Source organism: Lethenteron reissneri, chromosome 34, assembly GCF_015708825.2.
Source record: "Lethenteron reissneri isolate LAM-NWPU_2019-01 chromosome 34, ASM1570882v1, whole genome shotgun sequence".
Lineage (NCBI taxonomy): Eukaryota > Metazoa > Chordata > Hyperoartia > Petromyzontiformes > Petromyzontidae > Lethenteron > Lethenteron reissneri.
The window spans coordinates 7337387-7625744 of NC_083812.1; the positions used below are offsets into that span (position 1 = coordinate 7337387).

The 288358-nt window shown below is 43.1% G+C and overlaps 8 protein-coding genes across 11 annotated transcripts; 4 read left to right on the forward strand and 4 right to left on the reverse strand.

Annotated features, from left to right (window-relative positions):
• Window positions 1–1829: 1829 nt before the first annotated feature.
• On the reverse strand, window positions 1830–34932 carry LOC133350623 (uncharacterized). 2 transcript variants are annotated; one of them, XM_061565197.1, is made up of 8 exons: window positions 34353–34932; window positions 25925–27678; window positions 17639–17791; window positions 12763–12868; window positions 11427–11659; window positions 8969–9060; window positions 7533–7609; window positions 1830–2338 (listed from the first exon to the last, which is right to left on the reverse strand). In XM_061565197.1, the coding sequence occupies exons 1-7, from the start codon at window positions 34402–34404 to the stop codon at window positions 7558–7560; spliced, it is 2442 nt and encodes an 813-aa protein (XP_061421181.1). In that variant the 5' UTR covers window positions 34405–34932; the 3' UTR covers window positions 1830–2338; window positions 7533–7557. The 2 variants fall into 2 exon arrangements, with proteins under 2 accessions (XP_061421181.1, XP_061421180.1); XM_061565196.1 differs by having other exon boundaries at window positions 8969–9063; window positions 34353–34931.
• Window positions 34933–53467: 18535 nt separating this feature from the next.
• Window positions 53468–62502, forward strand: LOC133350624 (golgin subfamily B member 1-like). Its single transcript, XM_061565198.1, has 4 exons — window positions 53468–53610; window positions 54060–54179; window positions 57947–59598; window positions 59982–62502. Exons 3-4 carry the CDS (start codon window positions 58099–58101, stop codon window positions 60519–60521), a joined length of 2040 nt encoding a protein of 679 aa, XP_061421182.1. The 5' UTR covers window positions 53468–53610; window positions 54060–54179; window positions 57947–58098; the 3' UTR covers window positions 60522–62502.
• A 436-nt stretch (window positions 62503–62938) lies between these two features.
• LOC133350491 (deleted in malignant brain tumors 1 protein-like) lies at window positions 62939–156642 on the reverse strand. Its single transcript, XM_061564831.1, has 60 exons — window positions 156570–156642; window positions 153376–153681; window positions 153198–153248; window positions 150588–150899; window positions 150380–150430; window positions 149809–150120; window positions 149617–149667; window positions 149184–149492; window positions 148981–149031; window positions 148620–148649; window positions 134053–134337; window positions 133875–133925; window positions 131264–131575; window positions 131056–131106; window positions 130485–130796; window positions 130293–130343; window positions 129857–130168; window positions 129654–129704; window positions 129012–129323; window positions 128809–128859; window positions 114678–114983; window positions 114500–114550; window positions 112598–112909; window positions 112394–112444; window positions 111832–112143; window positions 111202–111564; window positions 110998–111048; window positions 84187–84498; window positions 83961–84011; window positions 83537–83848; window positions 83311–83361; window positions 82887–83198; window positions 82662–82712; window positions 82131–82442; window positions 81531–81581; window positions 81107–81418; window positions 80883–80933; window positions 80350–80661; window positions 80124–80174; window positions 79702–80013; window positions 79477–79527; window positions 78944–79255; window positions 78348–78398; window positions 77924–78235; window positions 77702–77752; window positions 77169–77480; window positions 76943–76993; window positions 76519–76830; window positions 76295–76345; window positions 75762–76073; window positions 75536–75586; window positions 72940–73248; window positions 72661–72811; window positions 71217–71380; window positions 70670–70723; window positions 68222–68351; window positions 66437–66696; window positions 66138–66265; window positions 65119–65321; window positions 62939–64035 (listed from the first exon to the last, which is right to left on the reverse strand). Exons 1-59 carry the CDS (start codon window positions 156625–156627, stop codon window positions 65157–65159), a joined length of 10482 nt encoding a protein of 3493 aa, XP_061420815.1. The 5' UTR covers window positions 156628–156642; the 3' UTR covers window positions 62939–64035; window positions 65119–65156.
• Window positions 156643–163199: 6557 nt separating this feature from the next.
• LOC133350632 (protein phosphatase 1K, mitochondrial-like) lies at window positions 163200–181746 on the forward strand. Of its 2 annotated transcripts, none has more exons than XM_061565211.1 (8): window positions 163200–163353; window positions 164138–164464; window positions 164801–164985; window positions 165840–165940; window positions 169746–169911; window positions 170581–170725; window positions 179285–179419; window positions 180448–181746. In XM_061565211.1, the coding sequence occupies exons 2-8, from the start codon at window positions 164249–164251 to the stop codon at window positions 180577–180579; spliced, it is 1080 nt and encodes a 359-aa protein (XP_061421195.1). In that variant the 5' UTR covers window positions 163200–163353; window positions 164138–164248; the 3' UTR covers window positions 180580–181746. The 2 variants fall into 2 exon arrangements, with proteins under 2 accessions (XP_061421195.1, XP_061421197.1); XM_061565213.1 differs by having other exon boundaries at window positions 163202–163357.
• A 617-nt stretch (window positions 181747–182363) lies between these two features.
• ABCG2 (ATP binding cassette subfamily G member 2 (JR blood group)) lies at window positions 182364–208843 on the reverse strand. The gene is made up of 16 exons (XM_061565210.1): window positions 208671–208843; window positions 200701–200912; window positions 197604–197663; window positions 196467–196581; window positions 195450–195602; window positions 194441–194598; window positions 193933–194084; window positions 193270–193407; window positions 191278–191531; window positions 190626–190708; window positions 189970–190059; window positions 188588–188712; window positions 188114–188268; window positions 187721–187810; window positions 186721–186821; window positions 182364–185795 (listed from the first exon to the last, which is right to left on the reverse strand). The coding sequence occupies exons 2-16, from the start codon at window positions 200886–200888 to the stop codon at window positions 185648–185650; spliced, it is 2010 nt and encodes a 669-aa protein (XP_061421194.1). The 5' UTR covers window positions 200889–200912; window positions 208671–208843; the 3' UTR covers window positions 182364–185647.
• A 21036-nt stretch (window positions 208844–229879) lies between these two features.
• Window positions 229880–254395, reverse strand: LOC133350633 (polycystin-2-like protein 1). Its single transcript, XM_061565214.1, is given in 17 exon segments — window positions 229880–231582; window positions 232053–232096; window positions 233520–233652; window positions 234125–234219; window positions 234653–234770; window positions 235699–235820; window positions 237220–237318; window positions 237904–238024; window positions 239638–239819; window positions 240361–240531; window positions 241316–241544; window positions 242395–242619; window positions 244219–244469; window positions 244806–244939; window positions 248881–248991; window positions 253771–253852; window positions 253854–254395. Coding segments are annotated over 16 exon segments (2277 nt in total). The 5' UTR covers window positions 254022–254395; the 3' UTR covers window positions 229880–231582; window positions 232053–232060.
• A 7497-nt stretch (window positions 254396–261892) lies between these two features.
• On the forward strand, window positions 261893–262705 carry ATOH7 (atonal bHLH transcription factor 7). Its single transcript, XM_061564840.1, has one exon. It carries the CDS (start codon window positions 261972–261974, stop codon window positions 262410–262412), a length of 441 nt encoding a protein of 146 aa, XP_061420824.1. The 5' UTR covers window positions 261893–261971; the 3' UTR covers window positions 262413–262705.
• Window positions 262706–276196: 13491 nt separating this feature from the next.
• On the forward strand, window positions 276197–280548 carry NPY1R (neuropeptide Y receptor Y1). Of its 2 annotated transcripts, XM_061565215.1 has the most exons (3): window positions 276197–276424; window positions 277657–277738; window positions 278567–280548. In XM_061565215.1, the coding sequence occupies exon 3, from the start codon at window positions 278764–278766 to the stop codon at window positions 279892–279894; it is 1131 nt and encodes a 376-aa protein (XP_061421199.1). In that variant the 5' UTR covers window positions 276197–276424; window positions 277657–277738; window positions 278567–278763; the 3' UTR covers window positions 279895–280548. The 2 variants fall into 2 exon arrangements, with proteins under 2 accessions (XP_061421199.1, XP_061421200.1); XM_061565216.1 differs by lacking the exon at window positions 277657–277738.
• Window positions 280549–288358: the final 7810 nt, after the last annotated feature.

Below are 288358 nucleotides of genomic sequence, written 5' to 3' on the forward strand. Positions count from 1 at the left end.
CCATTGAGGGTGGATTCTGTTAAAACCCAGGAATTCCTAACCAACCGGAGTTGGTGTATGTACATGGAATGCATACACCTTAGCAGAACTTGTAAAAGTTGTAAATCATAGAGCTGCAAATCGGTGAGATGTTATTTGAAAGCTTTGCCACTCAAACGTGACACAGGCAATAGCTCTGTTGATTGATGTTGATGGCTTTAAGCCAGAGGGATCAGGTGCCACGCTATTAGTTTGTGCTCACCTGTCAATATTAGATATTATTTCGACGATAAAGGCCATGACAAAGCAAACTGACAGATATGTTTAAACGTGTAGCTTTCTGCTTTTACGCCTTCACTTGCTTTGTTAATTTTGAACTCCATAAATGTTTCAAAATAAGGTCCACTCGGCCAAGATTTTGAAATTTACGGTTTAACTTCTTTTCGACACTGTACCAGAAAACCGACGAGTGATCGAAACATTGGAACACATCCCTAAGATTAACGCCTGTCAACGATCCCTCTGGTTCAATAAAATCAGTTAAGCGCAGCATCGAGATTAGTGTTTCTTTTTAAAAGTTTCCACAATTACGTTATAATTGTTCCATTTGCATGAAGTCGAGCTCGCAGTCCCGTCACTCTGCATCCAAAAATCAGATTACATATGAAAAAACTTTAATAGGCCGATTAATCCATGCTCGAGACAACTTTTAACAGCCTGCAGAGATCTTCAAGAAATAATTATCCTCCAGTGCTGGAATTCAGTAATGCCCACATTTTAAACGAGATGTTTTTTTATGCAGTCGATGACTGTGGCCGAGACCACCAACTTGCATTTTAGAACCCATTTAAAATTTTAGGCTGCTATCTGGATTTGAATCCAGGTTCTCAGCGACACATACAACAAATGGTGTCCATATTTCCACAGGATATTCATTTGTTCGGGTGGTGATGTAGCAAAGCAGTGAATCAACTTTCGTTAATTAATATGAAACAATTGAGACAATTGTGAAGCCAACGTACAGCTTGCTATCGTGTCAAAGCTTTGAAACGATAGCTTCCAAGAGCAAGATTGAAAAGCTACCGATATACTTTCAGGTATTATTAAAAACATTAAACGTGCACAAGCTGGAAAAACATCACTATAGAACGTGACTTGGTCATGGTCGTAATTCATAAAGATCTAAGAATTATCCGACTGATAATAAAAACTGAAAACAATCATGGCACTTAGTGTTCAATTGAAAAGGTTTCAAATATAGTAATATACTTAGAGGTCTGACATTCTGCACTGGTCTTACCAACAGAGGACCTCATCCATTGGGTTAATTCTGAAGCATAGCTCGGATCTCTTCAACCACAAGGTTCTGGTCTCACACTTGTCCTGTGGTCAAGTGTCAAAAATAGATTCAGAATAAAACCAGACCGAACGTGGGCTCACCCTATTGGTCGCCCACGCTCAACCTGGTGGTCACGGATTTATCGCGCTCGATGATGCGAACATGAAGCCTATGCAGGCGGCCTTGCCAGGAGGAAGGGATCACAACTGGAGGAACACTTGAAAAATCCCACAAATGGGCTTTTGCGACTACCACAACATGTCCACATGTTTGGCAAATAATGGAAGAATACCGTTCGTCTTATTGGTCAAACTCTCAACAGAAATGTGCGTGCACAATAAAATAGTGAACCTTGTTGAAATGTAAGCTTGTTTGTACAAAAATGTAAACTTACTAATCCAATGTATCAGGCCAAAAAAACCCCTAAAAATTGCTTTAATATCAAATTACTTGATGGTTAAAAAATTAATCAAATTAACTCAGCCATAGAAAAACAAAAAGAGCATTTGGTTTAAAAGCATTTTATTGGTGACATTGACCAGAGTGTAAATTATAAACAGTACGAGTCTTATTCAGAGTTGTTCGTAAAATAAACTCCGCACAAAATAAATCATTTTGTAAAATATCAATAAATACTGCATTTTAAAGATTAATACTGATAATTTGAACCTTACATATGTAATGTTCACAAAGCATATACAAATCTATACCTCTGTAAAATATACTTCCCTCAAAACATACATTTATATAAATACTGTACCATCCATATAGCGCATTACAGGTGTAAATAAAAGTGAGCATTACAAAATACATGAATGCAAAACCACATATAATTCATATTTTATGTATAAAATGTAAGAGTGCACGAAAAATTCTATCACATAAGCATTTGCAAAGCTCCGGGTACGTTTCACTCCTGGTGCAGATGCCCATCATTTGACTCGCACATCGGCTTGCGAGCACAAGATACACACGAGAAGATGTGGAGCTTCAGAGTTTCTCGGCCGTAAAGTTCCATAGCTGATGAGAAAAAAAAATGCAATAACAAAATCATGAAAAACAATGCAACGTTTGGTTTCATTTAAAACGAGCTACAGGAGAGTACATCATATTGTAAACAGGTAGGCTTTCGCGACCAATATTATTCACCATTTAGGTTTTTTGCGGCTAGATTGAGCCACCACCCGACAGTCAATTCGTAAGATTTGACACGTAAACGAAACGTGCTAATTAGGTACTACTTCAGGAGCACAAACCTCCAACATTAACAATTTGAATACGACGTTTTCGCTGGTAATTACAATCAGCTTCATCAGGGCGATTTTTGCCAGAATTCTGGCAAAAAATGGTTACAACTTCAGCACAAATGTGCTGAAGTAGTAACCAAGTGGCACGTTTTGATTGCGATGCAAGCACATAATTGCTCTGTCAGGATCAATGATTTTTAAATAAGTATACATCATATGCAACAACATAACTCCCCCCCCATAAAACACGAGGTCATCAAAACATTCATCATTACAAAACATGGATATATTATTGAATTGGGAACATTAATCGCAGTAATTTAATCTTGTGGGGGATGTGAATCGTTGCCCCATATTCACCATTAAATTACCACTAACAGCATGTATGCTACTAATCAAACGCATTTTACATGTGTATAATACACATGCAGCAGCCTATTCTTTACTACATTTTATTCATGTTTACAAGTAAAAAATGTAGTTTAGGCTTGAGACTATTTTTATTATTAATATAGTTTATTTGCGAAATCCCTTAAGATGTAACATCTTATGTGCGAATGTATCCAGGGTGAATTCGACGTTTAATATTTAGAGGTGTGCTCTTAATAAGTCCCTACAGTATTAATTGCCCTTGTGTGCAATTAATCAAACTTTGAAGTGCAAAGCACGTTGGTGGCAAACAAACTTGCCGGAGATTAACCCAAGATGATGTTAGAAAAGCATCAGTGAGGCAAAGGAATGTTAACATCGAAAGAATGAGCAGGAGCAGAGAGAATAAATTAAATCCACTCAGCCGAAAGCATTCCAGATTTGAAATAACAAAATGAAACCAGTGAAGTGTCCTGGGAATTGACGTTGTGTTTTTAAAACGTTCCTTGAGAACATTTTTCGAGAAAGACAAAATGAATTGCACATTTTCAACGGGACAAACACTGAATAATGGATAGAGACAATTACCCCTTGTTTGCAGGCAAATCCTTGGTGACCAAATATGATCGGAAACTAGCACATAATACAAGTGATTAGGTCTGCCTGATGTAAGGGGCACATGTATAACAAGGTGGGAGTTTGGTATCCATACATTCTCTAGGTTGTAAGAAGGCTACATGCACAGAAATAGGCAGAAGATGCAAAAACCATCAGTGAAGCTATGCAGAAAGAAAAGTATGATGCAGGAATTAATTGTCAGCGTACTAAAAATTTAATTTCCTGGAAGAGAAACAATTTATATGAATATTAAATATCAGGTAATACTTTATTTTAAGTGTATGAAAGACACGAGTTGGTAATGTAAAGCTAATACTGCTCGGATGGGGTAGAAATGGTAAAATAACACAGTGTTTACCGAAAGAAAACGCATACTGACGCCTATCTGAATGCAGTCACACCACCACCCCGCACAGAAATCTGCTCTTATCAAGACGCTCATTCATCAAGCAAAGAAGGTGTCAGATGGTGACAGTCTGAGAATTGAAATTCCACATGTTAAAGAAGCGCTGCACATTAACGGTTACAATGAAGCACAAATCAACAGGGCACTAAATACCAAAACCAAATCAAATAACAAGAGCATTGAAACTGCCCAAGTAATTAAAACGATCAAAATACCGTACATTGCGGAAGTAACTGATAAACTCGTCAGGTGTTTGGAAAAACAAAACATCAGAGTCAGATTTGGCACGGTACATAAAATACAGAAATTAATATCTGGTACAAAAGATGTATTGCCGAAGCTATCAACAGAAGGTGTGTACAGGATTAACTGCACGTGTGGTAAATGTTATGTTGGGCAAATAGGACGAATGATCAGTGTGAGACGAAAAGAACAGAGAAATATTACATTCTCCAAAATGCAACTGTCAGCAGTAGCAGAACACGCATGCCAACAAGGATACTCAATTGATTTTGAAAATGTTGAAGTTTTGTGCAAAACTCACTACTACTGGCCAAGACTAATTAGATATTCTATCGAAATTGAAAGAAATCAAAATAACTTTACCCGTTCGGATAGCTACCGTCTTAGTGCTGTGTGGAAGCGAATCGTCAAATAATAGACTTAAAACTTTCGTGACTGCAGGAATTCATATTCTTGGTGCGTTCGGTAAAGTCACGTAAATAGAAAAAAAAATCTTAAATAAAAGCAAAAAAACATTTTCTCTCCGCCTGATGTTGCGATTGAAACGTCGTGGGTTTTTTGCTTTAATTTGAGCTTTTTTTTTTCTATTTACGTGACTTTACTGAAAAAACCAAGAACATCAAATAATACATTATTTAAATGCATGCCTACAAAGGGCAGCGTACTTCAATCGGGATTACCGTTGGTAGGGCTATTTTAATAAACACAATAGACAGGAAGGACAAGTTCAAAGGGCTCGCATAATGCACATGCATAATGTAGGTTGCCTCAGTAATCCCCCCCCCCAACCCACATTGTGCAAGAGGACAGAAGCGTGGTCAACACATCTACACCTCAATATAAGGAACGAAACAGTAAGACTTCTCCACAAATCTGGCTGTTGCCTGATGAAGCTAGTTGTAATTACTGGCGAAACGTCGTACTCAGATTGTAAATGTTGTGGCTTGGCTCTCCAACACACCGGTTAGTGCTGTACTAGTGACGAATTGACCACGTTCTGTTTACGTGACAACCCTTACTAGTTGGCTGTGTCGGGTGGTGGCGGGTTTTAACGACACATTTATATATTTACGTGATCCAACCCAAAAACCTCCATTATGGATTAAGCTAATATGATGAATTATTACCACAATTTATAAGCATTAAAGCATGGGAAAAAATAACCATAATAATCAGAATTTAAAAGGCTTAAGTTGATATTACAAGCAAAAGATGATCATTTAAAACTATAAATAATCAAGTTTAAACATTTCATGAATGCAGAATAATCATTATCGTTGTCTCGGGAGGATATAAATAATGATACTGTACCAATGATTTATTTGTGTTGCAAATCATTTAGTGTCAAACTAGGACCCACATCTTCAAGAGAGGGCCCTTGCTTACATTAACTGGCAGTTCACCAGCAATCATTCAAGCAATCCAATCTCTGCCAATGACATTGTATGTCAAAAACTAGTCCAGAATTTGCTTGCAAGAATCAATGCTGCTAAAATTATGCACTCCCAGAGGGCCATGGGTTGTGAGATAAATGCTTTATGTTTTATGCGGCGAGACAGGTTATATTTAGTAGACTGCTTATTTATTTTATAAAGCAGAAGTTGTCTATGATTGATAGCCAGTCTACCAAGGTCGCTTATTTTATTATTTAAGAAGGAATTGAAATGTGTTGGGAGTAAGGCTGAATTATACTAGTAGGAACATCCTGGTTACATCAGCCCACAGGGGATTATTGTGTCCGTCCGTCATGCAGGGAGGGGCTGGGTGGGGAGGGGCTGGTCACCCCGTGGTGCCCTTATAAAACTCAACGTTTAACCTACTCAGGCCAGCTTGTGCCCACCCTCACAGTCGGGCATATTTGCGGAATACACCACGCCGCCGTTGACCCTGGCCATTGACCGAGCAACCCAACGTTCCTACCAGCTCCCTCCGCAGGAATGTGTCAAGCTTCTCTTGGTCCTTTTTCTTTAAAGTAAATGTCTGTATTTCACCCCCCAACATATCGAGATGGTGCTGTTGGTGCCATGTCGTGAGACGAGGTATCAGATCACTCTCAGCGAAGTGCAATCCCCTTGTGTTAGAGAATGGCCCCACCAAAGCGGATACAAGAGCTACCCGCTGAAATGAAGTCACGTGACCTCGGATCCACACTACAGTAGGGGGCAGCATTTTCCCTTACCCGTTCTTCCACCGAGTGTAAAGACAAAAAAAACCAAGCAGTTTTAATTTCTGGAACTGGAATTTCGGCAATTTAAGTGCATAACCAAATTGAATGCGATTTTCTGTTGTTGCCATCATTGGCAACTGGGCTGATACCATCAGCTTACCACACATGAGAACCTCGCATAAATTGGACAACTGCCCGGTTTCAAACCCAGAACTTCAGCAGTCGGACATGAAGAATGCGACCAACTCTCACTTCTTTAAAAAAACAAGCTGCCTGGCATCTCTAACCAAGCGGCCCACTGGTAACTCAGCATCGCATGACGGTGCAGCTCCAGTGTACATCGACATCAAAAATTGTAGTTGAACATTTGCCTGTATGGGCGGCATTACTTAAAACAGAGTCACGGCCAAACTCACATTTTTAAAAGGACGTGAAGCAAAAAAAAACACCAAAAAAATACACACCCCGATCCCACCTCCTTCACATTCCAAGCCCATAACACAAATTCCTACTTGGGCTCACAACACTCGGCAGATACAGCCCATTGACAGATCAAGCTCTGGCGAGGTACCCTGCCCCCCCCCTGGGTGAGGGCCTGTGCGGCAGAGGCTGCACGTAGACCGCAGCCTAAACACAGAGCGAGGAATGAAGCGACGCTGCGTCTGTATTTCATAACACGGCTGTAACCCAGGAAACAACCAGGTGTATTTACGCGCATACTAGGACTAAACCCTGAAATGCAGCCAGCCATTTAAAAAACAGGGTCAGTGTAGTTTATGTAATAAGTGAAAAATAAATACGTGGAGGAGAACTGCCTGGAATGGACGTTACATGCCACAGATGTTTGATTTTCTCTACCACCCTCAAGCGTATGGTTATTCGTAAATATAAATAAATCCAAAGCAGGTATTGGCTGCTATCGTTTGCATAACATTCAAAATGTGCTGCAATACATTGGACAAAATTAAGGCAGACTAATTTATATTTAATTTTAAAAAATGTGAGTTTAATTATACATTCTGTGAGAAAGAAACGCACAGCAACTGTGCATTGAATGTACTCTGCATGTATTATAAAACATCGGTTGTATGGTCGTTGTTACCGTTCAAAACAGAAGCAAATGTCAACACGTGGCACACAATGGTGAAGTTTGCATAAACATACCGGTTAAAAATGGTCGAAAAGGCTTTTAGCTGGCAGAAAACTCCTCCGTCTCTTTGATGTCATCAACTTCTTCGCTTCTGGAAAAAGCAAGATGCATGTTGTGGTGAGGACCACGTGGGTGGGTAGACAAATGTGACAAGATTCAAAGTGCAAACCTCCCTTTTGAACACTTTCAAATCTCAAATGTACAACTATTCTAGATAGCTTGACACTTTGCCTATTTTTCCACTAATTTATAAAACATTTTTTAGATACACATGACACAGTACATGCTTCGTCTGCACAGAAAAAACATTTCACGGAATACATTTTTCACGGCAACATGCACTTTTAAGAAAATGCTTGCAGTTTGTGTGCGCGTCCTTGGCCATTACAATTTTACTCTTCACGGTAATTAACTATTATATTTACTTGTGCTCTTGCCAATGTTTATATCATTTCTCCAGTGTACTTCTGGAATGGCACATGCCCTATATTTTTGCCATGTAAAGTTAATAAACAAAACACTAAACTGCTTCTCTTTTAAAGCCTGATCTAAGCAACATAATGCGTACTTCCTTACCTCCAGCAGAAACATGGACATAATGGTCACAGATGACCTTAAGAAAGGCTTTATTTTACTTGTCTGGAGATGGAATCTTAAACACATACGAATAATGGGTATTGTACTATACACATCTTAGCAATAATTATAATAATGAAACTCGACCACAAGCGATAGCTTACCCCTTTAGCGTGTCACCGTTTTTGCCCCGGGGATAAACAAGACGCACAGCAAATTAACTGCTGTGCGATTAAAATCACGTGCATCTCCCATGTGGGCAAGACAAATATGCAACTTTACAGTGCATTAGAACGAGAATTGAAATTGTAAATCTTATCTCGCAAGTTCACTGCCATCTACAGGTGTGTGGCTACTGAATATGAGCATAGGAGCAGCATGTGAAGGGTTGACAGGGCACACCATGGTACAGGATTATGCTGTTTGTGTGCTTCATCAAGTCAAATTATTACACTTCACACAGCACATTGAGGGCACATGGTCAACGTCACCCTCTCGGAAATGCCAAAAGCAAAGCGAACATAACCGGAATTGACATTAAACAGTCCCAAAGCAACATGGGAACATGTCACTAGTCTTTCTTTTTGTTGGTGCAACAACGGGCACAAGTTTAACGAATGCCAGAAACGTTAAAGTGAAGTGGACACGTAAACAGTGAGGAAATTGTGTGGTCCGAAAAAAACGTCCCTACAGCCCCCAAATCCACAGAAGGCCTCTGGCTCAAAGTCAATGTCGAGCACCAAGAACAGACAACTGGAATGCGATTGTTCAGGACAGCCCGGACTGGGCTACGGGGTAATGCACACCCCCATCACCGGCCGTGTTCACTCGCCGAGGAAGGTGGGATAAGTGTGGTCCCGGGCGGCCGCCTCACCTGCTGTACGTGCTGTCCCCAGAGTGGCTCTGCTTGACAGCTTTGCTTCGCTTGAACAAAGCCCTCAGGCTCTTCCAAGGTGCTCTCGAATGCTGCTAAAGATACATGGGGGATAAAATCGGGCAATGTCTTAAAACGTCACACTATGCATGGCAAAATGCAGCTACACACACCACGTTGATAGCCTACATGCACACACATATGTATGTATATATATATATCTAGGGAAGCGGTAGCATAGTTGTTTGCACATTGCACTACGAGCCGTGGCAGCCCGAGTTTGATGTTTGGCATGGCTGAGAATCTGTGGCGATTAGCCGAATCTTTCCTGGGGCAATCCCTAGGTCCTTAAATGTGTGCCTGGTGTGGTGTGTATATATCAGCACTCGGGAGACAAAGGTGGCAGAATATAATCCTGGCCACACCACCCTCTAATTCGCATTTTTCCAGACTTCATTAGGAGGTGCTTGCAAACAGCACTTGCCCCAACAGCCTGTATAGCTAGGGATTGGATCCACATATGAAGTCGAATGGATCCCCATTAAGCCTTTAAACCATCGGAAGTGCTGCTTCGTGAGCACCTGTTAAAACTAAGCACAACTTCCAAAAAGGTCCAGTGACCACCATCACACAAAGCTCTGTCCACACCCCTTGCTGATGTTGGCACAAGATAACAGTTTCCTCATTAAAGGCAGTCATCCTCGTGGGAAAAAAAACAATCAGGTCAGCTTCAAATACTAATAATCACGAGGGATTGAACCCGAGCTAGCAAAATCATATAGCAGTGCATGAATCACTCATAAATAGGTCAGTGTGTCAATACACACGTATGCTACCTCTTGGTTAGAAATACATCACGCCATTATTAACCATTTCACCGTTCTGTAGGTAATCAGACAGGATAAAAAAAAATACTTCATCGGTATCGAGGCTCCCACAAATCCATGCGGGAGGGCGCGTGGCAGAATTTGGCAACAGGCAATCCCTTTAAAAATAACGGCGCTATACCCCTCTAAAAATATTAACGCTAAATCGCTTGCACGTTGCGAGATTCAGCGGTGAACGCGACCCACCCCGCAACTTGCAGTCGTCTCGGAACGGGAAAGGGTTAATGGACACGTCTTTTTTTAAACATCAAACAGAATTAATTAAAAACTTGGAGTACATTTTTGCACATCTGCCTCGATAAAATCAGATAGGTTTAATTACAATAAGCGGGGCGCTGCACAGCAGATGGTTTACACAGCTGATGTGGCCTGGCAGAAAACGGCAGGACGCGGGGTTAAAGTGCACTTGTGCGATGCGGCAGCTTGCTCGTACAAACATGGCCCTGTGACAAAACACTCTTTCCACATCCTTCATACAATATCAAAGCGGTGGGCAGCACGAGGAGTATTTACAAACGCTATCAATTACACCCCTTCTAAAAGAGTCGATACCAGAAACAAATTGTGGAAAAATACGACTGCGTTTGGCAGTTGTTGGATGAAAATGGCTATTGTTAGATGTTAGAACGTTGGTTTATTTTTGGCTTCTATCAACATTATTTTTACCCTTGCCTTTTGTTAAATATATATGAATTATAAATCAATCAACCTGGGATATTTTACAAACCCAACTGGACATTCTAGACTAAAAAAATTCCCAGCCATGGTTAATAGCATTGGCGATTCACATCGGAACTAGTCCTGCACATCCACCCTCCTCCCCCTTTGCCAACCCCGCAATGACAAGAATGGTGACGCATGGTCAAACAACCCCTATTAACCAACACAGCATAGCGGCCTTCTTTCAGTGGATTAACAAAGGGATATAAATTACAATTACTTACAATCCCTAACACTAACTGAATGAAAATAGACCAAGTATCTGAGGCTATAAACATCCAACCACTATTGCTCAACTTCCTCAAATTCAATGACCATGTGAATGGAATGCACCACACTTGCTAATGACTAACCGTGCAGCATATACCGCTATGGGGATGTGTGATGTGTTACACAACCCATCACCTGCTTTTAGAAACATGGCTCAGCCACATGTTACGGATGTGTTTACACGGAGGTTCAGCATCATATTTAACCAACTCGTCACACTTTGAAACCACTACAAAACAATTATTTGTTCATCACATGCGTTGTATCTAGTCATATCTCAGAAGCTAAGCTGGGATAAGCCAGGTTTGTCCTTGGATGGGAGACTGCCAAGCACAGACAGGGTTTGTCTTAGGGTTATACGGTGGGCAAGAGAGCAATGAAGCAACATCAATTTCTGTACTGTACTTCTATGCTCCCACCTCAAATGTAACCCTATTGTGTGAAGTAAATGTCTTACTTTCGCTGTACATGTCATCGCATTTCATAATAATAATAATAGCCACGCGTCACAAATAACAAATACGAGCAACCACAATGTCAAAATGTACAATTTTCAACACAAACAATGGGAGGAACCTTACCCGATTGAGAGTCATCGCCCCGTCAATGCAGTCCTCCGGCTGCATGCCCGCGAATGACGCCTCCAGATGCAGCGGTCGCAGGTTTGGATCGGAGTGGCGCTTGGCAGAGGCCGGCCACAGCGTGTGATGCCGGCGCTTGGGAATGGCACCTGCCGCCACGGCGCTGGCCTGCTGCTGCTGCTGCTGCTGGCACTGGGTCGAGCCGTCGCGAGCCACGGTCGCGTGACTCGAACCTGGACAAGCACGCGCGCACTCTATTAGCCATCTTTGCGCAATCGCCAGTAAACGGTCGATGCTCGTGTTACATGTATTTTTATTAACGCAAGTTTTTATTTTTGTAGTCACTGGAAGTTAAAGACCGTGGAATTATGCAGTGTCGGAATATTTTGTCGAGGTTTCTGTTGATCATGTTATTAAGGCAAGTGTGTTTTTTTTTGTTTATAAAGATGATAAAATGCTTGTTGAATTATTGACAATTTGGCCGATTATGCTTCATGCAACAAGATTTAAAAAATCCACAGCAAATTTTGTATTATAATTTAATCGTAGAATTTGTCATAGTACTAACTATTCCACACACCAATGATAACCAGTGAACAGTGACCAAAATTCTTTCTAGCAGTTAACTATTTTCGCATAGGAATACCGTGAAGCATGACATAAAAAAACAGAATTAATGTTAACAAGCACTTGTAGTAAAATACCATGCCAACTTTGGCATCAGTACTGCAGTATTAATGTAAATGGAGTGAAAATGTATGCACATCATACACAGATATACCAAATCAAATAAACACATTTGTGCAAGTTCCTTGTAAAAAAAATCACGACAAAAAAGTATTCTATGATGTGTGCAAGGTAAACCTCTTTGAAGGACAGATATATTGACAATAACCAACGTTATGCCAAGTGATGTCACCACTAAGACATGTGCTAAACGTTCTTACCACGTAAAAGAACACCACTACCTGAAGCACAACCCCATCATTGTTCTCACCGCTGCATTAAAGGCAAGAGGTCTCAAAGAAAGCCACAGTGTCACATGCTAGGCTAATGACCTGAATGGGGATCACAAACTGATGAAGCAATGTCAATGCCTTGGGTGTTTTTTCCCTGCCTGTGTGTGCACATCAACAATATGTCATATTCTCAATTATAAATCAGTAGGTGCTGTATGTACCCTGATAAAATTCCAAAATTCATAAGGTCAACATTCTTAGCTGTAAAACCGCCTGAACTGTCCAAATGCTAAAAACCATTGTATAACCTAAACATCTGATAACAACATGACGTCAAGCTGCTTTGTGCGCATGTGTGGTTGAGAGTGCATAGATACCTGAAACCAGTTCCTGGGCCATTGGCAATATCTTCATCTTGGCGATACGATTCTGTGGGTCTTGGGCCCCAAACACTTTGGTGTGAGCAACCTCTGTTGCCTTTTTCTGGAAATTAAATGACAGAGGAGAACATTTTAAAAGCTGGATTTTTCAATGCATGTAAAATAAAACACCATCCTTGTTGGGGTCAACATCATCCCAAGTTGGTTTTGTCTAAAATTGCTGGCCAAAGGGATTTCTGGCATAGTGTCGTGTGGCTCCTTGTGTAGTGCAAGGTAAACGGGTCTCCAGTAGGCAAATGGAATCCATAATTAAATGGGATATTAAGGAGTCCCCCCTTTCACAAGCCGCTTCATGTTCTTAATTTGAAAGCTTTCCTCAGGATCAACAAAATAAACTGATGGGCCATGTGCATTTCCTATGGCACATTCATAACCCTCAACAAGGCCATTAGCATTTTAAGCAGACGAACAATGATGTTATATGAAATATAATTCACTGTAGGTGGCAAAACTTAAGTGTTGAATAATTGGTGCCCAAGGAAGGCCTTCCAATCCACAGGCTTAAGCCTTTCATATTTGCCTCCGTCTATAACCATCCGTTTCTCTCTGGGGTGAGTTTTCATTCATACCCTCAGTATGTACAATCACATTCCCTTCACTGCCCACAAAATTCTTACCCTCAAACTAAGAGAAAAACATATGTACGTGAACATCATTCAATTTGTACAGCAGTGTGTGATGTGTAGTGTTACATTATACTGGTAGGAACCTCCTGGTTACACCAGCCCACAGGGGATTATTGTGCCCGTCGTGCAGGGAGGGGCTGGGTGGAGAGGGAGGGGCTGAGTGGGGAGGGTGGGGCTGGTCACCCCGTGGTGCCCTTATAATACTCAACGTTTAACCTACTCACGCCGGCTTGTGCCCGCCCTCACATTCGACCATATTTGCGGAATACACCACGCCGCCGTTGACTCTGGCCATTGACAGAGCAACCCAACGTTCCTACCAGCTCCCTCCGCAGGAATGTGTTGCAGTGGCGCTTAACACAATGACAAACCACCACTTCAAGACATAATGACCTTGACTTTGCGGATAAGATCTCAGGCGATTAACATGCAAGTAACATAAGGCAGTAGAGAGAGGTCTCGAAGATTCAGACTGCAGTGCGGTAAAGCCAGTGGTACATGCAATATTCAAGGCTATGACTAGAATTACATTGTTTTGTAATAATGTTTGAGTTTGCTCCCTTTAGATCTGGCATCATCTACATGATTTTACTTGATTGTCAGGGTGCTCTGTGTGTGATGATTGCTGCTTGGTGATTGTACATCATGAAACGATAACCAAGTCAAAAGGTATGTGGTTGTGCATGTTTTACAATGCGAGGATAAGCAACCATCATGTTCCAAATGCCTCAGAAAGTGTTGGCAATATATTGTTGAAAAACACTTTGTTCAAATGCAATTTACACAATCTATGATTGAATATGGCATGGACATTCATATTACAACTAAAACGTTACTAGAGTTATGTAAATATTGGCCAAGAGGAACTCTTAAATAAGTAAACTTTAATATTACATTGGTGCTTAAAAAGCGATTAGCAGATGTTGTGTATACAATCACTTGGTATGGCCTTTTTGAGGAATGGAGTGAAATCGTTTAGAGCCCCACAGACAAACAACAGATTATTGTTGGAGCTTGAAATTGCATGTAATAGCGGAGTAGTATGGCAAAGCCACGAGGAGGCCTTCATCCAGCAATGGATGTAACATAACGGACGATTTAAAGTTGTAAAATCACTTCACGAGTCTACAACTAAACAAATATGCTTTGAAATTCCACACAAATCGTTGTGAACGTTGACACTGTATACAGCATTCTCCGTTACGGGCAAAGTGTTTCATCAGTGCTCGTAAAACAAGTTACAATACAGCACCCACACGCAGTATATTGGTAAGCAAAACACAGACTACGAATATCAAGAACGCAAAACAAGCACAAGAGGTTTTTGTTTGCAATGCTTGTGGATATGCATCTCGTTTATTGCTATTCCCAAGTCATCTGAACCAAAAAAAACTCAGCTGCGGCATCAGCAAGAAATGGAGTGGCATGAAATAAGCTATGGGCGGAAGTCATAACAAGGCCCTCACTGCATGCCAAGCCCAAAAGAATGGGCACATTGTACGAAAAGAGGAGGACCCTAGAGAGCCCACACAGTGATGTGACAATGATAACTCAAATTACTTCCCTGTGGTATCATGCAGCACAGCAGCACACACACACACAGAGCCGTTTAGGATAGAGTCCGGACCGAGATTGCTGCATGGCTTATACGATCACGTTTCACTAAGTCACCTTATTAAAACTACGTATGCTCCTGTTGCAGTCATAGCAGATTGTAGGGTTTTCTTTTAAAATCCCGTTTAAGGACTCAAGACCTTGTAATTATTTTGGCACTGCTCGACTTCCAAGAGAGAAAGAAAAAAAGCCTCCATCACAACTTGCTTTGGTGGGAAGTAAGAGGACAACGACATTATATTCACGGTTTACTTTAGAATGGTTGCTCAGAAAACACTCTTGCTTCTACTTAGCAAGTTAAATGATACCTTACAGCCCTTTGGGAGTGGGCAAAATTGGAGGTTTTATATTTTATGCACAAATAAAATAGAGTAATTACAGTGCATCAATTCCGCGTCGACTGAAAACAGACAACCGGAAACAAGTCTCATTTTACAAGATCTACAATTAGATACGAAAGTAATATTTACAGTACTTAAAATGGTTATGTTAAATGAACACTGCACAATTAAGTAGACTAATCATCTTGATTGCTCTTTTCATGTGGTTATTTTGACTTTGTGGGTTATCTTACTAATCAAATGCCCTTAAGTAAGCCCGTGGAATAAACAGGTCATTTTTTTCCACTGGCTGAAACCTGTCGAGCACAATCTTGACCATAACCATAAAAAGGCTGCCAAAGCCTGCAAAAGGGTCATCAAATGCCTTAGTTGCATACAGGGTCCAATTACTGGTTTCATTCATAAAAAAACCACACACATTGCATCATGTACCGAGAGGGCGATTGCTGCGAGCTGGTACTTGCTGATTGTGCCAACGCATACAAAGCGGTGTTGTAACCAGCATAATGTTGTAACCAGCCATAATGTATCATAAGTGTTGGTGCTCACAACGAACAATGTGCAGCACTTTTTCTTTTAGGCTCGGTTAATCTATGAGGGCACCAGGTCAATTTGAAATTCCATTGCCACCGATTTGTAAGCGTAATCAATCATGTCAATACTCGCAATTGTAGAAACATAGCGAACAGTTAGCACAATTATTCCACCATTCTCAAAACAGAACAATTTATTCCATGTAAATGGCATATGTCAGTCACTCTTATTATAATATCAATCTTATTATCAAGGAGTCTACAATGACGGATAGCACAAACGTGATTCCCACAAAAATTGATGCAATGGGGAAGACCTAGGAGCAGATGGGAAGACAGGAGACAATATATTCAGCATAATGTAAATACAAAACTACAGAGAAGGTGGCAATGATCGGTAGATGTGGTGGGGGATGACGTAAACAGCACAGGTGGAAACACGTCATACAACCGAATGACGAATTGTATTTCGGACAAAAAAAGAATGCAATTGTTAAAAATACACACCACCTGTTTATTTCAGGCACCATTTACCTCGTAAACCTGAGTGACTAATCTGGGCTTGGCACTAGAATGCTCGAACCCAACCTTGCACGTACCTGTACAAAATTGGCAGATGCTTTGCTAGGAAAGGATCCAGCTCTAGCATCGATTGTGAAGGATGGATGCCTTTTCATTACTTTGCGAAAGTAAAGCAGCAGGGAATTTTGAATTCAAATAAAGTGAAATTTGGACCCATTTGGTATGTCTGATATTTCAGACTATTCTTCTTTCTTGCAAAACCAGGTAGATTTAAACTACAAAAAATGTATCAATAATCTAGTTCTATTTTGCTGGCTTAACTGTAAATGTGGTAAATGAATACCTCATTTAGTGTTAAACAGATTGAAAAAAAAACTAATGCAAGGGTGACCGAACAATAACTAAGGATACAATAATGTAATTTTAAAATCAGAAAAATTGGGCAGTTTTAAATCATGATAAATAAAGACAAACAAAACGTCGATTTAAAATCTTGCTGGCTATCGCACCACTAAACATTTTCACGCATGCCCAGTGGTGCACACAAAGTCCCCCATTCATAATTATATGTTGAGCTGGTGGGTTCTGTTTTTGTCACGGGTTAGCAGATGATCTCGCACAAAATGTATTTATTCGGGCAGATTCAAAAGGTGTTAAGTATGCACACGTGCGCACAATTGTACACACACCAAAAGATAAACGTCTCAAAGAAAAAGACATGCACTCACACACGTATGGAATCTCACACATGCGGATGATCACGTACACACAGAAACAAGACAAAGGTCCCCCCCTTCCCCCCCGCCCCATTTAGGCAGACTGTTTGGGGCAAGCGCTGTTTAAAGCAAGCACGGCACAAGGGGGTGGTGTGGCCAGAATCATGCCCGGCCGCCTTGGTCTCCCCAGTAATGACGTATACACACCGCACCAGGTAATCATGCGAGTCAGAAACGACCGAGGAGAGAGGCCAGGACCGGTTCAGATATTCGTCACCAATGTTGAACGCGAGTGGGAAATTGATCTTGGGTCACTTTTTTAGCACATTGCAGTACTGCGCCACCGCTCCCCACATCATCACAGGCATGCACGCGCGCACACACGCACGTCAATACATTCCTTCTCAAGCTGACCTCCTAGCACACCACACTATCTGTGCGTATAAAAACCAAAGACTTACGGTGCCGGGTACAGCCTGGCCAGCCAGCTGTTGTGCACGGAAGTCCCCGCTCCGAGCCCGCTCGTCGTAAACCCGCGAGATGCATTCCAGGAACCGCACCATCTCCAGCAGCTGTACAAAGCCGGTGCCAGCAGCAGCTGCTGGCTCGCACGGCTGCAAAAACAAAAAGGCTGTCATGAAATTGCAATGTCTGCATTCAATGAAGATTGGTCATTGAAGATGAGACATTTACGAACTAAAGCGAACTGTTGGGATGGCCACGCCACGTTCTCAACTCTGAGTTGGTGGTCTAAACAAGCGGTCCCCAACCTTTTTGGCACCAGGGACCGGTTTCGTGGAAGACAATTTTTTCATGGACGGGGGGGGGGGTTCATCATTGGGTCCTTCCCCCTTTTCAAAGAAGCTCTCCAGCGACGTTTGTTTTTTACTCATTGTGGCTTGGGTTAGAGCTTGTGGGCTTACCAAAACTGTGACGGAGACAAGTGCGCAGTGCGCGAAAGAGGCGCGGACGGAAGTGGTGAATAATAAAATAATGGGGGCGGGCCACGCGCGGACTCACCGCTCTCACCTCCTGCTGTGTGGCCTGGTTCCTAACAGGCCACGAGACCAGTACCGGTCCGCGGCCCGGGGGTTGGGGGACCCCTGGTCTAAACGACAACATGGCCACATTCAGCTCTTTTGAGCCAGTGTTCAGGACAAGGCTTTTGTTTCTGCAATACTGCACACCATTGGTGCCGTCAAGTCTAAACTGTGAACACTCACGTTACGTTTATTGGGTCATGATTAATTTAAAAGCTTTTATATTTTCTTTGGCCAAAGGAAACGATTTCAGCACAAGTGATGTCGATGAAATATATAAGAAACACACGGACTTAACTGCCAAGAAAAACTAGCATTAACTGCAGGACAATATTTATATTTGGCGTCTTGAATTATAGGGATTTAGGGAATAGATTTTAACACATATCAGTGGCAATTGATATCAGGACTGGTCCCTGTGCATAGCCTTCATCAACCCGCACCGACTTTCAGAGTTGAGCATGGTGAAACACACCCAACCAGTGTGGAGAGGCCTTCATCCAGTAGTGAATGGACTGAAAATATTACAATTCCTATACAGGGGTTATTAATGGATTTGGTTACAAGGACATCTTGTGCTCGATTAAAATGGTAAAGTCAGAAAAAGGTGCCAAATGTAATTTTGTACCTAATATTCATAATGTATTTTTAGCAAATTTACTCTTGCTATTTCTATCAATATGCAATGCAACAGAGGAATGCACACTTTCCGGTAAGATATGATTTAATCCAATGTCTTAATTGAACAGCATCGAAGAGGCGTATACGACAGCATTTTCTTGGCCAGAATTCCTGTGGCTTTTGTGATGTCATCAAAACAAGAACTAAAATATAGAGGAGCAACTGCATTTTCCAGCCACTGGTTTACAAGCATAAAGTAAGATTACATGCATTCGCTTCATAAGTGTCAGGAAGTTAATAAAATGGTTAAGAACATTAGATTTTTTCTCATGTGCCTAAAAGTACCAATTCGAATAAAAAAAAAACAATACTGCTACTTTGGGTTTCTCGATTGTGCTGAATAGCACTCAAATGCGTTTCCATGTTGTTCTGCATCCAGTGTGACATTTTACTCCATGTGCCGAGAGAAATTAATTTCCTCGAGAAACTCCCAGGATGCCGAGCGACGCATACAAACCAAACATGGCGCGGAGCTAGACGAAAACGCATGCTAGAGAATCAAGAGTTTCATAGTTTTGATAAATGCAATATCATGGGTAAAACAGGACTCCCTTTTAGAAACAACATCAGCATTTTTTTAATTGGCTAGACATGCTATAAAAGACAGAATTGCAGTCTAAACAGTTTATGCAGAGCACAATGCAACACCTGCCATGGGGCCGAGTGTTTGCCTGCAGGTACGGCTTGGCTTACAGCTGCTTTTCACACTGTTTCTTTTGGAGTTTTCTATGAACCGACTGCACAGGAGTCACAATGCAAGCACTGGGTGGAACAACCTCTCACACTTTGAACAAAAAAAGGGGTTAGCGTTGCCACACACTGGCGTTACTATAAGTCTACAAAAATAGACGAAACCGCTGAAACACCCGTACCATTCCGTGTGTGTGTGAACAAATCCACTAAATAACTATCCAAATCAAACAAGCAATAACGCAGCGCTACGAAGGATGAAAGCAAATACTACAGTTAAATCCAACATATTTTTGAACTATATTGTTCACAAGATCAATTGTGGATAATCCTGTCAAACCTACTCGCACAAACTAAACTTGGAGTTATCTTCAAGCACATCGAATGCATAATAGAACTAAAATGCGATTTTAAAATAGCCATGTTTGGTGTCGACGGATTCTGGTAGGGTCACTGGCTAAAAGGGCTTCCAAAACTTGAAGCCCAACTTGTGTGTGATCACCTTTGGATTTGCGGTCTGGATACAATAACCTTCAATCAAGTGCAAAGTAAAATATAACATGATATACAGATTTGGATATACACATTTTAATTTGCATTAAAATGTTAACATTTTAAAAGTCTATAAAGGACAGAGCGAAACACGTTATTTTCTTTGAACTTGAAGTTTGGCAACTTTGGGGGGAAAACCAATTCAAAATGACAGTTTACTTGCCTACATTCACAAACTGAGCACGAGGTGATCAGTGGCCTCAAACCATGTACCCAATGAACATTGGTACCAATAGCTTCAACGTTCCATTTGGAGATGGAGACTTGCTGAGCTGCTTGACTAAAGATGGACCAAACTTAAATGTGATGTACACTCAATGGACTGGAATTGGAGCTGCCAATTTCAATGAATGTTTATGGATAACTTTAGTTCTACCAACTTACAGTATTACCAATGTTTCTATTTACATAAAAACGGTCTTGAGTTTACAAAAAAACACAACAATTGCTATGGGGATTCAACTCTGGCAGTATTGACCAAGCAAAATAAGATGCACTTTGCTGAATAAAGCTATTTGGAACTTTCAATAATGTGGTTCAAAGTCACAAGACACAACAACTTTATATATTAAATAATAATTGACTTTGTGGGCAATATATAAAACCCAAGCTGTCATTTTACTGCTAAAATGATTATTAATGTAAAATTGTATGTTGTCTAAATTATGAACGTTGGTGAAATTTTAGTCATTAATGATCATAACCATGTTCAGTTTTAGTAAGGGACAATATACATCTATTTTTCTAAACACTGGCTATAGATATTGAAAAGTAAAATGGGGTATTTCAAAGTCCTAAAACCACCAAAAATGCAACATTTATTTTGCAATGAACAGTAACATCTGGAAATTTTGACCTCTGAAATTTTGTCTCAATAGATAGGTTATTTCAACCCAACTGTGGTTGGTGGAAAAGAGACCGCAACATTTTTGTGGAATAATGCAAAGCAGCCAGATGGTGCCACATGGCAGAGAACACAGGAATGCCTCTTCCCTTACTCCTCAGCAGGGTCCTTGGTGAGCAAGGGCAGGCAGAGCTCAGGGGCTGTGGGAGTTCACATGCCCGTTTTATGCACGCAGACGACGAGCCAAGTTCTTTGCACGTAGCCTCACATCAAAATAACCCAACAAGACCACTATCTTTGACATTCATCACGACGCAAAAACAAACGAGAATGTTCGCTCCACCATCACTGGCCTTAACCACATTCTGCCACCGTTTGCTCAGCTCTATATACGTTCCAAAGAATGCTCAAGGCATACGAAGCAGCCCAAGCAGCTAAGGCAACAATGGTTCAAATAAACAGGCCAGTGTTTCATGAAACTAAGGAAGCAATATTTCTAGAATCTTCAACACCCTATAACTTTGAACTTTATCAAGCCATAATTAAAGCACTCCATCTGCAGATTAGCAGGACAATAGTTACGATTGTAGAATGTAAGCCGAGTAATTCAACGACTTAACCAACAATAGGAGCTTCCGATGGACAGAGCCAATCCTGCAAGAAGCACTCGATAGCAATCTGTATCGAGTTACTGAAATGGCACGGAAGACACTCAAAGCCTTATTGATTGTTAATTAACAGTATTCCTTGGCTTAAATGCCCACAGTTATGGCCATTGTTTCAATATTGCCAAGAGGCCAGCTACTAGCAAAAAAAAAGTCTGAATAACTTAGGGGGAGGACTCATTTTAGGTGGACATTAAGGCGTTCGAGGTGGGTGTCAGGATGGAGGACTGGGCTGCCCTCTGTTCCGTGGTGCTGCTGCCAAAATGTTCCTGGGACGTGTCGTTATTTGCCCCCTGCATCTCAACTCCTTCATATTTCCCCCATATTTGCCCTGGTGTTTTTTCTCTTCGTTTTTCTCCCGGTAGGAGATACTGCAGAAATTAAGTGCCTAATAAACAAATCCTTATTTGCTTTCTAAAAACCATAACAAGGTTTCAGAATTAAGGCAAATTTCTTTGGGAGATGAAGTAATACTCTTTTTTACATCAGGACCACATGAGTGGCTAATCAGAGGAGTGTCCATAAAGGGAGAAGTTAGGGGCTCAAAGGAAGACATTAATTGAGGTGTTTTTGTATTTGTGGGTGCGTCACAGCACAAAAAAATGGAACTGCTATTTTCCTGCACTTTGTTTCGGTGATTACTGTACCGAATTCCAAGAAAACACTTACACAGTTGATAGCATCTACAAAGGTAAAGATCTGGAAATAAAAAAAACGTTAAATGTGGGTGGAGCGGCGGACAATTTAGTCACGAGGTAAATCACTTATAAATATAATTGCAAGTGTCCACCAGTCTGAGTGTATTATTTAGTTTGAAGAAAATTATGTGACTGCCTTGTAATTGTGTTTGTCACCAATAACAAATGCTCTTTCCCAAAATAAAATCTGAAAAATAGGCTCAAATTAAATTTTCAGTGACATCGACTAAGTCAAAAGATCACCATCAACAGAACCAATGAAAATCTTATTCCAACAGATTTGTGACAATGCTCATTTTGAACTTCAGCCTACACAGCTAGGTATGTGGACAGAGCTCAGCTCAACCCATAAAATGGGCCCCAAATCGGTCTGCCCTTCCACATCCACAACAATGTTTGGCACATCTATTGCATGACACACGCATTTCTCATTTATGGGAGGTAGACACACTACATTTGCAAATTAAGCATACAATTCTAAAACAGCATAAACATTTTTATAATAATAATATTTCAATGGAGGGAGAACAGGTCGACTTTGACTTTGGGACATGCAGCTTAAGGTTCCGTTATGAAATTTTAAAAAGAGAACAAAAAGGCAATCGGTACAGTAACAGAAAATGCCTCGTGCCTCTTTGGATCAATGTCAGCAGGCCACACTGGTAAACAAACAGCCCAGCATGGGAAGACAACCATTACTTGCCAGAGCAGCATGCAGACTCGTACTTGTCAGTAGAACTACCCCCTATACCTCAGGTGAGATCATCCTCAACAATTCAACTGGAAAAACTGGAACTTGACGCCGAATAGCACCCACACTGACACGGCTTAAATCTCTCAAACCGTGTGACAACGCAGCAATCCGATTCATGTTGTAACACCCTATACATATTCATTTTTATGTAAATTATTAGTTTTCACATCCTATATATTAGTACACAATTGTGCATACATTGCATTGTTTTTGATCGTGTTTCTCTCTTCCTTGTGCTTGCACCCCCCCCCACCCAACAACATTTCCCAGTTCCCTTGCAAAGGAAAGGTCTTCTCAAAAATGGGTTTCACTTTTTCCACTTCATTTAAAAATTATATCCAGAAGTTAAATGTAAAACAAATTTTGCCTGTAAACTATTTGCAATTAGTCATTCGTTTAATAATCGCATGTTTAACAAGCTATAATGTTAAAATAAGCTAATATCGTTCTATAAAATATATCGATGTACAATTACAGTATTATGCACAATCCAAAAAAGAGACTAAACCATTTGCCATATCAGAACTTAGATGAAACGCCATCAACCTCATGTTTGTCACTAAACGTCAGATCCACACACTACTCGATGGTTAGCTTGACCAGTGCTCTCCTTTTCAATGCATCACAACCATTTTAAACAAGATTGTCAAAGTAACAAAATATAAATAATGAAGGGCATTGTGAAGTAAAATATGGTGAATTGCAGAAATGAGAACAAGAAACCCATTTTACAGCTACATTTCAAGTTTCAGTTCGTGTCGTACACTTAGATAGCTGTCCTTTCATGTAGGGTAATATGGCGTTTGCACGTTCTCCTCGTGGTTGTGTGGATGTTTCTTCGGGTCCTCTGGGTTTCCCTCTTCCACATTTTAGAATCATGCGTTTAGAGTGTCTTGCTGCTATCACTTTCCCACACGATAAGCCACTTTTTGTTGGGCTATCATTTGGGGCCAGGTCACTTCTGAATAAGAGCCATGTCGCCAAGTGTGTGTTAGCTGGTAAAATACACGTATTAAATAGGTTAGTTTAGGTATTACCAGAGGTGGGACAAAGTCATTGTTATGCAAGTCCAAGTCGAGTCTGAAGTCATCAAATTCATGACTCGAGTCTGACTCGAGTCCAAGTCACATGACTCGAGTCCACACCTCTACCAGTATTTTTTTAGACAAAAAACAAATAGATGATGAAATTGCTAGCCCTTGTATAGATTTTATTCTGAGCATGCACTACATATAGTTGGAGACGTATCAAGATTAAGTCAAAATCCTTTAATTAACCTATTGCTCAGTCATCAGTTGCTACCAAGATAGGCCGCGATGCGAGGATGGAAAGAGAGATGGACAAAAGTTTATCTGTGCGCAGATGAAACAACAAAGGCCAACCCCTTCCTGTCCGCAACAATTCCTTGCAAATGATTAGGGTTATCAGCAGCTCCTAGACCAGGCTCTGATCACGGCAACAAGAGGAATGTGGCATTAATGGAAAAGCACTGTTACTCAGCACCTGCACGAAAGTGCCAAGAATACATCATCAAGGTGATGGCAACTGCAGCGGTGAACTGCATTGGTACATACGCACAGGAGTACATCACAAACAAAGCTCACCACCACACTTGTCAATTGCACTGCCATATAGTAGGGTAACAATTCAGACAACGGCTCCTCCTTCAGAGCAGAGATGTACCGACTTGACAGTTAGAGATTGTACATTATGTGGGACCATGACCAAATGAACAGTTTTGTACTGATATTGAAAGAGTTTTAGATTACTGCAGTATATACTATATTGAGCAGCAAATAATTTCTTCAAAAAGCAAAACATTTTAACACCCATTTACATTAAAATAATACTGGAAATGGATTCGCAGCCCATTGCTATGCTGAATTAACCATGTCCTTCGGGTCAAGGAATCTACTTATTACTACTAATTTGAGTTAGATCGCATGAATATAAATGTGTCGTTAATCCACCACCACCCGGCACAGCCAAATAAGTAAGGTTTGTCATGTGAACAAAAATGTGCAAATTAGCTATTACTTCAGTACATCGGTTTGATTGCAGGTAAACCCAAAAACCTTTGCTATGAATATTGGTCGCAAAAGCCTGCGTTAAATAATCATTTGAATGTGTGAATGAGTCTACGCCTCTGTGATTATGAGAGCCCCCTCACAGTTGGCAGGCCAAAGTGAACATTATTTGTAGAGGACCACTGCACGGGTACATTCCCCCTTGCACTCTGCAGCTCCCAACACACACACAAGGTAAACTGTATTCCAGCAAATTATACACACACACTTCCAAATCCAGGGAAATCATTCATCAGAGCAGCTCTGCTTCCAGCAGGGACCTCCATGCCTCATTACCCTCCATGCTCAAGTCTATGCAGTGGATCGCAAACTCTTTTAAACACAAGGCACCATTCACCGCCATCTGCCTAAACAAGAATATCTGCATACCATGCCTTTAACATCAACTCGCTTGGTAACAATCACATTGTATGCATAGTCTACATTACTGTTATACAGATTCAAAAAATGCTTTGGTAAATATTAGTGCCTCGGTGACATTTGGTAATCCACCATCGACACGATGAATTATCTAACAAGTTGTTCTTAAAAAAATCTATTCATCATCAGTGAATAAAAGCGTCCGTTTCCTGTATTGAAGTGTTACAATGTCACAATTGTCACAGGCTGAAATGAATGGGGACCCAATTTTAAACTGCATTCTTTGACCATGTTACACCACACCGGGCACTGAGTCACCCAAAACGGAAAAATCTCCATTGAGAATTCAGCTGTAAATACACGAGACCTGCCTCACCTGCTTCGTGGAGTTGTCCGTGACTGCTTGATTTGTTTGTGGCAGTGCATTCTGCAGATACTCCTCCCAGTCCTGAATGATGGCTTCGTAGTTGTCCCCAACCACCTCGGAGGAGGGTTGCTTTTCCATCGTTTTCTCCTTTGAGGTCCCAGTCGGAGCAGCCACATCGACTGGGTCATCCATCACCCGTGGAAGAGGCCCTTGCTGTTGTAGTGCAACGCTTTCCTGTTTGGGCAGCACAGCTGCATCTTGGATGATGTCATTGCTTGGGTTATAGTCTTCCAAGCTTGCGACTTGACCATCTGTGATGTCAGAACATCCACCCTGCTCGCTGGCAGCGTCACTTGGCTTGTGTTCTTGGTGCGTTGGACTGGATGGGCAGTCATCTACTTTGGTACTGGACGTGACGAGTGATGCTGTGGAGCTATGGCGGTAAGTGGCTCTGTTCAGGGCTTCCATAATGAGGTGTTTGGATGACATGTTGGACGCAGTTGTGACAGGAGGGCAAGCGGGTTCTTTTGGCAGTGCATCTGGACATCCTTCAACTAAAGTGGGAGAGGTTTCAGTGCAGTTGCTGCTTGTGTTCGTTAGATTACGATTGTGGATATCTGGAGTAGACGACTTTTCCGAAAGTTCAGATTTTAGAGGTCTTCCGCATAACAGCAAATGATTTGACGTCCGAGAGCGAGTGCGTGGCAATGTGTGCTGATGCAACTCGCGTGGCTTGCAGGCAACGGTTGACCCGTTGACATTCAATGCCTGTGAAGACATGCTGCGAGGGGGGCACTTGGCCTGTGACAGTAGCAAAGCCGAATTTGTACTTACAGCTGTCCTACTGCGATTATGGAACATGGATGCAGAAATTACTCCAGACTTGGCCGACAGCGCAAGGCTCTGGTCAGAATGATGTTTGCCGTGGATGTCATCATCGGAAATAGCAGGAATGATTGTGTCTTTTGGGACCACAGCTAATGAAGTTGCATGCACACTGCTGCAAGACTTAGTCAGGCCAGCATATTGGACATTTGTCGGAGAAAGAGCCAAGTCAGACTTCCGTAAGTTACATCCGAGATCAAAACATGACTTGGATTTCCCTTGTATCATTTTAGATGGAGGCGATAAAGGCCATTGGGGAAGTCCTGCGTTCAGTGTGCGTGTGGGCGTAAGTGCATTGCCAGAGTCAAGGGATGCAGACCGGCCATTCAGAGGCTTGTGAGGTGAACATGGAGACTTCTCATTGTCCGAAGGTACCAGTCCTGAATCTCGAGACATATTCTTTGGCAAAATCTTCCCATTCCTTTCTTTGTCAAGAGGGTCGTCCTGTTTGAGAGCCGAACTTTTAAGAGTACCACCACCACCACCATCATCATCATTATCAACTTTCGAAATGTCTGCCCCTACCAAGCTGGCACGTGGACTTCCGGCATCCCAGCAGCAATTTAAAGGACAGTGATTTTTTATTGCCGAGTTGTCTTTGCCATTGTTCACAGGAGGCTCCTGTGATTTTTGAGAGATTTCGGGCGTGCTCAACTCCACGTCGCTGTTGAGAGGCGACGAATCCATCGTGCCCGATTCATCCGTTGCGATTCCCGAAGACTGAGATCCGCTGCCGCTCAGCTGCTTAATGGGCGAGTCATTGTGGATAGAAGCAGAATTCCCCATCTGCCTCCTGCGATTGATGGAAGTCTCACTCAAGCTTTGGTTCAACTCTGTGATTTTTTTTAGAATCACATTTCCTGTAGTTCCTTCTTTGTCTGCAAAACAAGATATAGATTGGTATTGTTAGCAATGTGAAATCAAGCACAACCATTGAGATTTTGTATATTAGTCATTTAAATTGGAGTAATCCTGGGAAAACTTTAAAACCCACAATCTATTTTTTTCCAGAAAGTAGTCAGATAGTCGGTGCAATAAATATGTTTTAGCTCACCATGTAGCCACATGTGGGGAAATGCACAGGGTCTTTCAAAATATTTATTTGGGTTAGAAGTTTTACCAGAACATCTCTCGTGTACAGTCTGTACAGTCGGACAATGATTTCTACACATTGTAGCAGCTCAAGTTAATCAAAATATTTCCAATTAACTTTTAATGTCCATTTTTTTTCATTTGCAACGTATGAGAACTGCGTCAGTAGCTTCACTTTCAAATACTAGCTTCACAGCATTTCCAAAGGTTGTACTTATCCTCTGAGAAGTCCCACTCCCAACTGCACTTGGATTTAATGTAAACAGCATTCCCATCCCCACCTTAGTGGAATGCATGCCCATACTTACCTGCTTTAAAGCAGGTATGGGCATGTGTCATGCATTCATGGAGAACATGAAGAATACATGAGACATTGACCAGCAAAAAAACTTGTCCGAGGGAGATTTGTTCTCATTGCCGATTGATAAGAAACAAAGTGCTATACTAAGATGATTTTGATAGAAACCCACATGTGCAAAAAACACCTGCTCCTGCTTATCCGACCTCCCCTCCCCCACGACATTATACAGCTCTATAACATTGTAAAGTTTGGCAGGAGTTTGGCACTACTGGAAATGAAAATGCTTGTGTTGTGTCCTAACAATATTTATTCTTGGAAGACTTTGGCCCCCAATAACCCTTACTAACTCAATCTACTTTCAATTACGGTTTTGTTACGAATTTTTTTATTTATTAAACATTCCTGATTGGAGTAAAACGTAGGCACGGTATATCTAATGATTTCTGTAATATAAAAACGTATAAAGTGGAACCTCGCTCCCAATACATAGCATATTTGCGGCAAGGAACAATTGGGTTTTGTCAGGGTATGTGGGGTTAGCTGTTACCGTCACTCAGAATGAAACGGGTCAAAAAAGGAGCCTCGACTGGAAATAGATCCTTCACCAGAAATATAAACAGACTCTACATTTCAAAACATCTGTAGGTCAGGAGAATGTTTTATACTCAAGCGTGTAAAATATTAGTGCCCCCCTCCACAGTCCGATCATAGTGTTTGTCATGCCAAATACGTGTTATTATATATACAGTACTGTATATAAAACTACATTAATGTGAAACACTAATTTAATCAAGAATTGTAATAATTAACCAAACTTCAGTGTTTTATGTGCATTTTTTTTTAACACGGTACAAATATCCTGAAGATCTTATATATGATCTTCGAGACACCCCTAAGTAACGTGTTACTGAAAATGGTTTAAAATCATTTGTATAATGATGTTCATTACAGCAAGCCGTAGCACAGCAAATTTTAACATAGCCGAGTTCATTTTAATAATATTTCAACGTAACATGGAGGGCCCAAACAAAGCTTCCTTGAGATAATTTTAAGAGGAAAAAATACATATCTCTGAAATTTGACTCTAGATGTCAAAGATCAAAGCAGGGAGCAATGAGTGCACGAGCAGGGACCGAGTTGCTCCAGCTCACAGCATCTCACCACCTGTCAAGCCACGGGGGCAAGATGTTAGCTCCCCCTCGCCTGGTAAACAGGAGGTCGGTGGGTTCGATCCCGACCCTGACGCCTGCTGTATATTTGGAGTTTGCATGTCTCTCTCCACGTGGTCGGGTGGATTTTTCTCCAGGTCCTTCGGTTTTTTTCCCCTTCCCGATTAAGAAACATTCGTTTAGAGCAGGGGTCCTCAAACTTTTTAAACAGGGGGCCAGTTCACTGTCCCTCAGACCGTTGGAGGGCCGGACTATAGTTAAAAAAAACTATGAACAAATTCCTATGCACACTGCATATATCTTATTTTGAAGTGAAGAAACAAAACGGGAACAAATACAATATTTAAAATGAAGAACAAGTAAAGTTAAATCAACAAACTTGCCAGTATTTCAATGGGAACTATGGGCCTGCTTTTGGCTAATGAGATGGTCAATGTCCGGTTCCATATTTGTCACTGCTCGTCGTAACAAGTGATGCAAGTGTGCATCCGTTAGTCTAGATCTGGTTGGAGATTTCAAATGTTTCATTCTGGAAAAAGTCTGTTCACAGACATAAGTGCTGCCAAATATGATTGCCATTTTGAGTGCATGGTTCCTGAGATGAGGATATGTCTCAGAGGGGAGAGATGCATCGAAATTATGAAGGCTGCTTGACTTGAATGCGTCTTTCAGAGAGTCACAATTCTGCAGTTCAGCCAGTTCCATTTGGTAAATTGTATCCACATTTTCAATGTCAATAGAAAATGGGTTACGGAAAAGCTGTAAGTCCTGTTCATGGAGATGAAGTTCTTTAAATCTAAATTGGAACTCCTTTTGCAATTTTTCCAGTGAATCCACACATGTTTTGTTTGGGAATGCAACCAATGGTTTTTCCGCTAACAGATTTTGAGTTGTGGGGAGATGGCAGAAGTTTTTCTCCTTCACTTTTTTGATGAGGCCTAATTTTACTTCAAATGCTTTGACATGTGATTGCATATCACAGATGAGCTTCCCCTTTCCTTGAAGTTGCACATTGAAACTGTTGAGTAGCTCTGTTACATCTGTCAGAAAGGCAAGGTGCCATTTCCATTCTGCATCATTGAGCTCTGGTACTTCTTTGTTTTTTGAAAGCAGAAAAGCTGTAATCTGTGGAAGTAAGTCATAGAAACGTTTCAAAACTCTCCCTCGACTCAGCCAACGGACTTCTGTGTGGTACAGAACATCTTCATAGTCAACATTTAGCTCAGACAGAAATTCCTGAAATTGTCTGTGGTTTAGTGCATGAGCTCTAATGAAGTTAACACAAGATACCACAATTTTCATAACAGAGTCCCACTTCAGTGACAGCGCTTGTTGGTGGATGAGGCAGTGTATGGCTATTGGATGAGAATGGTTATGTTTGTCCATCTCTTGGTTAATGCGAGCAATTACTCCTTTCTTAGACCCCACCATGCTAGGAGCGCCATCAGTTGTCACACTGGCTAGTTTAGCCCAGTTCAGCTCCAAACCATTCACAGTTTGGCAAACCTTTTCATAGATATCCTCTCCTGTAGTTGTTCCTTTGATGCTTTGCAGTGCAGCAAGCTCTTCTGTGACTTCGAAATAGTCATTCGTCCCACGAATAAAAATTAGAAGTTGTGCAGAATCACGAACATCATTGCTTTCGTCGAGTGCCAAGGAAAAATAGGAAAGTTTTTTTGTGGAGTTTTGCAAATGCTGATGCAAATTGTCTCCCATTTCTTCAATCCTCCATGTAATTGTAGGTCCTGAAAGACTCACTGTACTAAATAAATCGACCTTCTCTGGACACATCTCTTTGGCAACAGAAAGAAGGCATTCTTTAACAAATTCTCCTTCCACGAATGGTCTGCCAGTGCACGCTATTAGCTTGGCAACTTGAAAACTTGCTCGCAGTGATGAGATATTTAGCTGCTTCTGCTTCACAAAAGTATTTTGCTGAGTCGTTAATGTATTTTTCAGTTTTAATATTTTATCTTTTCTCACTTCTCCAACCAAACAATCATATTTATCTTTATGTTGAGTTTCATAGTGTCGACGTAAATTGTATTCTTTGAACACAGACACTATATTCTGGCATATCAGACACACAGCTCTTTCCTTGTACTGCATGAAAAAGTAATCATAAGTCCACTGTTCTTTGAATATCCTACACTCCGAGTCAATTTTTCTCTTTCTTGACATCATTGTTTCCTAGGGAGTCAAAATTGCTATTAGTAAAATACCAATATATTTACAACGCTACAAAAACAATATACCAGCAATAACTTTGCCCACACAGAGACATACAGACTGCACTGCCCATCAATGCAGTCTGATTGGGGGAACTCCGCTTTAACCCCAGGCTCACACTGGTGTGGGTGCCATTAAAAAGTTAATTACACCTGCAGTTTTGTTCACAGATCGCAGTGCGATCTGCGAACTCGCATAGGAATCTGATCGCATGGGGGAGAAGACCCATGCGATCCGATTCCACTGCAGGAAAAAAGAAGGCACATGTGCCTTTTTTCTTCCGAATCTAATGCAAGTTCAGCCATACAAGCATATGGCTGAACTCGCACTGCTCAGAGATCGCAACAGTATGAACCGGGGCTTACACAACATACAACATATAACCTCATACAACTGAATAGCAATCAGAATATAAATGCACTTACTGTCATTTAAATTGGGTTTCCTACTCCTCGGCTGTCTGTCACTAACCAGCACGAAAACAGTAGGCAGCCCCTCCAGAGATCAGAGATCACTCTGTTATTACCCCTCTATCATTTACTCAGCGGTGCTGTAGATCCCCAGCACACAGGAATATCACTGGGAGTGGAGCCGAGGGGCAAGTGAGGGAGCTGAGGGAGGGAGCTGAGGGAGGGAGAGCCAGTCAAGCGCAGCCAAGGGAGGGCTGGCAGCCTTAGGCCTGGGGGGCAAGTCCAGTCAATTGGCCCATTGAACCATTCACCAGCGCAGCCCAATGAGTGCCCACCGCCACAGCTCAATCAGTGCCACACCGCCGCAGCTCAATCAGTGCCACACCGCCGCAGCTCAATCAGTGCTCACAGCCGCAGCCCAATCAGTGCCCACCACCGCAGCCCAATGAGTGCTCACCAGCGCAGCCCAATCAGTGCTCACCAGCGCAGCCCAATTAGTGCTCACAAGCGCAGCCCAATTAGTGACCATGGGCCGGATAAATGTCCTCGGCGGGCCGCATGTGGCCCGCGGGCCGTAGTTTGAGGACCCCTGGTTTAGAGTATTTGGCTGCTAAAAGATTTTCACGTAAGCCACTTTTGTCGAGTTATCATTTGTGGCTAGGTCGCTTCTGAAAGAGATGTATAGCTCAGTGGGCCTTACCTGGTAAAATTAGAATAGTTTAGTTTTACTTGGAGCACGTAAAAACGGCTAAATGTTGGCGACTTACATCAGGGATTCAAACTGGGACCTAACAGGTGCTATCGCGGGACCCAGTCGGACAACCAAATTATTGTTTCAAGAAACCACAGTCATAATAAAACTGCGTGTTGATTGATCCATCTAAAACGAATTATTTCCACCTGTTGGGCTACTTCCTACCAACTGGGAAGTTACAAGGACCAATGCCAGCTCAAAACACTCCAATTGTCTCCAAATGCAAAATAACAGCAGTCTCAATATTCTACTAGGTTAACATGAATAAATAAAAATGCAGTATTGGTATTTACATCAGCTATAGCCCTCGTATCACGTGGCACAACAGTGCATTGTTCTTCACTATAAAAACTTAAATTAAATGTATGAATATACGAATGATTTTCATATATTACTCACTTGTGAAAATGTACTTACTTGTACTTTTTTTTAAACCTGTAAAAGCTTTCAACAACAAAAACAGCTCCTCTATCGTAATGAAGAGTGGTTTCAGTGGCATCGAGTCAAATATAGCTACAACGTCCAGCGTTACTGCTCGCCAAAGGGCAATGAAGGGAGCAAGAAAACGGCATGCAGCGACACCACTGCAGTAATGCTGACAGAACACAAGTTTTCCCTGTAGCAACCCTTTTTAATGTCGGAGGCCCCCAGGAGTACTGTAATAATGTTGAAACTAATTTAATACATCTTGGCAGATTTCTTTTCACGGGGGCAGCACATTCCTTGGATATCTCTTAGCTTGGGTCAAGAATACACAACAGAAAACCCTTTGTCCGTCCAAACTTTGTAACGTTACACCAACATTCTGCTGAACAAGAATATTGGTGAAGTACGTCGCCCGCCTTCTCTAGAACTCGTGCATATTCTTGTGTACAGCGCCAGCATCGTCCGCCGTGATGTTATCTACTGTTGGACGATTGCCTCCCCGACCTCGTAAATGTACAACGTTGTGGCGTGTGGTTGGAAGCGGTGGATCAACGTTGACCCAACGTTAAGTGTGAACCCCTTTGCAATACTTCAGTCCTTCTGTGCAACAAATACGCCCTAGCACTTGTAAACGATTTAATTGTGCCATCTCCGTGATGAATGCATCTACTGCGTTCGCCCTTTTGGCAGATACTCCATTATTAGTCTCGACCACCGGCCAAGATACGCGTCCTGCGCAAATAAATGGCTCTTTAACAGCGCAGAAGTATGTCTTTAACCGTGGCATATATGTACACACACACACATTAGTGTGTCGGACGTTTTCAACGAACGTTGTTAGAGCAAATGCCCTGCATGCAACACAACCCTATAAGCGTGACCTTGTTTAAAGGGGAGCCAGACAAACAACTCAAGGGAGCCCGACAGTCTATGTTAAAACAAACTTTTAAACAAACCTCAATCGCTGAAAAGAACGAATAACGACAGGACCTGCTTTTGCCCATCACACATCCTGATCTCACCTACGACCAATTTGTTTGACTACCAATTGCGAAGTGGGGGGGGGGGGGGGGGTCTTCAGCATAACCCCCCCCCCCCCCTCGACGCTCCGGGAATAAGGCAACATCAATGTCCTGCCATGCAGCAGCCCCATAATATGCCAAGATGGTACCTTTAACCGAGGAGCCATGGAGCTGGTAGCTCTGGCGCAGCTTGGTCCACATGTGCGCTGCTGCTGCTGCCGTCACTGGCAGTCGTGCGTGACCGCGCGGCAGCGCAGGGGGCACGTGTAAGGATGATATCGGAGAGGAAAAGCCAAGCTTGGTCAGTCGTCTTTGGATTCTTCAGGCAGGTGCAGCCCTACCTCCGCTACTGGGCGCTCTCGAGAGCATGTCTAATCTACCTTGCAACGACGAGCACACGCGTGTTGCATTTTGGCCGGCTATGGATCTCCAAAAATCAGAAACATCCACTTTACGCAGCCTACACCAACGGCAAGCAGCAAGCAGCACGTGCTACGCACGTTAAACGAATTTCATTATTATGAAAACAAGCGATCCACATACATCCTGAAAAAAAAACCCGACTCATTAAATGTAATACTAAGACTGAATCTGCAACCGATACACGTCGCCGTGAGTGTTAAAAAGGGCAGCAGTTCTCGCTACTGCTGCTGCTGCTGCTTCTTCCGACGATGGCACGCAACACAAACCACCACCACCGACTGACTGATGGACCCGCCGTGTGCGCGGAATCTCTCATAGAGGCCCCCTCCGCGGGGGGAGAGGCGGAGCCTCGCGACCAGCCCCGCACATCGTGAGCGATGCGGACGTTTCACAATGGAATGCAGAGGAGGGTAGCGGAGATTTAGGGGGGTCCTAGAGATAACAGGAGAACCCCCCCCCCCCTTTCTCAATGTTTGCAATAATCATCCAAGGCGCAACCCCCGCCTATTACTAAAGGACATGTTGAAACCCCTCCACCCCTGTTAGGTTTGATCACGTCTAATATTCCCCGGAAAGCTATGGGGTATTTCTTAATGCCTGGGCTTTTGTAAATATAATTAGGAAACAAGGGTTGGAGCGGTGGTGCAGTGGTGGTTCGCGCAACCGCCGCAAGCTATCCGTGTGCCCGACCACACGAGTTCGACTCTGGGTCACGGCTGGCATCATTTTAGGGAGTGACATCCCAACCGGTCCGGAATTCCCCATACCACCACCCTCCACCAGCCCGCATTGACTGGGGTGGTGAAATATGGTCAAACAAATCCCATGGGATTATTTTAATGTTCGCTTTAACGCGTATTGATGTTGGCGACATTGGAGTTTTCGTCTAAAAAAACGCACAGAAACGAGGTCCTTACGGGAAGCGGGACGAACGTAATAAACAATCTGGTGACACTTTTTTTAAAGAGTTGCCTTTTCATAATCAGAAGGCTAAGCAGCTCTTTTTCAAGATGTGGCCAAAGCGTGCATTTAAATCTACGCCATTATTTCACGCGGTCCGTGGAAATGTATCTTTGGTCAAGAGTTATCGTTTGGGAGTTTGGCAATAATTTGGAATTTAATACCAGGCTTCATATCTCATCCCGTAACCAGCAACGGCGTTTTAATAGACACACACCATTTCTCAATAATATAATCATGGCCCGGTGTTCGTAGGGTTTAAACGATACGGAAGCTTTACCCAATTTTTTTAATTGCGTCATTAAAAGATACCCATCGAAATTGAATGCTTTAATTACCACAGTAATCGGGAATACAGTTGTGCGTACCAGTCATTTAACGTGTAGTTTTAACGTGTAATTTTAACCACGCACACGAAATTCAAGCAAGCGTGTTTACAAGCACACAATTACAAAGCATTGCTCAACATGTTTATAGCAGCTCTTGCCGAATCACGACATATAAAAAGGTCACTAGATTTACAAACAAAAAATCCTTATTAAGCGAGTTGGACGCTAACCTTACGGTACACATTGGATAACAATCGTCGCTCACCTTTAAGTTGGAAATCGTTTTGCAAGTGCAGCACCATTTGCTCGCGGATGAAATGTATTCCCAATTGTTGTTTTTTTAAATGAAAAAAATGGGGACAAGAACGCCACGTGTTCCCCTCGGGGCGCAGTGAATCTTCGCGGGGGGATGGAAATAAAAACCGGATCGGCGCGCCTCGCACACGATGCTGAGCTCAATCGACGCCTCATCGTGGCTTTTAAAAGTTCGGCGTTGATGAGGACGCGACCGGGACACGCCACCTGGCAGGTGTTTCGCTTTTCGTGCGATCACCAATCAAGCGAAGAAAAAACTCACAGCGCCCTCCCAACTCCTCTCACCGCTATTCGATCAATCTGAGCAACAAACAAAAAACATTTAGCACCGCGATTACATCCAACGATTGATCCCCTATCGGATCGTTTGGTTGTTATTGTTGTTATTGTTGTTGTGATCTCTTTTGTATTGAGTCGCGTTTCGTTTGCTCTGTCACAGCTGTTCGTATTTGTTGGCGCCCTGAGACCTTCCCTGGTTATGACTTAATATTTATTCATTAAACAGTACACAATTCAATCTTGACTTAAAGCTTTCGTGACTGCAGGAATTCATGCTCTTTGGGTCTTCGGTAAAGTCACGTAGATATAAAAAAAAAATCACGACGCTTCGATCGAAACGTCGTGACTTTATCGAAAGACCCAAAGAGTATTTCGATTTAAAGCTTTCGTGACTGCAGGGATTCATCTTCTTGGTTCTTTCGGTAAAGTCACGTAGAAGGGAAGTAATAAAATAATATAAATAAAACATAATAAAACTATTCTCACGACGTTTCGGCCACAACGCAAGCAGCCGTTTTCACCTGAGGACGGCTGCTTGCGTTGTGGCCGAAACGTCGTGAGAATTGTTTTATTATGTTTTATTTTTATTATTTTATTACTTCCCTTCTACGTGACTTTACCGAAAGAACCAAGAAGATGAAACCCAAAGAGTAGTACACAATTAAGCCGGATTTCCCAAGGATATTCAAGTCTCGCTGTTGCCATTCAACTCTCTTGAAATGCGGTTTCACTTAGAAGCTATATGTATGTAAGTCAAACTTGGATTTGCATATTATCATCAGCCATGCTCAATCCGCTGCTCGATGAAGGCCTCCCGACCCAAGACGCCACCACCTTCTCGCGACCCTGCGATATCTTTAGTTCTTTACACTTTTAAATTGAAAAAGAAAAACATAGATTTTTACGCCATTCGACGCATGTATATACACTAGGTATATTTCGTCACCTTTATTAATCGATATTATCCTAAGAATCGATAACATCGTTACACCTGTACCGATTTTGAATATTTTTCAGCGGCCTTTCTCATAGGAGGGACAATACAGATCTCGTAATTATGCATTCACAAACACAGGCATGCTCGTCAGCTTTACAACCAACTACTGCATACCTAATATTTAAATGACCACTCAAATCAAAGACAAAGATCCCCCGCATAGCCTGAACAGACTGTTTGGGGCAAGTGCTGTTAGCGAGCACCTACGAAGGCCGGCACTCTGGCACACGAGGAGAGGGTGGGTGGCCAGCATCCACGCCCGGCCGCCTTTGTATCCCCAGTGGCGATGTTTACACATCGCACCAGTTACTCATATTTGAGGCTGAATCGACCTAGGGGAGGCCCAGGACAGGTTCAAATTATCGTCACCAGTGTTGGCCGTGAGCGGGAATCGAACTCGGGTGGCCAGGGTTGCATACATTAACAACCCCTGATCAGTACCCTACCTTATTACAGACCAACTCAGACCCTATTGGTCACCCCGTGCCTTTATAGATCTCAACGTTCATCCTACAAAGTCAAATCGCAAGGGAGAAACACACAAACAAATAGACAAACACATTTTTTTGCCCGTATTCAAACGGGTTTACGCCGTATGGACCTGAAAACTAAATTTCCCTGTACAAGAATACAGGGTTAAACCCGTATGGGTTGACAGGTGTGGGTTCGTAGCGCTAAACCACTACACTACCGCTCCCCAAATCACGCACAGTTGCACCTGCATGCCACCACTTAGCACGGACAATTGTCTTCGTTGAGTAACTTACATCATGAGAACCATCATATTCACGGTGTTGTCATACCATGAGATTAAGCTTAGATGCGTTCCCTGGCACACCAGAGTCGATGCATTTCATCACAGTGTCACCGTGTCACCGAGGCATATGGAGTGCACAGAATGTTTTGAATCATCCTGTGATGTTAGCGATAGCCTCCATCTGTTTACTCGTAACAGATGCATGGTGTCCATGCCGCTGGTCACGGGTCCATGTTGGTATTGTTGTAGAATTAAAACAATACTCTTGCCAGCTATAAAAAGCCACGAACAATAGCTCCGATTTCTCTTTCTCGAGCAGTATTTGAATCAACTAATTGAATTAAGATTAGGAAGTACTGCAGTCGCTATTTCATCTGCTCGTACAATGTGATGCTGAAGTTGAGTTACTACTTTTGCTGAAATTGATTTATAGCTGTCAGATAATGCTCAAGTGACGGTCACATATAGTATGTGACTACATACTGTGCACTACATATTATGTACGTAACATATGAGACATATTATGATTGTAAAAAAGGCGAGAGATACAAAAGTTATAATTGACGTGAGCCTATGAGATGTGATAACCAGAAAAGGGCCAGGTTGTATCATAGATCTGAAAAAAATCCCGTAAAGATGTAAACGTGGCAAAGTTAAAAAGAAACAACTTGAACAAACTTTCCACCCTCTCCTGTTTGATTGATGTTGCTGCTCACATCCCGTATATTTACGCGATCGAAACCGAACAAAAACTGTATTATGGATTACATTTTAGATTTGAAGCTTTCGTGACTGCAAGTATTCATATTCTCAGGTTTTTTCGGTAAAGTCACGTAGGTAAAAAATTAAAATTAATAAAAGTAAAATAAAAATTAAATAAAAATCACGACGTTTCGGAGGCAACACAAGCTTCCGTCTTCAGGTGGAACCGTCACAGCACGATAGCTGTATCAAGTAAATGAGAGATTCCAAGGGATACTACCCCGTATATATACTGGTTGAGGGGGGGATGGGCCAGGAACGGTGGTTTGAGACTACGGCTAGTCTACATTATTTTACTTTTATTAATTTTAATTTTAATCTTTTACCTACGTGACTTTACCGATAAAACCTAAGAATATGGATTACATTTGTCGCGAAAGCCTACGTGGTAAACACGGGATGATGACCTGTGGTATGCACTCGTTTATTCTGGCTTTTGTGGTATCGTTGCAACAAAGAGATAAGCACACAATAGGACGAACATTTTTGGCTGCCTACTCACGATCTACAACAACAGTGTAGCAACTGCTCGATGTGTATGCGATGTTAGTATCTGGGTATGATCAAACACGCAAGACTAAGCGGCGCCACGGCATTAGGAACAAACAGGCGACGGTGATTCCCCCCGTCACATAGTCGGTCAAGGTTCAGTCGTGTGAATAATCAGTGTGGTGTGTAGAATCAGATTCGTGTGCAGAATCAGTGTGGTGTGTAGAATCAGTGTGGTGTGTAGAATCAGAGTGGTGTGTAGAATCAGTGTGGTGTGTAGAATCAGGGTCGTGTGTAGAATCAAGAGTCGTGTGTAGAATCAGTGTGGTGTGTAGAATCAGAGTCGTGTGTAGAATCAGTGTGGTGTGTAGAATCAGTGTCGTGTGTAGAATCAGAGTGGTGTGTAGAATCAGTGTGGTGTGTAGAATCAGCATGGTGTGTAGAATCAGAGTGGTGTGTAGAATCAGTGTGGTGTGTAGAATCAGATTCGTGTGCAGAATCAGTGTGGTGTGTAGAATCAGTGTGGTGTGTAGAATCAGAGTGGTGTGTAGAATCAGTGTGGTGTGTAGAATCAGGGTCGTGTGTAGAATCAAGAGTCGTGTGTAGAATCAGTGTGGTGTGTAGAATCAGAGTCGTGTGTAGAATCAGTGTGGTGTGTAGAATCAGTGTCGTGTGTAGAATCAGAGTGGTGTGTAGAATCATCAGCATGGTGTGTAGAATCAGAGTGGTGTGTAGAATCAGTGTGGTGTGTAGAATCAGCGTGGTGTGTAGAATCAGAGTGGTGTGTAGAATCAGAGTCGTGTGTAGAATCAGTGTGGTGTGTAGACTCAGTGTCGTGTGTAGAATCAGTGTGGTGTGTAGAATCAGTGTGGTGTGTAGAATCAGAGTGGTGTGTAGAATCAGTGCGGTGTGTAGAATCAGTATGGTGTGTAGAATCAGAGTCGTGTGTAGAATCAGTGGTGTGTAGAATCAGAGTGGTGTGTAGAATCAGTGTGGTGTGTAGAATCAGAGTGGTGTGTAGAATCAAAGTGGTGTGTAGAATCAGAGTGGTGTGTAGAATCAGTGTCGTGTGTAGAATCAGTGTGGTGTGTAGAATCAGTGTGGTGTGTAGAATCAGAGTGGTGTGTAGAATCAGAGTGGTGTGTAGAATCAGTGGTGTGTAGAATCAGAGTGGTGTGTAGAATCAGAGTGGTGTGTAGAATCAGAGTGGTGTGTAGAATCAGAGTGGTGTGTAGAATCAGTGTGGTGTGTAGAATCAGAGTGGTGTGTAGAATCAGAGTGGTGTGTAGAATCAGTGTGGTGTGTAGAATCAGTGTCATGTGTAAAATCAGTGTGGTGTGTAGAATCAGAGCCGTGTGTAGAATCAGTGTGGTGTGTAAAATCAGTGTGGTGTGTAGAATCAGTGTGGTGTGTAGAATCAGAGTCGTGTGTAGAATCAGAGTCGTGTGTAGAATCAGTGTGGTGTGTAGAATCAGAGTGGTGTGTAGAATCAGTGTCGTGTGTAGAATCAGAGTGGTGTGTAGAATCAGTGTCGTGTGTAGAATCAGAGTGGTGTGTAGAATCCGTGTGGTGTGTAGAATCAGAGTGGTGTGTAGAATCAGAGTGGTGTGTAGAATCAGTGTGGTGTGTAGAATCAGTGTGGTGTGTAGAATCAGTGTCGTGTGTAGAATCAGAGTGGTGTGTAGAATCAGAGTGGTGTGTAGAATCAGTGTGGTGTGTAGAATCAGAGTGGTGTGTAGAATCAGAGTGGTGTGTAGAATCAGTGTGGTGTGTAGAATCAGTGTGGTGTGTAGAATCAGTGTGGTGTGTAGAATCAGAGTGGTGTGTAGAATCAGAGTGGTGTGTAAAATCAATGTGGTGTGTAGAATCAGAGTGGTGTGTAGAATCAGAGTGGTGTGTAGAATCAGAGTGGTGTGTAGAATCAGTGTCGTGTGTAGAATCAGTGTGGTGTGTAGAATCAGAGTGGTGTGTAGAATCAGTGTGGTGTATAGAATCAGTGTGGTGTGTAGAATCAGAGTGGTGTGTAGAATCAGAGTGGTGTGTAGAATCAGAGTGGTGTGTAGAATCCGTGTGGTGTGTAGAATCAGAGTGGTGTGTAGAATCAGAGTGGTGTGTAGAATCAGTGTGGTGTGTAGAATCAGTGTGGTGTGTAGAATCAGTGTGGTGTGTAGAATCAGAGTGGTGTGTAGAATCAGAGTGGTGTGTAAAATCAATGTGGTGTGTAGAATCAAAGTGGTGTGTAGAATCAGTGTCGTGTGTAGAATCAGTGTGGTGTGTAGAATCAGAGTGGTGTGTAGAATCAGTGTGGTGTGTAGAATCAGTGTCGTGTGTAGAATCAGAGTGGTGTGTAGAATCAGAGTGGTGTGTAGAATCAGAGTGGTGTGTAGAATCAGTCTGGTGTGTAGAATCAGTGTGGTGTGTAGAATCAGAGTGGTGTGTAGAATCAGAGTGGTGTGTAAAATCAATGTGGTGTGTAGAATCAGAGTGGTGTGTAGAATCATTGTCGTGTGTAGAATCAGTGTGGTGTGTAGAATCAGAGTGGTGTGTAGAATCAGTGTGGTGTGTAGAATCAGTGTGGTGTGTAGAATCAGTGTGGTGTGTAGAATCAGTGTGGCGTGTAGAATCAGAGTGATGTGTAGAATCAGAGTGGTGTGTAGAATCAGAGTGGTGTGTAGAATCAGTGTGGTGTGTAGAATCAGTGTGGTGTGTAGAATCAGTGTGGCGTGTAGAATCAGAGTGGTGTGTAGAATCAGAGTGGTGTGTAGAATCAGTGCGATGTATAGAATCAATGCGATGTATAGAATCAATGCGATTTATAGGATCATAGCAGTGCGTTGACTCACCGCAGTGGCAATGTGCATTCTAACTTGGCTCGAGTTGCAGTCACCGCCGTGGACTTCGCGAGCCATTTCCGAGTAGTCCCGGAGTTACGCTGGTCCCCGACTTATGCTATTTCGATCTTACGATGGCGATAGCGATACGACAAAATTGCCATTAACAACCTAACATCGTTCAATTATGCAGACGACGGACAGAATCTTGGCGAGTACAGTATAATATGATAGATACAATATGTTCAATGCATGTTAAAAGTTTTTTTTATAGCAGATAGGATTGTTTCCTGAAAAAACTTTCTATTAAATTTCAGTTCATATAGGTAGGCTAAGAATTTACCTTGTTCTTTTTACTTTACATTTTACTGTGCAATACACTATTGTAATTAATAAATACATACATAAATACATACATACATAGTTTATACAGTACGGTACTGTAAATTGCTCTGTTTTGCTAAATTATCACCATTCTTTAAGACTCCTGGGTAGGCTAGGCCATCTTCGACTTACGATATTTTCGACTTACGATGGGGTCGTCGTAACGCATCTCCATCGTAAGTCGGGGACTACCTGTATTTATCGTAGCTGATTGAAGAGGCCGCTTGAGATGGTGCAGAACATCTGAGATTGCCATCGAGACAGCGCTTCTCGGTCTAGTTTCGCAGACTCGTCTTTTTTTGCCCTCCCTCATGAATGATGGGCATTCATTCAAACATTTGGCGACTCGTTTAATATCCCGTGTGTCTGTGAAACTCTATTTTATACATGTAAAACACACCATACTGTATGTGCGCTTTCAAGAAGTCACTCCAGCACGGCATTGGATTTTGCACCGACTATAAACGCACGTCAGCCGTGTGTACTTTTCCACCGGCCATTGGAATTTTGTACATCAACATTTAACATTTCTTTTGCAGTCATACAATGTTGCCCTTCCGTCAATCAATCCACTGCTGAGGGCCTTTCCACGCCCTACCGGCCAATGGGGGCTATTTGACCATACTTCCCCCTTGTTCATGTACAGAACGGGCCTTCTGTCAATCCACTGCTGGATGAAGGCCTCCCTATAGAATCATAGTCGTGTTTAGAATCATACTTCACCACATTGGTCAGTGCCGGTTGGTGAAGACAGCGAACATCGAACTATACAGCACTACAATTGTTTTTGTTTTACTGCCCTCTGCTAAGATGGCGAGATGTTATCTACCTCGCCAGGTATGCAGGAGGCCACGGGTTGGATCCCGACTCGGACGCCTGCTCTATATTTTGGAGTTTTCGTGTCTCTCTCCCCGTGGTCGTGTGGATTTTTCTTCGGGTCCTCCGGTTTTTCACTCCAAATTTAGACATGCGTTTAAGAGTAGTTGGCTCCGATAAATGTCCACACGGTAAGCCACTTCGTTGATCTATTATTTTTGATGGCCAGGTCGCTTCTGAAGAAAGAGCTGGATAGCAGCTTAGTGGGGACTAACCTGTTAAAATCAAATCGTTTAAAATAGCAAATAAAGAGCCCGCAGCCTGGAACACGTGTGTGTGCATGCTGGTCACCCATTCAGGCACTATGCCGGTTCAAGCCTGCATATGTTATGAGATCTGATAACATCATCCGCATTCCAGATGATTTGGTCATCATTCTAAATCGTTTTTATCTCATACGCTCTTTGGTGTTGTACATGGTATGTTGCCAATGGGCACGTATATCCGTTATTTGATGTATGCAAGCATTCGTACACGTTCACATTCTCTTCCGAGGTTGGCATTACGTAATAGAGTGGGTGTGGGGGGGATTGTCAAGCAGTGTGTCACGGTCATTCTTCGATTGTAAACGCACGCCTCAAACAGATTGCGACCCAGCATGCCATTGAGCAATGTCGAACTGGTTTGGGACAAGAGCGTCACGACTCAACAAGAACACCGAGTGCTTCTGTGACGACGAATTGTCTTTAATTGCAGCAACCACGGGACCATCATTCCTGAAGGTGGACCCCCCCCCATAGCCCCCGGAGTTATGAATGTAAAGTAGGAGGGGAAGAAGGCGTGGTATATAGGAATGCTAAAGTGCAGAGTCTATAAAGATTTACCACGCACGGCGATGATATGTTCACCAACGCCACTTCCAATTTTGGTCAACTTTTACACTTCCGATGAAGAGACACGATGATTTACTAACTAATTTACTACTGTACTGCCCCTTTGTCACTGCAAAATAATAAATAAATAAATCTTCCCATGCCGTGTTGGTCATAGTGGAGTTTGTTTTGACCATATTTCCTCACACTGGTTCATTGATTTTGGTGAAGGAGTTGGAGATCCATGGACCAGCGTACAAAATGAATGAGAAAATCAAAGCAATGTCATAAGTTCAGTATAAGACACGATCTCTAGTACCGACGAATGAGCGTTCCTAAAATTGCCATAAATCTCACGAGTGGTTCAGATAACTCGTAAGCTCATAAAAATACCCGATAACAATTAATCAAATAACAATGTATAACAGAGGTTCAAAAAACACTTCCCACTGATTTTGGGTAATCCACGAACCAACACCCAATCAGAGCAACCTTAAGCAACTCATACGCAGCGAACCGCCAATGTTGTGTGCATGGTGTACCGGGCATCTGTTTAAGGCCGAGTCGTCCGATGGGAGTCTCATATCAGGTGCCACTATTATTTACCCTGACTGGGAATTGAACTCGAGGAAAGCTGGGGTTATGGCGCAGTGCACCAACTACCGTGCCACGCCATTAAGGTCAGTTACGCTTTTAAGATATCCGAATTTTAAAATGTTTGAATACTAGAAGCCATATTCACATGGTGAGCGGGAATTCAGTATAACCCTGTATCTCCACTGACATCTGCTAACACTGTAGCCCAATAGAAGCCGACAACAACTGTTTAATGGGTGGTTGTAGCCCATCCAAGTACATTCCAGGCTCAACGCTGCTTAGCTTCTGAGCTCTGATAACATCAGGTACATTCCGGGTGATTTGGTTGAAGACATGTGAAGTTTATCCGCAACTAAATCTGCTTAACATAAGGCGATCAAGTATTGTAATAGTAATCATGCACATTGGAAATGCATTATAAAATACTCTTAACAGGGGTGAAGTGGTAATGCAGTGGATAGCTCACTGATTATGGGCCATGGCTAACATCAGTGGCAAGTAATATCTCAACCAGTCTTGGGCCTCTTCCTTTACCAAGTAGTTTAAGAGGTGAAGTATGGTGAAACAATTCCATGACTGACAGTGTCAGCAATTCTCCATCCAGCAGTAAATTGACAGAGAGTTATAAATTACGTGTTTTCCTTATTCTGTTATATAGATTTCAGGGTAAATACTAGCCAAATAGATTCAGGTACTATCTGTTTCGCCATGTTAGCCAGTGAAATGAATAACAGGCATCTTGTCACGTTGAACAGCAAACTGTGTCGGGTCTGTTGTGGTTGGAGATGGCATACCAGTGCTCATTTGGATATTGTTTACGAAAATGTTTGCTGGAAATTACTTAGAATCTGAATAATACGGCACATTTGCTTAATGATGTTCAACTTCCTATAGTGAAGAAGTTCCCATAAACAAGATTCACATTTTTTTGTAATTAGGGAACATGGCTATTAAACAATGATCTCGTATAAATACCAGCTCCGTAATGTGCCCATTTTTTGTGACATCTCACGAAGTAGATAACGAAATTGCACGACCATTTTTATGACCTTGACTCATCACAAGGAGCCTAAGGCAATCTCATCACTGTGGAATGTGCACTTTACATAAATTAAAATAAAGCGTTCAAAAGAGAACACATTCTTTTCAAATGATTGGAGAGAGAGTCAAAGCAAATTAGCATGGGTTGTTTGCATGAGTATCGCCTTTCTTTTAAAAGCAATCAGCTGTCATTTTAGTGAGCTATACATATTCAGATTGGCGGTTATAACAAGCATTGCAATTCATTATGAGTATGCATACAAAGCAGTATGCTCATGAATAGCATAAGCATTTCAATTATTTGTATTCAGAACCATGTCATGTTCGCACTTTGTGGCAAACTTTGCAGATATTTAAATAACTATATTCGAATCAACTATCTCAATGTCACTTAAACCCCTTTCTTTTATGATTACGGGTGGTGAAAATGTATGAAAGTAATTTAAGCCAAGTGACCTATCCAATGTGATTAATCCAGATGTTAACACAATGCACTGTCACCTAGCTAAGCCTAACCTTTAAAAAATGTAGATGAAATTCACGCAGTAGCAGTAAAAGCCCATGCGAGTGCAACGTCACATGTTCCTCGCACAACATATTCAAGTGCTCTGTACAAATATTCAAGTTTTAAGTGAAGAGTGTAACCACCATGAGCTGTGGTCAATCCACCGTTGAATGAAGGGCTCCCCAAGCAACTGACATCTCTGACGATCTTGTGATGCAACCATCCACCTAACACCTGCAACAAAAACTGACTTCATCGCTCAATCTCCTAGGGTGGACATCCCCTTGGGTACGTTTCGAGCCATACCCAACAAAAATTGTACGGCTCAAAAGTTCTGGGGCTTCCAAGGCTATAGACGATCATATGCCATGACCTTCCAAATGGACTATTGATAATTAGAACCGGTCCAGTAGTTTAAGAGGAGTTGAATACAGAGGTATATTAAAACCTGGCGCAATACGTAAGTGAATTTTAGGTCAAAGGGCCTGTGAGCATGCATTGCTTGATCGAGATTACTGGCTCTCATGCGTGGGTGGGCGAGCAGGATTGTGGGGCCACCCATCAAGATGACTGGAGCACCACACTCCCCCACAGTAGGACCTCAAGTCTGACGTATTCAAGGTAGTATAAACACATTTTTGCGCATATGCAGTGCACATTTTTTTCAAAATGAAGTTGCCATTCTCTGTTTTTTTTATATTGCTTACATATAGTCAAGTACAATGAAGAATTAGTGAGTATTTCTTAGTTATGAAGTGAAGCTTTTATTTTGTATCACTGTGCACTCGTCATCGTCACCGTCAACAACTGCCATGTTCTTTCCACTGCTAGATCAAGGCCTCTCCACATTGTTGTAATTCTTCATGGTCTTGTGATGCCACAATCCATCATGATGCTGTTCGTGAGCGAATCTCATGGCTTTATGTCCCTGGTGGTCCTCCTCACAGGTGCACCCCTTCTTTGGCTGCCGTTCCATCACCAGTCTTGTTCATGGGCCATCATCCTTTTTAAGAATGCGTGATGCCAACGTCTACTTAATTTTCTGAAGTCAAAATGATCTTGTTCATTTGCATGAGTTACTTGATCCACAAGTTCCCCTATTTTGATCCTCAGTCCCCTTCCCAGCTTGCACCGCGGTTTCTGTGCCTCTCTGTGTACTCTTCAGCTTTGTTATATTTTATTTTTGTATGCGTTTTTGATCCGTGTCAAAGAAGCCAACATGCACTCATGGAAAACGATTCCTCTTTAGGCACATTGGCATGTTGCTTTTTATTGTTATAAGGTGATTTTATCTCAACCTCTAACATTCCAATCATATCCTACTCGTATTTGTTTATTACATGAGTTGATCATGTCAGATTTGCAGACGACAGTCATTATAACAAACAATGGAAATACATGTATAGAATTGAAGCTTTCGTGACTGCAGATGTGTGCTATGTGCGTGATGTCCCCCTATGTGTTCCCTCGCTATGTGTTTTACCACATTTCCACCTAATGATGAACGCTTGTGTTGCGTTCGAAACGTCGTTATTTATTTAAATTTTACTTTATTTAGTTTTATTTTATTTCTACATACGTGACTTTACTGAAAAAACCAATGAGTATAATGGAAATACAATTCTTGAACAACTTAAACAATACCTTAAAGTTTTGCTGAATTTAAGTACGAGCAATACAAAAGTCGCGTACAACAAGTTTTCTAAACGACATAAAATAACTGTGATAGAGACTCAACTAGGTCAATGTACATTCAGTATGTATATCTCTGGAATGTATTCAAAGTGACCAGTAATAAAATAAAGTGACTACCATGTCACCTAAATGCATCTTCAATCAGTTCTGTATATCTCAACAAATTATTTAACTAAGCTGCAATTTGTCTGCAAATGCCAGTAAATGTGTGCCAGAGATCTTTATGAATTAATTTGGGTAAAAATACCACTGTGTATACATATATCTAGTTTACTTAATAAAATCTCTTAAAAACTAGATGTAGGTACAACAAAAACACAATCTCTTAAGTCTCAACTTATGAAGAAAGGCACGTGAAGTCTGGCAGTTTGTAAACAGACTTCGTGTAGGTATAACCCTACAACCATATCAAAGGTCACTCACGTGTGTGTGTAATTAGGTCCGGGTGTGTATAATCTTGGAAGGCTAAATAAACAATCAACCATTATTGGTGGAACTGGCTAAACGTTCCATTGAAATGGTCTCTTTTTAGTTTTATTGGCCACCATTCTGTCTAGACCTTGGAGCTAAAGATTTCAGAGAGTGAGATTTAAAGCTGTAATTGCAGGAAATAGACGTGTTGCCATAACAGTTTACATACAATAAACGTTATAGTATCATTAGATAGATGTAAAATGAAATGTTCAAGGTAAAATACGTCGTCTGGCTTGGAAATATATACGCAGTTAAATGAAAAAAATATATATACAGATATAAAACATCATATAGTAAGAGCAGTGAATGGTTTATGAATGCAGTAAAATCCACAAGGTGCAATGTGTGGCATCGATATAAAATATGAGTATGATTATATTAATATATTTATGTGATATGAACATACCACCTTTTGTTGTTGCAAAAATGCATATAATAACTTGTTTTTAAAGCAAAGTACTTTTTTTTAAGTATTACACTCAAAGGAAAAATGACAATTTATTATTTTATTATTTCCCTTCTACGTGACTTTACCGAAAGAACCAAGAATACTCAAAGGAGTGGTGATCGTATTGATTTTAATTGCAGAATTTTAAAATTCAACTTTATCTTAACTTAAATTCAATACGTACAATATTGAGACGTGCGCCTGGTAAAATACTGTACATCTAATTTTATGCTTTTATGCTGCATATTTGTTTAAGGAAAGCGACCATTATTAATGTACACTTTCTAAACAGGTTGTTAACCAAAGGTGACACTTGTTAGTTATCGTGCAATACCTGGACATGGACAACACGTATTACTGGTACATTGCCATTGCACTCTTTTTCATAATCAGTGTGTAATTGAACTTTTCTAGATAGGAACAAGTTCTCACCGAAACGGAATCCGAGAAAATAATTAACATCGCTTTACACACAGGATAGGGCACAATTATAGTATGTTCACACTGCCCTGTGATCCCGGCGACTTTAAATAAATAAAAAATTGCCATGGCTAAGATCAGTGGCACGTGATAACTGAACCGGTCCTACACCCCTTCTTCACCAACCCGCCACTGACTGACATGGTGAATTATGGTCAAACAATCCTCACGATCGAGATGGCATCGGGAGTCATCCATTCACCAGTGGATTGATATACCCAATGGAAATGATATATAATGCGACCTTTGAAGAGGCCCCCTTTTGTATAAGGGTCCACTTTGAATGTGAAACCAAATGGAACACTGGTATGTCGCTGTACAAATTTGGTCATTATTACATATAAACATTGCACACGCGCAATTAGTTTCAAGCAGCACACCAAATCCATCAACAGTTCCTGAAGAAGTGCATTGCAGTCTTGTATTAAATCACTTTTAAAATAATGTTCAGTAAATGAGATCGGCTGATAGCAGCAGCAGTGACACAGAGCTAGACAACTGTAAACCGGTTTGTTCCACTTCAGGGTGGCCCAGATGTCTTGTACACCCCCCACCCCCAAATTTCATTCTCTAAAACGTAATATGTTTTCTTAAGTAAGGTTTATTTAAAACATAAATTAATATGCAGAGGAAAAGACATGCTAGGGGACCAATTAATTGGGGTCACAATACATCTGGGACACCCTGTACTATTTACTAAATCTGAATGCTTTGCACGCGTTTCTCTGTTGTTTAAAACGTTTGCTTTTCTGGTCTGCACTTTCATTCCGTTATGATAATTTTTCTCCTCGTAATTTCTAGATTTAATCGAACATATAACAATGTGCACATTTCATTTCAGTGCCATTTTATTTTGTGTTAGTTTCTGACCTCGGAGATGGAATGAAATACAAATTGCTTGACATAATTGCATTACAATTGCACACATTCCCCGACGACCATTAGCAAACACTGATCTTCAAGTATGGCAAGAATAAAAATAATGTGACAGCTGGTTCTGTCCAGTTCTGTTGGATTAATCCAGGCCCATGCACCGTTGTCCTTAAAAAAGCACACACGCATACATGCCTGTCTGCCTGTTTCTGACCAATCATTGCACAACCAAAACTTGTTTGGCATACTTTTAGAAGCATGAGATGCATGCCCCGAATTATAGCTCAGCATTCAACTAAATACCATGCGTCCGCAATGCAGTTACACGGTCAGTTTTTAGCATCATAAAAAATAATAATGAGATGGAAATAAATAAAAACATTCTACTTAATGCGATTGTACCACAAAAATGTCCTACTTTAAAATATTTTAACACAACTCATTGTAAATACAACACGCCGAATCACACGGACATCGAAAGGCACGCCAGAAACACTTAAACAGTGCCTGTATATAATCACGATACTTGCGTCAAATGTCATGCCCCAATCAATGTGTTTCCTTATTCGTGCACTGCAGTTTGTAACGAGTTCATATTACCCTTGCAGCCACGACTGCTCATCACAACGTAACAATAATTAATGGTTTTCTTTAATTGCATGGCAAAAAATTATTGGAATCACTGGGAGATAGAACGTTCCACCCCTACTCAGTGTCTGGCTTTTGGGGGGGGGGGGGGGGGGGACAGAGCTTTGTGACGTCATATTTGAGGGGGGGTCTGACTTTTTGTGACGCCGTGTGACGAAGGGGGGAGGGGTCAAAAATCGTACAAAATCGCGTGACGTCATTTATGGACAGCCCCGAAGTCCATGCTGCATTACAAACTAAACTTGTGTTGCAGCCCCATCTATTGGCTGTTTTAATAAACAATAGGGCTTTTCGACACTAACCGCATTCAGGGGCCGTGTGCTTGACATGTGAACTCACCCAGTTGACGGTAGCAAGGTTACAATCTATTTCCTCGACTTAAACATTCAAGTGGTTGTTTGTTCCTTTACATTAGAACATTTATTGAATCGTGAGCGGCATTGCCGTAGTAAGGGAACGTGTGGCAGCTACACATACATGAATGCTGTATTCCTTTGAACACTCTACACGGTGGGCTGTAAAATCCTAAACACCCTTGTGTTGAAAGCTTTTATGACATAGACGTTAAGAACTATCGCAACTTCTCATCCACCTCGTAGAATACTTTTGGCTATTAAGTAGGCATGCGATCATCCATTATTCCTCAATTGTAAATACTCTAATATATTTTAATCAACTCTAAAGACACTTGTACTAACATTAACAACAGTATAGGCCTGTTGCAGCAATATATTCCATTATCATCATCATATTCAGATGCGTTTTATTCATTGCTGGATGTCACCATCACCATCCGTCAGTTTTGTGATTCACCTCACTCCTGCACAGGAGTTTATCTCATCGCTCCATCTCTGCGCTGGTCTTTCAGAACTCGGGCATGATCCCTATTTTGTATGTCATTCCGTTGCCAGTCTTGTCCGTTTGTTACAATCTCTTTCGGCGATAGATTCCTGCCCAAACTCACTTGTTTTTTTATCAATGTAATGTACCTAATCTCTGATACATCTACTCCTCTTTATATCTCTCATCATATTTAACCACACACACACAAAGGTGTGCATTGCATTTACAAAAGCTCTCGGAAACATCCAGACTACCAGCTCAAATGAACTGAATCTGTGGCCATGTTCTCATTTATACCCCCGACTCAAAGAGTTGAGAGATTTGGTCATTCCGACGGGCAGCAGTAAAATAAAGACACAGGTGTACACTGCTTTTGTCCTCATTAAGACTCATCAGTATAGTGTATTCCTCAATGTTTACTGCTGGCATATTAATATGGGAGCTCATATATGGAGGGGACTAACCATATTGGTATAATGATTCTAAAAATACAATTCCAAAAGCACTCAGTTCTGCTTTTAATTTCAGAATTTTTATCCTGGACCCAACTCAATAATGCTATTTACTCAGCAAAGCTTAATTAAACATTTTCATGAGGGTCCGGCATTGGAATACTTTAATTGGTCAATTAATTTTGACAGTGTGTTTTGAATGAGAGAAAAGCACAATGCCGAGAGAACACTTACATACATGAAGGGATAACACTCGAAGGTTTGCAAGAGACACGTTCATAAACCCACTTGCTCTTCCTGGCTACCTTGCATCCCAGCTAGTTTAAGAGTTTAACACGTCTTCAACCCTTGCCTCCAAAGCACATCGATCACAATTGGTCACCGTCAAATCCACACACACAACACATCTTGCACATTTTTTGTGTATTTTACCATTTTATCGAAATATCTCTGCTCTCTTTGCAGATGAAAGGTGACTCAATGGTCCTTATCTACTTTTAAAGTTAGTTCCGATCGTGAGGAAAGCGAAGCGACTTGGCGAGGACAGGGTTAACACGTTGATTAAACAACAATAACGCCAATAAAATGACGCGAAAGGTCACGCCGCACCAGACCACCCCGAGAAATCTTAACAAATCAGGACGGCTTTTCTGAGAAAATATTAAAACCAGCCAAAAATGTGGGTGGCTCGAATAAAAGAAAAAAAAACATCTCGAGGATTACATTTCACCACAAATTCCTCACATTCTGATCGGTAGCCTTCTCAGTATTACTCTGCTGAGATTATCGATGCTTGCACTGTAGGTGTTTGGGTTTAACGAGTGGTCGCCAAAAGCCACCAAGCGATGGGTTTTGAGGACTCGGGCGCACGGCGGGAGGGCGAGCGTCTTGGACCGTGCAATTCGTTGCCTGGGCCACACGTAACACAATGCAGGGGGGGCGTCAGTGGTGAAAGCTTATTTGGGGTTGTCACTCTCAACCGCGCTACTTCGAATGCATCGGGCGTGCGTGCTCAAGTTGGCCGCCCCCCTACCTCTCGCTCGCAACACCACCACCGCCGTCAGCTGTGGTTCACAAGGCAGGCGTGCGCGTAAAGGCGAGACGTCTTCGAAACTCTTGGATATTAAGTCTCTCGAGGTAAGGGGATTTTTTTTTATATGTGAGAATAGTTCTAGTATTTACACCCCCCCCCCCATCTATTTAACGTAGTTTCGTATTTTTTCACGTGTGTGTTTTGTTTGATGGCTAAAGCTTACAACATTGCGTGCAGCACAAAGGATGATTTTTTGTATGTGCTTGTGAAAGGGATTTAGTTGATCGTGTGAACGTAATCATTGATGGTATTTGGCGAACTGCATGCACGAAGGTAAGACGTACGTGGCTTTATTAACTTGTCAGTATTGTATAATGATAGGCTGAGATTGCCAAAGACCAGTAAACATGATCTACGCAACAGCTTACCAAAGTGTGTACAACGCTTGATGGGAGCATTCTGACAACAGGTGCAATTGTAATAATAAGTGAGTTCAACTTGTAACGTGCACGTGGGTATAATGTAAATATAAATCGTGTTATGTCATTTGCAGCGCCTTTTGACAATTCACTGCTGGATGAGGGCCCACCCGCGCCATGCGGATCGTTGATGTTGATTGAACATAACTGACCATCCTGGAAGTGTGGGATGGCAATTTACGTTATATCATAAGGTAAACATTTACTTTCACACGTAATTTAATCTGCAAGGCAAACTAACATGTTTTCGTTTAGCAATTTTTCTGACATATTTAAATGTATAAATTGTATATTTAACTTTGTTGATTGCAGCGGTTTTCAGAGGATTGTATGTCGTAATTCAGCACAAGGTATTTTTTTTCCATTTTCTTGGTGGTATGCATTCTATAGTAACCACAAGCAATGAAATTAAGCATTAATTACGTGTTACATGTTTTGTATTACATCCACAGTAATATAACTATGAACATGATATAATAATTCAAGTGTCTGGAAAAAACAAGTTAACCCATCTCTGTGTCTTCATCAGCATAATATTAATAATGATGCACAGCTCTAGCACATATTATCCTTCTGTTAACAAACACAATGATCCATTATACAACAGTATTAACAACAACAAAATCTATTCACAAATACGTTTGCTCAGACAATGAGTGGTATTTACAATGCCCCGAAGGTTGCCTTGGCAAGATTTGTTGTCATTTTCCACAGCTGCGGGTGGTAATGCGTGCATTCCAAAAAAACGGAGCACAGGGAAAGTGAATAGTTACAAAAAATCCAAAGGTCCTCCATTCGCCCCCCTGGACTCTGAGGCTCACTGTAACCAAGGGCTTGCGTTTCACACACTAGGAGACTTTCTTCTATTAAAGATCCAAAAGTTATTATCTTGACATGTTTGGCACGACATCTAACCAACTCAACTGGCTCGAATTTTGGCAGTGAGCACAATGTCTGTTTGGGAAAGTTTTTTTTTTGTGCAATGCGTTTAATGTGTATATTGTTGAACATGTTACACATGCACACCTGGTGCTGCGGTGGAAGGCACGGTAGTCAATCCAACAATAGATTAACTTTAACAATTGGGATTGTCAATCATGCCACGAGCTGCCTACACTGGACCAAAGAGATGTGGGACAGTGTCAAAGCATGGGTGGCTGCTCCCGTGTAGCTGTGTGTTTACCTTACAAATATATTTCTTTCTATTGCTGTTATTTATTTTGTTTGCACCATGCCTCTCACACCAACGAATAACTGTCAAATGCTCAGTCGGTTGACTCAGAGGATAAACACGCATTCAGGGATTATAATGGGGTCATTGATCTGACAAAGGGAGAGAAAAACCGACCAACTACAAGTGTGTACACATATGGGACACACGTGGGTAAAATCTCACAATTGTTTTGCATTAATGTGTTTCATTTCATGATGATGTTTCTTCTAGCCTAAGTTGTATTGCAGTTAAATGTGTGACAATTGATCGGTTTAGTATCAGTAATAGGTAATATAACATTCATCCAACCCAAAAAAAACATTTTTACGACGTCATTGGTGGAGATTCTTCTTAACGACATTTGTAGCAATACATATTTTAAAGTTTCCTTGCTGCTACTGAATGATAAACAAACTTATCTGGAAAATATGTTAAATGGGAAGTGGACCAATATGTTTACTATATTCATATATTTATGGGGATGGAGCAGTGGCGAGAGTATTTAGGTGCAGCAGTTAGCAAACTGTATTATCAGCCAGGCGACCTTGGTTTGATTTTGCCCATGGTTGGCATCTGTAGCCAATGACGTGGCTGAAGTATGGTTAATAAACCACACCAATGAATAATAGACCACGGGGAAGCGTTCATCTAGCGCTGGATTGAAAAGGAGGGGGTGTCAACATTAGTCCACGTACATTATAGCAAACCCACACGCGTGGTGCTAGCCATAAAATCACGAAGACAGCATTCGAAACAGCCAAAGAAACACACTGAGCAAGTGCCTCTGTCAACTGCGCCATTTGCCTGATAGATATCCCACTGCTAAGCCTACAGCACGAGTGCAGAAACTCAAGAAATTATTCATCAAATGTGACAGTGTGCCCAGAGGTAGCTTTGCTTTTTCTCTCTCGTCAATTTGCATGCCTAGACTTTGAAAGTAGAACAATGACACAAAGGCAAGCGCCACGCGTTGAGAGAGAGAGAGAAAAAAATGTTTTTATAGTTTGTGAGTGGTCACAGTTTGAGCGTGAGCAATCTGGAGGGTTAGTAAACTTTCAAAGACTTTAAAAAAGAAACAGCCGCAGCCAAGCGACGAGCGTTGCCCGCTCTCATGCACGTGCCACTGATTTAATCGGTCTCGCAGGATTCAGCTAAAAGCTTGAGGAATGTTCACGACCCAAACACCTTTATTATGAGTTTCATTCTGTTAACACGCACAGCTTGTTTGTCAATCCAAGCCATTGGGGGTTATTTGAGCCTACTCGAGTTGGAGGTGGGATATTGTTATCTACATTTAGATTCCGTTTTTTTTTATGTGGATGAATTATTTTAAAAACTACATGCTAAGTTAATCGCAGAGAATATTTGCCGAAACGTGGCATTTGATGTCACGCTATTGATAGGACCGATATGGTATGGACAGACAGCCTCCACAAAAATAATGTGTCAATTTTACCACAAGTTCATGACTGTCAATTAATATGAATAATTTACTACATTCTGTAACGCGGGGGACTGATGTAATTACTGAAGTTCATAAAAGGCATTGAAAATGTGATATGAATAAATCAATTAAATCTATTTAAATTAAAGATTGAGTAAATTCTTTTTTTACAAATGTTAAGGTGTTTACTGAGCACTATAAACTCTACTAAAATTATAGTCTATCAATATTTCCGCAAGCACTCGTTTCTACTTAATCCTCGTGATGATGGAAACGTATGTTTAAAAGTACCAAACAGATAAAGCTGTTGGTGAACCGCTGGTCAAACTCTGTCAATACTCCAAAGCCTTTGACCTGGAGGGGAAAGTTGGTAAAAGCAAATGTTGTCCGTCACTTGTGAGCCTTATCTGCTGCTTGATGTTGTTGTAGGGAGGAGGTCTGTGGTTCCCTTTGAAAAACAGGGAGTGGTTTGAGGTGCTGGGCCCACTGCTGAGGAACAAGAAAAACGTGTAGTCCCCAATAGCAGCGTGGCGTCAGATGTAGTATTCAATGTCATTTAATCATGTTGTGCATTTCACATCATTTGTTCGGACATATTTTGTAGTCTAGGTGATGTGTAGGTCATTTCGTGCACGTTGCCATTAAATTCGGCATTACAACTTCTTCCGGAGCATTCTTATTTTAAATTCATCATGTGGACTAAGTATTTTGTGATTTTATTTGAAAAGAAAGCAAATTTGTATGGCAGCTGTGCTAGCATTGGGAAATTTTTATTTCCCAGCAGTATGCTGGGAAAATATATTCCACACTCAAACAAGCAATACAATATTAATAATGTGTTCGAGCCCTTTGTCAATCGAATGTTGAAGGAATGCCTCCCTACACCCTATCAGTCATGGGGGTTTGTTGGACCATGTCTACACATGCTGGCAAGTGCGTGTTTGTATAATAGAGGCCAGAAAACATTTAAAATTACTCGCCACTAATGGCCAGTCACGGAATTCAAGTTGCCAAGTTCACCACGAAGTGTGTTAACCACTGTGCCAACGCTCCATCCCGGGATACTGTAATACAAATTAACTGCCGAAAATACAATGACACATATTCTTTGGGTCTTTCGGTAAAGTCACGTAGATAGGTACAAATAAAAAAATATATAAAATAAACAAAATATTTATATTTATGATTTTTTCATTTGTACCCATCTACGTGACTTTACCGAAATACCCAAAGAATATGAATTCCTGCAGTCACGAAAGCTTTAAGTCAAGATACAATGACACATGCCTACATTTGTTTTTCAGGCTGGTTCATGAAGTATTGCCTTCCACTCGACTTTTAAACTAAATCAATCAACAAAATAACATTCTTCCCAATCAAGTTTATAGACGCAGGAAAATTATTCTACAATCACATCTTTGAACCGTCATATCTCACTGGCAATCGCGACCGATCCATGCATGGACAACAACAATGGTATGGTTTGCTTTCACCATCCAATGTGCTGAATGTTGATCAAGATTCAGCTGTGAGAGAAAAGATTTTACAAAGAGGTTGTGTTTCCCCTACAACCCAAGTTACGTGTGTCACCTCCGCCTTGAAGGAGATGTCCATATTAGAGCATGAACCAGAATTATTTGCTTATGCTGGAGATGAGCTGCAAAGCAGCCTGAGCGATAGAGTGGGCACTGGAGACCATGTCTATGAATCGATGAGCGATTTGTACTTGCAAAAAGCGAGGCTTGCAGATGATCTACAGGGGTGGAAAACAGATACCAAGATTACGAATGAACAGTCTGGCCTCGATAGAAAAGGTTGGGCACGCAGACAAAACTTCCACAATCTTGAGCAGGCATCAACGGACAGAAGTTGTTCATATTTAGATGGCAATATCGAGGACATGGAACAAGGAGAGGAAATTAAATATTCATATGGAAGAAAAACATCAGACAATGTTTTAGAATTAAAAGCAACAGTGGAAGCCTTGCAAAATTCAATTTCATATTTGGAAGAAGAAAACACAAGTCTCCATAGAGAACTCAGGGACAAGAGAGTAGCCACAGGTATGAACGCATCCGAGATGTGTCCCAACAAAACTGTAGCGGGATATGATAGGCCATGGGAATATACAGTGACGTCGAATTCCCATAGCCACATTCTTCCAGAAACGAATTGTGACTCCAAAATGACAAGGCAGGGTTGTGAGATTAATTCACATTTGAAGATGGGGGAACTAAAGATCAACGACCAAACTGTTGATGTTGAATTGGAAAGTGATACGTCCACAAGCGGAGCCACAAATGATTATAGCGATAGAGACAATCTACGTTTCTTATCGCAACTAAAGTGTGTAGCTTCAAAAAATAGCAAAGATATGCTCCCTTTACAAAGTCAGAAAATGCACAGTGAAAACATGGCAAATCAAGATGGAGAGAGTAATGGAGATTCTGACAAAATGGCACTGCTAAGAAAACTTTCTGAAACTGAAAAGCAAAAGAAATCCTGCTTGAGAGACCTGCGAAGGTTGGTGCAGAAATACGAAGAGTCGAGGGAGCAGCTCAATGAGCAGAACGCTGCACTCGAGCGAGCACTGCAGGAAAAACACGCGTTGTTCCTGAGCCTAAAAAAACGACAGGAGGAGAACGAGTCATTGTCATCGACGCTGAGAGAAACGAAGCAAGAAAAACAAAAACTGCAAGATGCTTTCCAGAGGGCTCGCGAGGAGAATAACGGGGGAAATCAAGCAGCGCAGGCATCGCGGGAGGAGTGCCTGCACCTGACGGAGGCAGCGTACAGGTTGATCCAGGAGAAGCAACTCTTGGGGGAGATGGAGGCTCAGCTGAGGGAAGATCTGGAAGACTGCAAGCATCGGCTGCACCAGAGTGACGATGCCATCCTTGACCTGCGTGAGAAGGAACAGCAACTCAAAGCTGAAAAAAAGGAATTACTCACAAAGGTAAGCCCGTCACTGAGCCGTACGTCCACTCACCACAAACATTGTTTAAGTCTTACGTTGTAAAAAAAGTATGTTTTCAATATCTAATTTGTCCATTTCATTAATGAAATGATTGCCATATACACATGTATATATAATATTCTATGACGAGGTTAATACTTTTGTAACATTTTCATCGGATCAGTTCAATGTAGGTTATTAATTAATTCTGATTTTCTTGATTTGGTCATTCATATGCAACATTATTAAGTAAAATAATATACCAAATAAATATAAAACTACGGTTGTATATAAATTACGAATATGACAACTTGTGAATTGATCTTTCAATGTAATAATATTGCATTTGAGTGCTGCCCGTTTTGTTCAACCCTCGCATATAGATGGTGAAAGAGAGAGAAGAGAATGAGCAGTTGGAAGCAGCAATGATGGAAAAAGAACGGGCCAACCATTTTGCACGGATGGAGCTGGAGGAGTTACGGCAAAGGTTCAATGCCACGGAGCAGAAACTCCAAGCCGAACTGGAAGAGGCCCGCCTAGGGCAAAGCATGGCGGAAAAGAGTGTCCAGGGCATGCGTGAGGAGCTCAGGGCCACAGGGAAACTCGTGCAGGCTCTCAAGGAAGACAAGCAGCTTCTGCAGAGAGAGGTGGCTGAGACCAACAGAGCCAGGGTGCAGGCAGAAGCTGAAGCTAAACGAAGCAGGGAGGCTTTGCTTCAGGAGGAGGAACTGGCTCGGGAGGCACTCCGAGAGAAGGAAATGATGGAGTTGGAACTTCAGCAACTCCGTGCGGACTACCTGCACCTGAGCGACAGGATCGCTGTACGGCTGGGAGAGATGCACATTGAGGGGCAGCTCGAAGGAAATGAGAATCCTTCTGCAGATGACGTCGGTGATGGGGGTGGTGTAGGGAATGGGAAATAACTTTCCAGCATGGCTTGTTCTAAGAGAGTATATTTCCATGGCTGTATATAAATTACTCCTCAATTTAAATATCTTCATTAAAATCCGTTCATGGTGTTTAAACTGAAATGAAAGATATAACAATCTATACTTAAAGCATTAATTTTTCTGAGTAAATACTACGATTGATAATTGATTTATTTGTGTAAGGCCACATCATGATGTTTACCACAATCAAGAAAGTCAAAATGATCTTGCCTTTATGGATTGCTAACTCTGAATATCTGGATGTTGTCCTGATGCTGCGTTTAGAGTACTGTATTTAGCTGTTACAGATTTCCACGTCTAAGCCACTTCGTTAAACTAACATTTGTGGTCAGGTCGCTTTTGAATAACAGCTTATAGCTCAGTGAGCCTACCTGCTAAGTTTTTTTTTAAAGTTTTAAATAGTGATATAGTTTCAAACAAAACGTCATATCAAATTGCTAAAATTGTTTGTGAGTATTGTCCTTTGAACTTACCGGTGAGCCAAAGCAATACTCATTTGCAAGTTAGATGCTTGTAGACAACGTGACAATTTGTTTGGCTGTGTCAGGTGGTGGGGGCCCCTTAACAGCATGGATTTGGTCAGACAATTAAGTGGCCTAATACTCTTAGTTCTTTCGGTAAAGTCACGTAGGTAAAAAATGAAATTACCTACGTGACTTTACCGAAAGAACTAAGAGTATGAATCCTTGCAGTCACGAAAGCTTCAAATCTAGAATTAAGTGGCCTAACCCAGCGGTCCCCAACCTTTTTGGCACCAGGGACCGATTTCGTGGAAGACCATTTTTTCACGGACCGGGTGGGGGGGGGGTCATCATTGGGTCTTTCCCCCTTTTCAAAGAAGCTCTCAGGCTCGGGGTTAGCTTGTGGGCTTACCAAAACTGTGATTGAGACGAGTGCGCAGTGCGGGAAAGAGGCGAAGACGGAAGTGGTTAATAAAATAATGGGCGGGCCACGCGCGGACTAAAATAAGTGTCGGATTCTGACTTCTCATAAGGAGTGCGCAACCTAGATGCCTCGCATGCGCAGTTTACACAGTCGGGTTCGCGCTCCTATGAGAATCTAATGTTACCGCTGATCTGACAGGATGCGGAGCTCAGACGACAATGCGAGCGATGGGGAGCGGCTGTCAATACAGATGATGAAGCTTCATCTGTCAATACAGATGATGAAGCTTCATCTGTCAATACAGATGATGAAGCTTCATCTGTCAATACAGATGATGAAGCTTCATCTGTCAATACAGATGATGAAGCTTCATCTGTCAATACAGATGATGAAGCTTCATCATCTGTCAATACAGATGATGAAACTTTGCTCGCTCGCCCACCGTTCACCTCCTGCTGTTCGGCCCGGTTCCTAACAGGGCAAGGACCGGTAACTGGTCCGCGGCTCGGCGGTTGGGGACCCCTGGCTCTAACCCAAGAAATCTATCATAAATCAGACGAAATATAGTGCCATTTGGAAAGATGTGCTGATATAAAAAAATAATGTGCCGGAAACACAATCAAATTCATGTAACTACAGTGTAGGTAACACATGTTGGTATGCGACCATTCAAGTCTGCTGGATAATTCTATGTTTCTAGCTTTGCTTCAACAAAACAGAGCACTTAACCAACATGCAAATCAGATGTTCAGGGTCGTATTTCAAAATACACCGCGGCACACTTGGTGTAACGTGCTTTTAATACCATCCTAAGTTGCAAATGTTTATCGCATTTAGGCATGTTTGATTACACTTTTAATGCATTTAACACATTGTTTATTTAACTTACATCGTGACTTACTATAATTTTGCCCTATTTCAAGTTATGTTTTAAATATATAAGTATTTAGTTTGAGTGTTAATATAAATATATTTACATTTTTGCAGACTATATGAATTTATTTACACGTTTTACATTTAAAAATACATTAAAGCTTGTGTTTTTAATTGTGTTATTGTCATAGCATTTCTAATCGGTATTCAAATGATATTTTAATGCGTAAAAATACATTTTTATTCTATAGGTGAAATTATATCAATGTGAATAAAATGCTTGCAGAAATTAGCCGTGTCTGGTGGTGACATCATAGCAAGCCAGCAGTGGCGAGTGTGGGGTTGTTGGAAATGCCGGTCATCTCAGTTAACGCATTAAGCCTGCGTCTGTCTCATAGCCTCCTGCCAGTGAGCCGTTCATACTTTTCACATGGGCTCAAGGTGCATATCGCCTGCCACAAACACCATGGTAATGACAACGCCACTTAGTGGCAAATGGGAACTGTTGTTGTGGTGCTTACAAGAGAAGTTGGTGAATGCGACACTTGGTGAATTTAAATATTTAACAACTATTTCACTTTTCCATTATTATTTTCCTTGTTTTGCTCCATGGAGACGCGAAGACACACACCGATGTTTTGTATTGCTTTATTCTATATTCATAATACACTGAATTATGTAATTATTATTTAAAACTAATATATTATTTTAATCCTTTTCCCCAATAATCATCGTAAAATCATAGTAAACATATACGTTTCAGATTCAGTGGATGCACTGAACGACAGAATATATTAATTGTGAAATCACACGAGAACAAACTATATCATGCTTGACAAGATTTAAGATGCCTTTACTTCCTCACAAAAACAAATTGCATAAGGAAGTTAGTGAAATATAGTACTTCAAGATTATTTTGAGGTTTAAATTGGGTTAATTAGTAATACATGCTACATTTGCGTACATCTAAGTAATAATTGCATATGGCAATGTTATATATTGCCTCAGAAAAATACTAGAATGGAGTAGCAGTGAAGTGGATCATGTCTGATGTATAATTATTTACTGTGAGAATATGATGCACTGAGTGGATAACATACATTTTATGTAGATAATTTCGTGGTGCCCATTATATGGCGAATGGCTACTTACATGTATTCAAGGTTAATTGTATTATACAATGTAATACGACGCAATGTAAGGTGATATTTGAGTGATTGAGTTATTTTAAATTGGATGGTATCATCTGCATTTGGTTACAGAATTCACATCCGTCACAGCACTGATGAGGAATTTGTAAATTGGGTAGTAGATAAATGGTTTTGACAATGACAGATAATTCTTAGATAATCAAGCATATCGTGCGAAAACAAGGATGTAAATGTCGATTATGTGTCAAACAGGTCTTAACAAACAACTGGTCTACAAGCAGCATCATATATACTTAATGCACACTTTGAAATTGCATGTTTTCAGTATTTTGGTTGATCATGCATTCATTTATTGCTTTAAACCTTTGACCAGTTAGTTGGTTAGTGTGTCAATCGTTAACATTTAGACATGACGCCTTACTAAAACGAGTTTGAGGTGTGCAGCACAACAAGGGCGTGATTGCAATAAGCAGTGTTGTAGAGGGGTACGTTGTAATAGGGAGTGGCGAGTGCACATTCTTTGCTATTCCGTTTGCTGTCCGAGTACTTGATCCACAGCCCCAAGCGACGGAAAATTACTACAGGAACAACACAAAACAAAATTAGAGAAAAGTCCTCATCAAGAAACAACAATATATGCAGGCTATGATCTCTGATCTACTGTGATCAACCTTTTCTTAACACGCACAAGTTAATACATACATAATCGACTTTTTGTTGACATTAGTAACGGCTTTTTCAGGGACAAGACAGCATCAGGCAATTTAGTCTACTTATGAAATATTTTCACGTATTGACTTGCAATCATTAGCAAAAATATCATGTGGTTAATCGAGTGATCTTTAGAAACTAGTTCAGACACTTACACCTACATAACATATAGTGGTGAACATTTTTCGATTTAAAGCTTTCGTGACTGCAGGGATTCATCTTCTTGGTTCTTTCGGTAAAGTCACGTAGAAGGGAAGTAATAAAATAATAAAAATAAAACATAATAAAATCAAATAATTCTCACGACGTTTCGGCTACAACCAAGAAGATGACAATAACATCTCAATCCATAGAGGACCACAGAGCTTGGGGGGTAGGGGGGGGTAATTTGGCACCGGCTAACTGCCCAGATGCTTTCCCGCTCGTCTGTGGTTCCTCTTGCCTCAGGATTCGTTCTCTCTTCGAGAGCGAGTGAATACTGTGCAGTGCATTACAAGTGTAGAGGAGTAGTGGGTGATGTCACGTCACGCTCGCCCTCGGAGAGAGTGGCGTCGCAGAACGTGACGTCAGGATGACCTTGGGGGACGGTGACGTCATGCCTCCGGGGGGGTATTTAAAGGGGGACCTGGGATGTAACCGGGGTTCGTCGGGGGTAGGAGTGGGGACTCGGGGTAGGTGATCCTCACACGAAGCTAGGGGAGGCTACTCTGCCCGACCGGCCGAGGTTGGGGTAGTCCCGGCCCAGGGCAGGGAGGAGAGCCAAGTTAGCTGGGGTTGTAGGGATCACAGTACCCTGCCCCCTGGGGAGTTTTCGGCTAGGGTGGTTTTGGTTCGGCGTAAGCCCTTAATAAACTTGGCGTGAGCCCCTAACGGAACCAGCCTCAGAGGTGTACATTGCGTCGCAACACAAGTTTAAATTATGAATCATTATTATCAGAGCACATACTTACGTGTGCAGTACTGCAGGTGGATGCCACCAATGTTTGTTCTACCCCTGCCGCTGCTGCTGGCTAATCCAGGTGCTGTACTTGGAGATGAAGGTGAACACTCCTGGAGTGCCTGGCTGGGAGCACTGTCGGCCCCAGCTGGCAAGCCCCACCACGTACAACCGCCCATCAGTGTTCAAGCAGGAGATTGCCCCTCCTTTGTTGCCCTGCCATGACAAAAAATAAATACTGTGACACTCCTCTTATCCATGGCCCTATCACTCATAACTTCCATTATCCGTGGACAAGCGCGATATGTGAGAAAATATATTTTGCTAATCGCACCCCCGATTAGCACGGTGTGAAATAAGTTCAACATAAAAACATCTGTGTAACTTTGCAGATGAGTCACCAGGAGGTGTTGGGAAATTCAATCTATAATGTTCATTTAGTCATGCAGAAGTGCTCTGTTTATCCTACTATGTGCATTTTTTTTGCACAGACAAGAGAAGTCATCCAGTAGTAGTGGGAAATTGTACGACATGAATGAGAGAAGTTTAACAGTATTACACTGCATGCAATATTACATAGCAGTTGGGCTCTTTGTGCCAAGAAGGGAAATTATGGCAAAATTCATTAATTGTGAGCATTATGGTGATTCCATTTGAACTAATCTGACCATCCAAAGGAGGTGCGTTTCCAAAATAATTGTTAAATGCGTTTTATATATATCATATTAGAACTTTATATATGTATGCATATTTCATCAAAATAAAGCATATTTTGGCTCGGAGCCATAATGAGATGCTGCTACAAGTCGTGTAATATTGTAAATAAGTGAATACTACATACAGAATGTTTACAAACCGTAAAGTTAACTTTTGATTAACGAACCATCCTTTCAGCACTTCAAAAGGAATATCAATCGTTATAAAATGCTGATATGGAAATAACCTCAAAGTGTGTAGAATTACAAACACAATTACAACACAGTTTTTTGAGCCAAGGGATTTTGGTTAGACAGCATCTAATATGTGACTTACCCAACATGCAGACGGGTGACCTGATACATCAGCACAGAGCATCCTCACATTCACCGATGATCCATAATTCCGCGACGAGGCACAGGTTCTTTGTGGGACGATGCGAACTTCAACACCGCTTGTAAAGGCTGAAAAAGATTAAAATATACACGAGCATTAATTACTGCATGCATAAACAGCACAAAATTAATTAAACGTCTTTCAATTGCACATCTCAAGCCCTGACAGCAAGTCCGGCACTGCAGTTCTCGTGCTGTATGTGTTCAGTTGCAGGTGACATTGACTAAGCGAAGTCTCACCGGGGTAGGAGGTCAAGTAGCAAGCTGTTGTGCTGCTGGGGAAACTGGGGCTGTCTGATGGGACGCAAGCCGGTGAGGCGATATCTGAGATGGGCACACGGCGTGCCAACTCCACCAGTGCCAAGTCATAGTCCTGTGGGAGTGATGTGGAGAATTGCCCGTGTGCGATGATTCTCCGCACGGCGAACTTGTGTAGGAAGCGAACGACACCTCTGACTGGGTACTGGCCCAGCAGAGCCTGCCAACCTTGAACCTGCAGGCTACAACACAGCACTGCATTAGAACACGTAGTAGGTGTTTTCACGCACTCCTAATGCAAGTTTGGTCTTCCATGTTAGACAACGTGTTGATCACATGTTCTCTAAAGCTTGTGCCACGCACTACTGCGGACATCTTCACTTTACCTGCATTCAACTCCTGACCATGCCCGAAGTAGTGCGTGGAAAAAGCTTGAGAGAAGATATGCTTGTTCTCCCTCACGGCAGGTGTTTTGCTCCACGGCAGGAGTGGGGGTGTGTGTATACAGGAATTTCCTGTTTTGAGGTTGAGTTTTGTCACGTGACCAGGAAGTTACGATTTGACAGTCTTTGAGCCACGAGGCTGGCGTCCACCATTACACAGAGTTCAAAATGGAGGCACACATCGCGTCCGAGTGAAGCCAGCTGTAACTGAACATTGTGGGACTTTAAGAAGCATTGTCTGTAAGTTCGTTTATGTTCTTATAATACTGGGAATGCTGTTATAATGTTAGAATAACCGTTATAATGCTGTAAATGCCTTTATAATGCTGTTAGATTGTTATGATAAATACGAGGCCTAAGTAACAACGAAGCCTGCAACTTGCCTTATTGTTAATGTTACTTGTAATTGAAGTCGTGTCAAACTTGTACCCAAGTAACTAGATTGCGATTTTGAGAGCAAGGATGACGAAATGGCTCATCCACAGCTCAGTGTTATATGCAGTGCTGTACATTTGGGGTGCAGTGTGATGATTACACGATGTGCCTTTATTTAACACAGTAGCTTATTCTCTTGTATAGCTGTTCAGTACTAATGTAGGTGCCTGGTCCATCCAGGATCTATTGTTGAGTTTCAGGTTATCTAAGACAATGTTAAGATGCTGTAGTGTTCATTCATTGTATTGATATTTCCAAGTATTAACAAATGCTGTATCTGTGCTGTGTTTTTCCATCAGTTTTACCTCATTCAATTCAATGTATTACGTTTGGAGTCGGATGTTCACCCTGGCTCTGAGGATGCGAGGTTAACTACTCGTATAGCGGTGCAACGCAGCGCACAGCGAGGCTGAGACAATGCTCACCACACAGATTTGACAAAAAGACCACACCTGAAGAACCACATTTTGTTTCTAGCTTTGCCAAGAAAAAAATATATAATACATTTGACACTGCATTTATCAGAGGCTTCTGCTAATTGCAAAGCACAGATTCCATAAATGTGTCCTAAATTGCAATTTGCTGCAACTTATTGATGACAAAGGGAATTTTTGCACGTTTAAATACCAAATTGGATTATAACTAGCGAGTCACCTTATGTCCACAGTGACAGCTGCCACTGCAGAGGAGATGTCCTTTAAAATGTTTGATGTGAGGTAAAGTACACCCCAATGGATAGGGCAGTAAATAATTACAGTGTCCATGACATTTTAACTGTGCTATTCGAAACTATGTGTTACACATATATCAAATATAAAGTAGAGGAGTTATTTGTGCAATAATAATGGTCGTGTACCATACTCTGAATTACAGAAAAGGGGCAAAATACCTGGCATTCTGGGTACAGTGAGCGGCTGTTATCAGCCACCTATCACCGATGAGTGTTGCATCACATGTAACGTTTCCATTGACTAGACTGGCAAGCCAAGGAGTCTGAATGAGAGAGCCCTGGCCACATGCTGAAAAATAAAATAATTAAGAAAGATTGAGTGATGTCAGCAGCAAATACATTAACAATTCAAAGGCCATTCATTAACCATAACCCTTAAATGTCCAGCTACCTCTTAAAATATTAAATTATTGATCTAAATATTGGAAACTTTTCATATTTTACATATCAAAACAAATACAATTGGAAAGTGAGACTTACGATATGAAGGCTTTGGTGTGAATTGTAGCGGGATATGCCATAACACATTAACATGGAGCAAGTGTGACAAGAAAACAGGTCATGTGTTTGAAATGTGATGTTACAGACACATTGAAAAAATTAGCTGCTATCATGAAATACATTTTGAGAGAGAATGTCTACAACCAGCAAGAGCTGTCGTCTGATTTTAAACAAATGGAAAAGCAGGAAACATTATTAAAGTGGTTAAATTTCGATTTAAAGCTTTCGTGACTGCAGGGATTCATCTTCTTGGTTCTTTCGGTAAAGTCACGTAGAAGGGAAGTAATAAAATAATAAAAATAAAACATAATAAAATAAAATAATTCTCACGACGTTTCGGCTACAACGCAAGCAGCCGTCTTCAGGTGAAGAATGAGACACTGCCAAGCTAGGAGCTTATATATAAGCTGCGTTGGAGGTGGAAGAAGAGCGCCTTAACAAAAGAATGTGCATATGAAGAGGAATTTAGCATATTCATGGAAATGCGTAGGAGGTGGGCGGGGGGGTTTCAAAGTCATATTATGCCCATGCATTATGCAGGATCAACAGCACCAAGGGGGGGTGCAGGGATTAGCAGTAACAAAGGAAAGGAATGTTAATGATATGTAGCTGCAGTTACTCAACAACCACGTAGAAAACTAAAGTATAAACTACATAAAAAACTAAAGTATAAATTGCATAGCACCATCAGTATACTTACTATACTCTACAATAAGCTGAGTTACTAACAGCAAGTAATACATTACAATTCTACGTCGTAAAAATTATATAATATGCTTCCATCTAAACTTTATTCTATTGCATCACACGAGCATATACCGTACTATATACCAGAGGTGGGACAAAGTCATTGTTATGCAAGTCCAAGTCGAGTCTGAAGTCATCAAATTCATGACTCGAGTCTGACTCGAGTCCAAGTCACATGACTCGAGTCCACACCTCAGAGGTGGGACAAAGTCATTGTTATGCAAGTCCAAGTCGAGTCTGAAGTCATCAAATTCATGACTCGAGTCTGACTCGAGTCCAAGTCACATGACTCGAGTCCACACATCTGCTATATACTGCCAACATTAAATTATATACTGTATTGCTGTAAACCAACCTATACCTTATACATTTAATATAACACTATGTATTATTCTACCCACCCTAATGTGTGTCGAAATGGTTTATTACGTCCTTCCAATGATTGCTAAGCCAGAATCCATCTTCTCGGTTAAAATTGTCTCTGTGTTTGTATATGTGGATCGCCTCATGAACGAATCTCTCATGATAGCCAGATGGCTTGCATGAATATGCTAAATTCCTCTTCATATGCACATTCTTTTGTTAAGGCGCTCTTCTTCCACCTCCAACGCAGCTTATATATAAGCTCCTAGCTTGGCAGTGTCTCATTCTTCACCTGAAGACGGCTGCTTGCGTTGTAGCCGAAACGTCGTGAGAATTATTTTATTTTATTATGTTTTATTTTTATTATTTTATTACTTCCCTTCTACGTGACTTTACCGAAAGAAACAAGAAGATTATTAAAGTGTTTTTAAAAATGTATGAGTATGGTTCTACATAGAGAAATTATCATCGAAAAGGGAAGAAGAAGATCAGTTCGTGGAACAATGTGTGTGGTGCTGAATATCATAAATAGTGGAAAGTATCTGTCATAGGCATCAACGCTCAGTTATGAGGATGACACTAGATTGATTATATTGACCATGAAGCTTATGTTCGTCTAAGACAAGAGCTGCATTGCCACCTGAATTACAACCATAGACTAATTGCACCTGACAATTTGTTATTTACCCTTTTATCTGGCAACAAAACTGACACCTTTTTTACAAGGAGTCATGTTTGCATTGACCACAATACCTGCGGTCGGAATGCAAAAAAAAACACAACTCTGATAATGTATGCACTGTCCTTGAAATTGATTGGTCCACACCCGAGCCAGCTTTTCTAAGAGCCTAGTCTCACATTGTGTTGGACCAAATGACACCAAAAAAACAATTATATTTTGCTACTGGCAAAGGAGGTTCCAATGGTGTAATGGCACCTGTATATATTATCTGTGCAGACTGATATTGTTACAATTATATGCAATAAAGAGCGTACCACGAATGGGATCCAATGGTGTCACGGACGTATATGTCACTTGAAAACCCCTTCCTAGAATCAGACAACAAAATAAGAATAACAAATAAATAAAAAAACATGCAAACATATACACACCTGCAAATGAAAACAGTGAATATGTACAAACTGGATATGTAACAAGGCATTTATTGAAATAGATCAATTGTTTATGTACATTCTATAAAATGACAATCATGCTGCATTTATTCTACTTGAGCAAACAAAAATGCAGAAATAATAATAAACAATACAAACAAGACTAATCATGGGATAAAACAAATTGGTTCTTAAATCGACTTTTGACCCCGAATCATGACAATTGATTAATCTGCTGGGGGAGAGGGAGTGAATTATAAAGGCCTGGTGTACATCGATACATTTTATAAAGCAGTCGGTGTGTAGCTTTCACATGCGAAAAATTCCATTGTGTCCTACCAATGGGGTCATAATTTTCATTGAAATAATTTACGCAGTCACAGTGAATAACATCAAGTGCCAAAAATGTGGAAAATGTTACGGTACAAACCTGCCAATACTTGTTGCTTAGTCCAAACCAAAGTTATGTTTGAGTAGAGAGATCTGATTGCAGGTGGGACATCTGATCCACAGAATGTTGCCAATTTAGTGTCAGGGGTTGTGATGTTTCCATCGTAAATGTCCACACGTTCATTCAAGCAGTCACTGGATAGACTACAACACAAATACAAGTAAACTCAGACAGATATCCACCATTTAGCCTAATAGGCTATAGAGGCAAATGCGAATAGCGAGCACAGACTGGTGCGGGAATTGCACAGAAACTGGAGAACACGACTCAGTGCTGATGTTTACATGCCATGCCAGTTGCTCATTTAAGGCCAAATTGATCTATGGGAGGTCTGAGACAAGTTCAGATATCGCGCATAGTTGTTGGATGTTTGACATATAGTTGAAGTCTTTGCTTCATGCTCAATTCACCACTAATTAAAACGTTCTCAAATGTCTATGAACATCTTAATACCTGTATTATTTTCAGACAAGGTGAAGCCCTATTTTTTTTTACAAATCACTTGATTCATTTATCTATTTTGCGTATCACTATGTTAGTTTTTGGAATTATGATGGCCAATTCTAAGAAAAAACTGAACCATTCTGCCACTGCTTATGGCACAATTTTGGAGTGGCCCAAAGTGAGTGTGGTTTAGTGGATTTTATTTTCTGGAATAATGCAGAATCTCATCAGCAATCCCCCAGATACTGATAGGCTCTGAAAAAAAATTGTAGAATGGGGCTCCGCACATAGGGTTCCACCAATTTGGTATAATGTTTGGGCGAAAATTGGAACGGTACATTAATTAGTTGGAATCCATTTTTCAGCAAATCCGTGTGACAGAATTATGAAAACGTACAGAAACAAACTCCACATGCATCAGGCCTTTCATATAAAATCTTTCTTTCAACTTCTCAGTGTTTTCAAGACACAACTCAATCGATAAGCCCTATTTCTGATCTGAAGCCCCAATGTGTGAAATGCAGAACCTATTTTTCTGTTAAAATGTCATTTCAAAATGTCATTTTAACAAGGGAAGTTGGAGTTTAGTATTTATTGTTAGAAAAGTTCCAGTGGAAAAAAAAATACTGTAAAAATATACAATAAAGAAGTACATTCTTCTAAATTGTAAAACGGTGTGAATCCAAGTAATGTTATTTAATTAACAAGAAACGATCGCTGAGCATGAGAATGCTGTTTTTCAATTCAGGGTTCAATTCAAAGCTCTGCACTGATAGATTTAACAATCCATTGCTCAACTGAAATATGTTGGCGACCTGCAGCCCCACACCTACAATATTTTGTATGCACTGGTGGCCTTCCATCCAAATGTTAACCAGGCTCAACCCTGAGTCGCTTCCAAGATGTGCAAGAGAACGGGCATGTACATAGTATTTTAGCCATAGGAAAACGTGACATTTGGGGTGTATTGTATACAAACCTAAACAAGGTAAACTGAAGAAGTATAACTTTGCCAGGAGATGCTTTTATCATCCAGGTGTAAGGGGTACTCGCACCACACTGGCTGCCAAAGTTACTTGAAAGAATGCTTCCATTTGCATTACTAAGATCTGTAGAGCACCAGCGATTGGCTGTTGACAAACGCGGAAAAGATTACGATCATTACTGAATGACACCGAAATAATACAACATGCAAATTAAGTTATCACATTACGAACATTTAGTTAAATTCTAGTGAAAGATTTAGCAACATACACACCACTGCAAATGACACCAGCATCTTCAATGTGGCTACAGTCATGCTGCCCCCATGGGCGATGAGAACATGATCCCAGGGAGGATTCAGAACCAGTGCATCTGACATCATCCAGCCATATGGTGCCATTGCCCTGACCAAAGTAGGCAACTTGTGGGGCAGAAATAGCAGCCCCACAACCGAGCATGTGACAGACGACCTGGGCATCATTCATATCCCAATAATCATCACAGACCGTGCCCCAGGAGCTAGCATAGAGGACCTCAACTCTGCCTTGACATGGGCTTCCTCCAACCAGGCGAATGGTTGAATCTGGAGTAAACATAATGCATAAAAGTTATTGTTTAGAAAACATGTCAACGAGCCACGATGTACGTTGAACTGATTTCGTACGATACGTAGCCAACCGTCATACAATTAGTTTTTTTTATCTCGAACAAACATTTAACCCCAACAATTTTGACACCATTTTATTGATGTTGATGTTACCTAATGATAACACGCAGACGATCCAAAGGTTAACATCGTGTTTTTTTCTTTATAAAACCAACCGAGCATCAAAACTATATGAACCTAAATCTCAAACGTGATATTGCATAATTTTACTTGGAAGGAGTCATGTACCCTCTGTCATGTGACCATATTCGACCGAAGGTAAACAGCTCTTTGCTATAGAGCAGAAATGCAATGATCTGTGAATCCCTGTAAATCACAGATTATTGGTGATTTGTGACTGCTCCTGGAATCCGTGGAATACCGTGGCAAATAAAAAATGCTACGTGCACTGCGAACCACGTTCTACCAAAGCGACAAGAGCTAACGTGGAACTGCAGGGGCAGAGCTGCAGGGAAATGAGATTTTAGCAAAACATTATTCAGCGACATTTTAGTTTTACATCTGTAGAAACTAGTCGTGCTGGATGTGATTTTTTTTTTTAGGAGAAAATATTTGTTTGCATTTCTTAATCTTGGATTTGAGGTCTGAAAAATGCAAAAAAAATTCTATACCATACGCTCATGATCGATTTGCATCAGTTGGGTCTTATTAAATGTTGCAACCCACAAATTTACAGAAGATTAATTGGAGCCGCTAGTCATGTGCCGTGCTTGCACTGTAATCCATATTTTATTTTGAGTATTTGTAGAATCACGTGGTTCTTTCATCACACAACCCACACCACACCGCATTGGCGCGAAAATATTTTCTTTGAATGTTGGTGGGGCACCGATGACAAGATCTGCAATTATTTCCCCCCAAACCAACGTGGATTATTGGATTCCTGCTGTATTCTGCATTTTATGTATAATTTGACATCATAAACCATTAAATATAATGACCAGAATAGGATATCTTAATAAGCACATTTCACTGGGATTTTAGAATACAAATTTAAAGCAGGGCTTTTAATTGCATATAATTTTAAGTGATATTATACAGACACTATTTAAAATTATAGGTGAATAAGAACTTAACCAAAATAAAGGAAGATGGTCATGGATTGTCAAATAACCCAATAATTGACATGGCAAAGGGAAGCCTTTATCCAGCAGTGGATTGAGAATGGCCATACATTATTCAATTATTATGCATGATGTTGACAATGATAAACAGAAATCTGGCTGCTAATGATGTTTCATGGGTGCTTTTTCTTACAGATATGACGTATACTTCCAATTATAACCAACTTTTGATTTAAAAATGAATAAATTTGCATATACATTTATTGACAAATGCATTCTCTACCCTTCTATCTGGCAACAAAACTGACACCTTTTTACAAGGAGTCATGTTTGCATAGACCGCAATACCTGCAGTCATAAATACAAACAAAAGACATAACTCTTTATGACTGCAGGTATTGCGGTCTATGCAAACATGACTCCTTGTAAAAAGGTGTCAGTTTTGTTGCCAGATAGAAGGGTAAAGAACCAATTATCATATTTTTACTGGCAAATGAGGTCCCCATAGTGTAAATGCATTCTCGTCAATAGGTTGAGTTTTCAGCTGCCCTGCAGTGGGTGATGTGCTTTTAGAACTGTAACCAATAAAGCGAATGTTAAAATGTGTTTCCCTTTAGCTGAGCTACAGACAGTGCAATTAATATATACAGTACCAAATATATCCCAAACTTTGACACATTTTTAGAACTTAAAGTTTTAACATATTTTGAGATGTACACACCACGGAAAATGACACGAGCATCTTCACCATGACCACAGTTGTGTTGCCCCCATGGCAGATGAGGACAATTTCATAGAGAGGACTACGACCCATTGCATCTGACATCATCCAGCCAGATGGTGCTATTGCCCTGACCAAAGTAGGCATTTGATGGGGCAGAAAAAGGAGCTCCACAGCCGACCATGCGACAGATAACCTGGGCATCATTGATGTCCCAGAAATCATCACAAACCATTCGCCAGGAACCAGCATAGAGGACCTCCACTCTGCCTTGACATGGGCCTACTCCTCCAACCAGGCGAATCGCTGATTCTCGAGAAATTGTAGAAAGTCAATATATCACTCGTGCTACCATTTGGAACCAAACTTTCATTGCAGGACGTATCAATTTTACATCAATTTAAAAGTCTAAACTCACCAATTGGTTGAGATGTCGCCTGCCTTGTAGTGGGTGATGAGCTTGCTTGACCTGTAACCAATGAAGTAAATGTTAAAATGTATTTTCCTTTATCTGAAGTATGGCCAGTGAAATTAATATATACAGTACTATTTAAAATAAACTTGTCATTGTAATATAACCTTTTTATATTGGAAGCATATTAGCACTTAAAGTTTGAACGAAACATATTTTGAGATGTACACACCACTGCAAATGACACCAGCATCTTCACCATGACCACAGTTGTGTTGCCCGAATGGCAGATGAGGACAATTTCCTAAAGAGGACTCCAACCCATTGCATGTCACATCATCCAGCCAGATGGTGCCAATGCCCTGACCAAAGTAGGCATTTGATGGGGCAGAAAGAGCAGCTCCACAGCCGACCTTTCGGCAGACAACCTGGGCATCATTGATGTCCCAGAAATCATCACAGACCGTGCCCCAGGAACCAGCGTAGAGGACCTCCACTCTGCCTTGACATGAGCTTCCTCCTCCAACTAGGCGAATGGCTGTCTCTGTGGATTAAATAAATGTACACTGAATTAATTGGCAAGCTTCACTATATACCATTGTGAGATTGTTATGCTTATTCTTTCCTAACTTTGATGATTTGAAAGTCAACCTTTTTAAAATGTGTTTTTGTTTTGCATGTTACGTAGACCTCCATTTACAACCATCTTTTGATTTGAAAAATTTATGAATTTGCATCGCCATTTATTGACAAATATATACTCACCAGGAGCTTGAGTTGTTGGCTGCCTTGTCGTGGTTGACGCACTTGTTTGAGCTGTAACCAATTAAGAATGCTCATTTTAAAAGTTGTATTTAATTTATCAACAAAAGTAAACAACTGAATTAACATTTTGTAATTCATATAATATACAGCAAAACATTACCATTTAATATTAGAAAAAATAACATTTGGAACTTTTATTAAAATATATTTTGAGAAGTACACACCGCTGCAAATGACACTAGCATCTTCACTGTGGCTACAGTCATGCTGTCCCCATGGGCGATGAGAACATGGTCCCAGAAAGGATTCAGAACCATTGCATCTGACATCATCCAGCCAGATGGTGCCATTGCCCAGACCAAAGAAGGCATTTGATGGGGCAGAAAGAGGAGCTCCACAGCCGACCATGCGACAGACAACCTGGGCATCATTGATGTCCCAGAAATCATCACAGACCGTGCCCCAGGAACCAGCATAGAGGACCTCCACTCTGCCTTGACATGAGCTTCCTCCTCCAACCAGGCGAATCGCTGATTCTGGAGAGAAAGAGATTGTAGAAAGTCAATATATCACACATGCTACCATTTGGAACCAAACTTTCATTGCAGGACGTACCAATTTTACATCAATTCAAAAGTCTAAACTTACCAATCGGTTGAGATGTCGGTTGCTTTATAGTCGGTGATGAGCTTGTTTGAGCTGTAACCAATGAAGTGAATATTAAAATGTGTTTTCCATTATCTGAGATATAGCCAGTGAAATTCATATATACAGTACTATTTATAATAAACTTTTAATTGTAATATAACCTTTTTATTTTGGAAACATTTTAGCACTTAAAGTTTGAACGAAACATATTTTGAGATGTACACACCACTGCAAATGACACCAGCATCTTCACCATGACCACAGTTGTGTTGCCCCCATGGCAGATGAGGACAATTTCCTAAAGAGGACTCCAACCCATTGCATGTCACATCATCCAGCCAGATGGTGCCAATGCCCTGACCAAAGTAGGCATTTGATGGGGCAGAAAGAGCAGCTCCACAGCCGACCTTTCGGCAGACAACCTGGGCATCATTGATGTCCCAGAAATCATCACAGACCGTGCCCCAGGAACCAGCGTAGAGGACCTCCACTCTGCCTTGACATGAGCTTCCTCCTCCAACCAGGCGAATGGCTGTCTCTGTGGATTAAATAAATGTACACTTAATTAATTGGCAAGCTTCACTATATACCATTGTAAGATTGTTATGTTTATTCTTTCCTAACTTTGATTATTTGAAAGTCAACCTTTTTAAAATGTGTTTTTGTTTTGCATGTTACGTAGACCTCCATTTACAACCATCTTTTGATTTGAAAAATTTATGAATTTGCATCGCCATTTATTGACAAATATATACTCACCAGGAGCTTGAGTTGTTGGCTGCCTTGTCGTGGTTGATGCACTTGTTTGCGCTGTAACCAATTAAGATTTCTCACTTTAAAAGTTGTATTTAATTTATCAACAAAGGTAAAAAAACTGAATGAACATTTTGTAATTCATATAATATACAGCAAAACATTACCATTTAATATTAGAAAAAATAACATTTGGAACTTTTAAAATATATTTTGAGAAGTACACACCGCTGCAAATGACACTAGCATCTTCACTGTGGCTACAGTCATGCTGTCCCCATGGGCGATGAGAACATGGTCCCAGAAAGGGTTCAGAACCATTGCATCTGACATCATCCAGCCAGATGGTGCCATTGCCCAGACCAAAGAAGGCATTTGATGGGGCAGAAAGAGGAGCTCCACAGCCGACCATGCGACAGACAACCTGGGCATCATTGATGTCCCAGAAATCATCACAGACCGTGCCCCAGGAACCAGCATAGAGGACCTCCACTCTGCCTTGACATGAGCTTCCTCCTCCAACCAGGCGAATCGCTGATTCTAGAGAGAAAGTGATAGTAGAAAATCAAAATATCACACATGCTACCATTTGGAACCAAACTTTCATTGCAGGACGTTTCATTTTTACATAAATTCAAAAGTATAAACTCACCAATCGGTTGAGATGTCGGCTGCCTTGTAGTGGGTGATGAGCTTGTTTGAGCTGTAACCAATAAAGTGAATGTTAAAATGTGTTTCCTTCATCTGAGGTTAAGAAAATCCAAATCAAATTTATACCACCTTTATGGGGAGAATTTAAGTTAGTTTTCTCTCTCTCTGTCTCTGTGTTGTCTCTCTCTGCTTGTGTGTCTGTCTATGTGTCTCCGTGTTGTGTCTTGTCTCTCTCTCTCAAATTTCACACTTCCAAATTAGCACTCTTTGGAAGAACGTAATCAACCAGGTAGGGTGTTGACTATTATGTTAGCCGACTCTCTGTGTTGTATTGCATTATATTTCTAAGTTTATTAGGTTTGTTTTTTCTCATTCATTCGTACCTGATGATGATTGCTTGTGTTACAATCTAAACGTCGAATTATATTATTTAATTTATTTTCTTTCACCTGACTTTACCGAAAGAACCAAAAAGTAATGCTATTCACATATACAGTACTATATTTAATAAACTCCGTCATCGTAATGTTACCTTTATATATTAGACGCATTTTTGCACATAAAGCGTTAAACAAACATATTTTGAGAAGTACACACCACTGCAAATGACACCAGCATCTTCACCATGAACACAGTTGTGTTGCCCCCATGGCAGGTGAGGACAATTTCCTAAAGAGGACTCCAACCCATTGCATGTCACATCATCCAGCCAGATGGTGCCATTGCCCTGACCAAAGTAGGCATTTGATTGGGCAGAAAGAGCAGTTCCACAGCCAAGCTTTCGGCAGACGACCTGGGCATCATTGATGTCCCAGTCATCATCACAGACCGTGCCCCAGGACCCAGAATAGAGGACCTCCACTCTGCCTTGACATGAGCTTCCTCCTCCAACCAGGCGAATGGCTGTCTCTGTGGATTAAATAAATGTACACTGAATTAATTGGCAAGCTTCACTATATACCATTGTGAGATTATTATGCTTATTGTTTCCTAACTTTGATGATTTAAAAGTCAACCTTTTTAAAATGTGTTTATGTTTTGCATGTTATGTAGACCTCCATTTATAACCATCTTTTGATTTGAAAAATGTATGAATTTGCATCGCCATTTATTGACAAATATATACTCACCAGGAGCTTGAGTTGTTGGCTGTCTTGTCGTGGTTGATGCACTTGTTTGAGCTGTAACCAATTAAGATTTCTCACTTTAAAAGTTGTATTTAATTTATCAACAATGGTAAAAAAACTGAATGAACATTTTGTAATTCATATAATATACAGCAAAACATTACCATTTAATATTAGAAAAAATAACATTTGGAACTTTTATTAAAATATATTTTGAGAAGTACACACCGCTGCAAATGACACTAGCATCTTCACTGTGGCTACAGTCATGCTGTCCCCATGGGCGATGAGAACATGGTCCCAGAAAGGATTCAGAACCATTGCATCTGACATCATCCAGCCAGATGGTGCCATTGCCCAGACCAAAGAAGGCATTTGATGGGGCAGAAAGAGGAGCTCCACAGCCGACCATGCGACAGACAACCTGGGCATCATTGATGTCCCAGAAATCATCACAGACCGTGCCCCAGGAACCAGCATAGAGGACCTCCACTCTGCCTTGACATGAGCTTCCTCCTCCAACCAGGCGAATCGCTGATTCTGGAGAGAAAGTGATTGTAGAAAGTCAATATATCACACATGCTACCATTTGGAACCAAACTTTCATTGCAGGACGTACCAATTTTACATCAATTCAAGTCTAAACTTACCAATCGGTTGAGATGTCGGCTGCTTTATAGTCGGTGATGAGCTTGTTTGAGCTGTAACCAATGAAGTGAATATTAAAATGTGTTTTCCATTATCTGAGATATAGCCAGTGAAATTCATATATACAGTACTATTTATAATAAACTTTTAATTGTAATATAACCTTTTTATTTTGGAAACATTTTAGCACTTAAAGTTTGAACGAAACATATTTTGAGATGTACACACCACTGCAAATGACACCAGCATCTTCACCATGACCACAGTTGTGTTGCCCCCATGGCAGATGAGGACAATTTCCTAAAGAGGACTCCAACCCATTGCATGTCACATCATCCAGCCAGATGGTGCCAATGCCCTGACCAAAGTAGGCATTTGATGGGGCAGAAAGAGCAGCTCCACAGCCAACCTTTCGGCAGACAACCTGGGCATCATTGATGTCCCAGAAATCATCACAGACCGTGCCCCAGGAACCAGCGTAGAGGACCTCCACTCGGCCTTGACATGAGCTTCCTCCTCCAACCAGGCGAATGGCTGTCTCTGTGGATTAAATAAATGTACACTTAATTAATAGGCAAGCTTCACTATATACCATTGTAAGATTGTTATGTTTATTCTTTCCTAACTTTGATGATTTGAAAGTCAACCTTTTTAAAATGTGTTTTTGTTTTGCATGTTACGTAGACCTCCATTTACAACCATCTTTTGATTTGAAAAATGCATGAATTTGCATCGCCATTTATTGACAAATATATACTCACCAGGAGCTTGAGTTGTTGGCTGCCTTGTCGTGGTTGATGCACTTGTTTGAGCTGTAACCAATTAAGATTTCTCACTTTAAAAGTTGTATTTAATTTATCAACAAGGTAAAAAAACTGAATGAACATTTTGTAATTCATATAATATACAGCAAAACATTACCATTTAATATTAGAAAAAATAACATTTGGAACTTTTATTAAAATATATTTTGAGAAGTACACACCGCTGCAAATGACACTAGCATCTTCACTGTGGCTACAGTCATGCTGTCCCCATGGGCGATGAGAACATGGTCCCAGAAAGGGTTCAGAACCATTGCATCTGACATCATCCAGCCAGATGGTGCCATTGCCCAGACCAAAGAAGGCATTTGATGGGGCAGAAAGAGGAGCTCCACAGCCGACCATGCGACAGACAACCTGGGCATCATTGATGTCCCAGAAATCATCACAGACCGTGCCCCAGGAACCAGCATAGAGGACCTCCACTCTGCCTTGACATGAGCTTCCTCCTCCAACCAGGCGAATCGCTGATTCTAGAGAGACAGTGATAGTAGAAAATCAATATATCACACATGCTACCATTTGGAACCAAACTTTCATTGCACGACGTATCAATTTTACATCAATTCAAAAGTCTAAACTCACCCATTGGTTGAGATGTCGGCTGCCTTGTAGTGGGTGATGAGCTTGTTTGAGCTGTAACCAATAAAGTGAATGTTAAAATGTGTTTCCTTCATCTGAGGTTAAGAAAATCCAAATCAAATTTATACCACCTTTATGGGGAGAATTTAAGTTAGTTTTCTCTCTCTCTCTCTGTCTCTGTGTTGTCTCTCTCTGCTTGTGTGTCTGTCTATGTGTCTCCGTGTTGTGTCTTGTCTCTCTCTCTCAAATTTCACACTTCCAAATTAGCACTCTTTGGAAGAACGTAATCAACCAGGTAGGGCGTTGACTATTATGTTAGCCGACTCTCTGTGTTGTATTGCATTATATTTCTAAGTTTATTAGGTTTGTTTTTTCTCATTCATTCGTACCTGATGATGATTGCTTGTGTTACAATCTAAACGTCGAATTATATTATTTAATTTATTTTCTTTCACCTGACTTTACCGAAATAACCAAAAAGTAATGCTATTCATATATACAGTACTATATTTAATAAAGTCTGTCATCGTAATGTTACCTTTATATATTAGACGCATTTTAGCACATAAAGCGTTAAACAAACATATTTTGAGAAGTACACACCACTGCAAATGACACCAGCATCTTCACCATGAACACAGTTGTGTTGCCCCCATGGCAGGTGAGGACAATTTCCTAAAGAGGACTCCGACCCATTGCATGTCACATCATCCATCCAGATGGTGCCATTGCCCTGACCAAAGTAGGCATTTGATTGGGCAGAAAGAGCAGTTCCACAGCCAAGCTTTCGGCAGACGACCTGGGCATCATTGATGTTCCAGCCATCATCACAGACCGTGCCCCAGGACCCAGAATAGAGGACCTCCACTCTGCCTTGACATGGGCCTACTCCTCCAACCAGACGAATGGCTGTCTCTGTGGATTAAAGAAATGTACACTGAATAAATTGCCAAGCTTCACTATATACCATTGTGAAATTCTTATGTTTATTCTTTCCTAACTTTGATGATTTGAAAGTCAACCTTTAAAATGTGTTTTTGTTATGCATGTTACATCGACCTCCATTTACAACCATCTTTTGATTTGAAAAATGTATTAATTTGTATCGCCATTTATTGACAAATTTATACTCACCAGGGGCTTGAGTTGTTGGCTGCCTTGTCGTTGTTGATGCACTTGTTTGAGCTGTAACCAATTAAGATTTCTCACTTTAAAAGTAGTATTTAATTTACCGACAAACGTAAAAAAAACTGAATTAACATTTTGTCATCAATATAATATACAGCAAATCATTATCATTTAATATTAGAAAAATAACATTTGGAACTTTTATTAAAATATATTTTGAGAAGTACACACCGCTGCAAAGGACGCTAGCATCTTCACTGTGGCTACAGTCATGTTGTCCCCATGGGCGATGAGAGCATGGTCCCAGAAAGGATTCAGAACCATTGCATCTGACGTCATCCAGCCAGATGGTGCCATTGCCCTGACCAAAGTGGGCATTTGATGGGGCAGAAAGAGCAACTCCACAACCAACCATGCGACAGACAACCTGGGCATCATTGATGTCCCATAAATCATCACAGACCGTGCCCCAGGAACCAGCATAGAGGACCTCCACTCTGCCTTGACATGAGCTTCCTCCTCCAACCAGGCGAATCGCTGATTCTAGAGAGACAGTGATAGTAGAAAATCAATATATCACACATGCTACCATTTGGAACCAAACTTTCATTGCAGGACGTATCAATTTTACATCAATTCAAAAGTCTAAACTCACCCATTGGTTGAGATGTCGGCTGCCTTGTAGTGGGTGATGAGCTTGTTTGAGCTGTAACCAATAAAGTGAATGTTAAAATGTGTTTTTCATTTTCTGAGATATGGCCAATGAAATTCATATATACAGTACTATTTATAATAAACTAGTCATTGTAATATGACCTTTTTATATTGGAAACATATTAGCACTTAAAGTTTTAACGAAACATATTTCGAGATGTACACACCACTGCAAATGACACCAGCATCTTCACCATGACCACAGTTGTGTTGCCCCCATGGCAGATGAGGACAATTTCCTAAAGAGGACTCCAACCCATTGCATGTCACATCATCCAGCCAGATGGTGCCAATGCCCTGACCAAAGTAGGCATTTGATGGGGCAGAAAGAGCAGCTCCACAGCCGACCATGCGACAGACAACCTGGGCATCATTGATGTCCCAGAAATCATCACAGACCGTGCCCCAGGAACCAGCATAGAGGACCTCCACTCTGCCTTGACATGAGCTTCCTCCTCCAACCAGGCGAATCGCTGATTCTAGAGAGACAGTGATAGTAGAAAATCAATATATCACACATGCTACCATTTGGAACCAAACTTTCATTGCAGGACGTATCAATTTTACATCAATTCAAAAGTCTAAACTCACCCATTGGTTGAGATGTCGGCTGCCTTGTAGTGGGTGATGAGCTTGTTTGAGCTGTAACCAATAAAGTGAATGTTAAAATGTGTTTTTCATTTTCTGAGATATGGCCAATGAAATGCATATATACAGTACTATTTATAATAAACTAGTCATTGTAATATGACCTTTTTATATTGGAAACATATTAGCACTTAAAGTTTTAACGAAACATATTTCGAGATGTACACACCACTGCAAATGACACCAGCATCTTCACCATGACCACAGTTGTGTTGCCCCCATGGCAGATGAGGACAATTTCCTAAAGAGGACTCCAACCCATTGCATGTCACATCATCCAGCCAGATGGTGCCAATGCCCTGACCAAAGTAGGCATTTGATGGGGCAGAAAGAGCAGCTCCACAGCCGACCATGCGACAGACAACCTGGGCATCATTGATGTCCCAGAAATCATCACAGACCGTGCCCCAGGAACCAGCATAGAGGACCTCCACTCTGCCTTGACATGAGCTTCCTCCTCCAACCAGGCGAATGGCTGATTCTGGAGAGAAAGTGTGAAATGCATTAAAATAATTGTCACCTCAATACACTCATTAATAATATGTTAATATACTTATTAAAAATGTAGTAGTTTGGTTCTCACATCACATGTATTTAATATACAAATACAGGAATTCCTTGCCCATCGCGTTTTGATAAAAATGTGCGTTATTCTGAAATACACGGTTTACCAAATGAGGTATGTTTTTCGGACCACAATGTTGGGGTTTCATCTATTCTCATCTTCGTGTTGACAAGTAATACTGTGAGAGTGCTGAATCTGTTGAAAGGTGTGAATTGGACTGAGAACGATTCATTTACAACGTATACAGTGTATACTTTTTATGTTTTCGTGTGATAATGTAACACTCAACACGCATAATGGCACAATGCAAATGTTCACACATTGCATCGAGCTGCTCCTTCGTAGAAGACGTTAGTTATTCAGACAACTAGGTGGTGAATCATGAACGTTCAAGTGACAATATTAGGGGCGATCTTTGAGCTGGGAATTCAGTGCTAGGGAGTGGGTAGAGTAATGGAGAGGAATTTTGTGTTGAGGTGTGATTGAAAAATAATGAGTGTACCCACACAAAAAATAGAGACTCGGTATCTTTTTTCAAGGGCGGAAATCATATAGAATTAGTTAAAGAAGGAGCGGGTGGTCATTTAAAACTCAGTAACACAAACCAAATGTTCCCATAAGGTTTATTATTTATCGAGCACTGTTTTTCCCAACACGTAACTCTGAGCAAGTTCTGACTGGACAATGTCATGATTTAGTGTCATTAATCATTACGCTGTCTTTATTGATTTTTATAATGTTGAGGTTTTGTGCAAAACTAGTTACAAATATTGATTTAAAGCTTTCGTGACTGCAGTGATTCATATTCTTGGTTCTTTCGAATAGAATGCGGTGACTTTCCAACCGCGGTGACTTTTAGACCACATTCCATTCTCTTCTCCCCCCTCCTCTTTTCCGAACATAGATGGACTCGTCCATCTGACCAACTGGCAAATCGCTGTTCATGGTGCTGACGTTAGAAAAAAAACCGCCACTTTTTTCAAATGTTTCACACCTGATGATGATTGCTTGTGTTGCAATCGAAACGTCGTGATAATTTAATTGTTTTATTTTCATTATTTTATTATTTCCCTTCTACGTGACTTTACCGAAAGACCCAAGGAATATGAATCCCTGCAGTCACGAAAGCTTTAAATCGAAATTTAAGTCATACACTATTTAACTGCATGCCTTTACAGCTCACCATACGCCGGTGGTGATTAACTGTGAGCAAAAAATCTTGACTTAAAGCTTTCGTGACTGCAGGAATTCATATTCTTTTGGTCTTTCGGTAAAGTCACGTAGATAGGTTGAAAGAAAACTAAAAACTACGACGTTTTGATCACAACACAAGCCAACAGGTATTGCGATTTTTTGCACCCAAAAACGGCCGGATGTGCATGCATTGTGTGCATGTGCATCACGCATGCCCGTCATGCATGCAAATTATTATGGTGATTAACTGTGCATAACCCAACCAATAATAGAGATCCATTGCAATTTAAAGGATTACATTAACCCTCTCCCTTCTTTTCTTTGCACCCGATTGGCTCACAAGTGACAACATCACATGTATCCTTCTATTTAAGCGAAAAAGAGGATGCATCCGCAACTCTGGCTGTCGCCTGATGAGACTGGTTGTAATTACCAACGGAATTTTGTACTCGAATGGTAAATGTTGTGGGTTTACTCTTCAACACCGGTGTGCTGAACTAGTAACACATCCTTGGTTTTTTCCCTTCTACGTGACTTTACCGAAAGAACCAAGAATATGAATCCCTGCAGTCACGAAAGTTTTAAATCAAAATAGTAACACATCGTTTTGTTTTTGCAACAAGCCTTACGAATTGTCTGTGTAAGGTGGAGGTGGGTGTAACAAAACATTTATAATAATTGGTTCTTTACCCTTCTATCTGGCAACAAAACTGACACCTTTTTGCAAGGAGTCATGTTTGCATAGACCGCAATACCTGCAGTCATAAATACAAACAAAAGACATAACTCTGATAATGTGCACTGTCCTTGAAGTTGATTGGTCCACACCCGAGACAGCTTTCCTTCGAGCCTAGTCTCATATGGGTTGGACCAGATGACGCCAAAAGGCGCACAACTCAAGGACAATGCACCATCAGAGTATGAGAGCTCGGGGCAAGCATCTACACTATGGGGACCTCATTTGCCAGTAAAAATATGATAATTGGTTCTTTACCCTTCTATCTGGCAACAAAACTGACACCTTTTTGCAAGGAGTCATGTTTGCATAGACCGCAATACCTGCAGTCATAAATACAAACAAAAGACATAACTCTGATAATGTGCACTGTCCTTGAAGTTGATTGGTCCACACCCGAGACAGCTTTCCTTCGAGCCTAGTCTCATATGGGTTGGACCAGATGACGCCAAAAGGCGCACAACTCAAGGACAATGCACCATCAGAGTATGAGAGCTCGGGGCAAGCATCTACACTATGGGGACCTCATTTGCCAGTAAAAATATGATAATTGGTTCTTTACCCTTCTATCTGGCAACAAAACTGACACCTTTTTGCAAGGAGTCATGTTTGCATAGACCGCAATACCTGCAGTCATAAATACAAACAAAAGACATAACTCTGATAATGTGCACTGTCCTTGAAGTTGATTGGTCCACACCCGAGACAGCTTTCCTTCGAGCCTAGTCTCATATGGGTTGGACCAGATGACGCCAAAAGGCGCACAACTCAAGGACAATGCACCATCAGAGTATGAGAGCTCGGGGCAAGCATCTACACTATGGGGACCTCATTTGCCAGTAAAAATATGATAATTGGTTCTTTACCCTTCTATCTGGCATAGAACCAATTATCATATTTTTACTGGCAAATGAGGTCCCCATAGTGTAGATGCTTGCCCCGAGCTCTCATACTCTGATGGTGCATTGTCTTTGAGTTGTGCGCCTTTTGGCGTCATCTGGTCCAACCCATATGAGACTAGGCTCGAAGGAAAGCTGTCTCGGGTGTGGACCAATCAACTTCAAGGACAGTGCGCATTATCAGAGTTATGTCTTTTGTTTGTATTTATGACTGCAGGTATTGCGGTCTATGCAAACATGACTCCTTGCAAAAAGGTGTCAGTTTTGTTGCCAGATAAAAGGGTAAAGAACCAATTATCATATTTTTACTGGCAAATGAGGTCCCCATAGTGAAAACATTTATAGTTATATAATCTAACCGGAAAACCTATACAATGTATACTTTTATGAGGTATAGAGTTGTTTATTCATATTTGAGAAAGGGTCATGTAAGGACACCTTGAACAAATAATGAATCAACGACAGCTGGTGCATAGCCATGCGCAGGAAAGCACGGGATTGGTTGAAGACTTGGAGAATGCGATTTGGTAGGAAAGAGAAAATAGGGAGGGGAGAGTGAGAGACGGAGAAGGGACATGATTGGTGGAAAAGAGATGGAGAAGATTAGAAGAACCTTCCAGAATGTTCCAAAAAGATCGAGGAGTTTATACAAAGGGGGTGAGCTTATACAAGAGTATGCATTGTGCTGCACGCAACAACACAGTTACCAAGGATGACTCGTCTGTAACTGAGTTGTACATTGATACAATCTGAATCATCTTTAATATGTATTATGCATAGGTTTAAATTACATGCATATCCCTGCAAATTACAAGCATCTTGTATGCATGTATGTTGAACTTCTTTTCGCACCGTACGTAGCCAACCGTGCTAATCAAAGGCGCGGGGGAAGGAAAACAAACTAAACACAAACATCTGTTCTAAAGAAATACTTTTCAATCTGTTGTCTAAGTGCATGTCAATATCTGATACGAGCATGAATCTAAGGGGAAACAGTTGTATTGCTTTATTGTAATTTATGTGGTGGATTGCTTTTACATGGTTTTATGAATTCTATATTTGTATCATAAAGGCATTGATTTGTGATAACTTATATTCTATGGTTCTTTCGGTAAAGTCACGTAGATAGAAAAAATAATTATAAAATAATAAAAATAAAGTGAATAAAAATATCACGACGTTTCGATTGCAACACAAGCGATCGTCATCAGGAATAGAGAGGTTAGCCTGTGAGGGCAAGCTGCTTATAAAGGTTTAGAGATGGGCGGGGCAGCTAATGATAATGTTGAAGAAAGCTTTTACACCGGCATTAGGTCTACACCAATCAAAGCATTGCACCTCGCTCCACACACCCACACTGCTGACGGTGGAGGTTGACAAGAAAACACAAATCAAGTCATGACCCAAAGTGGTTGATGACATCTTTCCAATGATTGCTCAGTCTATAACCTTCCTCTCGGTTGAAATTGTCTCTGTGTCTGTATATATGTATGGATTCATGAACAGATCTTTGAATCTTTGTTGATAGCCAGTAGGCTTGTGATAACTTGTCCCGTGAAATCGAACATCCTTATGAGTGCTGTATAGAGCGTGAATTGCACATTATTTCAGAGTGGTGGGATTGTATAATCATACCTTGCTGAGCCGTCACAGCCTGGATCGTGAGGACGAGGAGCAAAATGACACCAGACAACATCATGCCCTGGTTTAACTCGCACCTTGGTTTAAACAAAGACAAAGACCCCCACTGTTGGGGCAAGCACTGTTACAGAGCACCTATGAAATTTGACACGGCACAATAGAGGGTTGATCTTCTTGGTTCTTTCGGTAAAGTCACGTAGTAGGGAAGTAATAAAATAATAAAAATAAAACATAATAAAACAATTCTCACGACGTTTCGGCCACAACGCAAGCAGCCGTCCTCAGGTGAAGAACATGTCTGTCGATAAGACAGAGTCTGAATGACACGTCTTAGGCTTGGAGTGTCTATTTAAGCTGGGAGGGAGGAGGAAGAGCGCCTTGACAAAATAATTTGCATATGAAGAGGAATTTAGAATATTTATGGAAAATGCGGGAATGCGAATAGTGCTAATTGTGAAATGCGTGGGAGGGGGGCGGGGGGTTTTCAAAGTCATATTATGCCCATGCATTATGCAGGATTAGCAGCATCAAAGGGAGGGGGCAGGGGCAGCACCAACAAAGAGGGTTGATGGTCAGCACCACTTTTTTCTCCCGAGTTCTGATGTTTATACACCCCACCAGGTCCTCATTTTAGGCTGAGTCGATCGAGGTAGCCCAGAACCGGATCAGATATCAGTCACTGATATTAATTTGTTCATCATGTAGATAGAAAAGTACAATTATTATTTTAGTTACTGAGAGAAGTATGTTAAGAACACATCCACATTGGACGAAAAAATAGCATTCAATTGAGCCAATGTTCATGGGATTCAAACTGCCATGTTTGGTTGTCATGAATCCAGGAAATTGGAAACCACTTGGGCAATCTATTGTTGATTTATGGCAAGAGATAAGATTATTGAAAAATTAACCCTTTCTGGATATCGACATCTCAGAACATCAAACTCTATAAATTATTCAATAGTGATGCCAAATTATTTGTTCGTGGTTTGAGCTTTAGTCAGGTAGATTACCTTAAACTGCAATGAAAAGCATCAATATATCCTATTCACCATCCTCGCTTAATTTGTATGTACAATGAACATCGATGATTGAATTTATGAAATGCTTTAATTTTAATTTGGAATAGTGACTTAAAGCTTTCGTGACTGCAGGAATTCATACTCTTTGGGTCTTTCGGTAAAGTCACGTAGATACAAAAATAATCAAAGAAATAAATCACGACGTTTTGATCGCAACACAAGCAATGGTCTTCATGTGAAAAAATACAGCAGGCGAACTGCTGAGGCAGGAGAAATATCGCGGGAGAGCTGCTGCAACAAGAGGTTATATAGGTTTGAGATGGGTACAACCCAAGGGTAAGTGGGCAGGGCTAGAGATGTAATTTGCAAGTACAGTAAATGTAAGATCGCAGAGCTAGGTATACCTCCGGCTATTGTGTTGCTAGAGATTAGCATCTCAATCTGTTAATGTAACCCCACGCTGCTGAAGAAGCCATTGTATTGCTCGAGATTAGAGATTAGCATGTCAATGTGAGACGGCTCCCGCAGCAGCGGCTGTGTTACAGGTAGGAACAATATGTTCCACACTGCCCACCAGGGATATTTTGTCTGTCTGTCTGTCGTGCATAAATATATATATGATATAAACAGCTCTTTGATTGGTGGAGACCTACTGCCGGGTACGGAGAGGGGAGGAGGGTCAGGGGAGGGGCCTAAGGAATGGGGGAGTCAGGAGAGGGGCCTGAGGGGGGGGGGGTCAGAGGAGGGGCCTAAGGGAGGAGGGTCAGGGGAGGGGCCTAAGGAATGGGGGAGTCAGGAGAGGGGCCTGAGGGGGGGGGGGTCAGAGGAGGGGCCTAAGGGAGGGGGGTCAGGGGAGGGGCCTAAGAATATGGGGGGCGGGGTAAGGGGAGGGGCCTAAGCAAGGGTGAGGGGCCGATAGTTAAGGGGGCTGGCTACCTGGCTGGCTGCCTGGCTACCTCAAGTCACGTGATCTTGTATACAGGTAGGAAAAACAGGTTCCACACTGCCCACCAGGGATTATTTGTTTGTCTGTCGTGCATATTTGTCTGTCAAATGCGCTGTCCAACCAAGTTCCTACCTGCCCACTCCGAAGGAACGTGTTAATGAGAGACATTCAGCATATTAAACACCGAGCGCCACCACCGCATCGAAGAAAAGGGAGCAGCAGCGATGTTAGTGCGACATTTAGCTTGTTAATGTAAAGACATTTAACAAGGTAATGTAACTCAGAGAGTCGGAAATAACTGCTAACAAACCTATATAACCTTTGGCTGCAGTAGCTCGCTCGCTAGATTTCTAATAGATCATGATGTTTCGATCGCCACACAAGCAATCTTCTTCAGGTGGGAGAAACAGGTTGCTGAAACAAATCCTCAGGGGTCGTCCATAAATGACATCACGCGATTTTGGCCGATTTTTGACCCCCCCTCCCCCCCCCCTAGTCACACGGCGTCACAAAAAGTCAGACCCCCCTCAAATATAACGTCACGAAGCTCTGCCCCCCCCCCAAACCATATTTCCATTTTGAAAATAAAACATGCTTCAAATCGCTTTAAACTCTTGTCATTGTAGTGCGTATTTAATGTGGCGCTGCACTCTGATGTTGTAGGAGAAAACACGTATTAAAAAGGAGGCGTTGGAAAGCTGAAATTTAGCATAAAATTCACTTGAAAATATTCGTCTAACTAATACTGCAGATGTTCAGAATATTATATTGAAATTATCTTATAATTATAAAATATTAAAAATAATTATAACTATACAAAAATACTTGAAACTTTGTAGTAGAACGAAGCAAAATGGAGAGTACAATTATAATAATCACATATTCATTCCACATAATGAAAAGTCCTGGTAGAATCACTAGAATCAAAATGTTTAATAACAATCATGAAAACATTTACAAAACGTATGCTTCTCCATTCTCCCATGGCGAAGCAAAATGCTGCTTCATGGAATAAATAAAAGGTGACCTTAGTAAATTAAAATAATAAAATAGTTAATAATGAAAATTAATCAAAATTAGTGTTGTTATATGAATTCTATTTAATTCATATTTATTTAAAGTTGCACATTTTTACGTGACGTCACATATCGTCACAAATGTCTGACCCCCCCCCCCACCCCCCCTAGGTGTGTGACGTCATTTATGGACGGCCCCTTATATTTCGAGCCGAGAGGGGTGGAAGGGGTGTTGCCGCATCGGGCAAGAGGGTGGGGGCTCAAGATTGTGCCTAAGCGAGTGGGAAATCCAAAAGATGTGATGTTTGCACTGCACAGGTTGATAATTTGTGTTAACAAAGAAGCTATAGAATTTCCTAAGAAGGAAATATTTAGGCATTTATGTCTCTACATCCACGGACATTGTAAGTTGATATCTGAGAGAGAAAAGGAGTAATCACTCGAGGTAAAGTGATAGAAATACAAAGGAGGTGACAATTACCTTCACATTTATAGTCAAATATTTCATTTAATTTCGTACACAAATACTGTAACATCAATTAAGTTTAGAATGAAGATACTAAATTTGTTACTATAACTTTATATTTCACTTATTTTATGCTTTAAAAAATGTATCACATAAAGAGCAGATGAGTGTTGCAAATTATCACATTGAAAATGTATGTTTGTTTAAATATTGAATCTTATGCTTAATGATTTTGTACATACATCTTTGTTGAGGAAGTACAAATTTAAGAAATGCCTTTCCACTGAAAGTAATAAAAAAATCAGCCGCTTGATGTGCAACCGTAACTTACAAACAAGTGGAAAATCATAATAATATCTAGAGTACAAAAAATATATGCTTGGGACACACTTTTTTGCATGCATCTGTTACATAAATTACTTTACCTCCCATTATGTACTTTATTAAGCTCAATGAGCTTTCACCTAGTTTCACACTGTATGCGATATCTATGCAGCATTCTTTTATAGCCTGTAAGAATGTATACATGGTGTCAACAAAACAGCATGGCAAGCCATGATACATCATATGTTTTGTGATATGCACTTTAAATAGTAATACAAATTGCTAAGTTATCTACAGTATAACGACTCAGCACTTAGAATTGTTATAACTACTACGTATACAATAATAAAATAAATAAAAATATAAATAACATACACGATCTTTATAACTAGGTGATTGCCCGATAAAATACAATAAGTATTCATGGAATGCAATCAAATCTCCCTCCTGAATGGCTTAAAAAACACAGTGCATGCTAAGATATAGTTAGCACCTACACTCAAGTGTATCACGGCATTGAAACAGAGATATAAACATAATTTCTAAAAACAGATGTTCATTGAAATATTATTAATTCCTGTACCTCACCATGAGGGGTAAAAATCACGTACTACATGCTCGATACACACATAGTACTGCGTGCCTGATTGCAGCTAGCTTGTGTGAATATTATTCTATTTTATGTCCAAATGAAACGCTCACCTGACAACGTCGTGTTGAAAGAGCATCAGGTACGTCGGATGCTCTGGCTGCTCCTCTCACCTGCCTTGCTTATATAGACGAATCACAGAGCCAGGTCTTTCTGAATGTACGTCACCCGACTTTGCATATCAATGACGATTGAGATCTAAACCGGTCCTTGGCTCCCCCGCCCCATTCTCCACCAATTCTATTCTATTTCGGATGTATATAGCGCCCTGTGCATTTCCAAGATTGGGGGAGTATGGTCACACAACTATAGAACAAAATAAGTCTTAATCTCCTATAATATTTCACATAATGGCAGCGGCCAGGAATAACTCATAAGCCACAAACAAACCACATTTAACAAATATGAGATTGTTTATCATGTGCAGGGTTCGGCAACAACAAAATAACAAGAATAACCATTTTTTCTGTGAAATAAAATCTATTTTTTTAAGACATTCGAATGCGAGACGGCGATCCTTAATAAATAACGCCACGAAGCAGTCCTTAAAGAGCCGCATACAGCTATGGAGCCACAAGTTGCCGACACCTGCTAAACTATTGTTAAGAGCCAACAGAACTTCTTCTAAGTCAACCGACAACTAATTGGCTTGCAATGTGAGCCAAGTATGTGTAGTGAAAAATACTGTATCACTTTCAACTTTCAACTCTTTGTAAGTCCACTCCTGATTGAGGATGTTTGTCATGGGGTTATTTTGTCATACTTGACCATGCTGGTCAGTTCAAGTTGGCGTAAAAGGGAGGCCTATGACTGGTTCAGGGATTACTTTCCATTGTCAAGAATTGAACTCGAGGGGCCGTGTTATAGTGTAGTGCATTTGAACTACTGCACCACTTCTCCACTCTACAAACTTATTACTCAGAACAAATTAAGTTACATTTTTATCTCAGCTCTCCGACAACATTTGTTTTCTGGACTTCTCAAAATAGCCGTAACGCCAATCTGACAGGTTTGTTATTCCTCCTTCCAACAACTCAGCATTGTACTTACACAAAATCATAAGGCATGTTGTCATTCTATAAAAGACAAAGGTGCAGCTCTGCAAATGCTTGTTCTTACCATTGCTGGCACAACATTCACTAGAAGTTGCTCTAGAGAGCCCCCCTAGAAGGTATTTGGCCAATTCTTCCACGCTGGCAAGATATATTGCAAGAGGTGAGAACACAACACCTTGTAACCCACCACACACGACCTGCTGATTGACTAACTGTGGTGTACCCATTCATACTGCTGGGTGGACCGATTTGGGGGAATTTTAAGCACTTGATTGTTTTCGCTGTTGAGTTGGGATATCTAATCTAACCAGTGTTCTCTGAATTGCAAATCAAGTGTGCTATCCATCACACCATGGCAGCATCTGAATTATATAACATAATTACCAAAGAACCTACAAGAACATGTACTTAGTTACATATGAACAATTCACCTTTTATTATGAGATATGAATGAGCAAAAGACTACAAACATAAAAGCCATACAGGTACTTTGTATGTGTCAACAAAAGTGGGGCTCGACTGAAATAGAAGTTACAATTAAAGTCCGAACGATTAAATTCTGATGCAATGCAATTAATACACCACCAATTAAACAATAGTGATATCGCATAGCATTTTCACTTCTCCTGCCAGGCTTTATGAGCTTTGGTAAAGTCCTTAATCACTCAAGGTAACATTACATTTGTAATGAAATACGCGGTGCATAGTTAACCGAGGGCAACTGAGGGCAAACAGGTGCACGTGAGGTTTGCACGGAGGTGTGTCCAGGGAGACCGGAGATAAGGGTTGATTGATGGGCCGACAGGCGCCAGTCTGTCGAGAGCTGAAAGAAACGCGCGAGAGGTCTCAGATAATTAGCAGAGGAATATAAGGGCGTGTGCGTGAGCGGAGCGGGGAATTGTTGCCGGGGACCAAGTGTGAAGGCATCTCGCCGCTTGCCGCTCCAGCCGTCAATGGGACCTCAACCCTCACGTCATTGCCGGGCGGGTGTTGGCTGATCCCCCCGCCCAGCACAGACGGGTGAGCGGGTCTGAGGGAGCGTAGGTGAAGGCAGCGGTGGAGGTGAAGAGACGCTGTGTGCGGAGACGTTGTGTGCGGAGACGCTGTGTGCGAGGATGCTGTGTGCGAGGACGCTGTGTGCGGAGATGCTGTGTGCGAGGACGATGTGTGCGAGGACGCTGTGTGCGGGGACGCTGTGTGCGGAGACGCTGTGTGCGGAGACGCTGTGTGCGGAGTCACTGTGTGCGAAGATGCTGTGTGCGGAGACGCTGTGTGCGGAGACGCTGTGTGCGGAGACGCTGTGTGTGAAGACGCTGTATGCAGAGACGCTGTGTGCGGAGTCACTGTGTGCGAGGACGCTGTGTGCGAGGACGCTGTGTGTGAAGACGCTGTGTGCGGAGACGCTGTGTGTGGAGTCACTGTGTGCAAGGATGCTGTGTGTGAAGACACTGTGTGCGGAGACGCTGTGTGCGGAGTCACTGTGTGCGAGGATGCTGTGTGCGAGGACGCTGTGTGCGGAGATGCTGTGTGCGGAGACGCTGTGTGCGAGGACGCTTTGTGCAAAGACGCTTTGTGCGGAGTCGCTGTGTGTGAAGTTGCCGAAAGCAGAGCTGCTGAGCGCAGGATAAGGGAGGCGAAAGGTAGATAAGAGTAGGGAGAAGTTAAACATAAGTGACCGTTAGTTGCAGGAGTGCCTACAACTGGTGCAAGAATAGGTGACTAAAATGTAAGCAGGTGACTTGTTACAACGTATCGGTGTGAGTAATTTTTGAAGACACTACACATTGACTCTATTTATATAATTTCCTTTTAGTGGATTCTGACCCTCCTTTAATTTTCAAGCACTCACCACCAGCCACAGGTATATCAACTATTCAACGAAGACCTATCAAAACCATAACCATCTCTCATAGTTTCGTGATGCAACAATCCATCTAGCTCCTGCAATGCAAGCTAATTTAATAACTCCATCTCCGCGTTGAATGTCGTCTTGGGTGTGATTCACGTCAGCCATAATCCATTTTAGCGATGTGTCCTTCCAAAGGTGACTTGCCTGCATTAAGTGAATACGATGTATCTAAGGTATTACTAACCATGTGTAATAAAGGACTTCGCCACGCTTCGCTTGGTCCCCATCCACTTTTTATGAGGTCAACACCCGCAGCCCGCTGGTCCCAACACCGGACCAGCTGTTCCTCGCGACGCACCGCGCATGCGCTCTTCCGTCAGTCTTTCAGCTCCCCTCGCTCCGCACACCGCTGGCCGACGGTGTGCTGAGCCCGTGCAGTCACGTGGCTGATGGCGCGGAATCCCTCCGGCCACCCAACGTGGTCCCGTTTCTTCACTCCAACAACTGACCCGGAGCCCTTCCGGGCTCCCACCTATATCCCCTTCACCACGTGACCCTGTCTCCTCCCTCACACCACGTGCCTTCGAACCTTCCAGATCTCGCCCCTCCATCGCGCCCTGTTGGCTCCGCCCCTAGGTTCCGCCCCCACTCACCTCGCTTCCGATTGGACCCGAGGTAAGCGGGGACCTTCGCATACGCCCCCATACTGGCTCTGCCCCTCAATACCCCGGCCCATGTGATTGGCCCAAAGGCCAACAGCGAACCCCGCTTGAGCTCGCATTACACATGTATTACTATGTCTTTTGCGAAGTTGCTTTTGACTATCAAGTACAATTTTCCATCTCTTTATTTTATCATGGTGATTGTGGTCTGCCTTCAATATATATACTCTGAATAGTTTCCATTTGTGCCTCTGGCAAATATTTTCAGTTGTTTAGCAAACGTGTTGCACATGGCTTTCGTTTTGCTTTTACTTAGCTCTAGTTCCACTCTGTAGCATTTTTTTCTTTTTTTCTGTATACCTATGTTTCTCCAACGGATTTTTCTGAAAACACTATAATGTCACAATTAATAATGTTGGCCATGTCCAAAGCATGTTTCCTCATTTAAATTACCTTCTAATATGTGTTTTACTTCCTTCAAATAAACAGTGTATCAATCATGTCTTAAACACATTTACATTTAAACACTTTATATTTCCTTATTGGAAATGTGTTGCCTAGCAATATTCAGCATTCAGTGGAACACTATGTTTTAGGAAGTGAAAAACTGTATTGTGCAAACAAAACCTGAATTTAAATAAAACACCTTCTAGAATTACAAAATAATTAACGTCCTCTGCGAACAGAACCTTTCACAACCAGTATTGTTGTGTTTAGTTTTGTATACTTTGAAAAGAGTTGACTGGTCATGCAAATTGACCCTTTAGGTTTCTGGTTACCTAAAGAAATTTGGGGTGGGGAGGCCGTGCAGTAATTTCAATACGCTATGAACTCTGGGACATAAGTGAAATTCCCAGCTATGGTTAACATAAGCGGTAAGTGATATCTGAACAGATCCTGGGCCTCCCCTTCCTTCCACCAACCTGTAAACAACCCTCATGATGCATATGGATGGGATGCGGTCATCCAGCTGTGGATATACAGGACTGAAAATATTTATTATATGTAAAGATATCTTACAACATTTTCTGAACACACTTACTGAGTGTAAATTGAGGTGGCATTAGCCATAAGTACTAAAAACATTACTATTCAGCCTACCTACTGCATTACCTATACAGACATTTCACAGCATGGGGAGGCCTTTATCCAGCAGTGGCTTGATCAGGGGCTGCTAATTACTAACAATAATGTTGATAATAATGTTATTATTAAGGCATAGTTTTATCTTTTCGTTTAAATAGCTTTCAATTTCCTAGCAATACCCATGTTGTTTCAAGTACATCTCCCAGTAGATTAAGTTTCCTAAGTTGAGAAATAAGGTAGTGTCTAATTTCTTACTTGATTCAATTACATTTAAACATGTAAGTCTAGTAGTAAACAGTATCCTGAAACTGGAAGATTGTATGTCAGGCAAGCCACCTACAAGCTGTACAACATTGATGTATTGGTCGACATGAGTACATGACAATTCATGAAGGATTCTCTTTAACAGTGCAAGCTTTGTATTTGGTTTATTAGTAAACATTATTATCCGACCACTATTGCAAGAATACACTTCTGTTCTATTCTTGTGTATGGCAAAATATGTTCATCTGGAGCGCCACTGTGGCGAGATGTTAACTGCCTCGCCTGGTATACAGGAGGTTGTAGATTCAATCCCGACTGACGCCTGGATATTTGGAGTTTGCATGTAGTTGCGTGGATTTTTCTGCGGGTCCTCTGGTTTTTCCCTCCACATTTAGACACATGTGTTTAGAGTATTTGGCTGCTTTAAGTTTCCACATGATAAGCCACTTCGTTGAGCTCTCATTTGTGACGCTTCTGAAAAAATATATACGTATCTCAGTGGGCCGTAACTGGTAAAAATAGTTAAAGTGCAAATTTCAAGGCCAGCAAGCCACACCCAACACAGCCAAATGTCATGTTTTGTTTACGTAACGACACGTTTATTTTTAAGCAATATAACCCAAAAACCCCTATTATGGATAATTTTGGTCGTGAAAGCCTACGTGTTAAGTTGATCTCTGGGTTGGCTTCTCCAGACTTTTTGGCACCCAGTGCTATGAAGCTGCTTTGTTTTCTCCAATTGACACATCCTACGAGGAGGTCCTCGGGAAAGTATTTTCTTCTCCAGAATCCGTGTGAACACAGATTTCCCTTAACTGCTTCTTGTGGTGTATTATTCCCTCTCATGAAGCTCAGCTCCGGTCTGACTAGGGCCTCTTCCGTATGGCCTGCGCTGCCTTGAGTTTTCTGATGTGAAACACATGTGCTGGGTGCCAGGCTGTATTTTTTTCTCCTTCAATGTGCATATCTCTGTGTTCTTTCTCCTCATTTGCAAATCATCATTGTTCTTGCATATTGTAAACAAATATATATTTCATGTTCTTCCGTGGTTTGTAACCTTGAATACATATTTCACGTTTAGTCGTGGAAAATTGGTACAGAAAAAAACGAAAATGTTTCCTGGGCACTGGTCCTCATGTTCAGCATTTCACATGAAGCTGCCCTAACCCATCATCAAATCCTGAATGATGACTCAGGTCTACGGTAATTGCAATTGGTAATATAGGTATTCCTCGGTTAACGAAGTAGATGCGTTCCACAGTGTCATTTCGTCATTAGAAACTTCATGACCAGAGATAGATATAACATGGGAAGCATAGGGATGCGTTCCAGGACTTCAGAGAAGGAGGTACAATAGGAAAACATTGCTGCACAGTAGCCTTCACTGTCTGTTTGGTTTAAAATGGCTTTTAAGATGTGGACTGTGCTAATCCTAACGAAGGCGCTGCTTACATTTTAATCTATCCCGCCTCTACGCTCCTTATGATCTGAATTTCGTTTCCAGAGAGACGGATTTATGCCGCACTACTTGCCCAATAAGGTCACTAGCACTCGATGGTTGGTTGGATGACATAATGAGGGAAGTAAAATCACTTTATCACTGCAAATAAGATTTTATCAACACGAGGGTCTCAAACAATGGCGGGCGGGCGGTCGAGTGGGAAGTCTGACGAAGCACGACGCTGATTGCGCCGAGTGAGGGAGACTCGTGAAACTCTTCGCTGATTTTTCTTCTTGGTTCTTTCGGTAAAGTCACGTAGAAGGGAAGTAATAAAATAATAATAATATTATTTTATTATTATTTTATTATTTTATTACTTCCCTTCTACGTGACTTTACCGAAAGAACCAAGAAGATGAATTCCTGCAGTCACGAAAGCTTTAAATCGAAAAATCTTCGCCGATTGCCTGCTGGTAATGTAGGGTCAACAAACCCCACTCAGGTGCGTTTACGGGACACGCACAGCATTTTAAACTTTACTCTTTTGAATTGATTTGTATCATTTCTGAAGATATAATGATATATTTAAACAGGGGGGCGATGGGGCCTTCTGCGGGCGACTTCATGGGGATGGTTTAGTTTTATTTGTATGTGTTTAGGTGATTAGTTTACCTTTCTTATACTGTGCACTACTTTCATGTTTTTGTACTGTTTGGTGTTCTAACGTTCTTACCCGCCCCTACTGTACAAGAGCTTCATATCTCATCTATTTATATTTATCAAAGTTATAATATGATTACATGAATTCAATAATATTCATGTATGGTGGTTGTCATTTTTATTGTTTTCATTCTCAAAACCCCAAGACCTTGCTTATTAATTTAGACAACTCGGTTGTCTAGCCAGGTTTTTTTTTCTCATCGTCTCCTTGTCATGGGACACTTCCCAGACAATAGGGTGCCATCTATTTAATGCCTCCGGAAATAATTGTCTGTCCACTGGGAGGCAATAAAACGCTTTCAGGCTGGGGTGGCTGGCCTCCACCTCATAAAAATTTATCGAGCGACTTAAAAAAAACCTTATCACAACCGGCCATCAAAGGACTGGTCCTGTGGTTTTCAAAGTTCTCACCCTGGTTATAATTAACTTTTTTGTCCAGTCTGTTGCTTCAACCCTGGGCATAGCAGCAAATGTACACAGATATACAAGTAAAACATAGCATTCAGATATCACATTCAAAAATAATTATTGGAAAATGCAGATATACAACACCAACAAAGGTTGCCGAGTGGCTCAGGATTCAAAGCAATTAGCTTGAAGCTAGCTTTTAGTCGCCCATAATTCAACTGGGGTTCTCAATTATAGAGTTGTCTCCGCTTATTTGCTCATGACTAATCAAATTTGTAAATTACAAAAAATATATATTTTAACAGACTTTGACTTTAAAAACAACTTTATTCCTTCAGCGGCAATTGCGCTGGAGTCTTTCCAGTATACGAGCCTTTATGGAAACATCCCCAGTTGTTTTTTAACAGTACCCTCTTCATTGTTCAGCCAGCATTGGTATAAACATGGGCATTTTCGTTCTTTTGTCTATCATGTGTATCAGACCTCCCCTCCCCCTCTCTGTCCATTGTGTTGGCGTGTGCAGCAGCAACCGCGTCCAAGCCGTCGTTCAATTTGTTGCCCCTCCCCCTCCCGATGAGTTGTACTAACATTCTGATGAGCTCCCCCCCTCTCCTCCCCCCTTCAACTTGCTTATAAGGGACTAGCTGTACTACCCGGCTTCGCCCGGGACTTGTATCTACCACGGCCGGCCGCCTTTGTCTCCCCAGTGGCGATGTTAATACGCTACAGTAGTTAAGTTACTCGTTTGAGGCAGAGTCGACCTAGGGGAGGTTCAAATAATCGTCACCGGTGGTGGCCGTGAGCGGGAATCGAACTGGGTTTGCCGGGTTGGTAGCGCAGCGTAGCGTTAAGCACTACACCCACCGCTCCTCACACACCACACACGCACAGACACACACACAGACACACACACAGACACACGCAGACACACACAGACAGAAACACACACACAGACAGCACGCTAACCACTACACTACCGCTCCCCACACACCACACACGCACACACACAGACACACACACAGACACACACACAGACACACACACACAGACACACACACACAGACACAGGCAGCACGCTAAGCACTACACTACCGTTCCCCCTACACAACACACGCGCGCGCGTCCATAGGTACACATACACGCGCTTGCTGCAGACACACACGACTTTCAGGGTGCATACGGCAGTAAACGACTGAAATAATAAAGCGGCAATGCTGTGTAAGGAACGCCTTAGACCCGCATTATACATTTGTGTAATGCGAGCGTAAACACACAAACACACACAAACACATACACAATACACACACACATACATGCAGACACACAGACAGACACATAACACACATACATACACACACATACAAACACAGAAACACATACACACACATACATAGACACACACATACATACACACAAACACATCCACAGACGTACATACACACATACATACAGGCACGCAGACATACACATAAACACATACAAAAAAACCCACATACATACACACACACATACATACACACAAACACATGCACACACATACATACACACATGCATACAGACACACAGACATACACATAAACACATACACATGACCCGGCTTCGCCCGGGACTTGGATCCACCACGGCGGCAAAACCGACATACATACACACACAGACATACACACAAACACATACACACACATACATACACACATGCATACAGACACACAGACATACACATAAACACATACACATGACCCGGCTTCGCCCGGGACTTGGATCCACCACGGCGGCAAAACCGACATACATACACACACAGACATACACACAAACACATACACACACATACATACACACATGCATACAGACACACAGACATACACATAAACACATACACATGACCCGGCTTCGCCCGGGACTTGGATCTACCACGCCCAGCCGCCTTTGTCTCCCAAGTGCCGATGTTAATACGCCACACCAGTTACTCGTTTGAGGCTGAGTGGACCTAGGGGAGGTTCAAATAATCGTCACCGGTGGTGGCCGTGAGCGGGAATGGAACTGGGTTCGCCGGGTTGGTAGCGCAGCGTAGCGTTAAGCACTACACCCACCGCTCCTCACACACCACACACGCACAGACACACACACAGACACACGCAGACACACACAGACAGACACAGACAGACACACACACACAGACACACAGACAGCACGCTAAGCACTACACTACCGCTCCCCACACACCACACACGCACACACACAGACACACACACAGACACACGCAGACAGACACAGACAGACACACACACACACAGACACAGACAGCACGCTAAGCACTACACTACCGTTCCCCCTACACAACACACGCGCGCGCGTCCATAGGTACACATACACGCGCTTGCTGCAGACACACACGACTTTCAGGGTGCGTAAGGCAGTAAACGACTGAAATAATAAAGCGGCAATGCTGTGCGAGGAACGCCTTAGACCAGCAACACATTTGTGTAATGCGAGCGTAAACACACAAACACATACAAACACATACACACACATACATACACACAAACACATACACACAGACATACACATACACACAAACACACACATACATGCACACAAACACATACACAATACACACACACATACATGCAGACACAGACAGACACATAACACACATACATACACACACATACACACACATACATAGACACACACATACATAGACACACACATACATACACACAAACACATGCACACACGTACATACACACATACATAGAGACACGCAGACATACACATAAAGACATAAAAAGAAAACCCACATACATACACACACACATACACACAAACACATACATACACATACATACATAGAGACACACAGACATACACATAAACACAAACACACATACACATGACCCGGCTTCGCCCGGGACTTGGATCCACGATGCCCCGCCGCCTTTGTCTCCCCAGTGACGATGTTCACACACGACAGCAGTTACGCTTTTGAGGCTGAGTGGACCTAGGGGAGGGCCAGGTCCGTTTCAAATAATCGTCAGCGGTGGTGGGCGTGAGTTGGAATCGAACTGGGGTCGCTCAAGCACCTTAATGACTTTTTGTACAAAGAACATATAAAGAATCTATTATAATAACCAGGCAAGAGTCCACATTATAGACTGCCAGTACACGCACTCAGCTTCATAAGCAGGCTAGAGTGTACATGATAGAGTGGCAGTACGCTCACCGAGCTTAATAAGCAGGCTACAGTGTACATGATAGACTGGCAGTACGCTCACCCAGCTTAATGAGTATTTGTACAGTGAACATTAAAGTAATCGATTGTTGGCGCGTTGGGTTTAAAAGTAATATTAATAGCACACATTGTGGTGGGGGTGTAGTGAAGAGTAGGAAAAACTTTGATGAATTTACCTCAGAGTGGCGTGGTGGGTGTCGAGGCCTAGTAGCGTGCAAAGCCTGCGGCCTCGCCTAAAATTGTCGGCTTGGAAGAGGCAGGGTACGGGTGGCGTTCCTTCCCCCCCCCCTAGCGCTCCAACAATACTGTGTAATGGCTATTATTTAATTAAATACGGAGCTTATGAAAGTGGCGAAGGCGTGGCTAGCCGTTGGCAGGGGCAACCGCCGTCCAATGAAACTGCAGCCCTTGGCGAAGGCGTGGCTAGCCGTTGCCAGGTCCAATGAAAGCGGCGAAGGCGTGGCTAGCCGTTGCCAGGGGCAACCGCCGTCCAATGAAAGTGCGTATGGGCCAAAGTCCACACACACACACACAGACAGACAGACATGAACGATTTTATATATATAGATTACATCTTGAATCATTGCCTCACTTGATGCAGCTAATTCGGCTGTGACGGTCCCACCTGATGACGGAGACTTGTGTTGCCTCCGAAACGTCGTGATTTTTTTTGTTTTATTTTATTTTATTTTCATTAATTTTGATGTTTTACCTACGTGACTTTACCGAAAAAACCTAAGAATATGATTCCTTGCAGTCACGAAAGCTTCAAATCTAGAAAAAAAAATAAACAAACACCGGCCCACGCGCCGCACCGCGACGCGTAGCATTGGCACCAGTCACCACACCATCCGCACAACATCGCCACCGCCCCACAACCAGTGTCCGATGTGCAAAACAAATGGCTACAGACTTACACACACACAAAAATGCCATTACATTTGTATTGTCAAATTATGGTTTATTCTAGCGGCGACACATCCAGCTGTTGCGGGGCTATGAAAGGCATTCCCCTAATGTACTTAAAAAGGGCCTCACTTCAGAAATAGATATTAGCTTCAGATAGTGTTATATCATTTTCCAGGGCCTGACACTTTGATACGCTGCAGAGTTCTCAATGGCAATGCTTTCTTCGTGACAAGACACACAGGCCACAATTTTAACGTACCTGAGATAAAAGAAAATATTTTAATAATAAGATCATGGTCAAGTTGCTAATTTTAGCAGGGGCCTTTTGTCTTGAGATTTAAAGGCAGATATGTTGAGCTAGATTGCCTAGCATGCTTTCTACTATGGCTGTGATCTCTCATGGTGAACATTATGCAAAAGCACATTCAACACGCACCACACATCTGCCTTAGAATATTTTTTACTGATAGGAACCTCTGGTTACACCAGCCCACAGGGGATTATTTTGTTCGTCGTGCATTCCAAATATGGGAGGGGTGGGTGGGGCTGGGTGGAGAGGGGAGGGTGGGGAGAGAGGGGCTGGGTGGGGAGGGGCTGAGTTTGGCCTCGACGAATCCCCGATGACCCTGATGCGCGGTGGTTTTTAGCGGTCGGGTGTCTGGTACATCGCAAACTTGCCTGGGTGGGGCCGTAGCTGTCGAATGAGGCGGTGGACGTAATGGCCTCCATGATGTCCCCACGACGCTTGGCATCCCCGCACGAAGTAACGAAGCTGGCCGCAGCGGAGCAGGCGAGCCTGGGCACCTGCGGCAAGGTGCCGAATCGGACCGGGATTGCAACTCCCAGAGCTACATTGGCGTCCCCCGTCACCGTCGGTCCCCTCCGCGATCCACTGCCGTCACGTCCCCCGTAGACTCAATTTCTTCCTGCGACGGCTCCACAACAATCTTGGATGGTGGGCCAGCAAATTCGTCTCCAAGCCAAGATTTTCCGATCCATGCAGCCACACAAGTCCGTATTCGCAAGGTTTCGCACGCTTGCAGGCACCACTCGGGCCCAACGGTGGGTCATATACTGCCGACAGCTCCTTGTAGGCATCCTGAAGCATAGCCCTCTTTTCTTCCGGAATGGCCCAGAACACTTCAAGGCCATCATCGTCTACAGCCATAGGCAAAGCTCTCAACACCTTCTCCATCCAGCCGACAGACCGGTATGCTGCTCCAAACTGGTGGGTGAAGGCATTCTAATCTCCTCCCGCCGCCGTAAATTCTCTGATCAAAGGCAACCTTCGTGGTTGCTCGGTGACCACTCGCCTCGCCGCCCGAGATGACACCGCCTCTGCTGCCTCCCGCGCAGGGTTAAAAATGGTGGCCGTTGGTTGCGTTGCCACCCACAAAATGGCGGCCCCCAACCGTGTGTCCTCCAGTGCAGGAAACCCTGACCGCGGGCGGCCGCTCCACTATCCGCGGCTGCGCTGGCTGTCGAAGTCGCCGCTCTCTTCATCACCACCTGCTCAGCGATGGTCAAAAGGAGCCGATCTGCCTTCGTCACCAGGTCTTGCCACTCTTCCGTCACAGGTGCCGCTTTTTCTGCACACTCGGGCTTCATCACCTGGCTCCCGGGGCTGCTGGGGGAAGGACTTGGTCATTTCCTTTCTCCGTCTCTGAAGATGCTACAGGTGGATTCTTACCAATGCCTTTCTTCGGCAGTTAACAATAGCCACTTCTGACACCACTGTAATGTATCTCGTAGAGACACCGTCTTGTCTTTGTATATTTATTATGACTAAGGTCCGCTGACAACTCAACGAGTAACCATGAGTGACTATATACACTTGGGAAGTTACACGACTCTATTCTGGGATAACACATCTCTAGTCTCAATACAACTCAAACGATGGAGACAACCCGTTCCAAGGCAACAATGATTTCCCACACCAACAGTCCCCAGGTCTGGTTTGTGCCGGTTATTATGCCTCACCCGATCCAGCCACGCCCTTATTCCTGAATTCTCCTCTATCGTTTCATACCGTCTTTACACATGTTTAAGACAGGCCGCATCCTCTGCATGGCTCTCCCCCCAAATGGGGGCCAATAAAAAAGATACATGTTCATTACCCTACAAAAGCAGGGACTGGTTGGCAGCAGTGAATTAACAAAGGGCAGGAAGAAGGGGTGGGTGAGGGAGAGAGTCTATAACCATTCCAACTAGAGACTGGTGCCAGTCTCTAGTTGGAATGGGGTTGGAATAGTCTTTCCAGTTTGTCCAGACAATTTTGCCATGTGGGTTTGGTTTTAAATTCCATAAAAGATCAGTGCACCCGAGAGGCCTACCTCTGTACCACAGTTGAAAGTCAATAGCCTGAGAACTAGGGACATATCTGGGCACAGCCAGATGGCCTTTATGGTGCCGTGGACATCTAGGAGCAGGTCTGGGGAAGTTTAAGCCCTCCTTTCATTAGTCAGATGAAGTCCAATCTCCTCTCTCGTGGATCCGCAGCATGGCCGGGTAAAGCAGCTTTGAGTGCACACGCTTCCCTTCCCATCACCTCTATGTAAATGGAAGTTTCATGGTGCAGTCTTTGAGTTTAGGATGCAATGTGGACTGTGGAATCAAAGGCATTGGATTCCACTAGAAAACACCCTGGGAGTTAATGCCACCAGGCTGGGATCACCAGGTCAAGGCACCCCAGAAAGCTCCAAAGCCAGCCCAAACCCAAGGTGAGCGAATAAAGGTTACAGTACATCCTTCTGTTGTTGGTAATGTGCGCAAGATGGTGCTGGTATTTTTAGTTGCATATATGCAGGCTCAAATTGAGGCCCTCCCAATTTGAAATGCTCACTGCCACCAGTGGGGCCATGCAGTCTTCCCCCTGAAAGGGAAAGCCATGGCAAGGTCACATGGCCCCCTTGGGTGGAGGGTGTGTAGGCCTCCTTTTGGCTAGGTTCATGCCCCTCAGAAGGGCCCCACCGCTCTAAATGGATATCCACAGATTGAACCATTAAATAATTTCACACCAAAAACCATTCACCAATAAGTCACGTTGCCTTTACCACACTGCCCTTGCCAGGTCGGTGCATGAGGCCACAATCGTGTTGAAGGCTTTGCAGCATGAATCTGGTAAATGGTACACCCTCAGGGAGGAAAGGGAGTGCCTCCCCAGGGAGGGCTACGTGGAATGTCCTCCCATACCAAATAACGAGGACAATGGGAGAAAGGAGAGACATGTTGGGGGGGTGGCCTCAGTCTGCAGCCAGGCTCGTCGGCAGAGCAGAGGGCCATGTGACTCCCCGGAGTAGCAGCAGCTAGGACAGCTGAGATTGGTGCACGAGAGCCAAGCTCGGGCCGGCTCCTGCTGCACTCAATGGCTCTGCATTGTGCCAGCTAGCCAATTCCAACACTGGCTCGTGTAGGCCGAGAGATAGTACAAGTTTCAGATTTAACTAAAAGCAGTTCAAAGGTGTGTGGATACAGTAAAAATAGGCATCGAATCCAAGATGGGGTATAGGAAAAAGTACTTTTATTTTAGATCTGCAACGGAAGAAGCTGCAATTTGACAAGAGCCATTTCCAAAAACACATTTAAACCCAATCCTGCCTCACCAACGGTGCACATCATTAGCAGTTCTGAACAAGTAGGTTCATGTGTAAAAAGACAAACCCAGGCATTCATAAATTCAGCTGTGGGGTTCAACGCGTAGAACAAATTTAGGAACACTTGGGGGAGGCATTTAGGACCCAAAATTGATGGAAAGTGTTTGGGCCATTTCACAGCTAGACAATTGAATTTGTATTTCACGATCAACATTGCGTTTTGACAGTCTCGACACCATGTGTCTTCTGCCACAACAGGATTGTGTAAACAATGGATTAATGTAAAAGTTACATGTACAAAAAGCCGTTTCTACCAATTGGTTGCAAATGGCTTAGAAATTGCAAAGTACCAGTTAGCAAATTTCAGACCCTTCAAATTGTGCAATTAAGTGCAGAAAAGCTGTAAGTGGCATTCAAACGTTCATGTAGTGCATAGTTAAGTGGTCGTCTTCGAGTGTACAGGTTAAGTAGAGGTAGATTCTGAAAAACAGCGAAGTGAAGAACGGTTAGGGAACACAAATTAAAAGGACATCTGGGGAATGTTCAACTTGACTCGAATGCCACCTTTCATAATTTACGTGGTGATAAAATGCTAGGTATAAAAATTGCCCCCCATAATTACCGACAGAGCCGACCAATCCTGCACGCCATGCATGGGCCCTAGCTTTAGCTGTATGGCAAACATTTTTAGCTCTACCTTTGAAGAAAAAAACTTTCCATTTTCATAGATTTCACTTGACCCGACTTTATTACGTCGAGTCTCAGGTGAACAGGCCCATGGACTGGTTGAGATAAACAATGGAGCCCACAAAGCGTTCGTTTTACGTCGAAATACAAGAAATTGCCAAGCTTAAAAAATGCAACATCTTTAAAATGCAGCCAGCATAAATATAATTAAATTATTCATGGTCAACTTTAGTGTTATACAAAAAACACACACCAGCACCCTCAAATTTAAAAGCAAACATTGTTGTAATAAACAATTGTAATGTCAGAAAACACAATTTGGAAATTATATTGGAGATGTACATACCACTGCAAACGACACCAGCATCTTCACCATGAACGCAGTTGTGTTGCCCCCATGGCAGATGAGGACAATTTCCTAAAGAGGACTCAGATCCATTGCATGTCACATCATCCAACAATATGGCACCAATGCCCTGACCAAAGTAGGCATTTGATTGGGCAGAAAGAGCAGCTCCACAGCCGACCTTTCGGCAGACAACCTGGGCATCATTGATGCTCCAGTAATCGTCACAGACCGTGCCCCAGGAGCCAGCATAGAGGACCTCCACCCTGCCTTGACATGGGTTTCTTCCTCCAACCAGGCGAATTGCTGATTCTGGGAGTGATTGTTGAAAGGCAAAAGTTTCAGATATAAAATCACATGCTACCATTTGGAACCAAACTGTCATTCAAGGATGTATCAATTACAAATTCTAAACTCACCAATCGGTTGAGATGTCGGCTGGCTTTTAGTGGGTGATGAGCTTGTTTGAGCTGCAACCAATAAAGCGAATGTTAAAATGGCGTTTTCCTTTATCTGACACAAGGACAGTGAAATACACACAATAAACTGGCATTGCAATGCGACCTTTTAATACTAGACACACATTAGCACTTAAAGTTTAAATGAAACATTTTGAGATGTACACACCACTGCAAATGACACCAGCATCTTCACCATGACCACAGTTGTGTTGCCCCCATGGCAGATGAGGACAATTTCCTAAAGAGGCCTCAGATCCATTGCATGTCACATCATCCAACAAGATGGTTCCAATGCCCTGACCAAAGTAGGCATTCGATTGGGCAGAAAGAGCAGCTCCACAGCCGACCTTTCGGCAGACAACCTGGGCATCATTGATGTTCCAGTAATCATCACAAACCGTTCCCCAGGAGCCAGCATAAAGGACCTCCACCCTGCCTTGACATGGGCCTACTCCTCCAACCAGGCGAATGGCCGTCTCTGCGAATTAAAGAAATGTACACCGAATAAATTGGCAAGCTTTAATATAGACTAATGAGAAATCATAATCGGGTTCTCCTTTTCCTACAACAAAACCGAATCCTTGTAAAAAGACTTCAGTTTTGTTGAAAGAAAAAAGGGGGAAAACCCTATTATTATATTTTAGTACTGGCAAAGGAGGTCTAATGTAAAGGAGCCATCATGTTCATGCTTTCCTAATGTTGATGATTTGAAACGTAAATTTTTTTTTAACGTGGTTGTTATGCGTATTTAGGAGAAACCTCCATTAGAAAGTATGAATTTGAATCTCCATTTCTTGACAAATTGATACTCACCAGGGGGTTGGGTTGTTGGCTGTCTTGTAGTGGTTGATGTACTTGTTTGAGCTGTAACCAATTAAGATTTCTCACTTTAAAAAAGGTATTGAATTGAGACAAGTCAAGATACTGCATTAACTTTTGTAAATAAAAACAGCAAACAACCATTTAATATTAGAAAATAACATTTGTAACTATTAAAACATTTTGAGATGTACACACCGGTGCAAATGACGCTAGCATCTTCACTGTGGCTACAGTCATGCTGTCCCCATGGGCGATGAGAACATGATCCCAGAAAGGATTCAGAACCATTGCATCTGACATCATCCAGCCAGATGGTGCCAATGCCTTGACCAAAGTAGGCATTTGATTGGGCAGAAATTGGAGCTCCACAGCCGACCTTTCGGCAGACAACCAGGGCATCGTTGATGTCCCAGAAATCATCACAGACCGTGCCCCAGGAACCAGTGTAGAGGACCTCCACTCTGCCTTGACATGAGCTTCCTCCTCCAACCAGGCGAATCGCTGATTCTGGAGAGATGGCGATTGTAAAAAGCCAATAGTTTATTATAGTATCACATGCTACCATTTGGAATCAAACTTTGACTGCAGGACGTATCTATTTTACATCAATTACAAATTCTAAACTCACCAATCGGTTGAGAGGTCGGCTGGCTTGTGGTGGGTGATGAGCTTGTTTGAGCTGTAACCAATAAAGTGAATGTTAGAACGTGGGTTTTTTACCCAAGGCCCAGACAGTGCAATATTTATCTGTTAATGTAATAAACAGTATATATTAGACGCATGAGCACGGCATGTTTAAATAAAAATTTTTTGAGATGTACACACCACTGCAAATGACACCAGCATCTTCAGCATGAACGCAGTTGTGTTGCCCCCATGGCAGATGAGGACAATTTCCTATAGAGGACTCGGATCCATTGCATGTCACATCATCCAACAAGATGGCGCCAATGCCCTGACCAAAGTAGGCATTTGATGGGGCAGAAAGAGCAGCTCCACAGCCGACCTTTCGGCAGACAACCTGGGCATCATTGATGTCCCAGTAATCATCACAGACCGTGCCCCAGGAGCCAGCATAGAGGACCTCCACCCTGCCTTGACATGGGCTTCCTCCTCCAACCAGGCGAATGGCTGTCTCTGTGGATTAAATAAATTTACATTCGTAGTGACAAATGGGTCACTACGGCACCAGTTGCCAGCTACTGACAGGGGAACTGGTAATTTAGTATCCCTCTGCCAGCAGGGTACACGATGTTATGGAAAGGGTCCCTAGGGGAGCATGGTTCTGGCAGTGGGGGGCATTTGAGGACGTAGTAGCCAGATTGTCTGGCAAGGGACACGTGACAGGACAAAGCGAGGTGGGCCATTTAATGACAAATTTACTCACCAGGGGGTTGAGTTGTTGGCTTGCTTGTAGTAGTTGATGTACTTGTTGGAACTGCAACCCATTAAGATTGCTCGTTTTAGAAAGTGGTATTGGATTAACTAAGTCTATTGTAGAAACATTGTATTTCATGCAACAGAAAAACATTACAATTTAATATAAAACAAAAATTAGGACGTTGTATTTATGTATTTATAGTGCACCCACCACTGCAAATGACACCAGCATCTTCAGCATGAACGCAGTTGTGTTGCCCCCATGGCAGATGAGGACAATTTCCTAAAGAGGACTCGGATCCATTGCATGTTACATCATCCAACAAGATGGTGCCAATGCCCTGACCAAAGTAGGCATTTGATGGGGCAGAAAGAGCAGCTCCACACCCGACCTTTCGGCAGACAACCAGGGCATCATTGATGTCCCAGTAATCATCGCAGACCGTGCCCCAGGAGCCAGCATAGAGGACCTCCACTCTGCCTTGACATGGGCCTCCTCCTCCAACCAGGCGAATCGCCGATTCTGGAGATAAAGGGATTGTACAACGTTAATAGGTTATTATAGTACTAGCCTATCCAAGGATGTGTGTATTGCAGTAATCTGAAATGACCCACTCAATGATTATTTATGAGGGGGGCGGGGGGGAGCTCTATGTGGAGTGACACACGGGACGGACATTATTGGCTCATGATAGTAATAAATTACCAGGAAGTATCTGGCATCTGGGGGACAAATACATTTTAAAAACTTCTAAAAATATAATATACATCCACAAGTAGCAAGCTATTGTGAAAGCCCAGCGTTCCATTTGTCCATATCAAAATAAGGTTTGAAGTCCTGGAAATCAAACAGAGTGTTGCGGGTAAATAGTTGATCTGAAAAAGGATTCTTAAAATTGTCGGCCACCTTGCACAATATTTAACCCCCCCCCCCCCCCAATATATATACCACACACACACAATAGCGAGTAGTGTTTAGTGACTATAGTAGTTTTTACTGGCAATACAGCAGTATCTACCGACTGTACTAGCAATCAACTACTAACGCGACAGTAGTATTATTAATCAACTATCCAGGAGTATCTCCTGACTGTAGTATTTGCCAACCATAGTATCGAGTACTAGCTGTAATAGCTATACTAACTGTATAGGAGTGTAATGGTTGTAGTAGCAGGTATACAAACGCAATAATAGGACTAAATTATTGACTGCAGGAATTCATAATTTTCAGTTCTTTTGATAAAGGCAACGTAGAAAATAGTGAAATAATAATGATGGAGAAAATAAATCATGAAACAAAAACCACTAATGTAGACTGTAGCCTGGTTCTTAACCTCAGTGAGCATATTGGCAGTCTAGAATGGTCATTAAATGCTTACTCCGTTTTCCCATTACTACCAGTCTACATTATAGACTGCCAGTACACTCACTGCACTTAAGAACCAGGCCAGTCTGCATTAGGGTGTTGCGTTCCATTATTTTTACAATTTTTCTATCTACGTGACTTTACCGAAAGAACCAAAAATATCATACTTTAGATGCCGTGGTGAGGTGTGCAGAGCCCCCTGGCCTCGCCTAGATTGCCCAGCCGGCCAAAGTGGCACCTTGGCAGGCTGTGGTTGGGCTACCCCCCCCACTCTACAGTAATAGTATCTAAGCACTATAACATTGGCATCTCTCGACCCTACCGTAGCAAGTTCAAACATTGGGGTGGTGGGCCATTACACACTTTGAAGAATTCACTTCAGCGTTGTGTATTTTTTTTCGCTAAAGGAGTGCGTTGCTAGGGGCAACCACAGCTCTGCTTTGGCTGCGTATGTGTAGTTTGGCACGCGCTGAGCGGCATAAGATAATAAATAGCACTAAAGTGTCAATAACTACTTTAAAGTTAACGGATGCAAAAATGGAATAGCGCTGGCTCACCACAGGGCTTGGTGCATGGTAACTGGGCACTTTAAAAAATGTAAATCCCACGGTTCGCGAGCCAAAGCTTTTGGAAGTTTTGTCCATAGACAAAAAAAATGATGCCTATAGGTAAGATATAAGCACACATGCTATCATTTGGAACCAAACTTTCATTGCAGGACGTAGCAATTCAAAAATCTAAACTCACCAATTGGTTGAGATGTCGGCTGCCTTGTAGTGGGTGATGAGCTTACGTGAGCTGTAACCAATAAAGTGAATGTTAGCGTTTTATTTTTATCCGAGGTCTCGACAGTGCAATATATAATTAACTTCATGACACATGTGCATGTCAAGTTTAAATGAAACATATTTTGAGATGTACACACCACTGCAAATGACACCAGCATCTTCACCATGAACGCAGTTGTGTTGCCCCCATGGCAGGTGAGGACAATTTCCTAAAGAGGACTCGGATCCATTGCATGTCACATCATCCAGCCAGATGGTGCCATTGCCTTGACCAAAGTAGGCATTTGATTGGGCAGAAAGAGCAACTCCACAGCCGACCATGCGGCAGACGACCTGGGCATCATTGATGTTCCAGTAATCATCGCAGACCGTGCCCCAGGAGCCAGCATAGAGGACCTCCACCCTGCCTTGACACGAGCTTCCTCCTCCAACCAGACGAATTGCTGATTGAAGGAAAAAGTGTTAATAGCATTAGAATTGCCACCTCACATCCATGAAGAATGTTCATATACTTGATCAAACAAATGTTGTCATTTGGTTCTCACATGTATTTAACAGGAAATCCTTGCCCAAAATACGCGTTTCAGCGATACAGTTTACCCAATGAGGCGTCTATTTTGGACCACAACAGTGGTGTTTCGTCTGTTTTCATCTTCATGCCGACTAGTACTGCATCCGTTTAAAAAGGTGTGAAGGAGATCAATAACGATTAATTTACAAAATCTATACCAGGAATGTGTTTTTTGTGTAATATGTAACACATAAATGGCACATTGCATCTAGCTGCCCTTCTGTAAAAGACGCCAGTCATTCAGATTCCGAGGTGGTGACCCATGACCGTTCACGTGACACTGTTAGGAGCGATCTTCTGGCCGTCAATGGGAAGAGTAATGGAGACGGGTTTTGTTTTGGAGGCGATAATGAAAAATAAAGTATCCACAAGAGACGCGGCATCTTTTAGGATAATAGCAAGGGTGGAAATCTAGGAATTAGTTAAAGAAAGAGGGGGTGGTCATTTTGAACTTGGTAACAAACCTATTTTTGCTATGAGGTGTATTATTTGTCGAACACGGTTGAGCGACATGTAACCCTCAGCGAGTTCCGACTACATTGCCATTAATCATCAAGCCGTCTTTATTCTTTTCACCGTCTTGGTTTTACTTTTCGTTTTTGATCGCGTAAATATTAATGTGGCCAGACCATCACGAGTCATCCACATTTCAGAGGGTTACACGAGTTTACCGAAAGAACCAAAGGAGTAGACCTAATTAGGATAATCTTTTGAAATGATAAAAATAATATTTTAACCGCCGGTGGTGATTAAATTCAAGCAGCCAACAGGTATTGCGATTTTTTTGCACCAAAAACGGCCAGATGTGCGTGCATGTGCAACACACACAAGTTATGGCGATTAACTGTAGATAATTCAACCAATAAAAGAGATCAAGTGGAAGTTATACGAATACATTAACTCCCCGCCCCTTCTCTCCACACGCAATTGGCTCACAAGTGACACCACATGCATCCTTCCGTTTAGGACCGAAACAAGATTTCTCTACAATGCTGGCTGTCACCTGATGAGGCTGGTTGTAATTACCAACGAAACTGTATTCAAAATGGTAAATGTGGGTTTATTTGCAATACCGGTTTGCGGAACTAGTAACACATCGTTTTGTTTACGTAACAAACCTCACGAATTCGTTGCCAGGTGGTGGGTTTAACAAAACCCATTTATATTTACATGACTGCAGGAATTCATATTCTTTGGGTCTTTCGGTAAAGTCACGTAGACTGCACGAAACAAAAAATATATATTTTACGCAATCTAACCAGAAAACATGTATACTTTTAGGGAGGTATAGTGTTATACTAGTAGGAACGAAGTGAACCAGCCAACAATAGATTATATCGTCCGTCTGTCGTCCAATTAGGTGTAGCAACATCGCCCCCTACTGCAAACACTTGGCAGGACCCTACAAAAACCTTGACTCGGTGAAGATTTCCTGGCTACACAAGTGTAACATTCCCTTATAATTCCCTGAGATAATTTTTAATGTAAATGTTTTAATTAAAAACTAACTCACAGCGGCCTAAAGCCTACAGCTAGGCCTAAAGCCTAGAACTAGGCCTCAAACTCTCCCTTCGTATCGTACCCCCGCCATTTTATTATAGCCATTCATTTGTTCGTTCCTACCAGCCCACCCCGCAGGGACCCCTTTCATATTTGAGCAAGGGTCACACAAGGACACTTTGAACAAAGGAATCAATGACACAGCTGGTGCATAGCCAGGTGCAGGAAAGCATGGGATTGGTTGAAGACTTGGCTAAAGTGATTTGGTGGGAAACAGAAAATGAGGGGAGAGCGAGGTGGAGAGAGAGACCAATGGACATGATTGGTGGAAAGGATGAAGATTAGAAGGACCTCCCAGAATTTTCCAGAAGGAACGAGGAGGTTGTACGAAGGGGGTGTGACGTGTCTTCAGCACGTTTTCGCTGGGGGAGCGAGCTACCACAAGAGTATGCATCGTGTTGCATGGAACACAGTTATCAAGAAGACGCGTCTGGACAGCCCTTTAATATGTAACAGAGTTGTATATTGATAAAATCTGACTAATCTTTAATATGCAATATGCACATGTTTACATAACATGCATATCCTTGCAAATTGTAAGCATCTTGTATGTTGAACTTCTTTTCGAACCGTACGTAGCCAACCGTGCAAATTGGAGGCGCAGGGGACGGAGAACAAACATCTGTTCTAAATACGTTTTTAATCTGTTGTCAAAGTGCATGTCAAAATCTGATCCGAGCATGGATCCAAGGACAAAACAGTGTTACTGCTTTCTGTAATGTGGTGAATTCTTTGTACATGGTTTTAGGATTTCTATATTTCAGTCGTTAAAAAGGTATGGATTTGGGATACCTTGTCCCGTGAAATCGAGCGGCCTTACGAGTGCTGTTTAGAGCGTGAATTGCACATTCTTTCAGAGTGGTCGGATTGTATCATCATACCTTGCTGAGCCGTCACAGCCTGGATCGTGAGGACGAGGAGAAAAATGACACCAGACATGATGCCCTGGTTTTACTCGCACCTTGGTTTAAACAAAGACAAAGACCTTCCAGTAAAGCCTTCAGACTGTTGGGGCAAGCACTGTTACAGAGCACCTATAAAGTCTGACACGGCACAAGAGGGTTGATGGCCACCCCACCAGATTCTCATGAGGCAGAGTCGATCGATGTAAGCCCAGAACCAGATCAGATAGTCACTGATGTGCGTTTCTATCTACACGATTAAACAAATTCATAATTATTATTTTAGTTATTGAGAGAAGTACGTAAAAAAATCCATTCGACAAAATAGCATTTACCGTTTCCCCCCACATATAACCTGCAAAAATAGCGTTTTGTGCAAAATAAATCCGAGATAGCCCGCACGGATTCATATATTTAACGTCGTTACCGCAGCTTAATTCTATCATTAATACGAAGTTTACATGTGTAATACATTCCACTATCAATTGTTAACGTTAAAATAATAAAGTGCACAAAGAAAACAAACCGGAAACGAGCATTTTTAAAACAGTTAAGTAGCAAAAATATATCAAATAAATATTGTATATACAATAAATAAAGAAAAAACACGTAACTGGTAGATAAGCAAGTACAGATTTAGCACTGGTAGATTGCGCACTGCACAGACAATAGCGGCACTACGGCAACGCCATTGCCTCGCCCCCAACCCCCCCACCCCTCCCGTCGCCGGTAAACAAAGTGCGTCCACTTCAAACAATTTGTTTCTTTGTACAAACAATTCGAATAATTTAAAACGCGATAACAAATGCAATTTTAGTGCGAGTGGTTTATTCAGCAGTGCTTTAGTCAAAAGTAAGTGTTGCATAGGTGGATCGTCCAACAATGAAACAATTAAAACGCAAAATATTTCTGGGATAGCCCTGCACCTCTATATACCCCGCAGGGTCTTGTTTGTATAAAAGTGGTCTCACCCCACGGGTTATATGCGGGAAAATACGGTAATCGAGCCAATGATAAAATGAGATTAAAACTGCCATGGTTTGGTTGTCAAAGCCAGGAAACCACTTGGGCTATCGAGTGTTAATTTAAATGGCAAGAGATAGGAGTGGGGAAAAAAGGCACACTTTTGGATATCGACATCTCAGAACAAACTATGAATGATTTAATATTGATGCCAAATGATTTGTTCGTGGCTTGAGCTTTAAGTCAGGTAGATTACCTTAAACTGCATTGAAAAGCATAAATATATTCTTGTCACCATCCTCGCTTAATTTGTATGTACAATGAACACGATTGAATTTATTAAATGCTTAAAATTTACTTAGAATAGGACTTTATGGACTGCATTGAATTCTATACCATTCACTTTCATAATGTATTTGTACTGCACAGGTTGACAATGTGTTAGCAACGCAGTTACGGAATTTCCTGAGGAGGAAATAGTCAGACCTTTTACGTCTATACAAAGGACATTGTAAGTTGATATGAGAGAAAAGGAGTAATCACTCAAGGCGATAGAAATACAAGGAGGTAACAATGCCTTTCAAATTTTAAATGGTCACTCATTTCGTACACAAAATACTTAGCAAAAATAAAGTCCAGTCAAAAGACGTTCTCACCAGCCTTTGTTGCGTGTATATATATGTGACACAAGAGCATGAGGCACACATGGGTATTGCAAATTTATCACATTTGAAAAACTACGTTTGTTTAAAAAGGTGCCACCTTGTGCCGAGGCGATTCTTTAAGGCTTTGTTGAAGTACAAATGTAGGAAATGCCCTTCGAGTGTATAATAATTATAATCATAGCTCGGATGCACTTTTAACGCAAAAACAAGTGGACAATGGGGATAAATAGCTCGGTACAAAATGTGAAAAAGCCCATTTCTCCCTTCCCATGTACGCAAGTTACTTTATTACGTGCTGCATTATGTCAAGGAACTAGCATCTGGTTTACTGTACGATATACCTGCAGCAGATTATACAGCCCAATAAGGTGCACGTTTGGTACTAACAAAACAGCATGGCAACCCATGACACGTAACGTTTTTCGTGATGCACATTTTAAACGGTAAAGACTAAAAACTAGTCGAATGATAGACAGTGCCACATTCCACCCACCACAAGCTCAACGTCAACATAAATTACCGCAATCGGCTTCTTTTTGTTAAGAGGAAGCCCTACAAAAATCTTACCTACCGCAATACCAGCACCCTAACACCACCGCCTTTCTTTCCACCAACGATAGTGGCTAGTAGGGAACCTGTTCTCTTATAGCGGTTTGTGTCGACCTCGTTATACGGGAATTGGCTTCTAAGCGAGTGGCCTGCGATTGACTCGTGCAACTCTCGCGCGCGCAATTAGTCCTGCAGAGAAGAGGCACGCGGTCTGATTGCAGTCACTTCATATGCATTGTCTTCATTTGCGCAGGTGTGAAAGCTTTGTTCAACATCAATCAACGCCTAATTCCTCGTGAGTCGGAATGTATCGCGTGGTCTGATTGTATTTCATGAACGTTTATTACATGGACATGCAGGCTTTGTTCTAAAATAAAACTACAGAAATTCCGTCCAGATGTAATCCTAAAATAAGCACGTGGTCTGAAATACGTTTGATGTTTATAATGACAGAGATGATGTCTTTAGAATAGGTTCTTTCAGCCTTAATGAGGACGTGGTCTGACCTATTTTATGGTGGTTGCTGGAGAATTATACTGGTAGGAACCATCTGGTTCCACCAGCCCACAGGGGATTATTGTGTCCGTCCGTCCGTCCGTCGTCAATCCAAAAATGGGAGGGGTGGGACATGGTGGAGAGGGGAGGGTGGGGAGGGGCTGGGTGGGGAGGGTGGGGCTGGGTGGGGAGGGGCCGGTCACCCCGTGGTGTCCTTATAAAACTCAACGTTTAACCTACTCACGCCGGCTTGTGCATATTTGCGGAATACACCACGCCGCCGTTGACCGTGGCCATTGACCGAGCAACCCAACGTTCCTACCAGCTCCCTCCGCAGGAATGTGTTAATCTTCTTCCTTAAAAGTCCGGCATACAGACGTATTCACTCACGTTGTATTTATGCTTTATTTCAGCTCGTGGCATCCACGGAACGTGATCTTGTAGCACAGTTTGGTGCAATGTCAACTTCTCTACCTGTCCAGTTAATGCCTTTCCTCCTCCCGGAGGCCAATGTCTTCTCTCTCTCCTCCAATATTCCTTCTGCTGCACTCACTTTGAGTGAATCGTGAACATCTTTAGCCTCACTTATCCTATATATCGGCTCTTATTAAAATGCAAACCTTAAAATGTCCTTTGAGCTCCTCCACTGCTTTACCACTATAACTGCTACACTGCTTTACCACTAAACCTGCTACACTGCTTTACCACTATACCTGCTACACTGCTTTACCACTTTACCTGCTACACTGCTTTACCACTATACCTGCTACACTGCTTTACCACTATACCTGATACACTGATTTACCACTATACCTGCTCCACTGCTTTACCACTATACCTGCTACACTGCTTTACCACTATACCTGCTCCACTGCTTTACCACTATACCTGCTACACTGCTTTACCACTATACCTGCTACACTGCTTTACCACTATACCTGCTACACTGCTTTACCACTATACCTCATCCACTGCTTTACCACTATACCTGCTACACTGATTTACCACTATACCTCATCCACTGCTTTACCACTATACCTGCTACACTGCTTTACCACTATACCTGCTACACTGCTTTACCACTATACCTGCTACACTGCTTTACCACTATACCTCATCCACTGCTTTACCACTATACCTGCTACACTGCTTTACCACTATACCTGCTACACTGCTTTACCACTATACCCCCTCCACTGCTTTAGCACTATACCTGCTACACTGCTTTACCACTATACCCCCTCCACTGCTTTACCACCACACCTCCTACACTGATTTACAGTGAGGGAAAACAGTATTTGATCCCCTGCTGATTTTGTACGTTTGCCCACTGACAAAGAAATGATCAGTCTATAATTTTAATGGTAGGTTTATATGAACAGTGAGAGACAGAATAACAACAACAAAATCCAGAAAAACGCATGTCAAAAATGTTATAAATTGATTTGCATTTTAATGAAGGAAGGTGATTCTCACCCAAGATTTGACGGTACATGGCCCCGTCCATCGTCCCTTTGATGCGGTGAAGTTGTTCTGTCCCTTTAGCAGAATAACACCCCCAAAGCATAATGTTTCCACCTCCATGTTTGACGGTGGGGATGGTGTTCTTGGGGTCATAGGCGGCATTCCTCCTCCTCCAAACACGGCGAGTTGAGTTGATGCCAAACAGCTCCATTTTGGTCTCATCTGACCACAACACTTTCACCCAGTTGTCCTCTGAATCATTCAGATGTTGGCAAACTTCAGACGGGCATGTATATGTGCTTTCTTGAGCAGGTGGACCTTGCGGGCGCTGCAGGATTTCAGTCCTTCACGGCGTAGTGTGTTACCAACTGTTTTCTTGGTGACTATGGTCCCAGCTGCCTTGAGATCATTGACAAGATCCTCCCGTGTAGTTCTGGGCTGATTCCTCACCGTTCTCATGATCATTGCAACTCCACGAGGTGAGATCTTGCATGGAGCCCCAGGCCGAGGGAGATAGACAGTTCTTTTGTGTTTCTTCCATTTGCGAATAATCGCACCAACTGTTGTCACCTTCTCACCAAGCTGCTTGGCGATGGTCTTGTAGCCCATTCCAGCCTTATGCAGGTCTACAATCTTGTCCCTGACATCCTTGCAGAGCTCTTTGGTCTTGGCCATGGTGGAGAGTTTGGAATCTGATTGATTGATTGCTTCTGTGAACAGGTGTCTTTTGTACAGGTAACAAGCTGAGATTAGGAGCACTCCCTTTAAGAGTGTACTCCTAATCTCAGCTCGTTACCTGTATAAAATACACCTGGGAGCCAGAAATCTTTCTGATTGAGAGAAGGTCAAATACTTATTTCCCTAATTAAAATGCAAATACATTTATAAAATTTTTGACATGCGTTTTTCTGGATTTTTTTGAAGTTTCAATCAATGTTTATTCTGTTTTTTGTATATATGTGGGTCGATTACGTCAAGCTTGAATTGACCATGCTGTATTAATCTTTCAATAATACAATTGAAAAAAAGGATTTGTCAACAGCAGATTTTGGAGGGGGGAGTGAGGGTAGATTTGGAATCGAAATTCAAATCGATATCGTCAATTACTTAAAGAGTAATCGAATGCACAAATACGATTGGAATCGGTCTGTCCTCGGTGAATTAGTTATTGCAACCAGGGGCGGTTTCTTCATTAGGGCGATTGGGCGACGCACCACCAATGTCATTCAACCACAGTCACGCTAGCCGTCACTCTCAGCCTCTGGATATAGTCCAATCAGCGTCATGTCACGTTCTGTGGAGTACCGCCTCTTTTGGGGCGATTTCACTCCGGCTGAGAATCGCCCTGAGTGGCCCCATAGACTTACATTGAAAGATGTTTTTTTTCGAACGGGGGCGCTCCAATGCATTCTGTATGGCTCCGGGAGGGCAAGCCCTAACGTGCTTACGTCATCATACGTGCTAACGTCATCATACGTAAGCACGTTTCATCCAACAATATAATTTATCGCTACCTAGTGGAATCTTTAATAAAATAAACTTGAGTGGTTTGTTTTAATAGTTAGTATATAAACAAACACGATGTATTGTAAGAGTCACTTTATTTTTCATTAATATTAAAGAAGTGAAGTTGCCTTTACATGCTTAAGCTGTTAATTTATTCATTGCATGGGTGGACCTTATCCTTATCAATCATCCAGACATTTGCCCCCCCTGAGAGATTTTGCAGAAGCCGCCACTGATTGCAACCACGCCCGACCGATGGCCACAAGACTCTGAATCGACAACTTGCTCATTCAAAAGATCGTCATCAATCTTGATTTGAAGCTTTCGTGACTGCAGGAATCCATACTCTTTGGTTCTTTCGGTAAAGTCACGTTGGTAGAAAAAATACTATATCACAACGTTTCAGTCGCAACGCAAGCAATCGACATCAGGCGGAAAAATAATCTCTTTGCTTGCATTGCGATCGAAACGTCGTGATCTATTTTTTAAATCCTTTATAATTAAGTTCGCTTGCTTGCTTGCTTACGACCGTGTAAATATGTCGGTCGTTTTTTAACCCACTTCCCGTGATCCACTCGAGCTGACATTTTCCACACAGACTCGTTGTGCGTGACAATTAATGTTCGTGAAAATTTTTTTCAAAATTTTACACTTTTTAGGCAAAATGTTTTTATTTTACATTTGTTCAAATAGAACTCATTCATGGCTTTGGCTGAACGTCACAGTGTAGGAGCCCAGAGCGTGACACCTCCACAGGCCGTGGCGGAGTAGCGCAGTTGGTAGTGCCTTTGCTTCCCATGCCAAAGGTCGTGGGATCGATCCCCGCGTCCTCCACAGGCGAATATATTTCTTAATCCTTTATTAAATCCTTTATATTAAGTTCACTTGCTTGCGTGCTTACGACCGTGCAAATCTTTCGGTCGTTTTTTAACCCACTTCCCGTGATCCAATCGAGCTGACATTTTGTACAAAAATATTATATTTAATTACCAATTGCTTAATGGTGGCATGCAATCATCTGACCCATAGGTGGCAGCCATCTCAAGCCAGAGGACGAGAGGACTCTAGCCGCCACGCATATAAAGGATTTATAGTGAAAAACTTTGTTTTTACGGGTTATACTGGTTTTTATCTACCTACGTGACTTTACCGAAAGAACCCAAGAGTATAGATCGTCATCAGTGGACCAATGGTGCCCCACGTGGGCGCGTGACTGGGGACTTCATGAGTTTCCTGGCGACATTCACGCGTTTCATTGTTTGCTCCGTCCAGGTTCGGTGTCGCAGATGTATGAATAAATCGCAGGTTGTGTTCATGTTTTAGGCCCATATCTGTGGAGTAGGCGTCGATCAAGCATTGTCTGTCATTGCTACCGTGTTACATCGGATTGAAGGAGTGACCGGTGTGTGTGTAATGTTCGGGTCAGGACACGTATTGGATTTTAAGCTTTCGTGACTGCAGGAATCCATACTCTTTGGTTCTTTCGGTAAAGTCACTTAGGTAGAAAATAATATAAGTCACGACGTTTCGATTGCAACACAAGCAATCATCAGCAGGTGGGCACACCACAGCAAGAAAAATGTTTGCTGAAGTGGTTTTACCACCTGACGATGATTGCTTGTGTTGCAATCGAAACGTCGTGATTTATTTTATACCTACGTGACTTTAACGAACGAACCAAAGAGTACGTACTGTATTGATATCAGGAATATTACATTGCTTATTAATCAGGCATTTTATATTATAATAAAAACATTAACATGTAGTTTTTTTTTTTATCTACCACGTGTTTTGTTTAAGGGATTTATGTGTGAAGTTTATATTTTTAATCGCCTTGCGTTTCATGTTGATATTTCGTTCCACGTGTTTTAGGTTTAATTGTGACTGCAGTATATAGTAGACCGTTTCGTGTTTAACTGTGTTGCGAAATACACCTCCAGCGTTTATTGTCAGACTCAACCTGGTTATCTTAATCTGACGTTTATCGATGGCACGTCTCATACTGGTCAGGAAATCCGATCATTAGGACTGCATTGCTGCGCTCCATACAAACATATTTTGTTTAGTTTGCTTCGTTTTAAATTCAGATCTCCCCTTGAATTGGAGACGTAGTCTTAACGGGCTATTATCGTTTCCTTGCGGCGTCGCACTGACCGCTCGTACGAATCCTCCGCGTCGGACAACGCAGGTCGATTGGCCTTGCAGGACGGAATTTTGATGTGGAGGGAGGATATGGTTGTTCGGTGGTGGATTATGGTGCCAGATGCACTGCGGGACGAATTGGTGCGTGTACTACATGCAGAGAAGTTATTGCACCTGGGTGTGCAGAAAACCTTATTCACACTGCAAGGGGATTACTTTTGGCCGGGCACGACGGCCGAGATCGCTAAGATTATCCGTGCCTGCCCCCACTGCGCTCGACGGAAACCGCCGCAGCGAAAAGATCTTCCGCCTTTGCCGTCTTTCAGTTACACGCATTAATGAGCTGGTGGCTCTTGATGTTCTGGGCCCATTTCCACCCACTCCCCGGGGCAACAAATTCTTTGTGTGGGGTTGAAATATTTATCTCGATGGCCAATTGCATGACCGTTGCGCGATCAATTGGAATCCTCATCACCAATGCGTTTGTGAATGGATACGTTATGGACAAGGGTGCCCCAGGACCATTGCCCTTCCCGCTTGTGACCGAGGTGCTTTATAATCCCACCAAGGCAAAGAGAAACCGGTGTCAATCTCTAGGTGGAATGGGGGTTGCAATGGTCTTTCCAGTTTGCCCAGATAGTTTTTTTTGCCATGTAGGTTGAGTATGGCATAAAACAGGGTTGACAGCCCCCTTGGTTTTAAACTCTTTTAAGCAGTCCGGGGGCCCACCTCTGTACCACAGTTGAAATGGTTAATATCCTGATAACTAGGACATATCCAGAAGGCCAAGATTTGTCTGTATGGTGCCTTGGTGGACATCTAGGAGCAGGTCTGGAGACAGAGCTTAGCCTTCCTTTCACGAGTAAGATAGTGCAATCTCTCTCGTGGATCCACAGCTTGGGCGGGTGAAACAGCTTGGCGTGTACACGTTTCCCTATCCAGTGTCTCTATGTTGGACATTTCATGGTGCAGTCGTTGAGAGTTTAGGATGCAGAATGTGGAGCTGAAGACATTGGGTTCCACTGGAAAAACACCCTGGTTAGTTGATGCCACCAGGCTGGGCTCACCACCAGGTCAAGGCACCCAAGAAAGCGCTACTAAGGCCAGCCCAAACCCAAGGTGAGAGAATAAAGGTTACATTACATCCTTTTGTCAGTAATGTGTGCGAGATGGTGCGGGCGAGGGAGACAGTTACATGTATAATGGGAGGGCTCTTCAAATAGTGAGGCTCCCAATTTAAAAACTCACTGCCACCAGTGGGGCATGCAGTCTTCCCCCTTAAAGGGAAAGCCGTGGCAAGGTCGCATGGCCCCTCGGGTGGAGGGTGTGTGTAGGCCTCCTTTAGGCGAGGTTCATGCCACTCAGAAGGGTCCCACTGCTCTAGGTGATATCCACAGATTGAAGGATTATATAATTTCACACCAAAAACCACCATTCACCATTAAGTCACGTTGCCTTTACCACACTGCCCTTGCCACGCTCGGTGCAGGAGGCCACAACCATGTTGAAGGTTTTGCAGCATGAAATCTGGTAAGTGGTACACCCTCGGGGAGGAAAGGGAGTGCCTCCCCAGGGAGGGCTACGCGGAATGTCCTCCCATACCAAATAACGAGGACAATGGGAGAAAGGAGAGAGACATGTTGGGGGGGTGGCCTCAGTCTGCAGCCAGGCTCGTCGGCAGAGCAGAGGGCCATGTGACACTCCCTGGAGTAGCAGTTAGGACAGCTGAGATGGTGCACGAGAGCCAGCTTGGGCCGGCTCCTGCTGCACTCCACACCTCTGGGTCGTGCCAGCTAGCCAATTCCACCACTGGCTCGCGTCGGCTGTGAGCTAGTACTTTTTACAGACTTGACAAAAAAAGCAGTTCAAGGTGTTTGTGGGTACACAGTAAAAATAGGTATTGAATCAAGATGGGGTATAGGAAAAGGTACCACTTTTATTTTCGATATCTGCAACGTAAGAAGTTGCAATTTGACAAGAGCCATTTCCAAAAATACTTTTAAACCTAACCCTGCCCCCACCAATGGTGCACATCATTAGCAGTTCTGAACAAGTAGCTTCAAGTGTAAAACAAAGACAGACAAACCAGGCATTAATACATTTCAGCTGTGGGGTCAACTCGTGGAACAAATTTAGGAACACTTGGGGGAGGCATTTCGGACCCAAAATGGATGGAAAGTGTTTGGGCCATTTCACAGCTAGACACTTGAATTTGTATTTCACGATCAACATTGCGTTTTGACAGTCTCGACACCACAGGATTGTGTACACAATGGATTAATGTAAAGTGTTACTTTTATACATAAAGCTGTTTGTACCAATTGGTTGCAAATGGCTTAAAAATTGCAAAGTATCAGTTAGCAAATTTAAGACTCTTCAAATTGTGCAATTAAGTGCAGAAAAGTTGTAAGTGGCATTCAAACGTTCATGTGGTGCATATTTAAGTGGTCGTCTTCGAGTGTACAGGTTAAGTAGAGGTAGATTCTGAAAAACAGCGAAGAATGGTTAGGGAACAAAAATTAAAAGGAAATCTGGGGAATGTGCAACGTGACTCGAATGCCACCTTTCATAATTTACGTGGTGATAGAATGCTCGGTATAAAAATTGCCCCCATAATTACCGACAGAGGTGACCAATCCTGCACGCCATGCATTGGCCCTAGCTTTGGCTGTATGGCAAACATTTTTTGCTCTACCATTGAAGAAAACCTTTCCATTTTTACCATGGATGTCACTTGACCCGACTTTACTATGTCGAGTCTCAGGTGAACAGGCCCATGACTGGTTGAGAAACAATGGAGCCGACAAAGTGTTCGTTTTACGTCGTCGAAATACAAGAAATTGCCAAGCTTAAAATGCAACATCTTTAAAATGCAGCCAGCATAAAGATAATTAAATTACTCATGGTCAACTTTAATGTGTGTTGTACAAAAAACACACCAGCACCCTCAAAGTTAAAAGCAAACATTGTTGTAATAAACAATTGTAATGTCAGAAAACACAATTTGGAAATTATATTTGAGATGTACATACCACTGCAAACGACACCAGCATCTTCACCATGAACGCAGTTGTGTTGCCCCCATGGCAGATGAGGACAATTTCCTAAAGAGGACTCGGATCCAATGCATGTCACATCATCCAACAAGATGGCACCAATGCCCTGACCAAAATAGGCATTCGATTGGGCAGAAAGAGCAGCTCCACAGCCGACCTTTCGGCAGACAACCTTGGCATCATTGATGTTCCACCCATCATCACAGACCGTGCCCCAGGAGCCAGCATAGAGGACCTCCACCCTGCCTTGACATGGGTTTCTTCCTCCAATCAGGCGAATTGCTGATTCTGGGAGTGATTGTTGCAAGTCAAAAGTTTCAGATATAAAATCAAATGCTATCATTCGGAATCAAACTTTCATTCCAGGATGTATCAATTACAAATTCTAAACTCACCAATCTGTTGAGATGTCGGCTGGCTTTTAGTGGGCGATGAGCTTGTTTGAGCTGCAACCAATAAAGCGAATGTTAAAACGGCGTTTGCCTTTATCCGTGACAAGGACAGTGAACCACGCACAATAAACTGTCATTGCAATGCGACCTTTTAAGACACAAATTAGCACTTGAAGTTAAAATGAAACATTTTGAGATGTACACACCACTGCAAATGACACCAGCATCTTCACCATGAACGCAGTTGTGTTGCCCCCATGGCAGATGAGGACAATTTCCTAAAGAGGACTCGGATCCAATGCATGTCACATCATCCAACAAGATGGCACCAATGCCCTGACCAAAATAGGCATTCGATTGGGCAGAAAGAGCAGCTCCACAGCCGACCTTTCGGCAGACAACCTGGGCATCATCGATGTTCCAGTAATCATCACAAACCGTTCCCCAGGAGCCAGCATAAAGGACCTCCACTCTGCCTTGACATGGGCCTACTCCTCCAACCAGGCGAATGGCCGTCTCTGTGAATTAAAGAAATGTACACCGAATAAATTGGCAAGCTTTAATATAGACTAATGTGAGATCATAATCGGGTTTTTCCACTTTTTCCTGCAACAAAACCGAATCCTTGTAAAAAGACTTCAGTTTATTTGGAAAAAAAGGGGGAAACCGTATCATATGTTGGTACTGGCAAAGGTCTCATGATTTAAATGAGCCATCATGTTCATGCTTTCCTAACTTAGATGATTTGAAAAGTAATTTTTTTAAACGTAGTTATGCGTATTTAGAGAAACCTCCATTTAAAAAACGTATGAATTTGCATCTCCATTTCTTGACAAATTGATACTCACCCGGGGGTTGAGTTGTTGGCTGCCTTGTAGTGGTTGATGTACTTGTTTGAGCTGTAACCAATTAAGTTCTCACTTTAAAAATGGTATTGAATTGAGACAAGTCAAGATACTGCATTAACTTTTGTAAATAAAACAGCAAACCACCATTTCATATTAGAAAATAACATTTGGAACTATTAAAACATATTTTGAGATGTACACACCGCTGCAAATGACGCTAGCATCTTCACTGTGGCTACAGTCATGCTGTCCCCATGGGCGATGAGAACATGATCCCAGAAAGGATTCAGAACCATTGCATCCGACATCATCCAGCCAGATGGTGCCAATGCCTTGACCAAAGTAGGCATTTGATGGGGCAGAAAGAGCAGCTCCACAGCCGACCTTTCGGCAGACAACCTGGGCATCATTGATGTTCCAGTAATCATCACAGACCGTGCCCCAGGAGCCAGCATAGAGGACCTCCACTCTGCCTTGACATGGGCCTCCTCCTCCAACCAGGCGAATCGCTGATTCTGGAGAGATGTGATTGTAAAAAGCCAATGGTTTATTATAGTAAATCACATATGCTACCATTTGGAATCAAATTTTGAATGCAGGACGTATCAATTTTACATCAATTACAAATTCGAAACTCACCAATCGGTTGAGAGGTCGGCTGGCTTGTGGTAGGTGATGAGCGTGTTTGAGCTGCAACCAATAAAGTGAATGTTAAAACGTTTTTTTTTTACCCGAGGCCCAGACAATTATGTTGCACTATCTGTTAATGTAATAAACAGTATAGACGCATGAGCACGGCATGTTTAAATAAAAAATTTGAGATGTACACACCACTGCAAATGACACCAGCATCTTCACCATGAACGCAGTTGTGTTGCCCCCATGGCAGATGAGGACAAGTTCCTAAAGAGGACTCGGATCCATTGCATGTCACATCATCCAACAAGATGGCGCCAATGCCCTGACCAAAGTAGGCATTTGATGGGGCAGAAAGAGCAGCTCCACAGCCGACCTTTCGGCAAACAACCTGGGCATCATTGATGTCCCAGTAATCATCACAGACCGTGCCCCAGGAGCCAGCATAGAGGACCTCCACCCTGCCTTGACATGGGCTTCCTCCTCCAACCAGGCGAATGGCTGTCTCTGTGGATTAAATAAATTTACATTCGTAGTGACAAATGGGTCACTACGGCACCAGTTGCCAGCTACTGACAGGGGAACTGGTAATTTAGTAGCCCTCTGCCAGCAGGGTACACTATGTTATGAAAAGGGTCCCTAGGGGAGCATTGTTCTGGTGGCTGGCAGTGGAGGGCATTTGAGGACGTAGTAGCCAGATTGGCTGGCAAGGGCAAGTGACAGGACAAAGCGAGGAGGTGGGCCATTTAAGGACAAATTTACTCACCAGGTGGTTGAGTTGTTGGCTTGCGTGTAGTAGTTGATGTACTTGTTGGAACTGCAACCCATTAAGATTGCTCGTTTTAGAAAGTGGTATTGGATTGAGTAACTAAGTCTATTGTAGAAACACTATTTCATGCAACAGAAAAACATTACAATTAAATATAAAACTAAAATTAGGACGTTGTATTAATATGTATTTATAATGTACCCACCACTGCAAATGACACCAGCATCTTCACCATGAACACAGTTGTGTTGCCCCCATGGCAGATGAGGACAATTTCCTAAAGAGGACTCGGATCCATTGCATGTCACATCATCCAACAAGATGGTGCCAATGCCCTGACCAAAGAAGGCATTTGATGGGGCAGAAAGAGCAGCTCCACAGCCGACCTTTCGGCAGACAACCAGGGCATCATTTATGTCCCAGTAATCATCACAAACCGTACCCCAGGAGCCATTATAGAGGACCTCCACTCTGCCTTGACATGGGCCAACTCCTCCAACCAGACGAATCGCCGATTCTGGAGATAAAGGGATTGTACAACGTTAATAGGTTATTATAGTACTAGCCTATCCAAGGATGTGTGTATTGCAGTTAATCTGAAATAATGACCCACTCATTATTTATGAGGGGGGGGGGGGGGGGGAGCTCTGTGGAGTGACACACAGAAGTCATTATACTGGTAGGAATGAAGTGGACCAGCCTACAACAGATTATATCGTCCGTCCGATGTCGTGTAGCAACATCGCCCCCTACTGAAAACACTTGGCATGACCCTACAAAAACCTTGACTTGAGGCTTTCCTGGCTAAACAAGTGTAACATTCCCTTGTAATTCTCTCAGATGGCTTTTAATTAAAACATTTAAATAAATGAGGCTTTCCTGGCTAAACACGTGTAACATTCCCTTACAATTCCCTGAGATAGCTTTCAATTAAAACAATTAAATAAAAAACAGCGCCCTAAAGCCTACAGCTAGGCCTAAAGCCTAGAACTAGGCCTCAGCCTCCCTTCGTATCGTACCCGCGTGTGTGAAAGGGAGTTAATGTTTAACAATGTTACATTCCCTGATGTTTTAAAATAGAAACATTTACATTTAAAGTTTACATTAATAATTAAAACATTTAAATTATACATTAATACTTAACATTTAAATTACAAATAAACTCACAGCACCCTAAAGCCTACAGCTAGGCCTAAAGCCTAGAACTAGGCCTCAAAATCTCTCTTCGGATTGTCCGATTAGGTGTAGCAACATCGCCCCCCTACTGCAAACACTTGGCAGGACCCTACAAAAACCTTTACTCAGTGGGGCTTTCCTGGCTAAACAAGTATAATAATACATTATGTTTATATTCTTTGGTTATTCGTTCCTACCAGCCCACCCCGCAGGGTCCTGTTAGTAATAAACTACCAGGAAGTATCTGGCACCATCTAGGGGAAAAATAAATTTCAAAACTTCTAAAAATATAATATACATCCACAAGTAGCAAGCTATTGTGAAAGCCCAGCGTTCCATTTGTCCATAATCAAAATAAGGAGGCTTGAAGTCCTGGAAATCAAAAAGAGCGTTGCAGGCAAATAGTTGATCTGAAAAAGGATTCTTAAAATTGTCGGCCACCTCGCACAATATTTTAACCCCCCCCCCCCCCGATATATATATACACACACACCACACACACAATAGCGAGTAGTGTTTACTGAATATAGTAGTATTTACCGACTGTACTATCAACCAACTACTAACGCGACAGTAGTATTATTAACCAACTATCCAGGAGTATCTCCTGACTGTAGTATTTACCAACCATAGTATTGAGTACTAGCTGTAATAGCTATACTAACTGTATAGGAGTGTAATGGTTGTAGTAGCAGGTATACAAACTCAATAATAGGACTAAATTCTTGACTGCAGGAATTAATAATCTTCAGTTCTTTTGATAAAGGCAACGTAAAAAATAGTGAAATAATAAATGATGGAGAAAATAAATCATGAAACAAAAACCACTAATGTAGACTGTAGCCTGGTTCTTAACCTCAGTGAGCATATTGGCAGTCAAAAATGGGCATTAAATGCTTACTCTGTTTAATAACCATTACTACCAGTCTACATTATAGACTGCCAGTACACTCACTCCGATTAAGAACCAGGCTAGTCTGCATTAGGGTGTTGCGTTCCATTATTTTTACAATTTTTCTATCTACGTGACTTTACCGAAAGAACCAAAAATATCATACTTTAGATGCCGTGGTGAGGTGTGCAGAGCCCCCTGGCCTCGCCTAGATTGCCCAGCCGGCCAAAGTGGCACCTTGGCAGGCTGTGGTTGGGCTACCCCCCCCCCCCACTCTACAGTAATAGTATCTAAGCACTATAACATTGGCATCTCTCGACCCTACCGTAGCAAGTTCAAACATTGGGGTGGTGGGCCATTACACACTTTGAAGAAGTCACTTCAGCGTTGTGTATTTTTTTTCGCTAAAGGAGTGCGTTGCTAGGGGCAACCACAGCTCTGCTTTGGCTGCGTATGCGTAGTTTGGCACGCGCTGAGCGGCATAAGATAATAAATAGCACTAAAGTGTCAATAACTACTTTAAAGTTAACGGATGCAAAAATGGAAGCGCTGGCTCACCACAGGGCTTGGTGCATGGTAACTGGGCACTTTAAAAAATGTAAATCCCACGGTTCGCGAGCCAAAGCTTTTGGAAGTTTTGTCCATAGACAAAAAAAATGATGCCTATAGGTAAGATATAAGCACACATGCTATCATTTGGAACCAAACTTTCATTGCAGGACGTAGCAATTCAAAAATCTAAACTCACCAATTGGTTGAGATGTCGGCTGCCTTGTAGTGGGTGATGAGCTTACGTGAGCTGTAACCAATAAAGTGAATGTTAGCGTTTTATTTTTATCCGAGGTCTCGACAGTGCAATATATAATTAACTTCATGACACATGTGCATGTCAAGTTTAAATGAAACATATTTTGAGATGTACACACCACTGCAAATGACACCAGCATCTTCACCATGAACGCAGTTGTGTTGCCCCCATGGCAGGTGAGGACAATTTCCTAAAGAGGACTCGGATCCATTGCATGTCACATCATCCAGCCAGATGGTGCCATTGCCTTGACCAAAGTAGGCATTTGATTGGGCAGAAAGAGCAACTCCACAGCCGACCATGCGGCAGACGACCTGGGCATCATTGATGTTCCAGTAATCATCGCAGACCGTGCCCCAGGAGCCAGCATAGAGGACCTCCACCCTGCCTTGACACGAGCTTCCTCCTCCAACCAGACGAATTGCTGATTCAAGGAAAAAATGTTAATTGCATTAGAATTGCCACCTCACATCCATGAAGAATGTTCATATACGTGATAAAAATGTTGTCATTTGGTTCTCACATGTATTTAACAGGAAATCCTTGCCCAAAATACGCGTTTCAGCGATACAGTTTACCAAATGAGGCGTCTATTTTGGACCACAACAGTGGTGTTTCGTCTGTTTTCATCTTCATGCCGACTAGTACTGCATCCGTTTAAAAAGGTGTGAAGGAGATCAATAACGATTAATTTACAAAATCTATACCACGAATGTGTTTTTTGTGTAATATGTAACACATAAATGGCACATTGCATCTAGCTGCCCTTCTGTAAAAGACGCCAGTCATTCAGATTCCGAGGTGGTGACCCATGACCGTTCACGTGACACTGTTAGGAGCGATCTTCTGGCCGTCAATGGGAAGAGTAATGGAGACGGGTTTCGTTTTGGAGGCGATAATGAAAAATAAAGTATCCACAAGAGACGCGGCATCTTTTAGGATAATAGCAAGGGTGGAAATCTAGGAATTAGTTAAAGAAAGAGGGGGTGGTCATTTTGAACTTGGTAACAAACCTATTTTTGCTATGAGGTGTATTATTTGTCGAACACGGTTGAGCGACATGTAACCCTCAGCGAGTTCCGACTACATTGCCATTAATCATCAAGCCGTCTTTATTCTTTTCACCGTCTTGGTTTTACTTTTCGTTTTTGATCGCGTAAATATTAATGTGGCCAGACCATCACGAGTCATCCACATTTCAGAGGGTTACACGAGTTTACCGAAAGAACCAAAGGAGTAGACCTAATTAGGATAATCTTTTGAAATGATAAAAATAATATTTTAACCGCCGGTGGTGATTAAATTCAAGCAGCCAACAGGTATTGCGATTTTTTTGCACCAAAAACGGCCAGATGTGCGTGCATGTGCAACACACACAAGTTATGGCGATTAACTGTAGATAATTCAACCAATAAAAGAGATCAAGTGGAAGTTATACGAATACATTAACTCCCCGCCCCTTCTCTCCACACGCAATTGGCTCACAAGTGACACCACATGCATCCTTCCGTTTAGGACCGAAACAAGATTTCTCTACAATGCTGGCTGTCACCTGATGAGGCTGGTTGTAATTACCAACGAAACTGTATTCAAAATGGTAAATGTGGGTTTATTTGCAATACCGGTTTGCGGAACTAGTAACACATCGTTTTGTTTACGTAACAAACCTCACGAATTCGTTGCCAGGTGGTGGGTTTAACAAAACCCATTTATATTTACATGACTGCAGGAATTCATATTCTTTGGGTCTTTCGGTAAAGTCACGTAGACTGCACGAAACAAAAAATATATATTTTACGCAATCTAACCAGAAAACATGTATACTTTTAGGGAGGTATAGTGTTATACTGGTAGGAACGAAGTGAACCAGCCAACAATAGATTATATCGTCCGTCTGTCGTCCAATTAGGTGTAGCAACATCGCCCCCTACTGCAAACACTTGGCAGGACCCTACAAAAACCTTGACTCGGTGAAGATTTCCTGGCTACACAAGTGTAACATTCCCTTATAATTCCCTGAGATAATTTTTAATGTAAATGTTTTAATTAAAAACTAACTCACAGCGGCCTAAAGCCTACAGCTAGGCCTAAAGCCTAGAACTAGGCCTCAAACTCTCCCTTCGTATCGTACCCCCGCCATTTTATTATAGCCATTCATTTGTTCGTTCCTACCAGCCCACCCCGCAGGGACCCGTTTCATATTTGAGCAAGGGTCACACAAGGACACTTTGAACAAAGGAATCAATGACACAGCTGGTGCATAGCCAGGTGCAGGAAAGCATGGGATTGGTTGAAGACTTGGCTAAAGTGATTTGGTGGGAAACAGAAAATGAGGGGAGAGTGAGGTGGAGAGAGAGACCAATGGACATGATTGGTGGAAAGGATGAAGATTAGAAGGACCTCCCAGAATTTTCCAGAAGGAACGAGGAGGTTGTACGAAGGGGGTGTGACGTGTCTTCAGCACGTTTTCGCTGGGGGAGCGAGCTACCACAAGAGTATGCATCGTGTTGCATGGAACACAGTTATCAAGAAGACGCGTCTGGACAGCCCTTTAATATGTAACAGAGTTGTATATTGATAAAATCTGACTAATCTTTAATATGCATACGTTTACATAACATGCATATCCTTGCAAATTGTAAGCATCTTGTATGTTGAACTTCTTTTCGAACCGTACGTAGCCAACCGTGCAAATTGGAGGCGCAGGGGACGGAGAACAAACATCTGTTCTAAATACGTTTTTAATCTGTTGTCAAAGTGCATGTCAAAATCTGATCCGAGCATGGATCCAAGGACAAAGTGTTACTGCTTTCTGTAATGTGGTGAATTCTTTGTACATGGTTTTAGGATTTCTATATTTCAGTCGTTAAAAAGGTATGGATTTGGGATACCTTGTCCCGTGAAATCGAGCGGCCTTACGAGTGCTGTTTAGAGCGTGAATTGCACATTCTTTCAGAGTGGTCGGATTGTATCATCATACCTTGCTGAGCCGTCACAGCCTGGATCGTGAGGACGAGGAGAAAAATGACACCAGACATGATGCCCTGGTTTTACTCGCACCTTGGTTTAAACAAAGACAAAGACCTTCCAGTAAAGCCTTCAGACTGTTGGGGCAAGCACTGTTACAGAGCACCTATAAAGTCTGACACGGCACAAGAGGGTTGATGGCCACCCCACCAGATTCTCATGAGGCAGAGTCGATCGATGTAAGCCCAGAACCAGATCAGATAGTCACCGATGTGCGTTTCTATCTACACGATTAAACAAATTCATAATTATTATTTTAGTTATTGAGAGAAGTACGTAAAAAAATCCATTCGACAAAATAGCATTTACCGTTTCCCCCCACATATAACCTGCAAAAATAGCGTTTTGTGCAAAATAAATCCGAGATAGCCCGCACGGATTCATATATTTAACGTCGTTACCGCAGCTTAATTCTATCATTAATACGAAGTTTACATGTGTAATACATTCCACTAGCAATTGTTAACGTTAAAATAATAAAGTGCACAAAGAAAACAAACCGGAAACGAGCATTTTTAAAACAGTTAAGTAGCAAAAATATATCAAATAAATATTGTATATACAATAAAGAAAGAAAAAAACACGTAACTGGTAGATAAGCAAGTACAGATTTAGCACTGGTAGATTGCGCACTGCACAGACAATAGCGGCACTACGGCAACGCCATTGCCTCGCCCCCAACCCCCCCACCCCTCCCGTCGCCGGTAAACAAAGTGCGTCCACTTCAAACAATTTGTTTCTTTGTACAAACAATTCAAATAATTTAAAACGCGATAACAAATGCAATTTTAGTGCGAGTGGTTTATTCAGCAGTGCTTTAGTCAAAAGTAAGTGTTGCATAGGTGGATCGTCCAACAATGAAACAATTAAAACGCAAAATATTTCTGGGATAGCCCTGCACCTCCATATACCCCGCAGGGTCTTGTTTGTATAAAAGTGGTCTCACCCCACGGGTTATATGCGGGAAAATACGGTAATCGAGCCAATGATAAAATGAGATTCAAACTGCCATGGTTTGGTTGTCAAAGCCAGGAAACCACTTGGGCTATCGAGTGTTAATTTAAATGGCAAGAGATAGGAGTGGGGAAAAAAGGCACACTTTTGGATATCGACATCTCAGAACAAACTATGAATGATTTAATATTGATGCCAAATGATTTGTTCGTGGCTTGAGCTTTAAGTCAGGTAGATTACCTTAAACTGCATTGAAAAGCATAAATATATTCTTGTCACCATCCTCGCTTAATTTGTATGTACAATGAACACGATTGAATTTATTAAATGCTTAAAATTTACTTAGAATAGGGCTTTATGGACTGCATTGAATTCTATACCATTCACTTTCATAATGTATTTGTACTGCACAGGTTGACAATGTGTTAGCAACGCAGTTACGGAATTTCCTGAGGAGGAAATAGTCAGACCTTTTACGTCTATACAAAGGACATTGTAAGTTGATATGAGAGAAAAGGAGTAATCACTCAAGGCGATAGAAATACAAGGAGGTAACAATGCCTTTCAAATTTTAAATGGTCACTCATTTCGTACACAAAATACTTAGCAAAAATAAAGTCCAGTCAAAAGACGTTCTCACCAGCCTTTGTTGCGTGTATATATATGTGACACAAGAGCATGAGGCACACATGGGTATTGCAAATTTATCACATTTGAAAAACTACGTTTGTTTAAAAAGGTGCCACCTTGTGCCGAGGCGATTCTTTAAGGCTTTGTTGAAGTACAAATGTAGGAAATGCCCTTCGAGTGTATAATAATTATAATCATAGCTCGGATGCACTTTTAACGCAAAAACAAGTGGACAATGGGGATAAATAGCTCGGTACAAAATGTGAAAAAGCCCATTTCTCCCTTCCCATGTACGCAAGTTACTTTATTACGTGCTGCATTATGTCAAGGAACTAGCATCTGGTTTACTGTACGATATACATGCAGCAGATTATACAGCCCAATAAGGTGCACGTTTGGTACTAACAAAACAGCATGGCAACCCATGACACGTAACGTTTTTCGTGATGCACATTTTAAACGGTAAAGACTAAAAACTAGTCGAATGATAGACAGTGCCACATTCCACCCACCACAAGCTCAACGTCAACATAAATTACCGCAATCGGCTTCTTTTTGTTAAGAGGAAGCCCTACAAAAATCTTACCTACCGCAATACCAGCACCCTAACACCACCGCCTTTCTTTCCACCAACGATAGTGGCTAGTAGGGAACCTGTTCTCTTATAGCGGTTTGTGTCGACCTCGTTATACGGGAATTGGCTTCTAAGCGAGTGGCCTGCGATTGACTCGTGCAACTCTCGCGCGCGCAATTAGTCCTGCAGAGAAGAGGCACGCGGTCTGATTGCAGTCACTTCATATGCATTGTCTTCATTTGCGCAGGTGTGAAAGCTTTGTTCAACATCAATCAACGCCTAATTCCTCGTGAGTCGGAATGTATCGCGTGGTCTGATTGTATTTCATGAACGTTTATTACATGGACATGCAGGCTTTGTTCTAAAATAAAACTACAGAAATTCCGTCCAGATGTAATCCTAAAATAAGCACGTGGTCTGAAATACGTTTGATGTTTATAATGACAGAGATGATGTCTTTAGAATAGGTTCTTTCAGCCTTAATGAGGACGTGGTCTGACCTATTTTATGGTGGTTGCTGGAGAATTATACTGGTAGGAACCATCTGGTTCCACCAGCCCACAGGGGATTATTGTGTCCGTCCGTCCGTCGTCAATCCAAAAATGGGAGGGGTGGGACATGGTGGAGAGGGGAGGGTGGGGAGGGGCTGGGTGGGGAGGGTGGGGCTGGGTGGGGAGGGGCCGGTCACCCCGTGGTGTCCTTATAAAACTCAACGTTTAACCTACTCACGCCGGCTTGTGCATATTTGCGGAATACACCACGCCGCCGTTGACCGTGGCCATTGACCGAGCAACCCAACGTTCCTACCAGCTCCCTCCGCAGGAATGTGTTAATCTTCTTCCTTAAAAGTCCGGCATACAGACGTATTCACTCACGTTGTATTTATGCTTTATTTCAGCTCGTGGCATCCACGGAACGTGATCTTGTAGCACAGTTTGGTGCAATGTCAACTTCTCTACCTGTCCAGTTAATGCCTTTCCTCCTCCCGGAGGCCAATGTCTTCTCTCTCTCCTCCAATATTCCTTCTGCTGCACTCACTTTGAGTGAATCGTGAACATCTTTAGCCTCACTTATCCTATATATCGGCTCTTATTAAAATGCAAACCTTAAAATGTCCTTTGAGCTCCTCCACTGCTTTACCACTATAACTGCTACACTGCTTTACCACTAAACCTGCTACACTGCTTTACCACTATACCTGCTACACTGCTTTACCACTTTACCTGCTACACTGCTTTACCACTATACCTGCTACACTGCTTTACCACTATACCTGCTACACTGATTTACCACTATACCTGCTCCACTGCTTTACCACTATACCTGCTACACTGCTTTACCACTATACCTGCTCCACTGCTTTACCACTATACCTGCTACACTGCTTTACCACTATACCTGCTACACTGCTTTACCACTATACCTGCTACACTGCTTTACCACTATACCTCATCCACTGCTTTACCACTATACCTGCTACACTGATTTACCACTATACCTCATCCACTGCTTTACCACTATACCTGCTACACTGCTTTACCACTATACCTGCTACACTGCTTTACCACTATACCTCATCCACTGCTTTACCACTATACCTGCTACACTGCTTTACCACTATACCTGCTACACTGCTTTACCACTATACCCCCTCCACTGCTTTAGCACTATACCTGCTACACTGCTTTACCACTATACCCCCTCCACTGCTTTACCACCACACCTCCTACACTGATTTACAGTGAGGGAAAACAGTATTTGATCCCCTGCTGATTTTGTACGTTTGCCCACTGACAAAGAAATGATCAGTCTATAATTTTAATGGTAGGTTTATATGAACAGTGAGAGACAGAATAACAACAACAAAATCCAGAAAAACGCATGTCAAAAATGTTATAAATTGATTTGCATTTTAATGAAGGAAGGTGATTCTCACCCAAGATTTGACGGTACATGGCCCCGTCCATCGTCCCTTTGATGCGGTGAAGTTGTTCTGTCCCTTTAGCAGAATAACACCCCCAAAGCATAATGTTTCCACCTCCATGTTTGACGGTGGGGATGGTGTTCTTGGGGTCATAGGCGGCATTCCTCCTCCTCCAAACACGGCGAGTTGAGTTGATGCCAAACAGCTCCATTTTGGTCTCATCTGACCACAACACTTTCACCCAGTTGTCCTCTGAATCATTCAGATGTTGGCAAACTTCAGACGGGCATGTATATGTGCTTTCTTGAGCAGGTGGACCTTGCGGGCGCTGCAGGATTTCAGTCCTTCACGGCGTAGTGTGTTACCAACTGTTTTCTTGGTGACTATGGTCCCAGCTGCCTTGAGATCATTGACAAGATCCTCCCGTGTAGTTCTGGGCTGATTCCTCACCGTTCTCATGATCATTGCAACTCCACGAGGTGAGATCTTGCATGGAGCCCCAGGCCGAGGGAGATAGACAGTTCTTTTGTGTTTCTTCCATTTGCGAATAATCGCACCAACTGTTGTCACCTTCTCACCAAGCTGCTTGGCGATGGTCTTGTAGCCCATTCCAGCCTTATGCAGGTCTACAATCTTGTCCCTGACATCCTTGCAGAGCTCTTTGGTCTTGGCCATGGTGGAGAGTTTGGAATCTGATTGATTGATTGCTTCTGTGAACAGGTGTCTTTTGTACAGGTAACAAGCTGAGATTAGGAGCACTCCCTTTAAGAGTGTACTCCTAATCTCAGCTCGTTACCTGTATAAAATACACCTGGGAGCCAGAAATCTTTCTGATTGAGAGAAGGTCAAATACTTATTTCCCTAATTAAAATGCAAATACATTTATAAAATTTTTGACATGCGTTTTTCTGGATTTTTTTGAAGTTTCAATCAATGTTTATTCTGTTTTTTGTATATATGTGGGTCGATTACGTCAAGCTTGAATTGACCATGCTGTATTAATCTTTCAATAATACAATTGAAAAAAAGGATTTGTCAACAGCAGATTTTGGAGGGGGGAGTGAGGGTAGATTTGGAATCGAAATTCAAATCGATATCGTCAATTACTTAAAGAGTAATCGAATGCACAAATACGATTGGAATCGGTCTGTCCTCGGTGAATTAGTTATTGCAACCAGGGGCGGTTTCTTCATTAGGGCGATTGGGCGACGCACCACCAATGTCATTCAACCACAGTCACGCTAGCCGTCACTCTCAGCCTCTGGATATAGTCCAATCAGCGTCATGTCACGTTCTGTGGAGTACCGCCTCTTTTGGGGCGATTTCACTCCGGCTGAGAATCGCCCTGAGTGGCCCCATAGACTTACATTGAAAGATGTTTTTTTTCGAACGGGGGCGCTCCAATGCATTCTGTATGGCTCCGGGAGGGCAAGCCCTAACGTGCTTACGTCATCATACGTGCTAACGTCATCATACGTAAGCACGTTTCATCCAACAATATAATTTATCGCTACCTAGTGGAATCTTTAATAAAATAAACTTGAGTGGTTTGTTTTAATAGTTAGTATATAAACAAACACGATGTATTGTAAGAGTCACTTTATTTTTCATTAATATTAAAGAAGTGAAGTTGCCTTTACATGCTTAAGCTGTTAATTTATTCATTGCATGGGTGGACCTTATCCTTATCAATCATCCAGACATTTGCCCCCCCTGAGAGATTTTGCAGAAGCCGCCACTGATTGCAACCACGCCCGACCGATGGCCACAAGACTCTGAATCGACAACTTGCTCATTCAAAAGATCGTCATCAATCTTGATTTGAAGCTTTCGTGACTGCAGGAATCCATACTCTTTGGTTCTTTCGGTAAAGTCACGTTGGTAGAAAAAATACTATATCACAACGTTTCAGTCGCAACGCAAGCAATCGACATCAGGCGGAAAAATAATCTCTTTGCTTGCATTGCGATCGAAACGTCGTGATCTATTTTTTAAATCCTTTATAATTAAGTTCGCTTGCTTGCTTGCTTACGACCGTGTAAATATGTCGGTCGTTTTTTAACCCACTTCCTGTGATCCACTCGAGCTGGCATTTTCCACACAGACTCGTTGTGCGTGACAATTAATGTTCGTGAAAATTTTTTTCAAAATTTTACACTTTTTAGGCAAAATGTTTTTATTTTACATTTGTTCAAATAGAACTCATTCATGGCTTTGGCTGAACGTCACAGTGTAGGAGCCCAGAGCGTGACACATCCACAGGCCGTGGCGGAGTAGCGCAGTTGGTAGTGCCTTTGCTTCCCATGCCAAAGGTCGTGGGATCGATCCCCGCGTCCTCCACAGGCGAATATATTTCTTAATCCTTTATTAAATCCTTTATATTAAGTTCACTTGCTTGCGTGCTTACGACCGTGCAAATCTTTCGGTCGTTTTTTAACCCACTTCCCGTGATCCAATCGAGCTGACATTTTGTACAAAAATATTATATTTAATTACCAATTGCTTAATGGTGGCATGCAATCATCTGACCCATAGGTGGCAGCCATCTCAAGCCAGAGGACGAGAGGACTCTAGCCGCCACGCATATAAAGGATTTATAGTGAAAAACTTTGTTTTTACGGGTTATACTGGTTTTTATCTACCTACGTGACTTTACCGAAAGAACCCAAGAGTATAGATCGTCATCAGTGGACCAATGGTGCCCCACGTGGGCGCGTGACTGGGGACTTCATGAGTTTCCTGGCGACATTCACGCGTTTCATTGTTTGCTCCGTCCAGGTTCGGTGTCGCAGATGTATGAATAAATCGCAGGTTGTGTTCATGTTTTAGGCCCATATCTGTGGAGTAGGCGTCGATCAAGCATTGTCTGTCATTGCTACCGTGTTACATCGGATTGAAGGAGTGACCGGTGTGTGTGTAATGTTCGGGTCAGGACACGTATTGGATTTTAAGCTTTCGTGACTGCAGGAATCCATACTCTTTGGTTCTTTCGGTAAAGTCACTTAGGTAGAAAATAATATAAGTCACGACGTTTCGATTGCAACACAAGCAATCATCAGCAGGTGGGCACACCACAGCAAGAAAAATGTTTGCTGAAGTGGTTTTACCACCTGACGATGATTGCTTGTGTTGCAATCGAAACGTCGTGATTTATTTTATACCTACGTGACTTTAACGAACGAACCAAAGAGTACGTACTGTATTGATATCAGGAATATTACATTGCTTATTAATCAGGCATTTTATATTATAATAAAAACATTAACATGTAGTTTTTTTTTTATCTACCACGTGTTTTGTTTAAGGGATTTATGTGTGAAGTTTATATTTTTAATCGCCTTGCGTTTCATGTTGATATTTCGTTCCACGTGTTTTAGGTTTAATTGTGACTGCAGTATATAGTAGACCGTTTCGTGTTTAACTGTGTTGCGAAATACACCTCCAGCGTTTATTGTCAGACTCAACCTGGTTATCTTAATCTGACGTTTATCGATGGCACGTCTCATACTGGTCAGGAAATCCGATCATTAGGACTGCATTGCTGCGCTCCATACAAACATTTTGTTTAGTTTGCTTCGTTTTAAATTCAGATCTCCCCTTGAATTGGAGACGTAGTCTTAACGGGCTATTATCGTTTCCTTGCGGCGTCGCACTGACCGCTCGTACGAATCCTCCGCGTCGGACAACGCAGGTCGATTGGCCTTGCAGGACGGAATTTTGATGTGGAGGGAGGATATGGTTGTTCGGTGGTGGATTATGGTGCCAGATGCACTGCGGGACGAATTGGTGCGTGTACTACATGCAGAGAAGTTATTGCACCTGGTTGTGCAGAAAACCTTATTCACACTGCAAGGGGATTACTTTTGGCCGGGCACGACGGCCGAGATCGCTAAGATTATCCGTGCCTGCCCCCACTGCGCTCGACGGAAACCGCCGCAGCGAAAAGATCTTCCGCCTTTGCCGTCTTTCAGTTACACGCATTAATGAGCTGGTGGCTCTTGATGTTCTGGGCCCATTTCCACCCACTCCCCGGGGCAACAAATTCTTTGTGTGGGGTTGAAATATTTATCTCGATGGCCAATTGCATGACCGTTGCGCGATCAATTGGAATCCTCATCACCAATGCGTTTGTGAATGGATACGTTATGGACAAGGGTGCCCCAGGACCATTGCCCTTCCCGCTTGTGACCGAGGTGCTTTATAATCCCACCAAGGCAAAGAGAAACCGGTGTCAATCTCTAGGTGGAATGGGGGTTGCAATGGTCTTTCCAGTTTGCCCAGATAGTTTTTTTTGCCATGTAGGTTGAGTATGGCATAAAACAGGGTTGACAGCCCCCTTGGTTTTAAACTCTTTTAAGCAGTCCGGGGGCCCACCTCTGTACCACAGTTGAAATGGTTAATATCCTGATAACTAGGACATATCCAGAAGGCCAAGATTTGTCTGTATGGTGCCTTGGTGGACATCTAGGAGCAGGTCTGGAGACAGAGCTTAGCCTTCCTTTCACGAGTAAGATAGTGCAATCTCTCTCGTGGATCCACAGCTTGGGCGGGTGAAACAGCTTGGCGTGTACACGTTTCCCTATCCAGTGTCTCTATGTTGGACATTTCATGGTGCAGTCGTTGAGAGTTTAGGATGCAGAATGTGGAGCTGAAGACATTGGGTTCCACTGGAAAAACACCCTGGTTAGTTGATGCCACCAGGCTGGGCTCACCACCAGGTCAAGGCACCCAAGAAAGCGCTACTAAGGCCAGCCCAAACCCAAGGTGAGAGAATAAAGGTTACATTACATCCTTTTGTCAGTAATGTGTGCGAGATGGTGCGGGCGAGGGAGACAGTTACATGTATAATGGGAGGGCTCTTCAAATAGTGAGGCTCCCAATTTAAAAACTCTCACTGCCACCAGTGGGGCATGCAGTCTTCCCCCTTAAAGGGAAAGCCGTGGCAAGGTCGCATGGCCCCTCGGGTGGAGGGTGTGTGTAGGCCTCCTTTAGGCGAGGTTCATGCCACTCAGAAGGGTCCCACTGCTCTAGGTGATATCCACAGATTGAAGGATTATATAATTTCACACCAAAAACCACCATTCACCATTAAGTCACGTTGCCTTTACCACACTGCCCTTGCCACGCTCGGTGCAGGAGGCCACAACCATGAAGGTTTTGCAGCATGAAATCTGGTAAGTGGTACACCCTCGGGGAGGAAAGGGAGTGCCTCCCCAGGGAGGGCTACGCGGAATGTCCTCCCATACCAAATAACGAGGACAATGGGAGAAAGGAGAGAGACATGTTGGGGGGGTGGCCTCAGTCTGCAGCCAGGCTCGTCGGCAGAGCAGAGGGCCATGTGACACTCCCTGGAGTAGCAGTTAGGACAGCTGAGATGGTGCACGAGAGCCAGCTTGGGCCGGCTCCTGCTGCACTCCACGCCTCTGGGTCGTGCCAGCTAGCCAATTCCACCACTGGCTCGCGTCGGCTGTGAGCTAGTACTTTTTACAGACTTGAAAAAGCAGTTCAAGGTGTTTGTGGGTACACAGTAAAAATAGGTATTGAATCAAGATGGGGTATAGGAAAAGGTACCACTTTTATTTTCGATATCTGCAACGTAAGAAGTTGCAATTTGACAAGAGCCATTTCCAAAAATACTTTTAAACCTAACCCTGCCCCCACCAATGGTGCACATCATTAGCAGTTCTGAACAAGTAGCTTCAAGTGTAAAACAAAGACAGACAAACCAGGCATTAATACATTTCAGCTGTGGGGTCAACTCGTGGAACAAATTTAGGAACACTTGGGGGAGGCATTTCGGACCCAAAATGGATGGAAAGTGTTTGGGCCATTTCACAGCTAGACACTTGAATTTGTATTTCACGATCAACATTGCGTTTTGACAGTCTCGACACCACAGGATTGTGTACACAATGGATTAATGCAAAGTGTTACTTTTATACATAAAGCTGTTTGTACCAATTGGTTGCAAATGGCTTAAAAATTGCAAAGTATCAGTTAGCAAATTTAAGACTCTTCAAATTGTGCAATTAAGTGCAGAAAAGTTGTAAGTGGCATTCAAACGTTCATGTGGTGCATATTTAAGTGGTCGTCTTCGAGTGTACAGGTTAAGTAGAGGTAGATTCTGAAAAACAGCGAAGAATGGTTAGGGAACAAAAATTAAAAGGAAATCTGGGGAATGTGCAACGTGACTCGAATGCCACCTTTCATAATTTACGTGGTGATAGAATGCTCGGTATAAAAATTGCCCCCATAATTACCGACAGAGGTGACCAATCCTGCACGCCATGCATTGGCCCTAGCTTTGGCTGTATGGCAAACATTTTTTGCTCTACCATTGAAGAAAACCTTTCCATTTTTACCATGGATGTCACTTGACCCGACTTTACTATGTCGAGTCTCAGGTGAACAGGCCCATGACTGGTTGAGAAACAATGGAGCCGACAAAGTGTTCGTTTTACGTCGTCGAAATACAAGAAATTGCCAAGCTTAAAATGCAACATCTTTAAAATGCAGCCAGCATAAAGATAATTAAATTACTCATGGTCAACTTTAATGTGTGTTGTACAAAAAACACACCAGCACCCTCAAAGTTAAAAGCAAACATTGTTGTAATAAACAATTGTAATGTCAGAAAACACAATTTGGAAATTATATTTGAGATGTACATACCACTGCAAACGACACCAGCATCTTCACCATGAACGCAGTTGTGTTGCCCCCATGGCAGATGAGGACAATTTCCTAAAGAGGACTCGGATCCAATGCATGTCACATCATCCAACAAGATGGCACCAATGCCCTGACCAAAATAGGCATTCGATTGGGCAGAAAGAGCAGCTCCACAGCCGACCTTTCGGCAGACAACCTTGGCATCATTGATGTTCCACCCATCATCACAGACCGTGCCCCAGGAGCCAGCATAGAGGACCTCCACCCTGCCTTGACATGGGTTTCTTCCTCCAATCAGGCGAATTGCTGATTCTGGGAGTGATTGTTGCAAGTCAAAAGTTTCAGATATAAAATCAAATGCTATCATTCGGAATCAAACTTTCATTCCAGGATGTATCAATTACAAATTCTAAACTCACCAATCTGTTGAGATGTCGGCTGGCTTTTAGTGGGCGATGAGCTTGTTTGAGCTGCAACCAATAAAGCGAATGTTAAAACGGCGTTTGCCTTTATCCGTGACAAGGACAGTGAACCACGCACAATAAACTGTCATTGCAATGCGACCTTTTAAGACACAAATTAGCACTTGAAGTTAAAATGAAACATTTTGAGATGTACACACCACTGCAAATGACACCAGCATCTTCACCATGAACGCAGTTGTGTTGCCCCCATGGCAGATGAGGACAATTTCCTAAAGAGGACTCGGATCCAATGCATGTCACATCATCCAACAAGATGGCGCCAATGCCCTGACCAAAGTAGGCATTTGATGGGGCAGAAAGAGCAGCTCCACAGCCGACCTTTCGGCAGACAACCTGGGCATCATCGATGTTCCAGTAATCATCACAAACCGTTCCCCAGGAGCCAGCATAAAGGACCTCCACTCTGCCTTGACATGGGCCTACTCCTCCAACCAGGCGAATGGCCGTCTCTGTGAATTAAAGAAATGTACACCGAATAAATTGGCAAGCTTTAATATAGACTAATGTGAGATCATAATCGGGTTTTTCCACTTTTTCCTGCAACAAAACCGAATCCTTGTAAAAAGACTTCAGTTTATTTGGAGAAAAAAGGGGGAAACCGTATCATATGTTGGTACTGGCAAAGGTCTCATGATTTAAATGAGCCATCATGTTCATGCTTTCCTAACTTAGATGATTTGAAAAGTAATTTTTTTAAACGTAGTTATGCGTATTTAGAGAAACCTCCATTTAAAAAACGTATGAATTTGCATCTCCATTTCTTGACAAATTGATACTCACCCGGGGGTTGAGTTGTTGGCTGCCTTGTAGTGGTTGATGTACTTGTTTGAGCTGTAACCAATTAAGTTCTCACTTTAAAAATGGTATTGAATTGAGACAAGTCAAGATACTGCATTAACTTTTGTAAATAAAACAGCAAACCACCATTTCATATTAGAAAATAACATTTGGAACTATTAAAACATATTTTGAGATGTACACACCGCTGCAAATGACGCTAGCATCTTCACTGTGGCTACAGTCATGCTGTCCCCATGGGCGATGAGAACATGATCCCAGAAAGGATTCAGAACCATTGCATCCGACATCATCCAGCCAGATGGTGCCAATGCCTTGACCAAAGTAGGCATTTGATGGGGCAGAAAGAGCAGCTCCACAGCCGACCTTTCGGCAGACAACCTGGGCATCATTGATGTTCCAGTAATCATCACAGACCGTGCCCCAGGAGCCAGCATAGAGGACCTCCACTCTGCCTTGACATGGGCCTCCTCCAACCAGGCGAATCGCTGATTCTGGAGAGATGTGATTGTAAAAAGCCAATGGTTTATTATAGTAAATCACATATGCTACCATTTGGAATCAAATTTTGAATGCAGGACGTATCAATTTTACATCAATTACAAATTCGAAACTCACCAATCGGTTGAGAGGTCGGCTGGCTTGTGGTAGGTGATGAGCGTGTTTGAGCTGCAACCAATAAAGTGAATGTTAAAACGTTTTTTTTTTACCCGAGGCCCAGACAGTGCAACATAATTATCTGTTAATGTAATAAACAGTATAGACGCATGAGCACGGCATGTTTAAATAAAAAATTTGAGATGTACACACCACTGCAAATGACACCAGCATCTTCACCATGAACGCAGTTGTGTTGCCCCCATGGCAGATGAGGACAAGTTCCTAAAGAGGACTCGGATCCATTGCATGTCACATCATCCAACAAGATGGCGCCAATGCCCTGACCAAAGTAGGCATTTGATGGGGCAGAAAGAGCAGCTCCACAGCCGACCTTTCGGCAAACAACCTGGGCATCATTGATGTCCCAGTAATCATCACAGACCGTGCCCCAGGAGCCAGCATAGAGGACCTCCACCCTGCCTTGACATGGGCTTCCTCCTCCAACCAGGCGAATGGCTGTCTCTGTGGATTAAATAAATTTACATTCGTAGTGACAAATGGGTCACTACGGCACCAGTTGCCAGCTACTGACAGGGGAACTGGTAATTTAGTAGCCCTCTGCCAGCAGGGTACACTATGTTATGAAAAGGGTCCCTAGGGGAGCATTGTTCTGGTGGCTGGCAGTGGAGGGCATTTGAGGACGTAGTAGCCAGATTGGCTGGCAAGGGCAAGTGACAGGACAAAGCGAGGAGGTGGGCCATTTAAGGACAAATTTACTCACCAGGTGGTTGAGTTGTTGGCTTGCGTGTAGTAGTTGATGTACTTGTTGGAACTGCAACCCATTAAGATTGCTCGTTTTAGAAAGTGGTATTGGATTGAGTAACTAAGTCTATTGTAGAAACACTATTTCATGCAACAGAAAAACATTACAATTAAATATAAAACTAAAATTAGGACGTTGTATTAATATGTATTTATAATGTACCCACCACTGCAAATGACACCAGCATCTTCACCATGAACACAGTTGTGTTGCCCCCATGGCAGATGAGGACAATTTCCTAAAGAGGACTCGGATCCATTGCATGTCACATCATCCAACAAGATGGTGCCAATGCCCTGACCAAAGAAGGCATTTGATGGGGCAGAAAGAGCAGCTCCACAGCCGACCTTTCGGCAGACAACCAGGGCATCATTTATGTCCCAGTAATCATCACAAACCGTACCCCAGGAGCCATTATAGAGGACCTCCACTCTGCCTTGACATGGGCCAACTCCTCCAACCAGACGAATCGCCGATTCTGGAGATAAAGGGATTGTACAACGTTAATAGGTTATTATAGTACTAGCCTATCCAAGGATGTGTGTATTGCAGTTAATCTGAAATAATGACCCACTCATTATTTATGAGGGGGGGGGGGGAGCTCTGTGGAGTGACACACAGAACAGTCATTATACTGGTAGGAATGAAGTGGACCAGCCTACAACAGATTATATCGTCCGTCCGATGTCGTGTAGCAACATCGCCCCCTACTGAAAACACTTGGCATGACCCTACAAAAACCTTGACTTGAGGCTTTCCTGGCTAAACAAGTGTAACATTCCCTTGTAATTCTCTCAGATGGCTTTTAATTAAAACATTTAAATTAATGAGGCTTTCCTGGCTAAACACGTGTAACATTCCCTTACAATTCCCTGAGATAGCTTTCAATTAAAACAATTAAATAAAAAACACAGCGCCCTAAAGCCTACAGCTAGGCCTAAAGCCTAGAACTAGGCCTCAGTCTCCCTTCGTATCGTACCCGCGTGTGTGAAAGGGAGTTAATGTTTAACAATGTTACATTCCCTGATGTTTTAAAATAGAAACATTTACATTTAAAGTTTACATTAATAATTAAAACATTTAAATTATACATTAATACTTAACATTTAAATTACAAATAAACTCACAGCACCCTAAAGCCTACAGCTAGGCCTAAAGCCTAGAACTAGGCCTCAAAATCTCTCTTCGGATTGTCCGATTAGGTGTAGCAACATCGCCCCCCTACTGCAAACACTTGGCAGGACCCTACAAAAACCTTTACTCAGTGGGGCTTTCCTGGCTAAACAAGTATAATAATACATTATGTTTATATTCTTTGGTTATTCGTTCCTACCAGCCCACCCCGCAGGGTCCTGTTAGTAATAAACTACCAGGAAGTATCTGGCACCATCTAGGGGAAAAATAAATTTCAAAACTTCTAAAAATATAATATACATCCACAAGTAGCAAGCTATTGTGAAAGCCCAGCGTTCCATTTGTCCATAATCAAAATAAGGAGGCTTGAAGTCCTGGAAATCAAAAAGAGCGTTGCAGGCAAATAGTTGATCTGAAAAAGGATTCTTAAAATTGTCGGCCACCTCGCACAATATTTTAACCCCCCCCCCCCCCCGATATATATATACACACACCACACACACAATAGCGAGTAGTGTTTAGTGAATAGAGTAGTATTTACCGACTGTACTATCAACCAACTACTAACGCGACAGTAGTATTATTAACCAACTATCCAGGAGTATCTCCTGACTGTAGTATTTACCAACCATAGTATTGAGTACTAGCTGTAATAGCTATACTAACTGTATAGGAGTGTAATGGTTGTAGTAGCAGGTATACAAACTCAATAATAGGACAATTCTTGACTGCAGGAATTAATAATCTTCAGTTCTTTTGATAAAGGCAACGTAAAAAATAGTGAAATAATAAATGATGGAGAAAATAAATCATGAAACAAAAACCACTAATGTAGACTGTAGCCTGGTTCTTAACCTCAGTGAGCATATTGGCAGTCAAAAATGGGCATTAAATGCTTACTCTGTTTAATAACCATTACTACCAGTCTACATTATAGACTGCCAGTACACTCACTCCGATTAAGAACCAGGCCTAGTCTGCATTAGGGTGTTGCGTTCCATTATTTTTACAATTTTTCTATCTACGTGACTTTACCGAAAGAACCAAAAATATCATACTTTAGATGCCGTGGTGAGGTGTGCAGAGCCCCCTGGCCTCGCCTAGATTGCCCAGCCGGCCAAAGTGGCACCTTGGCAGGCTGTGGTTGGGCTACCCCCCCCCCCACTCTACAGTAATAGTATCTAAGCACTATAACATTGGCATCTCTCGACCCTACCGTAGCAAGTTCAAACATTGGGGTGGTGGGCCATTACACACTTTGAAGAAGTCACTTCAGCGTTGTGTATTTTTTTTTCGCTAAAGGAGTGCGTTGCTAGGGGCAACCACAGCTCTGCTTTGGCTGCGTATGCGTAGTTTGGCACGCGCTGAGCGGCATAAGATAATAAATAGCACTAAAGTGTCAATAACTACTTTAAAGTTAACGGATGCAAAAATGGAATAGCGCTGGCTCACCACAGGGCTTGGTGCATGGTAACTGGGCACTTTAAAAAATGTAAATCCCACGGTTCGCGAGCCAAAGCTTTTGGAAGTTTTGTCCATAGACAAAAAAAATGATGCCTATAGGTAAGATATAAGCACACATGCTATCATTTGGAACCAAACTTTCATTGCAGGACGTAGCAATTCAAAAATCTAAACTCACCAATTGGTTGAGATGTCGGCTGCCTTGTAGTGGGTGATGAGCTTACGTGAGCTGTAACCAATAAAGTGAATGTTAGCGTTTTATTTTTATCCGAGGTCTCGACAGTGCAATATATAATTAACTTCATGACACATGTGCATGTCAAGTTTAAATGAAACATATTTTGAGATGTACACACCACTGCAAATGACACCAGCATCTTCACCATGAACGCAGTTGTGTTGCCCCCATGGCAGGTGAGGACAATTTCCTAAAGAGGACTCGGATCCATTGCATGTCACATCATCCAGCCAGATGGTGCCATTGCCTTGACCAAAGTAGGCATTTGATTGGGCAGAAAGAGCAACTCCACAGCCGACCATGCGGCAGACGACCTGGGCATCATTGATGTTCCAGTAATCATCGCAGACCGTGCCCCAGGAGCCAGCATAGAGGACCTCCACCCTGCCTTGACACGAGCTTCCTCCTCCAACCAGACGAATTGCTGATTCAAGGAAAAAATGTTAATTGCATTAGAATTGCCACCTCACATCCATGAAGAATGTTCATATACGTGATAAAAATGTTGTCATTTGGTTCTCACACGTATTTAACACAGGAAATCCTTGCACATCGCGGTTTTATTTCGATTTAAAGCTTTCATGACTGCAGGGATTCATCTTCTTGGTTCTTTCGGTAAAGTCACGTAGAAGGGAAGTAATAAAATAAAAATAAAAAATAAAATAATTCTCAGTGAGAATTATTAATAAAATAATTCTCACTGAGAAGGGAAGTAAATAATAAAATAATTCTCAGTGAGAATTATTAATAAAATAATTCTCACTGAGAATTATTTTATTATGTTTTATTTTTATTATTTTATTACTTCCCTTCTACGTGACTTTACCAAAAGAACCAAGACGACGACATCGCGGTTTGTCAAAATACGCGTTTCAGCGATACAGTTTACCCAATGAGGTGTCTATTTTGGACCACAATGGTGGTGTTCCGTCTGTTTTCATCTTCGTGCCGACTAGTACTGCATCCGTTTAAAAAGGTGTGAAGGAGATCGATAACGATTAATTTACAAAATGTAAACCACGAATGTGTTTTTTTTCGTGTAATAATGTAACACAAATGGCACTTTGCATCTAGCTGCCCTTCCGTAGAAGACGTTAGTCATTCAGATGGCGAGGTGGTGACCCATGACCGTTCACGTGACACTGTTAGGAACGATCTTCAGGCCGCCAATGGGAAGAGTAATGGAGACGGGTTTTGTTTTGGAGGCGATATTGAAAAATAAAGTATCCACAAGAGACGCGGTATCTTTTAGGATAATAGCAAGGGTGGAAATCTAGGCATTAGTTAAAGATAGAGGGGGGTGGTCATTTTGAGCTTGGTAACAAACCTATTTTTGCTATGAGGTGTATTATTTGTCGAACACGGTTGAGCGACATGTAACCCTCAGCGAGTTCCGACTACATTGCCATTAATCATCAAGCCGTCTTTATTCTTTTCACCGTCTTGGTTTTACTTTTCGTTTTTGATCGCGTAAATATTAATGTGGCCAGACCATCACGAGTCATCCACATTTCAGAGGGTTACACGAGTTTACCGAAAGAACCAAAGGAGTAGACCTAATTAGGATAATCTTTTGAAATGATAAAAATAATATTTTAACCGCCGGTGGTGATTAAATTCAAGCAGCCAACAGGTTTTGCGATTTTTTTTTGCACCAAAAACGGCCAGATGTGCGTGCATGTGCAACACACATGCAAGTTATGGCAATTAACTGTAGATAACTCAACCAATAAAAGAGATCAATTGTAAGTTATCCGAATACATTAACGCCCCGCCTCTTCTCTTCACACGCAATTGGCTCACAAGTTATCCGAATACATTAACGCCCCGCCTCTTCTCTTCACACGCAATTGGCTCACAAGTGACACCACATGCATCCTTCCGTTTAGGACCGAAACAAGATTTCTCCACAATGCTGGCTGTCGCCTGATGAGGCTGGTTGTAATTACCAACGAAACTATTTAAAATAGTAAATGTGGGTTTATTTGCAATACCGGTTTGCGGAACTAGTAACACATTGTCTTGTTTACGTAACAAACCTCACGAATTCGTTGCCAGGTGGTGGGTTTAACAAAACCCATTTATATTTACATGACTGCAGGAATTCATATTCTTTGAGTGTTTCGGTAAAGTCACGTAGACTGCACGAAACAAAAAAATATATATTTACGCAATCTAACCAGAAAACATGTATACTTTTAGGGAGGTATAGAGTGTTATACTGGTAGGAACGAAGTGAACCAGCCTACAATAGATTATATCGTCTGTCCGATGCCCCCTACTGCAAACACTTGGCAGGACCCTACAAAAACCTTTAGACTCAGTGAGGCTTTCCTGGCTAAACAAGTGTAACATTCACTCATAATTCCGAGATGTTTTTAATTAAAACATTTACATTAAAAATTAACTCACAGCGGCCTAAAGCCTACAGCTAGGCCTAAAGCCTAGAACTAGGCCTCAAACTCTCCCTTCGTATCGTACCCGCCATTTAATTTTATTATAGCCATTCATTTGTTCCTAGTAGCCCACCCCGCAGGGACCTGTTTCATATTTGAGCAAGGGTCACGCAAGGAAACTTTGAACAAATGAATCCACGACAGACAGTGCATAGCCAGGCACAGGAAAGCATGGGATTGGTTGAAGACTTGGCTAAAGCGATTTGGTGGGAAACAGAAAATGAGGGGAGAGAGACCAATGGACATGATTGGTGGAAAGGATGAAGATTAGAAGGACCTCCCAGAATTTTCCAGAAGGAACGAGGAGGTTGTACAAAGGGGGTGTGACGTGTGATCAGCGCGTTTTCGCTGGGGGAGCGAGCTACCACAAGAGTATGCATCGTGTTGCATGGAACACAGTTATCAAGAAGACTCATCTGGACAGCCCTTTAATATGTAACAGAGTTGTATATTGATAAAATCTGACTAATCTTTAATATGCATACGTTTACATAACATGCATATCCTTGCAAATTGTAATCTTGTATGTTGAACTTCTTTTCGAACCGTACGTAGCCAACCGTGCAAATTGGAGGCGCAGGGGACGGAAAACAAACATCTGTTCTAAATACGTTCTTAATCTGTTGTCAAAGTGCATGTCAAAATCTGATCCGAGCATGGATCCAAGGACAAAACAGTGTTACCGCTTTCTGTAATGTTGTGAATTCTTTGTACATGGTTTTAGGATTTCTATATTTCAGCCGTAAAAAGGTATGGATTTGGGATACCTTGTCCCGTGAAATCTAGCGGCCTTATGAGTGCTGTTTAGAGCGTGAATTGCACATTCTTTCAGAGTGGTCGGATTGTATCATCATACCTTGCTGAGCCGTCACAGCCTGGATCGTGAGGACGAGGAGAAAAATGACACCAGACATGATGCCCTGGTTTTACTCGCACCTTGGTTTAAACAAAGACAAAGACCTTCCAGTGAAGCCTTCAGACTGTTGGGGCAAGCACTGTTACAGAGCACCTACAAAGTCTGACACGGCACAAGAGGGCTGATGGCCACCCCACCAGATTCTCATGAGACAGAGTCGATCGATGCAAGCCCAGAACCAGATCAGATATCAGTCACTGATGTGCGTGTCTATCTACACGATTAACAAATTCATAATTATTATTTTAGTTATTGAGAGAAGTACGTTAACTAAAAAAATCACATTCGACAAAATAGCATTTACCGTTTTCCCCCGCATAGAACCTGCAAAAATAGCTTTTTGTGTAAAACAAATCCGAGATAGCTCGCACGCATTCTTATATTTAACGTCGTTACCGCAGCTTAATTCCATCATTAATACGAAGTTTACATGTGTAATACATTCCACTATCAATTGTTAACGTTAAAATAATAAAGTGCACAAAGAAAACCAACCGGAAACGAGCATTTTTAAAACAGTTAATAAGTAGAAAAAATATACACAATAAATATTGTATATACAATAAAGAAAAAACACGTATTTGGTAGATAAGCAAGTACAGATTTAGCACTGGTAGATTGCGCACTGCACAGACACTAGCGGCACTACGGCAACGCCATTGCCTCGCCCCCAACCCCCCCACCTCTCCCGTCGCCATTAAACAAAGTGCGTCGACTTCAAACAATTGTCGTTTCATTGTACAAACAATTCGAATAATTTAAAACGCGATAATGTGCAATTTTAGTGCGAGTGGTTTATTCAGCAGCGCTTTAGTCAAAGGTAAGTGTTGCATAGGTGGATCGTCCAACAATGAAAGCATTAAAACGCTAAATATTTCTGGGATAGCCCTGCACCTCCATATACCCCGCAGGGTCTTGTTTGTATAAAAGTGGTCTACCCCACGGGTTATATGCGGGAAAATACGGTAATCGATCCAATGATAAAATGAGATTCAAACTACCATGGTTGTCATAAAGCCAGGAAACCGGAAACCACTTGGGCTATCGAAGTGTTAATTTAAAATGGCAAGAGGTAGGAGTGGGAAAAAAAATGCACACTTTTGGATATCGACATCTCAGAACAAACTATGAATGATTAACTATTGATGCCAAATGATTTGTTCGTGGCTTGAGCTTCAAGTCAGGTAGATTACCTTAAACTGCATTGAAAAGCATAAATATTCTTTTCACCATCCTCGCTTAATTTTTATGTACAATGAACACGATTGAATTTATTAAATGCTTAAATTTTACTTAGAATAGGGCTTTATGGACTGCATTGAATTCTATACCATTCACTATCATAATGTATTTGTACTGCACAGGTTGACAAGGTGTTAGCAAAGCAGTTACGGAATTTCCTGAGGAGGAAATAGTCAGACCTTTCACGTCTATACAAAGGACATTGTAAGTTGATACGAGAGAAAAGGAGTAATCACTCAAGGTAAAGGCGATAGAAATACAAGGAGGTAACAATGCCTTTCAAATTTTAAATGGTCACTCATTTCGTACACAAAATACTTCGCAAAAATAAAGTCGAGTCAAAAGACGTTCTCACCAGCCTTTGTTGCTTGTATATATATATATGTGACACACACACCAAGAGCATGAGGCACACATGGGTATTGCAAATTTAACACATTTGAAAAACTACGTTTGTTTAAAACGGTGCCACTTTGTGCCGAGGCGATTCTTTAAGGCTTTGTTGAAGTAAAAATGTAGGAAATGCCCTTCGAGTGTATAATAATTATAATCATAGCTCGGATGCACTTTTAACGCAAAAACAAGTGGACAATAGGGATAAATAGCTCGGTACAAAAATGTGAAAAAGCCCATTTCTCCCCTCCCATGTACGCAAGTTACTTCATTACGTGCTGCATTATGTCAAGGAACTAGCATCTGGTTTACTGTACGATACACATGCAGCAGATTATACAGCCCAATAAGGTGCACGTTTGGTGCCAACAAAACAGCATGGCAACCCATAACACGTAACGTTTTTCGTGATGCACATTTTAAACGGTAAAGACTAAAAACTAGATCGAATTATAGACAGTGCCACATTCCACCCACACAAGCTCAACGTCAACATAAATGACCGCAATCGGCTTCTTTTTGTTAAGAGGAAGCCCTAAAAAAATCTTACCTACCGCAATACCAGCACCCTAACACCACCGCCTTTCTTTCCAGCAACGATAGTGGCTAGCAGGGAACCTGTTCTCTTATAGCGGTTTGTGTCGACCTCGTTATACGGGAATTGGCTTCTAAGCGAGTGACCTGCGATTGACTCGTGCAATTAGTCCTGCAGAGAAGAGGCACGCGGTCTGATTGCAGTCACTTCATATGCATTGTCTTCATTTGAGCAGGCGTGAAAGCTTTGTTCAACATCAATCAACGACTAATTCCTCGTGAGCCAGAATGTATCGCGTGGTCTGATTGTATTTCATGAACGTTTATTACATGGACATGCAGGCTTTGTTTTAATAAAACTACAGAAATTTTGTCCAGATGTTATCCTAAAATAAGCACGTGGTCCGAAATTCGTTTGATGTTTATATTAACAGAGATAATGTCTTTAGAATAGGTTCTTTGAGCCTTAATGAGGACGTGGTCTGACCTAATTTATGGTGGTTGGTGTAGAATTATAATCTTCTTCCTTAAAAGTCCGACATCCAGACGTATTCACTCACGTTGTATTTACACTTTATTTCAGCTCGTGGCATCCACGGCACGCGATCTTGGGGGCCGTTATTAATCAGACAATTTATATTATAATTAAAACAGTAACATGTAATTTGTTTTAAATCTACAGCGTTTTTTTGTTTAAGACATCTATGTGTGAGGTTTATTTTATGTTTTAGATATTTTTTTATCGCCTTGCGTTTCATGTTGATATTTGGGTCCATGTGTTTTCGGTTTAATTGTGACTGCAGTATACAGTAGACCGATTCGTGTTTAACTGTGTTGCGAAATAAACTTCCAACGTTTATTGTCAGACTGAACCTGGTTATCTTAATCTGACGTTTATCGATGGCACGTCTCTTACACGGGTCAGTAAATGCGATTATTACGACTGCATTGCTGCGCTCCATACAAACATATTTTCTTTAGTTTTCGTCGTTTTAAATTCAGATCTCCCCCTGAATTGGAGACCTAGTCTTAACGGGCTAAATAAAATAAAAAACGATTGTTTTTGCTCTATTGTACTGCATTTACTGCCCAATTCCTTGTCCCGGGTACAATACAGTACTTAATTGGGCAAGGCGCAGCAATTGTCGCCCTCTACCGGGACAACTTGGCAGGGCCCTCGAGACAATGTTGTGACATTCTGAGTCGATACACCTGTTGTAATAGGCGTAGTGGTGACAACGGATCGTGCTGCATTGACCCAATTTGAGGCCAATTTGGAGCCCATTTGTATAGTTTGCAGGGTGTTTTTTGTTCTTCCAGGTCTCTGTTTTAAAACTATCAATGGTGTGTCTCGATGAGTCCTGAATTTAAGGTACTCTGCTGTCAACATTTATCTGTCCAAATGCTTTTTTCAACCCATTCTTAAAGGAGTTTCAACCCCACCATTTTGTTTTATAAGTTTTTATTATTAAAAGGAATAATTGACAGCCCGTTTTTAATCCACGCTTAGTCGGCCCACAACTGTTCAGCTACCACTCGGATCACTGGGTCTACATAGCACTGGGCTGACCGCTCACCTCCATCCAGTCTTTGGCAACCCACCGTTGAAATGCACATAAAATTTAGTTCCACGCTGCACGCACCCGATGATTACTAAACACGCCTCATCGTAGTTAATCGGATGCGACGATCTCCAGATCTGAGCTGTTCACAACCTCAGCATAACACCCGCTCGATGGCATCTTGAACGAAATGTTAACTAATTTAAATACTGTGATATTTACTCTCCAACAAACACCTGCGGCACTGAAGCAGTGATACAAGTTCCACGTTAGATTCTCGGGACACTTTTATGAATTGGCTGCGCCGGGTGGAGGAGGGTTTACGACACAGCAGGTTGACACGACGGTACCCAAACGAAACCGATTGCCAATCGTAATGTTGGTCGTGACAGCCTACGTATAAAATTGGTCACATCTACGACTACTACTACTCCCATATTAGCATACCTGTGAACCCATACGGTTTACTTGTGTTCTTGTACAGGCAAATTTAGTTTTAAGGTCCATACGGCGTACAGCCATTTCAATACGGGCAAAATAATGTTTTGGTGTATTTGTGTTTCTCCCTTGTGATGGAACTTTGTAGGATGAACGTTGACATTTATAATGGTACGGAATGACCAAAAAGGTCTGAATTGGTCTGTAATAATCTTAACTTAAAGATTTCGTGACTGTAGGAATTCATATTCTTGGGTCTTTCGGTAAAGTCACGTAGATATGTCACATATACGACCCTTGACTTCGTAGTTTTTTGTTATTAAATCCTTTATATAAAGTTCGCTTGCTTGCTTAGGACCGTGCAAATCTTTCGGTCGTTTTTTAACCCACTTCCCGTGATCCAATCGAGCTGACATTTTCCACACAGACTCGTTGTGCGTGACAATTAATGTTCGTGAAATTTTTTTTCCAAAATTTGACACTTTTTAGGACAAAAATATTGTATTTAATTACCAATTGCTTAATGGTGCAATGCAATCATCTGACCCATAGGTGGCAGCCATCTCAAGCCAGAGAACGAGAGGACTCTAGCCGCCACGCATATAAAGGATTTATAGTGAAAAACTTTGTTTTTACGGGTTATACTTATTTTTGTTATTTTCTTTGAACTTATCTACGTGACTTTACCGAAATACCCAAGAATATGGTCTGTAATAAGATAGGGCACTGATAAGGGTTTGACAGGTATGTATTAGTCTTCAATTGCATGAAACGCATGATTAACAAACTCGCTTCACAGAATTGACGTAAACATTTTGAAAACGATGTACAGCGTTGCCTATAAGTTGTACGCTTTGGTGAAATACTGCGTTGCTTGGGCTGAATGACTGCGGTCTTGGCGTGGGCAGGGGGGGGGGCCTCGCTGCAATCATTCATTGTTTTGCTCAAAAAAACGAGTACTGTAAAAACCCAGTCATAGATTTATTCACAGATCCAATCAAATATGTATTTAGTCATTTCTGGTTTCAATTGAGATCCATCCCATTTTTAACTCACTTATCCTTCGCCATTCCCAAGTCAAGGGTCGTATATACTGACCCAGTAGCATATCTTGAATTGTAAGCATCATTTTCAATTTTCAGTGACCAAGAATGAGTAAAAAGTTGGAGACCACTGCTCTATATAAGAACGGGAGACACAGGAGAACCTCACCATTCTGGCGAATTGCCCGATGATGCTGGTTGCAATTACCAGCGAAACGTCGTACTCAAATTGTAAATGTTGTGGCTTCAACACACCGGTGGGCTAAAGCAGTGAACTATTTGTCTTTGTCAACGTGACACTTTTTTTACTGATTGGCCGTGTCGGGTGGTGGAGGGTTACGACACATTTATAAATAAACGCGATCTAAACCCAAAAACGTTGATTATGAAGACCACGTTTATTTCGAAAGCATTCTGGCTGGAGACCAGTGAATTGGTGGTGGTATGGGGGGCTATGGGCTTGCGGCAGTGCATGCAAGCTGTGCGTGATCGCCGTGGGGAGGGAAAGCCAGCCGAGCCCAGCCAGCCGAGGTTCCTCCTCTTCTTGCCCGTGACAAATGTCCACATTGACGCTAACTACTTACCAAGCCCGCTGCCGCAAGCCGCATTCTACACGCATGGCACGCACGCACACACGCGTCATGCGACACAAGCGTGGCAAGTTACTGCGTTTGTGTAAACACAAATAGAAGATACAAATAACATTAGCTTCCGACCGTCAAACGCATCGTTTTGTGAGTTGAGCAATATTCTTAAAGGACCCTTGGACTCGTTCCCTATAGTCGGGTAGCTGGTTAAACGACATCAATTAATCGCACAGTCAAATAAGCTCAAATGTGGGGCAATTTGTTTTGTTCAATTTATACAAGCCGCGGTGGTGTATGTGAAGTTACCCGTTCACGTTTCCTGCCTTTAAAGCAGCCTTTAAAACAGGCATGGGGAACCTTGTGTTTCTGCCAAGGGCCATTTGGATATTGTTTATAACATTATTCGCGGGCCATACAAAATTATCAACTTAAAAATTAGCCCGTCATATTTGGTCAAACATTTCATTAACTCGCCCCTAATGCGATGGCTGGAACTGCTTCTCTTTGGCGAGCCGTGTGGTGTGATGTTAGCTGGCTATTGATGATGTTGTTGTTGTTGCTACTCGCAACTGCTTTTCAAAGTTTGCTCTTGAAATTTATTGAATTTCGAGTCCCGACTGCGGTCGCTTTGGCAGGGCCAGACCCACATTATTTCGTGGGCCTCATACGGCCCGCGGGCCGGACGTGCCCTCCCCCCCCACCCCAAGGGGCATGCGGCCGTGCCTTCGAATAAAATGCACCACCACCACCCCCTCCTCCTCTTTCTTCCATTCCCTTGAGAGGAGGAGGAGTGGCTGGGGTTGGGCGTGGGGACGTGAACCTCCTCCTCCTCCTCTCGCCGAGTGATGCTTCTTCATCTCAGGATTGCATCATCCTGAAGACGGAGGCTTGGCAAAGACTCGCGCGATACGGACGAACGTACTTGGTGGGTAAGGTGGCACGTTTTTTTTAAATATTTAACATAACCCTTCTTTGTTTTATCAGCGCCTGCGATTTTGTGCGTTGCGGCTCGAACTGTGAAACTGTGGTGCTAAATAAAGAAGCAAACGATGCATGCTAATCATGTGTCCGATCAAGTTGAAGGCGCAGTAGTGTTTACACGGCGTTGGTTCAAGCGAGACAACTCCAAAATTGTGGGATTGATTCAAGCAAGGCTTGACTGCTGATGAGACACTGGATGTTGAACCCGCTCGGGTCAACGCTGTTGTTGTTATGCACCGCCAACAAGGCCGTGAGGCCTTTGCGTTGTACACATTGGGGATTATTTTTTGCTCTTGCAGAGACAGATATATGAAGGCGACTTTCTGCTATAGTTTTTTTTTACTATAATACAACGAGATGAATGCTTTGTTTGATAGATGTGTACGAGTTAATGAAAATTCGTGATATTGCATTCAAATGGTGTATTGTGTATATACAGTATTTCTGGGGAGAGGAGGGGGGGTGAGAGTTAGCGTGTCTATTGTGGGGTTTGTCATCGCTACACCATGTCAGTTCAAAGTATTTTTAGTCATGGGCCAGAGAAGCCAAGACCTAATATTGACTTCAGTGGTGTTGAGAAGATGATAGGGGGTGGAGCCCCCCCCCCCTCCTCCACCCACATTTGCCTCCACTCCCTATCAAGCGGGCAGCCCCAGAGTGAACACTGTCACGATTTGCTGTGTTGCATAGCCTCTGTTTACTAATTAAAGGCAAGTTGATCTCAACAGGACCGAGGACTGGGAGGGAGACATTACTGCTCTGGGCTCCAACTAGAAGACAACCAGAACAAATACTTTGCAGCGTTTGGATTGCCCTATCACCTTGAAACGCCAAAGGATATGTCCGTTCAGTTCGTCGTTTTAAACATCTGCAAGTATGGCAGGGCACCAGCAAAGAACTTGCTGCTGAAAGTGGAAAAGGGCAAGGAAGCAAGACATAGTTTTCCTCTGCGCTTACACTTCACTTCACCGAGGACGGTTTTGTGGGACAATTTTGGTGCCTGGAACATTGGGGATGAGGTCATTCTTCCTTCTGCTGAAATCATGGCCAGAAAGGTACATAAATGCAGTAAAGCGGTTTAAATTGTGAGATTGATGCATATATAGTGCTCGGTCAATGTTTTATAATAATGCTTGTTTGCAAGGTTCAGTGCTTTTGAATGCTGTTATTTGATGCAATTTTAAGAAGCATATTAGGCTATATAATGCAAAATGTATTATTTATTAATCATTATGGTTGCTGTATTAAAATGGACGCTGTGTAAATTGCAAATTTGTTATGAAACGAAACGATGATCTTGGACCTTATGAAGCGAATTCGCTTACGAACAAGTGGAACAAATGGGGAAGCGCAATCAGGGGCATGTGTCTGCTGGCTGTGGCTTTTTGCAGTCAAGGTACCGACCACATGTGAGAAACGTGGGTTGCACAAGCCAGACAGGCGTACGATCGACCAACGAGGACCGCTATGCCTTGTCAGAGGTCTCCAACAATGTGCTCTGCTTGGCTGTGTTTGATGGGCATGGAGGTCCCGCAGCTGCCAATTTCTGCAGCAAATACATGGCCAAACACCTCCGGTGAGTACTTTCCTCCACAGGCATATACATGAGGGGTTTGTACCTACCATGAGGCTTGCAGAACCCACGTCCTTATTTATAGAGTTCGCTGGTTGACAGCATCAGAGCTATTCATGGTAAGGTCATATTGCACGAGGTATCCGAAGCTGCTGACCAATGTAAACACTGTGCCATTAATAGGGGCACAGAAGATAGGCTTTCAAATACACAACGTTGTATTGTACATTTGTTAAATCTGTGTATCTGCTGGACATTACTCAAGCAATTAAACATGGAGTGAGAGGGTGTTTAATGATGGCGTACATCAAAATGCCAATAGTGCCACCATGTGGAATTAACCAGAACCTATCTAACATGTTATATATTCACGAAATAAATAAAGCATGGTGTTACAGATATGAACTGCACTACAAGAATTTAGTAACTATTGATATTACAAGTAATTGACTTAGTAAGCATGAAGCTAATGAAGAGTGTATGTTTAATTACAAGTGTATGCCGTGCTGCGCTATGACCCGAGTTCGATTCCTGCTCATGGCCAACACCAGTGACAACTATCTGACCTGGTTCTGGGCTTCTAGGTTGATTCAGCCTCAAATGAATACCTGGTGCGGTGTATAAGCATCGCCACTGGGGAGACAAAGGCGGCCTAGCATGGTGCCGACTACCCACACCCTTGTGCCGTGCTGGCCTTCATAGGTGCTCCCCAACAGCACTTGTCCCTACAGTATGTTAAGGCAATACGGAGGATCTTTGTCTTTGTACTGCACATATAATGTATGTGTGTTTAAACATGTATGTTTTCAATTAAATGTGGCATCCTGTTCCCCATTCCCCCCCCCCCCCATCCCAAGGAAGTACCTTCAGAAGGAGGACAACTTGGAGCTGGTTTTGTCTAAGTCCTTTCTGGCGGTTGACCGGGAGTTTACAAGACGTGTGACTCTCTCCCAAGAAGGTGTGGTAATCTAGCACCCTGACTTATTGTTGACGTGTGGCATCGTTAAACTAATTAACTTGTGCTTCATTAGATCGTAATAAACCTTTACAATGTTTATTTCACACCTGAAATTAAGTAGACAACTCGGAATGTAGTGTGTGTAGCAAAAAAAATATCTTGTATAAAGCATTGATTTCATAATTGTTTTGTGAACTTTGTAAACATACAAATAACATGCCATGTTTAAAAAACCTTTATCTTGAAGTAAACTGAAATTACACATGCAAATACACTGAGGAAATATATTAAAGTAGTGTTGCGTTGCTCAATTAGTGCATGACATAACTGGATGGTGTGTGATTTGAGCCATACCAAAAATACCTGAACAGAAATAAAATCCAAGCAAAATCGTAAAGTTATCTTTATTTAAACCAGGTGTAATCCCATTGCAATGTTAGTATATTTAACGAAGTTAAACCTTAGCTATGTATGTGGGATACATTAATTGAAGCATTTAATGTATTTGAATTTATCTTACGAAAAGAGTTTTAAGTATATTGACAAATTTCACATCAAATGCAATGACATTTGTCTGTGTGCTTAATGCATAGGCATATATATGGAGAGAAAAATAACTTGAGTTTGAGGTCACAAAAATTATTCTTTCAAAATAATATATTTCAAGAGGGGAAAAAAATGCCTTTTGAATAAAACTGATTTTATTTCTAATCAATCTCAGCTACAAAAACGTCCAAACCGTTGCATTCAAGCATGTTTTGAATTTACAAAATACAAGCAATGCTTTGTGTTCTGCACTTTACTTCAATGGTGTGACAAAACTAACATTAACAAAGATGAATGTATACTTTTTGGTTTTTTCGGCAAAGTCACGTAGATAAAAAATTAAAATAAATTAAATCACGAAGTTTCGGAGGCAACACAAGCTTCCGTCTTCAGGTGGAACCATCACAGCAAAATTGCTGTATCAGGTGGATGGTTCCACCTGAAGACGGACGCTTGTGTTGCCTCCGAAACTTCGTGATTTAATGTATTTTAATTTTTTACCTACGTAACTTTACCGAAAAAATCAAAGAGTATGAATCCTTGCAGTCACGAAAACTTCAAATCTAGAAAGATGAATGTCTGAACATGAGAGTGGTCAAGTTCCACATTTATTTTGCTTGAGCCCTGGAGTGTGAACTGCTCACACGACACTTGACGTTAGCTATTTACAAATTTGCTTGGTGTTGAACTGGGATCATGAGCAAAACGATTTGCTCATAAGCAACATCAAAAATATCTTGCAAATGATACGATGCAGTATTTAATGCCAGTTTCAAATACATTAATATTCATTGCATTTAATAAAATCTCTCAAAGCAGCGGTTTATTGCCATAAAAAGAGGCACATTTGTGTTTCCCAGACCCCAGGTGTGTTTAACCTGAAGCAATGTGACTAATTAAGGTTAAACCGTTATGAGGGGTTAATTTATCTGTACGTCTTCCACATTGTGATTTACGCAAATACATGGGTTCCTTGTGCCCTATCATTCCAATTAGATGACTCATTCATGTGGATGGCTCGCAGAACCTAGCATAGAAATTTAGTGTTAATGTATAGTGTAATTGTGAACATTTGCTATGGCTGTGTGTGTGTGCCTACAACATGCTTCCCATTTGCTCACTGCAGAATGGCTGTGAGAAGCAGCCTCAGGCTACAGTCCTGATTCGAGGTTTCCTGGACCTCTGGTAACAGACAGTTTGGGTTGTCTCCTCATATTTTCATTTTCTTAAAAATAATTAATGTACGATTGTCTGTACATGAATTAATCCTTGCTTTGTAATATTTTGCTCGGTGGAACTAATGCTGATCAGTTTGTTTTTTACTTAATTTTGTTAAAATTATCTCTACAGTACATTATACTTTTTTAAATATTGTGATTAATAACGTATAAAACCTAGATACACGATGCAATAGTGAACTGATCCTATCAAGGGTTATCGATTATATCAAGGTAAAATGTTTCAATGTTTTACCAAATTGAGTGGGAGTTATAATTTTTTTAAATTGGTTAACATTTATCTAATCGGTAAGTTAGAACCACATGACCACGTCGATAGCCTTACTAGAAAGACAGGGCAGCGACACAGTGAACAAGGAGTCACTAACCAACCACAGAGAGGGTAGCTCACGCCTTTACGACTACCACAATTATATGACTACCGCAACAAATATATGAATACTACTGAAACTACGACGAACACAACCACATACATAATGATGTGGGATGCTTGAATTTTGATGGTAAAAATATATAGACCTATTTATATTTACAGAGATTCGTAGTTAGCGCTAGGTAGTTTTGCCCTTGATTGCATAGTATTGCATAGTATTTTACCTTGGACAATGTCTTCAATGGAGTGCAATCTGGTGCAGTCTGATAGAACCCACATTGCATCGTGTATCATATCATTTGAATCTGGATTTTTTTTTGTCTTTCAAACGTTGAAAGGAATTCACTAATGTATGAACTTTATACTCAATACAGTTAATTTCTTCAACCTGTACTTAAAGTTTCCTCCAACATAAAAAAATGGCATCCATAAATGTGTGCCAGTGAGCAACTACTTGGTCTATAAACAAGTCTATTTATTTATGATAACACGTTAAGCTTGTTTGAGTGAAATGATAACGCATGTCACTGTGTGTTGGGAAGCATGTGGCTTGTGTGCCTGTCCTTGCAACCCTGTCCTTTGCGCAGTCTCTGCCAGCTCAAGCAGTGCTGTCGCGGTCGGATGCCCTGTGGGGCTGTGTGCCACGGGACAGCTTGGAAGCTCCCCTCGAAGATCTTTGCTCTCACATTGGGCTCTGAGCTGGGCTTAGTAAGCACTGCCGGAAGGCATCGCTACCAGGGGTTCATTTAAAAAGGACATACTGCTGCCCTGTTAATATTGTGGCTGTTCTTCCACTCTTTTTTCCACCCTCGTAGTTCCTATTCTTAGGTTTTTTCGGTAAAGTCACGTAGGTAAAAAATTAAAATTAATAAAAGATACAGAAAGCATGCTGTGACGGTTCCACCTGAAGACGGAAGCTTGTGTTGCCTCCGAAACGTCGTGATTTTAATTTTATTTTTATTTTATTTTTTACTTTTATTAATTTTAATTAGAATTTTTTACCTACGTGACGTTACCGAAAAAACCTAAGAATATGAATCCTTGCAGTCACGAAAGCTTCAAATCTAGAACCTCGTAGTTCCCTTTAGTTATTCCCATGGAGCAGTCCTGAATGGTAGTCATTCGTGGCTTAGTGCAGACAAGTCAGTATGGCCTGTTAACTGAACCCCTGCCCAAGTATGAATCAAACCTGGAAGACAAACGTAGTGTGCAAACAAATGATTGCAGTTCGTAACACAATTTGTTCTTGTGTCCATCATTCTGCAATAATATTTCTTCTCTATATGAGGTATAACAGCGGTGTTTGTAAAACGTACTTAATTATATTTAGATTTCATGTCTAATCACCTAATCCTTGGTAATCAACAATTCTATCACGTGAAACAAACACTGCACCTCAGTGCATACATGCGCCCTTAAAAAAATTGTCTTGGTATACATATTGATATGACAACCACGTTTATAAATGTTAAAAGTGCAATGCTGTATGACTTAATGAATAGGAATGTCCAAACACGAAGTCATGACAAACTTGAGACTTTCAAGCCTGTGGTTGCTATTCCTCCTAGTCCACACGTGGGCCCACAGTAATGCGATGGCAGTTGGCGGATGAGCAGCCGTTGACCTCGCTTTGCTCTATGTCCTTTAGCGGAGCTGCTGAGGAGCGGAACGACGGCCACCGTGGCATTGCTGCGTGACGGCCAGGAGCTGGCAGTGGGCAGCGTGGGTGACAGCCGCGCCGTACTGTGTCGTCGCGGCAAAGCCATGGGGCTGACGGAGGATCACACTGCCCAGCGCAAGGACGAGAGGACTCGGTGAGGGCTACCCACCCAACGCTCGTCACTGCCACCGTTAATTTAATTGTGCCATGCCGGGGGAACCTGATTCACATTGGGATGGTTGTCAGTTAAAATGCTGGTCAAGCTTTGACTTGGCGTCATCATGCTTTTTGGGGGTTGATATATTTATTGCTATTTTGTCATCGGCCAAGAGTGGGTTTCCTATGGAGAGACTGGCTTCTATAAAAATGTCGTGTTTCCTCCAATGATCCAGGACTGCTCATAAACATAAGCAATGACATTATTTGTTTGAATATAGGGGCACACTTGCTTTTAACTGTGTTGTGGAGTGATCATTTATGATCTAAGTCTTTGTATGTATGTTGAACTTCTTTCGTGTACCGTACGCAGCCAAAAATGCTAATCGGAGGTGCGGGGGAAAGACAACAAACTAAACACAAACATAAGATCTTTGGCTATATTTTCCCCTTGTTATTTAATGTACGTATTTTCTTATATTTCTGTGTAACCCTTGCAGGAGCTCCTTAATCCACCTTTCAGTCCCCTTGTGGTGGGCTGTAATGAATCTGGATATTCATTGCTGTGTTGCAACCGAAAGCTAAATGAGGCCAATTTGTAATTTTTTATATTCCTTCTTAAAAGCCCTCTGTTGAAGTACATCACAAACACGTGTTTTGTTTGCAGAGTTAAGGCGTGTGGAGGGTTCGTGACCTGGAGCACCACTGGCCATTCTCGCATCAATGGCACACTGGCCATGACACGCAGCATCGGAGACATTGCTCTCAAGCCCTACGGAGTCATTGCCGACCCTGAGATACAGCAACTGCAGGTACATTGAAAATATGCATCAAATAAGCCCATATGATGAATACAATTCCAAAGTGATGGTGTCTTACATAATATAATACTGGTAGGAACCTTCTGGTTACACCAGCCCACAGCGGATTATTCTGTCCGTCCGTCGTGCATCCAAAAATGGGAGGGGTGGGGCTGGGTGGAGAGGGGCTGGGTGGGGGGGGCTCGGTGGGGAGGGGCTGGGTGGGGAGGGTGGGGAAGGGCTGGGTGGGAGGGGGGCTGGGTGGGGTGGGGCTGGGTGGGGAGGGGAGGGGCTGGTCACCCCGTGGTGCCCTTAAACGTTTAACCTACTCACGCCGGCATGTGCCCGCCCTCACAGTCGGCCATATTTGCGGAATGCACCACGCCGCCGTTGACCCTGGCCATTGACCGAGCAACCCAACGTTCCTACCAGCTCCCTCCGCAGGAATGTGTTTATGTATTTTCTTATATATTATTTTAACCCTTGCAGTAGATCCTTAATACACCTTTGAATAACCTGCGGGTGGGCTGGAATGTGGATATCCATATTGAAACCCATATAGGGAGCATGAAAGTACAGATTAAGTGTCCCCTGATGTGGGGGAAAGCTTTTTAAAAGTGGTCAAACTGAATAGCACTGGATTGTTTGGGTTCAAGCATTTATGTACCTTAAATTTTAGTATCTCATTTCCAGTAAAGTTACATCTATATATATAAAATCGTTCATGTCTGTCTGTCTGTGTGTGTGTGTGTGGACTTTGGCCCATACGCACTTTCATTGGACGGCGGTTGCCCCTGGCAACGGCTAGCCACGCCTTCGCCGCTTTCATTGGCCCTGCCAACGGCTAGCCACGCCTTCGCCACTTTCATAAGCTCCGTATTTAATTAAATAATAGCCATTACACAGTATTGTTGGAGCGCTGAGGGGGGGGGGGAAGGAACGCCACCCGTACCCTGCCTCTTCCAAGCCGACAATTTTAGGCGAGGCCGCAGGCTTTGCACGCTACTAGGCCTCGACACCCACCACGCCACTCTGAGGTAAATTCATCAAAGTTTTTCCTACTCTTCACTACACCCCCACCACAATGTGTGCTATTAATATTACTTTTAAACCCAACGCGCCAACAATCGATTACTTTAATGTTCACCGTACAAATACTCATTAAGCTGGGTGAGCGTACTGCCAGTCTATCATGTACACTGTAGCCTGCTTATTAAGCTCGGTGAGCGTACTGCCACTCTATCATGTACACTCTAGCCTGCTTATGAAGCTGAGTGCGTGTACTGGCAGTCTATAATGTGGACTCTTGCCTGGTTATTATAATCGATTCTTTATATGTTCTTTGTACAAACAGTCATTAAGCTGCTTGAGCGACCCCAGTTCGATTCCAACTCACGCCCACCACCGCTGACGATTATTTGAAACGGACCTGGCCCTCCCCTAGGTCCACTCAGCCTCAAAAGCGTAACTGCTGTCGTGTGTGAACATCGTCACTGGGGAGACAAAGGCGGCGGGGCATCGTGGATCCAAGTCCCGGGCGAAGCCGGGTCATGTGTATGTGTGTTTGTGTTTATGTGTATGTCTGTGTGTCTCTATGTATGTGTGTATGTATGTGTATGTATGTGTTTGTTTAATTCGTGGTTTAGTGGTAATGAATTGAAGGTGGAGGGGTTACCAGCCCCTCACACCCGTCCAGAGCCCCCGTTTAGCCACTGTGGTGGTCACAGACGCCATGAGGGGAGAGGCCAATGGGCATTGGCCCTCCCCCCACAGCAATGTCCACGACAGTGTTGCCCGTCCGGCACCGCGAGGAGGTAGGAGGTTGTGCAGCCCATGGGCTTGTAATTACCAACACGCTCTTCCGGCATCGGCGCATCCACACAACATCATGGATACATGCCGGGTCCAAGCAAGAACATCTGCTGGACTACATAGTGACGGACCAGCGGATGCGAACCCATGTCCTTGACACCAGGACCTACCGTGGAGCTGATCTGTCCTCTGACCATCGACTAGTCATCTGTAAGATGCGCCTGCCTTTCTTCCACTCCGGTGGTGGGTGTACACCCAGGATCCCATTCCAACCAAAAGTGGCCTGGTCTCAGTTAGCTGATGAAAGTTGCAAGCGAGAATGTCATCATCGCTTGCAGCTGGGGTTGGCATCGTCCCCCACTCCACCTGATGTCGAGGGTAAATGGGCGAGGTTTAAGACTGTGACTCATGCAGCTGCAATGGCTGCTTTGGGTACGCGGTCCAGACCTCCCCAGAAACCCTGGCTGACAGAGGAGGTGTTCAGGTTAATTGAGAAAAAGCGACAGGCCCACTCTCATCGCCTACAGCATCCCACGTCAGAGAATGAGGAGGTTTACCGCAGCCTTCGCTCGGAAGTTCGGAGAGCCGTAAGGCGTTGTAAGGATGGGTGGTGGTCGCGGGTTGCTGAGGAGATGGAGTCTGCCTCAGTGGCCCGTGATCACAAATCACTATTTAACTCCATCAAAAAAGTAACCTGCAGCGCCACACCTATTACCATCATTAGAGGAAAAAACGGTGATCCAATCTCCGACCCCCAGGAACAGGTTTGCAGATTTTCTGAGCATTTCTGTGAGGTCCTGGGGGAGGGAAATTCTCTCAGCCAGGAAAACATCATGGCACAAAGTGGGGATAACCCTGCTGAGGCTGCGGTGCCTCAAATATTGGAAGAGGTCACCCCCTGTGAGTGGCTGGCTGAGGTTCCAGCTGTTGAGGAAGTACTGAGGGCGATCCGGAGTCTGAGACCAGGGAAGGCACCGGGCAGAGATGATCTCCCAAGCGAAATGCTGAGGGAGGGTGGCGTTTGTGCACAGACTGCCCTATATGACATCATAACAACAGTCTGGACCACTGGACGGGTTCCGCAGGACTGGAAGGATGCCCTGGTGGTCCCCCTCTTTAAGAAGGGGGACCGCACAGACTGTAACAACTACAGGGGCATCTCACTCCTCAGTGTGCCGGGTAAGGTCCTGGCAAGGATTATTCAACATCGCCTTGCTAGGCACGCTGAGGAGGGGCTTGCGGAGCCCCAATGCGGTTTCAGGAAAGGGCGGTCCTGCACAGATGCCATATTTTCTGTCCGTCTGCTACAGCAGAGGTGTAGGGAATTCCAAAAAGACCTACATCTCTGCTTTATTGACCTGGTCAAGGCCTATGATACCATCAGTAGGACTGGACTCTGGGTTGTTCTTCGTGCTTTCGGAGTCCCTGACCCTCTGCTCACGATCATTAAGGACCTTCATGATGGTGAGCGGGCCCGGGTAAAACTACGTGGCCGGGAGTCGGAGCCTTTCCCTGTACACCTTGGGGTGCGACAGGGATGTCCTCTGGCTCCCACATTATTTAACATCTATTTTGACCGCGTAGTTCGTGAAGCCTTCAATAGCTGTACCGGGGGAATTTCCGTTTGGTACAGATATAATGGGAGGCTGATCGACGCCCGGGTGCGATCAAGGGATGGCTCCCTATTGGTCAACCACGTTATGTATGCCGATGATTTGGTAATAGCTGCTTATTCAGAAGAGGAGTTGGAGGCGCTGTTGCTGAGACTGGAGCGTGCCACTAAGAGGTGGGGCCTTACCATCAGCCCCACCAAAACCAAGCACCTGCCTGGGTATTTTGTACCATCGGACACTCCACCCCCACAACTCCCAATTGGTGATGGGGCAGTTGTGGAGAGAGTGGAGAGTTTCCCATACCTGGGCAGTATGCTTATGACCGGCTCCAGTCTATCAGCAGAGGTCTCACTCCGAATCAGTCGAGCGGCAATATCTTTTCATCGGTTGCGTAACGCTGTGTGGAAGCTACCTGGTCTGTCGCTCCGCACGAAGCTTCAGGTCTTCTCGGCCACGGTCATTCCCTCCCTTCTCTACGCTTGCGAGACGTGGACCCCCCTGGTGGAGCATCTTCGCCGGTTGGAAACATTTAGGCTGGCCTGCCTACGATCCATCCTGGGTTTAACCAGGCTGGATTGTGTGAGGAGCTCACAAATCCTTGAAAGATCTGGGCAAAGTCCCATCAGTGAGCTCCTCCGGCAGGCAAGGCTGCGTTGGCTGGGTCATGTAGCCCGCATGCCCAGCCACCGCATGCCTAAACAGCTTTTGTTCGGCCGGATCGAGGGGGCTAGACGGGCGCGGCACGGGCTGGAGAAGAGATGGAGTGATGTGGTACAGGAGGACGTGGAGCTGAGTGGACTTGCCGATGACTGGTACCAGCGGTGTCAAGATCGGCCTCAGTGGAGGAGGCTCGTGAAGGACGCTACTGGGCAGTTGGAGGCAGTCGCCCTCCAACAACAACGGAGGGCGGAGGAGCGACGCTCACAACAACGAGCGGAGCGCCGGGTGGCTAAAGCACAGCAAGTTGGCACAGTAGGGGGCACAGGTGGTGCATCAGCCAGTCATCTCGGTCATCTCGGTCAGTCGACCAGTGGCACCTGGGTCTGCCCCGTGACCTCCTGCCAGCGGGCTTTCGACACTTCACGTGGCCTCAAGGTGCACTTGGCCTGGCACAAGCATCGTGGTGACGTCACCGCCACTTAGTGGCGAATGGCGGTTGTTGTTGTTGTTGTTGTATGTGTTTGTGTGTATGTGTGTCTGTATGTATGTGGGTTTTTTTTATGTCTTTATGTGTATGTCTGCGTGTCTCTATGTATGTGTGTATGTACGTGTGTGCATGTGTTTGTGTGTATGTATGTGTGTGTCTATGTATGTGTGTGTCTATGTATGTGTGTGTATGTGTGTGTATGTATGTGTGTTATGTGTCTGTCTGTGTCTGCATGTATGTGTGTGTGTATTGTGTATGTGTTTGTGTGCATGTATGTGTGTGTTTGTGTGTATGTGTATGTCTGTGAAAACCGAACTGGATGTGGCACCAACATTACAAGAGACTGAGGAAGCCATTAAACAGCTGAAGAGTGGTAAAGCTGCAGGAGTCGATGGCATCCCTCCTGAAGTATGGAAGAACGGAGGCCCAGCATTGCACACCAAACTCCATGAATTCTTCGTCTGCTGCTGGGAGCAGGGTAAACTCCCTCAAGATCTCAAAGATGCAGTCATCATCACCCTGTACAAGAACAAAGGGGAGAAATCAGACTGTTCCAATTATCGTGGCATAACACTTCTGTCCGTCGCCGGCAAAATCCTCGCAAGAGTACTGCTGAATAGACTGGTACCCGCAATAGCTGAAGATCACCTCCCAGAGACCCAGTGTGGCTTTAGAGCCAACCGGGGAACCACAGACATGGTGTTTGTCCTGAGGCAGATTCAGGAAAAGTGCCGGGAGCAAAACAAAGCACTGTACGTCACCTTTGTGGACCTGACAAAAGCGTTTGACACCGTGAGCAGGCAGGGACTTTGGAAAATCCTGGACAAGCTAGGCTGCCCACCGAAGTTCCTCACCATGATCGTCCAGCTTCATGAAGACCAGCTTGGACAAGTCAGACATAGCAACAATCTCTCGCAGCCCTTCCCTATTGCAAACGGCGTGAAACAGGGCTGTGTTCTTGCTCCCACGCTGTTCACCATTTTGTTCAGCATGATGCTCCAGCAGGTCACAGAGGACCTCGACGACGCTGATGGCGTATACATCCGTTTTCGTCTCGACGGGAGCGTGTTCAACCTGAGGCGTTTGCAGGCCCACACAAAGACCATGAAGCAACTGATCAGGGAGCTGCTTTTTGCTGACGATGCCGCCCTCCTTGCTCATACAGAGGCAGCTATGCAGCGAATTACGTCCTGTTTCGCGAAAACAGCTCAGATCTTCGGCCTTGAAGTCAGCCTGAGGAAGACTGAAGTTCTTCATCAGTCCGCACCCCAGGAGGAGCACCATCCACCAAGCATCTTCATTGAACAAACAGAACTGAAAGCTGTCCACCAGTTCAGCTACTTGGGGTGCGTCATCTCGTCTGATGCCAAGATCGACAACGAAGTCGACAACAGGCTGGCCAAGGCAAACAGTGCATTTGGCAGACTATACAAACGTGTCTGGAACAACAGAAACCTTAAAAGAGCCACAAAGGTGAACGTCTACAAAGCTGTTGTGCTAACCACTCTCCTGTATGGCGCTGAGTCATGGGTCACGTACCGTCGTCACCTGAGTCTCCTCGAGCGTTTCCATCAGCGCTGCCTCCGCACAATCTTCAATATTCACTGGAGTGACTTCGTCGCCAACACTGAAGTCCTCAAGTCAGCGAAGGTCATCAGCATCGAGGCCATGGTCCTCAAGACACAGCTTCGTTGGGCAGGGCACATCGCCAGGATGGAGAACCACCGCTTGCCTAAGATTGTGCTGTATGGGGAACTGTCCTCTGGCCATCGCGACATAGGGGCACCACGAAAGCGATACAAAGACTCCCTGAAGAAGTCCCTCACTGCTTGCTGCATCGATCACCGTCAGTGGGCAACACAAGCAGCTGATCGCAACTCCTGGCGGCACACAGTCCACCAGGCCACCTCCTTCTTCGAAGATACCCGCAGGGCCCGTATGGAGGACAAAAGGAGAAGGAGGAAGAACCGTGATCCCTCAGCACCCATCCCAGATGAGACCTTCACTTGCAGCTGTTGTGGCAGGACCTGCCTGTCCCGCATAGGCCTCTTCAGCCACCAGCGTGCCTGCAGAAGACGTGGATGTCCTTCCTAGATCTTCGTTCGCGAAGCCAAGCCATGATGATGATGATGATGTGTGTTTGTGTGTATGTGTATGTCTGTGTGTATGTGTTTGTGTGTATGTGTGTGTATGTATGTGTGTGTATGTGTTTGTATGTGTTTGTGTGTTTACGCTCGCATTACACAAATGTGTTGCTGGTCTAAGGCGTTCCTCGCACAGCATTGCCGCTTTATTATTTCAGTCGTTTACTGCCTTACGCACCCTGAAAGTCGTGTGTGTCTGCAGCAAGCGCGTGTATGTGTACCTATGGACGCGCGCGCGTGTGTTGTGTAGGGGGAACGGTAGTGTAGTGCTTAGCGTGCTGTCTGTGTCTGTGTGTGTGTGTGTCTGTCTGTGTGTGTCTGCGTGTGTCTGTGTGTGTGTCTGTGTGTGTGCGTGTGTGGTGTGTGGGGAGCGGTAGTGTAGTGCTTAGCGTGCTGTCTGTGTGTCTGTGTGTGTGTGTGTCTGTCTGTGTCTGTCTGTGTGTGTCTGCGTGTGTCTGTGTGTGTGTCTGTGCGTGTGTGGTGTGTGAGGAGCGGTGGGTGTAGTGCTTAACGCTACGCTGCGCTACCAACCCGGCGAACCCAGTTCCATTCCCGCTCACGGCCACCACCGGTGACGATTATTTGAACCTCCCCTAGGTCCACTCAGCCTCAAACGAGTAACTGGTGTGGCGTATTAACATCGGCACTTGGGAGACAAAGGCGGCTGGGCGTGGTAGATCCAAGTCCCGGGCGAAGCCGGGTCATGTGTATGTGTTTATGTGTATGTCTGTGTGTCTGTATGCATGTGTGTATGTATGTGTGTGTATGTGTTTGTGTGTATGTCTGTGTGTGTATGTATGTCGGTTTTGCCGCCGTGGTGGATCCAAGTCCCGGGCGAAGCCGGGTCATGTGTATGTGTGTATGTGTTTATGTGTATGTCTGTGTGTCTGTATGCATGTGTGTATGTATGTGTGTGCATGTGTTTGTGTGTATGTATGTGTGTGTGTATGTATGTGGGTTTTTTTGTATGTGTTTATGTGTATGTCTGCGTGCCTGTATGTATGTGTGTATGTACGTCTGTGGATGTGTTTGTGTGTATGTATGTGTGTGTCTATGTATGTGTGTGTATGTGTTTCTGTGTTTGTATGTGTGTGTATGTATGTGTGTTATGTGTCTGTCTGTGTGTCTGCATGTATGTGTGTGTGTATTGTGTATGTGTTTGTGTGTGTTTGTGTGTTTACGCTCGCATTACACAAATGTATAATGCGGGTCTAAGGCGTTCCTTACACAGCATTGCCGCTTTATTATTTCAGTCGTTTACTGCCGTATGCACCCTGAAAGTCGTGTGTGTCTGCAGCAATGGACGCGCGCGCGTGTGTTGTGTAGGGGGAACGGTAGTGTAGTGCTTAGCGTGCTGCCTGTGTCTGTGTGTGTGTGTCTGTGTGTGTGTGTCTGTGTGTGTGTCTGTGTGTGTGTCTGTGTGTGTGCGTGTGTGGTGTGTGGGGAGCGGTAGTGTAGTGGTTAGCGTGCTGTCTGTGTGTGTGTTTCTGTCTGTGTGTGTCTGCGTGTGTCTGTGTGTGTGTCTGTGTGTGTGTCTGTGCGTGTGTGGTGTGTGAGGAGCGGTGGGTGTAGTGCTTAACGCTACGCTGCGCTACCAACCCGGCAAACCCAGTTCGATTCCCGCTCACGGCCACCACCGGTGACGATTATTTGAACCTCCCCTAGGTCGACTCTGCCTCAAACGAGTAACTTAACTACTGTAGCGTATTAACATCGCCACTGGGGAGACAAAGGCGGCCGGCCGTGGTAGATACAAGTCCCGGGCGAAGCCGGGTAGTACAGCTAGTGTGTTGATAAAATGAATAGTCCGTTTCTGTTATCATTGGGAGGTTATGGAGTATACTTGCCATTGCAGCTGAACCATGAAGATGACAGCTTCCTGGTGCTCACCACTGACGGCATCAACTATATCATGAACAACCAAGAAGTGTGCGATGCAGTGAGCAGTTCGCACACTCCCGAGGAGGCTGCCCACCTCATCACCGATTCAGTATGTGCAGGACACCAATTACAGTGGATATTAGTAGATTGTTTCTCACCTATGAAAAATTTATTTTTGCATAACATTGGATGGAACTGCTGTTTTCTCTCATTGTGACTGTCAAAATGGGCACTTTTTTTGCAATTCTAACCCTGACCATTTTATTACATTGCTTTATTTATGTGCTTGCGTGGCTGAGGCATTTCCCAATAAACGATATCATGTTATGCCCCAGATTACATTTATGTAAATGGTTAAAGCTCGTATCTGTTGCAAAAAACTGAGTAGAGTATCACCTGGAGTTTGTAATTAAGCAGTAGATTACAACAGTACCATCTTTTGCCATTGGAGAGGTGATGCAATTCCAAAAATACATATGCAGTAATTGTTTAAAGCAGCTGCAATTCTTTCCACACATACAGCAGTGCGACAGTAACTTTCCCCATTGTTCCCCTTTTTAACTCTTGTACTTCAAAGCACCCCCTCTGTTAAAATGAAAGTAATACTCGTATAATTTCCTTTGATCATTTTTCAAATGCAGAGCTAACATCTCGAATAGCACATTTCATGTAAAAATGTGCACAGTATATCTTTAACCTTGAAAACCTGTTGGTCTTGACTGCGGGGTGGCGTTAAACTTATCTTCTCTCCCCTTTCTCTTTCGTTTTTTTCTCTCTCCCATTTTTACAACTCCTTCCCCGGTTTCCCCCATTCCTTGTTATTGTGGTTGTTCCGATGGCCTGGGGTTGGGAGTGTATTAACATGTGGCTCCAATGTCGATAGTGGAGTGCATGTAACGTAGTTATTTAATATTTGCAGGGTGTGCGTATTGTTTCTTGATGCCCTTGGATGTAAATAAAATAAAAACGTTGTTAGCCTTTTATAAAAACGCCAGGCATGCCTTGTATAGACTCTTGGACTGTGCATACAGTTATACTGGACTTGTCCTTCACATATCTAGTAGTAAAATACAGCTTCCCTTTGAATATGGCTTTGTTGATGTTGGCAGTTCTTAAAGAGATGCATTCCGTTTGCAGGCACTGCAGTACGGCTCCGACGACAACGCAACGGCTGTGGTTATCTCATTGGGCGCATGGAGGAAATTCATCAAGGTTCAGACACATGCCACGTTCCTCCCTAGAGTTGTCTCTGGTGGGCGCTGGGCATGAAAACAAGAGGCCCACGCTGATTAGCACCATTACAAGCTAAACCAAATCCACATCAAGATGAAATTTCCTTTAAAATACGTGCTTTATAAACTATATTTGAAAAATAAAGCAAAATTAACTATGATATAGCACGAACACATGCTATCTCATAGCTAAGTTTTCCCAAGTACAATCAACAGATTAACCAAAATGTAGTCTATTCTGGGTTTCTGTATGATTTTGTACTTGGAGCAGTGCTTGCTTGATAGGAGTTGACAGTTCAAGGAAGATATTCATCAAACCGTTGGCTTACTGACTTCGCCAAACTTTGGTACTCTGCCTTATGAAACTGCATTACTGAACATCTGTGAAAAATATGCTCATCAGATTTCACCAGAATAAATACAGATTCTGTATTATCATAGATTGTAACCATAAACTTACAAAGCAGAATGCAAGATTACCAAATAAGACCGTTGTGTAGTTTTATTTTTTGCCATTTATTATATCTCAATTCTGTGCATGGTAAAGGTTGCTATTTAAACGTTACCTTGAACAAGGTTCGCTTATTGTGGTACATTAAGTTTTTTGAAAGGGCCACTTACTTCACACTTTGGTGAAACTAGTTTTAAATATAGCATTTGTAAATAATTGCAACATTTGTCCAGAGTATATTTCCAAGCAGTTCAACCTTTTGCTAGTTATCATATTAGAACTCTCTCGGATATTAATTTGGGTGGTGTGATAAGATTTCATAGTTTTAGTTCGTTAAATGTTAATGCAGTGGAACAGTTGGTTAGCGCACTGCACTGTGAACTCGGATACCTGAGTTTGATACCGGGCCATGGTTAACACCAATGGCAAGTGATAACCGATTCAGTAGTTATGGACCCCCCTCCCCCCAACCATTCACCAACAAATCTTGAGAATCTTGACTGACACGAGACTTCATCCAGGAGTGACTTGACAATCGACTATTATTTAGTGTTAAAAAAATGAAAATAATACATACGTACAGGTATGTCTATATACTTCTCTACAGTATCATTTACCAGTTCACCTGGTATCTGCTTTAGTCTGTGTACATTGGTAAGAGGTGTTGCATTGTACATGATGTTCAGCAGCATTGTTGGTCTGAATTTTTATTTTGAATACTGTATATTGTACAATAAACATTTTTACAACCTGTCCCAATATTGTCAATAATTCTGTTTAGCAGGTACTGGTTAATCGTCAGACAAATCAGAATGGCTGAAAATGAAGACCGTTTAATTTTAACTATTGTATCATGGCATCACATTGCTATTAATCAGTTTATTAAGTGCACTGATTAAAGCATCAAGCCACTTGCTATTTTAACACATTCGAGGAATTGTTCTTAGAATCAACCATTTTAATGGTTGTCTGCAGCTCAATTGAAATTAATGTGATTCTAATTGAAATTTATAAAAATTGGCCATCTTTTAAATTTCCCCATTAAAAAATGGCTATCCCACAGTTCCAACGATCCCATTCAGAAGTATTTGATTTCTCATCTCGATGCAAGTCCCAGCTTGGTATTGTAATAGCCCAGCAGTAGCAGCAACTGGCACCTCCACTTCAGGCCACCCCACAAGATGCTCATTACATCAACAGTGTGGTTTGCCCGATTTACTGTCAAGGGAAAGTGCATGGAGTAATTTGCTCAAAGTCACATTTCCCACGTCGCATTTATAATTTTTCTTCCCCACATTGAGATGTGGCTTCAAATGGAGATGCTTTAAAATGTAACATCTTATTAAAACATCAAGCATAAGGAAACTACAATTGGTTAAATGTTTATTGAATGAATACTTTGAATACTTATCAGGCATTTTGATGCGCAGTATGGCTTAAATCACAACCCAGTGCTAATTTTCAAAAGAGCAACCTCAACTTGTGATATCAAATTACCACCACTCCATTATTGGTATCACAAGGGCTGTGATATCCCTTCAAGTTAGGGAGACAATGTAACTTCGAAACTCAGTATACAAATGTATCAAAACAATTTTCATTAACCCGTGAATTAAGAAAAATCTTTCAAAATAACATTTCCGTCTAACCCTGCCATGTATTTTAGTGATATGGCGCTTAAATTAAATGTGATCCCTTGAGAACGCTGGCATAACTCACAGGAAACACCAGCAAGGACCTAAACAATATACATTTAGGCCTCGTAAGGAAAAAAAAGTACACTTGGCTCAGACCACAAGGTTACGCATAAAACAACCAAACAGCTTCTGCGATCACAGCATGCGGAAAACTGAAAATGTGCACGAACAAAGTTAACGGCAAACACCACCCAGTGCATCAACAGCAGACAATTGCTACTGTACGAGATCGGTGTGCAACGGGAGAAATATAAAGCTCACAATAACGCATGGAGCGCTGGCCCCTATTGCTAAAGACCGTTACCATCAGTGCCTTGCTCATGACTGCCTTGCAATACCGCATGCAGTCTTGCCAGTGAGGGCACTTCTCATGCAGTGAAATTATCACTGCTCTTGGCCCACATGGCTCTAAATCCTACAAAGTCTCCATTTCGAGCCTCATTTGGATTAGCTACAATAGCAACAAACATTTTCTTTTTATAATGTAGAGGCAATGGCTTGTACATTCCACAATATCCATTAGACCCTGAAGTGTGCAATTAAACGTTCATGTGAAATACACATTGACCCCACCAGTTAGTTTTTAATGCCCAACTACGCTACGTTTACTTAATAAAATGCAAGGTAAAGGTGCATCATCCCTTCAAATGATTGCTCACGACACGATTGGCAGCAGGACCTCCACGAGAGGATATTTGGCCTACTCATCCACACTGGCCATATATCTTGCCTGCACTTTTCCCTACCACAAACGAAAAGCCGATCCATTAGCTATGGCGTTCCCATTTTATACCACTGGGTGGACAGAGGCGGAATGACTTAAGAAACTTGCCAATTGTTTCAAACTGTCATGCCAGGAGGTCGAACCGGTGACTTCTGGATTGCAAGTCCAGTGTGCTCACCATCCCTTAATAGAAATACACCCACACAATTATATTTCATCAGTATTGAACATGTTTCATGTTGGGTTGCAATAACTTTTATATGTTTTACATAATTACCAAATGAAAAAAATAATGGGCTACAACAATACTTTTCTTCATAATTTCCAAAGTAATTTTTTTCAACCTATTTTACAACCAATTATTGAAAAAGGCACGAACACAGGTTGATAGAAAAATCTAAAATCAGGCAGTCATTATTATTTAACCTCCTGTGATGCATACTGCTTTGTCAAATGGGCTGTGCGGGTGTAAGGCAATTCCAATTACAAACTTAACAAAATTGTTGACAAATAGCTGTAATCTGACATTTCTATATCAGTGTCAGCAGTTCTAATTTCAACAATGCAGTATGCTTTAATTCAAAGTCCACATGATATTAGTGTTATGTTAACACTTACATCTAAGGATATGACAAAATATTTGCAGTGACGCTAAACCATGAACCTGCAAAAGATTATTAACATTCGATGAAACCAAAGAATATTTTGTATTTGCAAGTTATATTCTATTTACACAATTACCGTGCATTTATGTTCTAAATTCTACATAAAAGGGGCATGATACACTTCTTGAACGAGTGGACATTTTCTTACAATGTCACAATTCAAGGACAATAACAAACATGAATCTTGGTATTTTACATACGAGTATAAATTCTGTAAAATAAATTCAGACCTTTTGTCAAGGCACTACTGGAATAATGCCTCTCAAGGTCTCGTTGGTCATGAGAATTGTGACCACACTTAACCACGCTGGTCAGTTCAGGTTGGTGGTAGGGCACCCAGGACCGTGCGAGATATACCGTAATTCCCTACGGACATCTGCTGTGGCCAGAAATCGAATGCCTCTCGCCAGATACTGAGCACGGCGCAAACCGCTGCGACAATGCTCAACCCAATTTCACATATAAAAAGGTTGATATAAATAATAATAGCGCATTTCACATTAAGTTAGTTCCCCATTGTGGCACTACTGGTTTTTATCGATTTGTTCAAATCACCTGGAAAAATAGGGTACAGATAAACACATTCATCAGTACTGCATTTGGCAACTTCCATCTCAATCGAGTAGGGGGGGGCGACCCCTCCAGCAATGAAAAATGATAGGAGTTGTTAGTAAGGACTTGTCCCTTGCTTTTTATTTGACGCGTGTGCGTGATGGCGCAGCCATCGATCGAGGGTCGAATTCGAACCGCGTTGTGTGATCGGCATGGCGCTCGCTGAAGGTGAATGCCTTCAGGGAAGTCGTGTACTGTATACGCAACTGCGCACAATTCTGAGTCACTTATAACTGCTTTGCCGTTACTTATTGCCAATTATGGACTCAGACTATTGTCCTATCATCTCATAGAGTCCCTGGCACATAATAATATGCTACACAGTGGCAGTGGGGGTCGCAAAATTCCGATTTTTTACTAATAAACCCCAATGATCTGATCGAAATTAGAGATTTCGATCGGATCATTGGGGGGGCACGTGCCACCCCACCGCCCACTGGCTCTACCAGTGGTTCAAGACAACATGGCAAGTTCATACTTTGGTGTCAAGGAGCCAGAGATTCAAGACATAAAAAGGTTGCCACACAAATTATTTTAAATAAATACAAATAACAAAAGATGGATAAGCTGGTAGGCTACTCTGTTTCGTCAATAGGGGAACTAAAAAGTCCAAGTTTGTTGCGTCCGAGTTGTGATGAAATCAAGATAAATGCTGCGGTGTTAATATAATCGAGACCAAACAGAGACCAAAGGTTCGCCACCTCATCTGATTGTCTTAATGACATAGATGTTTCTTATAAATGAGCCATATACAATATCACAATATAATATGGAACTATATTACAACAAAAATGCATTTTAACACTGCTTTGAAAACACAATGGCTATTTTTTGTAAGACATAGGGTATATATCTGTAGCCGAGGAATAACAACAGCCGATTCAAAATACCAAGACCCATGACGGCTGGACATAAAAAGGTATGTCAGAGTTGCTGTTTTTTCTGCCAAGGAGAGCTTATGTCAGTTTCTTCATGAAGCGCAGCTTCAAGTAGGTGATGGCGAGAAAGATGATGGTCATGCAGCCCAGCGCCACAAGGTTCTCCCACAGGGCCCAGTCATTTGTGCCAATTCCCTGCCGGCAAAGGTAATCCTCACCGGTACAGCTGTAATAGAGAAACAGAAATGAATTAAACCCCTCATGCAGACAGCCAGCAAACAGGCAGAACTACCTTTGAATTGTTATGGAATATCTAATAAATACTATTATCATGGAAGAAAAATCATACATATGCATGGATTCTCTAATGCTTTCCAATATGCATTTAACCTCGGATCTTTTTAATTTGCGATATGAATGCCACCAAATGAAATTACGTTATCAAAATGGAGGCATGCACATGACGTGTGATGTCATCAAATTGACAGAGAAGGGATACCCATTAATCGCTGGTTTTTATCTCCAAGTTTTGGATAGCCCTTTGATAAATTTGCCCCGTTTTCTGTAGGGTAAGCCCCAAATAGCATTACAACTTTATACTAAAAGATTGTTTAGACTGCACCATGTTTACGAGTTATCATGACTCCCCCTGCTAAAGACAGACTTACTGCGAGAACATTTTCAGTGCGCTAACCAATGCGCCACCGCTCCACCCTGTAGACCATGGGTGGGGAATGTCCGGCCCGCGGGCTGTATTAGGCCCGCAAAATAATTTGGTCTGCCCTGCCAAGGCAACCGCACAACTCGAAATTCAATAAATCTAGGTGCTTTTTTCATAGCAACATAAATTTAATTTTGTATGGCCCACGAATAATGTTATAAATATCCAAATGGCCCTTGGCAGAAAAAAGGTTCCCCACCCCTGCTGTAGACGATCAACATCTCTATCGAAATTATTTATTTCAAAATGTTAAAAATAGGTCACTTTTTTCAACTGTCTAAGAATATGATGTAGAAGTAGACAACATAGTATAACAACATGTAAAATGAGGGTCTAATTACGACAGCATGTACATGTAAAATTGTAGATAAATTAATGGAAAACAGCAGTTCCGTTTTCAGCCTCAGCAGGAGCAGCAGCAAGGCCTTACATGGCTCCAGTGTTCGCAGATGTGGAGTTACAAGTGAAGGACGCGGAGGTGTAGTTGCTACCACAAAACATCAGGCCCCGAAACTCGTTCACTTGCAGTCCCTGCAGGCCACAATGAATACATATTGAAATACATTTCAAGAGATACTGGTCTATCATTTACAGTGAAGTGATATTTCCTCTCAACATTATCATGTAAATTACAAACACAAATTCTCTTCGTTTTTGGGGGGCTCAAAGAACATAGAACCCCAGTAGTTTTGCCCCTTCCCCTTACTCTCGTCAGGCCTACATACAGAACAAAACCTTTCTAAACTGCAGTGTATCACAGTTGTTTTCTTGAGACTGCCTTTACATTTAATCTCTCCAAAAGTGGTCTTTCAATTAAGTACACTGCTTTTCACTTTTGCACCTTACAGTTAAAATTCCAGTTATTTTCTGGTCCTTGTAAAGGAAAGCTACAGAGTAGTGCATATTGGCATAAATCAGTTAAATCAGTTCGTAATAGATACTGGTTGCAGCCAAAGATCTACTCTCTGGAATGTCATCAGAGTTTAAGACCATAGCATAATTACAGTCACTGGCATGATTAGTCATGTTATAACCAGGGCCCCATGCAGTAAGTGACTCGTTAAATAGCCTCAGTTTTACCACATGGATAATTGTATTCATTATAAACATGGTTAAATCTTGACTTAAAGCTTTCGTGACTGCAGGAATTCATATTCTTTGGGTCTTTCGGTAAAGTCACGTAGATAGGTTCTTTTTTGTTATTTTCTTTGAACCTATCTACGTGAATTTACCAAAAAAGACCCAAAGAATATAAACATGGTTCTATAAAATACGAAAATGTTTACATTGCAGGACAGCATAAAATGACTTTATATATGCCAGTTCTTGCTCTACGGGCTTGAAAGTATTTAAAACCATGGACTTTAAAAATTGTAATGTATTGAAATTAAGTCTGGCTTGAGACAAAATTGAGGGCCGCACACACTTACAGTGAGTCCATATCTAGGGATGCTGAAGTACTTTAGCCAGTTGAGCCAGCCCATGACGCTTGGCAAGTTCACCAGCAGACCTGAGAAAATCTAACCGAAAAAAGCAACACATCTCAGTTCACCATGAAGCAACAGGTTTACTTGTCCCAATGACGAGTTTTCTAAAGCCTAGAATTGTGTACGAGCTATAGTTTTTCATATAAAGGTGGCACAATGGTAGAAAGAGCATGAAGACACTGTAACGTATATGATTGATAGAAGTAGCAACAGCAGTAGGAAAGTTAATGAATGCCCAAGGACGGGGGAGGCAAACAAATCTATATGCACACTCGTAAAACGTTACTTAGAAACAAGAACATAAAATGTGGATCGCTCGCTCACGAGCTTGCTTACAATCATGAAGACAAAGCAGATGGTGATGAGGAGGTTTGCTACGGCCACTACGCTCTGCCCAGCACTGATGGCCAGGGCCATGGAGGTGGCGGTGTAAGCCACGAGCACCACCGTAAGCATGAAGATGAAGAATTGCCCAGCAGTTGCCTGAAAACCTGTCCCCGGGAACAAAATAGTATGAGACCTCCGAATGACCACTCTCATCACGAGTATCAACATTTATTACGTATGCCATGCTTCTCATGCATAAGTAATAAAAAAAGCAGTATAGACAATAGACTACAGGGGTAACGGATTGCTAGGGGTTGATAGCACTCGTGGGAGGGGGAGGGTGCACTACAAACGGTAAATTAAGAACCACTGCTATAGTTTCAAAATGCATTTAACACAATCGTATTTCACCTTGAGCAATTTATAAGTGGTGAGTATCTGTGCGGTGCAATAAAATAACATGTCAGAAATTGTTTGACTTGCCGATCATCCAGTAGGTCACGATGGAAAAGACGGCTGCAGGCAATGTCCGCATAGGTATGAGGTCAGACATGACTTTGGCCAGAAAGTAGGCAGACACTCGGTAGTAGCCACTGATGTACTCATGTCTGTGGACACATGGCAATGGACATGAAGAAACATGTGCTAATCAACACTTCCAGCAATGTAGTGTTGTTGCTTTACTCTTTTCACATATTTGTGCCAATTAAGCAATGTTTGTGCCAATTAGGACTATGTATATTAGTGATGAGAATAGTCCGTGAAAATCTGAATTAGTGCTGTAACATACTTACATGCAAACAACAATACATTGGGGGGAAAGGTAAGGTAGCTACATATCTACAGTGATGAACAATTGGTGAATGAGAAGCAATGTCCTATTATATTCAGAATATGATTTCAATGCATATTGGGGACAACTAAAAGCATGTTGATCGCTTAAAGCTGTCAATTCATCAACAGCCATGGTCCATCCACTGCTGGATGAAGGCCTCTCCATGTCATCGTCATCTCACAATTTGCACACAAGCTGATCTCATCATTCCATATCCATGCAGGTTGTCCTCTCGACCACGTTATTTTTTTTGGCGTCATTCCATCATCATTATCGACCATCGACCGCCGACCTTCCTAGTGATGCATCCTGCCCAAGCTCGCTTGCTTTCCTTAACAGTCAATAGGCCGTCTTCAATTTGGATTTCTTTCCCGATCCATGTGTGTTTCAATCTCCGAGTACACTACCATGCAAGCGCCTTTCTTACTTTGCATGCTTTTTAAATCTTTATATTAAGTTCGCTTGCTTGCTTGCGTGCTTGCTTGCGACCAGTGCAAATCTTTCGGTCGTTTTTTAACCCACTTCCCGGGATCCAATCGAGCTGACATTTTGCACACAGACTCGTTGTGCGAGACAATTAATGTTCGTGAAAAAAAATTTCCACAATTTTACACTGTTTAGGAAAAACAAATTAAATATTTAATTACCAATTGCTTAATACTGGCAGACAATTATCTGACCCATAGGTGGCAGCCATCTCAAGCCAGAGGATGAGAGGACTCTAGCCGCCACGCATATAAAGGATTTAGAGTGAAAAACTTTGTTTTTTACGGGTTAATTTTTTAGATCTTGTTCCATTTTGTCGGTCTATCTTTTTGACATCATGGCGTGGAATATCCCCAGATTGAAGACGTACAGTTTTCCAAAAGCACTCCACCCTGCTCTCATTCACCACTTTATCTCATCATTTGGACCACAGTCCAGTTTCAATAACTGTCCCTGGCAAACACACATCCAGCCGTTTACCAGTTAGATCCCGAGGACAACTATTTATTTTTGTTTAGCAGGATGATCATTGCGCTGAACTTACGTGAATATCTTTTTCTCCCGAATGAAGAGCTCAATTGCCGATACGCTGGAGAAGCACTGGTTCGTGGTGATAAAAAAGAGAGATCCAACCCTGAGAGAGGACAATTTGAACATACAATGATGACACATTTTCATGGCATAGGCTCTTTGCACATTCCAAGTGAAGCTGGATGGTGGTGATACATGCCTGTAATCCAGCACTGTGAAGGCGAGGGTTGGTGGACTGCACAAATGTTACGAAACTCCCTTCCCGTAGGCATCAAGGTGTCATACCCTGGCTCACCAGGAAGCGGCGGTAGACCAAGTGTTCCAACTAATCTCCATTTGGTCCATCAAGGGACAGTGTCGCCTCTCGCGCACATGAGTTTCCCCTTGTTGCTGCGATTTCCACGCCCATGTATAAACACTCATTCATTTGCTGAAAACACCTTCATAGATATGATGTACTGTGGAGTTTGGCCAATTGTTGGCACCAGCTCACTGCCTGGCTAGCCTTTTAGGCTTGCCTGTGGTTCCTCGTGCCTCTGAGTAATTATCTCCCTTACGAGAGCAAGAAAAAACTGTGCGCGCTCTAAGTAGTTAATTATTATTGTAATAAAACACTCTTTGCTCATTACTGAAATACACTCAATATACATAAAGTGGTGTGCTCAATACCTGTTCTGGATGCCACTTGGATCTAGTTTAGCACCAAAGAATATGGCTCCAACAATCAGGCCCAAAACCAAAGTGACCACCAGCTGTGAGTCCATGCAAATAAAGAGGAAAAAGAAACATCACTAAATTATACAATGACACAGCAAACGAGGTGTGACAAGTAAAATCTAACCCTTTGTTTAAAAAATGCACCTGACAATAAAAGCTGTTAAGGAGGAGGATTACATTTAACAACAAGTTGGAGAAAATCATGCAAATGCATGATTTTATGTAATGAATTCCCATAAATGCTTTTCTACAGAATTATGTAATTAACAGAATAGACACCAACGGTGGATGTTACCACAAAATGCGTGTGCATATTTGCAAAAAGGAATTTTTTGCTGTTGGTTGCGTCTCTCAATTTTGGGCAATGACTTGATCAACTTGTCCAGTTTTTAATAATGTAATGTCCCCGATTGTAAACATACATTCATGCTAAAGTTTATTTCGTATTGGAGTTATAGCACCCTGCATCCCTGTTACAGCGGACAGAGCTAATGCATACAGACTTTCAACTTTAGTTGGAAAGCCATGAAAAGGGACACGAATAAAATCCTCACATAACACCTTGCCAATTTTATGTTCTACGTGGCCACACGAAAAGTTGAACCTGTGCAATGGAGACTTGTGGGTTCCTCGAAAGGTTGGTCACAGAGCGCTTGGTGACCCAGTAGAGCTGGTAGAAAAAGGAGGTGGCGTAGGTGATTCTCTGTGTTTTAATGCTGGTCGAAGCCTTGGAGCCCACGGACGCGAGGATCTTGCGCAACTCCTCATCGCTGGCCTTGAAAACGTCAGAGTTGTGGTACGACTCCTGCAGCTGCTCTGCAATAGTCCTGTGCTCCCCCTGCTTGACCTCTTCCTCGTCTGTGGCACAGAGGGGTGCACAAGAGACATGCACATTGGAGAGATATAAAACTTGATTTAAAGCTTTCGTGACTGCAGGAATGACTCTTTGGTTCTTTCGGTAAAGTCATGTAGAAAGAAAATAACTTAAATAATAGAATACGATGTTTCGATTGCAACACAAGCAATCGTCATCAGGTAAGAATGAATGAGAAAACAAACCTAGTAAACTTAAAAATAGAATGCAATACAACACAGAGAGTCGGCTAACACAACAGTCAACACCCTACCTGGTTGATAACGTTCTTCCAGAGATTGCTAAATATGAGAGAGACACAAAACACAGACACGGAGATACACAGACACGCAAGCAGAGATAGGCAACACAGAGACACACAGAGCGAGAGACACCGGTTCGATCTCCCCAGAGTGGCTTTTGAAACAATGGTACAAGATTCTTAAATTCCTCCACAACTGACCACCCAGCAGCAGAAATGGGTACACCAGATTTATCCCGTCGGCAGGGCATGTGTGGTGGGGTTAAGTGTGGGTACTCCTACCTCTTTTGAGATGTCTGGGCAGCGTGGAAGAATGGACCAAAATTCACACTAAAGTGGCTTCCTCGGGCTCCCTCTAGTGGAGACCCTTCCATTAGCAGCAGCAAGCAATTTCAGGGCTACAACTGTAACTATACGTATTGCATGTGAATTTAAATTAATTTGACTTGTGTGCACCAAAAAGTGACACACTTCAGTGAATTCACAGAATCAGATAAACCAATACTTCACATATCAACAAGTCCTGTGAAACAGAATTTGCTGCGATTGAACAATGGAAAATGTACGACGCATTAAAGGTCAGTTGCTTGGGAACAATCTCCAGTAATCTTTGTGTATAGCCACAACAGGTGTTTGTACCTTTAAAGCACCGAAAACAGTGCTTTGTAAAAAAGATATATATGCAGTTCACACCCATTTAAAGTACAAAATACATGCTTCTGAGTAATTCAAAGCAGCCCCTGAGCTGGGTTCACATTTGAGTAGAAAGACATTCATTTTTGAAGAGGCCTTTAATACAGCATAATGTTGATCCATGAAAAAGTAATGTGGATTAAAAAAGTCAGTACATCATTAAAACACACTTTTAAAATGTTTACAGAAAACCCATGATACTGTGAGGTCTTCACAAAGTTCAGGGTTCTTCTTTCAACAAGGGACATGTGGCTCAAGTTGGCCAAAACCAAAACAGCTTTTGCAATGGGAGATGACAGCAAACAAATTCAATTAAATTCACTATGAGATCAGTAACTACCCATCCTGGGTGTCTTGTATGGAATGTTATTGAAGGTACCATGGAAAAGTGACATTATATAGCACGTTTCTGTAATTCCAGATTTATCATATATCAATTAATTTACTTTAAGTATTATTTAATAGAAACTAATATGATAGCGTTAATGGTACCATCCTTTGTAAGTGTAACTATACCTGCCCAATCTAACAAGTGATTTAAAAAAAGCAGTACATTGACATTAATAACCTCTCATATTTTCAGTACAAAAACACACCTAAACTTCTGCAATTTCTGACTGTGATAAGTTATATATTCGGTGTTCACGAATGTTGGTTGTTAAGTGATTATATTATTTGTGCAGGATACAGCACAATAACTGGTTTGTCCTTTCTGGCATCCCATGTAGAAAAAGGTACCCCCACGCTGTTAGGAGAAATGCAAAAGTGCACGTAAAATGCATTTGCACCATTTGGAGAGAGATCGATTTCTTCCTCGCCGCTATCGTCGCACTTTTCATTTCTCATGGCTGCAACGGCGGTCGAGTCTCCGTTTATGATGTCCAAGAAGAAGTCCGCGGGATTATTGTACGGCTCGCACTCGTAGCCTGCGAGCATGAGCGTGCGCATTACAACGCCCAACACAAACACACGACACATCGGCTGGGCAAACATTGGACATGAATAGCATCTAAAAGACGTAAACTTTGACTAAAGACATTGACAGTTATGTATACACGCACACACATACACAATGCTATATTGCACTTGCCTTGCTTACTACATGATTGTCATTTATAATGTTCAGAAATGTTTATGTTCCAAGTAAAACATATATTTTTACGGCTTTCAATAAAATGCGTAATCTGACAGGGTCTAAAAACTGCCGATTGATTAGTAGTTCGATTTGTAAAATTGTTATTAGTTTAATCCAAACGCGGTCTTTAAACTTGAGTTAAGAAATGCTCAACCCAGAAAACAGCACAAGTGGCTGAATTACGAGTGGCTGCGAAATCTTAGGTGTCAGATGCAGTGTAACTTAACAATTCCTTTATTTAATACCAGGCAACTTGATGTAGTTTTCCATGAAAAGAAACCGACCTTGATTTTGCATGGCACTACGGCTCACTCACCAAGATTCTGGAAGTAGCTGAGAGCGGTCTTGGCAGGGCCGTGGTACACCAGGCTGCCACTGGCCAGCAGTGTCAGACTGTCAAAAAGCTTGAAGATGGAGTAGCGTGGCTGATGGATGGAGAAGATGATGGTCCGACCCTTCCGTGACATTCTGCATTCATTCAAATAACCCAACACGCATGCACACCAAAAAATATAATTCCAACCAGATCTTAAAGCATAAATCCTCAACAAGAGTACATAGAGAGGCAGCTCACATCTTAATGAATCAGTCGATCATCATAATTTTGGCGATTTGTCCCGTTGTTGATAATCGAGACCGTGGCAGGTACTCATACGAAAAAAATCAGATGAAATGAGACGAGTTTTTTAAATCATTAATTCAGGATGTGAGCCAATGCCATATTCTGATCAAGCCTTTCTGATTAACTCCAAAAGACGAATAAGACCCATATGAAATGTGGATTGGCCGATAATGAAACGCCGTTAGGGCTGCTGCACACACACCGCTTGAGCAGCAGGAGAACGGCGTTGGCTGTGCTGGCGTCAAGCCCAGTGGTCGGTTCATCCAGGAACAGCACTGACGGGTCGTTGATGAGCTCCATGCCAATGTTCGTGCGCTTCCTTTCACCACCGGACACGCCGCGGATCAGCTCAGTGCCCACCTGCGCAATCCAGCAGCATACGCAGGATGAAAGCAGCGACTCCTAATTCTCGTTTTGTATCACGCAATGGTCGATCGGCATTTTGTGTGCGATGGGGTAATCATAATCTCTATCAGAATCATGATTTCGACTGGAGGAATCCGATGAGCTATGATATCCAGTAGGGGCGGGTCAGCAAGTTACAACAACGAACAATAGAAAAAATGATGGGAGTGCAAAATAGAGAAATGTAAGTAAGTTACTATAAATAAAAAAGTGTACAAGTACAAATTGCGTAAGTATATACATTCCTGTCGATTTGTCAACACCAAATGCAAGCTTGGGCAAGGCAGAAAAACAATGGATATAATCTCATTTTGGATGAGCAGGACATATCCAAATATGTCTTCTTCTGCACACATCAACCATAAAAACGTTGGCAAACGTCATCATCCCTAAATTCTTGTTTAGTACCATATCTGAACACGGCTATATTGTACGTTTTTCCTTATTACACATTTTTGAAACATAACTGAAATTCGTGCCGGAAGCAGGGAAAAATGTATGATTCTCATGTCCTTTTAAATTGTAGCTTTTTATATTAACATATAATAATTTATATTACACACTGTCTATACAATGGAAATCACTCTAAACACGAATGTCCTTTCAGTAAGTGACTGGCAAGGTAAATCGCTTTTGCGCTGGCAGTCTCACCCACAAACACCACCAAACGCACCGTTTAATAGTCACAGCAACATAAAACGAAATCCACTGAGTCTTCCACTCAAAAAGCAAGGGATCCAACTCGGGATGGCCCTATTGATCAACAAGAGCAAGACATTACTGCTGCATTCACACGCCACGTTTACCTTGGAGTCGGCACACTTGGTGAGGCCCAACTCTTGGATGATCTGGTTCACTCGCTCCTTCTTCTCTTGCTGGCTGATTGACTGCGGCAGTCGTAGAGCAGCGGAGAACTGAAAGTTCTCCCGAACGGTCAGTGTACCCATCACCACGTCATCCTAAAGGAGGATCCAACGGATTTGTCAGCACTCAACTGCACCGCAATGACGATTCAGGTTGGAGGGGCCATTACAAAACTCCAGTTCCGAGAGCCATGGCTACAATATGAAACTTCAATGACTTCCGGTTCTTAAAACATGGCCATACTTCACGTATCACATTGCGAGAAATGAAGACGGCTGGTGGCCCAGAGGAATGACGGCGAGGCAGGGATAGGAGGGAGCGTGCCACCGCGGAAATTGAGAAATAACATTAATGTGTGGAGGTGGTGGACAGACTGATGGGGGATAGTCACAGATTGGGGAGGTCTTCAATGAGGAGGGGAATGATCCTGGTTGATGTTGACAAATTCATACGGCAACCATAATCTATTATATGTGTACATGGTTATTTGTAGGCCCAGGGAATTTTTACGAAATTTTTAAGAAATTTACTTAATAATTAAATGTATGGAGGTTTTAAACATTTTTATACGTTGTTAAACGTGTTCAAAAGATTTGGTTTCACCAGTGCAATACATAAAGTATATACCTTCCAGCTTTCAATTAACACGTATATTTGTTATGCTTTACAAATAGCCGATTTAATATATGTTTAACTACATTTTGGGTGCAACCAAGTTCATCTGTACGAATGTTAGCAGACGGCCCACTCTACATCGTGACATTAAACCTTCGAGACATTAAACAACACAGATGCAAACTAAAAGTTGTGGAAAATGTATGACTAAGGATGGGTGTGGAGAGGAAACGTGTGGCCGCTTCAGCAGTTGGGGACTTCCACTGAACTTGGTGGTTTCGTTAAAAATAAATAAACCAATGGGTTTGTCTTTGTTAACACTGGGTTCGTAAAAACACACCGACCTGCACGACATATCCAGAGACGCATTTGAAGTTAGGCGGCTGTGGAGCCCCATCCACAAGAACAATGCCCTCCAGTCCATTGGGGTCCTTCCTGGCAGCCAAGACATCTAGAAGCCTGGAAACGGCAGCAATCCACCCCATCAAATCAGGGGACCGCAAGATTCTCAGTGCTAAAAGGACTTCCCACCATTATCCTCACAAGAGGTCAACATCACAGACAAGTGCATCAGATGTGCTTCTGCAGCTGTCTGGAATGCTCTTCCTTCCGATATTAGGAAGTTACTGGAGCTATGCACTTTTAATTCAAGATAGAAAACTAATTTCTTTACAACAAATGTTTTTCTTTAGTTTCTTATCCTCCCTCTGCACCTCCGATTAGCACGGGTGGCTACGTACGGTGCGAAAGAAGTGAAACCTCGTACAACTCGAAAGTGTTAGCGCTGCCAAAAGGGATATTGATATAATAACCTCAAAGGAAAAACATTTAAAATCAGCATTTTCTTTACTTGTGAAAGTACAAATGTTATTTGAGAAATTTTCAAGAAACAAACTTTGATAAACATTTTTCTCAGAAAGGCTTGTCTTAAGCATACATATCGACAAATAGCTGCAAAAAAATGGCAGGAGCATAGCCTTGTGAGTTTTTTTAATACTCCAGTGTGAAAATGCATCCAGTCACATTTACAAATTATGAATTGTCATTCAGACTTAAATAATCGACCTTTCGAACTGAAACACTGCCTATGCCCTCGTTTTATATGACCAAAGATTAGGACAAAAATGGAAATGGTGATGCGGGAAGGTCCCCGATATCTGGGCAAGTTGGCATGGAATGACCCTGTTGTTGTCAGCATGTGACATCCCACTCCTGGGCCAAGGCCTCCTCCATTCCTTCTTTTCCTTAGGCGTGCCTGTCCAGCCGTGGCCTCTGGCTGTGTGTGCATCAACATCCCTTTGTTTATTTACATTGAAATTTGTTTTTTCACTTCAAATAAGGGGTGGTGAATCTGAAACTGAGAAAAACCGATCTGGCTGACCCTAGCAGAGCTGGAAAGACCCAACAATGATTGACATGAGCATGGTATGGGTGAAACACACAATGTGAAGTAATTAAATGTGCAAAGGGACCAAACTTACGAGGACTTTCCACCACCTGTTGGCCCAAGAATGGCATTCATACCAGGCTTCATGATCCCACTGGAAAAAAGCAAACATGCCCTGTTACTACTGCACATGCTCTCTTCAAATGGCCCGTTTGTATTTACTATAGCCTCATTGATAGACATGTGTTTTGGAAAGTACACGATTATTCCATTCCGAGACGAAATATAATGTTGACACATTATGCATTATGTACAACATGGATATGGCAAAAATCTTTAAGCAAAAGGCCAAAATGCATGATCATCAATGTTGGGAGAGTATATTCTCATTGTTTTTTTCTAAAATATTTAAAAAAGTGACTTAAAAAAATTAGCAAACATTGGACCCTTTTCACAATTGTGATTATGCATTTTAATTTAATTTCAGGTCCTTTCCAGATTCGGCTGAGTAACAACAAATATCATATGTTAAATACATGACGACTGCCAAAAGTAAAAAAAAATGCATCATAACAAAAGGAGCATTGTATTGACAGTTAAATGACAATTTTTACTTAATTCTACACAAGTTATCCCACGAGTAAGGCTTACACTTATGGTGTTGCCTAGCTTGAGATGTATTTATTAAAATAAAACGTAATGTCCATAATAGAGTAGGAATAAACAAGAGGATTTTTAAATCAAATATTAAGTGCTGTTATCTACAACTATCATAAGTAAAACATCTTCTTCATAAATGGTGTTTTATGGTAAAATACATAGGTTTTTTAAGCCAATATCAAGATTCATTTTAGATTTTTGGGTTAGGCCATGTAATCATCTGGCCGAACATTTCTGTTCTAAGACCCCTCCACCACCTGACATGTCACGTGTATAAGCATTGAACGGTGCCAATGATTATTGTTAGCTCTACAGCAAGTTGAATAATAATCTCACATCCAAATTAAACTTACCGAGGAGCTGAAATAATAATATATTGGCATGCTAAACACTTGTACACATTGTGACATATCATTTGTTTGGACATAGTCGGGTGGTGAAGGAAATATCGCAACAGAACATTTGCCAGATGATTAAAAGTCAATTATTCATCATTAATCATCATTGTAAGTGTCTTATTCATTATGGCAATGATTATTTATTAATATATATTTTAAATCAGGATAAACTTGAGATTGACATCTTATTTATCAGGGAATCCTGGCAAGATGGCAGGAGTGAGGATCTATAGACACATGTGGAACATTTCGATTTAAAGCTTTCGTGACTGCAGGGATTCATCTTCTTGGTTTTTTCTGGTAAAGTTATGTAGGGAAGTAATAAAATAATAAAAATAAACCATTATAAAATAATTCTCACGACGTTTCGGCCACAACGCAAGCAGCCGTCCTCAGGTGAAGAATGAAACACCACCAAGCTTGGAGCGTATATTTAATCTGGGTTGGAGGGGAAAGAAGAGCGCCTTGACATAATGATTTACATCAAGCGAAATTTAGCATATCTATATAAAAAATTTGTTGCATATTTATAAATATGCTAAATTCCTCTTGATATGCAAATTCTTTTGTCAAGGCGCTCTTCTTCCCCCTCCAACCCAGCTTAAATATACGCTCCAAGCTTGGTGGTGTTGCATTCTTCACCTGAGGACGTCTGCTTGCGTTGTGGCCGAAACATCGTGAGAATAATTTTATAATGGTTTATTTTTATTATTTTATTATTTCCCTTCTACGTGACTTTACCGAAAGAACCAAGAAGACATGTGGAACACATCCTGAGAATGTTACCGTCTCAACTTTATGTTGAACTAGATTCTACCAACTTAGTTGCTGTGGTGAAATTGGAATGACCATGGAAAATGCTTATTTGCAATTTTGGAGGTGGCACAACAGTCCTACAATTTTGCAGTCACAAGCTCTTAATTGCTGTGAAGAGAAGCAATAGAAAACTTAATTAAGTAATCTGGGGCCAAGTCATTTAATGCCTTGCAGGCAAATAACTGCATTCAAACAAAATCTTGACTTAAAGCTTTCGTGACTGCAGGGATTCATATTCGCTTGTGTTGTGATCGCTTGTGTTGTGATCAAAACGTCAGAGTTTTGTTATTTTTTGTTATTTTCCTTCAACCTATCTACGTGACTTTACCGAAAGACCCAAAGAATATGAATTCAAATTGGCAACGTGGCTTGATTGTTGGCAAGTTGTATACACATTCTATTTGCTTAGAGGGCACACAATCACACCTAATATAAGGCTGTAAACCACATTACAAGATAAACATCTTGAGACTGTCACGTGCAGGTTTTGGCTTTTTTCCTAGGTTTGAATATGCCAACGGATCTAGTTTACCAATGTGACTGGCCATAGTTAGACAAGTTTGCAATCGTACATTCAAGCTTTTTAAAACTTAAAACTTTTATAGAGTGCATCCATCAATGTTTGTGGGAACTGTAAATGTTTTTCATCATTATCATCACCTTCAACATCACCGTCATCTCCCATTACAATCAGTTCTGTTAAAGAATTACGAGGTGACATTCGTCATATTGTTGCCGCAAAATGAGATACAGCAAAACCTTGGATTGCGAGTAACTTAGTCTGCGAGTGTTATGCAAGACGAGCAAATTTTTTAAATAAATATTAATTTGATAAACGAGCAAGGTCTTGCAATACGAGTAGTACGTGTATATGCTTTGTCTGCCGAGCTTCACGTGATCACAACTGATATACGAGTGCTTTGATATACGAGTGCTTTGGATTACAAACACGTTTCCGGAACGAATTATGCTCGCAATCCAAGGTTTACTGGATATGGAAGTTGCTCTCCAAGCTGCGTTGTGGACCCGATAACCCAAGTTCGATTGCTGGATACGGATAACAGAATAGGTTCTTCACCCATACTCCCCAAACCCTCAAATTCACCAACCCACAAAACCATGACTGATATGGTGCAGTGAGGCCTTCATCCATTGGTGGATTGAAAATGACTGGAATATATTTACTTACATGCAAAGAGATTCAGTGTTCACTAAAACGGAGATTACATAATTGTAAATTTAACTGACGAACATTGGTACACCAATGTAAAACGATTATCATCACGTACAACGATAAAACACAGTAAATCAGCTCACTTTACATTCTTGAGGATCTCCTTGACGGTGACCTTGCGGCGGCAGGGCAGGCCGCTTTTTTGCTTCACCGAGTAGTTGATGTTGTGAAAGGTCAAGATGGAGCCTTGCAGGAAGCGCTGGGAAGTGCGCGTTGAGATCGAGCGCTTGATGACATTGTCCAGGTCAGGCTCCATGTTCACGGTTTCCATTAGTGGCCTCGCCTTGTCGCTCCTCTGCGTGACAAACATCGGTTCCACCACAGCACTCTGAGCGTGTCCCTTCCCAGGCTTGCCATTCTCCTCTAGCATGATTCATTGTTAATGGGAGAATAATTGTTTGGAATGGTTACAACTCCTTGGTATGATGTGTTTTGAGATTTATTACTGCACAGATGTTCAAGTTAATGCTTTATAGCTCTCTGATATTTTTGGGTTGTACCACATGTTTGGGCGGTATTTCTGACGTTTTGCTCCAATTAATTGAAATCATGGACTGAAGAAGCTCCTAGCACGTTGAGCGAATGTTAAGATATCATGCAAGACAACAAGCAGGTACAAGAGGAAAACACATCGAAGGACTTTTCTAAAATAAATTTTTATGATTTGGCTTATTAATGATACCAATCTCAATCAAGGGAATGCAACCAATTTCGAATTCCCACTCATTGATGGGTTTTTCTAATTGGCCCATCATAGGCCTCCGGTGTTCCACAGACCATACAATGTGTAAATAATCCCATACAATGTTTAATGTGGGTGTGTGGATTTCACATGGAGCAGTGCTTTTTTGAGCAATTTCAAGCCCTGCAATAGCATAATTATTGATATTGGTTAAGTTGTATAAATGCAATTTTCCCCATGAGAGGCAAACGTTAAACAGAGACACCAATGCTTGAACATGTAATTCAGCAGTATGAAAAAAGTGTTTTACGTTCAGGGTTACAGACAGCAGTTCACCTATAAATTGTACACAATGGGAAGCGAGATGGTATAATTCCAAAAGTGTATAAATGTACGATGTGTGCCCTCTTGGGGAATGCATTATACAGGTAGTCCCCGAGTTACGACGATCCGACTAACGATATTTCGATCTTACGATGGCGATAGCAATACGACAAAATTGCCATCAACAACCTAACATCGTTCAGGTATGCAAACGACGGACAGAATCTTGGCGAGTACAGTACAATATGATACGTTACGATACGGTCAATGCATGTACGATACGTAGCTTTAGCGATTTCATTTAAAGGTTACCACGATACGATACGTTCAATGCATGTTAAAAGTTAGTATAGCAGATAGGATTGTTTCCTGAAAAAACTTTCTATTAAATTGCAGTTCCTATAGGTAGGCTAGGAATTTACCTTGTTTTCTTTTACTTTACATTTTACTGTGCAATACAGTATTGTAATTAATAAATACATACAGTATATAGTTTATACAGTACGGTACTGTAAATTGCTCTGTTTTGCTAAATTATCACCATTCTTTAAGACTCCTGGGTAGGCTAGGCCATCTTCGACTTACGATACTTTCGACTTACGATGGGGTCGTCGTAACGCATCTCCATCGTAAGTCGGGGACTACCTGGACCTAATTTGTAGCCCTTTGTCAATCAACTGTGGAACAAAAGCCTCACAAGTGATGCCGGTCATGGTTGTTGTTGTTTCATCACACTTCACCGTACTGGTCAGTGTGTGATGATAAATGGGGGATGGTCAGGTTAAGATTTCACTTGCCAATTCATGTTAGCCATGGCCAGGTTAATAAGCACAATATGCAAGGCACTGCACCATTACTCCATCCCTGTCATGCATTGTGTGAGAGCGTTAACGTGCATTTGTAACATTTAATTGATAATAAAGCTTAAGTATTTGGCAATGGGGAAACATGAGCAGATTTAAGCTCTCCAGCAATGAAGATTAGGTCTGAAAAAAAATCAGGTAAGTTTCCACTTGGCAGGTGTGTCAGCCGATTTAGTTTCAGAGCCAAAGCTCCTTAAAACATTACACTGCAATTACAGACCCGACTACAATTCCAGCTCAGCTATGGCCTTTGAGAAAAACATGAGATGATATGTAATCTGCAATATGCATCACGTGAAATATTGCATCCGACGTGAACACAGAATGCCCTCGTGACCATCCACACAATTATCCCTCGTGACGTAAACCACGTATTAACACAATGGCTCCTAAAACACATCGGTGGCTGGCAATCGTGAGCAATGCCTAGCATTGCCTAACAAATAATACAATATTAAATATACTATATACGGTATATATATGTATATGCAATACCAGATTACATTTTTTAAGAGCAATCCAATAATTTATAATGTTACCAGGATTGCACTGGCAGAACAAGTGCATGGTGAATAAAGTAACAAAACTGTTACTCGCTAAAGCTAAATATAGACGTAATAAAATGGTGTTAGGAAATTGGACAAAATAAACAAAGGAATGAAATATATGAAGAAAACATTAACTGTATTTATCTGTCAGAGGGACTTCATTTGAAGGTCACAGCAGAATATGTATAGCCACAGTTATTAAAGGGAAATTGGATAAAAAATTACAACATTAGCAGCAGATATGAGCAAGTTAGACTGCTTTTGAAATGCTGGACCTGATAATAAAAAGGCCAACAAACCCTCTAAAGGAAAGTTTTTTAAGATTACCAGCTGCAACATATTGAGCCAAACATGGAAATTGACAAATAAAATTTAACAAATGTTCTAGAAGGTGTAAAAAAAACACATGGGAGCTGCACGTTTCGAATTACTCTGGCAGAAAGAGGAACACCCCTATTTGAGAATGTAGGCAGATTCATATTTTTTTACTTTTAATAAGAGGAAGAAGGCTTGGGAAATGCATGTCCCGATGAGAAATGATGGCTGGCGGTTGAGACTAAGGATGGAGTAGCAGCCTAGGGAAGGAATGCACTCTACATGATGTCCACCGAGAAGATGCAGCAACGAAATCAGCTCGCGTGGAAGTGCTAGGATGAATTATAACTTAGTAAAACCGCGAGATTATGGCGGTTTGGGAAAGCCTTCATCCAGCAGTTGATCTATTATGGCTGGTGATGATGACTTTCGAAACAACTACACTCACATGACATATCAGCTGTCAGTGATTTGTTGAAGGCAGCCAAGACTGGTTTCGCTCGACAGTTTGGCAGGAAACATGTTGATACTCTGTCACTAAAACTAGTGGTATAACAATGTATCAGTTACTTAACATTTACTCCTTAAGCTCGTGATACGTGCATCATGTAATGTGTGTGGTGTGTGAGAACTGACGTTGTTCAATTCGTCTGTAGTTTAGCACTGCAGTTTTTGAGAGCAGGGAAACTTAGAATGCTGGGGCAAATAAAGAAGTAAAAGGCACTTGACATAAATTAATTCAAATGTATTTGTTTTCAGCGATGTTCAACTTTCATTAAGTATCAATTCCACCTCCCAATCGTCATTGGCTATTATTTCATCAGCAGCTGTGCCATCCTATAGAACTGTAGGTGCATTTTAAATTGCTCACAGCAATTCCATACAATTCTCTTTGATATAGCACTCTTTTTGCAGAGTGTACCAGAGCACACTTGATACAGCTATCGTGCTGTGACGGTTCCACCTGAAGACGGAAGCTTGTGTTGCCTCCGAAACGTCGTGATTTTATTTTATTTTAATTTAACTTTTATTAATTTTAAATTTTTACCTACGTGACTTTACCGAAAAAACCTAAGAATATGAATCCTTGCAGTCACGAAAGCTTCAAATCTAGAATGTACCAGAGCACTTTACAAAAAAAAACTCTATACACTATTGGCCCATCAATAAACTCAAATTAATCTAACTAAAAAATAGAAAATATTATATTTAAAGATTCCATTGTGCCAGAATCCTGATACAACTTGTAACAGAGTTCCAGAGCCAGGCATCATTCTAAATAAATAATGCCCTTGCCCATCCTGGTTTTCAGAAGACTTCCAGGAACTACTCAGAGTTCAGACTTTCACTGATCTCAAGGTGCGACTTGGAGCATAACAAACCACAGAGTTCCTGGAAATATAAAGACAGCAGACCACAAAAGGCCTCATAGATAGGTAGAATAATTTTTACATCCATCCCTGGTTTTAAAAAGGAATCCAGTGCAGCGATTTAAGAACAATGAGTGAGAGTTAACAATTAAACCCAAATTAAATCATGACTAGTCCACAGATGCCCAGCACCTACAGGAGAAAGTAAAGAGTAAAAAACCATAACTAAAACCGCAACATGCCTGGCCAACACCTGTGTTTTCACCCAGGCAAGGTCCCTCCTCGTGCACTCTTGCAAACCGAGTGTCCCATCCATCTCCAGGGATTATCCAGGAAAGTTTGTTTAAAAAAAAACCCGTGAAGCAGGATAAACGTTCAAACAGTCCACAAGTTACATTTTTTTTATTTATTTTATAGAAAAACACCTTTGTAGAATCTGAGATGTGCTTATCTTCACAAGCCTTAATGAGCCAATCTTCTCCATTAAGATGCTAATTCGGTGATTGTTAAAGAATGTCAACCTCTGGGCAATATGTGACACGTGAAGGGGGAAGTGGAGGCGGCTGACTGACCAGTTTTGGATACAATGGCAAAGATTCGGGCATCAATGCAACTTCCATCGGATTACAAAATAATTGTATGCATTCTACACTTCGTTCCCATGTGCAGGCAGCTGTGCTCTTGTGTATACAGTGCCTGGATGTGTATCAGTATGCATGCATTTATGAATGCGTGTTATGTATGTAGAACTTCTTTCACACCGTGCTAATCTGAGGTGCAGGGGAAGGACAACACGCATATGCGTGTCGGTGAGTTTGTATCCGTGTACACCCATGAGCCTACGTGTGCATATACCCATGTACTCATACGTAACCACGTGAACATATGCGTCTGTGCGTGCCCATGCGTGTGCATTACAATTTAGATAATTATTTTAGAACGTCGTAATGTGACTGCATCCCAGGACGATGTACATTCAACATTTCATTTACGGAACCGGGATTTGGACGGGCGAGGGAAACCAGTCCCTTGGGGGAACGGAGTAAAACTACGGTGGGAATTGCGGAATGCGCGATCTCGCACGGACCAAAAGGTCGCCTCGAGGGCTGAGATAATGCATCGATTTGCAGAAGCAACGAGTTCCCAGAGGGGAGTAGAGTGAGATGAGAGGGCAGAAGTAGGATGAGGGGGGGGTGTCATGAATAAGAGCTTCATAGCTCATCGGATTCCTCCAGTCTAAATAAAGATTTTGATTCTGTATGGAGGGGGGGGGGGGTAGAGTGAAATGAAGAGGAGAGGTAGGAGAGGTGCCTTAAGGGGAGCACTGCGAGAAAAGACGGGAGGTAGTGAGGACAGGGTGTGGAGAGGAGTCGAGAGAGATGAGAAGGAGGGGAGGGTTGGAGAGTGTGCAGAGCTGAGTGAGATTAGAAGGGAGATTTTGAGGAGTGTGCGGAGGGGAATCGAGTGACAGAGGGCATTGCTGCCCAGGGACTCAAGTGGGTCTCGGTTGGCTCCTGTGTAGAGAGAGGGGGAGGGGGGTAAACCTGAGCCAAATAAGTAACATTTAAAAATACTTGTTTAAAAACACGCTTTAATGAAATGTACCCTACTATTAATGGCAGAACTCCACGACTCCAGGATTTGCTCCCGAGGCTTGCCATAACGTAAGGAACCGTGGTGATTTACAGCCAACGTGAGTTGAGCGTGGACAATTAGAGCCAAGCCGAAACATAACATAAAAATGATGGTTTACAAATATTTTTTATAATTTTTATTTATTATAGAATATAGTATTGTCATCAGTATGACATAAGTATACCATATTTGCAGTCGCTACCACATTGGGAAGTGGGTTAAAATTGAGTTACAAGATTTGAGGATACAACAACAGACAAGAGTGAGTTAAATAAAAGCGTCTAATAATAATAATGTCAGTCCATGCCGAATGAGCAAGCTACTCATTGGCCATGTCGTGTGCTCGAATTCACACATCACACACATCGAGGTGGAGTGACTTGCATAATAATCCCACTGGGATTTTTGCACATAGCGTTGCTTTTTCTGCAATTTTTTGCCATCTTTTCTTGGATTTTCTGTTTGCACATAGTCACATAGTCACTTTAAGATGTTTTCTTGTTCATGTTTTTGTTTGCTGCGGTTGCACCCGATTCAAGAGCCGAATGGCTCACAGGGCTTTACCAAATCAATGAAACTGAAAACTGAAAAACTGAGTGGCGGTGCAGTCGCTGTCACTCAAGAGCCCCGGTTAACTTGAGTGAGCAGTGACATCCGAATCGGTCTTTTGAGGTCACTCTCAACCAAACCGGCAAGTATGGCCAAGCAAATACCCCCCTCCGTTGACTGCCATGTATCGATGAATGCAACATCAACTAATCGCATGCGCACAGTCACATACAATAACCGGGGTAATTGTAACAAAGACAGAGATTTCCCATGTGCAGCCTGAACAGACTGTCTGGGACAAGTGCCGAACGCGAGTGGCATGCACCACCCCCGGCCGCCTTTGTCTCTCCCCCCCCCCACCACCACCCACAGTGGCGATGTTTACCACACACCGCTGCAGCAGCTACTCGTTTGGAGGCCGAGTCGACCTAGGGGAGGACCGGCGGCGACGCGAGACATCACCACCGTCATGCGGAGCCTCAACTATGCGATAATTCATCACTTCCAGGGTACTGTACCAGTGGCGTGTGTGTTGTGTGTTATGTGTGTGGTGTGTGTGTGTTGTGCGTGTTGTGTGGTGTGTGTTGTTGTGTGTGTGTGTTGTGTGTGTGTTGTGTGTGTTGTGTGTGTGTTGTGTGTGTTGTGTGTGTGTGTGTGGTGTGTGTGTGTAGTGTGTGTGTGTAGTGTGTCTCTCTCTCTCTCTGTGTGTGTGTAGTGTGTGTGGTGTGTCTGTGTGTTGTGTGTGTGGTGTGTGTGTGTGTTGTGTGTGTGTGTGGTGGTGTGTGTAGTGTGTCTCTCTCTCTGTGTGTGTGTAGTGTGTGTGGTGTGTCTGTGTGTGTTGTGTGTGTGGTGTGTCTCTGTGTGCGTAGGTGTGTAGTGTAGGTGTGTGGTGTGTGTGTGTGGAGTGTGTCTCTGTGTGTAGTGTGTGGTGTGTAGTGTGTCTCTCTCTGTGTGTGTGTAGTGTGTCTCTGTGTGTGTGTGGTGTGTGTGTGGTGTGTGTAGTGTGTGTGTAGTGTGTGTGTCTGTGTGTGTGGTGTGTGTGTGGTGTGTGTAGTGTGTGTGTGGTGTGTGTGTAGTGTCTGTGTGTAGTGTCTGTGTGTAGTGTCTGTGTGTAGTGTCTGTGTGTAGTGTATCTCTGTGTGTGTCTAGTATGTGTCTCTGTGTATGTAGTATGTGTGTAGTCTGTGTGTGTAGTGTGTGTAGTGTGTCTGTGTGTAGTGTGTGTGACTGTGGGTGTATAGTGTGTCTGTGTGTAGTGTGTGTAATGTATCTGTGTGTAGTGTCTCTCTGTGTGTGTGTAGTATCTCTGTGTGTGTGTAGTGTGTGTGACTGTGTGTGCAGTGTGTGTGTAGTGTGTCTGTGTGTGTAGTGTCTGTGTGTAGTGTGTGTGTAGTGTCTCTGTGTGTGTGTAGTATCTGTGTGTGTGTAGTATCTGTGTGTGTGTGTGTATCTCTCTGTGTGTGTGTACACCACATCTCTGTGTGTGTGTACACCACATCTGAACATCGCGATGCGGGCCTTGTAACGCCGCTCCTGCGCCGTGAGGACATCAAACAACGTCGCGATTTGTTATTTTTACATTTTGTTCTTGTTATTGCTAACTTTGCCGTGAGCCACGCATTGCAACTCCACCCCCCACCCCGCATAACCAATCCCCATACATATTTTCAAATGCTGTTGCTAATTTAAAAAAACAAAGCATCTCGACACGGCAACGTCACAATATCAACCGCGATGCAAACGAATGTCAGCAGCTGTATTACTCACGTCGCTGCTGCTGCTGCTGCCAAACTTAGTCTTGCTCCTTGTAATTAACGCCGCCGCCGCCTCCCGCTTTGTTGAGCGAGCTAAGCCGACACGAGCTGCCGCAGAGAGCGCCCGAGCGTCTCGCCGACCCGTCCCCACGCGCCTGGGGGTCGTGGGGGAGCTGCTGCCGCCGCCGCCGCCTCCTCGGGGTTTTTTATATTCCGAGCGCCACGGCGCCGCCTCGCACGCGACACCCCCACCCACCCCCTCATCCCCCGCACCCCTCCCCCCGATCCCCCCCATCCCCCCCCACACCCCTCCCCCCAACCCCCTCATCCCCCGCACCCCTCCCCCCATTCCCAGCACTCCCTCCCCCCCATCCCCCGCACTCCCTCCCCCTCGCACGCGACCCCCTCGCACGCGACTCCCCCCCTCATCCCCCGCACCCCTCCCCCCCATCCCCCCGCACTCCCTCCCCCCCATCCCCCGCACTCCCTCCCCCTCGCACGCATCCCCCTCGCACGCGACAACCCCTCCCCTCATCCCCCGCACCCCTCCCCCCCATCCCCCGCACTCCCTCCCCCCATCTCCCGCACTCTTTCCCCCCATCCCCCGCACTCCCGCCCCCGCACTCCCTCCCCCGCGCACTCCCTCACCCCCGCACTACATCCCCCTCGCACGCGACCCCCCCCCTTCCCCCGCACCCCTCCCCCCCATCCCCCGCACTCCCTCCCCCCCATCCCCCGCACCCCTCCCTCCCATCCCCCGCACCCCTCCCTCCCCATCCCCCCGCACCCCTCCCCCCCGCACTCCCTCCCCCCCGCACTCCCTCCTCCCCCATCCTCCGCATCCCCCGCACCCCTCCCCCGCACCCCCTCCCCCCCATCCTCCGCATCCTTCGCATCCCCCGCACCCACCACCCCCGCACACCCCCCTCCCCCTCCCCATACATTGCCACCCCTCCCCGTCTCGCGCGAGACTACGTTCCCCACTCCCCATTCCGCCCCCCTCCCACCGCCTTCTCATCCTCCTCTGAACCCCCCCCCCCCACCCCGTAAGCCATCGGCCACGATGAGCGTTGGACCAATCGCAGGGAGGCGATGATTTCGTAACAAAAGAGGCAGGGTGACCCCTGTGTGCCTACCTGGTCACCCAGTGCCCTGGTGATCCCGCGGTGAATTCAATCGCGTGTGAAGTTTACGCTGAACCGAGCCATGGGTCGCACGCGCCGTCTTTGCCAATGATCATTGTGGGCTTCTGAAATTGTTGGCGTGGAAATGCACATCCGATTAGCACGGTTGGCTACGTACGGTGCGACAGAAGTTCAGCATATATACATAATTAAATATTAACATGAAAGCAAAAATAAATATAAAAAATTTCACAATATTCCCATTGAACATTATTTTAGTACGCTATATATACGACACAGTTTTGGACAAACCTTATACTGTGCTCATTTTACAAGTCATGTGTTGGGAAATATATTTGTGTCGGCTTTTCTTTTGCTGTTTCATTGTGGATCATTTTTATTTTTACGAGTGCTCAGCTATGTTGAAATACTTCTCTGAACGCATAACTCTGTGTAACGCAGCTGAATGTATGGTATGTACTTCCCCTTAGAGTTCATACTTTATGCTGAGTAACCATACGCAGTGGACGGGGGAGAGTGGGATGGGCGCAGTGATTTCCCCCCACTGCGTTATAAACCCTCTCAACTTAAATTCGTTTTCGGGCAACGCCTGAAACAGTGACCCCTACTTACCTGGTCACCCAGTGCCCGGGTGAACTGCGGTGAATTACATCGTGTGTGAAGTTTACACTGAACTGAGCCATGGATCGCACGCACCGTCTTTGCAATGATAATTGTGTGCTTCTTAAATTGTTGGCGTGACAATGCATATCCGATTACGTTGCGACAGAAGTTCAACATACATACAAGTGTGTGTTTTTTTTATGTAACTATATGTTTGGTGATGGGTTGTTTTAAACACATGTTTGCGGACAAATAAACATTTAGGTGGTGCTCATTCATTATCGACTCTGAACAAGTAGTGGACATTCCATATTCTTATGGCGGGGGCCTGTGCATTCATAGCACGACCACTTGAATCCTCACAAGCTGCTTGCTACTCATTGTATCAACTCCAGAACAGTAAAACTCTAAACCTGAGCCAATCGATTTTCACCTGGTTGTAATAAAAGGGCATATATCTACATTGTTCAACCACAGTGCCATGGCAGAAATACCATCTAGGAAATCAAACATGTTTTTTTCTTTATAGTTTATTGGCATATGTACCCAACCACTAGTGGAGCCAGTGGGGGTGGTGTGGCACGTGCCCCCCAATGATCCGATCGAAATCCCTCATTTCGATCGGATCATTGGGGTTTATTAGTAATAAATCGGCATTTAGCGACCCTCACTGCCACTGTGTAGCATATTATTATGTGCCAGGGACTCTATGAGATGATGGACAATAGTCTGAGTCCATAATTGCCAATAAGTAACGGCAAAGCAGTTATAAGTGATTCGCAGAATTGTGCGCAGTTGCGTATACAGTACACGACTTCCCTGAAGGCATTCACCTTCAGCGAGCGCGATGCCGATCACACAACGTGGTTCGAATTCGAGCCTCGATCGATGGCTGCGCCATCGCCGCACACGCGTCGAATAAAAAGCAAGGGACAAGTCCTCACTTACTAACAACTCCTATCATTTTTCATTGCTGGAGGAGTTTTCCCCCCGACCTGAAAATCCTGGCTCCGCCATTGAACCAAACAGTAGGTAAAGTGTCAGGGTATTACTCCACACCCTGCACATGAGGGAACTCACCTACAATGAGCCAGAATTATTTAAAACAATTGTGATGGACAGTAGATAAATAAGTTATACACCAATTTCATGACACAGAAGCTAAAGCAGTCACAATCTTATTCTTTCATCCTTAATCTCAGCAACAACCTAAGTAGACAATGTTCCTGCCCATGGCAAGCCATATTTCAAATTCCGGATTCAGTGTTGTAAACTGTACTGACCCCTATCCCCGACTACACTCAACTGTCAAGTTCATCATGCGCAATGACCGAAAACCTGATTTTACAAAGCCTTAAGGTCATATGCAACTATAGGCAACATTCAGACAATGGCTCGTTTCACACCATTGCAGCATAAGCTAGGAAATCAAGGGGTCACATTTTGGGGACATGAGCGGAACCTAAGTTACCATACGGTGGAAGTGGTGGAAAATTTTGTTTATTCACTGTGCAAAGAATCTGGCCACACACCGGTGTGCTGTACGATTAATGAATTGGCATGTTTTGTCTACGTGACAAACCTTACTATTTGTCTGTGTCGGGTGGTGGCGGGTTTAACGACACATTTAGATTTACGCGATCTAACCCAAAAAAATATATTATGGATATTATCCATGAGACTAATTAGATAATCTATCGAAATTGAAAGAAATCAAAATAACTTTAACCGTTGAGATAGCTACCACCTTAGTGCTGCGTGGAAGAGAATAATCAAATAATACATTTTTTAAATACATGCCTACAAAGGGCAGCGTACTTGAATAGGGATTACCATTGGTAACGCAATTTTAACAAACACAATAGACATGAAGGACAAGTTCAAAGGGCTTGCATGATGTACATGCATAATGTACGTTGCCTCAGTAATCCCCCCCACATGGTGCAAGAGTACAGAAGCGTGGTAACTACATCTACGCCTCTATTAAGGAACGAAACAGTAAGACTTTTACACAAATCTGGCTGTCGCCTGATGAAGCTAGTTGTAATTACTGGCGAAATGTCGTATTCAGATTGTAAATGTTGTGGCTTGGCTCTCCAACACACTAGTGCTGTACTAGTGACGAATTGGCATGTTCTGTTTACGTGACAACCCTTACTAGTTGGCTGTTTTTTCGGGTGGTGGCAGGTTTTAACGACACATTTACATATTTATGCGATCTAACCCAAAAACCTCCATTATGGATGATATTGGTCGCGAAAGCGTACGTGTTAAACTGATTATGGATATTGGTCGCGAAAGCCTACATGTTGAACTGACGAACCGTTGGCTTTGCATTTACCAAATACATTTATTGATCTTTTACGTCTACAACATGTCCGAAACACCATTCATTTTATAGCTACAGTATTTGCAAACAAAAGCGATAACATGAAAGGAATATTGTATACGTATTTGCACTTTATACAATGTTCACTGAGCTCACCATCTTTGTGAGGTCGAATGCAACAGCGTTTGCCCTCTGAGGAGACTAGCCTTAAAGAAATGTATAATTTTCACCAATGGCTAAGGGCCAACAAATGAGATGAACATAATCACACACCTTGAGAAAGGTGATGCTGACATGTTAATGTTTGGAGAGGCTCTACTCAAAATTTGGATTATATATTTACATAAGACCTAGAGTCAATTTCAAATACAGTAACAATACTGGTGTATCGTAAATCTGGATTATATATTTACATAAGACCTAGAGTCAATTGCAAATACTGTAAAAATACTGGTGTATCGAATACGATGCTGATGCTGTATTACTTAATACTCTCTTAAGTGCTGTTTTAAAAGACCATGTCTAACGCAGGCAGCTGGAGCAATAGAGTTCTGGCAAAGTTTGTCACTTTCATCTTCTTGGTTCTTTCGGTAAAGTCACGTAGAATGGAAATAATAAAATAATATTAATAAAACATAATACAATTAAAACGTTTCGGCCACAACGCAAGCAGCCGTCCTCAGGTGAAGAACAGGTCTGTCGAGAAGACAGAGATGCATCCCTGCAGTCACGAAAGCTTTAAATTGAAAAATGTTGTCACTTTGATAATGGGTGGAGAAAATCAAGAAACCAATGTATCACCTGCTCTAGATTTCTGAATCAAACGCTTTGATTGTATAATCTTGTAAATCCATATGACTGTCGCATTTGTAGTGACTGTGAATGTCACTGTGTGGTGCCGGGCTGCGAGGCCACGGCGGATAATATGTTGTCATTATGGGCAGCCCAGTTACTGGGCGTAGTACCAGCCCTAGCGGGGCTTGGATGAGCGGTGGTGAGCACAGAGGCACCACCTACAGTGTGCAGTGCGGGCTCCCGGTGAGGGAGCGAGAGAGTGTCAGCCAGCCAGGGTTACGTTGGGGCATGATACGCTGGTTGACCTGCGACACGTGACCGGATGATATTGGAGGGGGGCCACCGGTGGACGGGGGCCACTGAGTGGTCACGTGGTATAGAAGAGCTCTCGGGAGCCTTTGGGAAAGGGCCAGAGAGATTGAGAAGGTGGGCGGGGCGAGAGGTGCAGCCAGCCCCAGCCTGGGCCGTAATAACGGGGGGCCCGTGTGGGGCTCGGGGTTCTTCTGGTTGGTGGTGAAAAAGATCCACGTCGGGTTCAAGAAGCCTCTAGCCACACGGTCAGGGACCCAGCTTGTGGTCCGGATCGAGATAACGGGACCATGTCTAGTACTGCTGTAGCGTGGTTAGATGGGCGTTCAACACCCGTGTGTAGATTACATTATGTTGTGTTGGTGTTAGTGCGAATAAAAGTGTTGCGCCAAAGATAACGTCTGCGACTCAGTTGGACTCACTACACATTGAACAATGATGACTGCCGAGTGAGTCCACAATGATGGAATGGAAAACTAATGGGTTTGCAAGTGACTAAAGAGACCAATCCTGATTTCACAGATTTCTTTACACTTTGGACAGACATGCTATTAAATGCCAAAGAAAGGCATATCCACGGTGTTATTTAAAATCAGCTTGTGATGAAATTGTATTTGTTATATATCTCGAAATGTTATTGTATACAGTAATAGTGTTCAATTAAATTAGAACAGAATAGCTGAATTGTTGTTTAAGATATATGTTTATAGGTGTTGAAGTAACTACTAAGCTACTGTGGTTAAAACAAATCGAATCCCACAACAGGCTGCTGACATTGACAAAGGGGTGTCCCATGTGTAGTGTTCTTAACGGAGGCAACACGTTAATTACATAGCCCCAACAGGGATAACTACATAAATGTACACACTAACTTGACCCCAACAGGGCAACAACACCTAGGCTTAATGGGGTAACTACATAACCGGGTCAGTCAGTATCATGCTGGCTGACCCATGTTGCCGAGCGAAGATCGAAGAGAGGTAGCGCCGAGGGTTGATTCCAGAGAACAGCCAAGAACGCTCTCGGGACTGCCTCTTTATGCTCCTGAGCGTGGCCTCGCTCCTCCCTCGGCCACGCCCCCTTCTGAATCTTTCTAGAAGGATCCGGAGCCAGTATCACGTGTCCCTCAAGCCCCCTTTTGGGCCCCCTTTCTATCCCGTGCCGGTCACGTGCCCTCTCGGGTTCACCCAGACGGTCACGTCCTCATGTGCCCTCTCTCTCTGCCCGTCAACAGGACTATGCCCTCTAGGGCCCGCTTCCCTGCCGTACCTACGCCGGTGCCAAAGAGAGGCGCAAGACGCACATGATTGGAAGCTTTCGTGACTGCAGGAATTACTCTTTGGTTCTTTCGGTAAAGTCACGTAGAAAGAAAATAAATTAAATAATAGAGTACGACGTTTCGATTGCAACACAAGCAACCGTCATCTGGTAGAACTAAATTTGAGAGAGACAAAACACAGACACGGAGACACACAGACATACACACGAACAGAGAGAGACAAAACAGACACACAGAGAGAGACACACACAACATAGACACAATTTAGTTCTACCTGATGACGGTTGCTTGTGTTGCAATCGAAACGTCGTACTCTATTATTTATTTATTTTTCTTTCTACGTGACTTTACCGAAAGAACCAAAAAGAACAAGACGCACAAGTTACCTCCTTGTGACCCTAGATGGTGCACACGCCATAGAAACTCTATTCAAGTCTCTCGACATGTAATAATTGCGGTTACACTGAAAATTCATTGAAGGCACAACATTATTAGCTATACAGCTGCTTTCAATGGTCTCGCAGGTCCGCATGAACAGAACTATGAGATTTAACAAAACGTGTAAATAAAACTAAAATCATAATAGATAATCGATTTTGTTAAAACTGAATTAGAAACCACAGAGTTATCAGCGTGAAGTGATTTCTTAAAATATTAATACAATACCTACCCGTCATACCTGTACAGCTTGTTGTCAATCCACTGCGTTGGTTACTATCCTTCACCATGCTGCTCAGTATGGGCTGAAGGAGAGTATTGTAGTTGCATAAACATGAGAGCATAGAAATATAATACGGCTATCTATTTTACTGCACTGCCCACGTAGCCCATCATCAACTAGGCTATCTACAATGCACTACTGGGATTGCATCACTTCATTTGTGGATGACATGGAAATATATTCGCGACGAAACAGGTTTCTGGCACGCTTAAATGTTAAAGCTGTCCCCGAGTGACCCATATTGATCAACTGGTTAAAACCGCACTGTTTCATTGAGAATATCCATATTACCATCATGATGCACCTGTCAAGGTAACTCACCAGTTACAGTTGAATACAAAGGCAAATACCCCCCATATAGCCTCAACAGACTTAGGGTGAGTGATGTTAGCGAGCACCTATGAAGGCTGACACAGCACACGAGGGGTGGGTGATCTGCACCAGGCCCGGTCACCTTTGTCTCCCTAGTGGTGATGTGTAAACATTGCACAGGTTCTTATTTGAGGCTGAGTCGACCTAGTGGAGGCCTAGGACCGGTTCAGATATAATCCTCACTGGTGTCGGCCGTGAGCGGGAATCGAACTGGGTTCGTCCAGGTTCGTAGTGCGGCATGCTAACCGCTACACCACTGCTCCCCACACGGTCCAATGCAGTGCACTTCAACACAAACGGCTACAATTCCTGCACTTATATTTTAAATTATTATTGCAATCATAATTAACATTCAAGCATTGCCACATTACACTTCCCCATTAAACAATTGCCGTGTGTGGAATTAAATATTGCACGATGCATTTTTTTGTCTGTGACCAAATGACCCGCAACATGGGTGACTACCATGCGCATCAGGTTGTCATAGAGGCCGTCCATAAATGACGTCACGCGACTTTGGACGATTTTTGACCCCTCCCCCTCTAGTCACATGGCGTCACAAAAAGTCAGACCCCCCTCCTCAAATATGACGTCACAAAGATCTGCCCCCACCCCCCCCCCAAAAAAAAACCATGCTTCAAATCGATTTAAACTATTGTCATTGTAGTGCGCATTTAATGTGGCGCTGCACTCTGATGTTGTAGGTGAAAACATTTATTAAAAAGTGTATTCAATTAAGTAGAACGTGTTGTCTATATTCATTGAAAGTTGCGCATTTTGATATGACGTCACATTTCTCAAACCACCCCACACATCGTCACAAATGTCTGACCCCCCCCACCCCAGGTGTGTGACGTCAAATACATTGGTTTACTGTGCTTTCTATACTAATTTTGATATGTAACACCTTGTGAGGATTGTCTGGGATGGGGGGGGGGGCAACCAGAATAACAAGAAGATAATTTACTACGTGATTCTCATGGTAAATTGAACACCCATGGTAGACTGGACTTACACATTTTTTTATTTTACCGGGTGAGGGCCACTGAGCTACAACTCTTTTACAGAAGTGACCTGGCCACAAATGGTAGCTCAACAAAGTGACTTATCACGTGTAAAAGTATATCAGCCAAAAACTCTAAACGCAAGCATTTATTTTTTATGTGGAGGGAAAACCTGGAGGACCCAGGAGAAAAATCATACGTGACCACGGGGAGAACATGCAAACTCTAAATATACAGCAGGCGTCAGAGTTGGGATCGAATCCACAACCTCCCGTATACCAGGCGAGGCAGTTAACATCTCGCCACCGTTGGACCTTCCATAGTAAACTTGACTCCCATAGTAAATCTTCTTGGTTCTTTCGGTAAAGTCACGTAGAAGGAAAGTAATAAAATAATAAAAATAAAACATAATAAAATAAATGTTGTGGCCGAAACGTCGTGATAATTATTTTATTATATTTTATTTTTATTATTTTATTACTTCCCTACTACGTGACTTTACCGAAAGAACCAAGAAGATGAATTCCTGCAGTCACGAAAGCTTTAAATCCCATGGTAAACTAAACTGCCATGGTAAACTGGACATCCATGGTAAACCGGACTTCCATGGTAAACAGGAATCCCATGGTGAGGGGTTGGCAACCGAAATAACAATGGGCATTTTTTTCAAATTTGGTAAAAAAAATTCTATCGTTCAAGCAATGCATGTGAAGTACCGGTGAAGACGCTTGACGCCGAGGTTGAGGCACACGTATGTTAATTTTACACAGCACGTTCGTGGCATACAGCACTGGAGGGGGTATCGGCCCCCTCACCCGACTAGCTAAGGATACACGTCCTAGCTACTCCTAGCCTGCCTCTTAGTCCTCCACTAATGGGCTAGGGGAGGCTATCTGGCCCGACACTGGTAAGTCGGGCCCGGTACCCGGAGTCCCAGACCAGCTCTTACAAGAGCACCGGCTCTGGCTCTCGGGACCACGCCGCTGGCTCAGTCCTGTCCGGCCCTGATAAGGACATCGAACGAGGGGAGTCCAGGGCTCTATCTAAGACGTCTTCAGTCTTCTCTGGTTAGCTTTTAACATAACTGACTCGAGCCCTTATAACATCCCCTTTTATACCCAACCCCTCCTTGAGGGGTGGGGCCCCGGGGGATCATAACGTTCGAACCAGCCCCCCCCAGGGTGTCTGGCTCGGACGTCGTAGAGGGCATCTCCCCGTGCACATACGTAGCCCCGCCCACTGTGTTTGTTTCCCATAGGCTGCCATGCATAACGGGCCCTCTCTTTAACACCCCTACATCACCCCCCCCCCCCCCCGCATAGCTCGCAGCCGTCCCGGCTGCCAACATACAAAATGACAATAAAAATGAATTTATACCTTAACCGCGCGTGTGCCTCACTAATTTTCAACAATAACAAGAACAGCAACAAGAACACAGCAAAATGCAACAGCAAGAAGAGAAAACAACCCGACGCACCCCCCCTTTCGAATAAATACGAATTCCGCAAAAAAACAACCTATATACAATTTGCAGGGAACCCACCATACACACAACACCAGGTGAACCAAACGTATGTACATTTCAATGGGCAGGGAACACACCACCCACACAACACACAATGAACACAACCTATGTACACATCTTCCGGCCTCATAACAGTCTGCGCATTTTTGCGCGCGTCCTTGCAGCGGGCCCCTCACACGGGGTAACCCCGGGTGGCGGACCGTCAGGCGGCAATTGTCCGTCCCGGAGTGAAACCTCATCCGATGCCGCGCGACCGTCGGTATCCCCAGGAGGGGTGGTCGGGCGTGAGCCCGTCAGTCCTGATGCACCTGGAGGTGGTACGGCCGGCAAGGCATTAGGTGAGAACGACGGAGACGGACCCAGTGAGTCGGTCGACCCCCCACACGTTCGGCCACGCATGTGTGAAGTGGGTTTGTGTACCGCAACGAAGGGTTTTAACCTAGAGGGGTGCACGAACCATCGCCGCTTCCCCCATTTAATGCGCACGCACTGTGGTCGCAAAATTTCGACCACCTCCACAGGGCCCCGCCACGGCCGCACCAGCTTGGGGGAGGTAGCCAGAGGCACTTGGGGACAGTGCAACCATGCCTTGTCCCCCGGCTTCCACTGTATTACGTGCGCCCGACCCAGCCTGAGGCGCTCATTCGCCTTTTGACGGAGGTCCGAGTTCAGCATAGCAGCATCCCGCGCCTCTGTTAATTTGGCCAGATTAAATTTGACGTGGTCAGCCAATTTAGTTTTTCCTTGCGGGTCGGGGATCTGCAGCTGGGCGCGAACAGGCGGGTCGGGTTCGCGACCGTACATGAGGTAAAAGGGGGAAAATCCCGTAGCTGCATGGGGTGCCATCCGGTATGCCGCCAAGACCCCTTGAATATGCAGGTCCCAGTCAGTCTGCGAGTCTGAGACCTGCTGTGACATCATTGACGTAATGGTGCGATGCAGGCGCTCGACCATTCCGTCAGTTTGCGGGTGATACGGGGAGGTACGAATTTTCTTCGTGCCTAAGAGGTCACAGACTTGTTTGAGTAATTTACCGGAAAAATTTCTGCCCTGGTCGGTCAGCAGCCGCTCCGGAGCACCTTTGTCCAGGACGTATCCCTGAACAAAGGCCTCCACGATGGCTGCTGCCGACTGGTTGGCAAGGGGCCAGGCCATAGGCCAGCGTGTAAAATACTCGACACCTGTCAACAAATACCTATTGCCCCTGGGGGTGGCGGGAAATGGGCCCAAAATGTCCAGCGCGACAAGCTCATTTATTCTGGATACTTTGATTGATTGCAAGGGCGGGTTAGACTCCCGCGCCGGCGGTTTCCGTTGCGCACACCGAGGGCATGATCCCAATAGATCCCCAACATCCCTCGTCATACCAGGCCAAAAAAAATCAAGTTGCAGCAGTGCAAGAGTCTTTTGGGTCCCCAGGTGTAATAGGCGCTCATGCGCGGCCCACACCACCTTGCCTCGCAACTCAGAAGGGACCACCAGCCGATGTCGCTGGGATTTGCCGTCCCAATGCATCAGCAGACCTTGCACCATTTCCCATGCATCCGAATCACCTTTCACCCGCCCAGCACCCCCGACGCGACGACGCCACCCGAGGAGGGAGGTATCCTCCATTTGGAGGCGCCCCCATTCAGTGACGGGCAACCCCAACAGGGAATCTCTTCCCTGTTGTTCGATCGAATTATTAGCCAATGGTTCGTCGTCGTCGGTGGCTGCCAAGATCGGAACCGATGCGTCCCCTGAAGGCCTGCAACGTCCCGACCCCAGGAGGCATGCACATTCGGAGGTGGTTGGCATGCGCGACAGAGCGTCCGCATTGGTATGGCGAACGCCCTTACGGTAGGTGGTTTCAAAATCAAAGTCCTGGAGAACCTCCAACCATCGAGACAACTGTCCCGATGGTTGTTGAACTCGCAGGGCATACTGTAGTGCCGCATGATCTGTGCGGACGGTGAAATGCCGACCGTACAGATATGGGCGATACTGTTGGATGAAATTAACAATTGCCAACAGTTCCCTACGGGTGACACAATATCTTTGCTCCGCAGGAGACAACACCCGACTACCGTACGCGACCACCCGTTCCACGCCATCAACCACCTGGGAAAGCACACCCCCAATACCCGTGTTGCTCGCATCGGTGTCGAGCAAAAAGGGCTTAGAAAAATCTGGGTAAATCAAGGGAGGGGCTTTTACCAGGGCGTCCCGAAGGGAGCAGAAAGCAGCCTCCTCCTCTTGACCCCAGTGGAACCGAACCCCTTTAGATGTTAAAGCGTGCAGGGGTTTTGCAATTGTCGCAAAATCAGCAACAAACCGTCGATAATACGACGCGAACCCAATGAAACTCCTGACCTCTCCCACCGAGGTGGGAGTCGGCCAGGAGCTGACACACTGCGTTTTGGCGGGATCGGTAGCAATACCTGAGCGTCCCACGATGTGCCCCAAATAACGCACCGAATCGCGCAACAAATGGCATTTTTGGGGCTTGAATTTCAAATTAGCAGCCCGCATCTTTAGGAAAACCGCCCGCAACCTCTGGAGATGTTCATCAAAAGTTTTACCAAAGACGATAACGTCATCCAAATAAATGAGGCACGACTCCCATTGCAATCCAGCCAAAACCAATTCCATTAAACGCTGGAAAGTTGCCGGCGCTGAGTGTAAGCCCATCGGCAACCGGTTGAATTGAAACAGGCCGTGCGGTGTACGGAAAGCAGTTTTAGGCTTTGAATCATCGTCCAGAGGAAGCTGCCAGAATCCCGAAAGTAAATCCAGTGTGGAAAAGAATCGCGCTCCCGCCAAGGCGTCCAGCGATTCATCCATCCGAGGGAGCGGGTATGCGTCGGCAACCGAAATTTTGTTAAGACGCCGGAAATCAACGCAAAACCGCAACGAACCATCCTGCTTTTTAACCAGGACGATCGGCGCTCCCCAAGGGCTGGTGGAAGGAGAAATTATGTCGGCGGCCAACATGTCATCAACAGCCGATTTGACATGGTCCTTTTCGGCGGGACTCAACCGAAACGGATTTTGGCGAATTGGCGCGCTGTCACCCGTGTCAATATGGTGACGCAGCAAGTGAGTACAACCCAAATCATATTTATTTCGACTAAAAACGTCGGAAAATTCCCGCAGTAGTGTTTTAAGTTGTTGACGCTCTGAATCTGACAGGTCCGTCGATCCCGCACAAAGCGCCTCGAGCCACCCTTCATCGCTGTCCGAATGCGGTCGCGACGCAGGGACAGTGCTGACGTGATTTACGACGGGTTCCTCACATGGCACCGGCGTTGCGTGAGCAAGCACGGTCCCCTGTGGGACCACCACCGTCTGCGAGCCCACATTGAGGACCGCGATGAAGGGTTCACCGTCCACTCTTACTATGGTCTGGGCCGGAAGTAAGTGAGGTCCACTAACCCCGGCCCTAGACGGCCCCAACAGAACCCCTTGGGCCCCAATACCCTTAGTGAAGGGCCGCCGAAGTTTCAAAGGTATCAACATTTGCGCCCCCGGAGGGACGCGCACCGTTCTCTCTACGAACGCCGGCACCGTCGCGAACACCGTCCGAGTCGCAACCGGCGATGGCAGAAACGCCATGCGTCTGCCCGACGGAAGCTCTATACATCCCTGGTCGATCAATATCCTAATCGGCATTTTGGCCAGAAGTCCGTCCCCAGCAGGCACGGAACCGCCAGCGAGGAGGAAACAAAAATCGGCCCAGACAATTTAATTTCCCCAATACAAATTTGGGCACGAATTTGTCCGATGATGCCAAGTGAGCCCCCGTTAGCCGCATAGAATGGTACGTTAACAGGCATCAAAGGACGACTCTGGACAAGGAGAATATTGTAAATCAACTCCGAAATAATGGTCGCCGATGCTCCCGTATCGACCAGGATGCGCACTTCAACCCCATCGATGTGCCCCACAACGGCCGACGACCCCGACGATGCGGCTACCACACGATCGGCCAGCACGGACCACTGGCCGGGTTCGATATGAGTACCCGGGGTGGTGCGTGATGGTGCGATGGTGCGCGATATCGGCCCCCCTCTCGTTGCGGTGTTTGAGTGCGTGACGGGTGTGTGCGTGGGCCAAACATGTGGGGTGCCGCGACTCGCCGGGTTATGATGGTGGAGCTTGTGATGAGGCCCGTCGTCCCATTGAGGTGTCGTCCCGCGTTGTCGAGGAGCGCGGCACCCCGAGGCGACGTGGCCCCGGACGCCGCAGTTGAAACACCGCGGGAGCGCCGTTGGAGGAGACGGACGGTTGAAACGGTCCGGCCCGTCCCGGCCCGACCGTGCTCCTGTCGCCTGTTGCGGTCGGTGGTCGACGGCGTAGAGCTCCTCCATTGGAATGGTGGCTGCAGCCACCGCACGCCCCGCCGATGCCCTGCTGGCTTTCCGCCGGAGCGACAGGAGGTTGGCGTGGAGGAGCCTTGCCGCCTGGAGCGATGTCATCTCCGCGTCCTCCTGCGCGACCACAGCGATGTCAAGGTCGTCTGCCAGGAGGAGTATTTTCTCCGTGACCATAGCGTCGATGCCGTCGTCGTCCATACGGGGGAAGGCCGACTTAGCCATCGCCAGGAGGCTCGTCCGATATGCTAGGGGCGACTCCTTCTCACCCCGCTTGCGGTCGTAGAATTGCTGTCTGCATTCAGCCGATGGTCCATAGACCCCTCCCAGCAGCTGTAGTGCCATCGGTAACGTAGACCGCTTCTCTCTTGGCGCCGATGTGAGGGCGGCGAGCGCGTCGCTGTCGAGGAGCGCCGGCAGCGCGCAGAGAGCCTCCTCATCGGACCATTTCGCCATCTCCTGATGGGCGAGGAAACGTCTGCGAAAACCGGCCCAGTCCCCCTCCGCGCCGATGAACTCCTTCAGCGGGGGCAGTCTCTGATGAAGCGCAGCGGTCGTTGTAGACTCCCGCAGGCAGATGTCACCCCCACTCGGCTGTGCGTCGGTGCGAGCGGCCGATGGGATCGCCTGTCGCGGTTGTGATGACGTTGCAGTTTCAGCGACGGCGATGTCGGAGCGGATGTGTAGGCTGGCCACGCCCCGAACAGCTGCAGCGTCGATGGCGGGAGTTTCAAACTCGGACTGCTCCGAAATGGCGGGAAGGCGCCCTGGTCGTTGGCCCGCCTCGCCCCGTGTTGGATCACCGGCCCCCAACCGCGTGATGGTCTCTAGCGTGGCGGCAGCGGCATACAGCAGCTCCGCCAGCCTCCCGTGAGCCAGCCGCAACGCGTCTGGCTGTGGTCCCTCGTCACTCCGATGCCCCGGTAAGGAGGCATCAGGCCCCGGCTGCACCATGTCTTGTGGAGCCGTCTCGGGCTCGACGATCTCGGCAGTGTCTTCCTCCTGCGGTACTTTGGCCCGCGCTGTCTTCCGCGTGTCCATGTTCGAATTACTTCTGACACCAGTTGAAGTACCGGTGAAGACGCTTGACGCCGAGGTTGAGGCACACGTATGTTTATTTTACACAGCACGTTCGTGGCATACAGCACTGGAGGGGGTATCGGCCCCCTCACCCGACTAGCTAAGGATACACGTCCTAGCTACTCCTAGCCTGCCTCTTAGTCCTCCACTAATGGGCTAGGGGAGGCTATCTGGCCCGACACTGGTAAGTCGGGCCCGGTACCCGGAGTCCCAGACCAGCTCTTACAAGAGCACCGGCTCTGGCTCTCGGGACCACGCCGCTGGCTCAGTCCTGTCCGGCCCTGATAAGGACATCGAACGAGGGGAGTCCAGGGCTCTATCTAAGACGTCTTCAGTCTTCTCTGGTTAGCTTTTAACATAACTGACTCGAGCCCTTATAACATCCCCTTTTATACCCAACCCCTCCTTGAGGGGTGGGGCCCCGGGGGATCATAACGTTCGAACCAGCCCCCCCCAGGGTGTCTGGCTCGGACGTCGTAGAGGGCATCTCCCCGTGCACATACGTAGCCCCGCCCACTGTGTTTGTTTCCCATAGGCTGCCATGCATAACGGGCCCTCTCTTTAACACCCCTACACATGTAAAGATGGTCGCAAATGAATAATGTCTCAAAGTAGTCCTTAAAGAGCCGTATGCGGCTCCAGAGCTGCAGATTGCCAACCCCTGGTATAAAATATTGTCTCTTAGAGGCGAAATTTGGGAAACTTCTAAAGAATCCAGACCAATATTCATCTGAAAGGGGCTCCAGACCAAATAGACACTGTTACACACTTTCACATATGAGATTGAAAACGAATTTCTTTAGAAATACTCTTTGTGACTAGCATGGCTGACTACGTACGGTGCAAAAGAAGTTCAACATACATACATGAGCATCTCTAGATTCTTGCTATCAAGCCTACTGTATATGTCCCCACCTTCACCGACACACAGTGATCAGCATGGTGAAGTATAGTCAATTAATTTCCATAACCGGCATGGTGTAGAAGAGGCCCTCATCCAGCAGTGGATTGACTTACCTCTAATGCATCAGACAATAAACTGTTACAATCACAGTGCGCTTGCATTGCTGTACAAGAGTACGGGTACCGTTTTGTCAGATGACGATACATACGAGTTTGACCACATGCTTGGGATGTCTGTGGCGATAACCTTTACTACAATAGCTGTATAAGTGTTCAGAGTGCATTGTCTGTGTACAAAATGTGGAGACATAAAATTGGTGTTTTTACTACGTAACAAAAATCCAAGAAAACCCACGATGATACAATAAACAATGCATGCAATCACAAGACTGCACCACTAAACTTTGCACACTACAGTAAACCGGTCTGGTTTTAAGAGTGAAATACAGTAACGGTATGTTTTGTAACCTTGAGAGACAGAATAGTTTTACCGACATCTGTTTGACCTACCCGACGATTGCTTTGAATGGATTTTAATTCTAGCCCCCGACACTGGCATTTTCAAGATATAATTGATCTTGGCAACCGGTGAAGGTCTCTTGATTTCTCCTCGACCAACTGTTTGAAAATATGGCCAGGGACTTGGGTGCAGAGCAACTTACGAAAAAAAGTGAACACCTGTTCTAACTCCGATTACGCAGAAATAACTGCATTCTCCCTGTGGTCGCATGGATTTTTCTCCACATAAGCCACTTTATTGAGCTATCGTATGTGGCCAGGTCGCTTCTGAAGAAAAGCTATCTAGCTCAGTGGGCCTTACATGTAAAATAAATAAAGTTTTTTTTTTTTAACACTAATGCTTACATATACATGTTAATGCAATTATCATTAGCCTTGAGAAATTGATATTATTAAATTAATCAATACAAAAAAGGGGGAAAACCTATTATATATTGGTACTGGCAAAGGAGGCCTCATGATGTAAATGTTTACCCCCAGCCCTCATTACTCTGATGGTGCATTGTCTTTGAGTTGTGCGCCTTTTGGCGTCATCTGGTCGAACACCGTATGAGACTAGGCTCTAAGGAAAGTTGTCTCTGGTGTGGACCAATCAATTTCAAGGACAATGCATACATTATCAGAGTGTGTTTTTTGTTTGCATTCTGACCGCATGTATTGTGGTTAATGTAAACATGATTCCGTGTAAAAAGGTTTCAGTTTTGTTGCCAGAAAAAAGGGAACGAAACGTATTATTATAATCGATACATTGTTACACCTTCAATCGGTACGTGTCTGCAAAATAAGAACTAGTTTGTTTTTGGTTGCATTGTCGTGCATTGCATTAAAAAAAACAGACAACTGCAAATTAATTTAACATGCTTTATTTTCCATGCTTAATATTGTCCATTATCTATTACACATATTACGTAGGTGTTTGCAGGTTAAACAAAATATATTTAAAAGCCCCACGAAAGGGCTGTCAATGTGCATTAAATATAGGTTGGTTGAATTTAAAATAAACATCTCAATTGCATAGCAGCAACACATGAAGGTTTTAACTGACCTCTTTGCCTTCTCCCCACTTAGAGATGTGAAAGGAATTGGTATTTCTTACTTATATGAGCAGGATCATTTCATAACCAATTTATGCGTGTCAATATTATTGTATGCACCATATTTTAAAATGTTCTCGTAAAATTGTCTTCATCAAATGAAAATGATATTGTGATCATCTCCATTTTGTATTTCATAGCGACTGAGGTTTGTTGACAGATGACAATTGCAAACTGGGACATATAACTGAAATAAAATATCTTGTATAGTTTATTTTACAAGTGTATGTATTTGTGTGATAGCATGTTTAGAAAAAAATTATCTTATATTTCCTTTGCTGTCCCCTGGAAAGGCACACCCAAGTAACTGAGAAACATAGCTGTTAGTTTGGTGAAATAGATTGTCGTTAAGAATCTAGATTTGAAGTTTTCGTGACTGCAGGGATCCATGCTCTTTGGTTCTTTCAGTAAAGTCACGTAGGTATAAAATAAAAGAAATTAAATCACGACGTTTCGGGCGCAACACAAGCGTCCGTCATCAGGTGGGACAACCACAGCAATAAACAATTGCTGAAGTGGGCAAAACAGGTGCTTGCATCAAGAGTCTATATAGGTAAGAGAGGGGGGGGGGGCAAGGAAGTAAGCGGGGCTGGGGGTAGGAGGCTTGCACAAAACTGGAAGGATGTTATTAACCAGGTAACACCTTAACTGCTTTATAGTTTGCCTTCATATCCGCATCTGCAGTTTTCTGCAGCCAGCCCCGCTTACTTCCCAGCCCCGGAATTTTGCCATGCTTGCAGCACCCCATTCCCCCTACCCCACACCCCCTCTCCTCCCTGGTTCCGCCCCCCCTCTTTTACCTATATAGCCTCTTGAGACAAGCACCTATTTTGCCCACTTCAGCAAATGTTTCTTGCTGTGGTTGTCCCAGCTGATGACGGACGCTTGTGTTGCGCCCAAAACGTCGTAATTTAATTTATTTTATACCTACGTGACGTTACCGAAAGAACCAAAGAGTATGTCGTTAAGAAGTTTAGAACTGTCTGAAAAACAGTCAACAGTGGACGTAAATAAAGTATTGAAGACCGTTTTTTACATCATGAAAACTTGGTGAAAATGTATGCACATTGATTAACACACAGACAAATAACTCACATGAACGAATGTTATCACTAAAACTGGGATATTTCCATCACATTGATGTCAAGTAATATCAAGTCCGTTCTGCACTATGCACGTGCCGTGATAATGTTTAGAAAGTCTGTGCATTGGTACACGGTGAAAATAAAACCTGATAAACTGGAGCCAGATAAAACGCTTATTGGAAGTCATCGGCTTAATGTGACGAGTCTTGCACACGAAAACACAGATTTCATATTATTGCACAATGCATTGAAACGTGAAAAATGGCAAAAAAAACCTACATTACATGAGCCAGTATTTGTTTTTGTATATACATTATCTCACTTGACATCAAGAAATGTGACGGGGCATTCCATAGAATCACAACTATACGTTAAGAGGGTCAGTTATAACCACCCTACGACTATTCATGATGATACAGAAGCTGTTAGATATTGCCAACTTGTTGCAGACAGTACACACTACTGAAGTACAAGTCTATACATTACACAACTATATGTCTCGCATCATCTAAAGTGAGAGTTTCGTACATAAAAGTAATACATACAAGTGATGAGCGTATAGGCACATATTTTTACGTAAGCACATGCAGGCAAATAAGCATGTATATCAACTAAAAGCACAAAACCCATAATAATGTTGTAATACTATGATTTTAATCCCATGCATAATAATGTTAAGAATAACGTGAAGGGTTTCATCCAAATTAAAATGAAGTGGTTCGTATAAATAACTCCTGTGTTAATGTATGCATGTTGAACTTCTTTCGCACCATACATAGCCAACCGTGCTACACAACTCAGCGTGTGAATATCCATGTTCATATTTAATTAAAAGGGCTATGCTTTGACCCAGTGGTCTCGATATCGAGTGTACAGGTGGTGAAATTGCAGCTGTGCCACGGGGCCGGGAGGTGCCCAGGCCCAGGGCCACAGAGAATTGGGATAGGAGGGGGCCCCATTTAATTCCTTGCACCAGGGACTAATACCAACCACTACTGAATTGACAGACGGTTCCTATGGGCATGTTTCCACGAGCCAAAACAATGTGTAGGGGGGTTAACCCCACTCAGAGATGGGCGACATCAAAACATCCACATTGACTGAAAAAAATGTGTTCAATGACCACAAAAGAAATGTAGCTGCTGATTTAATAATTCATAGAGCTGTTACTTGTGAACTACACACGAAGCTGCCTAATGCACACGCAGATGCACGCACGTGCACACATGAAGGATCAAATCATGCTGTCAGCATATTTTTAAAAAAATATCCACATGCATACATTGCAACGATGATATACTTTTGAATATATAAATCCCTGCCATTAATGTAATGATAGTAAATACCATATTTACTGTATAGTTTTTTTTTCTTAACACGTAGTAAAGGATTTTCTTTATCATTGCAGCTATGTCAAATATACGATGTTATAAATTTACCAAGTTATATTTAAAGGTTCGCCTAAAGGAAATACCAGCAAGTGCAATTCAATATTTAAGTGCAGTTAAATACGTTACATATTGAACTAGTTTCAACACCTTAATTTTTGACACTGCTGCAATATTGAAAATTACCTTTAGTGACTTCACAATGAACACATTTAATTTTAAACAAATTCTTATACTGTTTATACAATGACAATTAAATATATCATGTATAAATTACATTTACCTTCAATGAACTACATTTCATATTTGCAACCAAATGTTACTTATACCCAGTCTAATGTTTAAAGCGCAATTATGGTGATTATTAGTAATTACCATTATTCAGTATTTAAAGTTGAATAATGGCAATCAGTTGTTTTTTCTATGAAGATAATGTTGATTTGAAGTTTTCGTGACTCCAGGAATCCATACTCTTTGGTTCTTTCGGTAAAGTCACGTAGGTATAAAATTTAAATAAATCACGACGTTTCGGGCACAACACAAGCGTCCGTCATGAGGTGGGAAAGCATGACCTGCTGCTGATGCAGTCTGTTTTAAAACAGTCTGTGACTTCACAATGAACACTGCTTAAAAACAGTCTGTTTTAAAACAGACTGCATCAGCAGCAAGCCATGCTTTCCCAACTGATGACGGACGCTTGTGTTGCACCCGAAACGTCGTGATTTATTTTATTTTTATACCTACGTGACTTTACCAAAAGAACCAAAGAGTATGAAAATAATGTTGTCTATGATGCCACCATTCATATATTACCTGCATATCTGCACACTTCACCTCCATTTGATAATAGGCAATAGCATCGTGTATTCGGAGTTGGGATTTAGCGTTGTTTGATGTTGACATTTGAGCCCATGGATATACCAATGTCATATAATAGCTTATAAATAGCTCTTTGGAACACAAAGTGCAGTTTTATTTATTCAGGGAAACGACGCTAAGTCAAATGACTCTTTTTTCAGGAGGGTCCTGCATTTGGGTTTTTATTTAAAGATGTTTACGCCAATAAATTAGTTATTATACAAGTTTCAGTAAACCGGAACACCTGGAGAAAACCCAAGCACACGTGTGGGGCAATACTCCATCCCCATACAGATGGACACCAATGGAGATTAGTCCACTTGCAGTACTGCCTTCTCGTGGCTAGCCAGGGTATGGCACATCGACGCCCAAAAGAAAGGGAGTTTCACAACATCTGTGTGATCCACCAATCATTGCCTCCACAGGGTTGTAAGCTGCTAATACAAAAAAACTGTCACCTATTAGCAAGAGTACAACTTTATTAGTTTGATTGCCATGGAGAGCAGGTTTTGATGGGCTGCTTCATATCTAGAAATGTGGAAATGGGCTGAATATATCCGTTATGATGTAACACCAATTTGTAAACAGGTGATACCGGTTGATATGTTTTCTCAATTCTGGCCAATGCCTTAGGGCTCAAATACAAACTTGCTAAGAAGTATTCAAGTTATTTCATAAACACCTGTAATCATAGGAGCACTTGAGCTTATAATTTCTATATTTTGTGTGCCAAATCTGATGACATTGCAGAAAAGCGAGCATGACCAGTTAAAAATCCCCACCCTCATTTCAACTATGCCCTTGGCAGGGCCCAAGTCAATGAATGCCCTTTTGAATTTTATTTTTTAAATTTGGCACCTTAAAAGCAAGAAAGGATTATGGCTCTTTGAATGATCTTAGTCACATAATTAAGTAAGCCTCGAATGTGGTTGACTGCATGAATGCATAAAATGCAGTAGATTTTTTTTACAGATTTACAATAGGTTTGTTAGTATTTCAATAGTGAAATTAAATTGCGTAATTACCATAGAGCATTCTACTGTGGAGAGGTGGGTCTCTTCTTATTTTATCACACAGGGCTGTTGTAATGTATACAGTTGCTGCACATTTGATACTTGTTCACTAAATTCGAAATACATTTCTCTACATTTCGGGAAAGGCCTAGATTTAACATGTCATTTCGATGTGATCAATGGGATGTGATCATCACACCGAAACCACACAGTGTATGTAGACTTAAAGAATGAAAGGTAACATCCCAGGCCTGCAATTGCTTGTTCACGTCATTGCTGGTGGAAAGGCCTCCACTACAGGGAGCTTAAGACAGATCCCCTCTCTAGAGGCTTTAAAGGCATTATATTACTAGTAAGTTAAGGAGCCAATCATTTATTGGGGATCCATAAGGTGTTTAAACTATTTTATTGTGAACTGAGAATTCCATGACTTTTTTGGATCAGGTTAATGTTATATTTTGGAATGGATTATGGGCCAGTGTTTGACTTCTTAAATATTGTTATATGTTGGTCACGTGTATCTTGCCACTGGTATTCTGCAGGTTTCCATCCTGAAAAAAAGACATCAACAAGTTAGAAGGTGAGCTCATTGATTTACTTCATAACTATAATGCTGCTCTTTACCGGCCATCAAAGACTCTAATATCCATGCCACTGGAACTATGATCCTCACTGTGGAAGTGACCAGCCAATGGTGTGTACATGTCTGCACGTCGAGCTAACAGATGTTGGTAAAATCTACCGCGTAGGCATTTACTAATTTCTCCAATGTAGAGGAGGGCATGGCGTTTGCAGGCAGTGCAATAAACCAGGTTGGTGGAGGTGCTTGTGAACAACATGGTGTATCACGTATGATGCTCGGGGTGTTTTTAGCTGTGCATCGGTTGATGTGAAGTTACACGTGTTGCATCCTCTCCCATTATACATTCCAACATACCATTTCTGTACATTAAAAAAAAAAATGCTCTTTTGTATTTATATTTTACGTACTGCATTGGTGAAACATAAACGTCGCACTCACCCTGACAATCACAGAATGTTGTCCTTATTATTGTCATTTTCTTTCTACAAAAAAATAAGAAAAAGATCCGGCAAAATTATGAACGCAATAAACAATAAGAACATTAAATATTGACTTAAAGCTTTCGTGACTGCAGGAATCCATATTCTTTGGGTATTTCGGTAAATTCACGTAGATAGGTTCAAAAAATAATAAAATAAACAAAAAACTACGACGTTTCGATCGCAACACAAGCGACCGTTGCTTGTGTTGCGATTGAAACGTCGTAGTTTTTTGTTATTTTCTTTGAACCTATCTACGTGACTTGGCCAAAAGACCCAAAGAACAATAAGAACATTACTTCATTTTAATGAATACACGTAGAATGTTACTCTAAGGTTATATATACAGGGGATGAGAGCAGTGGAACAGTCGTTATAGCTCTGCATTTTAAACCCGATGCGCTTAGTTTGAATCCCGACCATGGCTAACATCGGTGGCGAGTAATATCTGAACCGGTTCTGATCATCCTAACTTCACCAACTCACACTATCAGTGTGGTGATGTATGATCATGACTGACATGGTGTGGGGAAGCCTTGATTGACAAATGGCTGCCATTCATATTTTTTCCAACAACACAGGACAGCGAATGAGGCCACAGTGCTTAAAGTTTATGACGGTAACAATTACCTGCTGCTAAAGTGCCCCATGCTGAAAAAAGAGGCTGGTGTTCTTTGTTTACAGCACCAACTGCTTGTGTGCATATGCTACGGGGATACTACGAAGCACACATGTCCTCTTTGGTTGTCCTATAGATTAGGCAACAGAGAAATACAGAATTTATACTTTTAGCTCTGGGTTAACACATTCCTGCGGAGGGAGCTGGTAGGAACGTTGGGTTGCTCGGTCAATGGCCAGGGTCAACGGCGGCGTGGTGTATTCCGCAAATATGCCCGCTGTGAGGGCGGGCACAAGCCGGCGTGAGTAGGTTAAACGTTGAGTTTAATAAGGGCACCACAGGGTGACCAGTCCCTCCCCACCCAGCCCCACCGATACCACCCCCCACCCAGCCCCACCCTCCCCACCCAGCCCCTCCCCACCGAGCCCCTCCCCACCCTCCCCACCCAGCCCCTCCCCACCCTCCCCACCCAGCCTCTCCCCACCCTCCCCTCCCCACCCTCCCCTCCCCACCCAGCCCCTCCCCACCCTCCCCTCCCCACCCTCCCCTCCCCACCCAGCCCCTCCCCACCCTCCCCTCTCCACCCAGCCCCACCCCTCCCATTTTTGGATGCACGACGGACGGACAGAATAATCCCCTGTGGGCTGGTGTAACCAGGAGGCTACTACCAGTATAAACAACAGATAAGTGAGTGACACACCACCTCGACACTGTTGACAGTGTTGCACATAAACACGCGTGCCCATTTCTTGACGCGGTGTCAAACTCAAACAATACTTATACTTGCTGGATGTCGTTTGCCCATACCTGGTGGAAATTGTTGCGTACGTTGTGTTCTTTGTTTTCAGGTGTGTCCATCTCGAGCTTGGTCAGCAGGGACTCCACCTTGGACATGAGATTGCCCATGGAGCTCTCTATCTTAGCAACCCGGGAGGCAAGCCTATAGTAGAGAGTCGGGGGGCAGGTGAGTGGGGAGAATTAGCAAGGCGGTCATCGTGTCACGAACCATATGTCGGTGTTTGCCAGAACAGTGTCAAGCCATGGTGGCATTTATTTCACGTGGCAAATTGTGTCATACTATCAGTATATGATCATGGAATACAACAACAATAACAATCATAATTATCGTAACAATAGTAATGGCCTATATTTAACCTGGAAAGCTTCACCGTTAATAAACATGGTTTTTCAGAAAGGCCTAGCATAGGGATATTTGTCCAACGAGTGTTTGACATGTTGGAGAAAACCAAAAACCCACCACGCATACAAGAGGTAACACTTAAAACTCTGACACAAATTGATTGAAGAATCAAATCCTGAGCTACCATCTCTAGCCCACCTTACAAGGTTGACAGTGTACTGGCATGTTGATGAAAACCGTCAATGTTCGTGTGCTGTCAATGTCAACTTGCCTGTTGAAGTCGTCCTTTGTCACACGAGATGCATCTCCAGGTTTCCCAGAATTATCCATGGTTTTCAGAGCCTCAATATCCTCATTTAATTTATCCTGCAGCCAAGGAGATGACAATCTGAAGTACAGATGCCACCTTAACGAGTGAAGTGCAGTTGTGCGCAACACAACATTTCCCGAGCACAGCAGTCACATCTTGGCGTTTTATTGTTACAGGAGTGCTTACACAGATTGATTTATCTAGCGATAAAGCCAATAAATGCGACCACAGATTTTGATAAATATGTGTTAAATAATTAATCCCAGCTTGGGGAAGTATGGTCAAACAATTGCACTTAGTCGACACGGCAGCCCTGGATGAAGGCCTCCCCACACCATTGTCGGTTATGGGAGTTATTTACCCATGCTTGCCCATGCTGGTAAGTGCGGGTTGGTGAACAATATATATACTATCCATACATTGTTTTCTATTCACAATAAGTGTTCTTTGCATGCTGTTTATGGTGAGTGGTGTGGGGAATGTGGCTACCTTCTGTCCCTCAAGCTCCGCTCTTAGCTGTTTCTGCTCATCTTCGTCTAACACGTTGTCCGAGTCCTTGTCAAACTTGGAAAAGGCAGCTGCGATTTCCTCATCAGAGTGGCCTAGCCTGATGATGATAGTAATAAAACGTTGAAGGCAAATTGTCAGTTGGAAAATGATGTACATTTAAATCTTGAATTAAAGCTTTTGTGACTGCAGGAATTCATATTCTTGGGTCTTTCAGTAAAGTCACGTAGGTAGGTTCAAATAAAATAAAAAATAAATAAATAAAACCTACGACGTAGGTCGCTAACCCCCCTTTTCCTGAAGACGACCGCTTGTGTTGCGATTGAAACATCGTAGTTTTTTGTTATGTTTTGTTATTTTCTTTGAAACTATCTACGTGACTTTACCGAAAGACCCAAGAAGATGTACATTTACACAAGCAAAGGTAAAACAGCAGTGAAATCAAATACAACACTTAATTTTTACGATCCATAATGCACATACTGGTTTGTGTATATGTGTTAATTTTAGGGTTTTTTTATCCTGAAATATCCGTTCACGACACACCTAAGAAACAGCCAAGCAATATTCAGTGAAGGATCAAGTGTGAAGCACATTAACACAAATATATAGGGATGCAACAATTCATCGATTCATAATGATTCTTAAGCTCACGATACAAGCATCGATCGCAGGTGTCATAATCGATATTTTTATATTCGTATGCATTGGGTATCATGGCTTCAGGTCACCCCTGCAGCCATTAGAGGTGCTACCATTTCACCGTGATTTTTAAAACAGAATCAATTTTCGAACAGAACTGCGATGCTGAATCACGACAATTTATACAATTTCAAAGGAGGTTAATCAATTTCCCGCACCTCCGATTAGCACGGTTGGCGATGTATGGTGCGAAATAATTTCAACATACACCTCTACAATGTGCAATCTAATGTATATTACACAGGTTATAGTACAAGCATGGTTAGGTGTTTTTGTAATTCATTCTGGGAGACCATTAAATGTTGGCAATGTTCACATAGTCATACTGTTTGAGATTCTTGCGCCAGATGTCATATTCTAAGTGCTTTCCAGCTGAGTCCAAGGCACGTTGCATATCTGCGATGTCATCCTTCTTCATTTTCAGTTTGTTCAGCATATTCTTGTAACCCTGGCAACCAGACAGAAATTGCCAGAATAAATGTGTGGCAAGATGTGCCCTTTGAAACTTTGAGATCAAGAAGGGCGCTATAATGAGTGCATTAATAAGTAACTTTCCTCAGTGTGCAGTGCAAACGAAATATGTTTTATTTGGGCTCAATATAATTATAATATTCACATGAATATCATTTTAAATTAATTATACCAATTTTCGTTTGAAGTGTGATTAATCTGCATTCATTGCTTCATTCGACTTCCTTGCAATTCATTAACTTCCACCTTATTACGACTATTTACATGACATTCATTATCTAATGCTATTTAACAATCTACATAAGGTATAATCATTCTAATTAGCTTAATGGACCAAATAATACATTTTGCTGAATATTTTCCTCCCAATTATTCAAGCAGTGTTTGATGTGCAAAAGCTCATTTCAAAAGTTGCAATGTCCTGGGAACACGATCACCATAAAACCCTTGACAACTCTCTTGACCAAGTTAAACAGAGGCTCTTGCAACAACACTATTGAAAGGTAGACCTACACTGCATGTTTTCCCTCGGGAAGTGTGCCACAATTCCCCTTTACCATGAATGGAAGGGAAAGGCTTCAGTACGTTGTTGCCGGTACATGGGCGGCGGGGGGGGGGGGGTAAAGGATCAAGGGAGGCAGCGACGCCACGTGGTGACGCCACGGAGGTCCATTCTGTGGCCCAGAGACAAGCTGGAGTGTTTTTTACCCATTGCAGATGCGTAATTCGGCCAATGAGAGTGAGTCTGCCTTTGCAATTCAGATAAAAACGTGCAGTCACCTAGAGGAGAGGACCGTATGACAGACAATCCATGGGGAGATAGGCGAGTGGTGCGAGTCATAGCACCTTCTGACAAGAATATGCACATTAACACGTAGGCTTTCGCGACCAATATTCATAATAAAGGTTTCTGGGTCAGATCAAGTATTTGCGGATCGAAGGGCACTTTATGCCTTGGGGCCTATTTAAGGACCGCGAGTGGAATGCTCGGGGCATTGCGTGTTTGGGTCCGCTCGTTAACGGCTCTTGGCGTGGGTCATCTCTGAGCTCGGGGAGTGCCGTTCCCATAGCGCAGGAGGGCCTCGGGCACGAGTGTTGTAGTTTGACCGAATTATAATCATTGCCCTTTGGAAGACGTTGTGTGGCACATATTGCTTTGTAATCTAAGCAAGTGTCCTGTAATGTTATTTTAATAAATGTTCTGCATAGCTGGGCCCTGCTGCATCGTCCAGCATTTCAGTGTCTCTGTATTGGCCACGTTTGTCATTGGAAGTGGATCTCAGGTCCTACACTACACGTTTAAACCATCCTGACCTGTTCTTTAGTCTCGTAGGCCTCAGGTGTGTCTCTATGTTACATCAGAGAACCCCACCCACCTGCTTGAAGAAGTCGCCAAACTCAAAATCGTCCTTCGTGTCCGCCAGCTCTGCCTTCACGTCCGTGTAAGTGTCGTTGATGATGGCCAGGAACATGTTCTGCAGAGCATCAAACAAACAGGCATGAGCCATTGCTGGCCTCTACAGGGCTCCATTGCATCCCACTATTAATCACTCACTCTCTCTGGCCTATCTAGCTCACTGCTATGAAGAAAATAAATTTTCCAAAATGTCACCCGTTGAATATTGTTTCCTTTTAGGGCAATGGTATTGACAAATGTGAGTTTGTATTAGTTGTCCTTATGCATCACTGCCAATGCAGAATCACAAACATTCTACAACAGGAAAGATTTTGATATTAAGTAAAAGCCCATACACTGAATTAGCAGTGATGTAGAAGCACTGGGTGTGATTAGAAGGAATTTTGGGAAAATGACGATGGTTAGTGTTTTAAGAAGCAACGTTTTGTATAAGTGAACTATACAAATGCGGGATACGTAACAATTATTGGGTGCTTGCACGTGTCAGTATTTAATACTCGACTGTTTTGTTTTCAATGCCTTCAAGCTTCATCACATAGCTTATATTATTGGCTCAAATATCACGGTGCAGTCTGTGTTGGCTCCTCTAAGTTCCTGTATCCGGCACATTTTTGGCTTCGTACTCAGGTCATGGAGAGCTCACCAGCAGAACAAAGAAGACAAAGAAAATGTAGGTGGTGAAGTAGATGGGGCCCAGGATCCGGTTGGCGTTCTCGATGGCATGAAAATCAAAATCGCCCAGGATGATGCGGAACTGCGTGAATCTGTTGAGACAGCCATTTGTATAAACACAGTATTCGTACTGCCCTTTGTCAAGCCACTGTTGGATGAGGGCCTCCCCATGCCATGTGGTTGGTGAAGGTACGGAGCACAAACATGGGCAGCAATAAGTACATTACAACAATACATAGTGCTGCACAGCCCTATGCCACCCACAACGTAGCCCTTAATATGTATTAATATATAATGCCATTTAGATTTAGAAAGCACCTAAATACAACCGCATCCCACGACGCTGTCATTTAAGCAATTGTAAATGTTTCAGTTACTATTAATAATGCCTTTGAATTCCTGCAGTCACGAAAGCTTTAAGTCAAGATGTAATGCATTTGCTTATTGACAGCAAAGATCCATTGATGAGATAATCACCATGAGATTGTATTGCCATTACACGAATACAAAATATTTGAAAGCAATACATTTAATTTAATATTCATATTGTTGTGCGGCAATGTCATTGTGCCAGCTTAACAGTCCAAATTTTATAAATTGTGAAAATCTGCATAGCAACACCGCCCTCTACTGGCAGACTTACGGTGCGTTAACCTTGCACCGAACAGAGACTGCTGCCACCGGGGGTCTCCTTGGTTAGACTATAGCAGGCCAAATTTCGATTTAAAGCTTTCGTGACTGCAGGGATTCATCTTATTGGTTCTTTTGGTAAAGTCACGTAGAATGGAAATAATAAAATAATAAAAATAAAACATAAAATAAATTTCGATTTAAAGCTTTCGTGACTGCAGGGATTCATCTTATTGGTTCTTTCGGTAAAGTCACGTAGAAGGGAAATAATAAAATAATAAAAATAAAACATAATAAAATAATTCTCACGACGTTTCGGCCACAACGCAAGCAGCCGTCCTCAGGTGAAGAACAGGTCTGTCGAAAAGACAGCGTCTGAATGAGAAACGTCGTGAGAATTATTTTATTATGTTTTATTTTTATTATTTTATTATTTCCCTTCTACGTGACTTGACCGAAAGAACCAAGAAGATATAGCAGGCCATTTGTTGAGATGAGATGTGATGTCAGGTGCTTAGAGTTGTCTGAGGCATTTAAGTGCCCTATACATACAAATACGTATCTTTGACGATAGCACAAGCATCTTGAGCAGAGTATTGAAACTACCTAACTATTTTTTTAAACTATGAACTTTTTTTATTTTACCAGGTAAGGCCCACTGAGCTATATAGCTCTTTTTTTATGAAGCGACCAAGCCACAAATGATAGCTCAACGAAGTGGCGTATCATGTTGACATTTATAGCAGCCAAATACTATAAACACATGTTTCTAAATGTGGAGGGGAAAACGGGAGAACCCAGAGAATAATCCATGTGACCACTGGGAGAGCGACACGAAAACTCCAAATCTACAGCAGCAGGCGTCAGGGTGGGGATCGAACCCACGACCTCCTGTATACCAGGCGAGGTAGTTGACATCTCCTAGCCACCGTGATAATGAGAGAGAGACGCAAACTCCAAATATACAGCAGCAGCAGGCGTCAGGGTGGGGATCGAACCCTGCGACCTCCCGTATACCAGGCGAGGTAGTTGACATCTCGCCGCCATGGCAACCAAGGTGCTGCAACAAACGCACATGCAGTTCACAAAGCTGCCGAAGTCCTCCACTTGAGAGCCAAAGACGAGGTATCCTGTCTGCGCGTAGGCGAAGAAGATGATGAAGAACATGACGGCAAAGCCCAGGATGTCCTTGGCGCAGCGAGCCAGCGTGGAGGAGAGCTGCGTCAGGGTCTTGTTGAAGCTCACGTACTTGAAGATCTAAGGGCGCGATTGCACAAGAAGCCATCATTGTACATTTAATTTTCGGGTGATTTGTAGAGGAAGTCAAAGTGCGTTTGGCAGTCCATCATTGCACTAAGCAGCATAGAAATTGTATAGTCCATCGCATATACGACTGTAATGTATCCGCCGTAATGAATTAACTTTTCACACACACAGTGGAGTATTTTTGCATGCTGTAACTGTTATTTGTATTGAAGTTTTCAAGTCTGACCTTTCGCATAGCAATGTAATCTTCATTTCAGGTACATTCACTCACTTTGTAACCATAATTGAGTTGTTTCCACATGTATAAAGAAGTGTGTCCACTGAACTTGTCATTCAAACCCCTATTTGTACACGGTGTAACCAACAATTTCATTATATTTATTCCCATAATCCGACCTTTTCAAATACAAAATCCGAAGTCCCCAGTGAGGCGGACATGCACTGCAATTATAATATGATTTCATGAAGAAAATAACGCAAAAGACCCGTGCATCAAAGCAATGTTCTGTTCGGGCAAGTGAAAACCGCTCACCTTGATCCAGGCAAAGAACACATTGATGGCCAACATGTTGTTGAACTGTGTCTGCCAGAAGGCGAGGTATTCAAAGTCGGCGTAGATGTTGGGATCATTGAGCAGCGCCCCGAGTAGGTTACTCACAGCGATGGTTCGACAGATGTTGAAGATAATGGCGACCATCGAGAGCTGCAAAAAAATATGATGTGCGTGAGAAAGATTCTCATGTCAAATGCACTCTCCACTTCTGGTGTAATAATGACACGGATTCTGTACCATAGTGATTAATTTACCAAAATAACGATCATTTGAATTTGTGCAGCATCTAAAAAGTTTAATCACCGAAAAATTCCTTTCGGGCCAAACATAGAAACATCCATGGCACATTCAGGTAAAACAAATAACAACACTAAATTGAAACAAAAGAGATTGAGCAGTGGTGCAACACAACACGCAGAGCCGTCTCAACCACCATGACTGCACGCAGAGGGTGGATTGCGCTGCGATGTATATCGATTGAGACGACGACATCTCGAGTCTATACAACCGGAGAAAGAGGATGACGGAATGGCAAGGGGTGGGAACATCTAGAGGGAGTCTAATAAGGACAGAACCAGTCAATGTCATCGGAGGGAAGGAAAATCTTGAGTTTGAACATAAAGAAGGGAGAGAATTAGAAGTGTGGACAACCACGGCCTGAGCATCCACAATGCTGCACTTTATCACACATCATTCTAGATTTGAAGCTTTCGTGACTGCAAGGATTCATACTCTTAGTTTTTTCGGTAAAGTCACGTACGTAAAAAAAATGGAATTAAAATTAATAAAAATAAAATAATAAATGATTTAGATTTTTTTAAAAAATGCAAATAATTTTTATTATTTTATTTTTATTTCATTTTTTTTATCACACATCGTATGAGGAGTGCCTTTGCACGTGTGGTACTAATTCCGGTAGCGTGAGGATGCTCACCACAATCACGATGATGTCCAGGCAGTTCCACACGCTCTTGAAATATTTCGTGCCATGGAGACGCAGCTCTAGGCCTTCTTCGACCATGTAGTAGAGAATGAAGCAGCAGAAGATGACCTCGCACGCCATGATGAAGTAGTCGAAGGCGCTCACGTAGCGGATGAGCTTCACGGTGCGAAACTGATATGAGGGCAGTGCCCCTCCGGTGAGAGGGAACTCGACCACCAGCCTGGGAGCAAGAGTATTCATTAATTTAGTACATGCGGCATTCGTGCCAATCAGACAGCACGAGGCTATCACGGAAGTGCTATGTTTCGCGGACGGATGTAGTCTGCCGGTTAGGAACGATGTTCCTACGCGGTTTTATCCAGTTAGATAATTTGTGGTTATGCAAAAAATTAAATTGGACTGTGCCACCAGCACACATGGCCTACTCTTTTTAGAATAATGTCACGTGATCTTAAACACCCACTGTCGAGCTGTTGAACGAGGGTGGCCTCAAGGCTCGAACTGCGAACCTCTGCAACGAGCGGCAACCTGCTTCTGCTCGGCCACGTCAAGCATAAACGAACCAGCCATGTGTGGCTCAAAAGGATTGCGTCGATTTGCAGCAGAATAATTACGCTGTGTGCTACACAGTAAGTGCGACACTGAAACAACGCTTTGTAGGTAGATCAATGCTCGGCATAATGGTGCCAGAGGGATATCGTATTCGCTTGACGAAGTAGTGTGGTGCACGTATAGCCAAAGAGAAACGGAGTGTAATAAACATGACATTACAAATGCAATCTAAAAAAATTACTTCAAGTGGAATTCATGTAAAAAAAATACTTAAAGCTCAAATCTAGTTATTAGTACCACATTGCATATTCAAATCATCCTGCCAAAGTATGCAGACATACAAGAGCATTTCATGTGCATTCTGCAAAGATGCCAATTAAAGTAGTTGTATCCGAAAATATAACGACAGTTTCCAAACTACATATATGTGACGAACATGGAATCATCAAATGTATTTTTACAGTTCTGCGACATTTTGTTTCCTTTCATTGCAGACAACTTGCACAACAAAAGCACACCTGACGACACAGAACAGGTTGATGTTCCCATTGTAGGTGGTGAAATCAATGAAAACGGCTCGAGTTCCATGGTCCAGCCAGAGGAAGTCCTTCAGCTCCTGCAGCATCGGTGCACTCTCGTTCTTGCGACGTGAGAGGTCTTTATAGTAGCCGGCTCCGCTATATTGAGCCAGCAGTCCCCAGTGGGATGACCCAGATAGCTCTTCTTCTGACCAATACCTCCATCTGTTAAGATGATAATCACAATAACGTTCATTGATCATTCATTGCCAATTGGCATTGTCTCAAAACGATGGCCATGTGCAGAAGAAGGCGGCCATGCACATGAAATATGGTTACTCTTTGGTTCTTTCGGTAAAGTCACGTAGGTAGAAACACAATAAAACAAATCACGACGTTTTGATCGCAACACAAGCAATCTTCATCAGGTGGAATAACCACAGCAAGAAAATGCTGAAGTAGGCCTACTTGCTGAAGTATTATTTATTATTTATTTTATTTCTACCTCTGTGACATTACCGAAAGAACCAAAGAGTATGGATTCCTGCAGTCACGAAAGCTTCAAATCAAGAATGAAATATGGTTCTCAAATAAAAATTAGAAAGAGGGAGGAACATATATTAAATCACCAATGCTAGTCAGGTGACAAAGACAAACATTTAATAAATAAATATCAGTCTGATGATGAATACAAAAAATATTGCAATTCAGCTATCCATCAATAGGCGTCTCTAGTGCGCAATGTTGTACTAGTTACGAATTGGCCACGTTCTAATAGTAGGTTTTTACCCTTTTAACTGGTACAAAACTGACACCTTTATTCAAGGCATCATGTTTGCAATGACCACAACACAAGTAGTCAAACAAGCAAACAAAAAGAAGCAACTCTGATAAGGATGATAATATGCACTGTCCTTGAAGTTGATTGGCCCACACCCGAGACGGCTTTCTTTAGAGCCTAGTCCCCATTGGTGTAGGGCCAGATGACACCAGAAGGCGTACAACTCAAACACAGTGCAATATCAGAGTATTGAGAGCTCGGGGTAAGCATTTACACTATGAGATCTCTTTTACCAGTGGCAAAATATAATAGTAGGTTTTTACCATTTTAACTGGTACAAAACTGACACCTTTATTCAAGGCATCATGTTTGCAATGACCACAACTACTTGACTACTTGTGTTGTGGTCATTGCAAACATGATGCCTTGAATAAAGGTGTCAGTTTTGTACCAGTTAAAAGGGTAAAAACCTACTATTATATTTTGCCACTGGTAAAAGAGATCTCATAGTGGCCACGTTCTGTTTACGTGACAACCCTTACGAGTTCGCTGTGTCGGGTGGTGGCGGGTTTTAACGACACATTTATATATTTACGCGATCTAACCCAAAAAAACTCTTATGGATGATATTGGTCGTGAAAGCCGACGTGTTAAACTGATATCGCTGCAGTTCGAGTGATGCCCACTCCGACAACAAACTTGTAATTTGCAAAGGACATTTTACGCAATATTTTTTGGTTATACAGTATTTTCTAGATACTAAGGTGCATTTTAAGGTGCACCACCAACATTTGCTTTACAAGACAATGTGTCTTTTCATCCAGATAAAATCTCAACTTTGTACAACCTTTGCTGCTCCCCACTGCAAGCAGAACGACACACGTCTTCCAGCAAAACCATTTGTAGTTAGAGGAACATCTACCGGTTAGGAATATGAAACCTCACTTTTAAATCGTTGTGCGAACCGGTTCCTACCTACTTGACGTTTGAAAACACGTCGTCCGTGTGCAAGTGTCTAACGCGGATCGGCGTCAGTAACTCACGCTGTGCCTGTGCCTCTTCCAAATGTGTCTTTGTCTTCTTCACCGGGCGAGTATCCATCGTAGCATCCGGGGATGATGTTCCGAAAGAGGGAATAAATGGTGCAGGAGCCATTGCGCACCTTGAGCTGGCGAACTCTTGGCACGCCCAACATCACGTTCTCGTATTGTATGAACGATTGGTTCACGGGCAGCTGTTCGTCGTTGTACCACTTCTCCCAGTACAACCCATCCAGCACTGGACCTTGCACGACCTGTCGTGATGAGTGGGGTCACGCGTTCAGGGGAGCAAAGAGAAGCGACGTCGAGGCTCTTCGACGCATTGTTTTGATGCGTTTCGTGTTTGCTTAGGGTGCACGGTGTGTTCGATTATTAGTCGATGACCAAATCACCCCACAATGCGCCCGACCGCCTCACATCTCAGAAGCTTAGAACCTGGATAGAGATTGCGTGGGTAACAACGTCAGATGTTTCTGACCATAACCCTCGCACTGATAAAACGTTGTATCTGTAACAATAACGCATTGCGTGCCTGTCCCGTGTTACGCGCGAGAACGCAATCCACAACCATCGCAGTGTCAGGGTCGCACCTTCCAGAAGTCGTCCATGCTGCTGATGCTGTTGAAGTTGGTCCCATCGATGGGAGAGACCGGGGATTCCACAAACAGGTCCATCATCACCTTCGTGTAATAGTACGTGTTGGTGTTCATCATCCCAAACGTCACTGCACACACAAATCAACGGCACGCGTTAGGGGCCGTCCATAAATGACGTCACGCGATTTTGGACGATTTTTGACCCCCCCCCCCCTCGTCACACGGCATCACAAAAAGTCAGACCCCGCCCCCCCTTAAATATGACGTCACAAAGCTCTGCCCCCCCCCCAAAAAAAGTAAAACATCCTTCAAATCGCTTTAAACTATTGTCATTGTAGTGCGTATTTAATGTGGCGCTGCACTCTGATGTTGTAGGAGAAAACATTTATTAAAAATTATATTTAATTAAGTAGAACGTGTTGTCTATATTTATTTAAAGTTGCGCATTTGTATGTGACGTCACATTTCTCACCCCCCCGTCACACATCGTCACAAATGTCTGACCCCCCATAGGTGCGTGACGTCATTTTGAACGCCCCCTTAGACATTTTTGTAAACCATTTATTTGCCAGGCTACGTAGTTGTCAACAGTAGACAACTGGGATTTAATAAACTTAATAATAGCTAACTTGATTTGGAGCTTTCGTGACTGCAGGAATTACTCTTTGGTTCTTTCGGTAATGTCACGTAAAAGGAAAAAATAAATTTAATAATAGCATACGAGTTTCGATTGCAACACAAACAATCATCATCAGGTACAAATGAAAGATAAAACAAACCTCGTAAACTTATAAACAAATTAGTCAACACCCTATCTGGTTGATTACGTTCTTCCAAAGATTGCTAAATTTGAGAGAGGTAATAGCTGTGTAATATGAACCCACATTGCGTTAAACTGTTTATTTGACTTGTCACTGAGACCATGTATACATTTTTGTACTTTAAGATTTAAAAAAGCTCCACTTTTAACGAATATCAGTAATCTATTTGTGTTTTATAGGAATAAGAGAAAGATCCCCCGTAGTAAAATGTTATTGAGCTCATTGTTTATCATCTCATTGTTTATCATCTCATTGTTTATCATCTCATTGTTTATCATCTCATTGTTTATCATCTCATTGTTTATCATCTCATTGTTTATCATCTCATTGTTTATCATCTCATTGTTTATCATCTCATTGTTTATCATCTCATTGTTTATCATCTCATTGTTTATCATCTCATTGTTTATCATCTCATTGTTTATCATCTCATTGTTTATCATCTCATTGTTTATCATCTCATTGTTTATCATCTCATTGTTTATCATCTCATTGTTGCTGTTGGATGAAACCCTTTCCATACCGTGTCGGTCGTGGAGGTGTGTTTGACCATACTTCACCACGCTGGTCAATGTTGATGTTGGCCGTGGCTGGGAATTAAAGCTCACGTCGCCAGGTTTGCTGCAGTTGCGCTAACCACTGCGCCACCGCTCCACTCGTTATTGACAAATGCTCGGCATAGAAACAAACATTAAATCAATTCTAGACTTGAAGCTTTCGTGACTGCAAGGAATCATATTCTTAGGTGTTTTCGGTAAAGTCACGTAGGTAAAACATCAAAATTAATAAAAATAATAAAATAAAAATAAAGATCACGACGTTTCGGAGGCAACACAAGTCTCCGTCATCAGGTGGGACAGTCACAGCCAGATCAGCTGCATCAACACTTGATGCAGCTGATCTGGCTGTGACTGTCCCACCTGATGACGGAGACTTGTGTTGCCTCCGAAACGTCGTGATCTTTATTTTTATTTTATTATTTTTTATTAATTTTGATGTTTTACCTACGTGACTTTACCGAAAACACATAAAAAAACATTAAATCAACAATATTTTTTGATAAATGCTGCCAAAATTGATGTTTATTATTTTTTAACGGGCGCTTTGGAGGCAATTTACGTCAGGGCAGCGTGTGTTTTATAGATATAACAGCGCTGTTGACAATGGGCATTTGTTCTCTTAAAACTGCATGCGTTAAAACAGCATTGGCTGCATAAATTGATAGTAACAATCTCTCTTTGCTGTGCAGATAAACAAAATGACGTGCTGTTGACATTTCTCCATAGAATGGAAACATGCGAAATTAGCCATTCAAATGTGATCTCTGTGCACATTCCCAGTACAACCTGCGTGTTTGCAAGAGGTAAAGCTATATAATTGCTCAACGGATACACGAGACGCATCCTGTGCGGCAAAGATAGCAAGCGCATTGTGTCAACCTCACAGAAAAAAAAACAAAGGGAACTTGTTTTGGTCGACAGGTAATAGAATAGACACGATCAAGTTATCTGTTTACCCACATAACTCAAATGTTACCAACAAAGCCGTGCCGACGTCATTTGGTCACATGACCTATCTGCAAACATTTATTGGAACAAGCAATTTGCTCTATAGTAACCGTCCGAAGTTTAGTGCCTTAGACGGCTGCGTCCTGTTCGACAGGGCTTTCACTGTCATGCGATGTCTGTAGCTAAGAGATAAAACCTTCTTTGTGTATTATAAATAACCCAGAATAGTGAAACGACATTACACGCGAATTTAAATGTTAGGCTGTCACTTTCCACAAAATGTTTCACTTTACTATCAGGATATATTTTTAAACACGTATGTGTTCTGAGTAGGGTTGGCCTGTGACTTTCCGTCAAACACATGTTTTGTTTCATGATCAGATGCTGGAAAGTAAAGGTATCCTAAAATAATTTAGGTTATTTCAAGAATGTCTAAATATGACCGTTGTAAAATGCAGTGTACGACAGCTGATAGCCACGAGAGATAAATTGCCATTTTGTGTAAAATAATTGTCTATGTATCTATAAAATGCTAATTATGACACATTATGACTAATTACTCAGAATGCACCGAATCTATGCAAGATCTTAGAAGCTAAGCGGGCTTGGGCCTGGAAAGTGGACAACCACCAAGTTACTCTTTGTTTTTTTTCGGTAAAGTGTTGCGCCCGAAACGTCGTGATTTATTTTATTTTATACCTACGTGACATTACCGAAAAAACCAAAGAGTATGGATTCCTGCAGTCACGAAATCTTCAAATCACCATGCAGGTGCTGTCGATTATTTCGGAGCTATGTTCTCAATAAAGGGCAGTGCAACAAAATGCATTGTTGTACTGTGTTATGCTCCAACATCTATGCTCAGAGCCTTCGTCAACATGTACTGACAGGCGTGGCGAATTATGGTCGTATTACCCACACTACAGTACGTGCATAGTGTGAGTAGGCCCTCATCCAGCAGTTGATCTTCACAAGGGCTCTGTACGTTTGTAAGGGGGCATGTCTCTGTTGTCATTATTCGAGGTTGGGGTTGGTAATTTGAGCATAAATAAAAAAAAACTGCATGTACTTGCATGACTCCGAAACACGGAGGTGTGGATTTCTGTTGCAAATGTCGTGCTGCCTGCTGTGTATTTTGATTCCATCCCATGTTATTGTGGATAGAGATTTGAATCCATGTGAAAATGGTACGCAGTAGCTTGTATTTCATCTTCAGTTACATCAATTGCCCACACCTGATATGGGTACAGTAGCAAAGTAAATAAGACCCTTTGCATACAGCACTTATGGCTCAAACTGGACTAAGGGCAAACCAGATACGTGGTTGCATGATGCGTATTATTGACGTGCAAACTTATACAATAGAGGTCTAACAATGCATCAATTAATTCATATCAATGCTGAAGCTAATGATACATGCATCGGGTGGCATTTAAAAGAATTGGGATTTCTGGTTCGTATATGTTATATGCAATCGGTTCGCATGACCTTTCCTTACAACTAGAGACTACAGCGTTGACAAAACGTTGAAAAAAAATCATTAATAATCAATTTGATCGCCGGGAGAACAAATGTTTATTAATAATAAAAATGTATAAATGAATCATGGACCATTTACAACCCTATATCATGCCACCGAGCAAAGTGCGCCAATCACGGCAGGGAGACTACTCGTATGAAGGGCCGTAACATTTGCAGCACAACACACCGTGGGTATTTGGCAACGTAACTTCAACTCACACAGGCAGAGGTCAATGAGGAAGACGACGTAAATGATGAGTTCACGGAGGGTCGTCTTGAAGTACTGCTCCCGAGTGGCATTGACTTCGGTGAGGCGCGTCCCCCAAAACCCTGGACAGCACACACGACAATGTTGACAGTCAGGGGTTCTGGAATGGAAAGCATCGTGCAATACTGCCGGACTGTATTAAACGTAGGGCTCAATGTCTTGGGAGGGTGGCGAAAACTTTCAGGAGCTCAGCCCCACAGAGCCCCAGCTGATAAATAAAAGCCCGAATTTCTATGAGTCTGCGGTATAACCTGGCTGTGTAGCAAATGTGATATTTGGAACTCACTGACCATGGTAATACAGTAATCCTACCATAAATCATATGTAAACATTACTCTCTACAATCGTACTCTTAAGCAGATCAACACTGCTTTTTGTGTTCAGTTTGTTGTTCTTACCCCCGCACTTCCGATTAGCACGGTTGGCTACGTACGGTGCAGAAGAAGTTCACCGTAATTCCATTACTAAACACACACTTAACAATGACGACACGCATACAACTAACTCTTAACAATAATCTAATTTAGTTTTAAAGCTTTCGTGACTGCAGGGATTCATATGAATAAAAATTGTTTTTTATTATTTTATTATTTCCCTTCCACGTGACTTTACGGAAAGAACCAAGAATATGAATCTAATTGTTAACACTTTGCAACCATAACACTAATCCTATGGTGTGCACTCTATGATGCTTGCCACTATAATCGCAACCTCATCCCTTCCTCCATTACACGGTGACTCGCTGCTGCAGGGAAACGAGTCGGACTTAATTAATTGACCACATTAACTCTCTTCACCATTTTACCATCACCCGCAACAACTCTGGCCGATATATAAACACACAATACAAGTAAGGTGTTTTGAGAAATTAGTTGTTTTAATGTGTATTACTTGTTAATGGTTACGTTTGTTAAGTAGCACGCATGTAAACTTGGGCAGTACTGTAATTACAAATCCAGACCCTAGTTTTCAGTGTCTACGAGTACGCAAGGTAACGCGTGTTGACGAGTACAATTAGGGCCTTACGAACAACAGACTTATCAACTGTGTTTTTTATTCTTCTTCTTCTTCCAGATGTTCCGACTTCGCACTGCCGCGGCTTCCTTTCAGGATTCGCTCAGTGGTGGTGGTCAACAACGTCGCTGTCGCGATGAGGTGGTGTGGATGGAGATGGGGACACGTCAGCAACGTGTTGCAAACATGAACTCAGTCCATACTCTTTGGTTCTTTCGGTAAAGTCACGTAAGTATACAATAAAAATAAATCACGACGTTTCGATTGCAACGCCAGCAATCGTCATCAGGTGGGAAAACCACAGCAAGAAAAACGTTTTGCTGAAGTCTAGATTCAAATCCAGAATGAACTCAGTCTTTGAATGTGAACTTGAGACAGCCGCACTTAAAATTCCCCACTTAGGTTCACCGTAAAGGTTTAAACAAGAACACAAAAAGCGCCGAAATTACCTTCACGCGATTGCGCGTATTTCCACATTTGCGACGTGGCCGATTGAAACTCAACGGCGGTGGCAGCAGCAGCAGCAGCATTCGAGCACAAAGCAACGTCAACAGCCAGTCAACTGTGGCAACTGCCCTACCGTTGTGATAGGGTCAGTATACGAGGCCGAAACGTTGGGTTTTTTTCCTTTTAAAAAAATTGCGGTATTTCTCTACATGTCTCGTCCAACTTGCCGAACTTTATTTCCAATGATTATCGCGTGCGACCACGGACCTAAGTGGCCTCCAATCGAGTCGTGTGTTATTTTTTTTATTTGTTCTGCTGTTTGCCGTTGTAACGTATCTCACTCGTCGCTTCTGGACATCCGTGAAAAAAATTGAGCTTTGTCGCTCATCGGATTCCCCCTGCGGTCTAAACACATGTTTATCAGTCTGACTTAGTGCTCACTCCCGCACATGACCGGGGATTGAACCCAGGTGGTTAATCTCTCATTGGAATATTTTCAGAGGTCCCCAACCGACCCCCCCCTCACCCCGCCCCCACCTAGACCACGCCCCCACCTAGACCACGCCCCCTGGCAGCTGGTGGGGGTGGGGGGAATATTTTCTGGAGCTCAGCCCTGAACAGCTCCCAGACATTAAGCCCTGATGCTAAGTTCCTTTAGTTTTTTTCTTCTTTCTTGATTTGAAGCTTTCGTCACTGTAGGGATCCATACTCTTTGGTTCTTTCGGTAAAGTCACGTAGGTATAAAATGAAATAAATCACGACGTTATAGTTTTGACAACGAACTAGCCACATAATGGCCTATGCTGCCGATGGCCCGTATACAATACACTCTATCAACTGTACTTGTATTGTTTAATGTAACGGCCCAACGTCTGATCGGTATGAAGAACAGACGGTAGTCTTCTTCTTGGTTCTTTCGGTAAAGTCACGTAGAAGGGAAATAATAAAATAATAATAAAACATTGTTTTTTTATTATGTTTTATTTTTATTATTTTATTATTTCCCTTCTACGTGACTTTACCGAAAGAACCAAGAAGATGAATCCCTGCAGTCACGAAAGCTTTAAATCGAAATTTAGACGGTAGTCTGTTGAGTGTCAATCGCCGGTTCATGACCTGCAGATTATGAGAAGAAAAAAATCCCCATCAATTTGACAGGAGAGCCAAGAAACGAAGAACTATGAGGAAGACGAGGAAGACACTCCGATAAAACGCGTTTAGTATTCCGGAACGAGAAGAAATGTCGCCTCATAGCGCAAAAAACTAAAACTTTACAGAAGACGACGCGATCCAATGAATGCCCATTGCGTCCTGTGGTTTTGATAAAAGGGGGAACCCGTCTGTAGAAAGCCAACAGTGGTTGTGTTATGGAGAGGCTGACTACCATCTTTGGAATGTGGAATTTTCACCATTGGTTCAGAATTGCTCCCTTGTTTGTTTGCGAAGCCATTTTCTGAATATAATTCTCACAATTTAAACGAATATTGATGACATTTTGTCCGAAGTTGACAACTACTTGGGCGAATATTTAATAACCAATTCAAATATGCGTCAAGCACCTCCGATTAGCACGGTTGGGTACGGTGCAAAAGAAGTGCAACATACATCCAAGCATCCGCTATTAAATCCGTTCTGTACCCTTTCACGACGGTTCTGATGCTGCTCCATCATCATCATCATCCGCACCCATAGGTCAAGGGCGTGGTGGCGCACGCTTGTAGCCCAGTGGTTTGGAGGAAATGGTTGGTGGATCACGCATATCTGTGAAACTTTCAAACCCGCTGTGTTGAAGTGGCCAGGATATGGCAGTGCAGCAAGTTGCTTCGTGAACTCGTCCTGTGCGAACATCTTGAGTGCTACCCGTGCTTTTCACTTGAAGCAAAGATGCACGAAGCGTGAATTAACTAAACATCCCCAATACAAAATTAAAGGTGCAGCCCTGTAATTGCTTGCTCACGCCACTGCTGGTGGAGCAGCCTCTACTAGATAGAGCTCGACGGCTAGAACCTCGACACGTTGTTTGGCCTTCTCTTCCACGTTGACCAAACGTCTGTGAAGAGGTGGGGAGCGATAGTGTAGCGGTTAGCGCGCTGCGCTATGAACCGGGCGATACGGGTTCGATTCCCGCTCACGGCCAACACCAGCGACGATTATCTAAACCGGTCCCGGGCCCTCCCCTAGGTCGATTCAGCCTCAAATTAGTACCTGGTGTCGTGTGTAAGCATTGTCACTAGGGAGACAAAGGCGGTCGGGCGTGGTGCTGGCCACCCACCCCCTCGTATACCGTTCCGGCCTTCATAGGTGCTCGATAACAGCACTTGCCCCTACAGTCTGTTAAGGCTACACGGGGGATCTTTGTCTTTGTATTCGCGATTTACTCCACCATACTGGACCTGTGCCGATCTGCTGTGGTGGAGCCACTTGAACAGAGGCGGCGAATTCAGGACACGTGCGCAAAGTTTAAACTATCGCGCCGGGAGATGGAATCGAGCCTGTATTGCAAGTCCAGCGTGATAACTATCACACCGCGGCAGCATCCCGTCTCAATGCAGGGACGTCTTGAAAACTAAAAGGTGTGAACTCAGACTCTGCGAGGCTTTCCTAGGACACACACATAGCTTAGTCTTGGTATTATGAGACGCACCGGAATGTAATACGCACTGCAAACCTGTGCCCAGTGTTAATAAAACTTAACAATCTTGGTTCACACACACACAGCTACCGAATTATAAGACGCAGCTCTAACTTTTGCGGATTATAATCCAGAACATACAGTAATGTAAACGCAGAACTCCTTTTATCCGCTGTGATAGGGGGGCAATATTGCGGATCCTATTATCCGCGAATTTACTCTTAGATATGGGCTTTAAACTCGTGAATAGCCCGTGGGTAATTGGAGTAATATGTTGCGTGACTCCTCTTACCCGTGAAAAAAAACCGCGGATATTAGGAATCAGCTTCGCGATGTATTGTAATTAAAATAGCGAACAGGAAGCAATAGGGCAGCTGATAATAGCAGTTTTTTTCCCGACCATATTAGCACCACGGATAATCAGAGTCGTGGGTAATCGGGTCGCGGATGTGAGGAATTCTCTGCAGGAATCCATACATTTGGTTCTTTCGGTAAAGTCACGTAGGTAGAAAAACAATAGATCACGACGTTTCGATCGCAACACAATCAATCGTCATCAGGTAAGACAACTACTTAAGCAGTTTTTTCTTGCTGTAGTTGTCTCACCTGATGACGATTGCTTGCGTTGCAAAACGTATTGATCCATTATTTTTCTACCTACGTCACTTTACCGAAAGAACCAAAGAGCATTGACACATTGTTTAGTCACGAAAGCTTCAAATAAATGTATAAATGCCAAGACACCCACCTCGGATGGCCTTGCCGACCTTGCCACAGCATCCCGGTTGCTGTTCTTGGGCCACAGCGAGGGCTAGCCCGGCCCCCGCCGTCGGAGACCGGCTCCGTGAGCATCTCCTTGTGGCTCGGCACGCCGAAAGCGCTGCTCGCCGACATTGTGCGGACCGAGCCCGTGGGCGAGCCGGTACGCGAGCCGTCGAACGCATCGTTGTCGTAATTCTGGTGAGACTCGTATACGTTGCCCTTCTGATTGACGCTCATCGCTGAACCAAATGCGACGTCCGCCGACGAGAAAGTGAGCCCGATAGGTGAGTGAACTGAGCTAATTTTTGGGGCTGAACTACAAATCAATTATCCTCAGGCTATCTGCTCAGTTCAATTTGTCGCCTTGTCGTCCCTTATATTGTTTTTTTTCGTAATGTTTATTAAATATCATATATATTTTTTCATATAAGTTGTGTCGTCTATATATACACACACACGGTTGTTTCCTTGCTATTGTAGCCGTATTATTATATCCTAATATCTGCCAGTACCGGAGGCGCTGTGCGTTGGTGACTGTGCAAATGCAAACTGTGTCATCGTGCGCCTCGGACCAGGTGATCACGCCCCACGCTCGCACAATTTTAATTGTCGTGAGCGACCACGAATACGCGTCGTGGTGGCTTCCCCTAGCAGGCGGCGTCGGTGAGGCGGGGGGGAGGTACGATTGGAAGAACAGAGATGCAAGGGATGGGGGCTGCTGCTGCTGCTGTTGCGGACATTAAAGTGGGAACGCTCAGAGACAGGGGGCTACGGAAGGTGGGAGTGGTGCGTTAAATCCGGAGCTGTCACAGATCACGTATTATCTCGTCACCGTGGCCATACTGGGAAACGGGGAAGTCATTCCCTGTAACAGGACAACCACTGTTGATTTGGCATGAAGCAACTCTTTTTGCTCTCCACCAACCAATAAAATGCAACTGGAGTCACATATGTCCCTGGAAATGTGACAGACATTTGAAGGTTGCTTTTTACAGGGCCAGCAACATTACAGAACGTAACTAAACTAAACATATACTGGGAACGAAATTCTGAATCGGCAGAACAAACTTGCAAATAAATTGTTTAAATCTAGGGTACAGTTTGTACTTTTCTGTGAAACATTGATACGCGTGAGAGAAAAGGAAATGAAAAGGCCCGTTTTGGAGAGTTTGTAAACACGGATTCCAAGTACCATGCCGACACATTTTCATCGGTTCGACAGCAAAGTGTGTGGCCATTTGTGAAGTACACGTCACATTGGTTATGGTGAAATCATGAGTTGTGCCATATTGTACGCATTTGTAAATGCACATCTTGTCATACCGCTGGATGAGGGTCCTTCCCACGCCGTGTGGTCGTGGGGGTTACTTCACCATACTTCACCACGCCGACCAGTGCGGTTTGGTGCTAGCAGATAATTGTAAGCATAGATGTACGGTACAGCGATTGATGTTGCTGCACCGCCATCTGCTGCTCCATGACAAAGTGTCGCAATGGCAATATGACACCTATTATATGTAACAACAAGTTATATCCAGCACTATCCAGTTGATTTAGTCATAGGCTATTGCACGCATAGCATACATACTTTGTCCACAAATAAACTCGTTTCGTCCGACAAGCTATAGGTTACGTTTGGATGTGTTGAGGGAGGAGGACGGATGCTAGCTGCGAGCTGCCAATGTTGACAGGGCGTGATATTTGGCTAAGCTTATTAAGCGTTGGCTCCAGTGCAGTTACAGTATGCACACTGGCCTGCATGTATACACATCGTCTCGATGTCGAATCGTCGCAACTGGTTGGGCAGCACGGCTTCAGCACCGCGTTCGGTGGACAGCGAAATTCTATAGTTTGTTCATTTAATTGTCTTGACGCAATACACTGTGCTATTTACACACAGGCTGAATTTCACTCCATTGTGCCCGGTTCTTCTGAGAGGCTCGCGGATACAATGTCTTTGTTTTGCAGATGGACTTAAGAGAGCGCGATTATAGTCAGTAAGATGTTCTTGGTTGGTTTGTCATTTACTTTTGAATACTATTGACGTTTTAAAAAATTGAAAAGTGACCCAAATACACAATGTCGCGGAATTATGGCGCTGCGTGGTGAGTTGTTAAATGCGCAAACGAATGTTGAGCTGAGTTGTGATGAAGCTCCGATGCGGTCGATGGTGCATTCGTATTTTTTTTTTTGTACGCGCGCACAGTTCCGCACGAGATCTCTCACTGGCGAACGTCGCCGCTCAACAACGACAGCTGACCGACCGTTCGTGGCGAGGCGACGCCGCGCGGCAGTCACACGGAAGGATTTAACTTTTCACATGCGATGTTCGCCCAAGCGCACGGCATTGTGCCTTTGCCGCGTCGGGTTAGCGCTCGTCTGTTTGAGTTCCTTTTCATTCTGGCCGCCGTTGTCCCAACTACTCGCGTTACCCTTGCATCTGTCACCGCTATTTTCAGAGCCGGTTTGGGTGTGTTTATGCTGATAATTATTCTTCACCACCGACGCCACAAAAAAACACCATCACCAACAGTCGGAATTCTATATATAAAAAAACGATTAAACTATTTTTTTTATATATTTTACCAGGCAAGCCCCACTGAGCTATATAGCTCTTTTTCATAAGCGACCTGACCAAAAATGATTGCTCAACGAAGTGGCTTATCGTGTAAAAATGTATAGCAGCCAACTGCTCTAAACGCACGTTTCTATACATGTGGACGTAAAAACCGGTGAACCCGGATAAGAATCCACGCGACCACAGGGAGAACATGCACACTCCAAAGATACAGCAGGCGTCAGGGTCGGGATCGAACCAACGAACTCCTGTATACCAGGCGAGGGAGTAAACATCTAGCCCCACACTGACCACACCGCCACAGCTACCAGCTACACTACAATTGTAAACAACCCAAGTCAAGGCGCGATTGTGGCGTGCGCAATCACAGTGACTCTGCCATTTCATCCAAGGAGTATTACACGTAACAGACACTCACAAGATGTGCAAAGATGCCATGGTTGTATGTATTACCCGAGCATGTCAAATTGAAAAATAAAGTGCAGGTGCTCAATCGTTAATCATAGGCTACACCAGGGGTCGGCAACCAAAATAACAAGAAGAGCCATTTCTTTCCAATTCGGTACAAGATTCAGTATTTCAAGAGCCGCAATGCATCTGAGTACATACTGTACATACGTACTCATCGTCAAGAAGCAGCCCGTAAAGAGCTGCATGCGGCTCCGGAGCCGTAGGTTGCCGACCCCTGGGCTACACCATTCACAGATGTGTTGAAAATCAATTTCCAGATTATTATGTATTTTTGATAATTGAACATGATTAATTAAACGTGCGTTGTAATGGCAATTGTATTGGTATAAACGTGCATTTTAAGCATCAACAGCATTGGTGTAGAAACACGGTCTAATTTAATACAGCTATTTTTCATTATCAGCGGGCATGATCTAAACATTGCTGGATGAAGGCCTCCCCACGACTTTGCCATTTCTCTCAGTCCCGCGTCGCCACAATCGGTCTGGCTTCCGAGCATGAATTGATCTCAAAATTCTACCTCCACGTGGTCATCCTCCCAGGTGTGTTCCCTCCGATGTCTCGTATTCTGTCACCAGCCATTAATCCCTCGCCGATGTGTTCTGCCAAAATCCAATTTTCTTAACAACCAACACGATGGCTATCATGATTGTGTTTTTTTCGGCGGCAAGTGTTCCTCTTTATGTCTCCAAGCATGCGCCCCTGCGTGTGTTTGATTACATTTCGGATCACGTTCAATATTGTATGTCAGTGTCCACGTTTCCGAACTATAAGTCATAGCAGACAATATGCACGGATTTAAACATGGCTTTTATGTTTGTATATTGAACATCTTTTGCACCGTATGTAGCCATCCGTGCTCATCAGAGGTGTGGGGAAGGGCAACACATGAAATATAAAAAGAAGTTCGAACAGAAATGAGTTTTCAATCCAGATGGTTTAAAAGTGCATAGATCCAGTGGCCTCCTTATAATATCGGAAGAAAGAGCGTTCCAGACGGCCGCAGAGGCGCATCTGAAAGGCTTGTGCCTTAAGAGGAGTTGTTGTCGATATATTACTGTAAAAGGAACAGCATTCGTACACTCGTCTGTGTCACGCTCATCTATCTACACGCCGTGTTGCAGAATAATGTACGTGATAGCACACAATGCTGTCGTCATAATATACATTTTATTTGTATAACCGGGCATGGCTAAGTTACTGATTATAATGGTATTGTAAAAATTAAATAAAGCTTACATTTCGCAAACATATAATCACCTCAACATTTATAACAAGAACAATGAGAAAGTAAAACGCTTCGCCTTGCCCCTCCAACAATGAAAAGCAAACATTTTAACAGGTTTATATATTTGTATATATGTGGATGTGTTAAGGGTGTCCCATACAAAAGTAACATCAATAACATTTTGGGACACTTTTTTTGAAGAGTTTTGTAAAGATCGGGCCAATCTCCTATCAGTTGCGAGTAACAGTCAGAGTGACACGAGTTGCAAATCATGTTCATCCATGATGTTATGTATTGACTTCGTATTGTTAACTTTTTTTGTTGCTTTCAAGATGGATAAATGGTTGCGTTTGCGATTGAGCTGCACCCACTTTGACCGAGGAACGCGCCTCAAGATGACCTCTTAAGCCGAGAGGGATGAGGTACAAATTGATGCGTTAAAATTAAATTACACGCCCTGCTTACCTTCTGATGTGCCAGACAATGGCGCAAATGACTGCACGCTGTCCATTTTGGCCTTCAATTACTGGCGAAGCGAACTCAAAATATACACCGCTCACAATAAGCAAATTGAAGAAACGTCATTTTCATTAAACAAACCACCTTATTAAGGACGTTCAGAAATCCACAAATTTAAGCCACATGTGCACAATACTAGCGATGCTTTTCATAACGTATTGAATGCATTACACATTTTAAATCTGCATACTGGCAGTGGTCTTAATTGAAATTTAGAAGTACACCTCCCCCCCCGTATGTCACGTGTTCATCCTGCAGCCCATGTTCACTGCCGCTTGCCGTCAAAAATACGAGCGTTGCTTTTGGTTAAACGTTGTCAAACGCACGGGTACACCTGGTAGGTCTTGCGATGACGTGCTAGAACACGTGGTATGCACAATACTAGCCAGACCACGTGGTAGGTGTTGTGATGACGTGCTAGAACACGTGGTATGCACAATACTAGCCAGACCACGTGGTAGGTGTTGTGATGACGTGCTAGAACACGTGGTATGCACAATACTAGCCAGACCACGTGGTAGGTCTTGTGATGACGTGCTAGAACACGTGGTATGCACAATACTAGCCAGACCACGTGGTAGGTGTTGTGATGACGTGCTAGAACACGTGGTATGCACAATACTAGCCAGAACACGTGGTAGGTGTTGTGATACGTGCCGGTACTCGTGGTAGGGGCTGTTTATCATAACACGCTGTATATATCTGTATTGCCTGCATTGAAAACAACATGATGTGTTTCGCATGTGCACATGGATGATTTTAACATTGCAATTTTAAACTACTTCATAATCACATGTACCGCATACATGTACACGTATGAACCCCACGCGTCTTTAAAATCTTGTTTACAGAACACACACGAGCAGACTCCCACAATGTACTGGAACATTTATCTAAAAACGCTATTTCAAAGATCCCCCCTTACGATCTACACAGGCTACTGAGACAAGTACCGTTATCGTGCACGATGTGGTGAAACGAAGTAACATGCCCCGCGGCCTTTATCTCCCCATTGGTGATGTTCACATACCGCATTAGGCACTCGTGTAAAGCTGAAGCGATGATTTGGCGAGCCTAAGGACCGATTCAAATAAAACCCTCAACACAGATGTTATCAGCGGCCGGGATTCAAAATTCTTGCGTGTCGGATTCGTGGCGCGCGCATCGAACTTAACCCACTCCACCACCGTCCGTTCGTCCGTCCGTCCATCCCCCCCATAACACACACACACCCAGAAATAATAATTGGCTGAACGCAGCCGTGTGCCGCTTAAGTGCTTTAATTGCTCCTCGTCGCATGGGAAAAACACCGCTTATTATTCCAGTGCAGCGTGGCGGCTCCGTGCCCGCGGGGGCCATATGGCGAGGCATGCTGGTGCTGAGTGCCCCAGCCCCATGGAAGGCAGGTCCCAGGATGGTTCCCAGGGCGGCTAAACGCCGCGGGACGCCGGGTGGTGGTGGTGGTGGCTGTGGTGGTGGTGGCGGCGGCAGTCGCCTCGCTTCCACCGGATCGACGCGCTCCTCCACCTGTCAAGCGAAACTGCCTCTCCTCCCGCTCTCCCACTCCCTCTGCACACTCACTCACTCACGTGGCCCCTCTGTGTATATAAATCAAGCCAGCACGGGAAACAACGAGCCGCTTTGTTAAAAGACCAGAGTCAAGACTAAGAAACGACCAAACATTAGTTAAGATATATACACGCGTGTCTACTAATTCGATGATATATTATTATGTGCAGAGCATAACGTTATAGCCTATGGACTAATGTAGTATTTAATTGCATCCAATGTATATATAGTGCAGTATATATTTGATTATATCATACATACAGCTTATGTGCTATTTGTGCGTTTGCACCAATGGCAACGCAGTATTCACCAAATAATCAGTTTCAGGTGGTTCATGTCTAAAGTAGAGAGCATCGCGTTATTGAACGGAGAGGCATTGCGTCTCATCTTAATCCAGCAGCGGAGTGACCAAGGGCTGTAGATGATCTTCATCGGACAGTTCCCCTCGCTTAGATATTGCCAGCGAGACATTTCTCAGCCAGATCGTTTTGGTGACTCGTTCATGGAATTCTTATGAAGCGCATGCTGAACGAGTCATAACTCAGAAGACACGCTTGGAACAAGGTAAATGATTACAACCATGTAGTTGTATAGGTGAGTGTCATTATAACTTAACTTGAATGCTTACAGTTGTATATTGTATATTTATTCTGTTTAACCAAGTCTTTGTATTATTACAATTATATACTTTAAATCACTCATTTAATTGTTATGCAATGGTTTAAAAGGCTCGCCTCAACTGTCATATTTGGTGATTAATTGCGTGTTGCTGTACATTATATACATGGCCCAGCAGCGTGACGAGCATGGCCAAAGCCACAAGTTGGGGCCCCTTTGACAACCACCGTGAGATTTGTTTTCAACCGCAGGGTGTAAAGAACAAAACACGAATGTAATGATGTTATTGGGCAAGAGGAGCCGCGATAAATCGCCGAGGGACGAACGCGCGAGACAAATTAAACGTTGGGACCCCACCTGACCGATTGCCGCACCCACCGAGCTGAGAATGCAGAGTTACACCACTGAAGTGACCACAATACCCTTATCTCATTACTTCGGAAGCTAAGCTGGGTTGAGCCTGGATAGTGCTCGGCTGGGCGACCGCCCATGCATGCTAATGTATCATTGGTTGCAGGGCTACCTGTTGGGAAACATAGGGCAGTGTATGAACATTCATCACAGGACTGGACTTAAAATCCCCCATTACTATGCTCCCAGCCTTCACCACAGTACTACACCAGCGTGGTGAAATATGGACAACCGCCCAGACTGGCCTGGTGTAGGGGAAACCCTCATCCAGCAGTGGGTTGATTCAGGGCTGTACCTGTGCATATAATGATTTTAAATGTAAGTGCATCGATAATGAAATTGTGACGGCACAAGTGTCAGTGAAGGTACTTACTACAAAACACTGATTCTGCTCGTGTATCACTAGATCTATGGCCAATTAAAGTGATACACAACCTCTGACCAGGTTGTCCAATTGCATTTAAAATGCTAAGTTAACAGGAGTAGATATTTGATGGGTTTGAAATATCAAACTTTGAAATGGAAATTTCGCGTTAATTCATGGAAGGACTTATTTTCTCGCCAAACATGTTCAGTGTCGCTGGTCGACTGGAGTGGCCACGCAACTAATAGCCACAGCCGTAGCGAGAGATACACTCGACGTGATTTGCCCGGTGTTGAAATTATTTGTTTGGCCACTGACCTGGACAAAGCCAGCTGAAAATAAGCCCTGATTCATAGGATGCAATCTAACTTGTCCAAGGCCCGCTGGTGACGCTGGTGATGTCCACGTCGTAACGCAGGTTCTTGGGGGATGAAGACAGCTCGGAGGAGAGGGACAATCGGGGCTGACGAGCCACAGGAAACCCCCGGCTGCACGAGGAGACGTCTTGCGGCCAACGCCCGCGAGAGGAGACGCATGCAGGGCCTCAATGTGGCCTTCGAGAGACTCCGGCAGGTAGTGCCACAGTGGGGCCAGGACCGAAAGCTCTCCAAGTACGAGACTCTACAGATGGCCCTGAGTTACATTGCGGCGCTAAGCCGGTTGGTGGCTAGGGCTGAGATAGGCATCGGGATCGGAGTTGGGGAGCCTCCTGCAATGGCTGAGGAAGAGACTGCTACCTTCTCGTCTGCCACCGAGTCTCACTGCTGCCCTTGCTACCTTCTGCATGAAGACGGCTCGCAAGTGCCAGCTGCATTCGAAGGCGCCGCCACCTTCGAACACATCTGTGATTCGTTCACCGCTGTGCAATGAGAAGTCTGAAAATGCTGATTCGGCGATGTGTGCTGTATTAAGCTAGTGCGGGGCCTGTAGCATATGTTATAAAGGGGCCCTACATTTAAAAAAAATATTAATATTAAAACACAAATTTTTTACTTGCATAGTAAAGTAATTGTATTTTTCATTTGCTATACAGCCAGAAAATACGACAAATCGCTAACCTTAAACACCCAGTCGTTCATAAAAGTTGAAGGCAGTAATGTACTAGAGTAATAGAGCAAGTGCAGAATCACTGAACCGGAATTAATAGCTTGAAAGCATTTAGCGCGGGGCCCTTGAAAGTGCGGGGCCTGCAGCACATGCTACTTTTGCTAAGATAATCCGGCACTGGCGGCGATGTGTGCCTGTGTGCCTGTGTGCATGGGGAATTGCAGCACAGGCGTTAGTGTGCTGCAAGACAAATCCGGCAAACATGCGTTTGATTTTGCCGCTCACGGCCAACGTAAGTGGCAAATATCTGAACCACTCCCGGGCCTTGCATACTAAATTATTTCCCCGGTGTGATGTTTAAACATCAGCATTGGGAAGATAAAGGCGGCTGGGGCATGGTGCTGGCCACACCGCTCCCTTGTGCACTGTCGGCCCTCATAGGTGCTCGATAATGGCACCTGCCCCTCTGTGTGTGTGTGCATGCATGGACAATCGTACACTGGGTGTGCCGTGTGCTCAAATGTTGCGATTCTCTTCGAATTGACAGTTGATACAGCTGAGTGTAGACTGAGCCTTTGAGGAAATGCTGCCCACTCTACATTGTCCACATCAAGTGCATCACTGTGTGTTGGCATTTTATCTGGTGCATACTAAACATGATGTCATGAAAGACTGGGTTTTACACTGAATGCAGTATTGTGCTATTTTTGTTTTACATCGTGCAGCATAAGTAATGGAACTCAGGTCGCCTGGTTTGTAGCGCAGTGCACGAACCACCGCGCCACTGTTTATAAAAAAAAAGTAGAATTACAAACCAGTGTAAATTATGATATGGTAATGGTAATAAAATAATAGGGAAACTAGGCACGCAGTATTACTTTCACAAGCTCAATTACACCCTTATCCTGGTACATGTAGTAATATGTGTGATTTGTGCAAATATGCATGGCAGGAGTTGAGATTTTTATATGTATCAGGCGGGTATAGTAATATTTACAACGCAAAGCTTTTAAAAATAATTAGCATACGTTCTGGGACACAACAAACATAGAGAACAAAAACATAAACTTAGATGTAAAATCTAGATTTGAAGTTTTCGTGACTGCAGGGATCCATCCATACTCTTTGGTTATTTCGGTAAAGTCACGTAGGTATAAAATAAAATAAATTAAATCACGACGTTTCGATCGCAACACAATCAATCATCATCAGGTGGGAAAACCACAGCAAGAAATGTAACTTTTTTTGCTGAAGTGGGAGAGAGATGCCGTGGTAAGAGGTTATATAGGTACCTATATAACCTCTTACCACAATATCTCTCTCGCGATCGAAACGTCGTGATGTAATTTATTTTATTTTATACCTACGTGACTTTACCGAAAGAACTTAGATGTAAACTTCATACATTAATATCGTACATGGTACTTCACTGCACAGGCCAGTGCAGATCGGTAAAGTAGGGCACAGGACCGGCTCCGAAATCGCTTTCGCCACTGATGTTAGCCCTTGTGGGGAATCGAACTTAAGACGGCTGGGTTCATAGTGTAGTATGCTAACCACTATGCCACCGCTCTCCCTTCATTAACTTCTCTGACATGCGTGGTGAAGTTATAACCCCAATACATTACATGCTGCGAGGAGGCTTTCATCCACCAGTGGATTGAAAAAGGGTTGTAAATTGTTATTATACATTCACATCTATAAACATGATATTGTGTCAGCAAGTCATTTGAAACTATACACTAGTGAGGTAAGGTATGTTAAAAAGGCTGAATTTATATTAGAAATGTGGACATTTAATGTCAATTCAGTTTTAACATATGGCCGAATAATATTGATTTTATAAATTAGATTTTGCTGAGATGTCTTAATAAGACTGTTGAATAAAAATGCTAAAACAATATTGTGTTAACATGTGTACCCAAGTATTATTCCACCATCATCCCGGTGCAAACTTTATGTTTTTTATGTTTTGGTCTTTTCCCACAGTTGTAACCGGATTGTTGGTGTCATGTCATGAGCCAAATATCCATTTGACTTCTCGGAGAGCAGTGCAATTTTTCGTGCTCGGGAACAATGCATGGAAGAGGATACCAAAGAGCTAGTTCTGAGATCCATACGAGTGACCCCTTGTCAACACTTTCCCACCTGAATTGACAAAGAGAGTTTTGTTTATTGTATGGCAGTGAAACCACTATTTGTATTTCTCAGAGGTAGAATTTAGTTAAATTAAGTGCAGAATCGAATTTAATACGTTTTTTATGTCCAGTTATTCACAGCCAGTGCTGAGACCAACTCATTTCACTTGAGAATCCGGTTAATCAAAGGCGCCTGCCTGGATTCAAACGCAGATTGTCTGTGGTGCTCCATTTATTCCACATATTTTGTGTGTTTTAGGGTTGCTGCCGTGTTCTTATGGTTAGCGTGCATGACGTGAAATACATACGTCGCCTGTGCAATCTGCCAGCGCGGCATTTGAAAACAATGAGGATTCTTTAACCTCTGTCTCTGTCCACCCAGTAATACAGTATACACGCTCAAGCCACTGATCGTTGATCGGAAGATCACGTGTGGATTGGGTACATTGTTGGTACTCCGAACTTTTCCTAAATGTCTGGCCGGTGTGGAAGCGTTGGCTAAATATCCTATCGATGGAATTCTATAGAGCTCCCTCTGGTGGAGTCTGTCTTATTTGAAATGGAATCGATCTCATTTGAATGAGGCAGGAATGAACAGAGAGGAGCGGAAAGAGCACTGCAATAAGATTTGGAAGGGAACTGTCATTCCTCTTTGGACCGTATAGAAAAAAAAAACACTACAGCATCGCTCCTTCAATGGAGGAATAGCAAAAATACACAAACTCTCCCCTGAAGACCTACCGTGGTTAGCAGACCTCGATATTGGAATTTATCTGCTGAATATATAATTCCATACGCAGTCGAATGGAATGCTACAATGGCTCAAAACACCATCGAAGCAACCTTTCTTGAAACGATATATATTTTAAAATGCATATCTTCTTCCTAAGTTATCTCGACTAGGGAAGGTCCGTGGCTTAAGGTCTCATTTGATCATACTTCAAACTTGCAACACCACACTCTGTACTCAGACAGGCGAGTTGAGGTGACTTCCCAATAACTGATTCAGCAGTCGTTTTAAGTGACACCATCACCGGATGCAGTTAATGTCACAACAAGGATGCATAACATACATACATTGATATTGTACTTGTTGGTTATTTAAAAATGACAACTCATTTGCCACTTTTGTTACAGTTCTTATGTCTTCCGATATTAATTCTGCAAGGGTATATTGTACAGAACACGGAGTAAAGGGTTGATGCAATTCACTGGTATGAACCCGGCTATCGGAGTTCAGTTGGAGGCAGAGGTCGCAAACGGGTTTTGATTCCTTACCCGCACCCGGCCGTACCAGGGTCGCAAACGGGTACCCGTACCCGGCCGTACCCGTACCCTACCCGTACCCAGTCGGGTACCCGGTCGGGTACGGGTAGGGTACGGGTGTCGGGTACCTGATTGCGACCTCTGGGATGAAGCCATGTTGCAGGCGCGGGTGGGTTGATTCTAGGAACTTGAATTGTGAGAACAGACAAGACGTTGGGAAATGAGTGACAAACAGTTATTCACCAGTGACTCACGGTCTACCCGTACCCGGCCGCACCAGGGTCGCAAACGGGTACCCGTACCCGGCCGGGTACGGATAGCCGGGTATCGGGTAGGGTACGGGTATCGGGTACCCGGTTGCGACCTCTGGTTGGAGGCCATTGCTACCATCAGTGGCAATCGATGTCTGAACGGAATTTCAGGCCCCTTCCCTCAGCGACGGAGGCATAAGCAGAGCTTACGCCCCGGATTCACGACAACATACGGACGTTTCGAATAAATATCAGCTCATATTAAATTCATGATTAACATAATATGATAATTAACAAAACAAGAACAATTCATATATTTTCACTTATGCTCACTACATCTCTGTTTTGGTTTTCATTTGAATACCCCCCTCGCAAGTTCAAAAGTTCTTCTTGGAGACCCCAATGGGCTAGCACAGGGGTCGGCGAACCAGCAAAACTATAAAAAGATTAGTATTTCAAGAGCCGCAATGTACGTGAATGTGAGACGGCGGTCCTTAACAGATTCCTGCGGAGGGAGCTGGTAGGAACGTTGGGTTGCTCGGTCAATGGCCAGGGTCAACGGCGGCGTGGTGTATTGCGCAAATATGCCCGACTGTAAGGGCGGGCACAAGCCAGCGCAAGTAGGTTAAACATTGAGTTTTATAAGGGCACCACGGGGTGATCAGCCCCTCCCCACCCAGCCCCACCCCTCCTACCCTCCCAACCCAGCCCCTCCCTCCCCACCCAGCCCCTCCCCACCCTCCCCTCCCCACCCAGCCCCACCCTCCCCTCCCCAACCAGCCCCTCCCCAACAGCCCCTCCCTCCCCACCCAGCCCCTCCCTGCACAACGGACGGACGGACACAATAATCCCCTGTAGGCTGGTGTAACCAGAGGTTCCTTCCAGTAACAAAATGACGTCACGAATCAGTCCTTAAAGAGCCACAAGTTGCCGATGCCTGAGGCTAGCACCACCACTGCTTCTTGGCCTATAACAACCCGCACTGGCCAGCGTGGTAAAGTATGGTCGATATTACCCCGATTTCTTCGTTCAGCAGTGTATTAACGAAGGGCATACCTACTATAATCACCCAGGAATGTCTGTCCTTAACACTACAAAGGCAGAACCCTCACGTCACAAGATCTCCATAACGCTATTGAGACATCAAAGTAAAAAGGACGTCATGATGAACAAGGGATTATAACCTTAAAATGAAATAGATCTGTGTCATATTCTTTGTTTCTTTCGGTAAAGTCACGTAGATAAAAATGAAACCAAAAACTCACGACGTTTCGATCGCAACACAAGCGGTTGTCATCAGGCAGAGAGAAAAGGGGGGTAAGCCTCTAAATGCAACTGTTTATAAAGGTTTAAAATGTGCATAGCCCAAGTGTCAGAAGGAGTGGGGTACAAGAGCCTTGGAGCAGCATGAACGTACGAGCTCGAGCTGAGCGGCAAGCGGCGTAGTCCAAGTGTGTCAGCAGCATGGGCGGGGCAGCGAATGTTAATGTGGGATAATACAACGGGGTAGAGAGAGAGAGGGGGGTAGAGATAGGGGAGAGAGAGGGGGGTAGAGATAGGGGAGAGAGAGGGGGGTAGAGATAGGGGAGAGAGAGAGGGGTAGAGATAGGGGAGAGAGAGGGGGGTAGAGATAGGGGAGAGAGAGGGGGGTAGAGATAGGGGAGAGAGAGAGGGGTAGAGATAGGGGAGAGAGAGGGGGGTAGAGGTAGGGGAGAGAGAGGGGGGTAGAGATAGGGGAGAGAGAGAGGGGTAGAGATAGGGGAGAGAGAGGGGGGTAGAGATAGGGGAGAGAGAGGGGGGTAGAGATAGGGGAGAGAGAGGGGGGTAGAGATAGGGGAGAGAGGGGTAGAGATAGGGGAGAGAGAGGGGGTAGAGATATGGGAGAGAGAGAGGGGTAGAGATAGGGGAGAGAGAGGGGGGTAGAGAGAGGGGGTAGAGATAGGGGAGAGAGAGGGGGGTAGAGATAGGGGAGAGAGAGAGAGGCGTAGAGACAGAGGGGTAGAGAGAGGGGTAGAGATAGGGGGAGAGAGAGAGGGGGTAGAGCTAGGGAGAGAGAGAGGGGGTAGAAAGAGGGGGTAGAGATAGGGGTAGAGAGAGGGGGGTAGAGATAGGGGGATAGAGAGGGGGTAGAGATATTTGATTTTCTATCTACGTGACTTTACCGAAAGAACCAAAGAATATGAATTCCTGCAGTCACGAACGTTTTACGTCAAAATGTAGGTCTGGGTCACCGCGCCCTTACAAATTGCACACGCATTAATGCAATGAATATCACGTTGCAAAAGGCTAGTAAAACATTAACAGGGCCAAATGCAGCAGGGGGATCCACCGTGTTTATTCCCAGTTTGCTAAACATTGCACTGACCACGTCCTTGCGGCGCCGACAGGGGGTGCTGCTGGGCCATGCACACGCAAGCTGCACCTCTGGTCATGTAATGCCGAACTTGTCCAGCAGATGGCAGAAATGTCCTGCAGATCTACGACACGACTGCCCCGTTTTCCTTGGGGAAAATGAGTCCCTCTGGCTAATTTCATAAATGACTTTACTTCGCTGCCTACAGTACAGCTATAGAGTGTTGTTTACGGCCTCACGTGACAACTCATACTAATAAGCATAAGAACGGTGGAATAAAACACCCACAGTTAACCGTAACATGAATTATGACCACATTATGAATTAAGTAGTCCTATTGGAAATAGCATGAAGAAACTTTTGGCAGAAAGTTTTTTTTCTAAGTAATTAATGTTGTTCCAATAAAAAACACATCAATCTAGAAACCCAGCTATAGCTCACTGCGATGTTACTCCCTCTACCCTTTCCGTTGATGGATTTGTGTGGCCAGAACCCGTTATTAAATGTACCACCACACAACGTCTTAATATAACAAGCACATCGACAGTGTCTCCTATTTGTAAATGTTGAAAAGTCAGCAAACACAAACTTCGCTGAAACCTATCTGGAATTATTGTGTGCGATAGGCCAAGTGAAGATATCATATTGTTGACTCGAGACTGAAATGGAAAACAGTGATGGTGCATAACGTGGAGCGCCTTCCAATGCAGCGCCGCATTGCGATCTGAGCTTTACGAGCCTACGCCACGAATGTGTTCATTATTGCACATCCTCTGGGTAAAATACACAATGCAAATTTTAGATTAAAATTGTTTGTATCCAGCTATATGGCAGCTAGTTGAAATGTTGCCATCTCAACAATAACGAATCGTAGAAGGAATACATGTTTTATTCATTTGCTGAAACATAACATTAAAATATATAAAACAATCGCATTTTGGTTATGCACAGAGCAAACAAATAAACGTACGACATACTGTATACTGCTTTTGCTGTAATCTTTCTAAGCTAATACATAACTGGGGCAGCAGTGGCTCAGTGGTGAACACGCTATGCTAGGACCCTGAGTTCAATTCCTGGCCACAGCTAAAATCAGAATCGAGTGATATCTGAACCGATCCTAGAAGGCCCTATATGGCCTAACCACCCTCACCACCATGTGGTTGAATGGCAGCCGTATGCACGACGCAGTTATAATCTGACGACGACACTAATTTCTGAATTCATCTGGGTTTGTCTTTCATACTATGTGGCAATGATATGCTTGTGGTGAGTAAAATCCTGCCTAATGTGAGCAATAACTATGCTATTTAGACAATATGCATTTAGCTTTTTTTTTGTTATTGCAAATCAAATAATGAGATACGTGCATTAAAGTGCCCCATTTCTTTACGACGACGTTCGAATAGCCTTGGCTAATGTTATGCCGACATACTCAGTTACACACAAGCCTTTACAGTTCCCAGTTAATGCAATGTTCTCTTTTCAAGGTTAAGAGGACATCGTGGCTAATGCCATCACGCCTCGCTACTTCGACTTTCTACCGCGTGTTAGATGTTGCTGTGACTGTGACGTCGACACCCGATCTCGAGACATTGCTCCTAACAACTCCGCGTGTTCCTGTCGCTACGCAATGGGGTCGCGCCTCAAGGACCACTTAGTCTCATCGCCCATCCTTTTCTGTCTCGAGGTCTCTTAGTTGTTCCAGTTCACACCTCCTTCAAGGTCTGCTCTTGGGCACATAACCACCGAATGGGTTTAAGTATTTCCCTTGTTACGCAATGGACGCGCGTCCTTCGTAAGGACCGCTCAGGCTTGACTTAATTGTGAATTCCTATCAGTGATAGCATGCTGTACACAGCATTATGTACTGCAGCGTGTTAACGTTTGCGATTGCTGTAGTCATGATTGTCAAAGAGTACGTGGACAACCCTTCTGTCAACCTACTGCTGGATGAAGGCCTCACGACGCCGTGTGCGTCGTCTATGTTACTTGACCATATTTCACCTCGCTAGTCAGTGCAGTGCTGGTAGGTGAAGGCGGGTGCATAGCACAGTACAACCCGCAGCTTTTTTTTGTCCTGTATTGTTCTCTGTTAACAACGTAGCTCCGAAACCCAACACCTATTTTAGGCATGTGTGTTTTGCTCATCTCAGCACTATCCAGGGCTGCACCATCTGAGCTTCCGTGATGTGACTAATCCATATCTGAAGCATTAAGTATCATTTGGGAATCGGCACTCAAATGATGACAATAATCATATACGTGATAATTAGCTTCGTGTTCATTATTTTTGTTGTTCTCCATTTCATTTAATAAAGCAATTCAATTAATTCGACCCATATATATGCACACACACACACACAAATACGTTTATGCACCACCAAGGCTATAGGTAGTAAATTTCGCAAGGCATTCAGTGCATAGCAATTAGTGCCATACAAGGCCTCACGGGCAAACGCCGGCCCTCTGCGGAGGAAAATGTGCGGGGGTGGCCAATTGTTCATCTTCCCATAAACCCTGAGTGACGCCACTGCACTTTATGGTTCGTAACCCGTGCAGCATAACATTAACTCTCTCAAGGCGTGTGCGCGTGTGTGTCTGGAGTCTCAAAACACCCTGCCAAATTCTCAATAGTTTCTGATTATTTTCATGGCATATATCCACTGATTACTTTCATCTGGAACAGTCTGAAACGCTGTTCTGGGAATAATTATGGCACGCCACAATCTATCTTGCTTTATGTTGTCTTTAACGTACCTTATATTCCTAGACACATGTTGATATAGTTAAAGGAACACAGGGTGCCATAAAATGTATGTATGTTGAACTTTTTTCGCACCATACGTAGCTAAACGTATCGGATTATGGATCGGCATACTTTGCACTTAAGTGGTGGCCATTAAACCGATGTCGACTGCAAGCCAGCCTAGCAGCGTTCAGGAAAATACCGGGTAATAAATAAAGCCCCGGGGGGGCATCTACAAATGGATAACCCTGCAGAGGCTGCTGGCTGCTGGATGTGAAACCTGCAGCACGCGGATGGAGGCACGAGATCTTGGGGTCGGCAATCCAGTTTTCCTGGAACAGAAAAGTGAATCGACCTGCAGTACAGCCCAGCTTCGTGAGCCATCGACCTCAAGATAAATACATTATTTCAAAATGTTTTCCTAAACCTGGGGGACAAGCTCGACGGCCGACCAAGATCAGATCACCAAGGTTGGGCCATCTCGGGTTGAAGCAAACACTTCGAAACACCGTCCAAGTCTGTGTTTCTCCGCGTACAGCGTGCATTTTTTGTAGTTGTGGTGATGCGGTTTAGGATTCCAATATATAATTCGGTAGCGTCGGGGGTTGAATACTCGGACCTCTTTCTGACTTCTTGCAATAAAAATCATGAGAAGTTAAGGTTCGTTACAGCTGTTTCTCAAATACATTGAGGAGGAAGAGCGAGTGCAGAATGCACGATATCGTATCGTGACTCGCGTTCAACATTTGTTTAAAGTTTTGCCCAACACCGACGGTGTCGTGCCGCTGAGCTTTGTTATGCCTCCCGCCGTCAAACAAGGCCACGCTACACAAGGTTGCAACACAATGTAGATTCATATCGCGTCCACACACAAACATTCACGCCGAGATGCTGCGATCTGGAGACTTGGACTGTGAAACGCTTAACGAGTATGAGGGATGGGGGGGTTACAGTATAGAACATGGGTTATAATATTTATCTGCTCAGTTTGAGTGTTCTTCCATCGTGTATGTGCGTGGGCAGTCCAGTGTAAAGTTAACTAAACTATAAACGAAACTACGTTTTATTTTACCAGGTAAGGCTCACTGAGTTATATAGCTCTTTTTTAGAAGCGACCTGGCCACAAATGATGCGCAACGAAGTGGCTTATCACGTAGAAATATATCGCAGGCAAATACTCGAAGCGAACGCTCCTAAATGTGAAGGGAAAAACCGGAGGACCCGGAGAAAACCACACGAATACGGGGAGAACATGTAAAACTCCACCTATACAGGTGCAATGATCGGGATCGAACCCATGACCTCCTGTATACCAGGCGAGGTAGTGTCTCGCCACCTCACCCAATCATGCTGAATGCTGAATGCACCGATCTCGTCAGATGGAGTCTGGCCAGTACAGTACTTACTTGAATGTGTGATTGCTTTTGGGAAGAAGAAAATGACAGGTTGCTGTATGCTGAGACTGAAAAGTGGCCACGAGATGACAGTAGCCAATCAGTGTATTCTATCTGTGTGAAGCCTTTGGGTGTTACCCCCCTTCGCATATTCTCCGGGAACTCCAGTTTCCTCGCACATGAAGCCAAACGCTCATGATGGAATTGGCCAACCGTCCTAAGGCAGGATTCTGCAAAAACAAATATAGTCTTAAGACTTAGCGAGGATTTCCTGGGTAAATGAAGGACATCACAGTATTATTACTTCATCATCCCACGTGAAAAAATAAGTTACGTAGATGAAAAAAAAATGAAAATAACTAAATTAAATCACGACGTTTCGGAGGCAACACAAGCTTCCGTCATCAGGTGGAACAGCTTGTGTTGCCTCCGAAAACGTCGTGATTTAATTTAGTTATTTTCATTTTATTATTTTTATTATTATTTTTATTTTTTCATCTACGTGACTTTACCGAAAGAACCAAAGAGTATGGATGGATCCTTGCAGTCACGAAAACTTCAAATCTAGAAAGAAAAAAAAGAAGTTATGAAATATGAAGTGGCCCAACATGAATTGGCCAAACAAAGATAACTATGCAGACGAAAAAATATTGGGATAATTATTGAGAAGTTCCCGTCTTAAATAATTATAATTATCAGCGCATGTCCCTCCCTGCACAGCAACAATCGTATCCAAGTAGTGAACGGTAAATACTGTACTTCAGGCGTCTCCACGGCTCATATCTCGTCTTTATTTGTAACTCGAGATTTCCCCCATCTACTAATTAATACGCCGGTACCGCATTCATTCGTGCCTCGTGCCAATAGGACGCATAATAAGTCACTGGAACAATCGATGTTGCGTGCGAATGCGAGTAGCAAAACCATCGATTGCTGCTGAAGTGTCACGCACTCCTGCAGGGTCCCGTACAGAAACATCGGGCTTTCCGCCACAGTGTGCTGTTGCTGCTGCTGGGGGCTGCGTTTGGGCAACTATAAAAGGCATCTGGACAAACATGTGATCTGTAAAGCGCTGATTGAAGGAACTGTTGAGCAACTGCGCACGCACAGTTACGTTGTCAGGTCAGGGTTGGAGATTTTTGTTGCTGACTCAGGAGAGCATGGTGCTTACACTATCAATTGGTCGTTGTGTAACCCCCAATGTTCCACAAACCCCTGCCACTTGTAGCTTTCGTTTTTAAAGTACTGTACAGCGCTTTGTACGCACTGCGTCCAAAATGTATTGGCTCAATGATATAGCCGTAGTATACGTTCGCACTTTGGGAAAAGAATAAATTATGTTGATGGCGGCGGTAAGTGGTGTTGCAGTGGATCGCGCGTCACCGCGGTGAACCTGGCCACCAGAGTTCGATTCACGGCTTAACATGAGTGACATGTGTTGGCTGAACCAATGATTTGGTGGCCAGTCGTAAACCGGCACTGACCAGCGTGGTGAAGTATGGTCAAACAACCCCACGCCCTCCACGGCGTGGAGGGGGGGGGGGTGCTCCATTCAGTAGTGAACAGACAAAGGGGCTAAAACACACGTGTACGTAACGTTTACAATTGTGTCAGTTGGTATTTTAGAAATGAGGACTGATGATGAGGAAACATGAAGCGAATTGGGTATCAATGGGTTACGACCTCTCAAAGCCGTCCTGGGCTTATACATCTTCATAATTTGAGGAAACAACCGAGCGCTGTTTCTGTTTATGCTAAACACCCGCCAAAGTGGGACGAGTGATGACGGTGGCGTCACAAGCTGTCTCTGTAATGTCATTTAAGTTCCGACACCGACAATGTTACACGTGGGGCAACGCGGTCAGTTTGCAATGTCACGAGTTTTAAATACGCAAGCCATCTTTTCACCCTCTTCGAATATCCCTGGATGCATAAACCATCACCACATTTCAGCATAATCAAGAACATTTTTGATTGACGCCTTTGTATGCATGAAAGATAAATAACAATAAAAATGCAATAATAATGGCAATGTTCTTTATCCAATGTTCTTTGAGCCTCGCTGAGTCTGATGACTATTTTTCACGAGGGTCCCGCATTGGGTTTTTTGGCCAATTCTATTTGCAAGTGTTTGCCATATGGAAGGAAACCATAGAAACTGGAGATTAACTCACGACGCATTCGAGGACATGGCACTCAAATCTCCGCACAGATGGGATTCAGTACTCAATTGTCTGCACTACAATCTCCTGGCACCAAGCCTTGCTCCAAAAGTGCTGCATCACATGCTCCCGGCTCAAGTGTTATCACGCGCATTAAAAAACACCCTTGTTGACAATAATTTTATACACAAAGCCAGAGTCATATAGGGCGTACAGGCGACAGACACCACCAGTAAAGCCTGCAACGCCGATTGTGCAAGAACTTACCAAGAGCCAACCGTGTTCAGCGTCTGGACTGCCCCGGTGTTATTTCTCTGTGCCGTTTGACCGCTGTGCGGCATCTGAACTCAGATATTCAAATATGTGCAGAGAATGACCTGATACCCCCATCATAAAAGAAAAATGACGTTTGAGGCGTCTGAACTGCAGGGCAATTAAGCGTTGCATCTCCGCAGCGCGCTACGCATGCACACAAACACACCGAGAGCTCGGTAAATATCTCTCGAGCACCACCTCTCGGCCCCCAACACGTGTTTCTCACACGCATCACCAATTCATCATCATTGCATCAAAGCCAAGCATCCAACTCGACTTACACCCAACCCACCTCCCCAACTTCCCGAACCAACTAAATATCGGCAACCCACCACTCCCCCCACCCGCCCCGCACCAAAGACAAAATATCCCCCGAATAGCCTTCGCAGACTGTTGGGGCAAGTGCCGTTAGCGAGCGCTTTTGAAGGCCGGTACGGCACACCAGGGGGGGTGGGTGGCCAGCACCACGCCCGGCCGCCTTTGTCACCCCAGTGGCGATGTTTACACACCGCACCAGGTACTCATTTGAGGCTGAGTCGACCTAGGGGAAGCCCAGGACCGGTTCAGATAATCGCCACTTGGCGTTGGTCGTGAGCTGGAATTGAGCTCGGGCCGGCGGGTTCGCAGCGCAGCGCGCAAACCGCTACACCCCAATCGGCACGGTTGGCTACGTGCGGTGCCAAGGAAGTTCAACATACACACCACCGCTCCCAGCACCACACACACACACATCCCCATCCTCCTTCACATCTCCGCTGCTTAGGTCCCTTGACCTCAACATCATCACCTCCGCCAGCCTTCTCCCCCCACCACCACCACCACTCCGCCCACGCCACCCAACATCATCCCTTCAGCCACCCCCACCACATACGCTGACATCCCCCCACCCACCCACCTACTCCCACCCCCTAGCACCACCACCACCACCACCACCCGCGCTCACATCGCAACAATCACGTGCGTGCAAGGAGGCGGCGACTGGATTGTTGGTTTTTTTTTAAGAAGTACGCGCGCCCCGGTGAGAGGAGGAGGAGGAGGTGGTGGTGCCGGGGGATGTGGAGTCGGGCAGTGAGAGAGCCTTCTTCGTCTGCCCCTGCACATCTCTCGTCCGTCCCTCCTGGCGAGCACGGAGCGTTGCGAGTGATCGTTGCAGAGCGAGAACACGCACCCGGCACCCCGTGGCGCAGGCTTCAATGCAGCGGAGAAGGTGCGTGTTATTCAATTGGACGACAAAGTGGAATTTAGAATAAAAAGTTAATTGCTGCCCTATATTCCAATAAACTATTGGATGGAGAATGCAGTCCGTTCATAGGCAGAGGAGGAAGGTCCTGTATTTGGATTTGAACAGAAATTGGATCTGTGGTCGCGATTTGAGATACGGGTCTCTGTTAAGTCCGTGGCTCCAACGTATGCGAGTTTATCAGGCTCTGTTAAACGTCCTATGGGTATCTATGCCAGTCTATGGGTTGATGTGAATCTATAGGTCTCTGCAAGTCTGGGTCTCTGTGTAAGTCTATGGGTTTCTATGGGAGTCAGTGGGTCCTTATGCAGATCTGTATGTCTGGGTAGAATCTATATGGGTGTCTCTGTGTAAGTGTGAATCCCTATTCGAGTCTGTTGGTTCTCCGTGAGAGTCGCCGGGCTCCTGTTTTTGTTTGTGCAGTAAACACTTAACTCACGCCGAACGTTCCAATACATGCCATCACAGAGAATTAAACAAGGCGTGTGATTGCTAAACCGCGTTATTGACAGTGAACCATTATATCACGATATTGTACCTTTAATGAAATTTCCAGCGGTTTGCTCTATTCGCACTAATTTCAAATTGGAAGTGAAAAATATCTCAATTCGACTCATACCAGAGCCCGCTTTTCTCGCTGCGTAAGCTAAATGCGCGTGAGTGTTGACGAATATTAACGCGGTTCTTGTCCCGAATAAAACGGTAGCGTTAAAGCAGTTGCATTGTGCCTCTCGTAATCGGGAAGTCTTAAATAAAGCGTAATGAGGTCATATAAGTGAGTGTGTACCTACTAGATGCTGTTCACAGCAGCGCCAGCTGTCAGCAAACGCGCGTCTGGTCGTGTGATTGCGATTGAGCTGGATGAGACCAGTCCAAATGTGCGCGCGTGTGTGTATTTTGTACAGCCCCTTGTGATCCTCGGTGGTGAACGGCGCCTTTGAAGTGTAAATAATTATGAGCGGGGAATAAAACACGCTTCCGTGATTTGGCAGTGTGCAGATGTAAGCGCAGTTGCATAACCTCGATGTTGTATTAGATTATATCCGTATAATCGTCAAATAGATCCGTGTTAATGTGCTTGCGTATTTTGTTTCATATGTGCATTTCAGCGCACACGCACTTACTCTCTCACGTTGGCAATGATTTTGTTTTGTTCGAGACGTTATAAAACATCATATCCCTCTGGCGTGAACTTGCAGTCACGAGGGCGCAAGGGCACTGATCAGTTGGGTTACCACATCCGCATAGCCGCACTCGCCGCATTTCAAGATGCTCCAGAAAGTAAGACGCACCCCCAACATTCTGCACAGTACCCTTTGGTTTTTTTGGGAAAGTCGCGTAGGTAAAAAACGTCGTGATTTAATTTTAGTTTTCATTTTAATGCATTTTATTGATTTCTTTTACCTACGTAACTTTACCGAAAAAAACAAAGAGTATGGATCCTTGCAGTCACGAAAACTTCAAATCTAGAATTCTGCACAGTGTTCATACGGATAATGTAAATTTTGGTCACGCGCATATACCGATTTCTAAGACGCAGATCCTATTTTTTTTGCTTTAAAATAGGGGGGGGGGGGGAAAGGTGCGTCTTATTATTCGAATGAATATTATAACACGAAGCGAGTCCATTAGTGAAGTGCATGTGAGTGCACGCTTTAAATACCCTCAAACACGTTGACGCTGCCCCTGTGTATAGATGCTTGTGTTGTGTATACACGTGTCCATGTGTTCTTACATGTTTACCCTGAGCTGATCCTCGTTGAACCACTCGCCTTTCTGACAGTCGACATATCAAACAAACCAGTTGACGCTTCATGTATACATTTCACACATTAAACAATGTGCTCAATTTACACTAAATCAATAACATGCTTAATACTGTCGTTCGGTGTTCGATGTACATATTATACAATGTTGCTTTTGTCAGCTTTATGTATCAGAAATATACATTTAATATTTTACTACTTTAAAAGTGTGATCAATTTGATTATTTAAAATGCTTTTAAAGGTTGGGCGAATATTATCTGTATGCCTGTGCATTCTAGTTCTTAATAATTTGTCGTCAAACATTACGTGTTAATTTAATCCTCTGCTGCATTGTTATTTCAGGGTGTTTTCTAAAGACGTGGAGTGTAAATTAAGAACATGAGATTGACGCCTCCCCTTAAATCACAAGTGGCAAGCATTTCACATCGGAGGAGGAGGAGGCTTGAAGACATGCAAATCTGCTTGGCTCAGGTCCCATATCCTGGTGAATAAAGTGGCCAGCCAGTTCAAGGACGCAGCGTGGAAGCAGACACACCACGATGGATATCATCGAATTTCTGAACGTGCGGAACATGTCCAGGTTTTATCAGTCTAACTGGAGTGAAATGCCTCAGCTTGACCTGGATCATTGCCAGACACCACAGGCAGTCAGATCGTTTGTGATCGCCACCTACTGTGTGCTCATAGCCCTGGGGCTACTGGGAAACTCGTTGCTTGTGCTGGTCATTCTGCGTCACAGCGAGCTTCACAATGTGACAAACATCCTCATCGTCAACTTGGCGTTCTCTGACATGCTGGTCGGCCTCGTGTGCCTGCCCCTCACCATCGCCTACACACTCATGGACCACTGGATCTTTGGAGAGGCGCTCTGCAAGGGCAGCCCCTTCCTGCAGTGCTCGGCCGTGAGTGTGTCCATCTTCTCGCTGGTGCTCATCGCCATAGAGAGGCACCAGCTCATCATCAATCCCACCGGCTGGAAGCCCAGCCTCAACCATGCCTACGTAGCCATTGGTGCCATCTGGGTGACAGCTTTTGCAATGTCCTCTCCATTCCTTGCATTCCATGTGCTCACCGACGAGCCATACCGCAACCTGTCACACTATTTCCCAGACTATGGCGAGAAGGTGGCGTGCATTGAGTTGTGGCCCTCGGACACCTCCAAGTTCGCATTCACCACCAGCCTGCTGGTGTTTCAGTTCAGCTGCCCGCTGCTCTTTGTCTTCCTCTGCTACCTGAGGATATTCCTGAGACTGCGGCAGCGCAAGAAGATGCTGCCACCAGGAAGGGAGGGCGGGGGCAACGGAGTGAGGGCCTCGCACATGAAAAAGATTAATATGATGCTGGTGGCCATAGTTGCAGGGTTTGCCATCTGCTGGCTGCCACTCTATGCCTTCAATGCCGTTTCTGACTGGAACCCAACTTTACTGCTTCACTGCCAACATGATCTCATCTTCTCGCTGTGTCATCTGACAGCCATGCTCTCCATCTGTATAAATCCAATATTCTATGGGTTTCTCAACAATAACTTTCAGAAGGAGCTCAAGGCTACAATACTGCGCTGCAAGTGCAACCCCGTGGAAGATGACTTTGAGAACTACCCCCTCTCCACAATGAACACGGACATTTCAAAGGGGTCATTGCGTTTCAGCTGCAAAAACAGCTCTGCATAAAAGCATATATATATGGGTATCCCTCGATTTTCGAAGGGGTGTGTTCTTCAATAAACACGTGTAAAACTAAATTTCGTAAATCCGAATGGCTTTTCCCATTAATTTAAACTTAAAATAAAGGATGTGTTTCGGACAGTCTTTCCAACTCTACTCCTCACCGAAAATTATACACATATATCACTTATCACAATACAATGTTTGTTTTGATAATTGGTTTTTTAGATGACGCCAAAAGGCGCACCTTTTGGCGTCATCTGGTCCAACCCATGTGAGACTAGGCTCTAAGGAAAGCTGTCTCGGGTGTGGACCAATCAACTTCAAGGACTGTGCACATTATCAGAGTTATGTCTTTTGTTTGTATTATGACTGCAGGTATTGCGGTCTATGCAAACATGACTCCTTGTAAAAAGGTGTCAGTTTTGTTGCCAGATAGAAGGGTAAAAAACCAATTATCATATTTTTACTGGCAAATGAGGTTCCCATAATGTTTGTTTTATGAAGGACATAACTATTACAACGATTGAATAACGGGTCTCAAACAACAACAAAAAGTACCTTTTCAGGGAACTCGCAAAAAGAGCTGCATTTTAAAATGACTGGAAAGTGGCCGTCCATAAATGACGTCACGCACCTGGGGGGGGGTAGGTCAGACATTTGTGACGATGTGTGACGATAAGGGGGGGGGTTTGAGAAATGTGACGTCACATCAAAGTGCGCAACTTTAAATAAATATATAGACAAGGGGGGGGGGGGGGTCAAAAATCGTCCCAAATCGCGTGACGTCATTTATGGACGGCCCCAAAGGTGATGTGGAGGCGTTGCTGTTGCACTGAGACTGTGACACCGTCGCGGATGGTTGAGGCAGCCTCCCGTGTGGCTCTTGTTTGGTCTCATTGCAGGTGCCGTGTGAACTTAAACGCGGAAATTGGATTTCGTTGATCGAAAAGAGAAATGTTGTAAACCAAACGCGCGCAAATCGAGGGATACCTTTACATATGAACATTGCAATGCAGTGCTGCGCTTTGCATATTTTGAAATTGCCTTGCAATTCCAGTTGTGAGCTTCATTGCTGCATTATTTTTGCACTATGTAACGTCATGTAAAATCATTGTAGAGATATGTGTATCCATATATCTACATGCGGTTTTTGTAACTTATTTTGTCTAAAAAAAACTGATTTTCTACAATGGAATGCTTTGGGAGAAGGGGCTATCCTGCATGTACAGTGTTGCGCTGTAATGTAAACATTTACTAATGTTTACTATTGTGTATGGTGTTATTTTTCTGTAGTAGTCACGTAATATCACAGCCTTTAAAATGAGGCATTAACGTTATTGCATTATGTTCACCCATTCTGTGGTATGTCAGGCACAAATTACTTAAATGTAAATCATAAAAAAACAAATGTTAGCAGATGCTCCGATCATTTTGTAATCATAAACATAGCACCTCCATATTCAGAGGGTGTATAACGGTCAACGTTTAATTGGAACTGATAAACTACCCGAATCTGTTATCGCTTTTGTGTCTGTTCGCAGCCATGCAATATATGCTGCTGTGTAGCAATTACCACTTTAAGAATATTGATTAATAACCAGTTCACGTTGCATTTAAGTAGATATGTTTAACTTGCCAATATATGACGCACATTCCAATTTGAGTGGTATTAGAACATTCATATGTTTGATGTAAATATTGTATTTGAGCACACATTTGCTTCAGCCTTACGTGTAACAGCATTTGCTTAAATATATGACGGTATAAAAACAACTTATTCGCGTGTAAATTTGAAGGTTTTTATGTTCCTTCTGTACTTTTATTTCTTTAGAGAAACAGATACAAACAATATATCACGTGTTTTACACTACGTATCTAATGAGAGTTTATACTGAAAGCACTCAATGCAGCAAAATAAGTTTCCCGCTTGCTTTGAATATTTTCACTCATACTTTGGGTAAATTTAATCATTTATTATCCCCAAGAATTGTATGGATACTTTTTGGGTCAAGTGACCTGTAAGGTGGTAAATGTTGGGTAGTGTTTATTTGATTTGATATCTCACATTCCTCGATTCCAGCACTGATTGATGACACACCCATGTACAGAAATGTGTTTTTAATAAATGTATCGATTGACAAGTTAATTACATGTTACATAATTGCATATGAAATATGTAAAAAAAAGAATACACTATAAGCTTTTATTATCCTGTAACGGTAAATTCCTGGTCCGTTTGAATGACGGTCTACTGTACATTTTGATATTGATTGTAGATGTTACGTATTACTCAGCTTCGGTGTGTGCTAGAGAAATGTAAATCTAGGTTTTGCAAAGCTGTTTGGTTCGTTTGACTTTGCCTTACGAGCATACGATTGTTGTTGAGTTTTTGCTGTGACGATCATAAGTGACTGGAATGGTTAATATGACGTGGTGTTGGTGTCTGTTACTAAGGATTGGAATAAAGTTACAACAGTGCTACATTAGTATGTGTATCTGCTCTCACATGTCAATAAGACAACACTTGCATATACTTATCATTGGACAGCCCATTTTCAATCCACTGTCGGATGAAGGCCTCCCCGTGCCGTATTGGCCATGGCAGTGGCTTGGCAGCATTTCAGCACTCTGCACGGTGCATGTTGGTGAAGGGAGGGCATCCAGGAACGGTTAAAATACCACTCGCTGCTGGCATCATCCGTGTCTGGGATCGAACTCGGGTTGGACGGCTTCAAAGTGCAGTGCGCTCGCCACAGTGCCACCCATCCACCCAGGATAATGCCAAACCCACACCTTCGTGAACCTCCTTTTGGTACCACATGCTGAAACGTTCAAGACTCGCAACGTATACACACATCCATTGGTCGTATGTGATCATACAACCGTCGCATAATGATTTTCCCACATTAATTCCTATGGCCACCGTGGGAAACATTAGACTATAATGCCTTCAGATGCATGTGTTGATATAATATATAAACACTATGGGTGAACTGATGCTTAGATTTAGCGATTAATATACAGTTCATTCCAATTCTCACGACAAGCGTTCAACTGCCTGTGTAAGAATAGATGTTTTAATGTATATACAGCACCGCATATTGTACATTACGGGTTAACTTCATGCAACCACCAGAGGCGCTACCATTCACCTCATTAATCTACAGGCGTCCCTGTATCATGGGACCTTTTTGCAGGTTTCAAAGTGTGAAAATGAAGAATAGGTTTTACCCTTTCCGCCAATAAAACAGGCGTTAAGATGTTCAAACACCAAATATATGCATTTTGCAGGGAATCAAGTCTGCATTGACCACACGTACTTGTGGTGAACATTCAAACGAACATGCTCTGATAATAATATTGTCATAATATATGTCTGTATCTGGTGACGGCCAATACGTTTCAAAGACTGCATCTATTATCAGAGCATGTGTGTTTGCATGTTCACCATAAGTCGGTATCTATTTGCTGTTTGAACATCTTAACACACGTTTTTATTGCCAGAAAGAGTACAACCTATTCTTATTTCTCATAGGTGGCCCTGTGTTGCAGCAATTTATCGAATTGCCAGGGTCGTGAATTATTCCACCCGTAAATGAAAATCATAAATGTCTCCAATGTTGTCCTATAACTTATTTACTTGGAGGGTCCCAGACTGTGGGTCAATCATTGGCACTGCTCTGGAGTGGAGGTTTCTATATTATACCGCAGTTTAATGTTCTGCTGGAGTCACATCCTTTGAATAAAATCGCTCATATAGCATGATAATCGCTCATATCGCATTTCACTCTACGTTACTAATGGGATTATTAAGATAGACATGTGATATTGTGCGTAGCAATGCGTAGTGGTAAACCGTAATCACGATATCATCACGCACTTCATCCCTTGCCTCGGGGTGGAGCGGTGGCAGTGCGCTGTGCAACTCGGCGAGCCGCGTTCAAGTTTACAGCCACGGCTAACATCAGTGGCGCGTGCGTGATAGCTGAATCTGCCCCCCCCCTCCCCAGCGCCCTTCACTAACCTATACACGACCACTGTGGTGAAGTATGGTCAAACAAGCCCCATTGTAGATTGCAGCGTGGTGAGAACTTCATCCTGCAGTGCACTGATAAAGTGATGTAAATTATACATCGTAAATATCCCTGCCTCGCCCACTAACTTTACTCTCTCCTATTTGCACATGCTATAAAGCATGAAACCCCTTGTGTTCAACGGTATGCCTTAACAGTTTCATATTCGGGCACAATAAAGCTGAAGCTAGTAGCATATTCTGCTGATAAGAAGTTGTTTTAAGGTTCAATGCAATTATCTGCCCAGTCATGTTTATTAGTTTCAACTCCCTGCTCGCAATGGAATCCATACCACTGACCCTCGTATTTAATTTCAAAGGTGTGGATCTTGGCCACAGAACCTCACAATACCTCAAACATTGCTCAGCGGTCTCACAGAACTTGGCAGATCGTGGCTTACAGCATCTGGTGTGATTGGAACAGCAGAGGAACAAGAAAATACTGAAAGCTGACATAAGAGAGGTGGCTGAAGGGGTGAAGACTCGTGCATGCAACAGCGCCCCTGACACATCGGGTTAGAATCCTGGCAGCCACCCGTGCTAGTAGAACCAGGCCCTCCGGTGCAGTGAGATGCCATCTCAGCCTCTTCACCAATGACATCACAGAAAAAAAACATAACGTTTATATATATGTAATTTATTTAAGTATTTTGCCTTACTCAGCTTTGAAGCAGAACATGTTTGTTTATAATTTAGTATATTTGGTATTCATCACAATCTGATTGCGGACAGCAAAAAGGCACGTGCTATCGATATAAATAGGCCTCTTAAAGTGACTCCAAAATAGCTCTGTTGTGTAATTGTCTGATAATGAGGGTAATATACTCGTGATGCGTGCATTGCATTGTGCGTGACTGAGAATTGATGACGATTGAGTTCTGTGGATGCATGTATGTTGAACTTCTTTTGCACCATACGTAGCAAGCCACGCTAATCACGTAAGACCTGCAGTCACAAGAAGTGCTATAGTGAAGCCAACATGTAAAAAATATAAATAATAACATATTCTTTCATCGAATCGTAGAGTTCCTCAAATAATGGTAATTCATCAAATCGCGAGGGGAGTAAAACACATTCCTGCGGAGGGAGCTGGTAGGAACGTTGGGTTGCTCGGTCAATGGCCAGGGTCAACGGCGGCGTGGTGTATTCCGCAAATATGCCCGACTGTGAGGGCGGGCACAAGCCGGCGTGAGTAGGTTAAACGTTGAGTTTTATAAGGACACCACGGGGTGACCAGCCCCTCCTCACCCAGCCCCTCCCCACCCTCCCCACCCAGCCCCTCCCCTCCCTCCCCTCCCTCCCCTCCCCACCCAGCCTCTCCCCTCTCTCCCCTCCCTCCCCACCCTCCCCTCCCCACCCAGCCCCTCCCCACCCAGCCCCTCCCTGCACGACGGACACAATAATCCCCTGTGGGCTGGTGTAACCAGGAGGTTCCTACCAGTATCATTCCAGGCCTAAAGAGTTTAGTAAAGATATCACTTATAATATCTGTAGTGCAATTTTAATATCAATGATGGGGAAAAGCAAGGCATAATAAGTACTTTTTCATGAAATTATTACATGATAAAATACTGTAACCATGCATGGCCTGATGTGTGTGCTTATCTCCCGTTATTGAAATGTATATGTGTGAGAGAGAGTGACATTATTTAGAAGAATTAATTAAATTGCAGAACTCAGCAATGTTTTGGTGCTACTTACAATCGCACGTGGTACATTTTCCACATCGACCATAACGCAATTTTCCATGATTTTTATCCCACACGCAAGTCACATCACTGCATGCTGTCTTTGAAATGTTCAGTGTGGCCAAACATTAAAATGTCCAATTCCCCACATGACGTTGAACCCCAAAGGGATCTCGCTGACGATGCTCGTAGGAGTGGCTCCTAGTTTTATATTCCACACGCGGTGTCAGCAAAACAGAAGGCATCAATAGGTAAGTCTGCCAAAAAAAGCTAGCCTCGACTGGGAAAGAATGAGTCTCAAGGAAAGTGGGCAATATTGTCAATGGATAGCAAACTAAAGCCCTATTATGGTAATAAGAAAAAAAATGCCGGGAACGTACAAATTATTTCGTAACACAACGTAGTCGATTGAATTGAGACAGTTAGGTCCTAAGCAAGCCATTATGTAACTTAGTAAAGTAATAATTGTGCTTGTTCACTTCGGAAAGCCTCATTGAGTTTCAATCCGCTTTTTTAGAAGGGTCCTGCCAAGCTCATGTTTAATAGAATGCGTAGTCTATATTGTGGTCTTACAATATGTATATGTGCTGCTTAATATTCTTGTTACATGTCAATAGCCACTTGGAAAATCATGTTCATTGATTTAAAAATGATTATTTTATTTGGTTTTTCAGTCAAAGCAGTTGTGATTCGTTACTTTATATACATCAGTTTAATAGGCATGGTATCATTATTTTATTTCACTTTATTTCTCCGTGTGAAAAATGTACTTCCTTTTTAATATGATGGTACAAATAAGAAACGTTATTAAACTTTTGAACTTTATAAACTTCTCCATGAAAAAATTCGGCAAAATGTATTAAAATTTTGATTTTAAACGTGCATTGCATACTCCAAAGCTAGTTTTAACTTGTGAAATACAAAGATCACTTCGAACTGCAGTATTATAATAATCCCACAATAAAACTATTATTTATTATTATAATTCCCCAATGGACTTTCTGAGATGGGTTCACATGGGCACACTTTAGTCTCAGTATTTCAATCAATATCCAAGCTGTTTGTCCTAATTCCATTTCTAAACATTTTTCCCATAGGTCCAATCATTCACAGAAGCCAATAAGAGTTCTGTGTGTTGTTTGCCTTGAAGGTACCGTGTCACCTTCAAATTACACATGAGGATTGGTGATGTTATATGACCCCAAATTATCAATACATCAGCACACTGTATCAGGCATACATGAAATTAATGGAGTCTCATGAATCTTACAATGTCGCACACTTTGTGGGTGATTTAAATATTATTAGTGTAATATTTATATGTATGCAGCGGTTTGATTTCAATCAATTTGTTGAGAATATTTCAACTAATAACAACTATATCAGTATTTGTTTTGAAAGAGTGACCCAGTGTAGCAATGTCGTATGATGTTAATGGCATGTGACCCCTTTCTGCTAAATGGAAAAGCACCGCAGCTATTAATAAAGCTGTGCGTAGAGATGGGTGGCTCAGAGGTCCAGCACACTTTCCTCCAAGTCCCAAGCTATGCATTTAGTGACCTGGCTGTAACCCCATCTCAACCTGTTATCAAACACTGTCCAATAGCTATGCTGCTCTTGGGAAAGGATGTCTATTGTATTAAGGTGTAATTTCGAATAACCCTTTGGCATTTAGCACAAGGAAGAGTAATTGTGTGTATGATTCCGAGCAAAATGTTCTGCAGTTTGTAAATTTGCTCATTATAGAGTATATAAGACTACACTATGAGATCTCTTTTACCAGTGGAAAAATATAGTAGTAGGTTTTTACCCTTTTAAACTGGTACACAACTGACACCTTTATTAATAAAGGTGTCAGTTTTGTACCAGTTTAAAAGGTTAAAGACCTACTACTATATAAGACTAGTTTTCAAATTTAAAATACTGGACCAGTGATACAGAATTAGACACCAAAATGACGATACTGAATTACCATTTTGTCCGTTTAAGCACACTGGTGCTCCTGGGTGGAACGTATTTATATATATATAAAGATAGATAAATAAACCTTTACTGTATATCAATGTTCTCATTAATTTGGAGGTTGAACCTTTTCAGGTCAAGTTGAATGCTCCTAAAATAAATTGTGATTTATAAACCTAACTAAAGGCTATACATATATTCAGATAAAAAAACATAATTCTCACTTTTTTTTTAATTGGATTCTGGCTGTAATTTTATGCTTCGTTAACCTGCTGCACTGAGAGGCTAAGGTAGGGGAAGTCATGGTAGCTGGAGTCCAGTAGTTAACATCTCGCCACGGTAGCGAGATGTTAACTAACCTGGTATGCAGGAGGTCATGGGTTCGATCTGGTGGTCGCGTGGACTTTTCTCCGGATCCTCCGGTTTTTCCCTCCACATTTAGAATAAACATGCATTTAGAGTATTTGGCTGCTATAAATTTCCACATGATACTGGTAGGAACCTTCTGGTTACACCAGCCCACTGGGGATTATTGTGTCCGTCCGTTCGTCGTGCAGGGAGAAGCTGGGTGGAGAGGGTGGGGAGGGGCTGGGTGAGGAGGGTGGGGAGGGGCTGGGTGGGGAGGGTGGGGCTGGGTGGGGGGTGGGAGGGGTGGGGCTGGGTGGGGAGGGCTGGTCACCCCGTGGTGCCCTTATTAAACTCAACGTTTAACCTACTCACGCCGGCTTGTGCCCGCCCTCACAGT

Excerpts from the sequence above, each read along its gene's own strand:
- NPY1R (XM_061565215.1), top strand. The coding sequence starts at position 278,764 with ATGGATATCATCGAATTTCTGAACGTGCGGAACATGTCCAGGTTTTAT.
- LOC133350491 (XM_061564831.1), bottom strand. The coding sequence starts at position 156,627 with ATGTCTGGTGTCATTTTTCTCCTCGTCCTCACGATCCAGGCTGTGACG. Across the intron at positions 149,668-149,808 it reads TGCTGGTGTCATTTGCAGTG|CTCAAACACGCTCATCACCT; the intron begins GTGTGTACATCT and ends TATTGGTTGCAG. Across the intron at positions 73,249-75,535 it reads GGCGACATCTCAACCAATTG|ATTCAACCATTCGCCTGGTT; the intron begins GTGAGTTTAGAC and ends TGTTTACTCCAG.
- ABCG2 (XM_061565210.1), bottom strand. The coding sequence starts at position 200,888 with ATGGAAACCGTGAACATGGAGCCTGACCTGGACAATGTCATCAAGCGC. Across the intron at positions 191,532-193,269 it reads AATCGATCTCTCTCCAAATG|ACGAGGAAGAGGTCAAGCAG; the intron begins GTGCAAATGCAT and ends TCTGTGCCACAG. Across the intron at positions 188,713-189,969 it reads CGGGAGAAAAAGATATTCAC|ACATGAGTACATCAGTGGCT; the intron begins GTAAGTTCAGCG and ends ATGTGTCCACAG.
- ATOH7 (XM_061564840.1), top strand. The coding sequence starts at position 261,972 with ATGAAGACAGCTCGGAGGAGAGGGACAATCGGGGCTGACGAGCCACAG.
- LOC133350632 (XM_061565211.1), top strand. The coding sequence starts at position 164,249 with ATGTCCGTTCAGTTCGTCGTTTTAAACATCTGCAAGTATGGCAGGGCA. Across the intron at positions 164,986-165,839 it reads TACATGGCCAAACACCTCCG|GAAGTACCTTCAGAAGGAGG; the intron begins GTGAGTACTTTC and ends CCCCATCCCAAG. Across the intron at positions 165,941-169,745 it reads TGTGACTCTCTCCCAAGAAG|CGGAGCTGCTGAGGAGCGGA; the intron begins GTGTGGTAATCT and ends TATGTCCTTTAG.
- LOC133350624 (XM_061565198.1), top strand. The coding sequence starts at position 58,099 with ATGCATGGACAACAACAATGGTATGGTTTGCTTTCACCATCCAATGTG. Across the intron at positions 59,599-59,981 it reads AAAAGGAATTACTCACAAAG|ATGGTGAAAGAGAGAGAAGA; the intron begins GTAAGCCCGTCA and ends CCTCGCATATAG.
- LOC133350623 (XM_061565196.1), bottom strand. The coding sequence starts at position 34,404 with ATGTGGACCAAGCTGCGCCAGAGCTACCAGCTCCATGGCTCCTCGGTT. Across the intron at positions 27,679-34,352 it reads CCATGGCTCCTCGGTTAAAG|ACAAAGAAGGAACTACAGGA; the intron begins GTACCATCTTGG and ends CTTGTTTTGCAG. Across the intron at positions 11,660-12,762 it reads GGCCCAGGAACTGGTTTCAG|GTTCGAGTCACGCGACCGTG; the intron begins GTATCTATGCAC and ends GTGCTTGTCCAG.